The sequence below is a fragment of the Xyrauchen texanus genome, chromosome 11 (genome assembly GCF_025860055.1).
Source record: "Xyrauchen texanus isolate HMW12.3.18 chromosome 11, RBS_HiC_50CHRs, whole genome shotgun sequence".
NCBI lineage: Eukaryota > Metazoa > Chordata > Actinopteri > Cypriniformes > Catostomidae > Xyrauchen > Xyrauchen texanus.
The window spans coordinates 31,605,093-31,868,437 of record NC_068286.1 but is presented as its reverse complement, the minus strand read 5'-3'; the positions used below and the strand labels follow the sequence as shown (position 1 = coordinate 31,868,437).

General features: G+C 40.5%; 4 protein-coding genes and 1 pseudogene across 5 annotated transcripts; 2 read left to right on the top strand and 3 right to left on the bottom strand.

Annotated features, from left to right (window-relative positions):
• Nucleotides 1-3,261: 3,261 nt before the first annotated feature.
• LOC127651220 (protein CNPPD1-like) lies at nt 3,262-15,605 on the bottom strand. Its single transcript, XM_052136954.1, has 8 exons — nt 15,354-15,605; nt 14,761-14,863; nt 14,501-14,582; nt 14,271-14,391; nt 14,002-14,130; nt 13,782-13,843; nt 11,050-11,167; nt 3,262-4,805 (listed from the first exon to the last, which is right to left on the bottom strand). The coding sequence occupies exons 1-8, from the start codon at nt 15,414-15,416 to the stop codon at nt 4,188-4,190; spliced, it is 1,296 nt and encodes a 431-aa protein (XP_051992914.1). The 5' UTR covers nt 15,417-15,605; the 3' UTR covers nt 3,262-4,187.
• Nucleotides 15,606-25,157: 9,552 nt separating this feature from the next.
• On the bottom strand, nt 25,158-42,435 carry LOC127651218 (ATP-binding cassette sub-family B member 6-like). Its single transcript, XM_052136951.1, has 20 exons — nt 42,173-42,435; nt 40,852-41,404; nt 36,912-37,052; nt 36,494-36,683; nt 36,131-36,223; nt 35,849-36,041; nt 35,153-35,274; nt 34,083-34,192; nt 33,145-33,210; nt 31,972-32,097; nt 31,596-31,672; nt 31,420-31,483; nt 31,254-31,339; nt 30,915-30,972; nt 29,387-29,491; nt 28,994-29,168; nt 28,784-28,896; nt 28,395-28,489; nt 26,359-26,427; nt 25,158-26,211 (listed from the first exon to the last, which is right to left on the bottom strand). Exons 2-20 carry the CDS (start codon nt 41,365-41,367, stop codon nt 26,052-26,054), a joined length of 2,559 nt encoding a protein of 852 aa, XP_051992911.1. The 5' UTR covers nt 41,368-41,404; nt 42,173-42,435; the 3' UTR covers nt 25,158-26,051.
• Nucleotides 42,436-52,604: 10,169 nt separating this feature from the next.
• Nucleotides 52,605-106,913, top strand: LOC127651346 (vitamin K-dependent protein S-like; annotated as a pseudogene).
• Nucleotides 106,914-126,137: 19,224 nt separating this feature from the next.
• LOC127651444 (growth arrest-specific protein 6-like) lies at nt 126,138-194,717 on the top strand. 2 transcript variants are annotated; one of them, XM_052137269.1, is made up of 16 exons: nt 126,138-126,223; nt 126,300-126,614; nt 126,823-126,983; nt 135,000-135,024; nt 135,168-135,230; nt 152,705-152,827; nt 155,685-155,804; nt 169,101-169,226; nt 178,526-178,647; nt 181,781-181,899; nt 182,388-182,577; nt 185,634-185,798; nt 186,229-186,397; nt 191,461-191,603; nt 191,743-191,950; nt 193,943-194,717. In XM_052137269.1, the coding sequence occupies exons 2-16, from the start codon at nt 126,554-126,556 to the stop codon at nt 194,092-194,094; spliced, it is 1,947 nt and encodes a 648-aa protein (XP_051993229.1). In that variant the 5' UTR covers nt 126,138-126,223; nt 126,300-126,553; the 3' UTR covers nt 194,095-194,717. The 2 variants fall into 2 exon arrangements, with proteins under 2 accessions (XP_051993229.1, XP_051993228.1); XM_052137268.1 differs by having other exon boundaries at nt 186,229-186,451.
• Nucleotides 194,718-195,157: 440 nt separating this feature from the next.
• On the bottom strand, nt 195,158-229,980 carry LOC127651345 (transmembrane protein 255B-like). The gene is made up of 9 exons (XM_052137121.1): nt 229,929-229,980; nt 228,621-228,763; nt 227,871-227,933; nt 214,351-214,440; nt 213,429-213,509; nt 209,745-209,830; nt 209,480-209,643; nt 201,116-201,258; nt 195,158-195,382 (listed from the first exon to the last, which is right to left on the bottom strand). Exons 1-9 carry the CDS (start codon nt 229,978-229,980, stop codon nt 195,158-195,160), a joined length of 1,047 nt encoding a protein of 348 aa, XP_051993081.1.
• Nucleotides 229,981-263,345: the final 33,365 nt, after the last annotated feature.

The following is a 263,345-nucleotide window of genomic DNA, read 5'->3' as shown; positions in this document are numbered from 1 at the left end:
CTGACCCACCAGAGTATTCTCAAACATTCAAATATTAACAAGACAAACAAAGAGGTCACACATATGCACAAACATGCAGGGAGTGTTGTATTGGTCAGTAATTTTCACATATCAGTACTAAATGTTCAGCCAATGTTTGCTCACGTGTTGCAAACATCCAAAAGTAGATAATATTACATCATCATTGTGGAGACCAAAATGTATCAGGGAAGGCTTCTGGAGCTTTACATAACAAATGACATAACATGATGTCATCAGATGCCAATGAAGAGAAAATACATATTAATGACATAATAGTGACATTTAAACATGTTATCAGCCTAAATTTAAAAATATTTTAAAAATATTAATAAAAGGACACATTAATCTTGTTTAGTATTTAAATGCTGTAGCAATTTATGGGTTGGCAAAGAGGCTGGAAAAGCAAAGTAAGGCCTACCTGGATTATAGTGTTGGTTAGATGAGGGAAGAGGAGGAAACATATCCTCTCAGGTTAGGAAAACAGTGCATCAATACCTGCTGGAGACAAAACTATAGCCTGTAGCAGGTCTGAAAGAGAGATTATTCCCGAACCACATCACCTCTGTCCACAAGCACCAACCTATGGACCTGGATGAAAAAACAGTTAATCTCTGCAAACAAGACAAGATCAAAAAAAGTAAATAAAATAATAAATAATATAATTAAAATGAAATACCATTTTACCTTACATTTTATTAAAAATGCTTCATAGGTAACTCATTTTGAAACAATAATTCAACATTAGTCACCTATGAAGATGTACCTTAATGTAAAGTGGACACATATGAAGAATATATTAAGGAGGTGCCAACATTAGAGACCTATTTACATTACAGTTCAGTATGGCTTAATGGTCATCAGGATTTATTATACGATACCTGCTGTGAATGAGCATGAAAATATGAAAATATGAAAAGTGTTTTTGCAGAGGGCTAACAAGTTAACTTGGACTAGGTAAATTAGCACAGCACTCAAACGTGACAAAACATGTCAAGACATATAAACACAAAGCAGACTGTTGCAAAATGCCATAATCCCTCCTTTTAAACTCACTGTAATAATATATGTTACTGCATTAAGACATATATGAGAAATTATGGCATTTTATGTTTTTTATTAACATAAGTATGAATTAGTGTATTTATTAAGCATTTATAACATTCAAGTTAGAATTATCACTACTTTGCAAGTATAGCATGAAAGTCACCCTTTTTATTAATGCTTTTAACTGCACATCAATGATTTATAATGCATTTGTAAATTACTTATAATTCATTAACAAACCCCTTTATAAACCAATAGCAAAGGGAACATACATGGAAATGGTTACCAAGTTTACATACTCCTCTTCAAGATGTTTAGAATTTAAAATAATGATAATAAAAATAATAACAATGAGGAATCATACAAATTGCATTTTGTTTTTAGTTTTTATATCAGGATAATTTTTTGTAAATTAAGTTATTATTTTGACTTGTGGAATCTATTTAAATATGTTAGCCTATGCCAAATTGCTTCATTAGGTCAGAAATAAAAAACGATTATCCTATTTTTTTTTTAAAAAAAGTGCTAAGCATCTTACAGATTTCGCAAGAGCTATGCACACAAATAAATAACTTAAAGATTTACGCATTTCAATTTCATAACAAAATTCCATCAAATTGAATTGAGTAACCTTTTATCAATAAAATCTAAATATAAGTTTTATTAATTTAATTTTGCTAAACACTGTACAAGTCAATTTTGTTGCGTTTTGTTATGAAATTGAAATGTGTAAATGTTCAAAGCAGGCCAACATATGTTTTTAAGTGTTTGTATGACCACAAGTATATAATTATGTTGAATACATTAAATTATCTCTGTATAATATCTGCTGTTTGTGCATCATCTAATTTTTTGTTTAGTTGTTTTTCATTACTGTGACCGTGTGTCATGATGTCCCTTACAAATAATGGTGCTACCATTGTACAAAGATGGTAATGGTAGGAAATGAATGATCACCATATTATATTTATTGTATATAGAATTTACATTGCACTCCAAGGTAAAACGTAAAATGAAAAGGCCCCCTTTAAAGAAGAATACCATGGTATTTCAGTGGTAGGCTATAGCTACATAAAATCCATGGTGGTGATTTTTTGTACTGTAAATGGTGTCCTGTCCAGTGCAGCCAAACTGTAGAAGTATTTTTTAAATTATCTTATGCCTTTTAGTTAAATGCATGCGTCATACTCCGCAAGAGGATGGTTACCCTTTTACCTGCTGTCAATTACCTGCGTGCTGGTGTCCATTTGTGCGTGTGCAGTGGGATTGCGCTGCTGCGTCCACGTCTCCGCAACTGCGCATGCCCGCTAATCCGTTTCGCTTCATCCCGCGCTATTTTGAGTTCAAGGCGCTTGGTTATTTAAAACGTAGACACGGAGAGGCATAGAGCGAGCAGGTTAATCCAAATATAGCTCGTGCCCTCTGTGAAATGCGCGCGAATTTCCACCAACTCATATGAGCCATTAGGGAGGGCCAAAATTAACTTTTTTTCCCCCCACACATGCCACTGGCCATTAATATTTCTTACCAAACTATTTTTTTTAATCATTTAATAAAAACATTGTAATTTGTTTTAGCAGGGCTATCGACGTCACAGGGGGATAATGGTTGTTCGGTGCCCTGTGAAGGGCCGTTCAGAGTGAACACGTTCTAGTGCTTAAAAAAAAAAGATAGAAGCAATGAGTGAAACAACACCAGTGTCTCGACTCTCGAGAGGTGTCTTTAAAAGTTAAAGTTCTTTTAACTTGACACAGCATCTAAAAAAGCCGTGCTGCTCCAGTGAGACGCAGTAGTGTACAGTCATATACGTTCGTCTAGCGCATGTTTACTTAGAAAAACAATGGGAAAATGCGCAAGTGGTCACAAAAATGCTTTCGGCTTGAATGAATGGCTCCCGACTACTGGGTCTTATATATATATATATATATATAAATTTAATTGCGTTATCACTTAAATGAACTGCAGTTAGTGTGGTTACCCATTTTATTTTTTAAATCAGCCTCAGGCCCAAAACATTTTTCAACCCAAGTCTGTCTTTACTCATCCTTATCTAACATGTTCTTTATGTGATTGTTTTAATCTCTGATTTGATTCACTTTGCCTAAAAAAGTTTTGCGAGTTTTGTTTAATTAGTGATAATTTTGAACCCGGGCAATATGCATTGTATAAAGCCATGCTTAAAACAAATTTTTGGAGGTTAGAACTTTATTATTATTACAGCTTTACATTTAATTTTTTTATTTTTTTTACAAAATGTACAAACAATTTTAAAAGAAACAAAAAGGTTGAAAGACCTCAGATGCAATCATCAAATAATGGTGGTGGATATGTACCCAAAGGTATCAAAAAAAAAAAAAAAAAAAAAAAAATAATCAGTAAAAGGTTGTTCTTTAAGTCCACAACCTACTGAATAGATAAAATATCACACGCTTAATTACGGTCCATATCAGGAGCATAAAATCAACCTAAAATGTAAGTTGGTACAAAGTTTTTGTCAAGCAATGAACCAAAATAATTATATTCATTTAGACTTTGGCAAATCCATACTAGCGAAACTTTAAAAAAAAAAAAAAATAATAAGTTGACCACATTATTATAAACAAAATGCTTTTTGGATGAAGTATGGCATTACTGATGAGCATGTAAACTTTGTTGTAAAACCTTTCAAAACTTAATTTTCTCAACCTTTATACGCAGCCTTGAATTAAATCTTGTAATTAACACTCTCCCTTTTAACCTTACCGTCTTTCAAGCCAAGAAAACAAAAACAAAGCTTAAACTCAAAACTATTCCCCAACTTGAAAATAAATGCTCTCACAGGAAGGAACTCCTTAACAATACAATCCTACGGAGTATATCTACACCATGTTGCGCAAGACCAGGCGAACTATTCAAAACTTCTGCTTGGGCTCATTGCATCTCAGAGAACGATAAACGATTCAATATACCTCCTTAGCACCTTCTGCCCAACATACTGATATCCCACCACAACCAGGTTGACCAACATATATAGCTGATCCAATACAAAAAAAACCAATGAAAACCAAGGGAGTTATACAGTTTGACTGCGTATGTAAACTTTATTTTGATACATTGCCCCTTCTCTATGTGGAGCACCCTGTCTAGCCAGGCACTAGGAAAGACGGTGGTTTCCCAAGTGGCATAGTAGTATCTGGGCAACATGGATGTTTTTGCAATTGGGGTATGGAACCAAGATGGGGATCTAGAAACATTAGGCCTTCGCTAAATGGAGCTAACCCGAGCCAATGTGATTTAAGGTGAGCGTACAATGGAGAAAGAGTTGAGCTATTGCACCCATTGCAATGAATGGGTGGGATCCTGTCCATGTGACCATGACAGAACACTTCAGAATCTAAACAGTCTTGTAGTTGGATGTGTGATGAGGGGTTTGAGTAGGACAGAGCAGAGAGGATGGAACTCCACAGACAGAGAACTTTGGACCCATAGGTGGAGGTAGAACCCTGCTGTTCTGGAGCAATGGTAGCATGTGGCTTCAAACTGTTGTTGGTCAGGATGCAGCAGCGAAGGTTCGAGGTTGGGCCTGGCGTTTCGAGTTGGAGATCGGGGAAAAATGCTGGTGTATGAATGGATGTGTGCTCCATGGGTCCCAAATAAGTGCGACTGGTGTTGGGGAAACGACCAATCTGGTGGATCACCGCAGAAGATGCTAGGAGACCAGCTATGCTAGTCAAGTACAGTAGACCCAACAAACAGGTAACCTGGAGAGAAAAGGAGCGATTACAATAGTAAATTAGAGCACCCTCACAAATGATTGTTAAACTAAATTGTTAAAATTTGACTTTTTATGGACGTTTATTATCATGCAGTAACACAATGACAGTGATTGATACATGTCACAATGAAATCTGAGACCCTCCCCATGAAAACTAAGCACAAGTTGTGATCAGATCACCTAAGATGCACCTTAATTCCAAGTTTAACACATCCTGTATTTTCAAGATCAATGAGATATATTCACACCTGTGCAGTGAATAAGCGCTTCCTAAAAAAAAAGACACAATATTGTAAACCGTCTATACAGGAGGCATTCCCAACAGATTAACGCCCCAAAAAAAACACATCATCCACCTTCGAAACAAGAAAAACTTTCACGTCTATAAAAAGTGATGCAGGAGCAACCCCTGGGCATGAACGCACTCAAATTGCACATGTTGTCAGCCAATGACTATTACATGACACAAATCCCTTCCAGGGGCAGTTGGCCACTCAGAAAACCAAATCCTCCATTCATCTCCATTTAACTATCAGAATGTTTTACATCTCATTGGAGACATTTTTAAACTAGACATTATTTTTAATTTTGATAATTGAAAGGATGCATACCCGGTGAATGGAAATAATCTTCAGCAGTTTCTATAAAAGTATTTTTAAAAATACCCATCCAATAATATTAAAAAGACTGTGATTGGTGCATCCTCACCAGTGCTGAAAAAGTAACAAGTATCACCTGACAGCACAGTCTAAGTGCTGTTTCAGTATTAGTCTGGAACTCTAGACAATAATTTACACCAGATTAATGATACTGAAAAACTTTAAAACACCGACCCTTCTGCCATCATTTACTCACCCTCTTCATTCAAAAACAGTATTATTTTCTTCATCCGTGAAACACAAGGTAGAGGGATAAGTGGATCTTGATTGTGAAGCTCAGAAAGCACACAAAGGCATCATAAGTCATCCATAACACTCATGCTTTAAGATTAAATACTTCTGAAGCCATATAGGTCTTTTGCGAAGAACAGACCAAAATTTAAGTGTTAATTCACCTCCGCACTCATTTGAAAATGGCACGCAAGAACGTCTTTGACATCAGCGCACATTGGTTCTTGTTTGTATTGTCACCATTTTTGTTGAATGTGAACAAGATTTGAGGATAGGTCAGTCTTTCGCGCGCCCCCATACAATACGCCTCACACTTTGAGAACACAGGATTAACTTTTAAAAAGTAGTAATACTTCAGTATACATCAAGGGCGGTCACGATTACTTGATTTAATTAAGTTTTATTTATTTATTTATTTTAAATCTGAAGGCGGAAGTGATGCAGTCCATGGACGAGGATGGAAACACATATCGAAGGTGTCAGCACTTCACTTTAGATTTGGAAAAACAATAAAAGGACCTAAAAAAAACATCACTTCAGCAAAGCAACAGCACTTGAAAAGATGACATCAAGTTTTCACAGACCTGCAGGACACACACGGTAAGCCCATCTGCACTACAATGCTGCATGTCCAGATGCACAAGAGAAGTTGAGCCCTGAACTCAGCAAAAACACACTGGAATGCACTCTAAACATATTTATTTACACAATAATTTTGCAATATAGGCTTTTATAAAGCAACATAAAATAAATGGCACGTAAAAGATGTCCTTCAGACTTCAGTTATACAGTTTATGGATGCACTTTGTTCAATAAATCTGATCCAGACGCTCTAAGATTATTTTTAGCGAATTATCATTTGAGTTCTGTTCGGAGTAAAATAATGATCATTTGAATGTAATGCGATCTTTCTCATATAAATTAGATTTTTTGATGATTGTTTAAAAAAAAATAGATTGCAATGCCCCAAATCCGATAAATATTTTAGTTTATGGCCATTATTACAGGTAAAAAACTAAATGTGGGAATCCAGCATACTTATTTACTGAATAAAACCGCAGGTCTGTAAGCGGTCAGTCAAAGCTCAATGCGAGTCTGCAGTAAAAGCCACATCTGCGCTTCTCACGCCTATAGACGCAATATAAAGCTTTGGCTTACCTGATGTAGAAATGGATCTCTCTGCAAGTGAAATTATTAAGTTTTTACACAGTAAGGAACTGAATCTCCAGATGCTTAAGGGCATTTTACACGGTCCGTGGCAAGTGACAAGCTTTTGCGATCTGCATGTAGCACACGTGCAACAATGCCCGCAAATGATGCAGCTCAACGAAAGAGTGAAAAAAAAAAAAAGAAAAGTGGCTCACGTGATTACTGTGAATATTGTATTCCGTTTTGTATTCAAGTAATGGTTTAAAAAAAAAATTTTTTTTTAAATTACAATGGCTTTTACATCTCTTTAAAATAGTTTAACCACATATACACTCACCTAAAGGATTATTAGGAACACCATACTAATACTGTGTTTGACCCCCTTTCGCCTTCAGAACTGCCTTAATTCTACGTGGCATTGATTCAACAAGGTGCTGAAAGCATTCTTTAGAAATGTTGGCCCATATTGATAGGATAGCATCTTGCAGTTGATTGAGATTTGTGGGATGCACATCCAGGGCACGAAGCTCCCGTTCCACCACATCCCAAAGATGCTCTATTGGGTTGAGATCTGGTGACTGTGGGGGCCATTTTAATACAGTGAAATCATTGTCATGTTCAAGAAACCAATTTGAAATGATTCAAGCTTTGTGACATGGTGCATTATCCTGCTGGAAGTAGCCATCAGAGGATGGGTACATGGTGGCCATAAAGGGATGGACATGGTCAGAAACAATGCTCAGGTAGGCTGTGGCATTTAAACGATGCCCAATTGGCACTAAGGGGCCTAAAGTGTGCCAAGAAAACATCCCCCACACCATTACACCACCACCACCAGCCTGCACAGTGGTAACAAGGCATGATGGATCCATGTTCTCATTCTGTTTACGCCAAATTCTGACTCTACCATCTGAATGTCTCAACAGAAATCGAGACTCATCAGACCAGGCAACATTTTTCCTGTCTTCAACTGTCCAATTTTGGTGAGCTCTTGCAAATTGTAGCTTCTTTTTCCTATTTGTAGTGGAGATGAGTGATGCCCGGTGGGGTCTTCTGCTGTTGTAGCCCATCCGCCTCAAGGTTGTGCGTGTTGTGGCTTCACAAATGCTTTGCTGCATACCTCGGTTGTAACGAGTGGTTATTTCAGGCAAAGTTGCTCTTCTATCAGCTTGAATCAGTCGGCCCATTCTCCTCTGACCTCAAGCATCAACAAGGCATTTTCGCCCACAGGACTGCCGCATACTGGATGTTTTTCCCTTTTCACACCATTCTTTGTAAACCCTAGAAATGGTTGTGCGTGAAAATCCCAGTAACTGAGCAGATTGTGAAATACTCAGACCGGCCCGTCTGGCACCAACAACCGTGCCACGCTCAAAATTGCTTAAATCACCTTTCTTTCCCATTCTGACATTCAGTTTGGAGTTCAGGAGATTGTCTTGACCAGGACCACACCCCTAAATGCATTGAAGCAACTGCCATGTGATTGATTGATTAGATAATTGCATTAATGAGAAATTGAACAGGTGTTCCTAATAATCCTTTAGGTGTGTGTATTACATGTACTCGATTAACAAGATTGGTGGGCAGACACAGTTTCTAAAAAGATAAAATATTTTATTTCCACGGCCTGTTTTCCCATATTGGAGTTCTAAACTAAAATGAATAGATCAGGTTGAAATAGTTAAAGAAAAAGGTAGATCTTGCATATAAAATGTTGGGCACAAGTGGAGAAGCCAATCTCTGCCAGCTTGAATACACATCTTTTTATATTATCGATCTGATTTGGGTGTCTGTTGGCTTTAGGTATTGTTTGCACAATCATTTTGTTGTTATGCAAATCGCAAAACACATCAAAACTTAGGCTAATTAATGCATTTAAATCGACAGCTCTAATAAAAACATTTTCCATTCTCACATAGGAAAAATAGGAATATTTCCCCTGATTTTTCCTTTTGGGGATGGACTTCTACTCTGACTATCCCTTTCATTTCGACATCTTTGGGGTTTTTTTTTTTCTTTGGAATTTCATCTTTTGCTTGTGAACAACTCAACCTTATTGTATTTCTATTTGTAGTTCGATTTTCGATTGAGTTCTGATTAAATGGAGTATTGATTGAGGTAGATTCACTTTGGGTTCCTGTATTCTTGGTGCTTGGGAGAGATTTATTTCGGTTTACATTTTGAGGTTTATCTTTGTACATCCAGGTGAAGTCTGTCTGGCATCCCGTGGTCTTCACAGATTTCTTGACAACAGAAGCATATATTTTACTCAGTGTAAAAGGGACAGCGTCTACCATTTTCCTTGTCTCAGGGCATCTTATCTTCTTTGTGCATCTGATTCTCTGCATTTCCTTCTCCTTGATCCATGTAGGACAGTCTTTTGATGCAGCCGATTGGTTTCCTGTACAATTACAGCATTTTGGTGATTTTTGACAGCTCTCCAGGTCTTCACCACACTTGCAACAGATGCTTTTATTTTTGCAACTGTTTGACTCATAACCATATTTTTGACATTTAAAACACCGTAATGGATTGGGCATGAATAAATCCACTGTGACACTCAGATATCCGAATTGAATTGTTTCTGGGGAAAGAGGCTTATTAAAAGTGAGGATGTATGTACCAGTTTTGATAACTCGGTCCTCTCTTTTGATTATTATTCTTTTCATACTTACTACTCCTTGGGGTTAGAGCTCACAGGTAATTTCATCTTCATCCACATCATCCAATTCTTTGGTGTGGATCACTCCTTTGCTGTAGTTTAATGTTGGATGAGGTGATGCTTTTATTTGAACTCCAGTGAGAAGTGTGGCTCGTAGTAAATTCTCTGCATTTGCCTTTACATCATTACATTAGAATTTGCCCAGATAGTAACTTTTTCACATCTTTCACCATTCCTGCTATTCCTGTGATACCCTTGTGTATAACAAATGGAGAAAGTTTAGATATTGGCAAATCTGGTGATGCTGCTTCAAGGATTATAAACCTTGTCCACTCTTCACTATAAGTAAACACTTACTCTCTGAAATACAGTCTGTTTCCAAGTCTAGAAACTGCTTTTTGGAAGTGTGTTTTGAAGCCATATTTGAAGTTTTTTTGTTTCATCATTCTTATTCCCCACCCACCTTGGAGCCCAAAAAACAGGGATGTACTGCGCAATGGAATTCCACCAGGATATGAATCAGAGCTATAAGAATGATATATTCAAGCAGGTAGAGCAGATTGTAAACTTCTCGATCCACTCAATTGTCCCTTAGCCAACACTTACTTGGGATTCTGGAAAGTTAGCAGTTGTTGAGCTATCACAGAACTCTCAGAGCATGTCTTGACCAGACAATTGATTGGAGTGAGCCATTCCAACCTCCCGTCTAGATGAAGTATGAGCTAAAGTACAGGGTTGAAATAGTGGTAGCCGCAGCAAACCCCATTTCTCAGGCACCAGGATCTCTTCCTCCTCCGACACGGGTCGCAACTTACGGCAAACAAGTCGCCCCTATTTATCGCTCCTTGCCAACAGCATTGGGGTACTGAGGATCCATTTTACTCTGGATCCTTACAGAGAGATGAAGGATGGTATTAGCACATCTAGATGGAGAAGGTGTGTGCAAAAAGGTACAATCAAGAAAGTTGTAACCCTCAAGAGGGGGGCTCAAGGGTTGTTCTCTCTTGCCCAAGGATAAGACCCTAGCACTAAGGAGGGAAGGAGCATGCCACTGTTCCTTTCATGAGCTACCATCAAGAAGATGGGTCTTGTGCCGTACCCGGCATGGTAGATCTTGCTGCAATAACATGATGAAAAAGTAGATCTCATTCCATAGATGTAGGAGCACCTCTGCAGTAAATAAGGGTGATGGAGGCTTTCCTTTATTTGCCTAACATACGTAACAAAATAACTATCATATGACAATAGCCTCCTCCACAACCCAGTGCAGTTTACATTTTAAGTTTAAGGAAATCCAGTGTTTTGTTTTTTTTTCCTCCCCAATTTGGAAATCCACTGTTAAAAATACTTTTTTTCTTTCTGTCAGCTAATAACAGTGAATAAATTGGTGTAGCTTCAGAAGACAAAAAATCCTGCACACATCCATCCCCATTCAGTCTCACTGTACCATGGAAAATACAAAGTCAGACTTACTTTGAACAACGTGATGACATTTTATGTTGAAATTCTTTAAAGTTGTGATTTTTCACCTTGGTAAAGTGCTGGTAGATAGCTGAAAGGGCTTCCCTCCAATTGGACTGCTCCAGGAGAACACAAAGATCTGTGTAGGTGAACCATCCTCGTTTCATACCCTGTCGCTCTGCAATGCTATGGAAACAAAGACCATTAAAGTAGGCATATTTAGAGTGGAACTCAACAGATTCCGTTTGTCTCTGGGCCACAATACATCACGGTTTAAAAATGTGACAATGCACATCGTGGAGACAGGACTTTTTTAAATATCTATATTTTAGCGTCTATTCTATCCAACACGTGTGAAGTCCTACTCCGGCCATTCAAATGGAAATTGCATCACTGCACTTTTCACTACTTCTGTGTTGTACGATGAGTTCGGCAGAAAATTAAACCAGGAGCGGGACAGAAGCCACGCCTTTTCAGCACCAGGGATCAAATGTCCGTTTGAAGCAAGAGAGTGATCATTTGCATGAGAGAACATTTAAGTTTACAGAGGTTTAATGATAGTGCCATATTAATCTACAAATTATAAATCTGAATATTCTAATAATGCTATGGGGGAATATAATCCTAATGTCAAATGTTATGTCTGATTTGATTTCATCAGTAAATTATTATTATTTAACTGAATAAGGACACGCTTCCATTAAACATGTATTCAAAAGTTAGATGTAATCAGAGACCATTATATTTTAGAAAAATACAACATTTTAATGAGTGTGTCAGCAGAATACTAATATATAAATATATATATAAACTTAATTCAGTATTTTCATTAAGCAGAATTATTAGCTAATATTTCCATTTGGCATCACAATTGCCCTGTTCTGGGCTGATTTTTAGTCCCAGCACTGAGGCGGAGCAATATGGCCAAAAATATTATCACTATATATATTTTTTCATATCAATATTTATCACAATATACATTTTATACCATTAATTAGAGAGGAAATGCATTCCACATGTTTGTTAGGTCTCAAGAGCAAATGTAAAAATGACTTTTTATTAAAAAGTTAACTCCTAAACTTAGTGATCTTTAAAGTATTTGAAGTTTAGGATTTAATCCTACTTAAGGTGTGTGACCTCTAATGGAATTTCACCAATTTCATCATCTTCAGTGGATGTTTGACACCACTGAAAGACTGTTTTATGATGCTCCTCAAGCCAGCTCATTAGGAGGCGGTAATGTACCATAAACTGGTTTACAACCATATATATTAGTATATAAAGAAACAGCAATGGTGTTGATGTTGTTGTGTTCTTGTGACAGCTGTACTGCATGGTCGGTGCTATTGTTCAATACACAACGCTATCGCATTAGCCGGATAAGCTTGCTAGCTGCTACAGAGCCTCATTGACTGTTTCCATGACAGCAGGGCAAGCCTATACTTCCTAACAGGCTGATTTCATGACAGCGATTCAGTTAGCTAGTGTGTGTATATCTTTGAACTGCTTGCGTTTCTAGCAAGACGTACCTGATCTAAATGTAGAACATAGGCTAAATATTAAAAAAAATGTACTCAAATGTATCATCGATATCGGGGGAAAAGATTTGATCAATATTATTTTGTTGTCACCAAGCCCTACCCAGTACTTCTCTGATGGATAATTTAGCACTTTTAAGAACAGTAATTACATTTTAAAGGAAAGGCACTGTTTTGCATAGGTAAACAATCTTTAAAGTAACAATAATAACAAAACAAAAACTTCCAATCTTGACTTTTCTTTGTTCAGGCTTAGTTTAAAGAATAGTGAACCAAACCTTGAGTTCAGTATCGTGAACCGAATTGTGAGAGTGAATCGTTACACCCAGAGTATGAACCTTGGGGTGATGGCTTACAAAAGTAAAACAACACCTCTCCTTAAGCTGCACACTGAGGAATTTATATTCATAGCAAAAACAGTCCAAAATTAATTAAACAATACAGTGTTAAAGGAATATTCCAGGTTCAATACAAGTTGAGCTCAATCAACAGCATTTGTGGCATAATATCGATTAACACAAATCAATTTTGAATTGTCCCTCCTTAAAAAAAAACCAGCAAAAATCAAGGTTACAGTGAGGCACCTAAAATGGAAGTGAACGAGGGACAATTTTGGAACATTAAAATACTGTTTCAAAAGTATAGCCACAAGACATGAAGGATATGAGTGTAAAAATTATTTTAGTGTGATAAAATAACTTACAAACATTTTCTGTGTAAAGTTATAGCCAATTTTGTAATTATAAAAATCTAAATTTAAACAACTTTACAGCTCAAATAATACACAAGTTTTAACAGAAGAATTACTGCAAGTGCATTCATAAAATTATACGTTTTACATTTGCGTTTAAACCCACCAAAATTTGTCCACATTCACATCCATTGAAAGAGACTCAAAGTAACCTCGGTTTTTGCTTTTTTAACGAAGTCAAAATAAATTGTGGTAATCAACATTATGCCACAAATACTGTCGATTGAGATTCACTTGTATTGTACCTGGAACATTCTTTTAAATACAGGGTTGAATGTTTGTTTAAAGTCCTAACCCAAGAATGAACAATTGTAATAATGATGTTGGCACCACTAATTAGCCTGAATATTTGATAAACAAACATGCAAGGGGCAAGGAATAAGTAAACATTGTGAATGGTACTCATTGAAATTCTGTGGAACTCTACAGTTGCATATCCTGAGTGGATGTACTTGTGACTCAGTATAAAATGAGGTGTACGTTTGCAACACAGTGGCATGTGTTAACCAACCTGCCTTCCACCTGACTGAGGACTTTAAAGAAGTCACTGGGCTCGGTGAAGAGGTTCCAATCCTGTAATAAAAAAAAATATTTATTTTAATAAAGGAGTCACAAACAGCAATGCAACTTACTTCTGAACTAGCCTTAATAATACATTTGGTCCTTTCATTTTTGGCACAAGTCAAACTAAATAGCTGTAGTCCTTTGGAAGGGTGAAGGAATAAGCTTACGATCGCACTGAGGAAGTTCATCTCCAGGGTGTTCACAGTTTTAACGTCCAGCTTGGCAGCAGTGCCCCATTCATCATTGAAAACCTCCTCCTCTTCACCTTCATCATACAAATATTTACTGGCAACCATCTTGAGAGGACAAGAGATATTTACAAAGAAATTAAACTATACACTATACTGACAACATTGAAACAGACCAGAATAGTGAAATGCTTATTAAAAACAACCTAATAGATATTGGTAAAACATATGGAAACCAAAGGACATACCATCGATATCAAAAAAAGGTCAGAGGATGAAATCTGTTGCAGGTATTCAGGGTTTCGGTGTCGCAGTCTTTCAATGTAAATCAAAGCCAACATCATTGCGCAGGGAGATATACATGCTTCCCTGTAACACACAAAGGTTTAGAAAGGTGCAAATTTTTTTTTTTTTTTTTTTATGATATACAATATTTATTACTACGAGTTTGCATTTCAAATCCAAAAGGCAATCCTACCTAGCCACGTGTGCGGCGTATTTCTTGTGGAGCTTCCTTATGGGACTTGGGGCGGATTTCTGAAGCAGTTCAACAGCAATATCTAGAAGAGGTAAAAATTAGTGGAATACAAAATATATAATCTAGCATTAATGTGATATGCCAGTTATACGTACACGTGTGTGTGTGTGTGTGTGTGTGTGTGTGTATATATATATATATATTTATTTATTTTTTTTTAAGTGTAATGAAATCGAAGCTAGTTTTACTAGTTTACTCACCTGTCATGGGACATGATAGGGCATCCAGTGGGCAGTCAGATTCCAGACCATAATATAAACGCTTCTTGACTCGCTCTGACCACTGCTCATGCCCAGGCAGAAACTGATCATACAAATTGAATAGCGCAACAATGAGTTATAAACATACTACTCATTATGAACTATTGGCTATGGTTCCTTATAAGCACCCAGCTTGAGAAGATGCAAATAAAATGTTAACACTTGATTTGTATGGCCTAATTTCTCAAATTAGAAGAGCTAATATTGACTACATAACTTTATTAATGTAATGCCTTCACAATAGTTATATATTACACCCAAACACCGACGTCAACAAGGCCTAAAAAGCCTCGAGCTAGATTACTAGACACAGCAGTTACTATCCTATGCACTGAAATAAACATGGCCTTGCTGGTTGGTCTTTTGCAACATTTAAAAGTAAATCTGTACTATACAAGTTTAACATTTAAGGGATTTATATGACAGAACATTATATTAAACACATTTAAGTTCTTGCGAAAGTCGGTTTCGCCGAAAAACTCCGTTACCCGCCACAAAAGCGGGATTAGAAGAAAAAAACTCTGGATACTTACTGTAAACTCCTGAAAGTCAGAAAAGGTGAACGTTCGCTCGTCAAATAAATCGCCAAAATCCATTTCGGTGCTCCAGCATTAATTCCAAATGAATGAAACAGAAAGGCAGAAGAAACACGTTGTGGAGGAGCTGTAACTCCCTGCTGCGACAGTTGCGTTAAATTTAGAAATCAGCACGCAAATCGACACCAGGCTTGCCAAGTCCAAGAAAAATGTCCAGTCCAATGACAAATCAAAACCCGCCTAAAAGGAATGAACAGTAGCCCATTTTCCCCGTCCAATCAGCAGAGTTGCTAGGTCCAAGAAATATGTCCAGCCCAATGACAACTCAAAACCTGCCCAAAAGGAATAAAAAGTAGCAAAATGTATTCCTGTCCAATAAGATAAAACTGCTGGATTCCCACAAAAAGCCTTAAAAGACATGTTTACCACTGTGTTTGATTTATTTATTGTTTAAAATCCTATTTGGATGGTTTCAGCCAGGCTAAAATATATTAGTCCCACTGATAGCGATTAGTCCCTAATTAAATGTATAATTAATTATGTAATAATTTGATAATTTGTTCAGTTTGTCCAATTTGTCCAAATGGTTCAGAAAATCAATCTGATTTAAATTTTACAATCTTTGAATCACTTATATGCATGATAATTTATTTTAAAATCTGATAAATATGAATAACACTGTCATGTGTTCAACTGACATAGCATCCATACATTTGGATTTCACTAAACCAGAGTTTTTGATTATTCTCTTAACTTTCTACAATTCTTTATCACATTGTTTTTTTACACAACCCTTATACAATAAAGGAAAAACAAGAACATGTTCTCTTTAATATTTTCTAATCCTCATCAAGACCATTACAAATACTTGTAGCTATAGCATATGTGACTTGTTCATACATTATTCTTTTATCTTCTCTTCTCTCCATAATTGCTGTTGTTCTGTCAAACCACAAGTGTCAATATGAAATTAACCTACACTGGCAAACTCAATTAACAAAAACTAGCTATTACAAGGTTATTAACAATATGCTTACTGGATGAACTTAAACACTTGTCCTTAGTTTTGTTATTTTTTTGTCTTCTCTTTTTTCAGAACTCTTCAGAACATTTTCTTGTTGAATTTTTTTAGGCCTAACTTCCTTTCAATTACAACTATCTTCAATCTTAGAACTGTATTCTTTTAGAAATGTGTGTTCTTTTCCCCCTCCTCAGGTGGTGCTGAATAGATTTCAGCAGTAAAGAGAGAAAGCATCTGTGGTGATGTTTGAATTCTTGGCAGTAGATTTTTCTTCTCTGCATGTAAGTTTAGATCCTCATTATATTTAGCAAAGACTTCTGCTCTAGCCTGTTTCGTAGCTTCTTTTTCAGTGACATTTGGGAAAATGAACGTTCAACTGTTGCATTGCTGAATGGTAAAGCAAGAAGACACAATGCAAAACTTCAGAGATCTTCAAAGTTTTTCATGTCCTGTTCAGCTTGGTCACATATTCCCTTTGATTCATGCAAGGCGAGACGAAACTGCACCCCAAAGTCAGCTTCAGCTTCAAGGGGCAAAAGATTCTCATCAGAAAGTTTAAACTGCATGATGTCCTGCCAGCTCTGGAATGTATTCAGCAATTCTATACACTCAAGAAGGGTCTGGTAAAATGTTACAAGTTCTGTGAGAAGTTTTGCAGGATTGGGTTTGTCAAGTTAAAGATTTTTTAGTAAGTCTGTTTAACTCTGACACAATTGGTTAGAGGAGTTTCAGGTAGATCAGGTTAATATTGTCACTGTACAATAAGGTACAGCAATTCTATTTTTTGTCAACTGGAAATGCTCATTAATAGAGTGCCACTTGTCTGGCAGCTGCAGAATCTTCAGAGGGCTTTAACCTACATTTATGGTTTTGTGCATGTTCTGAATATTTTTGGAGATTCTGGGTGGCATTTGAAAACCAGCTGTAGGTCTGGGAAACCATGTACTCTATTCTGGACAGTTGCAGCTTTTGATGCACAGAGCTGAAGAGAATGGCACACACACTTTATGTAGACAATATGAGGCTTGCGTTCATGGAATTTCAGTAGCACTGAGTTATGTTGCCCACACAATGTGTCACAGCCATCCGTTGCAAAGCCGATGCAATTCAGTATGGACAATTTGTTGTCTTCTAGGAATTTGAACAAAGCATTTGGTATGGTCAGTGAATCAACATACTATATGTATTACTCCTGTAAATGTGCTAATGATTTGCGAGAGCTTCTTGCTGTAATATCTGATGCATAGTTGTTTTCTGGTCGTGACATCAGTGCTCTCATCAACAATAGGAGAGTGGTCCACTTCCTATATCCTAAAAAAGCTCGTCATGCACAACTGGTCCTATTAACAAACTAATTACATCTGTGCATTTCGTTCTGTGATACCTTTCTTGGAAATGTCTACCACAACGCTTCCTAAATGATCAACAGTTAAGATGCTTGAGTGGCAAGCAACATGGGCAGCCAGCTTCAACTCTGCCTCCTTTTACTGCAACATTAGTTCTTAGAAAGGAACTGCATGTGTCAAATAAAGTTCTGGCATTTGAGAAAGGAAATAGGCCTACATTTGTTTATGCTTTTCAGTTGCAGCATGAGATAACAGATCACTGTGGTGAGCTCTGATTTCACATTTGCAATATTTGCAGAACGCTTTTTTATCGTCATTTGGAACACTTCGAATCCATTCCATTAATAATTGTTCTGTCTCCCGTTCTTTGTGATATTTCTTTCCGTATATGCCCCATTTAACAACAATTTTATAATGCTGCTTGACTGTTCTTCCGCAGACCGACCAATAGGCCTACTCCACACTGTCACTGATAAATTGTATCCAGTGTTGCCAACTATTTTCAATGGAAAGTAGCTAAAGCCTGCTCGAAAAGTAGCTAAATGTCGCCATATGACGTCATGCGTCATTAGCATATTAATGACGTCATCGCGTCGTATTTGCGTTCTGCCTAATTTGTCGGTACTGTAGTCCACTTCAGTTTATAATAACGGTTATCTCCCCTAAACCGTGCTCATACTGTTTTTATATAAGTATATAGCCGAAAAACGGTCAAATTAAATGTTTTGAATTAAAACAAAAGGAGAAGGCAGCTGCTATGTGATCACTGATTGGTTGCTGCTAACACAGCGTGCACATGCGCAGCTCATTCAGCTCATGCGCTGGCGTGCAGTCAACGGAATGTGCTGCTCCTCTCAGCCGCTCACTGAACAGAGCAGACGCAGCGGGGAAGTAAGACCTCACGCTTGCAGTACTGGCGATATTTGGAATTTGGAAAGTTGCTAAGGTTTGTCCAAAAAGTCGCTAGATTTGTCGCTAGTCGCTTTTTTGAAAAAATGTCGCTAAAGGGGTCTGAAAAGTCGCTAAGTTGGCAACAATGATTGTATCGCCCATCCCTAGCTACCACGATACCGCTGCCTTTTGCAGATGTGGGCTTAACTCACGTAGGCTAATGCTCATTTAATACGTGACGTGCCGTCAAAAAGACGCCCTTCATTCGCTGCAGCGGGTTGCCAGGTATTCATTCCGGGATCAATTACATAAGAAACGATCCAAATTTAGTTTATTTGTTCACAACGAAACATTATGACAATATCCCCAAAAAAATAGCCCAATTGTGCGGGAAAACCGCAACCCTGGCAACACTCGCGCTCAATCTTCTTCTTTACTGTTTTATGGCGGTTGGCAAACCAGCTACTGGTGCATTTTCCGCTTCCTACTGGTATGGAGTGTGAAGCGTTGATGCTATGGTAAATAAAAATGAATAAATAAACCTATTCTTAAATCCTGTTTTTCAAATATATTAGTAAAAATGTATATACTCTTCCATCCTTATTTAGTAGACTTTGCAGTGAAAGCTTAGTAATAGATTTCATTGCATCTAAAAGCTGCGATCTTTCATTCTTATATGACAAACTTTTTATTAGGACATGTTTAACTGTTTCAGGAAGGCCACATCTTACACAACAACCGGATTCATGTTTGCCAATACTGTAAAGTGATTGATTTAATGAGTAGCCTAATGCCCAATTCTGAGTCTGAAATTATGCTATATTCTCTTCTCTTTCCATAACCATTCCTCTCAACTCCAACAGCTCTTTGTATATTATATGAATGACGCCCCTTTATCTCTCGATCCCACTGACCTTGCCAAATCCTTACAGTTGTTTTGATTATTCATTTTACTTCCACTTTACTCATGATACACTATGTCTATATCATGATGTCCTACAACTTGTTTAGCTACCTGATCAACTTCCTCATTTCCTTCTACTCCATGTGAGCAGGTACCCATAAAATGGAAATGTCTGTTCTTAACTGATCTGATTTTTTAAGTATATCTAATAAAATATCCTGCCTTAAAGATGATTTGATGACTTGATAGAGCCTAGTTTGAGTCAGAACATACCACCACTTCAGCTGGATGGACCTCTTCAACCCAGTGAAGAGCCATTATGATAGCAAGCATTTCCGTAGTGTAAACTGATTTGATGTCCTTTTTGCTATTTTGTAGCTACTTGAAATATGGTATGTACACTGTATATACAGGCTGTATTGCCTGAATCAGGATCTTTAGATCCATCTCTGTATATCTGAATTGTTGAGGAAAAACTTCTGGTCCAAATACTGACACACTATTTTATCTTTTGAAACTCTATTGTCATTTATTCTGTCTAGCACCTGAAAGTCAATTGTTGGCATTTGGAAAAGCCATGGAGGTGTTACTGACATGACAACAGTTGGGCTAACTTTGATCACATCAGCTAGAAATACCAAGGGTTCACTCTAAGCAAGGAGAGTCTGCTTTTAGCTTTTATGCCAGCCGCAGCTGGAACCAGCTTCCAGAAGAGATCAGATGTGCTCCTACAGTAGTCACATTCAAATCCAGACTCAAAACACATCTGTTTAGCTGTGCATTTACTGAATGAGCACTGTGCCACTGTGTGTCCGACTCTTTGTACTGTATTTTATTTTATATTCTAAACTGTTTCAATTATTCTTATTTTTATTTATTTTTTAGTCTTATTTTAATCTCTTCTCTGTAAAGCACTTTGAATTACCATTGTGTATGGAATGTGCTATATAAATAAACTTGCCTTGCCTTGCCTTGATATTACTTATTCCTATTTGTTTGGCCTCCTTATTTGCTTTCCACCCAAAGCTATTAGGTTCATGTACTCATGACGCACTCAAGGAAAACATGAAAGGGGCACTTTATCTAAATGTTACTTCTGTTTAACTTTGACTGTTTATTCCAGTTGAAAAGCATTTAAAATATATTACTGGTTTCATCAAGGTTTTTAATTATTACCTAGACCACAGATGAAGCGGCACATACACGGAGTTGTCACGTGTTAAGTGTTACTTTTCTAAACACTTGGTAACATGGACCAATCACAGTTGTTTGTGATTACAGGAGATGATAATATGATTGTATATTTTATAGACTGATGCAACATATTTCAATGCTTATTTCAGATAATAAGCTTTTTTATTTGCATTTTTATGCTTTGTGTATACAAATGTCTTCAATGAGACAGAAAAACGTTCCGAGATTTGAATGTGGCCCAATGAGGATTCATTCGGCTTCCTGAGTGCCATATAAAAAAAGGGGTGATCGAGGGTCCCTGGAAAATTTCAGAGAAAAAGTGTAAAATATATATATATATATACATCAACACACGCAGTTTGGAATAATGTGATTTTGCTCTTATGGAAAGAAATCGGTACTTTTATAAAGTGGCATTCAACTGATCACAATGTAAAGTCAGGACATTATAACGTGAAAAATTACTATTACAATTTGAAAAAGCAATTTCAGAACTTCTTAAACTACTTCAAAGAGTTCAAAAATCCTCCGTGTGTAGCAATGACAGCTTTGTAGATCCTTTGTATTCTGTCTATGAAAACTACTACTTTATTCATCCCCGGAGGGATATTGAGGAAAAAAAAAAAAAAAAAAAAAGGGAAATATCTTTTAACCAAAGTTTCAAGTTATTACAGTTTTATTCTGCTTTCTAAAGTCTAAAAATACATTTTAATTGTATTGGAAATTCCAATTAAATTGTTTTTAGGTTAACACCTAACATTTACCGGGATAGAAGACACTGTCAACTTAATACAAAGTAAATATTTCCTAGATAATATTGTAATAATTTCTTTTGACTTTATACAATTCAACTATTTAATTTAACTAACCCTAACTATTTAACTATTTAATTTAACTAATTCAACTAAATGTTGTCCTACTCTTTACAATTTCACGCTTTCTATTTTTCAGATAAAATAGGAACGAGCCTTCATACATAAAAATATCGCTGCCATAATATTTTATATTATTAATAAAGGCGGTCATGATATTTGGGTTTTGAAAAACCAAGTCATACACAACAGTTAGTAGCTAAACATTTCCACAACGTCATTTTGACGCTATTTTAGTCAGAGCTCTTTAATATGAAAACTGGGTAAAAAAAAATAAATTATATCTTATTGGAAGGTCAACTTTTCAATCCTAAAAGAGTTCTTTTATCTTACAAGGAATTTCTGATGAAATGTAAAATACCTATATCACACAAAAATAATTCTCAATAGTCCTTGACGCAATACCTTCAGGTGCTTTTAAGAGGTCAACATTCTAATTTGACTGTAAATTTTTCTGAGATAGACCCCTTAAATACTTCCGTAGGGAAGGTGTGCTTCTCAACCATTCCTATGAAAAATAATAGAGCAATTCGAGCTTTATTTCAAGAGGAGGTTGTTACAGTCCCATATGTCATTTCTTATTGGAATGGATTTGTTGATAGTATCCCTTGGAAAAAGGTATAGATCTTACCATTGAAACTTTTTACTAACAAAATCAGATAGGTTGTTACACAGATTTTATCCAGTTAAATGTTTTATTCAAAGAATCAAAAATGACATAGACACTCAGTGCTGTTTTTGTAACAACTCATCAGAGACAGTTCTTCATTTATTTTGGAGTTGTAATCACACTTCAAATATATATATGATCTTTGGAGTATTATTAAGACCAGCATACAATCTGACTTTGATTTAACTTATCAGCATGTATTTGGTTTCCATAACTATGAAAGGAAAGACTGTAATAGGTATTATGTAATAAACTTGTTGTTTTTGTTAGCAAAGAATCATATAAGTGCAAGTATAGTAGTTCAAAACCCTGCATTTGTTTTCTTTTTTTAAATGAATAACAACAATATAATAGTACCATATTATATTCTAACCATCCCAAAGCAAATTGTGTTGTACTGATTACATGTTGTGCTATGGTAAAGTTGTTGAATTATTAAAAAACAAAAAAAATGACAGCATGAATTTACCAACTTGCGACCAGGTAGTCTACTGGGCAAATGTCACGTAATTAATATAAATTAGCCAAGCCATCAAGCTAGTAGGTTTTACATATGTATATTTTTTATTTATAATATTTTTTGACTGTGGAAATATTTCTGTTGGTGCCTCTTGCTCATTTCTGACTGTAATCATGTAAACATCACACTTTCACTACGTATGTAATATTTCATTGATTTTGAATACAAATTTATCCCAAAATGAGCATTATGTACAAGAAAAGAAAACTCTACACAAACTTTGCAATCCAATGAGATTTTTGTAGTTTATTTTTTACACAAAACATGAAGTCAGCTTATATGTAAAGTAAATAACAATGGTGCAGTGTGTGATCAATCATGAGAAAGAAACATTCATATAAATGTGTACAGTAAAATACGAGAATCTTCACAGACAATGCACAAACTGCTTTTTTTTCTTCTGATATCTATTGATATCGTATGACCTCCCCAAGGCAAATTCATTCTCTGAAGACTCATAAAAAAAAAAAAAAAAAAATACACTTACTACAGAACTTCTTAGTCTGGAAATCTAGTTAAATATAGTGAGATAAAACACTTCCCATTGGCTCATTTCAACCTCATCCCCTGAGTTAAGTGTCAGTCCCATATAGTTCTTTGTCCCCAAAGATAAACTGATTGTTGTACAGTACGAAAATGGATTGTACCACTGTATGGATGCCATATAAGAAAGTTGTGGTAAATTACAAAGTGTGCCACTTTAAATCCCATTCAAACAGCAGCTTCAAAAGTTTAAAGGACGGCAAATCAGAATCAAAATAACACAAGACCACAGTACATTCAACATGCTAAAGTGTCTTAATTTGCTCTCAGCAATGTACAGTGCTGTGAAAAAGTATTTTTCCCCATCCTGATTTCTTCTATTTTTGTGTATTTTTCATTCTAAATGGTTTTAGATCTTAAAATGAGACAGAACATAAAACAAAAGCAAACTGAGTAAACACAAAATACAGTTTTCAAATATATATCAATTTTTTTATTGAAGAAAAAAAGTTATCCAACACCTATACCACCCATGTGAAAAAAGAAATGCCCCCTTAAACTTAATAGCTGGTTGTGCCACCTTTAGCAGCAACAACTGCAACCAAACGCTTCAGATAACTGGAGATCAGTCTTTCACAACGCTGTGGTGACAATATTTACAATAAAAAATATTTGTTTAGTTCAGCCACATTAGAGGGTTTGAGCATGAACTGCCCGTTTAAGGTCCTGCCACAGCATCTCAATCGGGTTCAAGTCAGGACTTTGACTAGGCCACTCCAAAACTTTAATTTAGCTTCTTTTGAGCCATTCAGAGGTGGACTTGGATTTACTCCTATATGCTTTGGATCATTGTCTTGCTGCATAATCCAGTTGCGCTTGAGCTTCAACTCACAGATTGTTGAACGGATATTCTCCTTTAGGATTTTCTGGTAGAGAGCAGAATTCATGTTTCCCTATATAACTTGATTGCTTCAAAAAATAAAATGATCATTTAAAAACTTTATGTTTTCTACCACCCCTGGAGTCGCAAGTTTGAATCCAGGGTGTGCTGAGTGACTCCAGTCAGACTTCCTAAGCAACCAAATTGGCCCGGTTGCTAGGATGGGTAGAGTCACATTGGGGTAACCTCCTCGTGGTCGCTGTAATGTGGTTTGCGCTCTCGGTGGGGCACGTGGCGAGTTGTGCGTGGATGTCGCAGAGAATAGCGTGAGGCTCCACACGCGCTCAACAAGCCATGTGATAAAATGCACAGTTTAACGGTCTCAGATGTGGAGGCAACTGAGATTCGTCCTCCGCCACCCAATTGCTATGCCACCATGAAGACTTTAGGCATATTGGAAATTGGGCATTCCAAATTGGGGAGAAAAAAGGGGAGAAAATTGAGAAGAAAAAACGAAACTGTATTTTGTGTTTACTCAGATGCTTTAGTTTTGTATTAGATTTTGTTTGATTTTTTTTTAACAATTTAGTATGAGATTTACACAAAAACAGAAGAAATACTTTTTCACAGCACTGTAGTGCTTAAAATGATAGTAGTGGAGGGAGAAACAATAGTCACAGCATTGTTTTATACAATGCACGATAACACCTCTATCAGCTTTATCTCATTAAAGGCCATATTAATTCATTTACATTATGAATGCACTTATGTTCTGCACAAACACATGCACAAATGCACACACACATGCTAAGAAAACACATCCTGTGGGAAAATTCAAAGCATTTTAACTTCATAAATAATTACACTTTAATGCACCATCTATTTTATTTCAAGATATTAAGATTTAAATCAAGATGTCATGTCTGATGACCCATATATTAAAGGAATAGTTCACCCAAAAATGTATATTCTCTCATCATTTACCCGCCCTCATGCCATCCCTTGACTTTCCTCTGCAGAACACAAACAAAGATTTTTAGAAGAAAATGGCTCTGTAGGTCCATACAATGCAAGTGAATGGTGGCCAGAAATTTGAAGCTCCAAAAAGCACATAAATGCAGCATAAAAGTAATCTACAACAACAGTGGATAAATCAATGTCTTTGGGTGAGAATAGACCAAAATATAACTACTTTTTCACTGTACATCTTGACATCAGCAGTCTCCTTGGCAATCATGACTTTAAGCTTGATTACACTTCCTAGCAATATCTAGTGCTCTGCGCATGCCTCAAGAAAGTGTAATCGAGCTTGAATTCCTGACAGTGCCTACAGCCTGCAAAGGCAAGATGTACAGTGAAAAAAAGTTACATTTTGATCTGTTCTCACCGAAAATCGATTAGATCCCTTTAAGAAGGCATGGCTAAATCCACTGAAGTCGTATGGATTACTTTTATGCTGCCTTTCTGTGCTTTTTGGCGCTTCAAAGTTTTGGTTACCATTCACTGGCATTGTGAGGACCTACAACACTGAAATATTCTTCTACAAATCTTCATTTGCGTTCTGCAGAATATAGAAAGTCATACACATCTGGGATGACATGGGGGTGAGTAAATAATGGGAGAATTTTCATTTTTGGGTGAACTATTCCTTTTGTTAGATCCCAGTTAGACCTATCCTAATGCAAGGAAACTGAGTTGCAAGTGTAAGTGGATGTCAAGCAAAATAATAAAAACTTAAAGGACTAAAATATCTTAGAAAGGGCCACATTAAAAAACGGTCCTCAAAATGTCCTTGGGACAAACAATATCCAAAACTGTGCTATTAAATAAATATGATGCTAAAATGCAAAAACAGCATTGGCTGAACTTAAAATGAATACAATTCAATACGTCTCATTGAACATCTAGTGAAGTTCAGTGACCCCCATGTCCTGCAGTGGATGCTGGAGGTTGTAGTTTCTCTGATTTTCTGTCTTTGGTCTCAGTGTCGGAGGATGAATCACAGTCCTGCGCCTGCTGCTGTTTCAGCCACATGCCAGAGTACAGCCCTCCCTTCGCCAACAGCTCATCGTGCCTGTGAGAAACAATTATACTGGACTGTTAATTTGTTCACCCATAGTGAATTATTCATTCTCTGATCCCAATGATCAAAGGTGTTATAAATTAACTGGTTTTGTGTTAATCACACTAGAGGGGCAAACCTAGAAATATAGATTCTCACCTTCCACTCTCCACGATCTGTCCATCTCTGAGAACAAGAATCTTGTCGGCTCCAATGATAGTCGACAACCTATGGCAAACACATTAATGATATAATTATTAAATTAATACTGTTTATACAATGGCATTGTTGAATGCTTGATTCTGACTGATTGACACACAATGCAAGGGTGTGTGTGGATAAAATGTATTTCTTCATAACAGCTCTGACGTTCCGCTTCTTTCAAAATGTAACCGGTTAAAAGAAAATAAAGTATGGGTAAACAATAACTTTCTATTTAAAATAAAAACACTCTGTGCTAAGGTGATATACAAGTTGCAGTGTTGCCAGATCTCGCATAGAGAAATGTAGTGATACCTTGTCTGGAAAAACAAGCCCAATATGAGCAACTTGCCTCACCACAAGTTTTGAAAACAACTAAAGGAAATAATGTTTCAGAGCAACAGCAAGCGGTGTAATTTCTACAATTTACTGTGAAAAATGACTATTTATTTTAATTCTTTAACCATTTCTAGTCACTGTTGTATTTAAATTTTATGCACTGCTATGAAGTTTTGTTGACCACATTACAGTTGAATATCACTTCACTTTACCCTAATTTTTGCAAAGTTGCGTACTCCAGGTAGGGAAGGAGGTATTGCCCCAAGTGAAGGAGTTCAAGTACCTCGGGGTCTTGTTTACGAGTGAGGGGACAATGGAGCAGGAGGTTGGCCGGAGAATCGGGGGCAGTATTGCACCCGCTCTATCGCACCATTGTCACGAAAAGAGAGCTGAGCCGAAAGGCAAAGCTCTCGATCTACCGGTCAATTTTTGTTCCTACCCTCACCTATGGTCATGAAGGCTGGGTCATGACCGAAAGAACTAGGTCACGAGTACAAGCGGCCGAAATGGGCTTCCTCAGAAGGGTGGCGGGCTTCTCCCTTAGAGATAGGGTGAGGAGCTCAGTCATCCGTGAGGAGCTCGGAGTAGAGCCGCTGCTCCTTTGCGTCGAAAGGAGTCAGTTGAGGTGGTTTGGGCATCTGGTAAGGATGCCCCCTGGCCGCCTCCCTAGGGAGGTGTTTCAGGCACGTCCAGCTGGGAGGAGGCCTCAGGGAAGACCCAGGATTAGGTGGAGAGATTACATCTCCACACTGGCCTGGGAACGCCTCGGGGTCCCCCAGTCAGAGCTGGTTAATGTGGCTCGGGATAGGGAAGTTTGGGGCCCCCTGCTGGAGCAGCTGCCCCTGCGACCCGACTTCGGATAAGCGGTTGAAGATGGATGGATGGAACTAAAAATAAAAAAGGCTAATAGCTTGGAAGTCAATTCAGAAACAAAATATACTGTATGTGGTACCTAGGATATAAACAGAATAGTTTCAGAATTACTGAATGACATTAAAATCACTGCAAATAAATAAATACTGAATACATTTGTTTTAAATGTAATTTAATAATTATTCAGTGGTCCTTTATCAATTACTACCTGCATATTTGAAAAAAGGAGTGAACATTTTTGCTTTTTTAGTGACAGAATTTGATGGAACTTTAATGGCTGTCAATTTAACGCACTAATTTAGTGTGATTAATTAGTAACAAAATAACACATAAAAAAAAATGACACAATTAATCAATAATCCGTACATAAATTCTGTAATAAAAATTCCTTATTTTCTACTATCAGAGCACTTCAAGCTTGAAGTACATGTAAACTTTGTGTTTTTACAAGCCATTTCAGGTGGGGGCATTCAATTTTAAAAGTTTAACTACAGCTATCGAAACTAATGCGTTAATGCATGCAATTAATTTAAAATGTTTAACACATTGATTTTTCTTAATCGTGATTAACGCATTTACCGATTTTACATCTCAATCTGCTCCATGTGAGTTCTGAAAAACGGTTGGAGTAGGGTGGAACCTTTGCGATTATTTTATATTGAACTATCTTTACTTAGGGGCCATTCTCATATGCAATTAGTTTGATTAATTAATCGGCATGTCATGTAATTAATTTGATAAAAATGTTAATATATTGCCAGCCCAAAGAATTATGTGCATACCTGTGTGCCACCACAATGGTGGTTCTATTGGCACAGACTTTAGCCAATGAGGCCTGAATGTTTCGCTCTGTCTGTGTGTCTAGAGCAGAGGTGGCCTAAGGGTAGAGGACATCAACATATCAAATATGTCAAATATTAAATATATAAATGCAAAACAGTGTCAATACCAGCCAAGTTACATCATCTTAAGAAAGATAATTAGTCTTTGATGAAAAAAGTACTTAAAATCATCAAAAAAATATATAAATCTCAACCTTGTGTTTTAATTAAATGAGATTAATTGCATTCTATTATAAAAATGTCCAAAATAAACATGTGAAACTAGGATAATTCCATTATCCTACAAAAATATCAAAGTACTGTCCAATAATCCAGTGGTGCTGTTGTACCTCATCGAGTAGAATGATCTGTGGTGCTTTCAGGATGGTGCGAGCAATGGCGACTCTCTGCTTCTCTCCTCCACTCAACTTTAGACCCCTCTCACCCACCTGGGTACCATAGCCTACAAATATAAACCAAACATCAATATCAACAACAAACTTTCAAAATAAAGCCATTCTAGTCCCAAAACATTAACCATTTTCATTCTTTTTCTTCACCTTCAGGGAAGGCTATGATTTTATCATGGATGTCGGCAGCAATGGCAGCTTCCTCCACCTCCATGTCAGTAGCAGTAACTCGACCATAGCGAATGTTATCCCGAATGTTGTCATTAAACAGCACAGTGTCCTGAGGGACGACGCCAATGTGCGCACGCAGAGAGGACTGCTTCACCTGAGACGCATCCAGTTATATGATTTAATACACAACATTAACAGTCTACCATATTTCCTATAAAAAGAATCAACACAGAGAGGACACCAACAGAAATTAAAATACATGTGACTTAAAATATTTGTTCATAAATACAGTATTTATTTTCCCAAACATAATGCAAAAATTCAAAGACCATATTTTGGTGTCTTGTACATTTCTATCAATGACAGACTCACTTTTGAAATGTCTTGACCGTCTATCTTTATACACCCGCCTTTAACATCATAAAAACGGAAAAGCAGGCGTATCATGGTACTTTTTCCAGAACCTGACTGTCCAACCTGAAAGATATAAAAAGAATCCACAACTATTACACATACTATTTCATTATATTATGATTTGTGTCTTTAAATCTAGATGTATACTCAAGTATACTCAAAAGTGAATGAACCTGAACAACACATATTAGTGTGGAATAGAAAATAATAGAAATACAGAACAGAACAGAACAGGGTACTATTGAAAAGAGTAGAAAAGAACAAAGCAGAACATAAGAGAATTAAATAGAATAGAGTAGAATAAACCAGTACATAATAGAGTAGAATTGCACAAAATAGAACAGAATAGAATAGAGTAGAATAAAACCAGCACATAATAGAGTAGAATAGCACAGAATGGAACAAAATAGAATAGAACAGAGCAGATTAGCACAGTAGAATAAAAATAGAATAGTAAAAGCAGAATGAAATGAATAAAATGGCAAAGAATAGAGTAGAATAGCACAGAATAGAATACAACAGAACAAAATAGAATCGAGTAGAATGAAATAGCACAGAATAGAATATAACAAAGCAGAATACAGCTTATAATAGAATAAAACAAAGCTAGAATATAACAGAATGTTATAGAGTAGAATAAAACAGCACAGAATGGAGTAGATCAGAAAACAATTGCAGAATAGAACAGAACAGAGTATAATAGAAAAGAATAAAAAAAAGCAGAATATAACAGAATTAAATAGAAAAGAACAAAATAAAAGAGTGGAGTAGCAGAAAAAAGAGAACAGAATAGAACAAAGTAAAATGTAACAGAGCAGGTTAGCACTGTAGAATACAATTGTGGTGACCAGGACGGAGCTGAGCGGCATCTGGGCAGAGCGAGGCAGGGAAGATAAGTGGCGAATGACTTCCACCTGCTCGCAACACCGGCCTCGCGTTCCAGCGAGTGGAGGCGGGAGTGTTAAAGGAGAAGAGATGGTGGCAGGCATGTCTGAATGTTTTTATGATTTGACGCAGCTGGCTGAAAAGCAGAGCATGTTTTTGTTTCTTTATACACTGAAAAATGTCATTAAATGTCTGTGTTTTCAAGGCGGTCCCAGCTTCCTCCTCACCTTTGTAAGTGTTACAAAAATAAAAAAATAATAGAATAGAACAAAGCAGAATTTAACAGAAAGGAATATAATACAGTAGAATAGAACAGAACAGAATAGAATACAATAGAACAAAATAGATTTAATAGAACACAGCCGAACAGAATACGATGGAATAGAAAAGAGAAGATTAGAACGGTAAAATATAATAGAAAATAATATAATAGAAAACAAACTAAATATAACAGAATGGAATAAAACAGAATAGCACAGAAGAGAATAGAACAAAGCAGAATATAACAGAATGGAAAAGAGTAGAATAAAACAGCACAGAATAGAATAGCGCAGAACAGAATAGATTACAATAGAATAGAATAGCACAGAATTGATCTTACAAGTGCCACTGTCTGGCCAGGGAGTACAGTGAAAGAGACATCTTTAAGAATCTCCTTGCTGCAAAAACATCATATGAAATAAAACTGTTAGATGCTCATTATTAATTCAGTTATTAATATAATTTGCAATTTTGAATATACTTAAAACTGGAATCATAAAAAGTACCATGGTATTATCATGGTATACTATGAAGTATCTTGGAGCATCATGTAGAGTAGGTAAACATTCAGTACCATGACACATTTTAAAGTTTCATGGTCTTTCCATCTGATCACTGTACCATGGCTACAGTACTTTTATGTAAAGTTTCTTTTCAGATTTTACTTTAACCTCCTTACCCTTGCGAGTAGCTGAAGAAGACATTTTCAAACTCGACTTTTCCCTGCCTGTAGTAGAAGCTTCCTGCATTGACATCATCCTTCACCTAAATAACAACGCAAATTATGAGCTCATTAATTATTCAAATTCAGCTGTGAAATGTATGAAAGGCATTAATTCGCTCACCTCTTCTTCCTCAGTAAAGAGCTTAAACATGCTTTCCATGTCAATAAAAGAGTTCTGGATCATTCTGGGAATGGAAAAAGTCATATTTAAAGGTACGTTTTTCAATAAAATGTATCAATCTCTACCAATAAATTGCAGATAATCTCTAAACCACAAGTGAAATGCATGCATCATACCTATAGTATGTTCCAAACCAGTTGAGTGGGGTGTAGAGTTGGATGATATATGTTCCAAACAGCACATAATCTCCAACCTGGAAAAGCAAGACAAGTGGAATGCAGTTCTCCTGAATTTATACAGACAGATTCCAAGGGAATTTAACTATGAAATCAAACAACTAAGTGAAATGTACAGTACAGGCTTCTTTCACTCTTCTAAAATTAAAGGCTATAGACACTGAATGTGTCTCATCTAATCTAATTTTAGTGCAGGAGCTAACATTTAACAAAAACCTTTTTTTTTTTATCATACACTAGATCACTTGATGTCTTAAAAAGTTCCCACACTGCCTGTCTTTGACAGAGGTATAATATAAGGTGCCCTGGTTTGTACCTGAAACTTGCCCTCTGTCACAAAGTATGCACACAGCAGAGATCCAGCCAGCAGACCTGAACCAATGATGAGATTCTGAGTTTGGTTTAAGAGGGCTAGAGAAGCATTGGTCTTCCATTCTGATTCCTGAATAAAATAAAATAAAGCTTTATTAACGAGTTACAGTACTTTTGAGCTTTAAATTCATTTTAAATCAATTAAACCCACAAATGAAAACTCAACATTTACTCACCTTCATGCCATCTCAGATGTGCATGACTTTCTTTATTTTGCTGAACATAAATTAAGATTTTTAGAATAACGTCTCAGCTCTGTTGATCCATATAATGCAAGTGAATGGTAACTAAAACTCTGAAGCTCCAAAAAGCCCATAAAAGCAGCATAAAAGTAATCCATACGACTCCAGTGGTTAAATCGATATCTTAAGAAGCGATATGAGAGGTGTGGGTGACAAACAGATCATTATTTAATTCCTTTTTCACTATAAATTTACTTTCAAACAGCCCCTATGCACTTTCACGAGAGATTTTCTCCTTCTGCTCATTCACATTTTTGTGTATATTACCACTTATTTGTTTTTGTGCAAATATTATTTATTTATTATTTTCCTTTGGTTTATCCCTCTCTTTTTTCTTTCTCCTTCCTACCCAATAGGTGGTGATATGCACGAAGCATACAAATCGCTAAAAAAGATGAAAAACAAGAGCTTGGTCCTCTCTTGAACTTGCATAGGAGGGCTGGTGAAAGTGCTGATTTGTTGTAAAAATGACAAATATTGATCTGTTTCTCACCCACAGTCTTATGAGTTACTGTTATGCTGCATTTATGTGCTTTTTGGAGTTTCAAATTCTGGCCACCACTCAATTGCATTGAATGGACCTACTGAAATAGAGCTGAAATATTCTTCTAAAAATCTTAATTTGTGTTCTGAAGAAGAAAGAAAGTCGTACACACATCTGGGATGGCATGAGGGTGAGTTACTGATGAGAGAATTTTCAGTTTTGGGTAAGCTATCTCTTTAATTACAAATTACATATGCACATCTAATATTTATACATGATTTATTACTATGAAGTCTTAAGCATTGTATTCTTTGAAATTCATTTCAATTACCTACAAACTACAGATGATATAACAAATGTTGACTCTTGTTGAGTCAAAAACTGCAGTTACCTGATATTTTAAGATGGCATCCTCAAAGCGATTCACTTCATAACTTTCTGCATTATAATATTTCACCTGTTGACAAAATCATAATTCAATCATATCATTTACAATGCAAACTACAGTATGTGCAATTACTCTAACATGTTATACTGTCAATGTCAAATTCCGGATGTTTTTATAACAAACATTGTCATATTGAATATATTGAATAGGCAAGAGAGCCTGAATAAACCAGGGTTGTGCGAAATTCAGAATTTCTGAATTGAATCCCTTTCATGAGTTGGACTTTGAATTGAATTGATTTGCAACAATGTAAATAAAACTATGCAAAAAGCCAAACAATCAACCATATTATTCATGCCTTAGTGCATGCTGAGAAGAGGGTAACTGGGACTGAACCATATAAACATTTGAAATAAATGCATTAATCAAACTTGCTGCTGTGATTGTTGTTTGAACTAAGTATTTTGTAATAGAAAAGCTGCATTGAGATCTGTTTTATAAAAGTTGCTATGCCCAAAAAACTACAAAAATCAAGTATATCTTTCAATGTTTTTTTCAGCATTGTTTACTTGATCTAAGAATTTTCATTTTTTTTTAACAGTGTAATGTTTCTGGAAATAACCCATTTTGTTATGCATATGGTATAATATGAGAACATGTTTCAATTTATACTGAAAAAATCTAATGTATTATTAAAAAATAAACTTAAAACAGTCATGTGCATTTCTTTGAATTTCATTCAATTTAAATCTACTTCCTTAAATTCAACTTCAAATTGCAATTCTACATCTTTTTTGCTATCTCAATTCAAATTCACTCCAAATTCATGAATTGAATCGGAATTGAATTGGCATTCTTCATTCAGTTCTGAATGGAGCACAACCCTGGAATAAACAAAGGACAGGCCTTTGCCAAACAAGGAGAAAACCCTCTTGCCATACCGTCTCAAAGTTCAATAAAGAGTCCACAGCTTTAGATTTGGCATTGTTATCTTGTGTGTTCATATCTCGCCTGTATTTGGTTCTCCATTCCGTGATAACAATCGTGAGAGCTGATGAGAGACAGAGATAACAGTGCAGTCAATCAAATCAAATGCTGATCCACTATATTTAATTATTATTCTGTCTTCATGTCTTCTAAGCCAAGCATGTGATACTCCACTCCACTAGGGTCCTAAACTCCTAATGCCGGGAATCAGTTTTCCTGCAGTTTTTGAGTTTAGGTATGTTAAGGTGACCATACGTCCTCTTTTTTGGACCTTAAAAATGCATCTGGCTGGGATTTCTACATTTGTGAAAATGTCCAGGATGTGGCTTTAGTTGCATTATGATGTGCATCTATCTGGTCTAATACTTCATTGTGTGTGTGTGTGCGCATATTTGCATTGCTTTAACCCCTCTTTGTAAGTCCTGCCTTCTCGCACAACAATTGGTCGATTATAAGAGGCTTACATCAACTATTGGCCAAATTCCTGCCTGTCTCTCCTTCCTCTCCGTGAATGCACGAAGCGCTGTTGTGTTCAGCATCAAACAGTTGCTTGACAGTAGCAGCAAATGACAGCTGAGTGGAAACAATGCCCAAACGAAAGTGCAAATTTACAGAAGATTTGCACAAAAAATTCCCATGCTTTCGTCCAGGTCGAGATCAGTGGGAAGCAGAATGTATGACATGTAAAGCTGGCACTTATGTGTCAGTTACTAATAAAGGTGCAAGTGATTTAGAAGCACACAATAGCAAAGCATTAAGGGTCAGCAAAAGGTGAAAGTTCATCAGGTAACAGAAGTACAGTAGGACTGATCGCTTACCTACGCAGCATTTCATAATAGACTATATTGTTCGAGAACTGGGTTTGTGACCGATTCTTTTATCATACCTTGAGCATAGCAGTATTTCACCAATAACTTTCAGTAGCAAAGCAGGCAAGTAGCAGCTTTTTCCAATAAAAGACAGATTGTTGCTAATTTTATATAAATAGCACAATGTTTACAAGATATATTTGTAGGGTACTCACTGAGGTAGAGGGCCATGCAAATGAAAACTATGAGGCCGAACCAGGCATTGAAGTAGGAGATGAAATAGACAATGGCAATAACAATGTCAGCAATGGTGGGGAAGATGCTAAACACGATGTAGCTGTTGAAAGAAACCAATAATCAGATTTTTCAAAGAGAATAGATTTAAATAGATTATATACTTTTGGCTATCACATACATAAATTCATTGCACAGCTCTCTGAAATACTTGATTGTGATTGGTCAAATTGCATCATTCTTAGGTCAAATATATTTGTATTATGACCACTAAACTGTAAAATTGACCCAGGCGACTGATTTACTACATCGCTATGATAGTTTTATGTCTCCCAAACATGGCCAGGTCTAAGAGGGACTCATGTGCTCCTCCAGAAACTTCCAACACCCCTCACGGTCCTATAAAGAGACAACCACGTGCCCACCCTTAAGATTAAAATCAAAATATTTTATCTACTGTAAGTACCTGCCCTATTCCCAAATCAAATATTTTGTGATAATGACCCGCTGAATTTATATGAACCCTTACTTTTTCTCTATTAAACTGGCAAAAGTTTCTAAATTGGTGCATCACTTATATCCTATTCATATGTATATTTGTATGTATATATTTAACCATAAATGTTTGAAATTGAGACAAAATTGGATGCAGACTTTTGCAATTTCTTGAGTCTCACCTGAGCAAGCTGTTAATGGAGGAGGTTCCTCTGTCGATGCTTCTCAGGACATCTCCGGTGCGGCGGCCCAGGTGCCAACGCAGAGACAAAGAGTGCAAGTGAGCGAAGAGACGTACCTGAACCACACGATTAGTGTACTGCTGCACCCGAATCCACAGGAAAGAACGCAGGTTACTCACAAATCCAGACGCACCTGCACATAGAAACAAATGAGAATGAAGTTGTGGATGGATCTGAACTAATATTTAATTTGAATTGAATTCAATTTAAATATTCTCTCACCAGCTCCACCTCCCTGCAGGAACTTGAGCAGCACATAAATACACACTGTAGTGGCAAGCGTCTTCCAAGAGCTTCCATCTGTTAGCTCGTTCACTGTGACAAGAGGAAATCAAAGTGTGGGCATGAGGCACATTCTAGAGCGTCATTTCGGCTGTTGCAGAACAAATAAATAAATGAAAAGAGACTTTTATTTCAATAACTTGAGATTTCAATGACTTGGTTACTGACCGTTACTAACTTAGATTAGCTTAAAGCTTTCACTAAGAAAATAGTCCATTAGAAAACATTCAGCTTAGCAACAAGAAGAGCACTGTAACAATATTACAATATTAACACAATCATGACTCAATATTGAAACTGTACCTATGTTTTTGTAGAAGATGGGCACAAACACATTGATGCCACGCTCCACTGCCAGCAGGCCAAGACACAGCACAACCAGCAGCTGAAGCAGGACGTTTCCTTTAGGCCACATGTATGGCACCAAAAGACGCACCTTCTTCCCAAAGTCCTTCCATGTTGACTGACTCTCAGCAGAATTGCCCAAGAGAGGCTGCACAAAGATGTGTTAATGTAGTGATTAAGAGCTTGGTGGTATGACATGTTACCTTGATAGTGGTAGATATATTGTGGATATTTGTGGGCAGGACTGCTTTACATTATTTACACATGACAGCAATTATGAAATTTGGAGTAATGCTAAAATACAGAGAGGGATGTGTCCCAAACAAGTCAAGTATTTATAATTTTTTTTATCCATTTATTATTATCTGTCAATCACCTGATCTGCATGCTCCACATCTCTCTCATCTTCGTTGACAAGAAGCATGTATGGTCGCCGTGGCAACCCTGGAGCTTTTAAGCCTACCAGGAAGAGCAAACCTGAACTGAAGTACCGCACCAGCCAGAACCCAAACTCTATCTGAAGACATAATGGCAAAATAAATTCAATATGCACAAAGTGATTATGTTTGTCTTGCTTATAACTTCTTGAATCATTCATCATGTGTGATATTATGTACAGTTAAAAAAATCGACAATGTTTCTTTGATGATATAAATACAAATATATATTAATAATACGTTATTAGTAAACAAGAAAAAAAAATGCAGCACTTTTTTACTTTAATATTTGGTAATCTAGTTTCAGCACTAGTTTTTACTTTATGGGTTTGATTGGATTTGATTTACAGTTGAAGTCAGAAGTTTACATACACCTTAGCCAAAAACTTTTAAACTCAGTTTTTCACAATTCCTGACATTTAATCGTAGAAAACATTCCCTGTCTTAGGTCAGATGCGATCACTACTTTATTTTCAGAATGTAAAATGTCAGAATAATAGTAAAGAGTATTGAGGTCAGGGCTTTGTGATGGCCATATCTTGACTTTGTTGTCCTTAAGCCATTTTGCCACAACTTTGGAGGTTTTCTTGGGGGTCATTGTCCATTTGGAAGACCCATTTGCGACTGAGCTTTAACTTCCTGGCTGATGTCTTGAGATGTTGCTTCAATATATCCACATCATTTGAAGTGCAAAATCCACTCTAGCACCCCTTGCGGCAATGCTGAGAATGCAGCGCGTACTTAAGTTGTGAGTGCTGACACATTTCACAACGCAATGACGCATGAAATCGAGCTTGCGTAGCAAGGTGCATCTGCATTCACGTAATTGCGTAGAGTATGTTTGGGATTTGAAGGCCGAAACATACTTCACACAAGTACGCAAACGCAGACGGCCAATGCATGGCCAGATCATTAATTCAAAACAGCTGTCATTTAAGACATTAAGTTCATTAGGCAGCAAGTCAGCTACCTACGTTTTCGGATGCATCCCGTATGTGGTAGATGAGTCGATATATTTGGAGTGGGGAGAGACACAGAGAAAAAACATGTTCGTTTTTTAAAGGACTGGGGATACAAATAAAAAAAAAATTGCAACTGAAATTGCTGCCTGAGACCTCCAAGAAAATCAGCACTAGCGGCCCTTGCGGCAATGCTGAGAATGCAGCGCGTACTTGTGTTGTGTAATGATTTGAGTGCTGACACATTTCACAACACAACGACGTTTGAAATCGAGTTTGCATTGTAAGGTGTGTCTGCGTTCACGTATTTGTGTAGAGTATGTTTGGGCCTAAACACCATCAACGTACTTTCTGTGCTCCCACACATAATCTATTTTGATCTACTCTTCTCAGTACACTTCAATACAATCAAGGGGCGGGACTGAATAAGGTGAATACTGGATGATTTTAATGCAAACATTTTATTCAGCGTGTACAGTATCAGAATGAGCTTTATTGCCAAGTATGCTTACACACACAAGGAATTTTTCTTGGTGACAGAAGCTTCCAGTGCTCAAACAATACAGCAACAAGACAGAGATGATAATAATAATAATAAAAAAGCCAAGTATATATATATACAGTATATATAAATACACAATAAGACAAAACATTTAACAGGTGGTGTAGCATTATGTAATAATGCAATAATGATTGTCTTTCCTTAAACTTTTTTTATATATATAAGTAGTATAGTATAGCATACTAATACCTTCTGAGCATCTGGAATTTTAGTCTTCTAAAGAATATGAGAGGTTGCTGAGTATTTGAAGTGAATTTGTTTGGTATGGATTATGACTATTAGGCTACATATTTTTGTATTTATTTGTTTAATCAGTTTTCGAGAACATACTGTATACAGTACTATTTCTTCTTTAATTTGATTTGATTAAAATATTATTTTATACTTGTCACGTATATCACAGAGGGACAAAGAAGTACAGTATATAGCTGTGACAGGGCGGAGGGCGGGGCCGGGTCGTGATTCCGCACACCCAGCCCCAAATCAGGCTAATCATAACTTAGAGAGGGATAAAGGCATACTGGAAGCTGCAGTGCAGAGAGAGAGAGAGAGAGAGAGAGAGAGAGAGAGAGAGAGAGAGGGAAGATTTATGGACAGCTGTCCAACACCTTTGTGTGTTTGTCTTTTTGTTTCAGTTTTATATTATAATATTATTTATATTATCAAGCCGGTTCTCGCCTCCTCCTTTCCATTAATCTCTTTACACTGGTGCCGAAATCCAGGAAGGAGTAGGGATGCGCCATACTAGAGTCCTCGCCACTACTGTCCACTCCAAGGAAGCAGTCGTAGCCATCTGCTGGAGGAGCCCGGCAGCCTGGAATTGGAGGAACGGCTGCCGACCGTGAGGGGAGGAGGGGCTCACAACCAACCGCCTGGAGTGGTTACCTCTGCCAGGGGCGGGGGAGACCCCTATCGTCCACCAAAAACGCTGTGGGGCATTCCGTCCGCCAGAGGCCGGAGTTCTGCCTCCGATCCGTCCGAGGAGGCCCTACTGTCGTCCATTAGAGGGTGGAGGAGTGGCCGAGGTCCAAGCTACGTCGTATCGGAGAACTGGCGAGTAAGTGTTTTTTTTTTTGCCACTTCTCACCTCCTTTCCATTAATCTCTTTATAATAGCCTTTATTTAATTCATACATTAATGATAATTACACACCAATGACTGCTTCTACACATCTATGAAACAACATCTCTATAAGACAAGAGAATAATCATACAGTTACGGATGGATATTAACCTTTTAAAACAAAAAGGACAATAACATTTGTTGGCTAGTAGATTTGTATTTCCAAAACGAAGTTAAATGGATTATGGACAACACATATATTGTTATAAAATATGACTTGCTTGAGATGAAAAGAATAAAAAGAAAAAAACATTTTTCTTTCTGTATCTTGCAATAGTCGATAATGATACAGCACAAGTTGAGCAGTTTTGTGGAGATAGAATACAAAACATTGCATATATCCAGTATTTGAAATAAACACCAAACTTTGAAGCTGCCAGAGAAACAAACATTTATTATATGGATGAACTTATTGCACACTAAAGATTACATATACACAGATCTACCGGCAGAAGTTAAACTACTAAATTGTAGTCAACCTGAGGCTAATATAACCTTTTAAACAAAATTGCATAGAGGTTATATGCTGAACTGAAAACACCAAATAACATAATATTGTAAAGAGAATCTAATATAATTTGAAGCTGTGGGTGTGCACATTAAAAAACATCCAGTACATCATGGAAACTGACTACGCAGTAGTTTAAATGTACTACATCATCGTGCTACAGACTGCAGTTAGGACCTCTTGCATATATCAGACTAGAGTGAAAGAGCAAAACGTCTGTGTCATTGTAAGTGTCACAACGACTGTCACTTGATTGGCCAATAGACACCTTTTAGGGGCGTGGCCTAAGAGGGCAGGCAGATATGCTGCCAGAACTGAGTCTACAATATTTTATACGCATTTCATCACCTGCTATTAACAGACATATCCTGAAGTGACAATGTGTTTTTAAACGTGATAAACAACAAACCTGACAGAGTTGCAGTAATCTGTAGTTGTGAACCAGTTGGATCCTCAATATTTACTATAATGATGTGTCATGGTATTCCCATCATAGCTTTCCAATACGTCCACAAATAGTTAACACAATGCCATTAACATCAAAGGTCATGAAGCAAAATCCATAATGCACCCAATATAAATTTTAGAGACTGAAAAATTGAGACTGAGCAAGACATTCCAAGTCAAAACATAATGATTGACATGAGCAGTCTGGCACTACATGTACATATTGCAATGGAAACCACAGTTTCTGCCAAAATATCATAGTTAATAAAGTTAGTGATTACCTGTTGATTGGAAGTCTCCAAAGACCACCACCACTGTGGGCTCATCCACGATATAAATGCCAGATTTTCAGCTGCAAAAGCTACGGCCCAGTACAGAAGCAGAACCGCACTGTGGCCTCTGGTTCTATCCCGAACCAGAACCCTCTTCCTCTCCAAACGCAGCAAGGCTACAGCCCAAACCCAGCCCAGCATGGAGAGACACCCGTAGAGCACCACATATCCTGGGACCTCACCGCCATGGGAGATCCGAAACACCATCCAGCCCAGGGCCTGCAGGACGAACAGCACTGACAGACACACCTGGAGTCGGTAAAGCCGAGAGCGAGGGATGAATTTAGGCTCCATGTCTGTGCCATAGTGGCTGTAGCAGAAGCACAGGAAGGTGCCGAAGAGGAAGGAGAGGGCGAGGAGGATGGAGGGTACCAGTGTGAAATAGAAGCAGGAGGTCAGGCCACCCTCCACCCAGACCGTCTGCATGGAGACTTCTGCTTCACAGTAACTCTTCATCAACACCATGGTGATGATGGTGGTGGTAGATCCACACAAGAAATATCTGGAAAAGCAGCATTGTTAGAAAAAATAAACATACTTGGTGGTATCATGGTGCAGTGATGGTCCAAACTTTTAACTAGTAAGTGCATTATCAAATTATTTTGATACTGCCATCTAGTACCATCACTGCACCTTGATACCACCAAACAAAGCACTAATTTCAAAATCCCTAAACCGAGACAAATTTTTTTAACTCTACCTCTTCCTAGAGCTTTCAAGCTACATCCACCAATCTCAGTACATACCTTCATATTGTTCTGGGGTAGTGTGTTATTATTTATGTGTACATATTTAAGCATTTAACTGTAGGTTTTTCGATCACAATGATTTGAATAAAGATTTGAAATAAATTCAGTCGAGAGTGTCCAAATAATTACCTTACTAATAGTGCATTGCCCCAAAACATAGCATATCCATGGTCCATGTACACAAACGTGTTATTATGGTATTATGTATAAAATATAGATACAATTGTTCTTAGGACCACAACAGTAAATAGCCAACTTATAAAAATAAAAAAACACTTTAGCTAACAATGACACCTTGGTAATACTATGGTACTACTTCAAGAACTTGCAGTAATTTATAAGAAATAAACCATGGCATATAATTATAGTAATCATACCAAAGTATGTCAAAGTATCATTGTGTTAACATCTGATACCACCACAGTACTCTTTTGTAAGGGTATTATTATTTTATTATCATACAGAAATTAGCACATAATAAAAACTGTTACATTTCGAGAGCTGAAAAAACAAATACAAACCTGTTTCCGAAGATCTTTATATAATTTCCGAAAGGTTCCTCTATATTTTTCCGAGTGTGCTCTTGAGTATTTACCCCCTAGTTATGAGTATTATGGTGTGTAGATAAATATTTCAGAGACTTTGTTGGCTGTCTGTCCTTCCCATTTTAGAGCCATGCCGCTAGACTCCACCGTCCATGATTTGTACAATAATAATGTTGAGACAGACGGCGACTCTTGGTCCTAGTGCCGAAAATAGAAATAATGATTAGAAGACGTCAAAAGTCCTCAAATAGGTGGGCATTTGTGTTTCTAATGGATGGTTTCAAAATAACTGTTTTCTTTTTTTTAGTAGTCTTTACTGCGTCTTTTCGTTTCAGTGGTTCTTAAAGGTTCTCATTGTCATTATTTAGCTGTAAAAACGGACGGCATTGTCACGTGGCACTTGTTACTTTTCTGTGCGCTACAAATAATGCACCAATCACAGTCGTAGGTGATTACTTGATGAACATTTTTACAAATTACTTTAGAAATTGAGGTTGGGACAAATTATGTTAGTCTAGTTGTGTTAGGTAAGAAAGTCATTTTCAATAATATATATATATATATATATATATATATATATATATATATATATATATATATATATAAAACATTTTTGGATGCAAATGGCTCTAAATGAGACCCAAATCGCCCTTAGATTTAAGCGACTCGATGGAGCCGTTGAGCGCACCCTGGTGAAAGAAGTGAATATATAGCAGGGCACTCACTTCTCATGTATTTTTATAAAAAAATATTTAGAAAATATCAAAACAAACAATACAAATACAATACAACATTTCAAATGCTAGGGGAGGTATAAATAATATTATAAGAATATTTTAAAAAGTGTACATGCTTGCAAAATTCGAATAGCTTTTTGTTTCTTCGAGGGCAATATTGACTCAATATAACGCTTCACTTCATTTTTAAATACTATAAAAAAAGTTTTATATTTCCTGAAAATGTACATTTAGTAATGTGAAATTTAGCCATTCAAATAAAAAAATATATATAAAATAAGTGTGGGTTTGTTTATCTTTGGAGTTTACAACAATACCTAACAGAACATCTTTTCACTGTAATGTAAAATTTTCATCAACATTTCCAACAACAAAATCAAGTACATTTTGCCAAAAAAAAAAAAAAACATATAAAGGAGTGCCAAAATAAATGAACAGCTGTCTCTGCGGCTTCTGCTGGCAAAAGCTACAACTTTCATCTATATCTTTTTTTAAACTTGGTTAAATAATGTTTAACAGGGTATATTATGTGAAGAAGTTTAAAAGTCACTTCTTTAACCTTGTTTGTTAAGAGATAACGATTGGGCAGAAGCCAGACTTTTTTCCAGTCAACATCACTCACAATCTGACTCCAATATGCAATTACATTTGGTCTTGAAACAACATCCTTCTGGAAAAGGGCTCTTATTGATCTTTTATAATTATTGTAACGATAGGAGAAACATATTTGACCAACAAGGGAGTTATTTGGTGAGAGGGGTGGGAGTTGCTGGTAATTTAATATTTTTTTGCTGTTTAAACAACATACATATTTTAGAAGAAATCGCACCAAAGATAGATGTGAATTCCCATCTTATGAAGTTTTGTGTTCCTTGCTACAGTCGCCTATGGCTTGTTCACTGGTTTCTAAATACAATTATAATTTAAATACTTATTTGTATACACACTTCATAATTGTATTTAATCAAACTACACAAAGATGACTCTAAGATGGCTCTAAGATGACTCTAATATTTTGTGTATGCTGTATATTGTATATTATTATTATTTTTGTGTACAGTGTTCTATTTTGTGTATATGGTATATATTATAAGGTGTATATTGTGTTGTGTAACAAATGTGTAAACTGTGTTATGTGTATATCAGATGTTGACCTCATTTTCTGTTAATGCATGATTTTCTGTAAAGCTGCTTTGAAACGATGAGTTTTGTTAAAGGTGCTATGCAAATAAAAATGACTTCACTTGACTGTTCTAACAACAGGAATCTCTTATTTATTGCTGTTAATTTGTTGTTGCAAATAAATATACTTTTTGAAATAGTTTTTTCCCTTTCAAACATTGCCTTTAGTGTATTATTTAAAATTGCTTAATGTTTCTGTTTTAATAATAATAATAGTAATATATCTGTACATAAATGTACAGTTGAAGTCAAAAGTTTACATAGAGTTAGGCTGAAGTAATTAAAACTCTTTCATTTAAACTCTTTAATTAAAACTCATTAATATTTTAACCACTCCACAGATTTAATATTAACAAACTAAAGTTTTGGCAAGTCACTTAGGACAACTTTGTGCATGACGCAAATAATTTTTAATACAGAAGAATTGAAACGATATGATTTGAATCTAGGGATTTTCAATCTTTGCGATCCTAATTTGCGTCATAAATTAAACGGCCCAGGCATCATCATGTGTCAGAAAGGCCCCTCTGCATGACCTTCTGAACTTCCACACAGAGTTAAAGCAGACTTTTCCTTGAAAGGTTTCCAAAAGACCGGATCAGATCAGATTTGCACAACTCGAATACTAAGACATTTCATCTTATTCCAGGAACATTCTACACAAAGTCACAGTACTTTACCGAATCAACATTCTAAAATTTACAGAATGCATTTAAATCCATGATTCATACAATAACTAGGCTTGCTAGGCAATTCTGACAATTGCTTTGAACAAATTAATGATTATAGACTGATATGCCTCTTTAAAATGTGTGTAATGTTTCATCCATGTTGTATAACCAATTAATTAACTAGTATGATTTTGTAACCAGGGATTTTCATGTTTTGTTACCGACACATATAATATCCATGAAAAAATTTAATATTTAGTATGTAAGCGTTCACTGGCGTATGCAGAGAAAGCTGATGACAACAAATATCATGTCTCTTGTACTCAAGATATAAAAGTTCATGATTAAATATGCACTATTTTTGAGCGGCAGATTTGTAAAAATCTGAAACAAAAGACCATAAATCAACTGTCGGAAAAGACAACCCAGTTGACCATGTGACTCTGAAAAGTCACTTCTGATTGGCGCAGGTCACCTTTGGGGATAAGGCCAATATATTCCAAACAGGAAGAACATGCTCTCTTCCTCTCTCCTCTCTTCTGCCTTCACGTGCTTCATTTTCTGCTCCGCTGACTGCTCAGACTTTGCTCTGACTCTTCCCTCGTGGTCCTCTCTTGATCTTGTCAGAAACAGGTCCATGCCATGTGAGGCCCAAGGAAGCTCGTCACTCTCTATGGTTCACACACCCATGAGAAGGCCTAGCTTCAAAGCCAACCTCATCATTCATACAGACAATAACTATACGATCTTAGAGAGGTCCAAAACATCAATGGAACAAACTTTCGGCCAAGTAACACAAAGAACGTAAGGAAACACCACAAAGACACGCAAGTACATCTCCAATATTGTGCTCAAAGTGCTAGTGCATTAATTAAATAATTTGGGTAATCCCATAGAAAATCGATGTAGACTCAAAGATAAATGGTTCTTAAGGTATTGTCAATAGACTCAGTAAAGTTCATTTTCACTGTTCTGATCATTTATTTCACATTCTGTCACTCTTTTCACAAACTTGTCTTATGTATATATAGTGTTAGATTAGATTTATGTTTAGAATAGTAATAAAGTTTGTCTGTGTTCAAAGATGACGTGACTGTGGTATATTTTGATAAATAATCTCATCCCTGTTTCTAAATGATTTTGCTTCAAAGCTGTACGTAAATACGTGTGATATTATTTTCAATAAGCCATGAGAATATCACTCCAATAAGTGAATTAATCATAATTCACTTATTAAAGCTAATTCCTTACAGTAGAAATTGTGAGCTGATACAACTAGACATTGTATTACGATTTCAATGGTGGAGAATAATCTAGTTATTTGTCATTTAACTAATTTGTAATGGTTGTCGAACGCGACTATTTCCATTATACATTTCATTACCTAATAATGTGAAATAAGGAGAGTTTAATTTAGTTTAATCACATATCACATAGTCACATATTTCGAGAATTTAGAATTCCCTTCTAAAATTAGCATACTAAATATCCTTACATATAATGGTGTGAGAATGAGGGCACTTTAAAGTTCCCTTCTAAATGTCGCATACCAAATATCCTTGCAATTGTTTACAGGCAGATTGTTTCACTTTTATTTGACTATGTCACATTTCCAGTGGGTCAGAAGTTTACATACACAAAGTTAACTGTGCCTTTAAGTAGCTTAGAAAATTCCAGAAAATTATGTTAAGCTTTTAGGCAATAAGCCAATTAGCTTCTGATAGGAGGTGTATACTGAATTGGAGGTGTACCTGTTGATGTATTTTAAGGCCTACCTTCAAACTCAGTGCATCTTTGTTTGACATCATGGGAAAATCAAAAGTAATCAGCCAAGAAAAATTGTGGTCCTCCACAAGTCTGGTTCATTCTTGGAAGCAATTTCCAAATACCTGAAAGTTCATCTGTACAAATGTAACCAGCCCTGCTCACCCCATTCCGAACGGGACTCGAACCGGCATCTCTGGCATGGGAGGCGGGTGCGCTAAAAAGGAGGCTAAAGGCTACAGCCTCTAGCGTCAGTCGCTAGTGCACCTCTTGAGGTCAGGAGAGTGAGGTTTACACACTGCACAGCTATCTACCAGCTGGCTCCCATTACCCAAACACTAGTACGCAAGTAGAAACACCATGGGACCATGCAGCCAACATACCACTCAGGAAGGAGATGCATATGGTCTCCTAGAGATGAACGTAGTTTGGTGCAAAAAGTGCAAATCAATTCTAGGACAATTGTAAATGACCTTGTGAAGATGCTGGAGGAAACAGGTAGACAAGTATCTATATCCACAGTAAAACAAGTCATATAATGACATAACCTGAAAGGCTGTTCAGCAAGGGAGAAGCCACTGCTCCAAAACCACCATAATAAAGCCAGACTACAGTTTGTAAGTGCACATGGGGACAAAGATTTAATTCTTTGGAGAAGAGTCCCCTAGTCTAATGAAACAAAAATGTAACTGTTTGACCATAATGACCATTGCTATGTTTGTAGGAAAAAGGTTGAGGCTTAGAAGCCGAAGAACATCATCCAAACCGTGAAGCATGGGGGAGGCAGCTCATGTTGTGGGGGTGATTTGCTGCAGGAGGGACTGGTGCACTTTCCAAAATAGAAGGCATCATGAGGAAGGAAAATTTTGTGGATATGTTGAAGCAACATCTCAAAACATCTGGCAGGAAGTTAAAGCTTGCAAATGGGTCTTCCAAATGGACAATGATCCCAAGTATACCTCCAAAGTTGAGGCAACATGGCTTAAGGGCAACAAAGTCGAAGTATTGGAGTGGCCACCACAAAGCTCTGACTTCAATCCAATAAACTAAAAAAGCATGTGCGAGCAAGGAGGCCTACAAACTTGACTCCGTTACACCAGTTCTGTCTGGAGGAATGGACCAAAATTCCAGCAACTTATTGTGAGAAGCTTGTGGAAGCCCACCCAAAATGTTTGACCCAAATTAAACAATTTAAAGGCAATGTTGCCCAATTATTTCCCACTGAAGTTTATTTGGTACTGGAGAGGTCTTAATAATAAATAAAAAAAACATATAATAAACCAGAAGGGTTTAGACTAGCCTACAGGAAAAATGGACTCTGTTTTTGGAGTATCTCTCTGCTTATGACTGTCTACTATATTATGTTTGAGGATGAATGTAAACTGCAGAGGAGAAATATCCGTTATAAAAGGGCTATAGCGCTTGCCTGAGCACTTGAACATGTAATATGATCTGATGGACAACCTTGCTTTAAAATATATCCCGACAACACGCCACCCGGGGTCACGAGATCATTAACGGTATAATTATTTCCTCGAAGTGACAATTGCAGGTACCCTTCGCTAACGGCCTTGTGGAAGGGCTTGAGTTGCCCACTTTTGTTTGGAATACCCGTGTGGTGTCCCCTTCCCGCAGTGCCCTTCAAGGGCGCAAAAATGGCAGTGCCATAGAAAACTGTTATTAGCATGTGAAACGTGCTGCCCAATGCATAGATCTTATAAAATGACACTGAGGAACACTGCACCTCATGGTCCTAGTGTAGGCCTTGAAGTTTACTGAATAAGTTGTTTTAGAAACAGAACAATATTTTCTACTTAGATTTACAGACTTAAATAGATTAAATAAAGCCTGGCAATCATATAGTTAAAGGCTATTTTATTGTATTATAAATAAATAAATAAATAAATAGCATAAGTAGTCTATAAATTATTATTATAGCAGACGATCTTGGCCCAAATGTGGCCTCAAGCTGGCACTGATGGCCTCATGTCGGCAATGGTATGCGTCCTGTCAACCAAAGATGGGCCATTGACGGCACTGCATATACATGACGGCAAACAACACGAGGGCCGACTGTTGGTGGGGGATGTGTGGCCCTGGTCAGGTTGTGATCATGTGGCCCAGGTGAGGCATTGAAGTTACATTTATAAGTAGATTTTTTTATATATATATAAAAAAATGGTTCCATAGATTTCATTATTTCTTCTTAGAAATAAACATTTTAATAAATGCACTTAGAATAATTGGTCATCAAAAAGCAAGAGTTAATTTCATAAGCCACCTGCATGACCCATGTTTGTATATATGTTTTTTTTCATCATATTAGTTAAATACTAAAAATGTAGGCTATTTTTGCCCTTGTTGTTTTGCAATATGTCATTTTAAAAAATGTATATAAAACACAACATAAAACACTACATATTTGATATTTATAAAAAATATAAAATAGGATGATGGTCTCTAAAGGGGGTCTTAGTTCACCCAAAATGAAAATTCTCTCATCATTTACATCCCATATGTTTATGACATTCTTTCTTTCTGCTGAATACAAACAAAGATTTTGAGAAGAACATTTCTCCTCCGTAGGTTCATACAATGCAAGTGAATGGTGACGAGAACCTTTGAAGGTCCAAAAAGGACACAGAGGCAATATAAAATTAATCCACACAACTCAGAAGCGATCTGATAAGTGGGGGTGAGAAACGGGGATCAATGTTCATTTTTACTGTTGTGGGGTTGGGGGCATGGTCATGTGTCTGTTGGTGTGGCTCTCATGGGAGTGAGTTTTAGGGGGGGTGAGTGTAACGGGAGCCAGCTGGTATGTGATATCTGTGTGGTATGTGTAAACCTCACTCCCCTGGCCTCAAGAGGCACACAGATCTCACAGCAAGAACTGAAATCAGCAGTTACAGAAATACCCAAACCAGCCCGTCAGGCAGCAAAAATCCTCCATACGATTATCTAATCATCCAATCTCGTGGCAGCAGTGCAGTGCATAAACTCATGCAGACACAGGTCAGGAACATCAGTTAATGTTCACATCAACCATCAGAATGGAGAAAAAAGTGATCTTAGTGATTTGGACCGTGGCATGATTGTTGGTGCCAGATAGGCTGTTTTGAGTATTTCTGTAACTGCTGATCTCCTGTAATTTTCACGCACAACAGTCTCTAGAATTTACTCATAAAGCTGCCAAAACAAAAATAAGCAATGATAAGGCCATGTTGAATGAGTGTGCCTGCCTGTTTATGTAAGAGTCTGTGATACATGATTTATTTTGTGATTATGTGGGTTTGTTTTGGTATGGGGATATGGTATTAATTGTATTTGTTCAGGTCTAGAAAAAGTCTCAAATGTGATTTTAAAAACTCTGCAGCAACCCTGCATCAGAATATACCATGGTATATTTATGGCAAACTACTTCAAGGGCTTCAAATAGTACTATATATTACATGGTTCCATAATATTCAACTTTTTTCGTCAACCCTATGAAGTCTGAAATCTGAAATAGTATTTTTTTATTTCTTTTTTTAATGGAGCTGTTCTGAACCATTAAACAAAATCTAAAATAAATAAATAAATAATTACATTTGCATATTTGATACATCTGGCTTTAAAGCAGTTTATTTTTATTTCTATTTTATATTATTTCTATTTTTCACACTTTGTCTGTTAGTTACAGTTTGGTTTTCATTTTCTCAGCGTTTTCTAATTCAGTTTAAGCATTTTCTGGTATCATTTCAAATGTCTAATGTCAGGCCCGTAGACAGGGGGGTACGGGTAGTTCGGAATATTTAATAAAATTCACAGAAATCATGTTTTCTCATTTAAAAGGCTGGATATATGGACATATACATGGATATATGAACTTACTACAGGTCAACTTATTTCAGTATTATCATTTATATACAGTCAGGTCCATAAATATTGGGACATCGACGCAATTCTAATCTTTTTGGCTCTATACACCCCCACAATGGATTTGAAATTAAATGAACAAGATGTGCAGACTGCAGACTTTCAGCTTTAATTTGAGGGTATTTACATCCAAAACAGGTGAACGGTGTAGGAATTACAACAGTTTGTATATGTTCCTCCCACTTTTTAAGGGACCAAAAGTAATGGGACAATTGGCCGCTCAGCTAAAGCACATCTTGTTTGTTTCATTTCAAATCCATTGTGGTGGTGTATAGAGCCAAAAAGATTAGAATTGCGTCGATGTCCCAATATTTATGGACCTGACTGTATGTACAGCATTCAATTATTTTAGAAACAAATCACAAATATTCACCAAAATGATATTTTCTCATTCTAAAGGTTCCCAGAGGATAGACAGACTTATTACAGGATAGATTATTACAGTATAATCAATCATATATCAATTATTTTATAGAAACAATTCAACAAAATTATATTTTCTCATTTTAAAGGCTGTAGGTTTTTTTTTATTTTAGTGATTAAGTAGTTAGTCCTTCTATCCTCTAAAATTGATTACTGTACTTATATAACTGATCATATTGTAATACCTGTAGTATGTATGTCTGTCCTCTGGGAAGTTATAAGAACATTCTGAATGTGAAAATGTATATACAGTTTTTTTTTTGTTGTTGTTGTTTTGTTTTTCATGTATAACTTGCACGTGAATTGACTGAATGAGTGGACATCTCCTATGTTTTAGCGTAGTGAGTGGAGTTTTCAAACGGTCCCTTACATCTGCGAAACCGAATGTCCAACGTCAAACAGCTGGATAGTGAGTATGGGGCGAAAAGAGCAGGAGAGACATTCCACTGGGCTGGCTACGGGCCTGAATGTCATTATATTTCTCAGAGTTTTCCTTTGTTACCTCTATCTAGTGGCATTTTCATGTTTAATTAAGGTAGCTTGTAAATTTTTTAAATGTTATGATATAGGGTAAAGATGGGTAAAGTCAAGTGGGACTGTTAAATTTGATCCCAATTGTATCCATATGTATTTCAGTAGGCATATATATAACAATATTATACCGAATATTGAATTAGCTATTTTAGCAAATAAAAATTATTAGAATTTTTAGAAGGATGCTTCCTCCGGAGGTCGCATTTGTCGGCCGTATACGTCATCGAGGCTGTCTCGTTTCATAAAAGCGAGTAGTACACTTCGAATGCAGAAGGTGTATCCTTCTTGGGCACTCACAACCCACAATTCTTTGTTTCAACGGAAATGTAAAAAGAAAAAAAAAAAAAAAAAAAAAAAGCCAATTTGCCCGTAAATCTGAAGTTCAAATGCAAGTAATGTTAATTCCCAAGTTAATTCGTTACGTTTGTAGCCTACTTTCCATTGAGTACAGGGCTGGTCTGGTAATCTGTCATTAAGCCGCGAAACGTGCCGAATGAGCCACGATAAGTAACAATGATGCAGAACAGACCACAAAATAATAATAGTAGCAGCAGCATAAACACTTTGTCATTACATAGAGGGCAGTGTGATAGAATTTGGCCCTTGGTGAAAACGAATTGGGGAACCCTGGTTTACAATATAAACTTCAAGAAATGCACGGAAACGTCCACCAGGTGGCAGTAGACATCTAAAATAGCATACAACAGGATTTTTGGCAATTGATACAGGCGGCGTTGTTTTGAGGACATAGGATAGGTACGAATGTATTACTGTTTGTATACAATGCTAATACCATGATTTTGGCCACGTTTTATGAATATGGTAATCATTTTGGACACTCTCGAATTAATTTATTTATCATTTTCATAAAATCCTTTTTATCTAAAAGCCATTTAAATGCGTAAATATGTACACTTAAATAGTAATAATAAAGAACTAGTCATATCAAGTTTGTCAAGATAAACTTAGATGTTGGCTTGTCAAAGCCTTCTCTGAAAATTAAGATCGTTCTGCTCCCGAGCCCAGTGTCTCGCTGAGGGTCTGTGCTGTGTGGATCAGTCACGAGTTCTAAAGCGCTGTCTGTCCACTTCTGCTGCTTCTCTCACCGCAATTCTGGACCAATTAAAGCACATTAAGTAGGGAGGAATAGCGCCTTTAGTTCGGATCTGAAACGGAACAGCGTGAGGACTGTGATTGATCAAACAGCGGGAAGATGTTGCGACTGAATGTGGCTCTGAGCGGCTCTTTGCTTGGCCTCACGCTGCTGCTGCCCGCTCAACTCTGCGGCTCACACGGATGTGAGTAAAACAACTAAACTACGACAAACATATAATTATATTTCACTTTTGTAAACTATTGTAATGTTACAATGTAACAAACATCCCCCTAAAGCACGCGCAGAGCAACAATGTAACATTGGCAAACCGTTAAGAAGTTAATAATGTAACAAAACATATACACCGTGGTAATCAACATACAGTGCACCCGGAAAGTATTCACAGCGCTTCAGTTTTTCCACATTTGTGGAAAATGTTGTGTTATGTTTCAGCCTTATTCCAAAATTGATTAAATTAAATATTTTCCTAAAAAGTCTACAAACAATACCCCTTAATGACAGAAGTTTGTTTGAAATCTTTGCAAATGTAATGTAGTTTGCCAAAAGGCACCTGAAGGACTCTCAAAACATGTGAAACAAAATTCTCTGGTCTGATGAAACAAATATTGAACTCTTTGGCCTAAATGAAAGCGTCATGTCAGGAGAAAACCAGGCACCACTTCTAACCTGGCCAATACAATCCCTACAGGGCAGCATCATGCTGTGGGGATGTTTTTCACCAGCAGGAACTGGGAGACTTGTCAGGATCAAGGGAAAGATGAATGCAGCAATGTACAGAGACATCCTTGATGAAAACCTGCTCCAGAGTGCTCTGGACCTCAGACTGGGGCAAAGGTTCATCTTCCAACAGGACAACGACCCTAAGCACACAGCCAAGATAACAAAGGAGTAGCTAAGGGACAACTCTGGGAATGTCCTTGAGTGGCCCAGCCAGAGCCAGACTTTAACCCGATTGAACATCTCTGGAGAGATCTGAAAATGGCTGTGCACCGACGCTCCCCATCCCACCTGATGGAGCTTTAGAGGTCCTGCAAAGAAGAATGGGAGAAACTGCCCAAAAATAGGTGTGCCAAGCTTGTAACATCATACACAAAAAGACTTGAGGCTGTAATTGGTGCCAAAGGTGCTTCAACAAAGTATTAAAAAAGGCTGTGAATACTTATTACATGTGATTATTTTATTTTGAATAAATTTGCAAAGATTTCAAACAAACTTCTTTCGCGTTGTCATTATGGGGTATTGTTTGTAGAATTTTGAGGAAAATAATTAATGTAATAAATTTTGGAATAAGGCTGTAACATAACAAAATGTAGAAAAAGTGAAGCATTGTGAATACTTTCTGGATGCACTGTACATACAGTAGTAGTTTCCACAAAAAATCTATAGTTACTGTTATTGTTACTGCAGTGAAACAGTGGTAACTTCATGTTAGTCACTGCTGCTGTTATCAATACACAATATATTAAACAAAATATCAGATTCTGAAAGTGTCTTAATCTGTTTCCCTGGCAGAGACAATAGCTAGTAAATTGCAGTTTGTTATAAACTGGTCACCATGGTTAATTGTGTAAGGCTATGATATTATGTCAATCTTAAAAAGTAAACTAATGAAATTAGCAGTCCTAAATGTAAACAGTGTAGCAAAGCAAAAAATATAAAATTAACAATGTATTAATGTTTGCAAAACTCACAGTGTTTACAAAATAACTATAAAACACTGACCATAAAAGTACCAATGTTTATAAAAGTAACAATAATTTGTTTTTATAAAAGTAACAATAAAACACTGTCCATAAAAGTAACAATAAAACAATGTTTACAAAGTAAGAATAAATGTTGTATTTTATGTAACAAAAGCAATGTATTCAAAAGTAGCAATGAAACAATAAATACAAAAGCAACAATTAAACAAAAATTTATAAAACTAACAATGGAACAATGTTTACAAAATTAACAATGTTTACGTTTGAATTTTCTTTAATAAAAATAACAATGTAGCAGTTTTTTTCTAAAGCAATAATGAAACAAGGATTGTAAAACTACTATAAAACAATGTTTATAAAATTAACAATATAGCAACTTGAACAAAAGTAACAATAAAACTGTTTATAAAAGTACTAGTGAAAAAGTGTTTATAAAAGTAACAATGAAACAATGTTTACAAAGTAAGAATAAATGTTGTATTTAACGTAACAATAGCAATGTATTCAAAAGTAGCAATGAAACAATGTATACAAAAGCAACAATTAAACAAAATTGATAAAACTAACAATGGAACAATGTTTACAAAATGAACAACGTTTACAAAAATCCCAATAAAACAATGTTTACAGAGGCAACAATTATTATTTTTTTTTTATAAAACTAACAATGAAACAAGGTTTGTAAAACAACAATAATTTTCTTTAATAAAATTAACAATGTAGCAATTAACAATGTAGCAACTTAAAAAAAAAATGAACAGTAAATCTTGAAAAAGTGTTTATTTACGATAACAGTGTTTATATTAAAATTAACAATGAAGCAATGATTACAAAAGTAGCAAAAAACAATATATACAAAAGCAACAATGAAACAATGTTTATACTAAAAGTAACAATGAAGCAATGTTTACAAAGGTATCAATAAACACTATATACAAAAGCAACAATGAAACAATGTTTTTAAATCTATCAACGATAGAATGTTTATTAAAGTAACAATAAAAATGTTTATATAAGTGCCAATGAAACAGTGTGTGACAAGGAGGAGAGCGTGGCCGGGCCGAGAGGATTCACGCCCAGCACTGAGTTGCCCAATCAGCGGGAGAGAGATAAAAGGCCAGAAAGGGAAACCAGAAAGAGAGAGGAAAGAGACACACACAGCAGTGTTTTGTATGCACACTCTTGTTATATTTCAGTTCAGTGTTCTTTTTTTTATTATTTAAGTCTTTTTGATCACCTAGCCTGTTCCTGCCTCCTTGCTCGTCATGTGAATCTGTCAGTCCCAGGTTTCGGCACCAGTGTGGCAGACAAGCCTCTCGTTCATTGGGAAAGAAGAAAGCAGGAATCAGATTAACAAACAAAAAGATATTAATTCAACATAAAACACTAAACTGAAACATATCAAAAGCGCACACACAAAACACTGCTGTGTGTGTACGTGCGTGCATCTCTCACTCTCTCTTTCTCTCTGGCATCCCTGGCTCTCCCACTATTTGGGCAACTCAGCGCTGGGCGTGAATCCTCTCTGCCCGGCCACGCCCTCCTCCTCATCATACAGTGTTTACAAAACAACAATGAAACAATGTTTACAGAGGTTACAAAACAATGTGTGCAAAAGCAACAATGAAACAATAATTATTTAACTAGCAATGAAACAATGTTTATTAAAGTAACAAAGAAACAATGTTCACAAAAGCAACAATGACACAATATATATAAAACTAACAATGTAGCCATATTTACATAATAAAGAAACAATGTTTACAAAATTAACAAAGAATATTTACAGAAGAAACAAAAATATTTTGACAAAAGCAACATTTAAATGTGAATAAAACTTACAATGAAACCATTTTTTAAATAAATACAACAAAAAAGAAATATTATCAAAATTAAAAATGAAACAATGTTTACAAAATGAGCAATGAAGAAATGTTTAAAAAAACAACAATTATGTTAAGCAACAATATTTTTTTTTAGAAAATTAATAATGTAGTAATGTTTAGAAAAGTAAAAATGAAACCATGTTAACAAAATAAACTGAAGCCATGTTTATAAGTTAAACAATTAAAGGTTTTCAAAGGTGACAGCTTTTTACAAAATTGTATACAAAACATGAGGAATCAAAGTAGCCAACATCCTCCAGACAAAGTTTGTGTTTTTTATGTTGTTTGTTCCACAAACCTAATTTTCTCATGAAACAGACACAGCAGCACTTATGAGGGGCTAAATCCTAGCTCTAAAACAACTGGCACACACAAGGAATGCAGTTAATCGATGTGTAATCGAAATGTAAGCTGTGGTTTTTATACAGACTCATGCTTGAACTTCCTAAATATTTATACAGACTCATGCTTGAACTTCCTAAATATAATCTCTAACTAAACTCTGTCAGTGCTTCAGTGTGGGTTATGTGCGTGTCTCATATTTCCATCTTTCGTATTACTTCTCATTAGTGCAGAGATGGTAATACCTTGTTAGTAAATGTTTAGATATATCATGGTATTTCAAGGTACTTTTAAGGAATATCATGGTAATACCATGATGGTACATGGCTCTCATGATGTTGGTACCATGGTAAAAACCATTTTGATACTTTTTACAGTTTTGTTACACAAACCCTTTTAAGCCATCAGTATAAGTGTGTTAATGTCTGTGTGTAGTTCTTCCACAGAACAAAGCCTCTCAGTTCCTCGCACGAAACAGACATGCAAACACACTGTTTGAGGAGAGCAAGAAAGGAAACTTGGAGCGAGAACGCATCGAGGAGCTGTGTAATAAAGAAGAGGCACGAGAGATCTTTGAGAACAACCCTGAGACAGTTCTCTCTTGCGCACTCCATGAGGCAACAGATCAATATTCTGTCATGTTTGTGAAGTGATGCCTTGTGTTGTCATTGGCATCGTTGACTGTGTAAATTCAGTCATGTGACCTGCTTTTATGTGAGTGAATCACAGGAAAACATGTCACATTTCACCACATAAGCAAAAGACAATACCAAATTATATTTAGCCTACTTTTTGGTCAATTAACATATTTTGTTATTAAGTTGTTTTCATGACAGGAGTTACAGTAATGAGAATTTGGAGTGAAAATGTGTTTAATTGTCATGAGAATAGTGTCATAATACCAAAAATATGAATGGTCCTTAAAAGGCTTTTTTTTTTCTTAAAGAAGTACGGTATATAGAGTCATATTATTTTCTTTTCATTCCGGGGGGAAATATGACTTGGACGTGTTCCTGAGAGGTATTGTGAGATTCCCCCATGTTCCTTTGATGATGAGGTTAAAAGCTTTGTTTTACATTGTTGGTCAGTGAATGTTCTCATAGCTATATTTTCTTTAATTTTCCAGGAGTATTTCTATCCCAAGTATGCTGGTAAGTCTTCATTATTATTTTTGTAAAGAAACAACACTTACAGTAAAACTAGAAAATAGGCAGCTGCAATTCCTGATAAAGTTCTTCATGCTGATTTAGTTTCTCAGAATTCGATGATGTCATTAGGTCCTTCCCATCAGGTGGCGCTGTTGCATCAGATACACTCTGCGGGGAAAAATAGTTTGTGTTTCAGTGGCATCGTGTTTATTAATCTGATTGCAAAAGTCTCTCCGAAGACTTAGTACCTTTACAGATCAGGGTAACTCGTTTAACCCAGAAAATAATTTAGTCCTATAATAAGAATAAAACCCCAGAAGTTTATTAATAATACTAAAAATAATAATAATAATATAGAATAATAACATCTCTCTTTTTACTAGTTGAAATAAAAAAAAAATTTAAATTAGGAATTATGTTATTTTTATTTCAAGTATTAATGTTTTTACTAGTGAAAACCTACTGATATAAAAAAAATTAGCATTTTCACTATGCCATTGCTGATATTATGAATTAACGTCTTAAATAGTAGACACTGAATTACAGAAATATCTGTAATTCATATCCTGCACATGATTAAATCTTGAAAGGGCTTGCAATACTTCTATACCTACTTTAGCTCAAAAGTTAACTCGTTATCTTTTTTTGTGTTGTAGTGTGTCTGGTGTCTCACCGCGCCAGGATCAATAATCCAAACTCAGAGGCTGTAATCCCTCAGAACCTGCGGACCTGCGTGCAAGGTAACGCTGAAGACCACAAGAATGAAAAACTGCATGTACAAAATACAATATAATACTTTTGATTTAGCTGGTCACAGCATTATTATTTGGTGTGGTTGTTTTATGAATGAATATTTACAGAAATCATTAACAAGTGCTTACCGCTGCCATGTTATAATGAGAGATACGAGCGCTGTGTGGACAGTCAGGGCTCGTTCACCGAGATACACTCACCTAAAGGATTATTAGGAATACCTGTTCAATTTCTCATTAATGCAATTATCTAATCAACCAATCACATGGCAGTTGCTTCAATGCATTTAGGGGTGTGGTCCTGGTCAAGACAATCTCCTGAACTCCAAACTGAATGTCAGAATGGGAAAGAAAAGTGATTTAAGCAATTTTGAGCGTGGCATGGTTGTTGGTGCCAGACGGGCCGGTCTGAGTATTTCACAATCTGCTCAGTTACTGGGATTTTCACACACAACCATTTCTAGGGTTTACAAAGAATGATGTGAAAAGGAAAAACATCCAGTATGCGGCAGTCCTGTGGGCTGAAAATGTCTTGTTGATGCTAGCGGTCAGAGGAGAATGGGCCGACTGATTCAAGCTGATGGAAGAGCAACTTTGCCTGAAATAACCACTCGTTACAACCGAGGTATGCAGCAAAGCATTTGTGAAGCCACAACACGCACAACCTTGAGGCGGATGGGCTACAACAGCAGAAGACCCCACCGGGTACCACTCATCTCCACTACAAATAGGAAAAAGAGGCTACAATTACCAAGAGCTCACCAAAATTGGACAGTTGAAGACTGGAAAAATGTTGCCTGGTCTGATCAGTCTCGATTTCTGATGAGACATTCAGATGGTAGAGTCAGAATTTGGCATAAACAGAATGAGAACATGGATCCATCATGCCTTGTTACCACTGTGCAGGCTGGTGGTGGTGGTGTAATGGTGTGGGGGATGTTTTCTTGGCACACTTTAGGCCCCTTAGTGCCAATTGGGCATCGTTTAAATGCCACGGCCTACCTGAGCATTGTTTCTGACCATGTCCATCCATTTATGGCCACCATGTACCCATCCTCTGATGGCTACTTCCAGCAGGATAATGCACCATGTCACAAAGCTCGAATCATTTCAAATTGGTTTCTTGAACATGACAATGAGTTCACTGTACTAAAATGGCCCCCACAGTCACCAGATCTCAACCCAATAGAGCATCTTTGGGATGTGGTGGAACGGGAGCTTCGTGCCCTGGATGTGCATCCCACAAATCTCCATCAACTGCAAGATGCTATCCTATCAATATGGGCCAACATTTCTAAAGACTGCTTTCAGCACCTTGTTGAATCAATGCCACGTAGAATTAAGGCAGTTCTGAAGGCGAAAGGGGGTCAAACACAGTATTAGTATGGTGTTCCTAATAATCCTTTAGGTGAGTGTATATCCAGCTGCAGACCCGCAGCACAACCAGTTTCAGAACCCCAGCGCCAGAACCGGAAGTGAGGGGCGGAGTTATTGACAATGAGACAAGCATGGCGGAGAGCACGGTGAGTTGTGTAACGTCTAACGTTTTTGACATCATGTGGTGAAAAATTATCGCATATATTAAGTTCAGCGTTTTTCTGCTAAATATTTAATTTGTGCTTAACTTTATCATCTTATTGAAGCTTGAATATGTTGTCATACTTTATTGTATTAAAAAAAAATTCTACAGATGGTTCGATACATTTTTGCGTGTTGTAAATTGGCCTTGCGGTGACGTTTTGAAGACATCTTGTGAAGGTGTTAAAGTGTTTGTTCCACGTTCCTCTGTTATATGCATTGTTTGTGAGTTAATGTTACCTTATAGTTGAGTTTTTTTTTACGTTGAGATTATTGTGTGGCACTTTCATCTCTTGTAGAGACATATAACGATTCAGAGAGGTGACTCATTACCTGAGCTGCAGGATTGTCATGATAAAATGGGCCTAGGGGTGAATTGGTCATTTGTTGTATACATTTTTATTGTTTCTTTTAAAACAATGCTGAATTTTCTCTCTTTTTTAGTTTTATTTTACATGAAGAAAAATGCATGCTGCACATGTTCTTGTGAAATAAAGTATATTTTATATAAAATACCCATAAGTTTCAAGCATTATTTTTCACCATCATGATCAGGAAGTAACTCTCATAATACAATGAAACGGATAACTATATACAATTATATTACACAAGATCAATGTTTTAAAATGCTTATTGTACTGTACCTTAATGTATCATTATAACATGCATATAAAGTATGACGTTTCGTGTGTAATAAAAGCATGCCCTTTCGTGTCTTATAAAAGCAAACTACGCTCCAAAACGTTAGGTGGTGCTACTCGGTTTAGAACGTAAGCTCCGCCCCTCACTTCCTGTTCTGGCGCTGGGGTTCTGAAACTGGTGGTGCTGCGGGTCTGCAGCTGGATACTATTGCGTTCACCTGCGTGTGTAAACCCGGATGGAAGGGCCCGTGCTGTGAACAGGGTGAATGACTTCAAATCACATTTACACCCTCCATAACTGTTTTACAATTAATAATGGAAGCCTGTTTTCCATCTCCAATGTTTTCACTCACATCAGCGTATGATCATTTGTTATTTAGCTAATTAAATTAGTAAAAAGTGCCATAAAAACATGTTGCTCCATAGTGCTGATATTTACACTCGTGATGAGTAGATAAAGAGGTTAGTTATGTTGGATATCATTATCTATTTTGAGTTGACAGCCAACAACTGCTCAAGTTAAGACTGAACTCATTCACTTGTTGTAGTTCTCCATCTGGATCGCTCATTTCGGCAGTTTTTACATTTAATTTAATGGAGACCGTAACCACAAACCAAGTCCAGCGGCAATTGGAATTGAATTATGGCGCCACCCAGTGGTGGCTCAGGAAAACTGTGGATTATTCTTGTGGAAGGATGGCATTTAAGGATTTTACTAACATTTGTGCCCATAATATTGTTATTATGTGGAAACCATTTTATATAAACAATATGGCACTCAAAATTCTTTATGCCAATTTTTGGGTCTCTATCAAGCAGTTCAAATTGAAATTTACATTTTGGCTTATAACTTTCACAACAAATGGCCTTTAAACTTTTGCTGCAGCATTCAGTAGATTTTCATAAAATTTGGCTCAAATAATCCTGAGATCATGCTTGTCAAAATGTATGAAAGGCTTTTTGATCTTTCACACTGTTCACATATTACGCGTCAACGGATTTAACCATAAGGATGAAAAACAGGAAGTGAGGCTGTATTTTTGCAATGCTTTGGCATATTGATGTGAAACTTGAGCTGTGTTCAGAATGCAAAACTAACTTACTACTCACTAAATACTTCATGGCACATACTGCATGCTGCCATTTTTATTAGTGGATATGGTCCCATTTGAGGCCCATAATATTGAGTGTGTCTCACCGCAGATCAGTCCAGCAGACTTCATGAAAATGTCACGTCTTTTAGCCTTGCCATTTTTATTATTGGGCATGGTCCCATATGAGGTTGCTTGCAAAAAACATATGCTGCTCTCACTCTTTGAAGTAGCACAGCTGTTTCAGCATGCTAGTGGCACATCTTGGGATTTTGACTATAACCAAAATAATATAATGATGCAAATTGATTATTCTTGGGCTCACTCATCTGATGCTGATATTATTATACTTTCTGAAAATTGGTTAAGTAAATCCATTCCAGATAAGGATATAAATATAAATGGCTACACTCTGTTTAGATGTGACCAGACCGCCCTAGAAAGGGTGGTGGAATTGCAATATTTTCTGTGAAACAGCAAAATTTATGTTACCCACCTATTGAGAAGAAAAAGAGCAACTTCTGCATCCGTCTTCAAGCCTTTTACCCTCTCTGAGGTCTGTTGATGTTGATGCGGCTCCTAGCCCTCGACTTATCATAATCCTTATTTTTGTTTTGTTTATATTCGTTTGACCTTTTTCTCTTGGTCTGTTTCTCAGCCATTTGTCCTCCTTGGAGTTTAGAAAGTTCGGATCAGCCAAATTTGCCGTCGCTCATCTTATGAATTTCCCTGTCGCTCTGCCCCCACCCCCCATCCTGTGCACGTACAAGAACCACCCCCTGTTACTGATTGGCTGAAGTTGTGTTGTGTGGATTGGTCTGATCCACTTTGTTTTTGTCCCATTTACAGAGCCAGGGCTGTTTACAAATACTAGATTTTTTTCAGCCCACCCACAGAATGGACAGCTAGCAGACTGTGTGGAGATATTTGCAGAATTTGACAAAAAGTGTATTGGATTAGAATTACTGAGTGCACCTTTAATAAATTATGTTAAATGGGGCCTGGGTAGCTCAGCGAGTAAAGACACTGACTACCACCACTGGAGATCGCGAGTTTGAATCCCAGGGCATGCTGAATGAATCTAGCCAAGTCTCTTAAGCAACCAAATTGCTAGGGAGGGATGAGTCACATGGGGTAACCCCCTCGTGGTTGCTATAATGGGGCACGTGGTGAATTGTGCGTGGATGCCGCGGTGGATGGCATGAAGCCTCCTCACGTGCTATGTCTCTGCGGTAACGTGCTCAACAAGCCATGTGATAGGATATGCGGGTTGACACCTGGTTTACACCTGAGTTGGCAAGGCTTCTGCATGATATGAATGTTGCCTGGATCAGGGCCAGTGGTACCAAAGCAGAAACTGACTGGTTCATTTTTAGAAAACTGAGAAATCTCTGTACTTCCAAGATTAAAAAGGCTATATCAGATTTTTATCTTTCAGAAACATTTCAGAATTGAATTAACCCAGTCAAATTCTGTCTTTATCTGAGAATAATGTGGAGATTACTAAAGAGAAGTCATTTTGGATAGTTTAAATGAGCACTTTATATTCTCAGGCTCTTTATTTGATTCTCAGTTAAGTAACTGATCTGTCATTAGCTCTAAAGCAGTATTACCATGTGATGTTGCTTGTAAGTTATTTACGCAACCATTTGAATTTACTAGTTGTTGTGTCGAAGAAGTGACACTAGGGGTCTCTCTTGAGAACTTTTCGCATCTCTGATCTATGAGAAAAGGCCAATGAGAAATTGGCAGACAGAATTTGCATGTTCTGCCCCCGGACATACGGGTATAAGGGAAATGTGTCTGTTCCATTTAGAAATTTTCTTCGGAGCCGACTGGTTGTGTATGCAGCAAGCTGCGAGTCACACACTGTTCCTCCCATCTCTGAATAGCGATTGCTGTTGGATCTACGGCTCATATCAGCAGCTTTCTCCCTTCTCTGCACTGCAGTGCAGCTTTGCCCCTGGGCGCTTCGACAGCGCATTAAAAGAGTTTGTTTCTCTAAAAGAGCATATACATAACTGGCATTGAACGTCCTTTTCAGGACGCATCTTTATAAAGATGCCCTTTTGCCCCTGTGTAGTTTCTGGATGCGTTAGAATGTTCTCCGCTCCTGACGGCCACAGGCGCTGTCTCGTGTGTCTGGGCAGCGATCACACCGAGGCAGCTTTTGTGGATGGCTCATGTTCTCACTGTGAGAACATGACCATGACAACGATGCAGTCGCAGAAGGCACACTTATTTTCTTCTGTCTGGGATCGAGGCAACAGCAACTCGCCTCACAGCCAGCCTACCTATCCTCTTGAGCTCCCCGAGCTGGATGAGCTCGCCGCTGCATCAGGCCCGGCATCTGACGCGGATGACTCGACTGGGCTGCCGCCTTCGGGCCAACGTGTGGCTGGACTGGAACCCTCCGTCCTTCCCACAGCCTTCGCGGCTGGATGATTGGTTCCTCGGGTCTGCGTGCCGCTCAAAGCTCAGTTCCTTTCTTCCAGGAAGTGCATGATGAGCTGACAAGTTTCTCCACCCGTCACAAAGCCTCTCGCTCATCCGCTCTCACTACCCTCGATGGTGGAGCAGCCCACGTGTACACGGCGGTGGACAGAGCGGTGGCGTTCCACCTGTGCCCTGAGAAAGCCACCACCTCAAATCCACCAGGCCAAGGCACTTAAAGATCTGCACTTGGGTAGTCCTGATCCCGATGTGCTGCAGGAACTGCACTCAGCGACCGCCCTCGCCCTCGGGTCCATGAAGGTCACAGCTCGGTCACTCGGGCAGACGATGGCCACTATTGTGATTCAGGAACGACATCTATGGCTGAACCTGGTCGAGATACGCGAAGTGGACAAGACACGCTTCCTCGACACACCTGTCTCCCAGTTCGGTCTTTTCGGCGACACAGTCGAGGACTTCGCCCAGCAGTTCTCAGCGGTGAAGAAGCAGACAGAGGCCATGTCTTACATCCTGCCCTGCCGCAAACCTGCCACCATGGGCCACGCTCCGTCTGCTCGCCGAGGGCGTCCTCCTGCAGCTTCCAAAAAAACGCGCAGCTCCGCCTCAACCCGGGCCCAGCTCTCAGCCCCTGCATCGAGCACCGCACAGGAAGCGCGGACCTGTAAGGCTCCCAAGCGGTCCTGAGACGCCCGACCCAGAGACAAAGACGTTCGCTCCGGAGCTGGTAAGTATACCAATCCATCCCCCGGTGGAGGGCCAGGAGGAGAATCCTCAGTTGAATTTATTTGGCAGCATGTCTCTACTCGTGTACATTTCTGTCTGTGTGATTGTCATCAATGTCATTGTCTCTCGATGTTGTTGTCTCTGAAATGTTGGATTTGTATAGATGTCGGATAAATTAGGCTACTGTCTTTGATCTGTTAAACTGATAGTAGTCAATCTGGCAGGCGAGTTTGGATGGCCTGGATCGCCCCGTCAGGATGGAGCGTGGATCCTGTTCAACGGGGCCGAAACACCGACACGCCGTTTGAGTCTGACGAGTCCAAACTTCTCACGATAAAGGGAAGTGCTTCTAACTTGCCTCTGTGACTTGTGCTTGAAATTGTATCCCTGTTGTTTTTGACCCCGGCTGGTCCTGATTTTTAATCATTTTCTTCACAGCATTGCTTCATTGGGTTGATTTCCTGTTTATATGTGACGTGACGCAACGTCATCTGTCTCAGGAGGTCGAAAAAATGGACCGGATTACTAAGGTATTGGCTAGGAACGGAACATACAATGTCTCTGCCCTTTGTTGTACTGTGTTTACTAACTTTGACCGGCATGTGTGGAAGCCTCCACAGGACCAACTACTCCCGTGCAGGACTTTCAAATGCAGCCACTACATGCTGGGGGACGTGCGCATCTGTTTGTGCGCCAGACATTAAATCACTGCCCCTGCATCTGTTCCTCTCCTCTGATGCTGTGGGCTTGGCATATCTGATCAGTGTCATGGCTTTACAAGGCCATTTGACTATTTCTGAAATCTGTCTTCGTAGCTTTGTACTAGAAATAAATTCTAAGAATGAATCATCCAACAAATCATTTAAGCTGAGGTGTCTAATTGTTCTGTTGCTGTTGATTTCTGGAAATGTGCAACCCAACCCAGACCCAGACTCTGTTATATGTTTTAATACCCCTGCTTATTTTAAATCTAGGGCCGGTCTTGGTTTTATTCACTTGAATGTTCGCAGTTTGATTGCTAAGATGAATATGATTCGTATTTGGGCACACTTAACTGATGCTGATGTAATTGTCCTATCAGAAACTTGGCTAAGTAAATCTGTTCTGAATGAGGATATCAGCATTGATGGTTACAATGTATATAGGACTGATCGTCCCAGAAGGGGCGGGGGTGTCGCAGTATATATTAAAAGTAAGTTTCATGTGAATGTGCTTCTCTCAGAATCGGTGAGTAAGCAATTTGAATTTTTAGCTCTTGGTCTCGAGCTCTCTAGGACTCTCCACATTACTGTTGTTGGTTGCAATAGGACACCTTCAGCTGTCAGTGATGCTCTGCCTTCTTTAATGCAGCTTTTATCAGGACTGAATTTGAATGAAATTGTAGTCATTGGAGATCTAAATTGGAACTGGTTACAACCAGTATCTGATGATTTTAAAGCTTACTGTGACTTGCTAAATCTCTTTCAGCTCGTCGATAGTCCCACTAGACCTAATCTGAAATGTCCAGAAAAATCATCCCTAATAGATCTAACCAATGTTCCTTATAAATACTCAGGAGCTTCTGTATTGGCAAACGACATTAGTGACCAGTGTGTTGTTGCCACAGTCAGAAATACAAAAATTCCCAAAACCAAGCCACACATTATTATTAAGTGTGACATGAAACAATTTTCATGACCTGTTTTATTTTGATTGGGATAAAATGTATCTTATTGCTGATGTTGAAAATGCTTAGAAATTGTTTTATGATGGTTTTAAAGAAATTGTTGACAAGCATGCTCAGAAAGTATAGAGTAAAAGGCCGAAACAATGCATGGTTCACTTTAGCCAACTCTCTTCACGAGCGCAACAAGGCCTGGGCAAAAGCCAGGAAAACAGGCCTGGATTCTGACTGGCTACTCTTCAGGAGACTGCACAATCTGTGCATAATCGCTATTAGAAAAGACAAAGCAGACAACTTTCTTATAGAAACTTCAAATAATTTAAACAACCCCTTCAAATATTGGAAGACGATTAAATCCTTGGCTGGAAATAAATCTGGCATCGAGCTGCCACCATGCATTCTTAAGGACTCGCATAAAATATCTGATAAGGCTGAAATGCTTAGCTGTTTTATCAAGCATTTTATTGCTTCTGGTTCCTTGTTTGACTCCCTCAACATCAGAATTACCCTAAAGGTCATACTCATGGTCATATTAGAGTGAGTTATTCCTTTAGTTTTAATCCATTTACAGTCTCAGAGGTGCATAAAGCCCTCAAACTTTTAGACATTAGAAAATCGGCTGGTCCTGATAACTTGGAGCCTTATTTTTTAAAGCTAGCATCTGATTTTATTGCACCACCTTTGACTTGGAGCACTCTCCCTGGACACAAATGAAATTCCACTTATATGGAAATCTGCATTTGTTCTTCCCCTGTTAAAAGGGGAGATCCGACAGATTTAAACAATTACAGACCCATCTTGAAATTGTCCGTCCTGGCTAAGTTTATGGAAACTCTGGTGAACGAACAACTGAAAGAGTTTCTAACCACTAACAATATATTGTCTAATTTTCAATCAGGTTTTCGGAAAAAACACAGCACATCTACAGCAGCCCTAAAAGTAGTAAATTATTTTATTGACTCTTTAGATAAAAAACAACATTGTGCAGCTCTCTTCATTGATCTATCTAAGGCTTTTGATACTGTGGATCACGCAATATTAAAACAAAGACTTTTCAGTGTTGGATTGTCAAAACAAACAGTCTGCTGGTTTGGAAACTATCTATCAGGTAGATCTCAGTGCATGCAGGTAGATGGTCTCACTTCCACCCCTCTTAGTGTATCCAAGGGTGTGCCCAAAGGGTCAGTGCTGGGACCACTCCTATTTATATTATATATGAGGCTGTCGAGTTAACGCGTTAATAACGTGCGATTAATTATACAAAAAATAACGCTTTAAAATAATTAACGCATTTAATCGCATGCTTATAGTACCACCTGTATACTCCAGAGGGCAGTAAGTGAAATTTCAGCTGTGTGAGCAACACACAGTTTATACAGTGAAGAAAACAACACAGATATGCGTTACTGAGGGTTCAAAGGGATCTCAATATGTGTTTAAAGATTGAGTATTAAACTATATTTAACTTGACACAGTGACCTAAACATTTTATTTTTATGATGCAACACACCCGAGACGCGACACAAGCATGTCTGACGTAGGTCGTATGGTAGGGTGACCGTCTTTTTGCGGGACAGTCCCGAAATTGGAAACTTTGTCCCGCAAGTCATAAGCAGTGTCCCACATTTCAATTTTGTCTGTATCATTTTTTATCTTTATTATTATTTCGGCATCATTTTATTTCATCGTCCTTTAATTACAAAATCACTATAAAAATAGTTTATAAGAAAACACTGAACATGCGCAGTGCAGCCTTTTTTCCCCCCAGAGCGGGAAAACACTGGAAAAAAAACTGCAACAGAAAAATGGGTCTATCCGGAGCTCCCGAGAAGAAAAAGTGTCTTTGTTCGTATAATAAAGAATTGGAGAAAATACATGATTAAAACCAGTTACAGGTGACCCTAAAAAAGGAGAGTGCAGGGTATGCCACCGAAGTTTCACTGACAACTCTGCTGAAGCAGTTCAGTGCCCCAAACATGACAGCTCTGATATCTTTGGCTTTGAGCTGTCACCAACGCGTTTGTGGAGAGGGTGTTTTCACTGATGAACACTGTGTGGACAGAGACAAGGGACTGATGACCTCATCAAAAGTGAACTCCTGGTGAAAGTGAACACCTACACCTGCCAGGAGTTCTACAGTCATAATGAATGAGAAGGCCCTTCTCGAAGCAGCCAGATCAGACAAAAAAATAAATAAAGATACACTAAATCCGGTAAGAACGCATTTAATCTTTCTAGTCTTTAATAATGGAGTTGATGTGCTTATTTGGAAATGTGCTTTTTAACGATTAGATTATTATTTTCACTTCATTATATTTACATTTAGTAGGTCTGAGCTGTTAAAATTAGTTTGTATCGTAGACCTTATGCCAAACTGAGTGACATTCACAGCGCCGTCATTAACATTTAACATCACTGCAAAAATATATCTAATATAAAATCAATATTTATTCACCTAGTACAATAATAGTAAGTTATCTCTCCCTCGTGTCCCGCATTGTCCCGCAAAATCAGGTCTGCTGACCTGCAACAGAGCAATAGCCAGTTGGTCACCCTATGTATACCCCTGGCTTGTTTTTTAAAAAAAAACAAAAAAAAGTCTGACGCAGGTGTACATTGACGGGTTCTTAAACAAGCCCTCATCATAAATCTCCAACTGATTGACAAATTCACTTGTGAAATGGATTGCTGTGAACTGTATGCCAATGATTTACTTATGATCAATAATATGGTAATAAACAATACATTGTGTTCTAAAGCCACTTTTATATTGTTTTATCAATGATTAACTCTTCTGCTACAAGAATGTAATGCATTTTAATTATCTGAATATTTTTTTATTTTATATATATATATAAATAAAATATATATATATTATATATATATATATATAAAACATTTTTTTATATATATATATATTTAAATATAACTATGTATAATTATTTCATCATTATGTTCTCAGCAAATATTTGTATATGTGATTAATCGCGATTAATTAATCGGGATACCATGTAATTAATTCCAGTGCAATATCAAAGTCACTGAACCTTCCACCCATCACTACTTCTCAGGGCTCCGAGATTGAGTATGTATCTCAATACAAGTATCTTGGTATCCTGATTGATGATTGTCTCTCTTTTAAACCTCAGATTCAGCAGTTGGCGAAAAAAATGAAGTTGAAACTGGGTTTTTATTTTAGAAACAAGTCGTGTTTTTCATTTGAGGCCAAAAGGTGACTTGTTGCTGGCACTTTTATGTCAGTGCTGACATAAATAATGATGCACTCTTGCATCCCGATGCCACATTACCTGCTCCGCTCCGCTGCGAAGCCCCGCCGGGTACGTCAAGAATAATCGTCCCCTTAGTGCCCCTAGCTCGGAGTTTGGACGCATGGCTCTCACTTCCCAATCCGTCACGCTGGCTGGCCAGGACCATTCGACTCGGTTACGCAATTCAATTTGCCAGGCCCCCCACCCTGGGTGTCCGCTTTACCACAGTATATGGCGAAGATGCCAAATCCCTGCCCACAGAAATCGAGAATCTCTTACTCAAAGACGCGATATAGCCTGTCCCTCCAACCGAGATGAAGAAGAGTTTCTACAGCCCTTAATTCATCGTACCCAAGAAAGGCAACCGGGCCTTGCACAAACTCACGTTCAAATTGCTCACGCAAAAACACATTTGAACTTGCGTCCCGGCATCTAGATTGGTTTGCAGCGGTAGACCAGAAGGACACGTACTTCCACATCTCAATATTGCTTCTACATCAACCCTTTCTACGGTCTGCATTCGACGGCCAGGCGTATCAGTACAATGTCCACCCCTTCGGTATGTCCTTGTCCCCTTGCGTCTTTACGAAGGTCGCAGAGGCAGCCCTTACCCCGCTCTGGGAAGCAGGCATCCGCATACTCAACTACCTCGACGACTGGCTCATCCTGGCCCACTCCTGAGAGTTACTATGTGCCCACAGGGACCAGGTGCTCTGGCACCTCAGCCGTTTAGGGCTTCAGGTCAACTGGGAAAAGAGCAAGCTCACCCCGGTTCAGAGCATCTCTTTTCTCGGCATGGAGTTAGACTCAGTCTCAATGTCAGCACGCTCAAACCCTGGACAGACCTCTGCTTTCTACGGACAGGAGTCCCCTTGCAGCAGGTGTCCCGATGCGTCCTAGTCACCACAGGGGCCTCCAAATTGGGTTGGGGCGCCGTGTGCAACAGGCACGCAGCCGCAGGCCGTTGGAATGGGGCCCCGCTGCACTGGCACATCAACTGCCTAGAGTTGTTGGCTGTACTTTTTGCCCTGCGGAGGTTTCTCCTGCTAATTCAGGGCAAGCATGTCTTGATCCGATCAGACAGCAACACCATGGTAGCTTACATACATCGCCAAGGCGGTGTACGCTCCAGTCACATGTCACAACTCGCCCGTCGTCTCCTCCTTTGGAGCCAGCAGCAACTCAAGTCACTGCGTGCCAGTCATATCCCGGGCAACCTCAATGTGGAGGCTTCACCCCCAGTTGGTCCAGCTGATTTGGGAATGGTCCGGCAAGGCCCAGGTAGACCTGTTCGCCTCCCGAGAGACCTCCCACTGCCCTCTCTGGTACGCCCAAACAGAGGCTCCTCTCAGGGCAGACACGCTGGCACACAGCTGGCCGGCGGGGCTGTCCCCCTCCACCTTGAAGGTGTATGTAGCTGGTATCACGGCCCACCACGACACAGTAGACAGCAAGTCTTTAGGTAAGCACGACTTAATTTACAGGTTCCTAAGATGTGCCTGGAGGTTAAATCCCTCCTGGCCAAGCCTGTTACCCTCCTAGGATCTCTCGTTGGTCCTCTCGGGCCTTCAGAGATCCCCCTTCGAGCCACTAGAATCAGTCGGACTCAGGGCCCTCTCCATGAAGACGGCCCTCCTGATCACGCTCAATCAAAAGGGTCGTGGACCTGCAAGCATTCTCTGTCAGCGACACCTGCCTGGAGTTCGGTCCGGCAGACACTCATGTGATCCTACCGGGCTACGTGCCCAAGGTTCCTACCACTCCCTTCAGGGACCAGGTAGTGAACCTGCAAGCGCTGCCCCGGGAGGAGGCAGGCCCAGCCCCTTCGTTGCTGTGTCCGGTACGTGCTTTGCGTATCTACTTGGACCACACGCAGAGCTTTAGACGTTCTGAGCAGCTCTTTGTCTGCTTTGGTGGACAGCGGTAAGGGAACGCTGTCTCCAAACAGAGGCTTTCCCACTGTGTAGTGGACACCATTACATTAGCCTATCACACCCAGGCCATGCCCCCCCGAATTCAGCGGAGGAATTCACCGACCAAATTCAATGCGGGTACTCAGTCTACCCTGTACTGGAATAGGTGCTCCACAGGACGGGCTCCTACGTGGGCAATTCCCACTGGGGCAGTTCCCACTACCCCCTGGTCGCCATGGCTCTAGCAACTCCTCCCTCCCAATGAGGCAGGATCTTTGCACATGTGAAACTAAAAACCCATGTGATGCATTCACGACGCTTTACCTCCCCAGTCTGGGCAGGTGTGGTCTCCACAGGGTCTTTTTCCCCTGAAAGAATAGGAACTGGGAAAGATCGCCTTACCCGTATGATAGCGTTAAGATGGCCCCAACTGCTTTAACTCTATGCGAGAAACATAGAGAGAGAAAAGCGCAGCTGGCGCGTCCTGCTCCCATGCTTGGCATGTCGCCTTGTTCCCCCCTGTCGGGGGTAAAGAACCAGAAGGCTTTGACGACTTTATGGGGCGTTGAGAAAGGGTAAGTGCAGTCTGACACAGCCGGTCGTTTTGGCATGTAAAATACCTTCCCGCTCCTGTGTCAGCAGTACACGTACACGGCTCAGTGCATGGTGTGATTTAAATTGGACCCCTATTGTTTCTTCTTCGACACAATGTTGAAGTGAGAACAGACGGGGAACGTCTAGGTTACGGATGTAACCTCCGTTCCCTGATGGAGGGAACGAGACGTTTTGTCCTCCCTGCCACGTCGCTGAACCGAGCCACTGTTGCGGCCGAACCTCATTGTCGGCTCCTCAGAAAAATCCTGAATGAAACAGACGCATTTCCCTCCCTTTATACCCGTATGTCTGGGGGCGGAACATGCAAATTCTGTCATCCAATTCATCCAATTTCTCATAGATCAGAGATGCGAAAGGCTCTCAAGAGAGACCCCTAGTGTCGCTTCTTCGACACAACGTCTCGTTCCCTCCATCAGGGAACGGAGGTTACATCTGTAACCTAGACGTTTTCTGTATTTGAAGTTCATAAAGCTTATTGGATCTTAATAAGTCTGCAGGGCCTGACAAGCTAGAACCATTATACTCAAAGCTAGCAGTTGATTTGATTGCTGAACCATTGACCTATTTAATTATTCTAAATTATATATTTAATTAACTAAACTTCTGGAAAAATTTGTAAATTAACAATAACATTTTTTTTGGAAGCAAATCATTTTCTTTCCCCAATTTGGTTACTGCTGCTATTAAAGTGTTTAGTGATATTATAAATGCTATGGATTGTAAACAATCTTGCCCAGCTCTTTTTATTGATCTATGGAAGGCTTTTGACACAATTGATCACAACATCCTTTTAAAGAGGCTGTACATTATTGTTTTTTCTGATAAAACTGTTAAATGGTTTACCTATTATCTTTCTGATATACTCAATGTGTGCAGTTAGAGGGTTCTGTACCATCTTTTTTTGCCTTTTTCCACAGGGGTTCCACAGGGGTCGTAGGACCAATTCTATTTTCTTTATACCTAAACAATATTTGTGATAAGATTCCTAATGCTAGGGATCATCGTTATGCAGATGATACCACTATTTACTGTTGTGCATCGGCTATACAAGCTCTTTAATATTTTCAGTCAGCATTAGACATTGTAGAGTCTCATTTGGGTGAACTTAAATTGGTTTTAAAGTCAGATAATACTAAATTAATGCTGTTTTCATATTTCAAAGCCTTACCTTTAAATCTTCCTGACATCATATATTCCCAAGGTATAAATATTTAACGTGTTGTCAATTATAAGTATTTTGGTATTTTATTTGATAGCCAGTTATCTTTCTAATTTCATATTGATAATTTAATTTCCCCTTCTGTCGCTCTCACCACGTTGTGTCAGAGAAGCGACACTAGGGGTCTCTCTTGAGCGCCGATATTCACCTCTGAACTATGAAAAAAGGCCAATGAGAGTTGGCAGCCAGTATTTGCATGTCCCGCCCCTGGACATACGGGTATTTAAGCGGCGCAAATACGGGAGTTCATTCAGAAAATTTATTTGTAGCCGATGGTCGTGTCTGCAACTGCTGCGTATACACACCGAGTTCCTGCTATCCCTCTGCTGCATGCTGTTGGATTCTACGGTGCACAACAGCGGCTTTCTCCTGTTTGCACGACTGTGCACTTCCTGCCCCTGAGCGCTTCGAAGGTGCAGATTATAAAGATCTTTTACGAGTTCTTTTCCCTTCATAAAAGAGTGATTTTATTTAAAAGGGTACGCGCGTACACGCGATTCCCCAGGTGGATAGGGCTGTTACGCTCCACCTATGCCCCGGAAGCACTACCACCTGGCGGGGTCGTCCTGTACTCCCTTCCCGTTCCTGTAGAGCAACATCCTCGCTCACCGCAAAGGCCTACAGCGCCACCGGAAGCACCGCTTCCGCCCTGCATGCCATGGCTCTCCTGCAGGTCCACCAAGCCAAGGCACTGCGAAACATGCACGGGGGTGGCCCTGATCCCGACACGCTGCAGGAACTGCGCTCAGCGACCGACCTCGCCCTGAGAGCGACGAAGGTCACAGCGCAGGCGCTCGGGCAGGCGTTGGCCACGCTGGTGGTCCAGGAACGTCAGCAATGGCTGAACTTGCTTGAGATGCATGAAGCCGACAAGACTCGCTTTCTCAACGCCCCTGTCTCCCAGTTCGGCCTCTTCGGCGACACCGTTGAGGACTTCGCCCAGCAGTTCTCCATGGTGAAGAAGCAGACAGAGGCCATTTCTCACATCATGCCTCGCTGCAAGCCTGCTGCTACCCTGTACTGGTATAGGTGCTCTGCAGGTAAGGCCTCCTGTTCGGACTCCCCCTGTGTGTAATGCCACGGTACTGTCCCCTCACGAGCGGACCCCCGTGTCTCCCTTAGGCAGTTACAGCTGCCTCGGTCGCCGTGCTGTTCGCTACCCCCCTACGGGGTTGGGTCTACCACCGCAGCAACTTTTCCACATAGGTCCTAAGTTAGGCCATCTGATGTATTTGCTACTAAAACTTTGCCTCCCCTGCCGGGTAGGTGTGGCCTCCGCAGGGTCTTCTGCCCTAAAAGAAGGGCTAAGACCCCCTTCCCTCAATGCGTGTAAGGTCCCCGGCCTTAGCTGCTCTATGCGAGAAACATAGAGAGAAAAGAGGCCCAGCCTGGAGGGCCATCACCTTGTTCCCCCCTCCAGGGTAACGATAAGGAGTCTGATGGCTTAAATGGGGCATTGGGGAAGGGTACATGCAGCCTGATACAGTTGGTCGTCCTGCACGTAAGAATACCTGCTCGCTCCTGTATCGGCAGTTCACGTACACGGCTCAGCGCATGGCACTTTTTAAGTGGACCCCTAGTGTCGCTTCTCTGACACAACGTGGAGAGAGCGACAGAAGGGGAACGTCTAGGTTACGTATGTAACCTCCGTTCCCCGATGGAGGGAACGAGACGTTGTGTCTCCCCTGCCACGTCGCTGAGCCGAGCCACTGTTGTGGCCGGACCATTTCCGGCTCCTCAGAATGAACCGGATTGAACCAAATCCTGAATGAACTCCCGTATTTGCGCAGCTTAAATACCCGTATGTCCGGGGGCGGGACATGCAAATACTGGCTGCCAACTCTCACTGGCCTTTTTTCATAGTTCAGAGGTGAATATCAGCGCTCAAGAGAGACCCCTAGTGTCGCTTCTCTGACACAACGTCTCGTTCCCTCCATCGGTCTAAACTTAAACTATGGTTTTACTTAAGAAATAGAACTTTATTCTTTTTTAGTGCTGGAAAATACTTGGTGTCTGCAAATTTTCTACCATTATTGGGTTATGGAGATCTGCTTTATATGAATGCTCCAGTACAAGGTTTAAAAGACATTTTCACAGTGCCTTAAGTTTTATTACTGGTTGTAGTTATCAAACGCACCACTGCATTCTGTATGATAAGACAGAGTTGCCAACTATGGATACACTGAGAAGTTTTAACTGGAATTGTTTTATCTATAAGCCCATTTGTGGATTAACTCCTTATTTGTCTCTCAGCTCATCCAATACAAATGTACGCTATAATCTTTGTTTAAATTACCTGTTATATTTTAATGTTCCTTGGGTCCGGACAAAGCTTGGTATAAAGATTTTAAGTATAATGCTCCTGCTGCTTGGAATAATTTACAAAACATTTTAAAGTTGTCTGCTCCCATCATTAAATTAATTGAATGTACTTTTAAAAGATGTGTTTTTTTATCCTCTTGTGAACTGTTGTTGTGATTCCTGATTTGTTCTATATTGTACTGTTGTTGTAGTTATTGTAAATTGTTATTTATGATACTTGTTGCTGCCTTCTTGGCTAGGTCACTCTTGTAACAGAGATTTTAATCTCAATCAGTTTTTAACCTGGTTAAATAAAGGAAAAGAGAAAGAAAAGAAGAAAGGAATTACTACAGATTTTACAATTCTATTCCGATTTGCAAGATGTCTTGTTTACATGTGAAATTTGTTCTCTTTACAAGTATTTACATTGAAATGTAGAAAACACGCTAAATCGTTAAGACTACCGGCATTAGTCAGTGTGGGCATATGAATGCGAGTATGTGCATGGTTTCTTTACTGAATGAATGAAATGTTTTTGATGAAAAACTGAGTGTATAGAACAGAAATGATATTAAAGGAGACATTATTTGTCAGCATTCGGCCGGGGTTTTTCCGGTTTTGGCCACTAGAGGCCCCCATTATGCCTTTTGTCTGATCCAGTTATTATTTGCACCTGTGCCTCGTTCCCTATCGAGAGGTCTCTCCTATTGCGTAAGTAGCTACGCTATGGGAAAACTCAGTTTCTCGAGAAATATTGAAGTCTTTATGTAAAACGCATTGCAGCTGCACAGCAGACAGCAATGAGCGAGGCAGCTCCGTCATTGGCTGTGCTGCAGCAACTTGCTCGAACCAATGACGGGCGACTCTGAACGCTGCGACCAATGGGCGCGCCAGCGCTCAGTGCGCTCAGAGCCCGCCAAGATGGGCGTGGCTTAGGGCTATATATTAGGCGCCCCGTCATGAGAGTTCTTTAGATTTAATCTCCTTCAGCAAAGACCTGTTCTTCGCTGGATCCTCCGGATTGTCCCGTCGAAAAGCCTAAAGCAGGACCGCTAAAGAGGACGCCGGCGCCTTCAGCCGCCTTCAAAGCCTTCTGCTACGCCATCCGGCGCGCAACGCTATATCCTTTTACTGCAAGCACTTGCCTCTGCGACGCTTTTTTAGTAAAAGAGTAATTTTCCAAGGCGTTGTTGCAAATGCCTTCAGCCTGCGCCTCGTGCAGAGGCCCTCTTCCTGATGGGGATCGTCACATCATTTGCACTCGCTGCCTGGGACCGGACCACGCAGAAGCTGCTCTCATTCGGGGCAGATGCCCCGAATGTGACTCCCTGGGCCTCGCCGAGCTGCGCGCTCACTTTGCCGCTTTCGCCGCAAACGAGCCTGCTTCCACCGTGCTGCCGCCCCTCCATTCGAGCCAAGAAAAGCGCCACAGAGGCTGCCAGAGCACGAGCGCGTGACATCACGCCCAGTCCCGTGCTTCACCGCTACCTGAGATCTCCCCGCCGCCAGTCCATTTTATGAAGGTGGACCAGCACCCCTCCAGCAGAGCGATGGGTCTCGTCTCGTTCGGCACGTCAGGGGACGACGATGAAAAGGATGACAGCCTCTCTATTGACGCTGCATCCGACGACTGGCCGGGCTCGAGTTTCGACCCCACGCCATCGACCTCAGCGGACACGAGCACGGGCACCAGCATGGACTCTGAGATCGTCCGCATCCTGTCCAAAGCCGAGGAAGACCTCGGGCTCGACTGGTCTTCTCCGGAAGAACGCGTACGCAGCCGGCTGGATGAGTGGTTCCTGCAGGGGTGCCGGCAGGCCCCTCGACAGAGACCCTCTCCTTTCTTCCCCGAAGTGCACAACGAACTCACGAAGTCGTGGAAAGCCCCGCACTCTGCTCGCCTGAAGCCTTCGTTTTCTTCCTCGCTCTCCTCAGTGGACGGCGCAAGAGAAAGAGGCTACGAGGGAACTCCGCCCCTCGAGGAGGCTGTGGCCAACCATCTGTGCCCACCCTCCACCGCCGGATGGAAAGCCAAAGCTTCTCATCCCTCGAAGCCCTGCAGATCCACCTCAGCTCTCGCCGGTCGCGCATACGCCGCCGCCGGCCAAGCTGCGTCAGCGCTTCATTCAATGGCGGTTTTACAAGTTTACCAGGCCAAACTTCTCCGCACCATGGACGAGTCTGGACCTGAACCTGAGGCTTTCAAGGACCTGCGCAGCGCCACTGACGTAGCCCTGCGAGCCACGAAGGCCACCGCCCAATCCATCGGCCGGGCCATGGCTAACTTGACTGTCCTTGAGCGCCATCTGTGGCTGACGCTAACGGAGATGAAGGACGCGGATAAGGCGCCATTCCTTGACGCGCCTATCGCTCCAAGCGGCCTGTTCGGATCAGCGGTAAAAGAATTCGCTGAACGCTTCACTGAGGCCCGGAAGGATTCGCAAGCTATGCGTCACTTCCTGCCCAAGCGCTCCAGCTCGTCTCACCAGAGACCGCCTCAGCAGCAGCAGCGAGCCAGGGCGGCCCCTCCCGTCTCCCAAAAGCCAAAGAGCAGACCTGAAACGGACGCTCGACGCCGCTCGCGTTCGCTGGCCGAAGAAAGCCGCCTGAGCAACGAGGTCCTCGGCCCAAGATCGTGCTGAACCCGAGCCTCGTAAGTCTTCCTAGCAATAGGAAGAAAAGAGAGAGTACGTGTCTCGCAAAGGCCGGACCACTCTCTCTAAAACATGTAAAACATTACCCAGTCCCCTTACAGGCGGTTGGAAATGTCTGTACAGCAGTCAATGGGCCAGTCACAGAACTCGCTCACCTGCAATCAAACGCCATTTTAACGGCGACACACAGAAATCACGAAAAGAGTCATTTTCTGCCTGTGTCACTAAGGGTTCACATGTCCACACTAAAGTGCGCATTCCCACATACCAATACTGTCCAAACAGTGCCAAATACTTCCCCAGCTCAGGCTGGACGTCCAATAAATGTAGATCGTGTGCCTATTGTCATGTATGCACCACTACACACAAGCACTGTATCCCACAGTTATAAACACTTCCGCCAGCTAAAGCGGAAGACTACTATGAAAGTGGTAGCGTGCCTACTGCAGTATATGCACCTCCACCCATAAGTGCTGCCCATACAGTTTCAAACAGTTCTCTGTCTGCATAGCCAAAAACATCACAGATGCGACGCGAGCTAAGAGACTCTCGCTAAAAGCGGAAGCTTCATGAATGTGGCGCGCGTGCCTATTACGATGTATGCACCCCCACCCAAAAACTCTGTCCATACAGTTTCAAGCATTTCTCCGACTCATGCTGCAAGCATTTCGGAGATAGCGCGCGTGCCTGTACTCTCACACGCACCCTTGCACTCGGCACTCAACACGGCTGCTCAGCGCGCACCTGCGCCTCTGAGAGCTGTAAACTCAGTGTTAGCACAAGGCAATTTGCCGGTGGGGCCCATACGTCACTGCGACATGCCCCCAGCCAGCATTCAGCCCATATCTGTGCGAGCAAAAGCCTGGGAAAAAATCCCGACATGCCGAAATGGGTTTTGAACATAATAAAACACGGTTACTCACTTCAATTCGCTCGCAGACCACCCGCTCAGCGTGGTCGAGACGAAGTGAGGAAAGATGTGTCACATGTTCTACGCACCGAGGTGCTCAAACTGATAGAGAAGGGTGCTATAGAAACTGTTCCTCCCTCTATGAGTGTGGCGGGTTTTTACAGCCGCTATTTTCTCGTCCCGAAAAAGGACGGTGGCCTCCGCCCCATCCTAGATCTCAGACATCTGAACAAAGCTTTAATGATTCGCTCGTTCAGAATGTTAACAACCAAACATATCCTCGCGCAGGTTCGCCCTGGGGATTGGTTTCTATCAGTGGATTTGAAAGACGCTTACTTTCACATTCGATAGCGCCTCATCACAGGCCTTTTCTGAGATTCGCTTCGAGGGACAGTCATACCAGTACACAGTACTACCATTCGGCCTATCATTGGCCCCCCGTACATTCACGAAATGTATGGACGCGGCACTTTCCCCTGAGACAGCGGGAGTGCGAATACTGATTTACCTCGACGATTGGCTAATCATAGCACAATCAGAGGGTCAGTTAACGACGCACAGATCTTGGATTATCAGCCATCTAGAATGCCTGGGTCTGAGAATCAATTTTGCAAAGAGCGTGCTATCCCCAGCCAGAATATCTCTTTTCTGGGAATAGTGCTAGACTCAGTGCAGATGACAGCGCGCTCTCATCAGAGCCGCGCTCTCTATTCGACGCCTTGCAACATCATTCAGAACGGGTGCACACGCCCGTCAAACGATTTCAAAGAATGCTCGGTCTCATGGCCTCGGCATCGGCGGTACTCCAGCTAGGATTGTTGCACATGCGTCCTCTCCAGCGCTGGCTCAAGAGCCGTGTCCCCACGCACGCGTGGCACTCGGGCCACTTTTTGATCAGAGCGAATCACGGCTGTATAAAAGCCCTGACGCCCTGGAAAGCCGTCAACTGGTATCAAACCGGCGTGAGTCTGGGCGAATACGCGGAGAAAAATGATCACGACAGATGCCTCCAAAATAGGATGGGGGCCCTTTACGAGGGCAGGCCTGTCTCCGGCTTTTGGTCAAACCCGAAAAGCGCCTACATATAAACTGTCTGGAAATGAAAGCGGTCGCCTTGGCTCTCAGAGCCCTGCTTCCGTACCTGAAAACGAACACGCCCTGATCCGAACGGACAACATGACGGTAGTTTCAGTATATAAATCACCAGGGTGGACTCAGGTCGAGCTCCCTGCACTCTATGGCCAGGGAGCTCATCTTATGGTCACAACACCACCTGCGCCGCTGAGAGCAGCGCATGTGCCAGGCGTCCTGAACCAGGGAGCGGACATGCTGTCCAGAGACAAGGTTCTCCCAGGAGAATGGTCTCTCCACCCCTGACGGTTCAGTGGTTATGGCAAACCTTTGGCGAGGCAGAGGTCGACCTCTTCGCCTCCAGAGAAAACGCCAGACTGCCCCTTTTCTTCTCAAAGAGCACGGACGCTTCGCCCAAGTCTGGCCGAGCCGCCCCTTGTATGCTTTTCCCCTGATCGCGATGCTACCTCAGGTCATCAGTCGGATCAGGAAGTGAAATGTGCAGTGCTCCTGGTAGCCCCACTCTGGAACAACCAGACGTGGTTTCCAGAACTGATGCAGATGATGCAATCTGCCCCATGGCCGATTCCGTTGAGGCTAGACCTCCTCAGGCAGGCCAACGGTATGATTCTTCATCCCCGCCCCGATCTGTGGGCCCTCCATGCATGGCCCCTCAACGGGTTCCCGAGAACCTCCCCAGTGGAGTTTTGAGAACTATCACTGAGGCGCGAGCACCCTCTACAAGGCGCTTATATGCCCAAAAGTGGAAAGTGTTCAGTGACTGGTGTGATACCAAGAGCTTGAACCCCAAATCGTGCGAGATACCAAGTGTACTCGCCTTTTTGCAAGAGCTGCTGGAGGCAGGCCGCACACCCTCCACGCTCAAAGTCTATGTGGTTGCCATAGCGGCGTCACACAATCCTGATAAAGGACGTTCATTAGGGAAAAACGACCTAATCATTCGTTTCCTAAGAGCTGCTAGGCGGATGAACCCTCCTCGCCCCCTCTCGGTGCCGATCTGGGACCTGGCCACGGTCCTGGATGCACTCAAGAGTGCCCCGTTCGAACCTCTCCGAACCATGCACCTTAAACAGCTCTCCCTCAAAACTGCGCTCTTGCTGGCGCTCGCCTCAGTCAAGAGAGTGGGCGACCTGCACGCGCTGTCATCAAGCGCTGCTTGCCTGGAATTTGGACCTAACGACTGCAGAGTTGTCCTTAGGCCAAAGCACGGGTATATTCCTAAAGTGCTCTCCACACCCTTCAGAGTACAGGTGATATCTCTGGCAGCGCTATCGTCCCCAGCAGACGAAAGCTACGCTAATTTACTCTGCCCGGTCAGGGCGCTCAGAGTATATTTGGGACGTTCTGCCCTGTTCAGACCGACGGAACAATTATTCGTATGCTTTGGCGGCCGCACTAAAGGTCTCGCAGTCTCAAAGCAAAGAATATCGCACTGGATAGTGGATGCTATAGCGCTAGCTTATGAAGCCAAGGGCCTTCAATGCCCCTTAGGCATCAGAGCTCACTCTACAAGGAGCATGGCCTCCTCGTGGGCATGGTCGAGTGGGATACCCATTGAAGATATTTGTGCGGCGCGGGCTGGGCCTCGCCTCGACATTTATCAGGTTTTATAACCTACAGGTCCCCTCATTGCATTCCAACATTCTATCAGCCTGACTGTAGAATGGACTGGAGAATGTATATGCTGAGCATTATCTCCTCCCTTATAAGGTCCGTCTCTGACTGACTTAGAGGATTTTTTATGCATATCAGTACATAGAAAAAAATGCATTCCAACATTCTATCAGCCTGACTGTAGAATGGACTGGAGTATGTATATGCTGAGCATTATCTCCTCCCTTATAAGGTCCGTCTCTGACCGACTTAGAGGATTTTTATGCATATCAGTACATAGAAAAAATGCATTCCAACATTCTATCAGCCTGACTGTAGAATGGACTGGAGTATGTATATGCTGAGCATTATCTCCTCCCTTATAAGGTCCGTCTCTGACCGACTTAGAGGATTTTTTATGCATATCAGTACATAGAAAAATGCATTCCAACATTCTATCAGCCTGACTGTAGAATGGACTGGAGTATGTATATGCTGAGCATTATCTCCTCCCTTACAAGGTCTGTCTCTGACTGACTTAAAGGATTTTTATGCATATCAGTACATAGAAAACTCAGTACATAAGATATGTGCTTGTGTTTGTACTATGAGCGCCCACCATGGACCACCTTGGAAGGGTGCTCTATACTATCCCATTATGTAGCTCGCCGTTGGCCGGCTCGTGGAATAATCACTTTGCTTTAAGGCTCAGGCATCTGCCTCTGGCTTTATAGAGCGAAGTCAGCACGCACGGGGTTTTACATGGTGTTCCCATAGCGTAAGCTACTTACGCAATAGGAGAGACCTCTCGATAGGGAACGACTCGGTTACTAACGTAACCTCGGTTCCCTGAGAGGAGGGAACGAGTATTGCGTAAGCTGCCGTGCTAGTGCTTGGTCAGTTTCGCTTCAGTCGATTGAACCTAAAGAACTCTCATGACGGGGCGCCTAATATATAGCCCTAAGCCACGCCCATCTTGGCGGGCTCTGAGCGCGTGAGCGACGCCGCCATTGGTCGCGTTCAGAGTCGCCCCGTCATTGGTTCGAGCAAGTTGCTGAAGCACAGCCAATGACCGAGCTGCCTCGCTCATTGCTGTCTGCTGTGCAGCTGCAATGCGTTTTACATAAAGACTTCAATATTTCTCGAGAAACGGAGTTTTCCCATAGCGTAAGCTACTTACGCAATACTCGTTCCCTCCTCTCAGGGAACCGAGGTTACGTTAGTAACTGAGTCGTTTCCCTTGTATGTATTTAAAACCTTAGTTTTCCTTAGTTCTTTGCTCTGTGTTTGAATGTTAGCACCCAGCCTCAGTGAAGCTGTGAACGTTTGTGGCTCCAGTTGGATTATCTTGTGGTACTCTGATTTGGTACTCATTTGTTTTTTTTTTGGATTATCTTTTGAGACCTTTTTTCTGCTGTACCTTCTTACCTTGTGGATTTACCTTTTGACTTGGTTTATTACCTTTTGTCCTGGAATGATTTTTGACATTGTGGATTTATATTTTTTGCCTGAAGATCTTTACTTTTTACATTATTAAAACAATGTCTCTAGTACTGCTGTGTCTGCTGTGTCCTGCTGACCACTAGTGGCTCAGTTTGCTAAGTTACAGTTTCTCACACTGGAAACCGGGTTCGAGACTGGGTCCTGACAATTATTCAATCACATCGATTGCATAGATTTTGTGTTTGGCCACATTACACGGAACAAGTCAAAACAAACTTTTACTCTCAGCATGCAATGAAAGGATCTCAGTGTTAATAACTTCTTCGCCACTATACTACTTGCATTGTAAATACTACTCGCATAGTGTAAAAGATTGATCTTGGGTTTTAAGGATCGAAATCGAGATTGTTCAAGACATTAACGAGTGTGATGATCCAGAATTCCCAGCGGGCTGCAGCCAAGCATGTTTCAACTTCCCCGGGAGTTTCACCTGCAGCTGTGAGCGAGGCTTCTACACGCACGACAACCTTCATTGCATAGGTGAGCAAACGTTCACTTTAGGGATGTGCCTGAAGCTGAATAGCTTATTCGTAAAGGCACGAATAATGACTTCAAAATGAAAAACTGATTCATCAGAATAAAATAAATGTTTGTATGACTGATCCAAAAAGCACAAGGAGAATGTGACATTTTAAATAAACATATCCAAAGAATTTATGAATATGCGCTGCTAATATTTTTAATGTGTAAACCTAATGAATGAAAATGCGCATATGTTATTTCAGATCGGATGAGTGTGGTCTTAACTCCATGTGTGGTCTCTGTTAATTGTACGCGTCCGGAGCTTATCAAGTGTAACCAGGGGCGAAAATTTCATCAAAATGTTGGGGGGGGACAATAAACATAACAATTCTCACAAGAGCAATTTTTTACATTGATATTTTTACATATTTAAGATATGGGGGGCACCTCAGATAGGGGGTTTTAAGGATTTTTAGATATTTTTTTACAGGAAAATAATACAGAAATTATTCTCAAGAATACGATTTTTGTCCTAATATCAAAGTCTTAATAGAAAAAATGAAATTATGATCCAATGTGAATTTTCTTGATTAAAAAAAAATATGATCATGCTGCTTGTAAAATGTAAAATGGATAGAAATAGCATTTTAGCTTAGTGTAAAGATGACAATTTACACAAGGTTTATTTCTATTTATTCTGCTCCAAACTTCACTACTTCACTGCTGTTCAAATGCACTTTGGATCGCATCATTTATCATTAAATGTTTTCCATCTGAAAGGACTAAATATTAAATTAAACAAATGACAATAAAATGTTAAGTAATCTCTTCAGTAATAAAATTACTGTTTGAATGTATCTGTATTCTAATTAACAATGATTTCAATTGTAACTGTAGTGGAATACAGTTACTAATATTTTGTATTTTATATACGTAATCCTGTTACATGTATTCTGTTACTTCCCAACCATGTATACAGTACTGTGCAAAAGTTTAGGCACTTGTGAAAATAATGACATAAATAGTTTTCATTTATCAATTAACATCATACAAAATCCAGTAAACATAAAAGCTAAATTAATATTCGGTGTGACCACCTTTGCCTTTAAAATAGCACCAATTCTCCTAGGTACACCTGTTTTTATTGGCTGTTGGCAAATAGGATGTTCCAAGCTTCTTGGAGAATTCGCCACAGATCTTCTATCTATTTAGGCTGTCTCAATTGCTTCTGTCCCTTTATGTATTCTCAGACTGACACGGTGTTCAGTGGGGGGCTTTGTGGGGTCCATGACATCTGTTGCAGGGCTCCCTGTTCTTCTATTCTAATCTTTTCTATTTGCAAAAGTAATGTTTGGGAGTCTAACATTTATGTTTCCTATTGACACACTAAAGCTGAAGATATAAATAACCATCTTAAGACAAATGCTTTTGTGAAACATCTTATGTGCCAAAGACTTTTGCACAGAATTGTACACGTTTCACTTCTTGAATTGTCACACATGTTAATGTATCACACAGGGGCTTGGGAAACTCAACGAGTATTGACGCTGACTACCACCCTTAGAGTTACGAGTTCAGGCGTGCTGAGTGACTCCAGCCAGGTCTCCTAAGCAGCCAAATTGGTCCGGTTCCTAGGGAGGGTAGAGTCACATGGGGTAACCTACTTGTGGTCGCGATTAGTGGTTCTCGCTCTCAATGGGGCACGTGGTAAGTTCCACAGATTGACTGTCTCAGAAGCGGAGGCAACTGAGACTTGTCCTCTGCCAACAATGATTGAGGTGAGTAACCACGCCACCATGTGGGCCTACTAAATAGTGGGAATTGGGCATTCCAAATTGTGGAGAATAAAATAAAGAATGTATCACAGGATTCACAATTGTTTTCCATGTATTCATTTATAGCCTAAACCTGAGCGCAATGTTAGATTCCTGACCTGAAGTGATTTAACGTTGGAGCCCATCTAGCCATCTATTAAAGTTGGTCACATTTATGTTCACATCAGCAATTAAGGAAATTCTGGTTAAGACTTTATTCTGAAAAACAAAAATGTAAAGTGCTTAATAAAGGTTTAAATGCTCCATAGAGTATTCATCTATTAGGAATATTCCTCCTTATGTAAAACAAAGAAACTGAGACTCTGTCTTTTTTTCTTCTTCTTTAAACTGTGCTAAATTTGAAAATGTTAAGTGTTCTTGAACTCTGGTAAGGCACTAAATAAATGTAACATTATTATTATTATTAAATTTATTGTTATTTAACTAAATAATGGAGTCTTATTGTAAAAATTCCTGATAGACTTACGGTACTTTCAACTGTTTATATGCTGTATTGATTTAAATTTCTTTTAATGTTTGAATTTGTATTTATTTTTCACGCCAAAATGTGTGCTTGACATTTATAATTTTACTTTGACACCTCCTGCCGCCAGAATAATGTTGTTATACTGTACATGCACAGACAAACAAAAATTCTGTTTCATGCAGATATTAATATCTGAAATATCAGGAGAAATCACAACATATTCCACAGTTAATGTAGCCTACAAATTCATCTGGAAAGAAAAAACAAAAAATATATATTTTTTTTAAATAATAATTGTATAATAATTATTATTATTATTAGGCTATAATTATTAAAAGACATATTCAAAGCATATTTTATTAATATAAACTATAAATGTAAGAGTAACACTTAAAAATAGATGCATTTTTTTTGTTTGTTTTGCAGTTTTGATGCATTTCAAGTTTAAGCCCTGATGCATTTTCAGTTCCACACCCGGTTCTATCTGAATACAGAGACAGATAATTTTGTCATATGAACAGATACAGATAATGGCTTCGCTGCACACCCCTAGTTCACTTGTTAGTGTACTGACTGAAAACTGCACCACAAAGGAACCCAACAATGCCGATTCAGAGGACTGCAGGTCTATAGCAGTAGGTTGTAGTTTTCCTGTAAATTTGCTAGTGCTGTCAATGTGTTGCTCTGGAGCATTTGGTTTTAATCCAGATTGAGTTGATTTCACACTGACTTCATGTGGGCCAGATGAGCTCCAACTGCTGTTCCAGGAATTCTGGCATTTTCCTGTAACTGAGAAATTGAGCCCTGTGCAGCTGTGGGGTCCAACACTAAATGAGAGATTCATACAGTGGAAAACATGTCAACAAAGATTTCAGAAGCACATACACACGTTGTTCCATTAGTCTGTCTGTTGAATGTGACCCAATGTAAAGTGCATTAAAGGCCTGTTATGTAACAATGTTTTCAGCATCTTTTACTTAAGTTTTAATTAAAAAATAGTGTTTTCGTGTGATAAAATCACTTACTAACAATTTCTATGTAAAGTTATGTCCAATTATGTAACGCCATAAAGTAAACACTAAATCCACCATAACAAAACAAGGACTTTACAACTCAAATAATACACAAGTTTTAACAAAATAATGAATGTAAGTGCTTTGATAAAATTATAATCTTCACATTTCTGCCTTTTTAAACCCTCCAAAAATTGGCCCCATTCACTTCCATTATAAGTGCCTAACTTTAACCTTGATTGCAGTTGATTCAAGTCATTGAGCAAAAACACACCATCATGAAGTTAGTTCTGAGAAAATATCCAGCAGCATTTGAGAAATGCAGATCACACTTGCTTTTTTATCTAAAGGAATGACATTCACACATTAAATGTCCAAATATTACTGTATGTGCAACATGTTATCATATAATGTGTCTTTCATCCATAGATATCAATGAGTGCATCCTGTATCCCAGTGTTTGTGTGGAGCCTTCCAAATGTGTGAATGTTCCGGGTGCGTTTGAGTGCCAATGCCCAATAGTATACAAGTACAACACAACCACACAAAAGTGTCTGGGTGAAAGAAACACACACCAGGGCTGTTTCTGAGCATATGGGGGCCCTAAGCGAAATCTTACTTACATTTTCTAGTTACAAAGGGGCCCCTATAACTGTCTAATTGAGGCACAACAGCTACCTGAGTTTTACTTGCAGATTTTAGTATATTTAATAAAAATAAATACGGGCCCACTGGTAGCTTGGGGGCCCTAAGCAGGTGCTTATACTCCTTTTATATAGAAACGGCCCTGACACACACACACTGTTAGCTTTGAGGTTATCTATATGCTAGTGTACACAGTACACTTTTAGCAGACATTTGCATTGAAACTATACATAATAAAACTTGCCCTCGGCTAACAATAATAAGTAGAAAATCATGGATCATGGCTGTGATGTAAATTAAAGACTTATGAGTAATGGAAGTATGTGTGATAAAAACCATATGCACATCCAATGGAAACAATGGAACTGTGTGTATGGGTGTGTTTCCACCAGATTTGGATGAGTGTGAGCAGGCTGTGTGTGTGAATGGGATTGGCAGTTTTTCCTGTCACAGTGACAGGGCGTGAGGGTGTGAAGTTGGCAGAGGATGGGCAGATCTGCGAGAAGATTCCACAATGTTTGACTCTGGCCGACCATAAAAACAGCAAGATGTTGTATCTGGGAAGTTCAGCGGGTTACCTGTGATATACCTGCAATTCTGCATGAAGGCCGATTCCAAGTACGGGAATTAACATTGTTCTGCAGTGAAAGAGATTCTGCATCTTGTTTCTGAATAATCAGTTTATGGAGGGTTTGGGTAATCTATTTAAGTGTTACTTAATATTATAATTATAATACGTGATAAAGTACTGTTGATAAGTGATTCTAAACTGGTGGATCGCGACCTAAAAATGTGTCTCAGGTCTGTTCTTATAGGTTCATGGACATCAGGGAAAAATGTATGCTATATGCAAATAATAAAATGCAACAATAATCATGCATACTTAAGATAGCTAAATAACTTTATAAGCATGGAGAAAACACTTCACATATCTTTTGCTTTTGATGTCAAAGATTGTGCATTCAAACAAAAACACAAATTCATCTGTAACTTGGTAGAAGCTCTTCAAATTAGACAGATGTCAACATGGACTAGTTGTGTGACACAAATCATTCTAAAAAACATAAAATACCACCCAGACTACTGATTCAGTTGGCAAAGGGGAAACATGGTTTGTGTCGACCACAATGTGTTTTGTGAAGTATATGTTGACATTAAAGGATCTCATCCCAGACTTTCTTTATTCTTATTAAAATATTTCAGTTCTGTAGGTCCATACAATGCAAGTGAATGGCGACACATAAAGGCATCTTAAAAGTAATCCATATGAATCCAGGTATTAAATCCACATCTTCAGAAGCAATACAATAAGTGTGGTTGAGAAACAGATCAATATTTAAGCCCTTTTTTACCCGAAATCTCCACTTTAACTTTCACTTTCAGATGTGAAAATTACTGATAAAGTGTGGGACAAACTTTTTTGTTTTTCAAGGCAGTGCATTTGGTCCTGTGTAATTTGACGGCAGCAGCATCTTTAAAACTGTCTTTACATAAATCCAAGTGAATTGATTGGTCCATGTCAGCAATGTAAAAGGCTAAAGTACATTCAGTTTCAGCTACAGACAAGTTCATAGGTACACACTAGTCCGTACACACTTGCCTCTGATCAAAAAAGGATTTTGCAGTCACAATGTACTTGGTGATCAATGCATTTTTTTTTTTAGATCTGACTTATCACATAGAATGACTTTGCATGTCTGTTTAATAAATAATCGCCCAAACATCACCATATATAATTAAATCTAGTCAAAAGTCGCAGCAGCCATGAAAACGTCGTTACATTTGGTGACAAATTCCCCAAATTGGCAACATTGTTTGTTGCCTGTACAGCTTGAGTTTTGCTTACTGCCCCCTGCTGAAAACAGGTGATACTTCAAGCCTAATTTCCTCCAATGGTAGTTATGTTCCTTATAACAGTCCGTGGACATGATTAATTGTTACTTAATAAAAACAAAATGTGTAAGTTATTTTTTATATTATTAATTGTACTATATAAATGCATTAAATTGAATGCGCTACTATAAATTAATTTTTATTGTTTATTTTATACTTTATATGATTTGGTTCTATGTTGTGTTGCCACTTGATGTTCAACCTAAAATCTCTGTCCTGAAGCAATATCAATTAAGATGGACCATTGTTGATCAGTCAGTGCTCCCAAATAACTTTACTACTTAAAGTCATATTAAATTATATGAGAATGCAGACAGTCTACTACCAGATCAAAAATGTTGATTATGTACATTGATTGTTTGTTTCTATTATTGAATACAGTAAGAGCAGCAAAAGATACTTCAAATTGAAACTCTTTACTGTTCGTTGTGTTTGCAGGTTTGCGGCTGAATTTGATTTCTGCACATTTACAAACATGCAATTAGTTTGTACACAGCTAATGTATTACATCATTAGTTATTGTGGAACTGTTGAATAAGATTGAATGAGGTTTATTTTGATTATGTACGTGAATCAGATCAACCCAAGATTAGACGGCTGGAATCTCATGAATCAGGGTGCGTCTGGAGTGAAGGAGGTCATTCAGGAGAAGCAGAGTAAACACTGTAATGTGCATGTGGAGAAGGGAACGTTCTTCACCACTGGTGGATTCGCACAATTTAACATTGACTACATTGAGTCCACAGTGCTATTATAAATTAACAATAATGTATTGAAGGAATTTTCTGGATTAAACGCTGCTTAAAGGAATATTCCGGGTTCAATAGAAGTTAAGGTCAATGGATTGCATTTGCAGCATAATGTTAATTACCACGAAAATTAATTTCGACTCGTCTTTTTCTTTAAAAATAGCTCAATTTGAGGTTAAAACGAGGCACTAATGATGGATATCAAATATTCCTTTTATGCATCAAACAAGTAACCACTAACTGAATTTATGAGAGCTGAATTAGATAAACCCATCACAGCAGAAGAAATTTCAAAAACTTAAAAATAACAAAAGCCCTTCCCTTTTATCCAGTATAATTACAATAAAAAAAAGTTTACCTTCGGAATTAGGGATGGGTTTTAAAAAATGGGCAAATCACAGACAAAATTTTGTACATCAACTAATTAGTAAAGCCCATTTTAAATAATTTGAACAACTGCAAAGTGAATTTAAGTTATCGAAAACAGATTTTTTTTTCAGGTACTTACAAATAAGAGACTTCCTTAAAAACATAAAGATAGGAAGGGGATTGTTAATCCAAATAAAATAGAGAACTTACTGATGAATATACAAATGGGTAATACAGATAAGAAGTTCATTTCCAATTATACCAGAGACTGCTGACATTACACTCAAGCAATTCTTTTGCATATAAGGAAAGATGGGAGGTAGAAATGCAGAAGGAGATTACTCAGGAGGATTGGGCAGATATATGTTTCGAGGCTCATAGGGTGACTAACTCAAACACATGGAGAGAATTTAAATGGAAAATGATTACAGGATATTTCCGCACCCCACAGATTATGGCAAAGATGGGAGGACGTTTTTCTGGTAGATGTTGGATGGAGTGTGGAGCTCATGTTGGCAACCACACTCGCATTTTCTGGTCCTGCCCAAAGCTGAAACCATTTTGGGAAGATGTTTATAATGTACTCAGAGATGTATTTAATGCTGATATTATTTTTCCCGGTTGTGGCTATTTTAGGTGTAATACCTGATGGTTTCAAGAAAAGAAGATTGAATTACTTACTTCAGATATTATTTGTAGCAGCCCTGAAATTCATTACATTTCGATGGCTCAAACCAGAACCTCCCACATATGAGCAGTGGATCCAAAGAGTCCTAAATAACTTACTCCCTTAGACTTCAAATGAATATCTTTGAGGTCAGATGGAGCCCAATCTCAAGATTACTACATAACAATGAATAACAAACCTAGTAGGAAAGGGTAGTACGGTACATGACAATCATAAAAATATCTATAATTCTGGCGAGTTAGTGGTTCCCTTTTTGCCTGATTTATGGACTTTTTTTTAATTAATTTAAAAGCAATTAAAAAAAAAAAATGTAAGACAGACCTACAGACCTTCTGAGGTTGTTAATCGATGTTACATGCTTCTGTTGAAGCCATCAGTCCTTGTAATTTTAATTTAATTTAAATAAAATTGTGTTTAATAGCAGAATTCCTGGTGAAGAACTACATTACCCATGATCTTGAAGTGAAAGATCCTACTACCAGAGAATCACTGCAAACAAAGTGTTCCAAAAGAGCTCTGCAGTGAACGCCTACTCCCATAATGCATGTTGAATGAAGCAATCAAGTTGCTCTCCCTTCATTCTCAAAATAATTACATTTTTGTATGCATCTGAATATTTTGCAATAAAATAAAAATATATTATTTCTCTAATTCCATCGTTTGTTATTTAATTACGCCATTCACAATGCTTCATTGAATCGTGGTTCATTCCCTCATTAAAGACGTTGAATAGAGTTTTGTATCTCTTGTCTTTTTGTCTGATTTTCAAATACTTTTTGCTTCAAATCAAGGTGTGTAATATGATTCACCTCAGAGCTGGTTGGTTTGGTTCATGGCTTACAACTTTTATGAAGGACTTAATTCAACTCCTATGGAAGAAATATTTTCAGAGTTTGCTGCATGTAAACAGTGCTTTACTACGGAGCCCCCGAAGTGACCTGTGCAAAAAAAAAATCTAAGAGAATTTCGCGTGCGCACGAGAAACTATCGCGTGCGCACGAGAAACTTTCGCGTGCGCACGAAACTATCAGCGTGCGCACGAGATACTTCGCGTGCGCACGAGAAACTATCGCGTGCGCACGAGAACTATGGCGTCGCGCACGAGATACTTCGCGTGCGCACGGAACTATCGCGTGCGCACGAGAAACTTTCGCGTGCGCACGAGAACTTCGCGTGCGCACGAGATACTTTCGGCGTGCGCACGAGACTATCGCGTGCGCACGAGATACTTTCGCGTGCGCACGCGTTACAGTTCCGGTGTGTGTATAGCTCTTTTCCGATTGCGTCATTGCCATCATTCATTTACTCAAAGATACTGAGAGCATGGATGCGCATGAATTTATAGAGATATATTTTAAACTTGGCCTTCAATACAAAGACATTACTGTCTATGACATTTGTAATACTGTCATGGCTGAGACACGCTTTGATCTGCCAAAGGACACTAATCAAGCAATAGACTTGTACTTGTACTTGCATTTAACACGAGAACTACCGGAATTATATAACTACTAGAATGGCCATAGTGGTCATTCTGACCGTTAGACTGTACCAAATGTCATGTCATATTTACATTCGAAACTTCTATTGAGGTTTTAGAATGAAGCTTCTAATGTCTGTCGTCATATTTTATATCGTCATCACCCTAAAAATGTATTGAATAAAATAGAATAATATGGATCAAATGGAGCGCCAAGCGAACGCAGATAGTCCTACATAATACGATCTTTTTTTGTAATATATAATAGTGCTAGACTATACACATACATAGGCCTATATATATTATATATTAGCTGCTAGACTGCCCGGAAGGTGCGTGCCTCGCTTTGTGTACAGCAAGTTTTTTTCCACCACAGTGAAAAGGGTTTTGAAAGTCTAAACGCCAACAAACATGGATTGAGGCGGAATATTTCGTTAGATAAAAACATGTTGTGAATTTTGGAAATTATTACATCTATCCTTTTTCAAAACATGTTGACTTTTGGACTTTACAACGCTCTGGATTTATTGGAAATTGGAAACAATCCTATGCAGCCGCCACTGGAATCAAAATCCATGAATAAATGAATCTGTTATATTAATAATAAACACCAGGACACGAAATTTTAATTCTAATGAATGTGAAAATGTATTAGTTCATCGACAACCACAGAACTTGCTATTGTAGCTGATTACAGATACAAATTTGATTATTTATATTAAATTATTCTCCTAAAATGGGGGCCCCCTTTTTTGTTCAAGTGAGCCCACTTTTAGGAGAATTCGTTCATAATGATTTTACAGCATAATATTTTCATTATAGTTTTACAGCATGATATTTTTGCTCACAGTAAAACAAATATTGCTTTCTAAATCAGTTTTCCCACAGTTTAGCGAATGTTCATATTCTTTATTAACTGTTTTGGCCATTTTGGGTTTGGCCTATATGTGATTCATACATGTCTAAGGTTTTTACTATGCATTGAAATACACATTGGTGATGTTTTTATAAGCTATTGCATTGATTTGTTTTTATTTTACAAAGAAAATAATAGAATATAAATAATCAAATTTGTATCAATCAGCTACAATAGCAAGTTCTGTGGTTGTCGATGAACTAATACATTTTCACATTCATTAGAATTAAAATTTCGTGTCCTGGTGTTTATTATTAATATAACAGATTCATTTATTCATGGATTTTGATTCCAGTGAAAAAACTTGCTGTACACAAAGCGAGGCACGCACCTTCCTCCGGGGCAGTCTAGCAGCTAATATATAATATATATAGGCCTATGTTTGTGTATAGTCTAGCACTATTATATATTACAAAAAAAGATCGTATTATGTAGGACTATCTGCGTTCGCTTGGCGCTCCATTTGATCCATATTATTCTATTTTATTCAATACATTTTTAGGGTGATGACGATATAAAATATGACGACAGACATTAGAAGCTTCATTCTAAAACCTCAATAGAAGTTTCGAATGTAAATATGACATGACATTTGGTACAGTCTAACGGTCAGAATGACCACTATGGCCATTCTAGTAGTTATATAATTCCGGTAGTTCTCGTGTTAAATGCAAGTACAAGTACAAGTCTATTGCTTGATTAGTGTCCTTTGGCAGATCAAAGCGTGTCTCAGCCATGACAGTATTACAAATGTCATAGACAGTAATGTCTTTGTATTGAAGGCCAAGTTTAAAATATATCTCTATAAATTCATGCGCATCCATGCTCTCAGTATCTTTGAGTAAATGAATGATGGCAATGACGCTAATCGGAAAAGAGCTATACACACACCGGAAACTGTAACGCGTGCGCACGCGAAGTATCTCGTGCGCACGCGATAGTTTCGTGCGCACGCGAAGTATCTCGTGCGCACGCGATAGTTTCTCGTGCGCACGCGAAAGTTTCTCGTGCGCACGCGATAGTTTCTCGTGCGCACGCGAAGTATCTCGTGCGCACGCCATAGTTTCTCGTGCGACGCGAAGTATCTCGTGCGCACGCGAAAGTATCTCGTGCGCACGCGAAAGTTTCTCGTGCGCACGCGAAAGTTTCTCGTGCGCACGCGAAATTCTCTTAGATTTTTTTTTTTGCACAGGTCACTTCGGGGGCTCCGTACTTTACAGATGCAGTACCAAGTTGAAATGTCTACTTTTTTATCTGGTCGTGATATGAGATGAAAAATTGTATATAATATTTCACATACATGCTTATTAAATTATTCCATGTTATACTTATGCTCTCAAAATTGTGTGATAGTTGTATTATTTAAACCTTATTTACAGTACTGCACTGCTAGTTGTCCATTATAAGTGCATTAATGTAAACACATTTTTTATTTGTCTTCACCTTCTGAAGTAAGGGATAAAATTATTTTCTAATGTAATGTCATGTCAAAGATTCTTCACATAATTTTCATTAGGTTGAAAATTCCGTGAAATATTACTTTAATCCAGCTGTATGTGTGTTCGGTTGATATACAACACAGTAATGTTCAATATTTGAGATCATGTGTTTGCACTATGGAGAACTGGTCAGTGGCAGGTGGATGTTGTGATGAGTATACGTCCTTCAAGTAGTTCCGGTGTATTGTTTGCCCTAGTTAGCAACAACGCTGTGCCTCTATCTGTTTCCATGGTAACAAAAGGACCAGATGATGCAGTGCGTTTTACCCAACAGACATCAGTTTCTGATTAACACAAGTGAAACATTTGTGACATGGCAACACTCTGTGGTTCATTCTCAGGAGCTGCAGGTGTTTTTAGACAGCGTATCTGTGGTCTCTCTTCAGTCTCTGATGCTCTGTTATCCTGATCATTTCGTTGTGGAGATGAGCGTATCAGTTGATCATCTTCACATCACCGCAAATGAATCGTCAGTGTCCTACAGCGATTCTGAGATCCTGAGCACGGCTTTATCTAAACTCAACAACACCATGCAGAGTCACATCAACACTTACATTGGAGGACAGCTTTAGCACAACCGCTGCAAATTTTTCATGGATAACCACCACTCTAATAAATTATAGTTTAAATAATTGACCCTTCGCTAGCCCTCAGCTACTGTCACTTTGATAAGTTTTACAGAACTTCCCACAGAACTAAATGGGAGATTGTAGTGACCAGAGCTGTTTTTAGATAAATATTCTCCAAAACTGAATGGATATTATGCTTCTGTGGGCTTGAGCGAAGAGTGACAGTGCAAAGAATATTTATGTGTTACTCTTTATACATGTTCATTTGGCAATGAGGGCTTTAATACAGTTTAATCCACAACATGTTCTTCCTAAGGTTTATTAAGACTTTAATTTAATTTCTTAAAAGGGACAATACATATTAATGAACATTTTCACAAATGTAAATATGTCAGATTATAGCCATAGGCTAATTTCCATCTGCAGACCCTCTGGCAGGTTGATGTTACACACAGAAATTAATAAATACATACCAATACACTATACACAGACTATATACAAAAAAACAAGGACAAGAGCAGTGATCACAACATGTTAGAACAGACAGTAACAACAAGAGTGGACAACAAAAGACATAGAAAATTGGAAAGCATCGACTATATTGCACAAACCACAATTTTGCACATATCCTGACTAACCTGATATTGCACTGACCCGCATTACACTGACCCCTGTTGCACAACCCATATTATACTGACTCTTATTGCACAACCCATATCACACTGATAATTGTATCCATTTTTGTAATGCACTAACTCTGTTTTACATCTGATATCTAATGATTAACTAAACATGATCACATGTTTGTGTGTCCCTCAGCCACACTTTTAAACGACTCCTAAAGGTAGGAAGACTTGTGCTTTCCCTCATTAACAGTGGAATTCTATTCCAGAAGCTCACTTCCTGATATGACAGGACGTTCTGTGAAAAGGCGGTCCGCCTAAATGCCAAGTCACAATCACCTCTCATAGTGGCTCTAGTCACTCGAGACCCGGCAACACTACTAGACTTTTGTTTAATAAAATCACTCAATGGTGGAGGCGCCAGACCATGTATAACCTTATAGATTAGACAGGCTGATTTAAATAATTTGAAATTAGCAAAATTTAAAAGCTTATATTTATCTAAAATTTGACAATGGTGATATGACCAAGGTTTCTTGTCTAATATGTTCAATGCTCTTTTGTAGCATACTTCGATTGGCCCAATAGCAGCATGACTCGTATAGGACCAACTTGTGATACAGTACTCAATATGAGCCAGTGCAGGAATGTAATCGCTGCTGTATCCGTTAATGATGTACGAATATGTGTAAAGTTCCATATATTAACATTTACAGTTTTCAAAAAAAAATTTACGTGTTTTTTAAAGGATAATTTCGAGTCTATCAACACTCCCAAATACTTAAATTCCTCAACATTAATTAATTCTTGTCCACCCAAGCGAACGTTTACTGCGGCCATGGTTGTTTTAGGTTTACTAAAAAACATTGATACGGTCTTTTTAACATTAAGGCACAGGCATGAATCATTCAGCCATCTTTGTAAGTCATTTAAGGCCAATGAAAGCTGATGGGCTGCATCATCAGCACTTTTGGCTTGTGTAAAAATTACCGTATCGTCTGCATACATAACAGTCTAGACAAGAGCTTAAGATGATTCACAATATCAAACGCACGCTTAAAGTCAACAAAAACAGCCGCAACATAACTGTTTTTGTCTAAATAAGACTTCAACTCAACCAAAACACAGACAGCCATTTCAGTTGAGTGAAGAGATCGAAATCCGAATTGCATAGGGTGTAAACCCGGATTATAATCATTAAGATGTGCAATAATAGAGTTAGCGACCCACTTTTCTGCTATCTTTGAGAAGATAGGAAGTATGCTAATAGGTCGATAATTAGCAGGGTCTAATTTATCACCCGATTTATATATTGGCATGACATTTGCCACCATCCAACTCAAAGGGACGACTGCCTGCGTGATTGATAAATTAATAAGATGGGTTACAGGCACCAAGATACATGATTTATAATGCTTCAGAAGATTGGTATCAAATCCAAACACATCCCTTGCTTTGGAACTTTTCAATTTAGAGATTATGTTTTCTACTTCATTTTCTGTAATTATTTGAATATTAGACTTCAAATTTTGAGGTAAGGCATCCATATTGGGGTCGATGTTGCCAATATTTTGTTGAGAGTCACAAGAATTAGAAAACGATTGCGCAATCTCATCAACGGTACTTTGAAAATAATCATTTAATTTAGTTGCTAAGCTGAGAGGCTCTGATACCACTTCATTAGCAAATTTGAGTTCAAGGTCTTTATCAGCACTGTGCTTACCAGTGAGTTTGTTAATATGACTGAACGCGCAATGGAGCGCCACATGGTCGGGGTTAAAAGGATCGACCACGTCCGCAACGAGCAGCTGCGGGCCATGACCAGGGTGGCCAACGCGGTGGACCTGGCCAACAAGGCCAAGAAGCGCTGGGCTGGGCACCTGATGCGGCGGACGGACGAAAGATGGACACGCGAAGTCACCGTCTGGTTGCCGATCGACATCAAGCGGCCACGCGGGCGCCCTGCAACACGATGGCGCGACTCGCTACGACAAGATCTGGGACACAATTGGATGGGACTCGCCCAGGACCGACAGACCTGGGCAGATCGTTGTGGTCTGCGCTGACCACCTTTGGCCGGCGAAGACAGACCAATTCTGGATTCTGGATTCTGGAGCTTACAATTTCCTTTGGCACCATTAATTACAGTCATGAAAAAATGAGCTTTTGCCATTCTCAAAGTTTGTGTGACTTTATTACTTGCGGATACAAAATTTAGTCTATCAGTAGTTAATCCAATTTGTAATGATTTTTTAAGTAATTTTTCTCTGAGTGACATAAGCTGTTTACACTCACTATTGATCCAAGGCAAGGAATAAACTCTTTTCTTTAAATGACCCGCTTTCTGAAACTGAGACAGAACCCCTTTAATAGAGGAGTATAGTAGATCACAACATCTATTAGTGTCATCACAAAATAGTATGCTAGACCAGTCAAGAGTATTTAGAGCTGCGATTAGACGTTGTTCTCGACTCTTTGGAATAAATGTTTGTTCTCTTACGAGAGGTTCTCTCGTATTGCGTAAGCTAGCTTATGCTACGGGAAAGATTAATCTTTTCTGAGATATTGAAGCCAAAAAATTATCCTTAATTTTTGTATCCATTGTCAACGCAGTGCGGCAGGTGCAGACCTTGAGCGGGCTAGCTAGCGAGCTCATAGGTTGCTCTGCGGCAACTGCTGCAGCCTATAGACGAGCTTGGGCGAACTCACATCCAATGAGAGGCGTCCGCGCGCTCACTGCAACAAAGCCCGCCAAAATGGGCGTGACTAGAGTGCATATAAGCGTAGTTCGTAGGCTGGAACCCTGATTTTCATCTCTTCAGCGAAGCTCTTCGCATCTCTGAACTGGAAGCCGCGTCGCCGTTCGAGGGGCATCAAGCAAGCGTGGACAGCGCTCGAAGAAGCCGGCCATCTTCGCCACCTTCAGCCGTCCTGCGAGCTACGCCATCCGGCGACGTATCCTTTTTTAAAGCAAGCTAGTTCATATGAACTTCACAAAAGAGTACGAGCGTCTTTTAAAGATGCCTCGCCCCACTTGCACCTCATGCCGCCCCTCTCAGCACCGGAGACCGCCACGCCATCTGCGCTCTCTGCCTGGGACTGGGGCATGCAGAGCTCGCCTCGCTGAAGGCGGATGCGATCTCTGCGAGGAGCTTCGATGTCGACCCTGCGGGCTCGACTCGAGCGCTCAGGACCGAAGCCGCCGCGCCTTCCATTCAGCCGCGCAGTAAAAGCGCCGCTCTCAAAGGCTGCCGGAACCAGTGGTAGAAGCGATTGCCTCGCCGGAGCCCCTCCCTCGAGCATCGCCTTCACTCTCCCCGCCCACCCGGACGCGCAGTTGCCGCCGAGCGGCTGCTCTGCTGCCATCTCGGACGAAGAAGCGGAGGATAAGGGCTGTTCCATCATGGCTTCGGACAGCGAGGAGTGGTCAGGCTCACACGCCTCCTCCTCGGCCCAGGAATCCAGCAGGACCCGCGCCGGAGTCGAGGGGAACCAACGCGCTCCTCACACAGGCCGTCGACCGCCTCGGGCTCGAGTGGTCACCGCCCCTGAGCAGGCTCCCAACAGACTCCACGCCGCACCTTTGCCCGCCCTCCGTGAGATGGCGGTCTAAGCTGGTGCTCCCGCCTAAGGCCTGCAGAACTACTTCCGCCTGTGTTGGCCGCGCCTATACCGCCGCCGCCAAGCCGCATCTGCTCTGCATTCCATGGCCGCCTTACAGACAGAGGCTGTTTCAGGTCTGACTAGCTGACTTGGGAGAAGCTGAACGCACTACGCGCCGCCTCTCTGTCCGGTATCTTCGGTTCCGCGGTGAGTGGCATTGTTGACCGCCGAAGCCCAAGCCATGAATCTCTTTCTGCCTCGTCGCACTAGCTCCTCTGCAGGCCGCCCACGTGACCAGCCTCCTGCACGAGCCTCTTCACAGCGCCCAGCTCAACAAGCCAGACTTCTCAGCGCCGACAGGGCGGCCGCCTCGATCGCGCTCAGACAGCCGCCGCAGACCGCCGCCCCTGCGGGCCTCGGCCTAAGATTGTACTGAAACCTGAGCAACCGAAGTCCTCCTAGCGTTGTTGAGAAAACGACGGCTCAGTCCCGCCACGGCCGGACCACCGTCAAAGCTTCGCCCCTGTCAGTCCCCTTCTCTCAGGCTACTGCAGTGGTGGATTCAGCAGCCAACAAGCCGGTGATACTACCCGCTTGCTCAGCACTCAAACGCCGTTTCACGGCGACCCAAAGAAATCTTGTAAAGAGTAAACATGCCTTATGTGTAGAAAATGTGCCCACAATCCAGTGCTCACCCCTACACACAAGCATTACACATCCCGTGTCCCTATCAGAGCACACTCACATAAGCGGTTACGACCCGCTCGAGTGTTAGAGTTAATAAACGCGCCCACGAGCCCGTGCGCCGCCTCTCCTCTGCCCGCTCTGTCACACGGCCAACTGTATGTAAGTCCCGTACGCTCCCTGTCAGTCCCCTTCTCTCAGGCTACTGCAGTGGTGGATTCAGCAGCCAACAAGCCGGTGATATTACCCGCTTGCCTGCACTCAAACGCCGTTTCCACGGCGACCCAAAATAAAGCCTTATGTGTAGAAAATGTGCCCACAATTCAGTGTTCACCCCTACACACAAGCATTACACGTCCCGTGTCCCTATCAGAGCACACTCACATAAAGCGGTTACGACCCGCTCGAGTGTTAGGGTTAATAAACGCACCCACGAATCCGTGCGCGCGCCCATTCTCTGGCCGCTCTGTCACACGACCAGACTTATGTGTAGAAAATGTGCCCACAATCTAGTGTTCACCTCTACACACAAGCATTACACGTTCCGTGTCCCCATCAGAGCACACTCAAAAGCGGTTACTGAACCACTCGAGTGTTAGAGTCAATAAATGCGCCACGAATACGCGCGCGCACCCATTCTCTGCCCGCTCTGTCACACGGCCAGCAAACACTTCTCTGTATGTAAGTCCCGTGCTCGTGGCTATGCTTAGCGCATCACTTAACAGACGTGACTCTTTCCCCATTCACCTCAATCGGAAGTCACTCACAGAACAGCCTGTCCATGCTGTCTCGCGAGCAGTCCAGCATAAGCACAGTAAGCGCGCACACATTCTGTTCAGCTGCTGTGTGCGGCAATCAGAGCTGATTTGGCCATTCACCCTCTAACATTACGCTTCAAAGCGTGGGAAGATATTCCAGGGATATCCGAATGGGTGTTAAGCACAATAAAACAGGGCTATTTGCTACAGTTCGATCGCCGTCCTCCTTGCTTCAGAGCTGGCTCGAAACTACTTTGAACACGGAAGCAGCGTGCATGCTTCGCTCAGAAATAGCAAACCTTCTGTGCAAAAGGGCCATAGAGAGAGGGCCGCCTCCCTGAGCGAAGTCGGGGTTTTACAGCCGTTATTTTCTTGTTCCCAAGAAAGACGGCGGCCTCAGACCAATATTAGATCTCAGGGTTTTGAACAAAGCGCTTGCAAAAGACCGCTCAAAATGCTTACAACCAGCAAACTCCTCGCAAGATGTGCGCCAGGGGACTGGTTTATTTCTCTCGATCTGAAAAATGCATACTTTCAGATTCAGATAAATCCCCGTCACAGGCCATTCTTGAGATTCGCCTCGATGGCCAGGTTTATCAATACACCGTCCTTCCGTTCGGCCTGTCCTTAGCACCTCGTACTTTCATGAAGTGCATGGACGCGGCGCCGCACCCCTGCGGAGTCAGGGTTTGCGAATTCTGAACTATTTGGACGATTGGCTGATTTTGGCACAATCACATACGGAGCTTCTGTCTCACAGGACAGTTCTCCTCAGTCATCTGAACAGTTTGGGCCTTGCAGTCAATTGGACCAAGAGCTCACTACAGCCCAGTCAGGCAATTTCCTTCCTTGGAATAGAACTAGACTCAGTGGCAATGACGGCTCGCTTATCTACACAGCTGCGCGTGTGCAGCTGACTAGCCGCGTCATTTCAGATGAACAGCCTCACACCTCTGAAGAAATTTCAGAGAGTGCTAGGCTACATGGCCTCAGCCGCAGCAGTACTTCAGCTGGGTTTACTGCACATGCGCTCGCTTCAGCATTGGCTAAACACCGCGCGTCTCGCCGGGCTTGGGCCACAGGCCGCCAGCCCATCAAGGTGACTCAGACCTGTATTTCAGCTCTGCAGCCCTGGACAGTGGCCGAATGGTATCAGCGGGAGTGACAATGGGAGCTGTATCTCGCCGAAAAGTCATCTCGACAGACGAGTCCAACACGGGTTGGGGCGCGGTCCGCGAGGGCTCTCTGGTTTTCGGCCTATGGTCAGTTCAGGAAAAGCTCCTTCACATAAATTGTCTGGAAATGATAGCGGTCGAGTACGCGCCGGCGCTTTCTCCCGTCATTCAGGGTCACCACGCCCTGGTCCGCTCGGACAACAGATCTGTGGTATCCTACCTAAACCGCCAGGGCGGTGTCAGATCCAGGAACCTCTTCCATCTGACGAAACGCATACTGAGTTGGTCCCAGTGCCACCTGCGCTCGCTGAGGGCGACGCACGTGCCAGGCCACCTGAACGACGGCCCGGACAGACTGTCCAGAGACAATATTCCCCAGGGGAATGGTCCCTGCACGCTCAAACAGTCCAGACGTTATGGCACCTATTCGGCAGAGCGGAGATAGACCTCTTTAGCGTCCAAAGAGAACTCTCACTGCCCAATATTTTTCTCGAAGCGAGGATGCGCTGGCCCAGGACTGGCCCAGACGCCCGCTTTACACCTTCCCTCCCGCCTCGCTATTGCCACAGGTAATGCAGAGGATCAGGGAACGCGCCACTCGGTGCTCCTCATAGCCCCGCGTTGGGAGAATAAGACATGTTCCCGAGCTTACGCAGCTGTCACTGACAGCGCCGTGGCCCATCCCAGTGAGAGCAGATTTCCTCTCTCAAGCTCGCGGCACAATCTGGCATCCCCACCCAGAGCGCTGGGCGCTGCATGCGTGGTGATCAACGACTACCCGTCGCTCTGCCAGAAGGAGTAATAAACACCATCATACACGCTAGAGCCCCTTCCACGAGAAGACTCTATGCGTCAAAATGGTCTGTGTTCTCAAAATGGTGCACCGACCGAGACCTGGACCCGCGGACATGTGGGGTGTCGTCGCTGCTCGTGATTTCTACAAGAGCTGCTGGATAAGGGCAGATCCCCATCCACGCCAAAGTGTATGTGGCGGCCGTTGCGGCATTCGCTGAACCCCTGCACGGCCAGTCATGGGGTAAAAACGAGCTGGTCATCCGCTTCCTCAGGGAGCTAGAAGGATGAACCCCCGCGCCTCCATCGAGTTCCTATCTGGGATCTTTCTATAGTTCTCGAAACTATGAAAGCCCCCTTTCGAACCACTTCAATCCGTGGATTTGAAATACCTTTCACTCAAAACCGTTTTTCTGACTGCCCTGTCATCAGTCAAACGTGTGGGAGACCTTCACGCGCTGTCTGTCAGCGCTGCGTGTCTTGAGTTTGGACCAAGTGACTCCAAGGTCATTTTAAAGCCTAGACACGGCTATGTTCCCAAGGTGATCGGTACTCCTTTCAGAGCACAGGTCATTTCCCTATCGGCGCTGCCAGCACCGATAGCTGAACGCGACGCCAATCTCCTTTGCCCGGTCAGAGCACTGAGATTGTATACTGCGCGCTCCGCCGCTTTCAGACGCTCTGAGCAGCTTTTCATTTCGCTCGAGGGCGCACCAAAGGTCTCGCCGCCGAAACAGACACTATCTAGATGGATAGTGGACGCTATTGCTGCTGCATACGCGCACAAAGACCTGCCATGCCCGTTGGGCATTAGGGCTCACTCCACTAGAGGCATGGCATCCTCGTGGGCATGGTCCAGCGGGATTTCCATTCACGACATATGTGTGGCAGCGGGATGGACTTCCCCTCCACCTTTGTCAGATTTTACAATATGGAAGTGCCCGCTCTGCAGGCAAAACTACTAGCGGTTTAATACGCTACAGCTCCCTGGTGAGCTGCACTGATGGGACACATTCCACACAGACCGCACCGCCGCTCTGTCGTTCCCTTCCCACTATGTGCTTATGTATTACACAATCAATGACCCGCATTCTTGCCGGCCAAATATTATTTCCCCACTCATAAGGGCTCCCCGGGTCCCCCCTTAATTCCCTGGGGCTCATACAGTGGATGCTTGAGCGCACGGCGTTGACAATGGGTTCCCGTGAGCGTAAGCTAGCTTACGCAATACGAGAGAACCTCTCGTGAAGAGAACGTATCGGTTACCTAACGTAACCTCGGTTCTCTCTAGATGAGGGAACGAGTATTGCGTAGCCGGCCGTGCTTCGCGCCACGAGTGACTTTTCGCTTCAGTCAATGAAAACCAGGGTTCCAGCCTACTGAACTACGCTTATATGCACTCTAGTCACGCCCATTTTGGCGGGCTTTGTTGCAGTGAGCGCGGACGCCTCTCATTGGATGCGAGTTCGCCCAAGCTCGTCTATAGGCTGCAGCAGTTGCCGCAGAGCAACCTATGAGCTCGCTAGCTAGCCCGCTCAAGGTCTGCAGCTGCCGCACTGCGTTGACAATGGATACAAAAATTAAGGATAATTTTTTGGCTTCAATATCTCAGAAAAGATTAATCTTTCCCGTAGCGTAAGCTAGCTTACGCAATACTCGTTCCCTCATCTAGAGAGAACCGAGGTTACGTTAGGTAACCGATACGTTTTATATTAATGCTTTTACTGACACTTCTCAGTCGTTTTTTAGTCAGCTTTCTAGAGAAGAATATGGCATTGTGGTCAGACAAGCCAGTCAAGAAACTGTATGTTTTTATCATTCTATCTGGATTGTTAGAGAACACCAGGTCTATTAGAGTTTTAGTGCAATTTGTTATTCTAGTGGAATCACTGATCATTTGTGTTAGTCCAAAATTATCTGTAATTTCTTTCAGTTTCTTTCTGTCACTTTTATTGTCCCAATTTACATTTAAGTCTCCAATTAGAATAACCTCATTATTAAAGTCACAACAACTCAGAAGTGCCTTAAATTGATCATAAAAATCTACTTTTGCTGAAGGCGGACGATAAAGACATAAAACAGTAAATGACATTTCTGCAGAGAGTGATACTTTAACTCCAACACATTCAATTGGGATTTCATTAGGCCAAATTATTTGTGTACATTTTAAAGAGTCCTTCATATACAATAACACCCCTCCCCCCCTTCCTTGATGCCTATCCTTTCTAAAGACATTGTAGCCTTGTAATGATACCACTGCTTGTGGGGAAGAGGGTTTAAGCCAGGTTTCTGAAAGTCCCAAGAAATCTACATTTGAGTTAATAAGATGCTCCAATTGTTCCCTCTTAGGGGCCATACTGCGTATGTTCAGATGGCCACCTAAGAGCCCTTGGATAGTTCACCCAAAAATGAAAATTCTCTCATTTACTCCCCCTCATGCCAGCTCAGATGTGTGTAACTTTCTTGTTCTGAACAGAAATTAAGATTTGTAAAAGAATATTTCAGCTCTGTTGGTCCATTTATTGTAAGTGAAAAGTGACTAGAACTTTGAAGCTTCTAAAGGATATAAAGGCAGCAGAAAAGATTCCAGTGGTTAAATCCATGTCTTCTGAAGTTATATGAAACATGTGGGTGAGAAACAATTCTCCTGTCTGCCCAGTAGGTGGCGATATGAATGAAAACTGCAAATCTGCAAAAACTAAAGAAGAAGAAAGTGGAGATTTATAGTAATAAAATATTGATCTCACCCACACCTATTATATTGCTTCTGAAGATATGGATTTAACCATTGAAGTATTATAGATGGATTTATTATGGTGTCAGATCCTCTAAACTTCTCATCTGTGCATTTTAATCAAAATCACAGCAACGGCATGTTTTGTTTTTCTGAATATGAGGCTCATCATGTTGCTTAATTTCTCTTTATGTGTGTCTGCAGATCTTCCGCTGTCTAAAACACTGATCTCAGCGTACTATGACGGCTGTATGGACATTAGTGTAAACGGACAGCCGCTGGACTTTGATGAGGCTGTTATCAAAGACAACAGCATCAAATCTCACCCCTGCCCCCCTGTGTTTGCCCCCGAACCCCACCCACACTAGACAGGAAGTGACATCACAGACAATCATAGGGATACATGACAAGGCATGCATTGTCTTCATTTGCCTGATTTTACCTTCTGTGAACACAAATAATCATCTGGTTTGTGTGTGAAGTTGTCTTGTAGTGCCCTAACTAGTGCTCTGTCTGCTGGATAACGAGGGATTCTGGACTCAACTCTGGCAACTATTGATAGTGGTTTTTGTTGTCACTATTTGAAATGAATATTTTTTATGCATTCATTTTTTAATGCACAAGTTGAGTTCTTTGATGACTAACCTGTGAATGTAGGAAGAGCTTTAAGAACTTTAAACTGAAGCTTGTTAGCCTTGAATATTTTGCCTCTATTTAAAAGTGGCAAAGAAACTGATTGGAGCTGAGCTGTGATTGGTTAAAAATATTCAGCCTGATTTAATTTAAAGAACAAGGTGGATTCAACTGGATTTCTTAGACTAGGATGAGATGGTTGCATTCATCCCTGTTTGTCTGTTTTTAAACAAAACAGTTTGCCCTTTTTTGTTTTCAAGTGTTTTGTTTGTACAAATTGGTAAATGAATAAACTTACTGTATTTTCTTTTTTTTTGTTAGAGCAGTCAATTTTATCTTGTGTGAAACAAGCAAATTTTATTGTAAATATGTTTAGGGGCATTAGTGTTGCAATCACTGTTTTAATAAAACAAATTAAATGCTGCCTGTTGCTGTCATGGAAATTTCAATTTGACTTTTTAATTTCCTTCTAATATCACCATCTTAAAGGGACGGTTCAACAAAAACTGAAAAATATATATATTTTTCTATATTTTTATATACTCACCCTCATGCCATTCCACATGTTTGAGACTTTCTTCAGCAGAACATAAAATAAGATTTTTAGACAAATATTTCAGCTCTGTAAGTCGATACAATGCAAGTGAATGATGACCAGAACTTTGAAGCTCCCTAAAGCACATTGAGGCGGCATAAAAGTAATCTATATGACTCCAGTGGTTTCATGTCTTTTAAAGAGATCCAAATGGTTTTGGGTGAGAACAGACCAAAATGTAACTCCTTTTTTATATTTTCTATAAAACTTGACTTCGGCAGTTTCTAGGCACAAGCATGATTTCAAGCTCGATTACACTTTATAATGCTTGACGCTTGTGCAGATTGCTAGATGTGCAAAGAACTGAAATCAAGCTTGAAATCATGATTGCCAAGGAGAGTGCTGATGTTATGTTTTATAGTGATAAAGGAGATTGGTCTGCACCAATATTGATAAGATTGCTTCAGAAAACAAGGATTTAACCACTGAAGTCATAATGATAACTGTTTTGCTGCCTTTTATGTGATTTGTTAGGAGCTTTAACATTTTGGATTCACTTGCATTTGTGTGGACATACAGAGCTGAGATATTCTTATAAAAATATAATTTTTTAGAAAAACATTTAAGTTAACATTTTTATGATTATTACCATTAATAAAGATTAAAATGTTAACTTAAACACTTCTCTAATATTTAAGTTATATAGAGTGTAAGCCATAATTGTAAGTTGTAAGAAAGAGAAGTGTGTGTATCTTTTAACTTCTATAAAACTGCATAAGAGCTCTATACTGATGATGGTTCTATATTTTGTTTCCAGGATTTACTCACCCTCATGCCATCCTACATGTGTATGACTTTCTTCTGTAGAACACAAATGAAGATTTTTAGGCAGCATAACAAAAATGTTTAAGTACTACAAATTTAAGTACTTTTTTTTACTTTAAATTCTCCTCCCTGCCCAGTAGGTGGCAATATTCCCGAAGAATGCAAATCTGCAAAAACAAAAGAAGAATGTGAAAGGGAATTGGAGATTTATAGTAAAAATGGACTTAAATATTGACCTGTTTCTCCCATACTTATAATATTGCTTCTGAAGGTATGGATTTATCCAATTTAAAAAACAAAAAAGTATTACATTTATGCTTCCTTTATCTGCTTTTTGGAGCTTCAAAGGACTGGCCACAATTCACTTGCGTTGCATGGACCTTCAGAGCTGAGATATTCTTCTAAAAATATTTATTTGTGTTCTGTATTTCAAGTCTTTCTGTAAGTCATACAATAGCTTTATGCAAGGTACACGCTCAAATTTAGGTCGTTACTCACTGGGTTGGGGGTGCCAGAACGTTGTAAAAACAATTGTGCATTAATAAATCATATTTATTTAATCTTTAAATGTAGAAATTAATAAATTTAAATTAAATGTAGCAATACATGAGTGCATGCACTTTTTAATGCACTATAAACATCTTTTAAATTGCATTTTCAAGTATTTGGTAAGTCATTTGCCAACTGCAGTGCAGAGAAGCAATTGCTTAAATAATTACCAAGTCTATACCATTCGTGTGTGCCGTAAAAATGTTTGAGATATTAGACATGATATTTTTGACTCTGTAACGTCACTTTCCACCCCTTGTGATCCAAATCGCTCCAAACAGGTGGCATTCGTTTGCACTCAAATTGTGACATTAAAAGAAACAAAGTTTTCCTTTCTTTGTATTTAACAAGACAGCTTTTGGGAGCTATGAAATCACGCAGGCTAAACCTCATGTCAATCACTCACACCTGTCTCCACGCTTCTGGTATATGCTGTGTTTGGTAGCATTGAAGCATTGATTTTTTTTTGGCAAAGATTGATCATAACATTTTTCTTTCTTTTTATTAAACAATATACTGTACCTTCTGCAAACTGTGAGATCATCAATCATAAGCACTAGGACACGATTCAATTTTGCTAAACTGTTTCTGTTTATAAAGCTTAAAGTGCTATCTTTCGTTTACACAATCTTTTTGTCCAGTAAAAGTAACTGTTTAATTTCACACAATTCCAGTGATAAAACACTTGTTGGTTATTGCTTTTTTCTCTCGGAAAATGTTTGGCCTAAGCCTTGGACATTTTACCACAAACATCTTTGACATGTTAATTGCCATTATCTTTACCAATTTAATTGTGCCAATAACATAATCAGGTACAATTAAAATGTAAATTCATTCAAAATTCAAATAGTTAAATCCATAAGACTCAGACAATTGTACAAGAGGAATGTGACAAAATAATGTGTACATTGTTTATTTACTGTGTGTATAGCTCCTGTCAGTCAATAAACTAGTAAGGGCAGGCTCAAACGGCGGCAGCTGCATCTAACAGCGGCACTTCCGGTGTCATGCTCAGATGCCGCTGACTTAACGGCTGTTTGTGGCTGGTGCCACTGAATTTAAATGGCATCTGCCGCTGTTTATGAATGATGCCAGTGAATTTACGAGGCATCTGCTGTTGTATATGAATGCTGCCAGTGAATTTACACAGCATCTGATGCTTTTTATGAATGATGCCAGTGAATTTACACAGCATCTGCCACTGTTTATAAATTATGTCAGTGAATTTACACTGCATCTGATGCTTTTTATGAATGATGCCAGTGAATTTACACAGCATCTGACGTTGTTTATAATTGATGCCAGTGAATTTACAAGGTATCTGCCGCTGTTTATGAATGATGCCAGTGAATTTACACAGCATCTGACGTGGTTTATAATTGATGCCAGTGAATTTACACAGCATCTGCCACTGTTTATGAATGATGCCAGTGAATTTACACAGCATCTGCCGCTGTTTATGAATGATGCCAGTGAATTTACACAGCATCTGTCACTGTTTATAAATTATGTCAGTGAATTTACACTGCATCTGATAATGTTTATAAATGATGCCAGTGAATTTATGAGGCATCTGCTGCTGTATATGAATGATGCCAGTGAATTTACGAGACATCTGCTGTAGTATATGAATGCTGCCAGTGAATTTACACAGCATCTGTCACTGTTTATAAATTATGTCAGTGAATTTACACTGCATCTGATAATGTTTATAAATGATGCCAGTGAATTTATGAGGCATCTGCTGCTGTATATGAATGATGCCAGTGAATTTACGAGGCATCCGCCACTGTGTATAAATTATGTCAGTGAATTTATGAGGCATCTGACGCTGTGTATGAATGATTCCAGTGAATTTACACAGCATCTGACGTGGTTTATAATTGATGCCAGTGAATTTACACAGCATCTGCCGCTGTTTATGAATGATGATAGTGAATTTACACAACATCTGCCACTGTTTATGAATGATGCCAGTGAATTTACACAGCATCTGCCACTGTTTATGAATGATGCCAGTGAATTTACACAACATCTGCCGCTGTTTATGAATGATGATAGTGAATTTATACAGCATCTGCCGCTGTTTATGAATGATGATAGTGAATTTACACAGCATCTGCCGCTGTTTATGAATGATGCCAGTGAATTTACACAACATCTGCCGCTGTTTATGAATGATGATAGTGAATTTATACAGCATCAGCCACTGTTTATGAATGATGCCAGTGAATTTACACAACATCTGCCGCTGTTTATGAATGATGATAGTGAATTTACACAGCATCTGCCACTGTTTATGAATGATGAAATTGAACTTACACAGCATCTGCCACTGTTTATGAATGATGCCAGTGAATTTACACAGCATCTGCCACTGTTTATGAATGATGCCAGTGAATTTACACAGCATCTGCCACTGTTTATGAATGATGCCAGTGAATTTACACAGCATCTGCCACTGTTTATGAATGATGCCAGTGAATTTATGAGGCATCTGACGCTGTGTATGAATGATTCCAGTGAATTTACACAGCATCTGACGTGGTTTATAATTGATGCCAGTGAATTTACACAGCATCTGCCGCTGTTTATGAATGATGATAGTGAATTTACACAGCATCTGCTGCTGTTTATGAATGATGCCAGTGAATTTATGAGGCATCTGACGCTGTGTATGAATGATTCCAGTGAATTTATACAGCATCAGCCACTGTTTATGAATGATGCCAGTGAATTTATGAGGCATCTGACGTGGTTTATAATTGATGCCAGTGAATTTACACAGCATCTGCCGCTGTTTATGAATGATGCCAGTGAATTTACACAGCATCTGCCGCTGTTTATGAATGATGATAGTGAATTTACACAGCATCTGCCGCTGTTTATGAATGATGCCAGTGAATTTACACAGCATCTGCTGCTGTTTATGAATGATGATAGTGAATTTACACAGCATCTGCCACTGTTTATGAATGATGCCAGTGAATTTACACAACATCTGCCGCTGTTTATGAATGATGATAGTGAATTTACACAGCATCTGCCGCTGTTTATGAATGATGCCAGTGAATTTACACAACATCTGCCGCTGTTTATGAATGATGATAGTGAATTTACACAGCATCTGCCACTGTTTATGAATGATGAAATTGAATTTACACAACATCTGCCACTGTTTATGAATGATGCCAGTGAATTTACACAGCATCTGCCGCTGTTTATGAATGATGCCAGTGAATTTACACAACATCTGCCGCTGTTTATGAATGATGATAGTGAATTTACACAGCATCTGCCACTGTTTATGAATGATGAAATTGAATTTACACAGCATCTGCCACTGTTTATGAATGATGCCAGTGAATTTACACAGCATCTGCCACTGTTTATGAATGATGAAATTGAATTTACACAGCATCTGCCGCTGTTTATGAATGATGCCAGTGAATTTACACAGCATCTGCCGCTGTTTATGAATGATGCCAGTGAATTTACGAGGGATTTGTGGCTGTTTATGAATGATGCCAGTAGATTTATGAGGCGTCTGCCGCTGTTTATGAATGATGCCAGTGAATTTACACGGCATCTGCCACCGTTTATGAATGATGCCAGTGAATTTACACAGCATCTGCCACTTTTTATGAATGATGCCAGTGAATTTACAAGGCATCTGCTGTTGTATGATGCCAGTGAATTTACGAGGTATCTGCCTTTGTATATGAATGATGCCAGTTAATTTACACGTCATCTGCCACTTTTTATGAATGATGCCAGTGAATTTACGAGGCATTTGTCGCTGTTTATGAATGATGCCAGTGATTTTACGAGGCATCTGCCGTTGTTTATGAATGATGCCAGTGAATTTAAATGACATCTGCTGCTGTTTATGAATAATGGCAGTAAATTTATGAGGCAGCCGGTGTCTATGAATGATGCCAGTGAATTTACACAGCATCTGACGCTGTTTTCGAATGATGCCAGTGAATTTACGAGGCATCTGCCTCTGTTTGTGAATGATGCCAGTGAATTTACACAGCATCTGCCGCTGTTTATGAATGATGCCAATGAATTTACATGGCATCTGCCACTGTTTATGAATGATGCCAGTGAATTAACACAGCATCTGCCGCTGTTTATGAATGATGCCAATGAATTTATGAGGCATCTTTTCTTGGACTATTTAAAGGGTCGTTCACCTCTGGCCACTGTCCTTTTAACTAATTCATGTCCATAACAGAAACATCTTTTCTCAAAATAATGGACTATCCTACTGATTTTACGAATGGTTAACATATTTTTTAAATTAGCCGGTGGTAATACAGAAAGGATGTTTGTTTAGCTACATTTTGTTACTCAGTAGCCTATTAAGACTTTGTTTGATTTGAAGCAGATTTTATTCAATTGGATCAGTTCATTTCAATAGATATTCAAAGCAGTATTCCCAGTGATGAGAGAATAACGTCTGTGAGGGACTATCAAGCAATTATGATAAAAATATTAGGCCTAACAGTAGTATTTTGATTGTATCATACCTACACTCCAAAAAACGTTGGGTTATTTATTTTATCCAGTGGTTGAGTTAAACATATTGGGTCGTTCTATTGGGTTATTCCTAACGTTTATTGGGTTGTTTCTATAATAACGCACCCAGTTGGTCTCGCGAGGACATTTTAAATTTCAACGGTCGACCAGTGCCACTGCCAACAGAAGATACAGAGGTAAGTTAATAATATCACGTTATATGAATGCTTTTCGTTTTCTTTATCAACATACTATAATAGCTGATTAATTAAATAATTAAATAATTTCCCCTTAATTTTGGGTCTGCTGTATTGCTGCTCACTTGGCTACCGACATAACACTTGCTATAAAGCCAGCCTTTTTTAAACTGTGGCATAGAAACTATTAATTGGGATGCTCCCCCTCACTTTCAGCGTTCGTCCCGACACTTGTTTTTGGAAATCATACATATTATTTCATATATTTGACCGACGCACGAAGAAATTGTAAGAAGCCTCGGCTTTAAGACTCATTATCCTTTGTTGCAGACATGGCAGTTTTTCATCAACTGAAAGAAAGGTATATTGTCATTTTTATAGTGTAACATTAAAATACTTTAAAGCGGAAATGAAACATTTTATCTAGAAAGTTATATCTGCAAGGCACTAAATTATAAAATGCACAAATTGGACTCAACAAGATATTACACCAGGGATCGGCAACCTTTTTGACATGGAGAGCCATTTTTATTTTCCTAGTCAATGGCTGTGCCGATGAAGGATTAATAGTGGCGTATTCCTTATAACATGACTTGATGTTCTGAAAGTAAAAAGAAACAAATGAAACACGGAATGTAGGCTGTCATCCGCGCATTCTGACCGAAGCAAAGCGGGCGCATTTACTCGCGCAATTAATCGAAAGAGAAGTGCTGCTGGCTCGTGATGCGCGAATGGCTTGCACACAGCGCGAGTCTCATCACACTTTAATAGTGTTTAGCTTCCCATTCAGCTGATGAAAACACGCTGCGTAATCATGAGGAAGGATTTACATCAAGATGTAGATTGGAATGCACTTGCGGAATTTATATAAATATAGTCTACTCCTCTCTCGCTTTTGCGGGCATGCCAATGATTACCCCTCCACGTACCAATGCTGGAAGGTGTGCCATAGGTTGCCGAACGCTGTATTACACAATAGCCAGCATCTACATGACATTGGGTGATAGCCTAATCAGAAGCCACTTTTCAGATAGTTCTGCGCCCCTGAATTCACGACGGTTTTGACTTTTTTCCTGTCGTGACATTTATCACATTTATTGTGACTTTTTAATGCCAAAAAGCAGCAACATTTTGATGGTGTTTGTGGCAGCGGGGGCGTGGTCAAGCGCCCGTCCGGGAGAGAAAAGCGGTAAGGGCGCTCACACCTGAGCTAAAATGATGACTAACACCTGTCTCTAATTTCAGTAACATGAGGGCAGCAGTGACGGAGCATGGGAGCGACAACCCGTCCAAGAAAAAACCCAGAACCAGAGAGTGTAATAGAAAAATAAAAGCTTACCCCTTAAGCAGAGACTTGTTTCCGTCCCTTCCTTTGGGCGCGTCACATTGGTGCAGAAATCCGGGACATTTTTTTTTTTGGTTATGGAACAAGGTCGCCCCATAGAGTCCTCCCAGCTGGCGGAAATCCTCCAGTCCCTCGCCACTCTTCATCAAGGCCACCAACAATCCCTGCTTGAGCTCCGCCAGGATCAAGATCGGCGGTTCTTCGAGATCATGCGGGCTCAGGCAGAGGACCGACTTGCTATCCGGAGCCTCCTCAGCCAGGAGGCTGCGTCGGCCCCAGCCGCGACCCCGGACATTCGCGCTACGCTGCCCCCGCCCACGTTACAGAAGATGGGGGTAGCAGATGATCCTGAGGCCTTCCTCGACCTGTTTGAGAAGACGGCTGACATCTGGGGCTGGCCGCCCAAACAGTGGGCAGCCCGTCTAATTCCTCTCCTGTCCGGGGAACCACAACTCGCGGCACAACAACTGCCGGCGACTAACCTCCTGGCTTACTCTGACCTAAAGAGGGCCATTCTGCAACGGGTTGGTCGGAGCCCGGAGGAGAATCGCCAGCTCTTCCGGAGCATGAAGCTTGAGAAGTCCGACCGCCCGTTTGTGTTTGCTCAACGGCTCCGGGACGCCTGTCGGCGGTGGCTGCTCGCAGGGGACCGCGACGTCGAGGGAGTCATCGATCAGGTGGTACTGGAGCAATTCGCGCAACGACTGCCCAGGAGAACGGCGGAATGGGTCCAGTGCCACCGCCCGGCGTCGCTGGAGGCAGCTGTCCAGCTCGCGGAGGACCACTTGGCGGCGATACCGAGGGCGGATGAGCCCTCCCCCTCTCTCTCTCTCTCCCCTTCCCCTGTGTCTTCCCCTGCCTCCCCCTGCTCCCTCTCGCTCTGCTCTCTCCCCAGGGCCCGTTCCTGCCCCCCGCAGGCGTGGAGGATACACCAGGCCAGTTTCCCGGCCGTGGGAGAACCCACCTAACCCTTCTCCGTCCTTCAGCCGCTCTCCTCCTCAGGTGGTAGCGCCCGCCAGCACGGGTGCGGCCGTGGCGCCTGGGCCGGTCTGCTGGAAGTGCGGAGACCCGGACCACTTCCGGGATCAGTGTCCGCTGATGGAGGTGGGGACGGTGGTGCGGGTCTCCGATGTCCCGCAGGCTGCCCCCGGTCAGGCTGGAGTGTACCGGGTCCCGGTAAGGATCCAGGGGGTACATACCAAGCATTGATGGATACCGGCTGTAATCAGACCACCATCCACCAACGCTTGGTTCGACCCGGGGCTTTGGGCACAGCTAAACGGGTGAGGGTGAGGTGTGTGCATGGGGATATTCACAAGTACCCCTTGGTGACTTTAGCGATCAAATTCGGGAGCACAACATAGTGTGGAGGCAGCGGTTAGTTCCGCCTCACCCATCCGCTAATCTTGGGTACTGATTGGCCGAATTTTAGAAGTGTATTAGAGGGAGTTTGTGCGGATGGGTCCTGCATGAAAGTGAAGAGGTGTGTGATGTGCGATGCTTTGGCGGGGAGGCGGAGCGGGGCCGCCCTCGGCTGCTCCGAGTGACGAGGGAAGGGGCGAGGGGTCACCCCTCCTCACAGGGAGTTCCCTGAGGGGACTTTCCCTTGGAGCAGTCGCGGGATGAAACCCTTAAGCACGCTTTTGACCAAGTGAGAGTAATCGATGGTCAACAACTCCGGCCGGTATCGCCATCTCATATCCGTATTTTTCAGTTATTAAAGATCGGTTGTACAGAGTGACGCAGGACGCTCAAACAAAGGAGGAGCTGACACAATTGTTGATTCCACGGAGCCGCCGGAAATGGTTTTCCAGGCGGCTCACTATAATCCTATGGCCGGTCACCTAGGGGAACGGAAAACACTTTTTGTCTAATAGCCCGTTTCTATTGGCCGGGCATTGGCGGCGACGTCTGCAGGTGGTGTGCGGCGTGCCGTGAATGTCAGCTGGTAAACCCACCGGCCACCCCAAAAGCGCCTTTGCGCCCCTTCCATTGATCGAGGTTCCCTTCGAGAGAATTGGAATGGACCTCGTCGGGCCATTAGAACGTACGTCACGCGGACATCGCTTTGTGTTAGTCCTGGTGGTTTACGCAACGCGGTATCCGGAAGCAGTGCCTCTGAGCAACATCTCAGCACGTAGTGTTGCCGGGCACTCTTCAAGATAATCTCCCGGTGGGGGTTCGAAAGAAATCCTCACCGACCAAGGCACTACTTTTATGTCACGAACACTTTGCAAACTTTACGAACTATTGGGCATTAAGTCGATTCAGCACTAGCGTGTACCATCCGCAGACGGATGGACTGGTGGAACGATTTAATAAAACACTCAAAAATATGATTCAGTAAATTTGTGCACGAAGACGCTAGGAATTGGGATAAGTGGCTGGACCCCTGTTATTCGCGAGTACGAGAGGTTCCGCAAGCCTCCACGGGATTTTCCCCGTTTGAGCTGCTGTACGGGCGACGCCCACGCGGGGTCCTCGACGTCATCCGTGAAGCTTGGGAGGAGGGACCTTCTAATGCTAAAAATGAAATTCAATACGATCTTGATCTTCGAGCAAAACTCCACACACTGGGGCAATTAACACAGGAGAATTTGCTCGGGCTCAAGAACGCCAGCGCCGGCTGTATGACAGGGATGCTCAGCTACGAGAATTTGCACCGGAGATAAAGTACTTGTACTACTCCCAACATCGAAGCTCGAAATTACTTGCCAAGTGGCAAGGACCCTTTGTGGTCACACGACGAGTTGGGGATCTCGATTATGAGGTTAAACGTACCGATAGAGGGGCGCGTCAAATATATCACCTCAACCTCCTGAAATTGTGGAGGGAAGAGGCAGCCTCTGTGACGTTGGCAACGGTAGTTCCGGAGAGGGCGGAGCTCGGTCCGGAGGTAAACAAAGCCCGCAATCCTAATGCCCCGGTTCCTTGTGGAGACCACCTCTCCCCACGCCAACTCACAGAGGTTTCCGAACTACAAAAGGAGTTTGCAGACGTGTTCTCTCCCCTACCGGGCCGCACAGACATCATACAACACCACATCGAGACCGAGCCGGGCGTAGTGGTACGTTGTCGCCTCTATCGCTTGCCCGAACACAAAAAGAAAATAGTTCGGGAAGAATTGGACACGATGCTTGACATGGGAGTAATAGAAGAATCTCACAGCGATTGGTCCAGCCCGGTCGTCCTTGTTCCCAAGAGCGACGGGTCTGTACGCTTCTGTGTGGATTATAGAAAAGTCAACGCGGTGTCTAAATTTGACGCATACCCAATGCCCCGTGTTGATGAACTGCTCGATCGGTTAGGTACTGCTCGGTTTTATTCGACCTTGGATCTAACGAAGGGATATTGGCAGATCCCCTTGACACCAATATCCCGTGAAAAAACGGCCTTCACCACGCCGTTCGGATTACACCAATTCGTGATGCTTCCTTTCGGTTTGTTCGGGGCACCAGCCACGTTTCAGCGCCTCATGGATAGGATCCTCAGACCGCATACTGCTTACGCCGCTGCCTATCTAGATGATATCATCATTTATAGCAATGATTGGCAGCGGCACTTACAACATTTGAGGGCCGACCTGAGATCGCTGCGGCGGGCGGGCTCACGGCAAACCCGAAAAAGTCGCGCGGTTGGGCGTGTGGAGGTACGGTATCTGGGGTTCCACTTGGGTCATGGCCAGGTGCGTCCCCAAATTGACAAGACCGCGGCGATTGCGACTTGCCCTAGACCCAAGACCAAAAAGGGGTGAGGCAGTTCCTGGGGCTGGCTGGCTATTACAGACGGTTTGTACCTAATTATTCGGATGTCACCAGCCCGCTGACTGACCTTACTAAAAGGGGGCTCCAGATCCGGTCCAATGGTCGGAGCAGTGCCAACAGGCGTTTACACAGATTAAAGCTGCACTTTGTGGGGGCCGCTTTTGCATGCACCTGACTTCTCTCTCCCTTTTGTTTTGCAGACGGACGCTTCAGACAGAGGGTTGGGGGCCGTACTCGCAGGTGGTGGAGGGAGAGGACGCCGGTGCTGTACATTAGCCGGAAGCTCTCCTTGAGGGAGACTAAGTACAGCACCGTAGAGAAGGAATGTCTGGCCATCAAGTGGGCGGTCCTCACCCTCCGATACTACCTGCTGGGGCAGGCCTTCACCCTCTGCTCGGATCATGCCCCACTGCAGTGGCTCCACCGCATGAAAGATACTAACGCCCGGATCACCCGTTGGTATCTGGCCCTCCAGCCTTTTAAGTTCAAGGTGGTCCACAGACAGGGGGTGCAGATGGCTGCCGCTGACTTCCTCTCCAGAAATGGGGGGAAGTGGTAGGCAGGCCGGATGACGCCCCGGCCTGAGTCGGGCGGTGGGGGTATGTGGCAGCGGGGGCGTGGTCAAGCGCCCGTCCGGGAGAGAAAAGCGGTAAGGGCACTCACACCTGAGCTAAAATGATGACTAACACCTGTCTCTAATTTCAGTAACATGAGGAGAGCGGCATAAAAGGGCAGCAGTGACGGAGCATGGGAGCGACAACCCGTCCAAGAAAAAACCCAGAACCAGAGAGTGTAATAGAAAAATAAAAGCTTACCCCTTAAGCAGAGACTTGTTTCCGTCCCTTCCTTTGGGCGCGTGTCACAGTGTTCTTTTACCATTGCAGGAGCTCGAGGCCATTTCACTGCCACACCAGAGTCAGCTCCAGGCCATGTCACAGCCACGCCTCAGCCTGCTCCCTGCTATGTCACAGTCACGTCTAAGGACGCTCCATACCATGTAACAGCCACGTCTCAGCCTGCTCCATGTCATGTCACAGCCACGCCTCAGCCTTCTCCATGCCATGTCACAGCCATGCCTCAGCCTGCTTCATGTCACAGCCACGCCCCAGACTGCTCCAGGCCATGTCACAGCCAAGCTCCAGACTGCTCCATACCACGTCACAGCCGAACCGCAGTCTGCTCCATGCCATTTCTCAGCCAAACCCCTGTCTGCTCCATGCCATGTCACAGCCACGCCTCATTCTGCTCCATATAACAGCCACGTCTCAGCCTGCTCCATGTCAAAAGCCACGCCTCAGCCTGCTCCATGCCATGTCACAGCCATGCCTAAGCCTGCATTATGCCATGTCACAGCCATGCCTAAGCCTGCATTATGCCATGTCACAGCCATGCCTAAGCCTGCATTATGCCATGTCACAGCCATGCCTCAGCCTGCTCCATGCCATGTCACAGCCATGCCCCAGTCTACTCCATGCAATTTCTCAGCCAAACCCCTGACTGCTCCATGCCATGTCACAGCCACGCCCCAGTCTACTCCATGCAATTTCTCAGCCAAACCCCTGACTGCTCCATGCCATGTCACAGCCAAAACTCATGTCAATGTATTTTAGCCCTCATGTTTGCCATTGTCCTTTGTGGAGTATTGTTAATGTAACTTTGTTGTTGTTTTGCTTAAGCCAAGCCAAGCCAAGATGAAGTCAAGTCATGTTTTGTTTGTGTCAACTCTAGTTTAGTCATGTTCATGTTTATGTTTCATGTTTCTAGTTAGGGTTTTTGGATCTCACTTTTGTTTAATAAACTGCACTTGTGTTCAGTTCAGGTGCAAAATATTACAAACATCGTTATTACCACAACCAATTTGAGCTACTTTTTTCTAAGAATATTTGTCCTAAAATTTTATTTGCTGTTCATAGTTTACATAATGATTCAAATGCATTCAAATTTCACCAGAATGCAGGAAGTATCTCTGATACTCACATTTTCTTGGGAAAAAGTAAAATAAAAAAGTACAAATATACAGCTATAAAAGCTAAGCCCACTGTACTTGTGCTTCTGGATATCAGTTAATATTCTGCCCATGCGGTTTGAGCCTTATTATGATGATTGTCAGCCACTGATAAAGGACAATGCTGCCACTGACCTGCCTCTGTTTGCGGCAGCTGCCAATAAATTGTGCATTCAATGAATTGGCTGATATCTTTTTAATCAGATATGCAGTGTTACTGTCTTTGAAATGTTATTACGTCTCAGTGTTTAAAACATTATCATATTAGGGGATCTTCATTAATGCTAATGCCCTTTACTTTTTGAATCTTGACATCATAATTTTTTTTTCAGACCCTGTTCAGAACAACAGGTCTAGGGCCACAAACTGCAACACCATCTACAGGTTTGATAAAGAGTGCAAAACGACAAGGTGTCAGTGGCTTTAGGCCCTGCTGTTATGTCTTTCACAATTAGGATAAAACGGGAATAAGCACACACCAGTTCTGTATGATGTTATTGCTTTGGCTTCCAGTTATTCTGAGTATGTAGCCTATTTTAAGATCTTAATATCTGTCTTTAAGTCATGTACTTTCCCCCAGGATTTATAATTGATATGCTGCCAAAATATGTTTCTTGTAGAGCCCTTGGATCCACAGACTTGCTGATCACAGTGACAACACAGCAGACCAATGTGAACCCACATTCTGCCTTTTTGCACTCTAACTCTTTAAAACAATCTCCTTTAGCATAAACTGTAATAAACATTATTCACACTGTATAAAGACATTTCAGTCTTTGTTTCATTACTTCATGGTTTCAAATGTTACCATCTTCTTTTAATGGTTTTATACTTTCACTGTCCATTTATTTTCACTTTCTATTTATTACCTTCTTATATTTTACTGTAAATTACTATCAATTTAAATGAGTACTGATTTTGAGTAACTTTTTATGTCAATCAGGACCGATTGGCTGACATTTGCTTATGTCAATTTGCATCTGCTGTAGTAAAGGTTTCTGAAGTGTTTCTACACCTCCTCGATATCGTCCAATGACAGGCCGTCTTACATTCTCTTCGATTGGCACGTGGGAGAAGGGGTGTGTCTTATAACTGAGTCGAAAGTTCATTGGTTGCTCTCACGAGTCAACAGTCCAATGGCATTTTTTTAACTCGATTCTCAATTGGAGAAAAGAAAAACGAAAAAGAAAAGCCATCGGCAAATAACTTTTTAAAATGCAATTTAAAAGGTGCTTTTAAAGTGCATTAAAAAGTACATTTGAAGGATTAATTAAAGCACTCATTTATTGCTACATTTAATTATATTTTAAAGATAAATTAATATGATTTATTAAAGCACAATTTTATTGTTAAAAATAATGACATTTTTAAACATTCAGTACATTATTATTTATTATTATTATTATAAAATTTATTTATTTGTCCATTTACACACTGATTTATTTATTCAAGTTTTTATTTTCAGATTGATAATTTATTCCTTCATTCTTTTTTAATTAGCACTCCTGGGCTTCAGATGGTATGGATTGACAAATGGTAAAAGGAAAATTCAAACAATAAAGAAAAGTAACTGGCAAATGGGTGAAGAAAAGAAACTGCCAAATGCTTTTTAAAAACGCCATTTATAAGGTGCATTTAAAAATGACTCATTAATGTGCTGTCACGTTCCTCTGTTGTCTGCCCTGTGTCTCACTAGTCTGTTGTTAAAGAACTACACTTCCCAGTATCCACCTGTCATCATCACTGCCATTTTGTTCATTGTTCTCACCTGTGTCCAATTTAGTCATCACTCCCTGTGTATTTAAGCCCTGCTTCTTGTTTTCTCCTTGTCTGTCGTTGTATGTTGTCAAGCCTGGAATGTTTCTCCTGCCCGAGTTTACTCGTTTATGTTTGTTTCCTCATCGAGGGTTTTTCCTTTGTGTTTTGCCTGTTTACCTTTTTAATAAAAGTCTGCATTTGGATCCGCGTCTCCTCGCTGCCTCATTCGTTACAGAACGACAGACCAAACAATGGATCTAGCGGCTTTTTTCAATGAGCTGGCCCAAGCGGATCTGTCGATCCGCGAATACACTTACTTTTTTGTCGCCGTGACCAGCATTGGCGGATGGAGTGAGTAAGCGCTGTAAGCGACGTACCGAGTCGGCCTGCCTAACTGCCGGTGGCAAGAGTCGCCCGGAATCGAGGGTTACACCTGGCGGGAGTACGTCGGTCTAATCTTGTCGACGTTCGCAGCTGACCAACCTCCCCTCTCGATCCCGGGTGTGCTCTCCATGGGAATCAACACCTCCACGCTGCCAGCTTGGTCCGCTCCAGAGCCGGTGTGCCCAGCTTCCTCTGCTCCTGCGCCAGCGCGCTCAACCTCGTCAGCCCGAAGGAGGAGGAGGAGGGCAGAAGCTTCTGCTTGCTACTCCACGCCTGCCCCGGTCTGCGAGCCAGAGCCCTCGCCTGCCCCGGTCTGCGAGCCAGAGCCCTCGCCTGCCCCGGTCTGCGAGCCAGAGCCCTCGCCTGCCCCGGTCTGCGAGCCAGAGCCCTCGCCTGCCCCGGTCTGCGAGCCAGAGCCCTCGCCTGCCCCGGTCTGCGAGCCAGAGCCCTCGCCTGCCCCGGTCTGCGAGCCAGAGCCCTCGTCAGCCACGGTCAGCGAACCCAAGCCAACGCATACCACGGTCATCCAGCCAGCGCCTGTCGCCTCCGACGTCAGTGAGCCAGCGCCTGTCGCCTCCGACGTCAGTGAGCCAGCGCCTGTCGCCTCCGACGTCAGTGAGCCAGCGCCTGTCGCCTCCGACGTCAGTGAGCCAGCGCCTGTCGCCTCCGACGTCAGTGAGCCAGCGCCTGTCGCCTCCGACGTCAGTGAGCCAGCGCCTGTCGCCTCCGACGTCAGTGAGCCAGCGCCTGTAGCCTCCGACGTCAGTGAGCCAGCACCTGTAGCCTCGACCGTCCCTGAGCCAGCACCTGTGGTCTTGTCTGTCCCAGCGCCAGTAGCCATGACCGTCCAAGAGCCAGCGCCAGTAGCCATGACTGTCCAAGAGCCAGCGCCAGTAGCCATGACCGTCCAAGAGCCAGCACCAGTAGCCATGACCGTCCAAGAGCCAGCACCCCTCGAGCCTCCCAGGGCTCCTCCTTCCGAGCTTTCCAGAGCTCTGCCTTCCGAGCTTCCTGAGCTTTCCAGAGCTCTGCCTTCCGAGCTCCGCCTTCCAAGCTTTCTAGAGCTCCGCCTTCCAAGCTTTCTAGAGCTCCGCCTTCCAAGCTTTCCAGAGCTTCGCCTCTCAAGCCTCTCGAGCCACCCAGGGCTCCTCCTCCCAAGCCTCCTAGGACTCCGCCTCCCAGGGCTCCATCTCTCGTCTCTCGAGTCTGCCAGGGCTCCTCCTCCCGAGATTCCCAGGGCTCCGCCTCTCGAGCCTCCCTCTGCTCTGCCTCCTGAGCCTCCCACGGCTCTGCCCCCTGAGCCTCCTGAGCTTTCCATGGTTCCTTCTCCCTCGGCTCCGCCTCTCGAACCTCCCTCAGCTCCGCCTCTCGAACCTCCCTCAGCTCCGCCTCTCGAGCCTCCCTCTGCTCTGCCTCCTGAGCCTCCCACGGCTCCGCCCCCTGAGCCTCCCGAGCTTTCCATGGTTCCTCCTCCCTTGGCTCTGCCTCCTGAGCCTCCCACGGCTCCACCCCCTGAGGCCTCTGAGCCTCCAGAGCCTCCCTCGGCTCCGCCTCCTGAGCCTCCCTCGGCTCCGCCTCCTGAGCCTCCCTCGGCTCCGCCTCCTGAGCCTCCTACGGCTCCGCCCCCAGAGCCTCCTGAGCCTCCTACGGCTCCACCCCCTGAGGCCTCTGAGCCTCCAGAGCCTCCCTCAGCTCCGCCTCCCGGGCCTCCTGCGGCTCCGCCTCCTGGGCCTCCTGCGGCTCCGCCTCCTGGGCCTCCTGCGGCTCTGCCTCCAGAGCCTCCCGAGCCTCCTACGGCTCTGTTCCCAGAGACTCCAGAGCTTTCTAGGGCTCCACCTCCTGAGCTTCCTACGGCTCCGCCTCTCGAGCCTCCTACGGCTCGGCTCCCAGAACCTCCTGAGCCTCCTGACCCGGCCCCTATCTTGTGGCCTCCTCCCAGGCCCCCTGACCCGGCCCCTGTCCTGTGGCCTCCTCCCAGGCCCCCTGACCCGGCCCCTGTCCTGTGGCCTCCTCCCAGGCCCCCTGACCCGGCCCCTGTCCTGTGGCCTCCTCCCAGGCCCCTGTCTTGTGGTCTCTTCCCAGGCCCCCTGACCCAGTCCCTGTCCAGTGGCCTCCCCCCAGGTTCCCCAAACCTGTCCTTGCCCTGTGGCCAACTTCCAAGCCTCCTGAACCTATCCTTGCCCTGTGGCCAGCTCCCAGACCTCCTGAACCTATCCTTGCCCTGTGGCCAGCTCCCAGACCACCTGAACCTGTCCTTGCCCTCTGTGCCCCCTTGGACGTCCTGCCTGCCCTCTGTGCCCCCTTGGACGTCCTGCCTGCCCTCTGTGCCCCCTTGGACTTCCTGCCTGCCCCCTGTGCCTCCTTGATCTGTCGGTTTGCCCTTTGTGCTCCCTTGATCTGTCCCTTGTGCTCCCTGATGATTTTTTGTTTGGAGTATTTCCTTTTTTCTTTTTTCTGAGGAGCGTCTGGAAGCCGTTCCTTTGAGGGGGGGCTATGTCACGTTCCTCTGTCTGCCCTGTGTCTCACTAGTCTATTGTTAAAGAACTACACTTCCCAGTATCCACCTGTCATCATCACTGCCATTTTGTTCATTGTTCTCACCTGTGTCCAATTTAGTCATCACTCCCTGTGTATTTAAGCCCTGCTTCTTGTTTTCTCCTTGTCTGTCGTTGTATGTTGTCAAGCCTGGAATGTTTCTCCTGCCCGAGTTTACTCGTTTATGTTTGTTTCCCCATCGAGGGTTTTTCCTTTGTGTTTTGCCTGTTTACCTTTTTAATAAAAGTCTGCATTTGGATCCGCGTCTCCTCGCTGCCTCATTCGTTACATGTGCAATTTTATTGCTAAATTTAAGTACATTTTAAAACATTAATGAAATAAACACATTTAAATGTGTCTATTTAGTTGTCCATTTATAAATTGGTTTATTTATTCACATTTCTATTGTCAAATTAATAGATTGATAATTTATTCCTTATTCCATTTTTTTGTAAATGGCACTCCTGGGCTTCCATAGGCAAGTGTGGTGGCAAAGCTCATTTTTAGGATGCCAGCTGCCACCCAGTGCCACCCTTCTGGCCCCACCCCTGGCAGCATGAATGTTCTTCTAAACATCTCCTTTTGTGTTCCACAGAAGTCGTGCAGGTTTGGAACGTCAAAAGGGTGAGTAAATGATGACAGAACTTAATTTTGGGCGAACCATGTCTTTGATAAGTTTCTTGACTCTGGGTTTGTGTAGTATACTGCAGTGAGGATCTGCTCCAGCAGAAGAAAGATCTGCATTGGGAACTCCCTGCAAAGCGTGCTGCAACTTTCCACCCCGTCGAATCTGCAGCTCACGTTTGGAGAGAGAGGGAGACGCTGAAGAGCTGAGGGGAAAGAGAGAGAGGATTGAGTGTGCAGCAGAAAAGCTTGTGTTCGTGATCTAGGTTGAATGCAGTTGCTCGTGGGAACGCATCTGATCCAGAAAGAGTGAAAGTTTGACGCAGAAACATGAGAGAGTTTGTGTCGAGCTGCTGCTTGATCCTGCTATGTATCTGTGGCTCCTCGCAGTGTAAGTACAGTGTAAACAACACGGTTGTTCGTGTGTAGTGCACTAGTGTAATAACATTAGTTTAGGTCAAGAACAGTCGATAGGTTTACTGCTGTGCTCTTTGAAACGCTGAAGTTTACATGAGGAAAATTCAGTCGTGCTTCGCAGTAAATCTCAGGCGGTGTTAGTTTCACACTCGTCCTCTCTGTGATTTCTGTTCGTCTTACAGTGTCCTTGTCGCGGGAGGAGGCGAATGATTTCCTCCGCAGACACAGAAGAGCTTACCAGGTGTTTGAGGAGACCAAACAGGGTCATTTGGAGCGGGAGTGTGTGGAGGAGATGTGCTCAAAAGAGGAGGCGAGAGAAGTGTTCGAGAATGACCCGGAGACGGTAAGAGTACGGCTGGCATTTACATCAGTCCGCATACTGCAATATAAACGCCAAGAGTGACGAATACTTGGTTAATCGATGTGGTGAACAAATTAAATGTTTCTGTTTGAATCTGTCTGAACGCTGCATACTTCCATTTACTGCATTCTAACTACTGCATACTACCTTCTAATGTCTGTTAAGTGCGAAAAGTAGCGAATATTCGGTATCAGTGATGCATTTAGCTGTCCATATACTGTATACTACCATTTACTGCTGACTCTGTACTGCAAGAGTAGTGAATAAGCGGTTTCGTTGATTCGATAAACTACTTGGATCGATTTGGTGAAGTCATGAAATATTTCTTAGTTATTTCTGTTTAAATCTGTCAGTACGCTGCATTTACCATACCATTACCATCCATTTACTGCTGTCAAACTACTGCATACTACCTTGTAATGTCTGTATAGTGCAAAAAGTAGTGAATATTTCTTATCAGTGATTCATTTCTGTCCTTGTACTGCATACTACCATTTGCTTCTGTCTGTTTACTGCAAGAGTGGTGAATAAGCGGTTTAGTTCAGTGTTGACAGATTTTTCCAGAGAAACAAGCAACGTGGGATGGAAAAGGAAGTCAAATATATACTACCCATAGTTTTACAGCTGGGGCCTGGGAGATTTTTTTTATTTCATAGGGAACACTTGGGATAACTGTCACACTTTTTACTCCAGTGACTGTTGCACAGGGTAGGTGGTAAATTATTCAACACAATCCAGCAAAAAAAAAGCAAATTTCTAAAGAAAAATCCATGAATCAACAAAATATTAAACCTTTTTTTGGTAATCTAATATTGTAACTGATCAAATGCATAATTAATTATGACAAACGTATTGTTGCACATAAAAAAGTCATCCAGTGAAGACTTTTTTTTTACCTCTTTGTTTCTGGTTTTACCTGCTGATCCAGTTTACGAGGTGAGGCGTGAATATGCGCGAGAATAAGAGTTCTGTGCTTGTCGGTTTTTAATCTTCCTCTAGCTGTATGTAGAGTGCAGCTTGAACAGTAGGCAGGAGTATTTTACAACTGATATTAGTGGTGGATGTGAATATTCACAGACTGAATACTGAAAATAAGCCCTAAAATACGTAAACTGTGTCCGACCATACACAAGCGACTTTCTGAAAAAACATGGGCAAATTCGCTTATAATAAGCTGAATTGGCAGCTGGTTTAGTTGATAAACTTCAGATTTACAGCAATAATCATTGATCATTCGTGTCTGATTGACCTTTTGTGAGGGAAATGTAATGATTTTGTTTAGCATTTTCATGCCCTAGTAAGTGTGCACTCGATGGTGTTCTCGAATATGTTGTTTGGTAGCAGTGTTTGTGGTAAATCCAGATTAACTGCTACTTGACTATTTTATTATTCTATAGACTCTATAGAACCAGACATTGGAGTTTTTTTTTTGTTTTAAAGCTATTTGCAACTTGAAATTTGATTTTGAACTATGTATCAATTTAATCGCATCAATAATTTGCATCAGCCTACTCCTGAATATTCAAATATATTTATACATAACCACCCATATTCAGTTCAAACTGCACAGTTTGTTAATTTTCTTATACTGTAAGTTAAGTTTTAGTTTATTATTTATATTTTATATAGCCACCCAAATTCAGTTTTAGTTGTTTAAGTGAATATATACCTGTGAATATTCATAAATATCGCAATTGTGATGTCAGCCTGTGCGATTATTTGATGACAAATGCTGCGATTTTATTAAACAAATAAGTGCATGTGTGGACTTGACAGTCCATTCTCTCTGAGAGCTGTTTGCCCATTTTCTACACCGCTAATAAAAAGATGACCAATCAGTCTTAGTTTAGGGAGTGGCACGTGTGGTCATGTGAGTTTCCGGTGCTCAGCGTGGAGATAGATGCCAAGCAGACCGACACTGAACTGGTGGTCAGAAAAAATAACACAGAAACACAGATCACAGCTTGGCGATATGTCTTTATTTCGTCAATAATTAAAGTTTATATAATACGGGAGCGTAACATGTAAATAAGCACAACTCCAAAACTGTCATTCGCTGTGCGGTCCGAGCTGCTTCAACCAGTCTCAGAAGAGACACAATCTGAGTGGGAGTCAAGAACGGGAGATTTAAAGTTCCGCCGGCCGATGAGCACTCTAACATGGAGACTCTCGTCTCTCACCCCCGCCGCTGTCTGCAGCTTGCAATGTCATCATCATGAGATCATCATGATAAGATCAATCTTATGTGAAAAATAACACTAAAATTGCAACAACAATAAAATGTGTGTGTGTTTGTGTGTGTGTGTATATATATTTATTTATTAGTGTTGTCACGGTACCAAAATTTCAGTTGTCGGTACCAATACCAGTGAAATTTCACGGTACTCGATACCATTTTCGGTACCAAAGCAAAACACAAAAACAGGTTATTAAACACTCTTTTAATAACAAAGTCTACAAAACATTAGCAGCAGAACTAAGAACAAAAATATGCCATTGAGCAAAACTTTAATTTAAATATATTATATAACTGAACAATGTATGCTTAAAGAATTTTTGAACACTTATATAAGATTTGCTTCAACTTTTGCAACTTTTAATTTAAGTTTTTACCAAGTACTAAAAAACAAAACCTAAATAAACAAGTATAAAATAGAATGAATAAAAAACAATTTCCAAACTAATGTGCAAAGTGCTCTCTTATTAATAAAGCTGCATTTTGCCATTTTTCTTCATGATAAGAAATGCATATGAACATGTATATAGATATTATGATTAAATAAGTTATAATCTAGCTGCATTTAGCGTGCGCGCTAGAGGGGTGTGCATCCCCGAGGCGGAGTCTCTCTCAGCCGGATGCAGTTTCAATCTCTCCCCCTTAGATCGGGACATTCGCGCAACTCATAGAAGAGGCACCGACCACACAGAGAAATGCCAGTTTCTGAGTTTATAGTTATTAACATGACCTGCTTCTGTATTATATTAACTTTAATAAAGCAATAACACATTAAATTTTACTGCATTTAAAATTTAACGCCGGTATGTTTCTTTTAAAGAGCTCCGGCTCCACTTATTCCACAATGGTACATACTTCAGAATGTACTTTTTTTTTATATATAATTCCCTAATACTTTGGGATCTACATAAAATAAACTGTGAAAGTTTAGAGTGCATCTGGACTGATCTGTGTAATTCTTCCTCCATCAGGCGTGAACTGCTGCTCTCACGCGTCATCGTTACAGTGATTTCATGTTACGTTAAATGAGATCGAACGACTAGTCGACAACGAACATTTTTCTCGTAAATTTTTTATTTTCGATGATGTCGGCTAAATGTTTCAGCCCTAATACAAATGATAATATGCTTTTAAACTCACCTGCTTTAGTTGCTTGAATAAATCCGGGTGTCTGTCTTTCAGGCGCTTTATTAAGTTTGATGTGTTCACTCCTTTCATCAGAAAATTGCGAAAGCAGCATTTACAAATAGATTTTTGCTGATCTATGATGTTTCCCTTTTCATCAGCATCAAATACAAAGAATTTCCAAACCTTTTTCCACTTTTCGACAAGATTCAGTTGAGACTCCGCAGCAGCAGCTACTTTGCTTGCCGCAATCTTTTGCTTGTTGTGAGCGTCAAAAGTTCCCGACTCTGCATGAGTACCGGGTAGACCCGGTACTCTGTACCCCGGTACCTTCAGAAATTCTGGTATCGTAAATAATTTTTGGTTTGAGTACCGACTTGGTACTGGGGTTCTGGTATTTTTGACAACACTAATATATATATATACATACATGCATAACAACAACAAGAAGAACAACAACAACAACAACAGTTTTAGTGGTTTGAGTGAACCACACTTTTATATCCAGTTTCCTTTTCAAAGGAGTTTATACAAAGTATATTTTACATCCTGCTTAATAATATCTTTGCAGTAATGCAAAGATATTATTTAAATTTGAAAACACTGTGCATTTATAGTTGTTGTTGTTGCTAGTTTGTAAGTCTGAGTTGAAAAATACACATTTCAGCATTATCAGTAATCTATTTGTGCATTTTCCTTGATAACCAAACAAGTTGTCTCATGATACCATTTGTTTATATATCGCTATCGCAATATTAAACTCAATCGCAATATGACATTTTCCCCAAATTGCGCAGCCCTAATAAATATGTAATATCCATGTCAAAAAGTATCCAACTTTACCCTATTTTATGAGAAAATCAATCATCCATCTTCAGGCACAGACTGTATTGATGCTATATTACTGTCATATTTTCACATGGGGCTGTATGCTGTTTATATAAATAACACTGCACTGGATGCTAATATTTGCCCTTATAACCTCAAGGGTATTTTGTATGCAAATGAGTCATTCTGTCTGTTGTGTTTTTGATTGGTCCATGAGGGGCTGTGTTCATCGCATTGACTGGCGAACACTGGAATGTGTTTTTGATACAGAATAAATTCCAGTGTGGCGTATTGTTTGTCTGAAATCATGAAACAGTAACAAGCTCATTTTGCAAATGTGAACCATCTTAAAAACTCATGATTGCACAGATTAGATTTAAGCCACTTTGATCTGCAAATAAGGTTAAAATATGAATGTAGATTGAGCGTTTTTTAAGAAAGCATACTGGAGTGCTGTATGTTCACCTCGAAGAAAGATTAGTAGTATGACTGAGTATCAGTACTGTAATAATATCAATTGTTAGCATGACCATGAGAATTTCTGGAATCTGCTTTTCTTTTATAGAGTGCAAGAATGCATACCTATTGCTCTCATAAGAACATAATGAGAGCAAAACAAGAGAAAATGTGGATATGGAAAGACTAGCCAAGATTAAACGATTAAGAGCTTTAAGTTCACCCAAAACTGAAAAGTATGTCATCATTTACTCACCCTCATGTTGTTCCAAACTTGCATGACTTTTCTTCCGTGGAAAACCAAAGGAGATGTTAGAATGTTTGTCTCAGTCACCATTCACTTTCACTGAATGGGAAAAAGATACATTTAAAGTGATGAAAGTCATTCAGCAAATGATGACATCATTTTCATTTTAGGGTGAACTAACCCTTCAAATGCATGAGGTAATGTGCGTGCGTTTAATGTACAGGTGATTCAAGATGATGCAAAGAGTGTCTCTTTTAGCATGTTTGTAAGGTTTGCGTGCTGCTGCCTCATTCCCAGCATGATGGCAGTTGGATTTCCATTCCCTGCATGCATTATTCACTGTGAGCGTGCGACCTGCATCTCTGACAATGCAGTTTTCTCACTGCAGTCTGAGTGAGTCAGCACGCTGGTTACCAGGTTACTTACAGCCGCTGCAGCCCATCTGGAAGTATGCTGTATGAAACAGGTTTAAGGGCTGCTCTGACTTTATTGCGATGTCTGGCAGGTCCGCATGTAATGCATCTTCATCTTCAGATGAAGTGACATTGATCTACTTGTGACTGACTGGAGCGACTGCATTTGAAACCCACATGAGAGGTCACTGGGGTCCCAATCATTTGCTGTCATTTATGCTCTTAAATGACAGTATACTGCAAGGATATTAACATGCCTGGAAAGGGACAGAGGAAGAGTAAAGTCATCTGCATAGTTCTCTGCACAAAAGAGTGGGTGTGTGCTGTATGCTGTAGTATTTGTGTGAATACTAGTCTATACTGTAGTATGGTATAAATATACTATATTTTAAAGAATTATAGTATGTGGGGAAATACTATACTATACTATGGGGGTAAATATACTAAACTATAGAGGATGTGACACATTCTAGGCTATACTATAGGGGTAAATACTGTATTATACTATATTATACTATAGAGTATGGGGGTAAATATTATAAAAATGTTTTGAGTATGTGGCAAATACTATATTATACCATGGTATGGTGTAAATGTACTATACTGTATAGTACAATAGTATGTGGGCAAATACTATACTATTCTATGGGGTAAATATACCAAAATACAGAGGATGTGGCTAACTCTAGGCTATACTATGGGGTTAAATACTGTATTATATTATACTGTAGAGTATGTAGGAAAATACTATACTATGGGGGTAAATAGTATACTATTTTATTATGTGGCAAATACTATATTATACCATAATATGGTGTAAATGTACTATACTATACTGTATATTACAACAATGTGTGGGCAAATATTACACTAAACTATGGTAGTATTTCACGCAGTGAAAATTTTTACTGCGTTATTATATTCAATATACATTAATAAAGATTCAATGCAGTCAGAGTTTGTCTGAAAAGCAAAACATTCATTGAGATTTATTGGGCTTAACACGTCTGAAGTTATCCAGCCAAGTGATTCCTTTTTTTTTTTTCTCGTCAATATTGTTGTTTGATTAATATTATATCTATAGTTTTTGTGGTTGTTATTTGCAATTTTTATTGATTCTAATCATAAAACATACAACATAAAATACGGAATCAATTATTCATATTAAACCCCTCCCTCAGAACATCCCCACTAATCAAGCCTCAGAGAGGGATAAATGGCAACTGGAGACTGCAGTGGGACAGAGAGAGAGATTTACGGACAGCTGTCCAACACCTTTGTGTGTTTGTCTTTTTGTTTAAGTTTTTTACTAAACTATTATTTATATTGTCAAGCCGGTTCTTGCCTCCTCCTTTCCATTAATCCCCTTACACTGGTGCTGAAACATGGGAAGGAGGATAGATGCGCTGTTGTAGAGTCCTCGCCACTACCAGCCATCCGCCGGAGGACGGAGGAGCCCAGCTGCCTGAGAGCGGACGAACGGCTGCCGACCGCGAAGGGAGAAGGGGCTCCTAACTGACCGCCTGGAGCGGTCAGAGCCACTGCCAGGGGTGGAGGAGACCCCTTCCAGCCGCTAAAATGCGGCAGGGTATGAGACCGGGGCGGGGGAGACCCCTTCTGTTTTCCGAGAACGCGGTGAGGCATTCCGTCTGCCAGGGGCCGGAAGACTGCCTCCGATCCGTCCGGGGAGGCGCAACTGTCGTCCGTTGGAGGTTGGAGCAGTGGCCGAGGACCAAGCTATGGCGTATCGTAGAACCGGCGAGTAAGTGGTTTTTTTTTCTCTTCTCTCCTCTCTTTCTGCCACTGCTGCTCTGTGTTGGCCTTTCCCTCTCTTTTTAAAATGGTTTTGGTAATTTGGCACGATCGCCGTTACGGTGTGTAGGTGCCACTTTTTTTTCCCTATGTCCCCTCCCTCATCCAGGTAGATGGGGATGACCTGTCAGCAGACCCAGGGAAAGGGGGGGGTGAGGGGTGGGGGTGTATGTCATGCCGGGGGGCTCCCCGGCCTGAGAGAACAAGGGAGGATGGGGCCGGGTCGTAATTTCACACACCCAGCCCCTAATCAGGCTAATCAAGGCCAACTGGTGACTGCCGTGGGACAGAGAGAGAGATTTACGGTTTACAGATTTAAGTTTTTTATTAAACTATTATTTATATTGTCAAGCCGGTTCTCGCCGCCTCCTTTTCATTAATCCTTTTACATATATACTTTCAAACAACAACAATAATACACATAGCCAACTAAACTACAAAGCCAAATAATCCCCCCACTTACTGACAAACAAATCCCATTTCCCCAGCCTTCTAAATCTCCTCAAACGCCACCACCCCGCCCATCTCCCTGCACCACTCCCTAAACGAGTCTATAGTTAGTTATACATTTATATGAAACAATAACTGTCTTTGATATGTCCTCGTAAACTAGATAAATGCATGTTTATAGGGAAAGTTATCACACATCTATGAAACACAAACATGAGCTGAACATGTCTTGACACAACAGATCACAGGCAGATTCAAACACTCTCATACCTCACCGTCTTTTCTGGGTTCAACCATTATAATGTGCTTCCTGGGTCCTAAAATCTGCTCTAATTACACTTCAGTTCACTATAATTAATTGTCAAAGCCAGCTTTACTGTGATAAATCAATTGATCAAACATTTCTCATCAGTACTTTCTCTCATTCACAGGAATATTTCTACCCAAAGTATCTGGGTGAGTCATGCAGTGTTTTAACTCTTTTCTCAGTGTTTTTATGGTTTTATTTATAAATGGCTACAATATAACCTGTATTATATGAAGTGTATCATGTGCTTAAGTCTTCAGTTGATCCTAATTTAGATTTGATTTTCCTACAGTTTGTATAGAGAAGTTTGGTGACTCTGAGAAGAAGAAACATGATCTGATCACCTGCATCCACAGTGAGTGAACATGCACCTGTCTGTCTGTCTGTCTGTCTGTCTGTCTGTATGTCTGTGAGACCCTCTAAAAATGAATGAAGCCCCTCTAGAGAGTGTGTGTGACGCATGGTTGCACTCTAACCATTACGTTGCACTGACGTCTGTAGGAGGCTCGTCCTGCGCTACACTAGTCTGCTGATTTGGATGCACCCTCAGCTGGCTTACAATGCTGTACTGTGATTGGCCCGTTTGTGTCCAGCCAGACACCATGTTAGAGAGTTAGAGAGAGAGAGAGAGAGAGAGAGGGAGAGAGTGCTGATGTGTATCTGCAGCTCTTTCTCTCTCTTTCCTGATGGCTGGGTGTGCGCAGACTGATCAAGCACTTTCAGCAAACACATGAGATGCCTGTGACACTTTAAACTGACATTGAGCTGAAGAACACACAGTTACTGTTTGACTCTTCATAAATATATTTGAGAGGAGAGACTGCAGAGACTGATGTATAGATCAGGGTCTACAGAACTCCTCTCTGTCTAATGATTTTGTTGTCACATGACAACAGAAGGCCTTTCTGTCCATGGGTAAACTTAGGGCTGCACGATTATGACAAAAATCATAATTGACATATCTCTGATTGGTTAAAATCATCAACCACTAGGGGTGTAACTGTTCATTCATCTCATGATTTGGTTTGGTTCACGATACTGCGCTCACGGTTCGTTTCAGTTGACGATTCTTTAAACTATGCCTGAATCAAGAAAAGTTACGATTGAACGTTTTATTATTATCATTATTACTTTAAAGACATATGCAAAACATTTAAAATTTAGCACTGCTATTAATAGTTCTATATGATCCATCTGAGATGTAATCAGCCTAGAAAAGACCCAATGGAACAGGGTCAAATGGAAATATTAGCTATTAATTAGCTTTGCTGAAAATATGGAATAAAGATACATACATACAGAGATTAGCCAAAACATTATGACCACTCACAGGTGAAGCGAATAACATTGATCATGTCTTATCAAGGCCACATGTCAAGGTCTAAGTAGATTAGATGTCAAGTGAACAATCAGTTCTCGTAGTCAACATGTTGGATGCAGGAGAAATGGGCAGGAGTGCAGACCTGAGGGACTTCGACAAGGGAAAAATTGTTATGGCCAGTCGACTGGGTCAGAGCATCTCTGAAATGGCAAGGCTTGTGGGGTACTCCTGGTCAGCACCAACCGACAGTGGTCTGAGGAGGGAGAAACAACAAACCGGCGACAGGGTGTTGGGCACCCAAGGCTCATTGGTGTGCAAGGGCAACGAAGGCTATCCCATCTGGGATGAACCGACAAAAGGTCTACTTTCGCACAGAAAATTTGAATGATGGTTATGGCCAGAATGTGTCACAACACACAGTGCATCGCACCCTGCTGCGTATGGGGCTGCATAGCCGCAGATGGTCAAAGTGCCCATGATGACCTCTGTCTACCATTGAAAGTGCCTACAATGGGCATGTGAGCGTCGGTACTGGACCTTGGAACAGTGGAAGAAGGTTGCCTGGTCCGAAGAGTCCTGTTTTCTTTTACATCATGTGGACAGAAGTGATGGCTTCAGAATGCACTGTGGCAAGACTTGTGATGATCTGGGCAATATTCTGCTGGGAAACCCTGTGTCCAGCCATTCATGTGGATGTCAGTTTGACATGTTCCACGTACCTAAACATCGTAACAGACACCCCTTCATGGCAGTGGCCTCTTTCTGCAGGATAATGCGCCCTGCCACACTGCACACTTTGTTCGGGAATGGTTTGGGGAACATGATGAAGAGTTCAAGGTGTTTCCCTGGCTTCCAGATTCCCCAGATCTCAATCCGATTGAGCATGTGTGAGATGTGCTGGACCCATCAGTCTGACCTACGGCGGCTCCTTGGCATGCATTTTAAATATTTTAAATTAAAGCTGTATTTTTCAAAAATAATATTGTCTCTGATTACATCTAAATATTCTCTTCAAAAATACATATTTAATGGAAGTGCATGCTTATCTAGTTAAATAATGTCCATACTTAGTTCTCTACTGAAATGTACTGATGAACTAACATCAGACATATCATTTGAAATATAATAGGATTATTATAAACTCAGCAAAAAAAGAAACCTCCCTTTTTCAGGACACTGTATTTTAAAGATTAATTTGCAAAAATCCAAATAAATTTACAGATCTTTATTGTAAAGTGTTTTCCATGCATGTTCAATGAACCTTTAAACAATTATTGAACAAGCACCTGTGGAACGGTCTTTAGGACAATAGCGGCTTACAGACGGTAGGCAATTTAGGTCACAGTTATGAAAAATTAAGACACTAAAGAGACCTTATGAATCTGAAAAATACCAAAAGAAAGATGCCCTGTGTCCCTGCTCATCTGTGTGAACATGCCTTAGGCATACTGCATGGAGGCATGAGGACTGCAGATGTGACCAGGACAATAAATTGCAATGTCTGTACTGTGAGACGCCTAAGACAGACTACAGGGAGACAGGAAGGTCAGCTGATTGTCCTCGCAGTGACAGACCACGTGTAACCACACCTGCACAGATTGGTACATCCGAATATCACACCTGCGGGACATGTATAGGATGGCAACAACAGCCTGAGTTACAACAGGAACAAACAATCCCTCCATCAGTGCTCCGACTGTCTGCAATAGGCTGAGAGAGGCTGGACTGAGGGCTTGTAGGCCTGTTGTAAGGCAGGTCCTTACCAGACATCACCGGCAACAGTGTCGCCTATGGGCACAAACCCACCTTCGCTTGACCAGACAGGACTGGCAAAAAGTGGTCTTCACTGACAAGTTGCGGTTCTGTCTCACTAGGGGTGATGGTTGGTCTTGTGTTTATCGTCGATGGAATGAGCGTTACACCGAGGCCTGTTCACTGGAGTGGGATCGATTTAGAGATGGAGGGTCCATCATAGTCTGGGGTGGTGTGTCACAGCATCATTGGTCTGAGCTTGTTGTCATTTGCAGGCAATCTCAGAGCTATACTTTGTTCAGTAAGACATTAGTCTAATCCATTTCTATTAGTCACATGTCGTGAAACTTGTTCAGTTTATGTCTTAGCTGTTGAATCTTTTTATGTTCACACAAATGTTTACACATGTTAAGTTTGCTGAAAATAAAAGCAGTTGAACGTGAGAGGACGTTTCTTTTTTTTGCTGAGTTTACATATTCAGTACTATATTAAGAAAATTAATATTGCACTCATATGCATATCATAAAACCTCTGTAAACTTTTATATATTTATAACTTAAATATTTTCTCTCACGCAGTCAAAGCAGATCACTCGATCTTGCGCATTAGATGGACATCAGATCCCTCTTGCTAAACAGGCACTTCTCTCTCCCATTCCCTGTATTACATTCACTTACATGGTTTCACTTTCAGTTCTCACAGATTCAGCTAGTAATTTAGTAGCGATTTCTGTATGTATTCCCCCGTTACATAGGACATTGCGCAAACTGGATACAGACGCTTGAAAAAACTAAGATAAAATCTCCACAATGTGTATCATCACATTTTTTAACCACAATGCAGGGCTCGACAATAAGGACTGCCCGATGGCCCGGGGCCAGTGTGATAGACTCGGGCCAGTTGCTAGAACTGTCACTTGCCCGATCGGGCCAGTGCTGCATTTATAATATTAGTGCAAACAAACAACAAGCGAGAGAGCACAAACATTTCACTGAGCATACGAAGTCTTCTAACCGAGGAGTGAGCGTGAGTATATTTATTTCGCAAAGACTCGCAAATGCACAATATACTGCACGCGCCAAAGCACAGATGCGTGCACGCACAAGATCGTGCAGATACCAAGCGCACTCTCCTAGCACTGTCCTCACTCTTTTCCAAGTGTCTTAGCAGCAGCTATTACCAATGTGTGGAAAAAAACTTCATGAATGGGATTTAACGTATTTTGCAACATTTTAAGTATCCCCGCACATTCCGTGTTCACAGTGTGCGAAATTCCCACATTCCCCATCTGTCGCTCACTCGATGTTGTTTCGATTGAAGCGACACTAGGGATCCTTCTTGAAGGCCTCGGTTACCTCTGAACTTGAGAAAAGGCCAATGAGAAATTGGCATACAGAATTTGCATGTATTCAGCAAGCTGGTGTTCCACTACTGTTCCACTCGCCTCTAAGAGCATTGCTGTTGGATCCTACGGTGCGTTACCAGCAACTTTCTCCCTTCTCTGCACTCCAGTGCATTCCATGCCCCTGAGCGCTTCGACATTTTACTGCCCGAAAATGGCTTCCTCGCTCCTCCGCTCTCACTACCCTCCACAGCAGAGCGGCCCCTCAAGCTGTCTCCAAACACCTACAGTCACAGCACCATGGACGTGGTCCCCTCGCCTCCACACCTTTGACTGTAGACTCCCGGCGGACCGGTTCTGACGAGTCTAGAGGATGCTTCCATAGGACCTCCTCCTCCAGTGGGTACACGGAGCAAGGTAAGTGCTTTGAGTTTTTTTCTCAGCACAACTGTTTTGGGATGCAACTTTGCTCCCCGACATAATATTACCTGCTCCCCCCGCTGCAAAGCACGTAATTCGTGATTGTCCCCTTAGTGCCCCCCCGCTCGGAGCTTGGACATGTAGCTTATGCTTCCAACCCATTGCGCTGGCTGGCCAAGACTCAGCTACGCGATTTTGCTCGCCAGGCACTCTCCCCACAGGGATGCGATCGAGCCAGCCGAGATGAAGCCAGTGTTCTACAGTCCTCACTTCATCATACCCAAGACAGGCGGTGCGTGGCGGCCAATCTTGGACCTGTGAGTTCTGAACTGGGCATCACACAGACTCCATTCAAAGGTGCTCACGTGGAAACTTATTCTAACGTGTGTCTAGCGGTAGACCTGAAGGATGCGTACTTTCACGTCTCATCTTTGCCTCTGCACAGACCCTTCCTACGTTTCGCATCCGAAGGCCTAGTACCATGTCCTCCCTTTCGGCACATCCCTGTCCCCTCACGTCTTCATGAAGGCTGCAGAGGTGATTTCCTCAAGGACTGGCTGATTCTAGCTCACTCTCGAGAGTCTCTGTGCACTCACAGGGACTAGGTGCTCAGGCACCTCAGCCGTCTAGGGCTTCAGGTCCACTGGGAAAAAAACAAGCTCTCCCCGGTTCAGAGCATCTCTTTTCTCGGCATGGAGTTAGACTCAGTCTTAACAACAGCGTGCCACAAAAGCAAGCACACCCAGCCGGTGCTGAACTGCCTAAGTTCGCTCAGACAAGGCACATCGGGTCCACTGCAGTGGTACCAGATGCTCCTGGGGCATATGACATCCTCAGCAGTGGCCGTGCTGCTTGGGTTGATGCATATGAGACCGCTTCAGCACTGGCTTCAGACTTGATTCCCGAGATGGGCATGGCGCCGTGGCACATACCGTGTGTTCATCACCTCTTTCTGCCCTTAGACAGACTTAGACAGGAGTCCCCCTACAGCAGTTGTCCAGATGCGTCGTGGTCACCACAGACACCTCCAAACTGGGTTGGGGTGCCATGTGCAACGGGCACGTCATCTGCCTAGAGTTGTTGGCTGTACTTTTTGCCTTGCGGAGGTCTCTCCCACTGGTCCAGGGCAAGCACATCTTGATCCGTTCAGACAGCACCACGTCGGTGGTGTACATAAATCGCCAAGGTGGCGTACACTCTCGTCACATGTCACAACTCGCCAGCCATCTCTCTCAGCGGAGACTACCATCCTCAGGTAGTCCAGCTGATTTGAGAGCGGTTCGGCAAAGCACAGGTGGACAGTTTGCTTCACAAAAGACCTCCCACTTCCCGTTCTAGTACTCCCTAATGGAGGCTTCCCTCAGGACAGATGCACTGGCACATAGCTGGCCCCGGGGGCTGAGCAAATGGGAGGATGAGGAACAAGTCACCCTAGTGGCCCCCTATTGGCCCACTTGGACTTGGTTCTCTGATCTTATGCTCGTCACGACTGCACCTCCCTTGCAGATTCCCCTGAGAAGGGACTTTCTTTCTCAGGGACTGGGCATCCTCTGGCATCTACGTCCAGACCTCTGGAACCTCCATGTCTGGCCCTTGGACGGACTGCAGAAGATCCAAGTGGCCTACCACCTGCTGTCGTAGACACGGTCAAACAAGCCAGAGCACCCCCTACCAGGCAGCTTTATGCCCGAAGTGGCGCTTGTTCGCGAATTGGTGTTCTTCCTTATCTGAAGACCCGCAGAGATGTGCAGTCAGGTCAGTGCTCTCATGTCTGCAGGAGAGGCTGGAGGGGAGGTTGTCACCTTCCACCTTGAAGGTCTATGTAGCTGCCATGTCAGCTCACCGCAATGCAGTGGAAAGCAAGTCCTTAGGGAAGCACGACCTGATCATCAGGTTCCTTAGAGGCACCCGGAGGCTGAACCCTCCCAGGCCATGCCTGTTCCCAACATGTGGTCCTTTCGGGCCTTCAAAGACCCCCTTTCGAGCCACTAGAGTCAGTCGAGCTTGGAGCAATCTCTTTGAAGACGGGCCTCCTGATTGTGCTCACTTCTGATTGTGCTTGCTTCCATCAAGAGGGTTGGGGACCTGCGACCATTCTCTGTCAGCGACTCTTGCCTGGAGTCCGGTGCGGCAGATGCTCACGTCATCCTAAGACCTCGACCAGGCTATGTGCCCAAGGTTCCTACGACTCTCTCAGAGGTAGTGAACCTGCAAGCTGCCCCAGGAGGAGGCAGACCCAGCCTTATTGTTGGTGTGTCCAGTGCGTGCTTTGCATACCTATGTGAACTACATGCAGAGCTTTAGATGTTCTGTGCAGCTCGTTGTTCGCTGTGGCAGACAGCGGAAAGGGGCGCAGTCTCCAGCAGAGGTTGCCCACTGGGTCGTCAATGCCATGGCTGGCCTATCAGACCCAGGCCGTGTCTGCCACCTTGCGGGTTTGAGCACAAACTATGAGCAGAATAGGTTTTCCACTGAGTTTTGCCATCTCAGATTAATCCCTCTGTGTGTATTTTCTGCAGTACGGTCCCCCTGCCGGCGGACCCTTGTCTCCCTTGGGCAGTCCCCTCTGCCCCCCGGTCGCTGTGTTTTATAGTAACTCCTCCCTCGCTAGGTAGGATCTACGACCGCGCCAGTTCCACATGTGGCCTGAAAACCCACCTCCCCCCAGCTTGGGCAGGATGTGGTCTCTGCGGGGTCTTTTCCCCCTGATGAAAAGAATGCCTTCCCCGATGGGTGTTATAGCATTAAATGGCCCCAGCCGTTTTAACTGTATGTAAAAACAGAGAGAGAAAAAGCGTGGCTTTCACGGCCTGCTCCCATGCTTGGCACGTGGCCCCCCCCGGGGATGCCAGGAACCGAAAAAGTTTTACGTTTTTATGGGATGTTGGGGAAGGGTATGTGCAGTGATGCAGCAACTGCCTGCCCGCACCTGCATCAGCTGTTAACGTACAGGGTTCATCGCTTGGCACAATTGAACAACGTCGAGTGAGCGATAGGCGAGGAATGTCTAGTTTTCTATAGTAATCCCCGTTCCCTGATAGTGGTGTCCCCCCGACCACTGCGCTGTACCGATCCACTGTAAGACCGAACCTTTATTCTCGGTTCCTAAGTGCAAAACATGACTAGACAGATGCACGATTCCCTCCTTTATTTTCTCATTATTTTGCCTTTAGAGATGAAGCGCTGAATGAGACGTAATAAACTTTGTTAAACCCCAGTTATACACGTGTCTGGAAATCATGAGCTGTTCAATATCCAAAATGTAATATACATTTAATTAGGTAATGTTTCAAAACATAACATTAATTCGACATAATAATGGCATTTGATATGAAAAGAAGCAAGATCACTATGATATTGGTCTATTATTAGCAGAGCTGTTCAGCTGTAGGGTGAAGATGAATATTTGAAACCGCCTACTCCTCTAAAAACATGTAACAGGTGTTTTATGACGATGACATGAATAGACTGTTTCAAATATTCTCATTTCTGGACCATACAGGTATTTTTGTTTTTTATATATCGGTCAGTGTTGTTCTTGTTTGGTTGTTTGATTTGATGTTATATACATGTTGTTAATTCACAAATCAGGCCTAATATCTACCTAATGTATATTGCACATCACAACCGTTTAGTAGCAAGTCTTTTCTCTCAGCCAATAATCAAATCTTTAACTCAGTGACTAAATCTTTGATCCTTGTGAAAACGCTATACATGGGCAAAAGTTGCATGACAGCATGACTAAACGGGTGACCGAAAACCCATCATCTCCTCCACAGAACTTGTGCCATAAAAGCACATTTGTACATGGAAGGACAACTGAGGTTAATATGATGTATTTATGAATTTATATCTGTAAAGCACATATATGGGATTACATAAGGCATAAATCATATCTTGCTAATTATAAATGTGATTCAATTTTGGAGGACATTTAATTTATTTTTTTCTCTCCACTTTTTCTCCCCAATTTGGAATGCCCAATTCCCAATATGCTCCAAGTCCTCCTGGTGACATTGAGACTCAATCCCACCTCAGTCTGGTTGATGGAAGATGAATCTCAGTTGCCTCCGCATCTGAGACCATCAATCCACACATCTTATCACTTGGCTTGTTGAGCGTGTTACGGAGACATGGCGCGTGTGGAGGATTCACACTATTCTCCGTGGCATCCACGCACAACTCGCCACACGCCCCACAAAAAGCGAACCACATTATAGTGACCACAAGGAGACTCTCCCTTCCCTAGCATTCGGGCCAATTTGTTGTCTTAGGAGACCTGGCTGGAATCACTCAGCACGCCCTGGATTCAAACTCGTGACTCCAGGGGTGGTAGCCAGCGTCTTTGCTCGCTGAGCTACCCTGGCACCTGGGGGACATTGTATTAAAAACATAAGATATGTAAAAAATATTTATCTTCGGACATAGTTTTTAAAGCCATGATGGTAAAAACGGCTATTTGTCATTTGTGTTGGGGCCAGTAGAAATATTCCTTGGTGTTGAGCCCTGCAATGTATCGTGCCACAACCGTCACACCCTTATCAACCATGGCAAAAACTTATGTTAAATAGAATTAAATAAACTTTTCAAGATTAATTAATTGTGGCAGCTGTAATCTTGATTATTTATTAGATTAATTGTGCAGCCCTAGTTAAACTACACCTGTATTTGGTATTGTGGACAAAAGTTTTTCAAATATTAACAGTGTTTTAAAACAAAACCGTTTCACAGCTTATTTAAATCAAAATAATAATAATAAAAGATTATGATAATTTTTTTTTAGGCCTGTCAAGATTATGAAATTTGGCTGATGATTAATTTTCACACAAATTATTGCAATTATCATGATTAATATCATGATTAAAAATTGAGTTTTAGGGTTTTCATGATTAGGACAATTGTCATTCAAATTATCCTACTTATTGTGCGTGTGCTTCATACACCTTAAGAAATAATGTATTCATATTTAACTTGGAATCATAAATAGAGATATATGATTTCCTTTATGGCTTTAAAACCGTTTTTTTCCATGGTTTATTACTTTATTCTGTCTTGTTTTCTTGTGATAACAACTTAAGTGTAAATCACTGCAGAATCATTCCAAAGACGTCATTCATATTGCAATGTCAGAAGAGCATGAGGGTGTCACATATCTCATTAATCAAGGCCTGACGGTAGCGGAAATAACTTTGTGCCATTGAAGCACTGTATCAAAGATTTATCCGTCTGAAAACACTTACAAATAAAAAAAAATTTGTTCCTGGGTAGTATGTGTTATTTCCTAATTGCTTATGTCTCAAAAGTATAGAAAATGGCTATTATTCCCCCACAAACTTTGCTTTTGTGACCAGGACAGTGATACGTCTTTTGAAATGTACAAATTTCCAGTGAGAAAACGGGCAAATTTGTGTCTTTTCGTTAACAAAGTCAGAAAAAAACAACATATGAATCCAAATGAACATGTATTTATACTAAAGTAATACAAAATTGACTACAAAAGATTTAGAAGCGAGTAGTTTTTCGGGATTTACAATTTATACTGTAAATCACTTTCACGAATCAGCCCCCAAATGTAGTCTCCTATCAAGTTCTTGTTATACTGTCCTTGGTAGCGTTGTTCAAAATCCAGTATATCCTGATAGAAGTGCTCGCCTTGTTCCTCCGAATACGCTCCCATGTTCTCCTTGAATTTATCAAGATGAGCATCAAGGATATGGACTTTGAAGAATTTCAGAAGTGGAGCTGAGCATAGAAACCCATACTACCCCCTACAAAAAGACCTGAACGATTTGATTAGAGACCTTGGTCTCACTAAGTCCAATGCCAAGCTTTTGACATCTAGGCTCAAGCAGTGGAACTTGTTGGATGAAAGTGTGCAAGTTGCAGATCAGAGGAAGCATCACAACCTTTTTCCAGCTTCTTCACCTGTCAAGGTGGACTCTGCTTCTGCCACAATGTGACCAGTCTGTTCGAGGCAATCAGAATCTCCTGTAACCATAATGAGTGACAGTTCATCCAGGAGCCTCAAAGCCGTGTTGCTCCATAATGGTAACAAGTACTTTCTCTTCCCCTGGCTCACTCAGTGCACCTCAAAAAGGTTTACAACAGCATCAAGACATTTCTGGATGCCTTGAAGTATGATGAGTACGGCTGAGAGGTCATGGGAGACTTAAAAATGTTGGCATTCCTGATGGGTCTCCAAGGTGGTTTTACCAAGTTTCCCTGCTATCTTTGTCTTTGAGACACCAGGGACACCAAGGTGTACTACCACAGGTGGGACTGGCCACAGCGGACTTAGTTCTCTGTGGGGAGGAACAACGTCAAGTGGGAGCCACTGGTGGACCCCCAGAAGGTGCTAATACCACCTTGTATCAAACAAGTCAGAGCTCTAGATAATGAATCAGTAGTCTTCAAGTACCTTCAAGACTTCTTTCCTAAGCTGTCTGAGGCAAAGGCCAAAGCTGGTGTCTTTGTCGGACTACAGATAAAGAAGATCCTGGAGTGCAATGAAACAGCTTTTTCGCAGTGGATCGGGGCCTCCTGGGCAATCAAAAGGCTGAAAACTATGTGGAGCTGGTTGAGACTCTACGGTGAAGAACTACGGTACAATGGGCTGTAGGATGTCCCTCAAAGTCCATATCCTTGATGCTCATCATGATAAATTCAAGGAGAACATGGGAGCGTACTCTGAGGAGCAAGGCGAGCACTTCCATCAGGATTTTGAATGCCGTTATCAAGGACAGTACAACGCAAACTGCATTTGGCGGCTGATTCGTGAAAGTGAATTACAGTATAATCATGAATCTGTAGTCATTTTTGTATTAAGTATGAATACATGATAATTTGGATTCATATGTTGTTTTTTTCTGACTTGATGTGAACGAAAAGACACAAATTTGCCGGTTTTCTCATTGGAAATAGGTACATTTCAAAATATCACTGTCCTGGTCACAAAAGCAAAGTTTATAGGGAATAATAGCCATTATACTTTTGAGACATAATCAATTAGGAAATTAAGAAATTCTATGGAAAGGAGGCGGCGAGTACTGGCTTGACAATATAAATAATAGTTTAATAATAAACTGAACCAAAAACAAAACACAAACACACAGGTGTCGGGCAGCTGCACCTAAATCTCTCTCTCTCTCTCTCTCTGTTGTACTGCCATCTCTGGTTGGCCTTTATCCCTCTCAGAGGCTTGATTAGCCTGATTAGGGGCCTAATCAATGACCAGGCACTGCTCATTAGATCAAAAGGGTGCTTCTACTAAATACTGAACAAAGGGTCTCAATACTTAGGACCATGTGATATTTCAGTTTTTCTTTTTTAATAAATGTGCAAAAATGTCAACAATTCTGTGTTTTTCTGTCAATATGGGGTGCTGTGTGTACAATAATGAGGAAAAATGATGAACTTAAATGATTTTAGCAAATGGCTGCAATATAACAGAGTGAAAAATTTAAGGGGGTCTAAATACTTTCCGTACCCACTGTGTGTATGTATGTGTATGTGTGTATATATATATATATGTATATATATATATATATATATATATATATATATATATATATATATATATATGTATGTGTGTATATATATATATATATATATATATGTGTATATATATATATATGTGTGTATATACAGTGAGGAAAATAAGTATTTGAACACCCTGCTATTTTGCAAGTTCTCCCACTTAGAAATCATGGAGGGGTCTGAAATTGTCATCGTAAGTGCATGTCCACTGTGAGAGACATAATCTAAAAAACAAAATCCAGAAATCACAATGTATGATTTTTTAACTATTTATTTGTATGATACAGCTGCAAATAAGTATTTGAACACCTGAGAAAATCAATGTTAATATTTGGTACAGTAGCCTTTGTTTGCAATTACAGAGGTCAAACGTTTCCTGTAGTTTTTCACCAGGTTTGCACACACTGCAGGAGGGATTTTGGCCCACTCCTCCACACAGATCTTCTCTAGATCAGTAAGGTTTCTGGGCTGTCCCTGAGAAACACAGAGTTTGAGCTCCCTCCAAAGATTCTCTATTGGGTTTAGGTCTGGAGACTGGCTAGGCCACGCCAGAACCTTGATATGCTTCTTACAGAGCCACTCCTTGGTTATCCTGGCAGTGTGCTTTGGGTCATTGGCATGTTGGAAGACCCAGCCTCGACCCATCTTCAATGCTCTAACTGAGGGAAGGAGGTTGTTCCCCAAAATCTCGCAATACATGGCCCCGGTCATCCTCTCCTTAATACAGTGCAGTCGCCCTGTCCCATGTGCAGAAAAACACCCCCAAAGCATGACGCTACCACCCCCATGCTTCACAGTAGGAATGGTGTTCTTGGGATGGTACTCATCATTCTTCTTCCTCCAAACACGGTTAGTGGAATTATGACCAAAAAGTTATATTTTGGTCTCATCTGACCACATGACTTTCTCCCATGACTTCTCTGGATCATCCAAATGGTCATTGGCAAACTTAAGACGGGCCTTGACATGTGCTGGTTTAAGCAGGGGAAACTTCCGTGCCATGCATGACTTCAAACCATGACGTCTTAGTGTATTACCAACAGTAACCTTGGAAACGGTGGTCCCAGCTCTTTTCAGGTCATTGACCAGCTCCTCCCGTGTAGTTCTGGGCTGATTTCTCACCTTTCTTAGGATCATTGAGACCCCACGAGGTGAGATCTTGCATGGAGCCCCAGTCCGAGGGAGATTGACAGTCATGTTTAGCTTCTTCCATTTTCTAATGATTGCTCCAACAGTGGACCTTTTTTCACCAAGCTGCTTGGCAATTTCCCCGTAGCCCTTTCCAGCCTTGTGGAGGTGTACAATTTTGTCTCTAGTGTCTTTGGACAGCTCTTTGGTCTTGGCCATGTTAGTAGTTGGATTCTTTCTGATTGTATGGGGTGGACAGGTGTCTTTATGCAGCTAACGACCTCAAACAGGTGCATCTAATTTAGGATAATAAATGGAGTGGAGGTGGACATTTTAAAGGTAGACTAACAGGTCTTTGAGGGTCAGAATTCTAGCTGATAGACAGGTGTTCAAATACTTATTTGCAGCTGTATCATACAAATAAATAGTTAAAAAATCATATATTGTGATTTCTGGATTTTTTTTTTTTTTTGATTATGTCTCTCACAGTGGACATGCACCTACGATGACAATTTCAGACCCCTCCATGATTTCCAAGTGGGAGAACTTGCAAAATAGCAAGGTGTTCAAATACTTATTTTCCTCACTGTATATTAGTGTATATAAACTATTCTAGAATCAATCTTATGGACTGATGGACAAAAATGTATAGTCCCTACCAGATGGGTTCAAATGTCTCCAAATATCTGTAAGACCAAGATTTTTTACACATCCTGTGAAGCATCAGTGTTGCTCTAGGGGGCTTGCACACTTTTGCTTCACTATGATCAAGGACTGAGTCCATCAACAGATTAAAGTATCCTCACAATATTATATTGGCGTGCCAGCAGCTTGCAACATCCCTTCAAGATCTAAAAAAAGCCATGATCATCAGTGCTATGTGCATAAATATTTGCCATAATCAACCTTTGCCCCTGATTTTCAGCTAAAACAATTATGACTCTTCCAAATTTATCTTTAATCTATTTGAGACATTTGAATTATTGATGCTTACTTATCAGTGTATTGACTACCCTGCTCTTACTTGAGCTAGCACAAAAGAAAATATGTCCACCCCATGTCTTCCCAAATGTTTCAGCTTCCTGTGGGTAAAGATGTGTTTCTTGAAGAACACTATATCATATTTCTTACATTTAAGAAAAGGTGCCCCAACCCATTCAAATTCCATGTGGAGAGAGACAATCCACTCCTAATAACATTTGACATTTTGACATATTAGAAAAAATAGATTGTGTTTCAGAAATAAAATTATAAAGATCACATTCCAACATTAGTGCAACAATCAAACCTCAACCTTCCCCCCGAACCAAACAAACAGGAAAAAAGTAAAACGTGCGCATTAACCCTGCGCATGCCAGCGCCAACCGGCATCCGTCCCTCCAAACTCAACAGTTTATGTACACCTACGAGAGCCCCTGCCACAACTTAGCTGTCGGATTGCTCAAGTCCAGTGTTTCTATACAAATGTTTCTTCTGTCAGTCTTCTTATTTTGTGTATACTGTATATTGTATTTTTATTAGGTGTATATTGTGTTGTGTAACAGATGTGTAAACTGTGTTGTGTAAATCAGATGTTTATTGAAATTGTCATAATGTTATGTTGCTTGGAACTGCACCCAAGACTTGTGTATATGGTTGAGTGACAATAAAGGGAATTTGATTTGTTATTCCACTGGTTACAATCGTTAGCGGATTGGCAGTTAATTCCCTCCCCGATGAGTCCAGATAATCAATCTGTTTTTCGACATCTCTCAATCTTGTAACCACCTACCATGGTAGTGATCAATCGATGTATTACAGCAAGATCCAACAAGGCAGCAACGATCTTCGTCAGGATTGCCGACATGTTCAACAATTCTTACCGAATTTGCCTCACTTCTCTGACTAAATTGGCTCCCTGTCTCGTGGCCTGCTCAGGGGTGTCAGCTTGAGAACTTAAGTGTCTTTTAATGTCTCCAGAGCCCAAGAATTTTGAATTCTTTGACATATTGTCCTCCTAGAACCATTATGGAACAGAGTGTATCGAATCTCACCGGTATATGTCATAAAAAGTATTAAAACTAGCAAAGTGTGCAGAGCTCACTGTTCACACTTCCGATCCTTGCTTGGCTTCACGTGACTTGTCGATAGAATTGTTTCTAATTCAGAGACAAATGTAAAGAAATTCACAAATAGAATGTTGGTTCACAAATAAATTTAATGAGATCCACAAATAAAGGAGTTTCACAAAAATTAAACAAATTCACAAATAAAAAGAATGAGATTTACAAGTATATATTAGGAGTTTCACAAAAAATAAAATGAATTCACAAATAAATCAAATTAGATTTGCAAATAATTTTTTTTATTTACAAATATATTTTGAACTCTGTACAGCATTCATTTGTGGATCGCTTGCTGTGGATTTGTGATTTCTGAAACATTTCTTGCTCAAATTAAAACAGCAGGCTTAACAGTCAGGCAGGTTAGCTATAAAGCTAATGATCAGGATATTTTGTAAATGGGCAATTATCAGCTGTCGACAATTAACAAGACACATTTACACATTTATAACTGAGAGAAAATGATACGAACCTTAAGTCACACTATTCCTCTGACATCCGTTTCTTAGAGCCTTGGAGCTTCTCTTTATGTGCTTGATTCCATGCTCATGAGAGCGCTGTGACTCTGATCCTACACTGACAGTAAAATGAAGCATGATTGGTTGAAGATAGAATGTGCTACGAATGGTCCGAGTAATGTGGCCATTATCTGATTGGCTTGAGTAGATGATTTGTGGAGTCCACTTATTTGTGGATTGCCTGCAGTTCTTGCACAAGAAATTTTTCAAAATTCTGCCATCCACCAATGCACATCAAGCGAATTCACAAATGAATGCTGGACAGAGTTGTATTTGTCAGTTAAAAAATATATTTGTAAATAATTTTTTTATTTGCAAATCTCAGATTATTTATTTGTGAATTCACTTTTTGTGAAATTTAAATAACATTTTGTGGATCTCATTCAATTTAGTTGTGAACCAACTTTATAGTTGTGAATCTCTTTCCATTTGTCTCTGAATTAGTAGCAATTCTATCTTCATATAGAGAAGCCTACTGTTGCGATAAACATAAGATGCTGTGCCTGTGACTTTTGAGCTGCTCTAGGTGCCAAAATTAGTTTTGTTGTGGGAACTTTAAGTCGAAATTGCAAGAACAAAAGAGTAAATTACGTTGTGATCACAAGAACTCAAGACAGATGAAAAGTGATAAACCATGGACAAAACTGGCTTCTGTATATTATATTATATTATATTATATTAGATTTCACACGTTATTTTAAGGGTCTCCAATTAAACTCACAAGCCCTTATTTCTCTTGAAAGAAGACCTTTTGAGATTCTGTTTGCATTTGAAAATCTATTTGGAGCGCTCACATAATGTAATAACATCGGAAAATAGGACTATGGCTGCCCCCGACTAAAGATTTTTCTAGTCGACTTGTCGTTAATTTAAGCCATTAGTCAACTAGTTGTCGCACGTTTATATTAATTTAATTACTTAAATACATTTTTTGTTGGGGCATCAGAAAATGATTTGAGTTCCAAGGCTGAGAAAGAATGTTATAAGTAACATTGCTAACACTGTTCTTCATTACAGAGAAATACCAAACCGTAAAATATAAATTTTACAAGCGCACGCACTCACGAAGTGAGCCGCAGCGACACCGGCAAAAGTGGTAATGATTCTGAATGTGCCGGAAAAACCAGCAAGGAGAGTGTCTGAGCATTTTGTTAATTTATAGAGAGAAATACACATGCAGTAAGCGAGGTGGTAATTTAGCTTCCCCACTCCCCACGAAAATTGGATAAGCCTATTAGCGCATCTTTATCTAGGTAATCTAACGTTAGAGCGAGCGGTCATGCTAACTGGCTAATGTTAGGCTACTTGCATGTTTGAAACGATAAGCCATGTTTGGCTGTAGAGTTTGCATGTCACCTTCTTGGGGTCATCCACGATCATGTCTGTCCATTACTGACTGCATGCCTTCGCCACTACATGTAGAGGTTTTATTTTCTGCAACCAACTGACCATTCAAAACTTGGTCGACCAAGATGCTTCTCATCAACTAACGTTTGGTGAACTATTAGGGGGCAGCCCTAAATATGACACAGTATTGTGCCATTCATGGCATGCTTTTTAGCTCATGCCTCACACAAACAAACACAAAATTTTAACGAAGAAATTAAAATCATCTTCATTATAGAAGTGTATTATAAATGGCATCTATTTTTGAACAAATTAATATATTCAGACACAAAAACTGAATGTCTTTCTGTCTCTTACTTTCAGATATTCCAGATCAGTGTTCTCCCAACCCCTGTTATCATTTGGGTACGGTGCGCTGTGAGGACAAGAAAGGCGAGTTCCTGTGTCATTGCTTCACAGGATGGACTGGAGTTAGATGTGACGAAGGTACAAACTTCTTTTTTTGACAAAGGCATCTTTTTAATCACCTTTGATCTTTCTTGCAGTTTACTTTACAAATATTTCATGTAGTCTCAATTAATAACATAATAATATGACTCTAAATAGCTTTAGAATGGAGTATAACATCACAGGACACTGATGTCACTAATTCACATGTCACACTTCATGTCAACTACACAAAATTGACATAGGGTCTGTTCTAAAACTTAGTGAGCTGCCTTGCCTGTCTACATAGGTAGCTGTCTTCTATGGCACCATCCTTGCTGAAATGATGCCTCATAAGAAAGAGATTTGAAAGGCTCTTCATAGGCGGCAGCTCCGCACATCATTCAAATAGTGCTCATCTACATCTGATGCTACCTTTGAATTTGGCCAAAACAAGATATCTTAACTCTTTCCCCACCAGCGTTTTTAAAAAAAGTTGCCAGCCACCGCCAGGGTTTTTGACGATTTTCGCTAAAATTTAATGGCCCGCAGAATATTTTCTTCCATGAATATATGAAGATACTATATATCAAAATAAAGATCTGAGCCTCTGCTTTTAGGCAAAAAAAAAAAGATTTTATTGTATCTTCATTTGTTCTTTTTTTATTGCCACTTGAACAGAGGTAGGTTTTGTCAAACAACATTTCGGACAAAAAGCTGAGAAAAAGGCATTTTTATCAAACAAGTGCTTTAGTATTAGTATGGTGTTCCACTTCACGTTTGAGACGATCGCAGTCTGTTTCTTTGATCAAAGAGTTGCGTACTCTTTCAAAACATGCGCATGGGTCTTCCTTACCGTATACCACCTAAAACACGGATACCCGGAAAATTCTGTGTTTGGCGGGGAAGCGTTTTTTCATAAAACCCGGAAAATTCCGTGTTTGGCGGGGAAAGAGTTAAGAGGCAGCGTTATTAAAATACCTACCTTTTGGAACAGCCTTCCTGTCGGGAGCATGCCTATGATGTCTTAAAATGCTGACTTCGGAGGACGCTCACTAGGTTTTGGAACAGAACCATTGTCACACACACACACACACACACACACACACACACACACACACACACACACACACACACTGATCATTTAAGAATAATCCAAATATTGCAGTGCAATTTCATGGAATAGTTTTTGAGTCATTGTTGTAATGATGTGTTAATCCAATCAGTTTTCTATGAATGTCATTAAGTCATGTGAGACAGGTTCTGTATTCACTGGATTGGTTTGCTTCTCTGTGCCTGACTGTCTCTCTGCTGAGTGATTTTCATATTAGATGATTCATGAAGTTCTTCAGTAGCACAGGCTGTACTTGTATCTTATGTTGTGGTAAAACTGCAGATTCATCCATCATGTTCTCCAGCAGTAGCAAAGCATCTGACTCAGGACTTTACTAAGGAAGCAGACTTTGCACAAGGTCCTTAAAGTGTTTTAATTTATCTAAGAGGAATTAAATTTCTGGAATACCTGGAAAATCAGCTTGTTTTGTTGAAAAGTGCATGAAAGTATTTGAAATTAAAATTCAACATTTTTTCCATATAATATGTGTCCATTTAAGACAAGATACACACACTACACTTTCATTGAATAAGACTATGTAATCGGATATTGTAGTCATGTGACAAATACCCTAATGCCGACATCCAATCATTGTCATTGACAGACGATGAATTGTCATTCCACAATATCGGGGAAATGAAAAAACCTTGGGGCTGGGAAATTGCCAAATATATTACAGTAATTAGTAGCCCAGGGTGTGAAATTAGTACCGACCAACATGTATTGCGGATATTTCATGCGCCTTGACTGGTAATTTTGTGTGTGTGACACAACAAGATATGCTGTTAGACACAAAGACACGCTTGGAAAAAGCACTCTTTATTAGATTTTTAAAAACAGATGACAGAATAGCCATCGATGCACGAGTCTGATGCGCTATTTGTTCAGAGGCGTGCAGTGCAAGCGTGTCTCATGGAACACATGTAAAGGGTTCACACTCTTTTGTTTGTCATCCGAAAACAGTTTGCAAGAATGGTGTCGTCTATGAGAAGGCTGCAAATGAGTTTCATTTTCTTTTTTTCCTCTGAGCAGTTTGCGCTTAACTTGCACTGTGAACTCTACAGGTTCACTTTATATAGAGTATACAGTACTGTGTATATATAACCTACAATGTAAACCTATAAACCTAAAATGTATGTATATTTAAAATATATTATCATTATTATTGTTACTATGTTTACATTTTATAATTGTCTTTTAGATCTTAATTTGCGTTAAGAGTAATTTTCCACCTGTTGTTGTAGACGTACTTGCATAACGGCAAATGGGAGGTGATTTTTATTTACTTTTTGTTTCGTTAAGTGCAGTTTGAATTTAGAAATATCTTTTGGTTTAAGTTTTTTGTGTTTTAATAAAATTATTTCATTTTTTAAAGCAAAATCAATAAAGTACAAATATTACACATACCCTCGTCAGTGGGGGCAGCGGGGTTAATGATGTAATCGGATATCGCAATATTTTTTGCTTCCAGCCCTAGTCAGTTGTCATTCTAAAGGTAAAAAGGGCCATACATTTTAATCACACATAGCACAGATGTGGTAAGGAATCCATTCGACTCCACTTTCGTTAATATGCGCTCAAGCAAAACACCTCTGCAAGACTCTCGCTGATCTGCCGCTATTCTTAAAGAGACAGTGCCGTTTGACTGCATGATTCCACCCACAAGCACAACCCTTGCCAATCATTAGGCAAGGTTTGAATTCAGTCATCTGATTGGTTAATGTTGGCCTGTGTGTGTGTGTGTGTGTGTGTGTGTGTGTGTGTGTGTGTGTGTGTGTGTGTGTGTGTGTGTGTGATTTACAGATGTAAACGAGTGCATCAAACAAAACGGAAGATGTGACTACGAATGTAATAACACTGTGGGTAGTTACCACTGCTCCTGTCGTCAAGGATACAGACTGTCCGGTCACCACACGTGTCTGGGTAAGTTAGTGTTCTGTATTACTTTGCACACTGTATTAGTTTGTAAGAATGAGTATTAATGTTGAGACATGTATAGAACCAGTGGAGGAACATGAAACACTCCAGAATGAAAGTTCTGTCATTATGTACTCAAACCTGTAGGCTGTTATTTTCTCCAAGGAGGGATAAGATATCCTTAACATTTCATATCAGGAACTTATAGTAAATGTAAATACACAGATATCATTAAATATCATGTGGAGTGAAAGAAGTTAAAGGTTGACTGATAGTGGATTGTGCCGGTACGATAACTAAGGTGGTGGGAAATACTGATAATTGATTAATCAGCGGATGGTTTTAAAAATCTATTTTAGAACATCAAAATGTAGTCCTTTCCTTTCTATGGTGGGCACAGACAAAGAGTCCAAAATGAACAAAATCCCAGATTCAGTTTATTGTTCAACCAACATCCCAATAATAAAATGTTTAGTAAAAACAAGTCCGAAAGGACTTCCGGTTGATCGAGGTGTGAGATGGCAGCATGGAACTAACGCTCCCGGTCATTTAGTGTAAAAGCCCTCAAAAAATTAAATACTCTTTGCCAAATTGCAAGATATGGTTGGAAAATGAGTGGGGCAGAACCTAATTATACCGAAAACACATGAGGAGTGTAATGAGATCGGATGCCAACGACAACTCTCTACCTGAGTAATAGCATGGCATCGAAACTTTGCGTGCATTGCGAGCACTTAGCAAGGACTTCTCTGATTTGAAGACAGAATTGAAAAGGAGATCAGTGAATTCATAGACGAATTTAGGAAGGATATGGAAATAGATCAACTGAAGAGCAACATACATCAGAAGCTGCAAAATATTGCAGGTGATATTCAGTCGCACCTCACGACTATTAATGAGACCGAGAAACGGATCACTGAACTTGAAACTGCAAACCTGAAATTGAAGGATGCGTTAATTCACAACTTAAAACAGCAAAAGGTGGCCCACAGTAAAATCACGGATCCCAAAGGCCGGCTACAGCGAAATAACATTAGTATTTACAGTATCAAAGAGGGAGAGGAGGGTGCATCCATGTTCAAATTCATTAACGCTCTCCTAAAAATGGAGCTCTCAATGGATGGTGGCTTGGATCTACAAATGCAGAGAGCACAAATATAATAATATTTGTATAGTGACAAATCTTAAAATGTCGCTACCCTGCCCATCTCCACATACCACTCATGAAACAAGGGTGCTCCAGCCGAGTTCCATACTCTAAGGATGACTTGCCTGGCTATCATAACACTGGCCAGGATCCAATTCTTCATGTACTTATCCCCTACATCAATGACCGCCCCATCACCTAAAAATTGGGAAAAATGAGATTTGAGTACCTAATACGTCACCCGTAAAACTCTGGACCCTCAACCAGAATTCTTTATATTCATCCATTATATTGATGAAACGACTAATGTTTTCATAAGAGCTACGGCCCCGAATAAACCCCAACTGATCTCTATGTATAAGAGATGTCATAACATTACTTAATTGGTTAGCCAAAATGTTGGACAATATTTTTACGTCTAGCTGGATCAGGGAAATTGGACGGTAACTCTTACACTCGCTTGTATCCTTGTCCTATTTAAGAATCAGACTGATCCGGGCTTGTATCATGCTTGGCAGAAGCTTTCCATTCTTGAATGATTCCGTTTAAACTTCTAACAAAAGTGGAGCCAGTCCTGTAGCATAAGATCTAAAAAAGAATACAGTGGCAAAACCATCTGGCCCCGAAGCCTTGCCTTTAGGTAAGGGCTTAATTACCTTGTTAAGCTCCTCCAAAGGTACTGAGGCAATCAATGATACATTGATTTCAGCCTTTAACATTTGTTGGAATTCAGGATTCAGAAAAGCCCTGATCATCAGCGTCAGGTGCATAAATATTAGCCAAAATCAACCTTTGCCTCTAAATTTATGCTAAAACATTAATGACTCTTCCTAATTTATCTTTAATATGTTTAAGAAATTTGAATTGTAGATGTTTACTTATCAATGTAATGAATCCCCTGCCCTTACTTGAGCCAGCACAAAAGAAAACATGTCCACCCCCATGTCTTCCCAAATTTTGCAGCTTCCTGTGGGGGAAAGATGTGTTTCTTAAAGAAACACTATATCATATTTCTTACGTTTAAGAAAATAAATAACCTTCCTGTTAAAAGAAGGTTATTCTTTTATTCTCTGGTTATCTCTGGTTATTCTCTGAATGCCTCAACCATTCAGAGAGGGAGCAATCCACTCATATTTGACATTGTGACATATTAGAAAAAATAGATTGTGTGTCAAAAATAAAATGATAAAGACTGCATTCCCCATTAGTACAAAAAAGAAAAGAAAAAGGACTTCCCCCATTTATAAATAGTCTATAAAACAAACTCCGGCCAATAAACTGAATAAACACAAAAAACGTTTAGATTCACCCTAGTGGAACCAGCTAAAAAAAATAAAGGGGGCTGTTCAGTTCTTTGGGCAGTCAAACGAATGCTCAGTAAGCCGGCCCATTCGGCAGATACATGAGTGCAACAAAAGACCCATTCACTCCAATGTCCTGCAAGAGATATTCTACTAAACAAACTCTGTGTCACAGGAGGCATAAGCACCAAAAACATGAAGATTTATCCACAAGCTGTCCCGAAGAAATTATATTACACAAAACAAACTCCAGCCGCTAGGTTGAACCAGAACAATAAGAAACGAAAAGATGCCCAGCTTCCTTGGACAGTCAACTTAATGTTCGGTTAGTCAGGCCCACTTAGCGGCAACATGAAAATCACCAAATGGCTCATTCACATTGTCTTTAAGAAGGATAATGCTTGCTGTGGGCATGTGAATGTTTTATGTCCAGCCTTAGTATCTATTCTCAGTTTGACAGGAAACATCAGAGCAAAAGCATTTCCTGAATTGATCACGTTTCTCTCTTGTTGATTTCGCAAAGTCTGGGAACAAGAAAATGCTGTGGTTCTTCCAAGAAAGCTTTCAAGATCTTTATCAGATGATCTCCGAAATTTGTCCAGAATTGATCAGGGCCTGTCTCCCTCAGCGGATCTCCGAACTGGAACTCTGTGAGCTCGCTCGATTTCCTTTATCTCCCCAATTTGGAATGCCCAATTCCCAATGCACTCTAAGTCCTCATGGTAGCATAGTGACTCGCATCAATCCGGGTGGCGGAGGACGAATCTCAGTTGCCTACGTGTCTGAGATCATCAATCCACACATCTTATTACATGGCTTGTTGAGCGTATTACCGTAGAGACATAGCGTGTGAGTCCACTCACAACTCACCATGCGCCCCACTGAGAGCGAACTGTATTATTGCGGCCACGAGGAGGTTCCCCTATGTGACTCTACTTTCCTTAGCTCTCTTTTTTATGATCAACCATGACAGAGACAGGGTAAGTGAATGTACAGCCTGCTGATATCTCAGATAATGCAACACTTTATCAAATCCTGAATTTTAACAGCAGAATTAAAGACACAATATGGAGGCTCAACACAGGTATATTATGTAATCAGAAATTAAACTATATATGGAAAATAATGATAATGGAGGAGTGAGTCCTTCAATATAATAGGATGCTGCCAAGGCTGAATTAGGGGAATGATCATTTCAATCACCTCTGGCCTTAAAAAGGCAAAAGAACTTTGGTTTAAGAATCTTGAAGATAAATTGAAGTTCCAAACAGAGCAGGGGTGATTCTTTGATTTTGGAGCAGATTAAGCAGATTAATTTAGAAGTCAAGTGTTTTTTATTGTTCTTCAACCATATACAGTTAGTACAGTACACAGAGAAACGAGACAACGTTCCTCCAGGACCATGGTGATACATAAAACAACATAGGACAAACACAGAACCACATGAGACTACATAGACTAAATAACATTTCTACATAAAGTGCACGTGCAACGTGTGCAAAAAGTACAGGACAGTAGAATAAATTACTAAAAGGAACAGGACAATAGGCACAGTGATGGAGAGTGCAGCGCCGACCAGTACACATTTGTAATCGAGTTGTGCAAAAAGATGACACTTTCTAAAATGCTAAATGTAAACATAACATACTATGAAATAGTGTTCTATGGACATAGCAGTTATTGAGGTAGCAGCCAGGTATAAAGTGACAATGAATTAAAGTGCAACTCTGGACATGTGCAAAAGTTGGATGGTGTACAGGTGTGTGTGTGTGTGTGTGTCACTCCAGTCCCTGAGTACTGAGGAGTCTGATGGCTTGGGGGAAGAAGCTGTTACAAAGTCTAGCCGTGAGGGCCCGAATGCTTCGGTACCTCTTGCCAGATGGCAGGAGGGTGAAGAGTTTGTTTGATGGGTGTGTGGGGTCATCCATAATGCTGGTTACTTTGCGGACGCAGCATTTTATGTAAATGTCTTTGATGGAGGGAAGGGAAACCCCTATGATCTTCTCAGCTGTTCTCACTATCCTCTGCAGGGCTTTGCGGTCCGAAACAGTGCAAGTCCCAAACCAGGCAGTGATGCAGCTACATTCTATTGAGACGTCCCTCAATAGAATGTAGTGAAGATGGGGGCTGGGAGATGTGCTTTTCTCAGCCTTCAAAGAAAGTAGAGACACTGCTGGGCTTTCTTGGTAATCGAGCAAGAGTTGAGGGACCAGGTGAGGTTCTTCGGCAGGTGAACACCAAGGAATTTGGTGCTCTTGACGATCTCCACAAAGGAGCCGTCGATGTTCAGCTATGTGCCCTCCTGAAGTCAACAACCATCTCTTTTGTTTTGTCCATGTTCAGAGACAGGTTGTTGGCTCTACACCAGTCCATTAGAGGCTGCACCTCCTTTCTGTATGCTGACTCATCATTCTTGCTGATGAGACCCAACATTCTTGCTGATGAGACCCACCATGGTCATGTCATTGGCGAACTTGACGTTGTGGTCGAGCTGTGCATTGCTGCACATTCGTGAGTCAGCAGAGTGAACAGCAGTGGACTGAGCACACAGTCCTGAGGGGCCCCTGTGCTCAGTGTGGTGGTGGTAGAAATGCTGTTACTGATCCAGATTGACTGAGGTCTCCCAGTCAGAAAGTCCAGGATCCAGTTGCAGAGGGAGGTGTCCAGGCCCAGCAGGTTCAGCTTTCCAATCAGGTGCTGAGGAATGATTTTGTTGAATGCTGAGCTGAAGTCTATGAACAGCATTCGAACGTATGAGTCCTTTTTATCTAGGTGGGTGAGGGCCAGATGGAGGGTGGTGGCGATACGCAAACTGCAGTGGGTCTAGTGAGGGGGCAGCTGGGTCTTAATGTGCCTCATGACGAGCCTCTCGAAGCACTTCATGATAATTGGGTGTGATTGCGATGGGACTGTATTCATTGAGGCAGGACACTGAAGACTTCTTTGGCATGGGGACTATGGTGGTGGCCTTGAAGCACGTTGGAATGACTGCGCTGCTCAGAGATGTTGAAGATGATCGGTAAGAACGTCTGCCAGCTTGTCTGCACATCCTCTAAGCACTCTGCCAGGAATGTTGTCTGGTCCAGCAGCCTTCCATGGGTTGACTCCGCATAGAGTTTTTCTCAGATCGGCCGTGGTAAGACAGAGCACCTGGTCGTTGGGAGGAGGGGTTGGTCTGCCTCGCCACCACGTTGTTCTGCGCCTCATACCAAGCGTAGAAGTCGTTCAGCCCATCTGGAAGGGAGGCATCTTTGTCACAGGCAACTGATGTTGTCCTGAGGTTTGTGATGTCCTGGATGCCCTGCCACATGCACCCTGTGTCGCCGCTGTCCTGGAAGTGACTGGTTCTCTGTGCGTACGCGCGCTTTGCCTTCCTGATGGCCCGGGACAGTTTGGCCCTCGATGTTCTTAGGGCTGCCTTGTTACCTGCTCTGAAGGTGGAGTCTCGGGTCCTCAGCAGCGCATGCACCTCCGCAGCCATCCACGGCTTCTGGTTGGAGCATGTGGTGATGGTTTGGAGAAGGTGACATCATCAATGCACTTGCTGATGTAGCTGATCACTGATGCTAAGTTGGTAGAGTCGCCATATGTTGCAGCCTCCCTGAACATGTGCCAGTCAGTACACTCAAAACAGTCCTGAAGAGCAGAGATGGCTCCTGCTGGCCAGGTTTTCACCTGCTTCTGAAGCGGTTTTGTGCGCCTGACGAGCGGTCTGTATGCTGGAATTAGCATAACAGAGATGTGGTCTGAGTAGCAGAGGTGGGGGCAGGGCTCTGCCCGGTACGCGCCTGGGATGTTTGTGTAAACAAGATCAAGCGTGTTCACCCCTCTCGTTGCAAAGTCCACATACTGATGGATTTTAGGAAGCACTGTCTTGAGATTCGCATGGTTGAAATCTCCGGTGACAATAAACAGTCCGTCAGGGTGAGTGTTCGTCAGTATGCAAATAGCCCCATACAGTTCACAGAGCGCTTCCTTAACATTAGCGCTTGGGGGAATGTAAACTCCGGTTATTATGACTGTGGTGAATTCCCGTGGTAAATAAAAATGTCTGCATCTAACGGTCACAAGCTCCAACAGCAATAAACAGTAGCTAGAGACTAGCACAGAGTTCTTGCACCATTCCTTGTTGATGTAAACACACAAGCCACCACTGCGAGTCTTACCGCACATTGCTGCATTTCTGTCGGCACAAAATGAGGTAAGCCCGTCTAGCTGAATGGCGGCGTCCATAACTTTGTCGCTGAGCCAGGTCTCCGTGAAAACAAAGACGCAGCAGTATCTAAACTCACGCTATGTAGTCTGCTGGTGTCGGATGTAGTCCAGTTTATTGTCCAGGGAGAAAACATTAGAGAGCAGGATAGATGGGAGAGCCGGCCGACTAGGGTTCGTTTTTAGCCTAGCATGGACCCCCGCCCTCTTGCCGCGCTTCCGCTTCCTCACACACCGCTTACAACGCCCTCTCCTCTGGTCACGGCATCAGATGACGCCGAGGACTGGAGGCCTGGTCTCCGCAGCAAGCCGAGGTTGCGTAGCTTCTCCTGCAGATCATCATGCAGCTTGGTTGTTGCATGAATCTTATGATTTAGTAGTGTCTGGCGATGGTAAACACATGTGCCGTAAACATCAGGCTAACTAGCAAAAATGGCACCATTTTGGATCCGGAGCGGCTGCTGCCTGCTACCGCGCCGCCATCTTGGATCAAGAAAGAAAGAACATGGGTTACGTTTATAAGGTGAAAAAGCTAAAGTTTTTAAGGCAAACAAATTACGAAATAATTTATGAGTGCAGTTTACACTCACCTAAAGGATTATTAGGAACACCATACTAATACTGTGTTTGACCCACTTTCGCTTTCAGAACTGCCTTAATTCTACGTGGCATTGATTCAACAAGGTGCTGAAAGCATTCTTTAGAAATGTTGGCCCATATTGATAGGATAGCATCTTGCAGTTGATGGAGATTTGTGGGATGCACATCCAGGGCACGAAGCTCCCGTTCCACCACATCCCAAAGATGCTCTATTGGGTTGAGATCTGGGGACTGTGGGGGCCATTTTAGTACAGTGAACTCATTGTCATGTTCAAGAAACCAGTTTGAAATGATTCAAGCTTTGTGACATGGTGCATTATCCTGCTGGAAGTAGCCATCAGAGGATGGGTACATGGTGGCCATAAAGGGATGGACATGGTCAGAAACAATGCTCAGGTAGGCCGTGGCATTTAAACGATGCCCAATTGGCACTAAGGGGCCTAAAGTGTGCCAAGAAAACATCCCCCACACCATTACACCACCACCAGCCTGCACAGTGGTAACAAGGCATGATGGATCCATGTTCTCATTCTGTTTACGCCAAATTCTGACTCTACCATCTGAATGTTTCAGATTTGAAACAATTTTGGTGAGCTCTTGCAAATTGTAGCCTCTTTTTCCTATTTGTAGTGGAGATGAGTGGTACCCGGTGGGGTCTTCTGCTGTTGTAGCCCATCCGCCTCAAGGTTGTGCGTGTTGTGGCTTCACAAATGCTTTGCTGCATACCTCGGTTGTAACGAGTGGTTATTTCAGGCAAAGTTGCTCTTCTATCAGCTTGAATCAGTCGGCCCATTCTCCTCTGACCTCTAGCATCAACAAGGCATTTTCGCCCACAGGACTGCCGCATACTGAATGTTTTTCCCTTTTCACACCATTCTTTGTAAACCCTAGAATTGGTTGTGCGTGAAAATCCCAGTAACTGAGCAGATTGTGAAATACTCAGACCGGCCCGTCTGGCACCAACAACCAAAATTGCTTAAATCACCTTTCTTTCCCATTCTGACATTCAGTTTGGAGTTCAGGAGATTGTCTTGACCAGGACCACACCCCTAAATGCATTGAAGCAACTGCCATGTGATTGGTTGATTAGATAATTGCATTAATGAGAAATTGAACAGGTGTTCCTAATAATCCTTTAGGTGAGTGTATAAAATAAAAGATCCCAGCAGAGGCCGCCTATTACATAATTTGGATTAGATTAAAGAGGCATTTGAATTGTACTATAAATCTCTAAACTCTCAACAGGCCCAGAAAAATTGTGTATCAATTAAAACCTTTTTAGATTCTCTTGACCTAACTTCTATTGGATGGGAGCAAAATTACATTTGAACAAAAGTAATTAAACAAGAAGAATTAGTGCAATAAGTAATCTTAAGAATAATAAAACCCCAGGTAATGATGGATTACCTTCAGAATGGTACAAAGCATTTAGAAAGGACATCTCACCTATTCTTATTTCATAATTTAATTGGTCTCTTAAACAGGCAGTAGCCCCTCCCTCTTGGAGGTAAGCCATAATTTCAGTTATCCCTAAAGAGGGAAAGGACAGGGTACTTTTTAGGTCATTTAGGCCAATATCAATTCTGAACATAGACTATAAATTATATGCCTTCATTTTAGCAAAAAGACTTTAGACGTTTTTACCTGACTGGTTAGATTTAGACCCGAGAGGAATTATTAAAGGATGGCAGAATTAGGACAACATTAGACAAACTCTTCACATAATACAGCAAATTAAGAAAGAGCAGACTAAAAGCCACCTTGGTAAGTTTAGATGCAGAACAGGACATTCAGTTGTGTGAATTGAGAGTATTTATTTCAGGTTCTTGAGGGGTTTGGATTTTCAGAAATGTCTGTCAAATGTATTCAGTCTTTATATTTAAATCCTATGGCTAGAATAAAAATAAATGGATGGCTTACAAAAAGGATTACACTAGAAAGGGGTACATGGCAGGGGTGTCATCTTTCCCCCTTATTGTTTGCAATTTTCATAGAGCCTCTTGCGCAGGCAATCAGACAAGAAAGGAGATAGGAGAAACAATTGATAGGAGAAACAAGCAAGTGCACACAGAACATTGTAGTGAGACACAGAATATAAAAAGGTAAAATTTTAAATATACGTATAGAAATAGGACATATAACATAGAATGGCATATGTACATGTGCAAGATAGGAGTATATACAGTTATTAAATTAAATATGAGTGAATTTACATATGTACATGTCATATAAGGCTCTAAATGGGATATTTATTAACATTGGAGAACATAAAATTGCTTAATACACTGATGATGTGTTAGTATACCTTTCTAGTCCAGTGACATCACTTTTTAACTTGTTCTATCTCTTGAATTGTATGGACAGTATTCAGGATACAAGTTAAATATCCAGAAGGCTCAGATTTTGACATTCGGCTTGTCTCCAACAAAAGACCTTAAGCAAAAGTTACATTTGAGTTGGAATCATCGTAGTCCACTTACACAATGACTTAATTTATGCTTAGGTAAAGTTGCTGCAATTGGAGAAGTACAGTATATCAAAATTCTAACCTGGGTGGCACATCACCCCAATTTTATACACCAGGGACCCTGGATTGCAGGTCCAAGCAGTGCGTTTATTTTGTTATTATACAAAGGGTGTTATTATACAGAGGGTGCCCCGTCCCTGAGAAAGAAGGTCGTTCCTCATGGGAATTTTCCAAGGAGGTGTTGTCACCAGGAGCGTAAGATCAGAGAACCAGGTCCAGGTGGGCCTGTAAGGAGCCACCAAGGTGACCTGTTCCTTGTCCTCCCTGATCTTGCACCGCACCAGTGCAAGGAGGCTCATTGAGGGAAATGCATCCTAAGAGGAGTTTCTGTCAGGGAGTACCAGAGCGGGAAGTGAAAGTTGAGTTGGGAGGCAAAGAGATCTAGCTGTGCCGTGCCGAATCGGTCCCAAATCAGCTGGACCACCTGGGGGTGGAGCCTCCACTCTCCGCTGGGCGAAACCTGTCAGGACAGCACGTCCTTCGTCATGTTGCGGTTGCCAGGGATGTGAGTGGCGTGCGGTAACCTGAGTTGCGGCTGACTCCAAAGGAGGAGATGGCGGGCGAGTTGTGACACATGAAGAGAGCACATGCCGCCTTGGCGATTTATGTACACTACTGTCACGGTGCTGTCTGAACGGATCATGAACGGTGGCTATGAGCAGCACCCTGACCCGAGGAACCAATCGAGTAGCCGTGAAGGAGGGACTGAAGTTTCCAGTCCAGCCTCGCTCTCAAGGTGGCCCAGGAAAGCATAGCGGACATCTGCGCGTCAGCCTCAGACTGGGCGAGCAGACCCGGAGGTGGCAGCCCAGACTAGTCATCACGCTGCTGTATCCAATCATCGTCATCCAATTCCGGGGGCTCAAGGGAGAATCCCGGCTGGCCGCGAGGTGAGCCGCACTCATCCCAAGCTCGGAAGCAAGCAAGCAAGCATGCTGGGGGGGCGTGTGGTTTGTGGGCATTTACCCGGCGAAACCAAGCCCGTCGTCATCCCCAAATCGCCTTCATCGCCAGCCGGTCGTCCTCAATCCCGTGGGAAGGAGAAACGACGCAGGGACAGCTGAAGTGGCTTTCTCTCGTGAGAAAAGCCGCGACCGCAATGTTGCCATGGCTATGTTCTTGCACTGAGAACATGAACCATTCATAAAATGCTGCCTGCGTGTGATCGCAGCCCAGACACGAGGTAGTTTTTATGACTGTCAGAAGTGGAGTGAAATCAACCGCATCCAGGAACTACACAGAGGCGGAAAGACATCTTTAAAAAGACACGTCCTGAAAAGGACGTTCAACTCCTGCTGTGTATTGCTCTTTTATGAGTGGGAACGCAAACTCTGTTAGAGGAAATAAACTCTCTTTAGGAAGAGAAGCACACTTTCAGGCAATTAAAGCGCTGTCGAAGCACCCTGAGGTGTGGAATGTACAGCGTGCAGAGACAGAGAACGCCAGCTGGAAACATGCTGTAGATCCAACACTCAGCTTTGCTGTTGCACAACCGCTCGGCTCCGAAGAAAAATTCTGACTGACAGACGCTGTCCCGCTTCCCTTTATACCCGTATATCCGAGGTGTGGCATGCAAATTTTGTCTGCCTATTTGACATTGGCCTTTTCTCAAGTTCAGAGGAACGTTTGGCATCCCAAGAAGACCCCTTGTGTCACTTCATTCAACACAATGTCGAGTGAGTGACAGAAGGGGAACCTTGTGCTTTTGTAAAATAAAGAAAATAAAAATGGTGAGCTTTCAGCAGTCTCTGTGTTCGTGAGCATATTTCTGAAACACTTTACAAAAATGAACTGAAACTCCGCTAATACTTATCACACGAACATGAAACGTGTCTACGGAAAGCTTAAAATGTCTACTTTTAAATAAAAAATTTGTCAAATTTAAAACAAATATTCTCCTGCAATGTAATCTGTATGAAACAATATACAGTTTCTCCTGGCTCTGCTAATTATCCCTACTGTGATCACACCCACGGGCAAAGGGCGCTATTCATATGGTAATGTGCTGAGACGATCAATGCAAATGGTAAACGCCCCCGACTGTGGCTTAAAAACATAAAGTTCATTCACTTTTCTGTGTGTTTGGAAGACAGCACGATACACAGGTGAGAAAGCTCCTGGATAGTGATGAAAGAGTTAACATTTTCCTCAGAAGTAGAGCGGAATGTTTGCAGTTTGAAGAGAGATTTGATCCAGCTGTGGATACAATTTCGGATGAGTCATTTAGATTTACTTGCATATTAGTTGACATGCTATTTTATATAAACATGTACATATTTTACTAGTGAGACTGTTTCCAGACTTGCCAGCCAGGATTCAGAGTATTGAAATTTTAAATATGTCCTATTAAGCAAGTTTTAGTTACATGTAAATGTTGTTTCTGCTGAAGCAGGCATTTAAATTGTATGCTGTATGATATAACTATGATATGTAATATGATATAAAAATAATATGTTTATAATAATTTTAACTAGTGTTTATGCTGCCTCATTATCATCAACAAAGCTTGTGCTTGCAAATATGTGTTTGGGGTCAAATGTGATGTAAATATGCCCATATTAGAGAATCAGCTTATTATAATGATTTCTGAAGGATCATGTGACATTGAAGACTGCAGCTTTGATCACAAATTGTATTTTACAATATATTCAAATAGAAAACTGTTCTTTTTAAATTGTAAAAAGAGTTCACAATATATTATGTCAATGACTTAACATTTTAGTTTTTTCAAAAACCATGCATAAACATTATTTTCTCAAAAATACAAACATGTACACACATGTTGCTCACATATTATTGTAGCCCAGTTTCTGCAGAATACAGTATTGTCAGACTTTAGCCATTAATATGTTTTTAAGCAACTGAAAAAAGGACAAATGTCAAGGCATGTCAAAACTTCTCCAGGGCCCAAAATACCCTCAGACCCCAGAGGGTTAACTCAAAAACGGTACAAGTAGCTCCACCTACTAAAGAGCAATGGTAGAAATAGTAACAAAAGTCAGAGAAATGGAAAGGCTCACATACCTACTCCGACTTGAAAACTTCAAATGTCTTGCAAGTATGTGATGCATTGTTGGATATGATTGTAGACTATGTATGAGATCTGGCAACTCTTTATTTTTAGGATGTTTGAATTATTATTATTATTATTATTATTATTTATTATATATATATATATATATATATATATATATATATATATATATATATATATATATATTTATATATATATATATATATAATATAAAACAAGCCAGAAAATGCCAAAAGGTGAATGACTCTTATTTTGAAATTACAAAATTATTTGTTTTTGCCAATAGCTGATAGTTCTAAAAAGAAACTATTGGCACATATTAATCGGTAAAACCTGTAATCCCAGTGCTGTTATACTGAATATCAACCCTCATCCAATCAGATTAGTGGACTAGATCTAACTGTTGTGTAATGCAAGTCAGATCTGCAGTATTATCTGCAGTGGTTTTGTGGTTTGTGACTGTATCTTCAATTTTCCACAGATGTGGACGAGTGTGTGGAAACTCCAGATGTTTGTGGAACAGCGAGTTGCTTGAACATCATTGGGAGCTATGACTGCCTGTGTGAGGAGGGATATGTGTACGACAACAACACCAAGAGCTGTGTAGGTGAGTTTACACACAGGATCTCACATGCTTAGAATGAATTAGGACGAGTTCATGCCAGACTACTGAGGTGTCTTTTTATAGGAGTTGGAAAAAATATAGATTTTACGATGCATAACTATCTTCATTTGAACAATCTCGATATTGATTCTTAAATCTAGGGCTGCACGATTTGGGGAAAATGTCATATTGCGATTATTGAGGCTAATATTGCGATTTGCGATATAATAAACAAATAGTAACATGAGTCAATTTGTTTGGTTATCAAGGAAAATGCACAAATAGATTACTGATAATGCTGAAATGTGTATTTCTCAACTCAAACATACAAACTAGCAACAACAGTGTTTTCAAATTAAAATATTTTTACTAAATTAAATAATTTATTTGCATTACTGCAAACTTGTTATTTTCTCAATATTACAACCTAAATAAAATGGAACAATAAATAAGAACATACAAATTTTCATGAAAATAAGATTGTCCAAACAAACAGGGACATTTAAGCAGGATGTAACATGTACTTTGTATAAACTCTTTTGAAAAAGAAACTGGATATAAAAGTGTGGTTCACTCAAACCACTAAAACTGTTGTTGTTGCTGTTGTGTGTTTTTTGTATTTATTTTTTTATCAATGACAACTGGTATTTCCAAATCCTCTTTCTAAAAAGTTCTACTTATCGCTGGTACCTCTTGTCCAGTGTGTGGATCATTTTCTGAAATCCCACTTTGTTAACAGTGCATCATGTCTCTTTATATCTCTGTGAAGACTTGTCATATGGCGTGACACTCGGAAACACATCTGTAATTGTGCTTTGTTTTTATATATATATATATATATATATATATATATATATATACACACACATTTTATTGTTGTCATTTTAGTGTTATTTTTCACATAAGATTGATCTTATCATGATGATCTCATCAATGATGCTACACATTGCAAGCTCGGAAACACATCTGTAATTGTGCTTTGTTTTTATATATATATATATATATATATATATATATATATATATATATATATACATATATATATATATATATATACACACACATTTTATTGTTGTCATTTTAGTGTTATTTTTCACATAAGATTGATCTTATCATGATGATCTCATCAATGATGCTACACATTGCAAGCTGCAGACAGCGGGGGTGAGAGACGAGTGTCTCCGTGTTAGCGTGCGCATCACCTGGCAGAACTTTATATCTCTCACGGTCTCTACTCTCGCTCAGATTGTGTCTCTTCCGCGACTGGTTGAAGCGGCTCTGACTGCTCTGAGAATGACAGTTTTGAAGTTTGTGTTTATTTCATGGCACGCTCCCATATTATACGAACTTTAAGGATGAAATAAAGATACAGCCAAGCTGTGATCTGTGTTATTTTTTCTGGCTACCAGTTCAGTGTCGGTCTGCTTGGCGTCCATCTCCACGCTGAACACCGGAAACTCACATGACCACACGTGCCACTTCCTAAACAGAGACTGACTGGTCATCTTTTTATTAGCCGTGTAGAAAATGGGCAAACAGCTCTCAGAGTGAATGGACTGTCACGTCCTCATATGCACTTATTTATTGAATAAAATCGCAGCATTTTGCCGTCATATAATCGCACAGGCTGACATCACAATTGCGATTGCAATATGATTAATCGTGCAGCACTACTTAAATCACAAGATCAGTCTTTTACTCTATGCGCAGCACTCTATTACATTGAGAGGGAAACACTTGCATTTAGCCGGCGTTACGGTACATTTTCCAGTGATTTTCAGTTGTGAGATTCAATTACGTAATCGTCGACCAGTATGTGAGACAAAGCACCCATTAGCACCTGCCGGCGGGAGGCCGTTAATCACTTGATTGCTGGGACTCCCTGCTGAATAATGGCTTAAAAACTGAAAAAGCACATCAAGCTTGTTTGAAAAAAATCATTCGGTCGCCATGGCGGGCTCTTGTTTATGCTCACATGGTACTCGTGTTGTTATTTCACCAAGCTCCATGTGGCAGGGAGATAGTTGAGGTGAGTCTGTATATTTGTCACCCCTCCACCAATCTTAATCTGCAAGTATGATGTACCTGCGACTGAAGAGAGCGAGATCTTAGCAAAACAGTCTACATGTGTGACACCCTTGACCAAAATTTAGATGTTTGAGTCTGCTGGTTTGGCGCCAGCTTTTGCCAACAAATTTCGTGCTATCCGACTAAAAATTTATATATTTGACAACTGACTGGTAAATGTTTAAATTTCACTCACCAGTGAATTTGTGGTATAGTGGTGGAGCAGTGATATCCTTTCACTGTGTGTTGAGAGTAAAACTTGTTCTGTTTAATGTGCGTTCAAAGATGAGATCCACGCTAGTGACGCAACCCATTTTTCGGTGATAATGTCTCTTTTAATACCCTTTCTATTCGGGGCCTGGGTAGCTCAGCCAGTATTGACGCTGACTACCACCTCTGGAGTTCAAATCCAGGGTGTGCTGAGTGACTCCTGCCAGGTCTCCTAAGCAACCAAATTGGCCCGGTTGCTAGGAAGCATAGTCACATGGGGTAACCTCCTCGTGGTCGCGATTAGTGGTTCTCACTCTCAGTGGGGTGCGTGGTAAGTTGTGCGTGGATCGTGGAGAATAGCATGAGCCTCCATGTGCTGTGAGTCTCCGTGGTGTCATGCACAGCACGCCACATGATAGATGCGTGGATGGACTGTCTCAAAATCTGAGGCAACTGAGTCTTATCCTCCACCACCCTGATTGAGGTGAGTAACCACGCCACCACGAGGACCTAGTAAGAAGTGGGAATTAGGCATTCCAAATTGTGGAGAAAAAGGGATAAGAACCTATTCAACAAATCAAAGTTAATCCCTGTAAATTGTACAAATAATGCAATCAAACAATAAACATGTAACAAAAAAAGATATATGCATTATAATATATTTATTAATTGAATACATGGATTTGTTCATTTTTTAAAAGCTAAAATTTGACAAATGATGAAAAGCTAATAAAATGTATTAACATTTTTGTAATGTACCTAGTTAGAAGATCCCCTTTATAATTAACAGCATTAGCAGGGAGAGAATTTCTTTCATATGTAAGCAAAAAGGACATTATAATTGATATTGAATCGAATCGAAATCGTATTCGAATCGAGAGCTTGTGAATCGAAGCGAATGGGAAATCTGTATTAATACCCGGCCCTAGTCATTTACCTGAAACCATTATTAATTTTCACACAGTTTTATATTTTATCAAATAAAAGTGTGTGATAATTTTTTTTATTTATATTTATTAGTCAGAATAGTGTTATTTATTAATTTTAGTTTGTTTGATTCAGACTAAAATGCCATATAATTTTAGTCGACAAAAATAACATGTTTTAGTTGACGATAATGTGCAAAAATGACAAAAACATGCATCAAACTGTAATGGACCAAAGTTTAAACCAATATTTTGAAAAATGTATAAACTACATACAATTATTTAAACATATTAAATATATAAAAGATGAATATGTTTAATGTGTGAGAAAAAACAACATTAGAAAACTGTATTGAAAAGCTGAGCTCTTGTATTACTGCTTTTAACTTTTACTCTGTTGTGAATTCTTCATGTATATACAGCTTATGATATTGCGTTACATATGTAGCATGGTTTTAAGGGAACTGCATATTCACAACGCAATTATGCATTCTGACTAGTGCATAACTTCGTTCAAGTTCTCCTGTTCTTTGGCTTCATTGTCTGTGCAGATGTAAGTTTAGAATAATATGAGGTTTACTGTATGTTGTGAATATTACATATATCATATACTGTATATAGACATATATAGATACTAATGTCACATATTTAGGATGTGTTTGTGTGAGGTAAGTAACCCATTAGTTATGTTTGTTGTACAGGTGTTCAGTGGGGAAACTGGATTATTCACAAATTTTTTTATATATATATATATATATATATATATATATATATATATATATATATATATATATATATATATATATATATATATATATATAAACAGGTACATTTGTATTATCTCGCAGTTTTATTTTTGTCTTCTATTTTAGTTTACAGTATTTTTTATAAAAATAGTTTGATTATTTTAAAGCTCATGTGTGACATTTTTTTGCAGCAATATATTGTTTATTTCTATATTATTCAACATAAGCCTATGATTGGCCTACAGTACGCAGTAGTGATGCGCGGGTCGGCTTTTTTTCCAACCCGCGGGTCCCGCTTTTATGAAATTATTTGGCCCGCCCCTCACCAATGTATCTATTTTTACAACCCGCCCCACCCGCACCCGCGACCATTAAACAGACATACATGTAATGTAAATGAAAACAGCCTTTATTTCATTTAAGTGCTTGGAAACATCGTGTAACATGTTGTAAACAGGCAACAACAGACGATTATGTATGAACCATCAGGTCATATTAATAAAATAACGATAAAATAAAAAATAAAAATATTTTCAACATTTAGCCTACAAAGCAGCGTTTGTAGGCCTATTAATCTAATAGGCTAAACAATTTTTTTTCTTCAGATTTGTATAGGCCAACAGTTTACAGTCTACATAACCATTGAACTTTTGTTTTATTTAACACACAGGAAATGTTCATTTAGCGTTTTTACGTTCGCTGTGCAAAAAAAGAATAGCATCCACTGTACCGGGGTTTAATCTATTTCGCCTAGACTCCAGCACCCGGCCAGCAGAGCTGAATGTGCGCTCGCTTGATGCGCTTGTGGCCGGGATACAGAGAATCATTTTTGCCACCTTGGTAAGCACAGGAAAGGCGATTGACTGCGACTGCCAGAAGCTTAGAATGTCCTCTCCGTCCCAGAAGAACTGGCCCATCCCAGAAGAACTGGCCCTCAATGTAGCGCTGAACCTCGTCTCTCTCGGCAACTTCTTCACTATCATCCTCCCACTCACTAAACTCATCTCTTTTTCTTTTGACTCGCTCGGCTTCGTAAACTAAAAATAAAATATAACAATATTTAACCTTTTAAACATACATTAGACCACTGTAACTAAAACGCAAAACCCGGGCCTATAGGCCTATCTATTTGCTGTGCTACTCACCTCGGGGCATCGGCTCTGTCTCCCTCACACTTGCTGGAGGTGTAAGCAGCGCACTGTCAAATTCCATGACAAGTCTTCTGGCCTGGTCGTACACAGCGTTTCTTTCCTCCGCTTGAAACATCTTCAGGGACTTAAAACGGGGACAAAAAAAACGTTCCAAGCTTGTGGGTGACGCTGTTGGACATTTTCTCGTTTAACAGCTGCGTTGCCTGTGCCCGAATATGAACCATGTACTCCGGATCACCATATTGGGGCTCGCAGTGTTTCTTCAGTTTAAAAAACCAAAGGACGACCAGCTGAATTGTTGGATACGTATCACCCTCCATCTCTTCACTCGCAGTTTTAAACTCAGAAACTGAGTTTAACACATCCAGCTGAATGCCATCCATTCTGTGGAGCTGAATGGATGGCCCTGCAAGGCCTGTTGGATTTCACGGTACTGTTTACTGACTGACTGCATCATCACAACTTTACTGTTCCATCGGGTTTCGCATTCCTGTGTCACGGTGTGTGGGAGCTGTACTACAGTGCCGGATTTTTTCAGGTATGTCACAAGGCTTTTGCACTTTGCAATGACATCACTCACGTCGCGCATGTATGTTGGAGTGTTCTCTTTTACATCGAATGTGTGTTTGAGAACGATGTTAATGACATGGGCTGTGCACGGAATCCACTTGTAGCTGCGAAGGGCAGCTTTTATGTTTGCGCCCTGGTCACTTACAAACCTTACTTTTGATATGTGAGCAGGTTCAATGCCAAAGTCATGCAGCTCCTTAATAATTTGCTCGTGGATGTTGTGCGCTGTCTTTTTGAGAGTAGAGTCAAATTCAGCTGTGCTTATGACACGGCTCTCCAATTTCCAGTCGTCATTAATAAAGTGACCAGTAAACGCCGTGTATGCTCGTTTGTTGAACTCATCAGTCCACATGTCAGTGGTAATAGCTATGCCACAATCCAGAGCTTTATTTATCCTCTCTGAGAGGATTTCTTTTTTTTCTTGCGCGGTCGCGGCTCTGTCGCAAACAGTTTGCCTGTGAGGGAGTACACTGCTGGCATCCACACGTCCATAACGTGAACCAATGTTAATTAGAGACTGGGCTACGGTATGAAATCCATCTCCAGATACTATGTCGAAGGGCCGCAGATCTCGACAGCACAATTCAACACAAGCGTCTGTGACCTCGGACTTGACATGTGCTGGTACTTTACTTTTGAGGAAAGCAGTAATGTTTTGAGACGTGCCACTGTCGTCCTTTTTCTTTGACCCCCCCGCAAATATGTCTAGACAAGCTGGAAGTGCCCGTTTTGTGGCTCTCGTGTTTGTAAATTTTCTCACAGGAGTTGCACTTAACGTAGCCGATACTGCAGTTGTCTTCTGCTGCAACTATTTCAGAGAACCGGTCCCAAACACTAGGTTTAGCAGCCTGACCTTTTTTTTCGTTTAGTTATGTAATTTCCCGACCTCAATTTCTCCCGCACCTCGTCCTCCATCTTCACTTTTTTATTGCTACGTTTTGTTGTTGTTGTTGTGTGTGACGGCGGGAGCTGCTTGGCGCGCAGCTTTTATGTGTAGGCTACGTGACGCCAAAGGTTTGGGGAAATCACTATTGTTCTTCGTATTGTAACATTATAAAAGAACCTAATAAAATATGAAAATAGATATTCCCAAATATTTAATATAGGCTGGAAATTGCAAAAAACATACATGGAAAAAAAAGAGAAAAAGTATGACCCGCCCCAACCCGCCCCGCAAATAAAGTGACAATTTATTTCCCCGCCCCAACCCGACCCGCGGGTTACCCGCGGGGTCCGCGGGTTACGAGACGACCCGCGCATCACTAGTACGCAGCAATCCATTTAGCAATTAAATTTGTGTATCTGTCCAAAGTAGATTTATTATAAGTTCTTTTCTAAGGGGCTTCAATGTACACATGCATCAGACCAATGCTTTTGAAGTGTCTCACTTTTGGAAGCATCACGTCACACAGTGTTTTTACGTCACTGTGTCAAGTTAAACGTTTGAAAAACACGTCTCGAGATCGCTGGAATCGTAATTGTGCTCCATCCAGCTGTGTTTAAATGCAATGTCTTCATCTTGTGCTGTCATTGTGTCAAGCAAGCTTTAGTGTGGTTTGTTCTCTTTACAGCTGCACGTTGCCTGTACAGCTGGAATTTCGCTTACTCCATAAGATATATGATATCTTACCTTTCGAGCAAGAAAAAGCCATCTCTGTGTTGGTTTTAAATCCTTCCAGATCTCGGAAGTTGTTGCCACCTCTGAAAAATCCAAACCGATGTCGATTTGTGTTTTATTATTACGGGCTCTGTCGCATTCCCTTTTTGCTTGCAGACTCTTTTCGGTTTGAGGTTTCTTTATTTTGAAAACGGATGTGTAACGATGTGTAGGTGACAAAGGCAATGACGAAGACGATGTGTAGGATCCAAGTGCAGATTTATTGCCAAAACGATGATAATACAAGAAAACCCTATCTATACCTGTGAACATGAACTAAACACGTAGACTAAACTAGACATATACTGGAAACAGGAACTTGAAACTAGACTATGAACAGGACATAACTAGAGTTATTTTACACAAACTAACATCATAACTAGAGCTGTGTTACACAAGCTGACAATGGCAAACATGAGGGCTTAAATACATGGACATGGGGCCAATGAAAAAACAGAACTCTAAATAAGATAACAAGGCAATGAACTAAAACCATTGAAAGCAAGACACACTGCAAGACAGGACATCACATGACTGGGGAACAGGAACTTAACAAGAATTTCAAAATAAAAGTACACAAACAAAAGGCAACAGGGAATGCGACAAGGTGATTCCACAGACTGGTTGCCTTTTGGAATAATCCATGGTCAGTGTTGCTCATGTGTTGTGGCAACAAGCTGTCAGCTTCAAACTACCACCACGCCTATCACCGCACATAGACACGTGCTGTAGTAGCTAACTGGACCTTCATTTCTTTATTTACGGACGTGACCTAAACATGCACGGACAAAAGAAGTATGCAATTTCCTGCCAAATCTGTCCCGACGGCTCTAAAATAAAAAAATTATTATTGGCCTACCATAGTGAATCAGGGTAAGGCAAAAGCATGGTTTAGAAGACAGATTGTTGGTGTACTTGATCATCAATTACATTTTTGTCATTTCTAACAAAACTAAATCTTACATAGTGTAGTTTTAATTGCTCTGAATTTACATACGAAACTAAACAAAAACACTCTGAAAAGACTCTTGAGAGTAACACGCACACTCTTTATATCTCTTCAGATTTGAGGAACATCTACCTGTGAAAGATTTGATGTCAAGATGTCTATAGTCATGAAAGAACAAAGTTTTTCCTTTATGTTCTGTGTAATATTTCCATATGGTCAAACCGAAAGTACCAGCTTGTGTTCCTGAACTGTTAAATCGTCTTATGTCTCCGGACAGCACAGTCAGCAGTTTATATCTTTAAATGTGGTGCTTTTGATTACTTTCCATGTTTATAGAAACATTTTCCCTCTTTTTTTTCTTCTGACCTTTCATACCAAGTCAGAATTGTTTACGGAAAAAGCGTGCAGGTTACATAACAGCAGTTGCACATACTAATTTTCACTGAACAAATCCAGTTAAGTTGAATGCCTGTTTCTTACACAAGGAAAATTCCTATTAGTAATTTGTCATTTGTTCAATTTGATGTCTTTTATAAAGCATTCACATCGTCCTGCAGACAAAACCTTTCCAAATAAATGCTTAAATCAAAACACCACAATTATCTTTTTACAGTTATTAAGTTTCTCTTCTGTTCTTATATTTGTCTGTCAAGTAAGTGTGTGCAATCTCATTCAAAACAAGAGAAATATTATATAATGTGTGTATCTCTTTGAAAGGAATTTACAAATCTGATCTTGTTGACATTTAAAGACACACAGAACAGGCCACATATGTCATTTTTAATGTTGGTAAGTTCTTTGCTTTTTAATGTCTGACTAAATTTTGTAAACACAAAACAGGTAAAAGTGTAAATAATTGCAGCATTTTGTAGGTTAATGTTCTTGTAAACTGTTAGCCATTTTAGTGGATAGTTTAAAAAGGGGCAACATCCACTAAGCAAGACAGATTGTTACTGCAGGGCTTAGTTAGTAAGCAGCTGCCGTCTGTCTGTCTGGAGTGATGAATTCCAACTTCTTTCTTGTTAGATGTGGACGAGTGCGATTCGCATGTGTGTGAGGAGGAGTGTGTAAACACTGCGGGCAGTTTCCGCTGCTACTGTGATGGCCGTCAGGGGAAGAGACTGGGGCCAGATCAGAGAAACTGCGAGGTAACTGACCTCCTCATCATCATTAATCACACAGAATAAACACTGCAGCTCTTACAATGGCTGTAAAACCACATTGACTGCAGTTTATCATGTTCTCATTCATTTTTATTTAAAGGGATAGTTCACAAAAACATTTGAATTCTCTCATCATTTTCTCATGCCATCGTAGATGTTTGACTTTCTTCTGCAAAACACAGACAAAGAATTTTCAGCTCTGTTGGTCCACTCAGTGCAAGTGAATGCTGGACAGATTTTGAAGCTCCAAAAGTATATAAAGTTATCATAAATTAATCCATATGACTCCAGTGGTTTAATCTGTCTTCAGAAGAGATATGATAGGTGTGGGGGAGATCATTAATTCAGTCCTTTTTTACAATAAATCTACACTTTCACTTTTTACATTTATACATATCACTACCTACCAAGCAGGGTGGAGAATTTATAGTAAAAAAGGACTTAAATATTGATCTGTTTCTCAACCACACCTGTCATATCAGAAGACATGGATTAAAACCTGTCAGGATACATAGAGGACCTAGTTACAGCTCATATTATATTTAATAAATAATTGAGTGGTAAACACAATGGGCGAAAAACATCAATGATGATGATGAAGCTTGGCAGGCAATGACTGCAGTGAGGTGGGATGATGAAGGCAGAGAAGACCAAATGCAGAAAGTACTGAGAGAGATATTAGACTGGAGCACAGTAAAACAGGAAAAGGTAAATCCAACAAAGAAATAAGAAATAAATGTGAGCATGAGAGTGAAAAAAGCACAGCACATGAGATTGATCCGATAAACACAACTCACACAAAGGGCTGCTTATAAAGGGGAAAGGAGATAGCGTGCAGGTGTCGCGTTAATCAGGTAGCGACTGGTATTATCTGTTTATATCTTTAATTAGGCTTTCACGTAATTAACACCACACCCGCAACAACACGAGCAAAGACATAAAACAAACCAGTGCTGAATCCTCCCATGACAAAACCACTGGAGTCGTGTAGATTCATTTCATGCTGCATTTTTGTGCTTTTTGGAGCTTCAAAATTTTGGTCACATTCACTTGAATTGTATAGGCCTACAGAGCTGAGATCTAAAAATCTTTGTTTGTGTTCAGGAGAAGAAAGAATGTCATACAGGTTTTGAATAACATGAAGGTGAGTAAATGATGAGAAAATTACAATTCTGTCATCATTTACTCACCTTCATGTGTTCAAAGCCTGTATGACTTTCTTCTATGGAACACAAAAGATGTTTAGCAAGAAGTTCACGCTGATCTTTTCCATTTAATTAAAGTGAAAGTTGATACTTTATATACTTTATACTGTTGAGCTCTAAAAAATTATCCAAAAGCAAAATGAAGGTACCATAAAAAACCTCCAAAAATTAAGCCGTGATTCACTGAAAGTCTTCCCCACCGCCGAGGCTCTTAAATTGCGTTTGTGTTTCCATATATTGAAAACAAGATGCATCACACACACTAGGTTTGAATATGCAGAAGTGCAATGGTGTAGGGGAAGGTTTTCAGTGAATGTTTTTTTTTTTCAGTAATTTTTATTTGTTATTTGGTTTTCAGTTTTTACTTTTTTTTTTAATCTTTACCATTTTAAAAATGACTCATTTTAGTTTTATTTATATTCATTAGTTATTTTAGTTGTCCTTCCTCCATAGCATAACCAAAATATATCTCTGCCTTTTTATAAAGAATTGCATCTTCACATTCTATTAATTCCTCAACATTCACTTGGTACTAACAAGAATTGATTGAATAACAAAAAAGAAAGTCTTTCTCTGTAAATCTGGTTAGCTTTTTTGTTTTGTTCTGTGCATTATACACTCACCTAAATGATTATTAGGAACACCATACTAATACTGTGTTTGACCCCCTTTCACCTTCAGAACTGCCTTAATTCTACGTGGCATTGATTCAAGATGCCACGTAGATTTGTGGGATGCACATCCAGGGCACGAAGCTCCCGTTCCACCACATCCCAAAGATGCTCTATTGGGTTGAGATCTGGTGACTGTGGGGGCCATTTTAGTACAGTGAACTCATTGTCATGTTCAAGAAACCAATTTGAAATGATTCGAGCTTTGTGACATGGTGCATTATCCTGCTGGAAGTAGCCATCAGAGGATGGGTACATGGTGGCCATAAAGGGATGGACATGGTCAGAAACAATGCTCAGGTAGGCTGTGGCATTTAAACGATGCCCAATTGGCACTAAGGGGCCTAAAGTGTGCCAAGAAAACATCCCCCACACTATTACACCACCACCACCAGCCTGCACAGTGGTAACAAGGCATGATGGATCCATGTTCTCATTCTGTTTACACCAAATTCTGACTCTACCATCTGAATGTCTCAACAGAAATCGAGACTCATCAGACCAGGCAACATTTTTCCAGTCTTCAACTGTCCAATTTTGGTGAGCTCTTGCAAATTGTAGCCTCTTTTTCCTATTTGTAGTGGAGATGAGTGGTACCCGGTGGGGTCTTCTGCTGTTGTAGCCCATCCGCCTCAAGGTTGTGCGTGTTGTGGCTTCACAAATGCTTTGCTGCATACCTCGGTTGTAACGAGTGGTTATTTCAGGCAAAGTTGCTCTTCTATCAGCTTGAATCAGTCGGCCCATTCTCCTCTGACCTCTAGCATCAACAAGGCATTTTCAGCCCACAGGACTGCCGCATACTGGATGTATTTCCTTTTCACACCATTCTTTGTAAACCCTAGAAATGGTTGTGCGTGAAAATCCCAGTAACTGAGCAGATTGTGAAATACTCAGACCGGCCCGTCTGGCACCAACAACCATGCCACGCTCAAAATTGCTTAAATCACCTTTCTTTCCCATTCTGATGTTCAGTTTGGAGTTCAGGAGATTGTCTTGACCAGGACCACACCCCTAAATGCATTGAAGCAACTGCCATGTGATTGGTTGATTAGATAATTGCATTAATGAGAAATTGAACAGGTGTTCCTAATAATCCTTTAGGTGAGTGTAGATTCAGTATGGTTTTCATTCTTTTTCAAACTCATGTTTATATTTTAGTTAAAAAAAAAATTCCCTTCCAGATGTTTTTTTAAAGTAGTTTTTATTATACAATAATAATTTTGTTCTTTTGTACCTCTTCAGTCCATTGAGTCATATCTGCCACTGGATATGAGGAGAAACTCTCGATCGCTGTATCTGGGTCGGATGTTTAGCGGGATTCCTGTCGTCAGGCTGCGCTTCCGGCGCCGTGTTCAGACTGGGTGGGCATCAAGTGGCGACCCAACACAATACCAAAATAATTTCTTACAAAATGCAAACATAATTGTCCTGTAAATCAAACATTGAAATGTATATCATGAACTACATATGCCCAACAATTCTAACCATTATTTTGAAAAACAAAACTGAGAATTTTGATAATAGACAGCAGCAGAAGTTTGATTTTCCACCAACTAATAAATCACGCTGCAAAATTTTGTATTAGGATTAGCTAAATTACTAAGAGGAGTTTGATTGCATGCTTGACTGTTTGAGTCATTAAGAAAGGATATGGGAATTATTTTGTCCTTACTTAATAAATGTTGATAAGCTTATTTATTTAAAAGGTTGTGTTGTGTCTTATTTGCATTTAGCTTTTTGCCTACACTGCTGTGTGCATCCTGTTCAACTACAGACGTCAGTTTTACTACGCATCATATTATTCTGCTGTATCCTCTCATTTGACACTGGCCTCGTTTTTCCCCACCAGCTTCACAGCAGAGTTCGATCTCCGGACCTTTGACCCGGAGGGTGTGATCTTCTTTGCTGGTGGTCACCTGAACAGCTCGTGGATTGTGCTGGTGATGCATCATGGGAAATTGGAGCTGCAGCTGAAGTATGGAGCCGTGAGTCGAGTGACCAGCAGTGGATCAGTGGTGAATGACGGACAGTGGCATAAGGTCAGAGGTCAATGCAGGCATCAATGAAATGTTCATATACTCAAGCAGTCATACGTTTGGACACACATGACTCAATTTATATTTCTCATCATCTTTACCAACTTTTGATCTAAAGGCTTTGCTTAAAGGGATAGTTCACCCAAAAATGAAAATGATCTCATCATTTGATGCCATCCCAGATGTGTATGACTTTCTTTCTTCAGCAGAACACAAATGAAGATTTTTAGAAGAATATCTCAGCTCTGTTGGTCCATACAATGCAGGTGTATGATGATCAGACCTTTTGTAGCTCCAAAAATCACTTAAAGGAAACATATAAGCAATTCATTAGGCTCCAGTGTTTAAACCCATGTCTTCTGAAGTGATATAATAGGTGAGGGTGAGAAAATTGAGAAGTCATTTTTTGTTATAAATTCTTCTCCCTGCCCAAAAACACAAGAAGAAGAATGTGAAAGTGATCTGTTTCTCACCCACACATATCACATCACTTCTGAAGATATTTGTAACGTTAGCAGGAGGCGGCAGACGAGGAGTGAGGATCTAAATGCAGGTTTTTATTGAATAAAGTGAAAACAACCAGACTGGAACAAAGGAAACGTCCACGATGGGAAAAATGAAACCAAAACATGAAAACATTCAAAGGGTACATGAACTGGGTAACCAAGGCAAAACATCTACTTCAGACATCCACAAACAACGTTCGACAGAGAAATGGAGGAACAGCAGGGTTTAAATACACAGACATGATAATGACAAAATGACAATCAAGTGAGAACAATAACACAGTGCTGCAGTGATGAGGTCCGGGAATCATGGGAATTATAGTCGATGACGGTGATAAGAGAAACACGGGGCAGACAACCGGGGATCGTGACAATATTGATTTAATTACTGGAGTCTTATGGATTACTTTTATGCTGACTTTTGTAAAATTTGGATCTTGAAAATTTTGGTACCCATTCACATAGTGTATGATAAAGAGCTGAGCAATTCTGAAAATCATACACATCTGGGATGGCATTATGGTGAGTAAATGATGAGAGAATTTTCATTTTTGTTTGAACTATTCCTTTAATTCTTTAAATTATAATAATATTAATAAGTTATATTATAGGGCTGTGTGAAAAATCATAATTTCCATTGATATTTTTAATGCGATTTTAATTTGGTTCTATAACATTTATGTGAGAAAGCTTAATTAATGTGGGACATTTATATGCCATATTCTTCAAAGGAACAGTTCACCCAAAAATACAAATCCTCTTGCCATTAGATACTCATGTTGTTCCAAAACCATTCCAAAGGTTAGGTGAATATGTGTTTGTGAATTATTTTATTGCTGTTGTATTAATCAGTAAATTATACACAAAATCAAGCAACGGACATGTCTGTGATTAGTTACAATGCACAGCCAGATTTAAACTCAGTTTTTCACAATTCCTGACATTTAATCATAGAAAACATTATCTCTCTTAGGCCAGTTAGGATCACTACTATATTTTTAGAATGTGAAATGTCAGAATAATTGTAGAGAGAATTATTTATTTGAAGGTAGGCCTTGAAATACATCCAAAGGAACACCTCCAATTCAGTATACACCACCTATCAGAAGCTAATTGGCTAGTTGTATAAAGGCTTGACATCATTTTCAGGAATTTTCCAAGCTACATAAAGGCACCCTACAACAATCGTTAACAATTGTTTGGAAAAATTACTCATGTCAGGCACAAAGTAGATTTCCTAAACGACTTGTTAAAACTATAGTTTGCTCATATTACATCTGGAGTGGTTAGAAAATTAGTTTTAATGACTTCAACCTTAGTGGATGTATACTTTTGTCTTCAACTGTAAATGGAATGCTCTAATTTACATAATCAGTTAATTGTGTTATCTCTAATTTTTATCTTGATTTTGTTCTATTATATTATAAGAAATTATAATATATTAAACATTGTATACATTTTATGGTTTTTTAATTTATATTTTTATATGTATATTGGGATAATGTACAAATGTTGCTGTTTCTGAAGGAAATTGGTACTTTAATTCACCTAAGTGGCATTGAACTGATCACAAAGTATAGTCAGGACATAACTGATGTAAAAAACAGCACCATCACTATTTAAAAAAGTACATTTTGATCAAATCTAGACAGGCCCCATTTCCATCAGCTATCACTCCAACACCTTATCCTTGAGTAATCTAATTCTTTCCATAAGAGTTATATCTGTACATTAATCCAAGGTTTTGGCTGTGTGTGTGTGTATATATATATATATATATATATATATATATATATATATATATATATATATATATATATATATATATATATATATATATATATATATATATATATATATATACTATACATACATACATACATACATACATACATACATACATACATACATACATACATACAAGTATATATGTGTATATACATACATACATGTATATAAGTATATATGTATATACATGTGTGTATGTCTATATATATATATATATATATACATATATATATATATACATACACACATGTATATAAGTATATGTATATAAGTATATGTATGTATTTACACTGAATATACTATATACAATATATTGTGCCTACATATGAATTTCTTTACAAGTTTAATTTACTTCATTATTTTTATTCATAACATTATTATATGAATGAATTTGAGTAAATAATGAAGCAAAAGCAATGCCAAACCTGTAAACCCCTTCAATACTGTTTAAAAAGCATGTCAGGATGAGAAAATTAGCAGAATCTACACAAACAACAACTGAAAATAAAGGAGGGCTTTTATTTGTTTCTCTAAATAATTCCAATACGTCCATTTGTGGTATTTCATAGTTTAGATTTTTACAAATAATTACTCTTAAATATAGAAATAATATTAAGAATGAGTAGATGTGCATGCACGTAGTTGTGGAGTTAATAATCCTGTTTGGCAGCTTAAAAAAAAATCAAATAGGAGTACATGCTTTGTAAGAATTATATTTATTTGTGTCATATGCATGAAATCCTCTTGAAACATCCGACTGCACAGATCTCAGTTGAGGAGCAGGGGCGGAGTCTTGTCATAAAGATTGACAGGGAGGCGGTGATGAAGATCGCAGTGAATGGAGATCTGTTCACATTGAATAAAGGCATGCATGAGCTCAACCTGACTGTGGGCGGAGTTCCCTTCAGAGAGGAGGGGCTTGTCAGTAAGGTGAGTTTTAACCTCTAATGATCCGCATGCTGTTTTCATGTTGCAAGTTCTGTCATCATTTGAATCACTCCATACACAGGAAGCATTGAAGCTGTACTTCACCTCTGAATATTTACTGAGAATTAACAAGGTCTTTTTTCAGTAAACATATTTTCCAATATCATGGGAATTTTATGCTGGTTAAGCTGAATTTTTTAAGCAGGGTTGCCCTTGACTTGTGTTTGCACTCAGTGGAATTTGAGCCAGTTTCTGACTTTCAGATGTCCGAACACTTTAAACAGCAAAGATAAGGAGAAGATGTAATTTGAGTCATGCTTTAATCACAGAGACAAAATGAAAGAAACAGAGACAAAGTTCTCATCTAAACATATCACTAGTTGAAACATTAGTTCACTTCAGCAGTTAAATGTTTTTGTGTATGTAAATGCAGGTTAACCCTCGGTTAGACGGCTGTATGAAGGAGTGGCGCTGGTTAACCGGTGAAGACACATCAATTCAGGAAACCATTAGACACAATGAGCGCATGCAATGCTACGCCATTGAAGACCACAGCGCCTTCTACCCTGGACAAGGGTTTGCCTTCTTCAATCAGAGCCATGGTGTGTGTTCGGGTTTGGATGGTTTACGAGGAAATTGTTTTAGGTTACAAACTGGTAATTACATGGGTATTATGTTATAAATGTGGTTTATGAGGACATTCCTACTGTCCCATTAATTCAAATCGCTTAAAAAAAAAAAAACATACTATACAATGTTTTTTTGGAAGATGTAAAAATGCAGAAAGTTTTTTGGGGGGGTTAGGTTTAGGGGTAGGGGATAGAATCTATAGTTCGTAGTACAGTATAAAAATCATTATGTCTATGGAGAGTCCTCATACGTATAGCCGTTCCAACAACGTGGGGGGGTTGACCGTGTGTGTTTGTTAATCTGTTTTTTGTTGCAGTGTTGATAATTAAGCAATCTCTCAAAAACTTTCCCAAACCTCAAGAACATTTCTTGGTGAAATTTCACCCCAAAGTTACTCATTACTTACATATATATAAAATTGGGCCACTCTTGACCACACTCGTGTGATCGCTTATTTATTTATATATATATATAATTGTAAAGTCATGGCACATAATGATAGAATTTGTTGTAATGTCTTTATGCTGATATGAATAAAAAACACATTACAGTATTTTTACTGTTATACATTATATTATAATACACTGTAGTACATATTATTTAAAATATAAATGGAGTTACAAACAGACTCAAAAGCAAAATGTCCAGAAGAATTACCGTAATGACAATAACTTTTTCACATCAATGTAATGATACTGTTACGAATGCAGACAGCAAAGGCAGACGAGGAGAGCGGATCTAAGTGCAGCTAAATTTATTATTACAAACACAAAAACACAAAAGGAAAACCCTCAATGGGGAAAATAAACACAACACCGAAAACACAGGCAGGGAACACACACCGGGCTAACAACATTCAACAAAAGACAAGGACTGAACCAAAAACCAGGATATAAATACACAAGGACAGGATGATTACAAATGATAAACAGGTGTGAACAAAGACACAAAATAGCAGTGATGATGACAGGTGGATACTGGGAAGTGTAGTTCTTTAAACAATAGACTAGTGAGACAGTGGAGCTAAACAAGGGACAAAAGTGAACCTATGGAAAACAAAAGGGACAAAAATGGAAACCAAAGGGGCAACGGTAAAACAAGACAAAGTAACCCTAACATAACCCCCCCTCTAAGGATCGGATCCCAGACGATCCTAAAAGAAAAAACACCAAAAGACAAAAAGGAACCCACAGAAAACAAAATGATGGCACCGGGGGCACAGAGGGCAGGCAGGAAGTCCAAGGGGGCACAGAGGACCGGCAGGAAGTCCTAGGGGGCACAGAGGACAGGCAGGAAGTCCTGGAGGGCACAAAGGGGCAGACAGGCAGTCCAGGGGGCAACGAGGGGCAGGCAGGAAGTCCAGGGGGCAACGAGGGGCAGGCAGGAAGTCCAGTGGGGCACAGAGGGCAGGCAGGAAGTCCGAGGGGCACAGAGGGCAGGCAGGAAGTCCTGGGGGGCACAAAGGGCAAGGACAGGTTCAGGTGGTCTGGGAGCTGGCCACCGGGCAAGGATAGGTTCAGGAGGCCTGGGAGCTGGCCACAGGGCAAGGATAGGTTCGGGAGGCCTGGGAGCTGGCCACCGGGCAAGGATAGGTTCGGGGGACCAGGGAGGAGGCCACTGGACAGGAACAGGGTCAGGGGGCCTGGAAGAGGCCACAGGACAGGAACAGGGTCAGGGGCCCTGGGAGGAGGCCACAGGACAGGGGCTGGGTCAGGAGGCCTGGGAGGCTCTGAGGACGGAGCTGAGGAAGGTTCAGGAGATGGAGCCGAGGAAGGCTCTGGAGTCTCTGGGGCCTGAGCCGTGGGAGGCTCTGGAGGCGGAGCCGTGGGAGGCTCGGGAGGCGGAGCCGTGGGAAGTTCTGGAGGCTCGGGAGGTGGAGCCGTGGGAGGCTCGGGGGGCGGAGCCGTGGGAGGCTCGGGAGGCGGAGCCGTGGGAAGTTCTGGAGGCTCAGGAGGTGGAGCCGTGGGAGGCTCAGGAGGCTTTGGGGGCGGAGCCGTAGGAGGCTCGGGAGGCGGAGCCGTAGGAGGATCAGGAGGCTCTGGTGGCGGAGCCGTAGGAGGCTCGGGAGGCGGAGCCGTAGGAGGATCAGGAGGCTCTGGTGGCGGAGCCGTAGGAGGCTCTGGAGGCGGAGCCCTAGAAGGCTCGGGAGTCTCTGAGAGCAGAGCCGTAGGAGGCTCGGGAGGCGGTGCTGTAGGAGGCTCGGGAGGCGGAGCCCTAGAAGGCTCTGGAGTCTCTGGGAGCAGAGCCGTAGGAGGCTCGGGAGGCGGAGCCGTAGGAGGCTCTGGAGGTGGAGCCCTGGAAGGCTCGAGAGGCTTGGGAGGCGGAGCCCTGGAAGGCTCGAGAGGCTTGAGGGGCGGAGCCATAGAAGACTCGAGAGGCGGAGTTCTGAAAGGCTCAAGAAGCTCGAGAGGCAGAGCCCTGGGAGGCTCGGGAAGCTCGAGAGGTGGAGCCCTGGAAGGCTCGAGAGGCTTGAGAGGCTGAGAGCCCTGGGAGGCTCGAGAGGTGAAGCTCTGGAAAGCTCGGAAGGCGGAGCTCTAGGAAGCTCGGGAGGCGGAGCTCTGGAAAGCTCGGGAGGCGGAGCTCTAGGAAGCTCGGGAGGCGGAGCTCTGGAAAGCTCGGGAGGCGGAGCTCTGGAAAGCTCGGAAGGAGGAGCCCTGGAAAGCTCGGGAGGCTCGGGAGGAGCTGACTCTTGGACGGACACGACCACTGGCGCTGGCTTTTGGACGGTCATGGCTACTGGCGCTGGCTCTTGGACGGTCATGGCTACTGGCGCTGGCTCTTGGACGGTCATGGCTACTGGCACTGGGACGGGCAAGACCACAGGCGCTGGCTCAGGGACGGTCGAGGCTACAGGCGCTGGCTCAGGGACGGTCGAGGCTACAGGCGCTGGCTCACTGACGTCGGAGGCTACAGGCGCTGGCTCACTGACGTCGGAGGCTACAGGCGCTGACTCGCTGACTCACTGACATCTGAGACGACAGGCGCTGGCTCACTGACGTCGGAGGCTACTGGCGCTGGCTCACTGACATCGGAGGCTCTGGCTCGCTGGCCGTGGCAAGCGTGGGCTCTGGCTCGCTGGCCGTGGCAGGCGGAGACTGGGGAGCAGAAGCCTTTCCTCTTCTCCTCCTCCGCCGGCGGATCGAGCTGGCAACGCTGGCTCGTTGGCCGTGGCAGGCACGGAAAGCCCAGAGGCGGAAACCGGGATCGAGAGAGGTGGTTCCCCGGCAGCGTGTTCTCCCAAGACTAAACTCACATATTCCCTCCACGTGAGGTCTCCGGAGTTCGGCAATTCCCTCAGCTGGTATGTTGGTAGCCCGAGCTGGTAGATGGTCTTTAGGGATGCGTCGTCGAAGCCGGTGTGGGGGGCAACAGCGGAAAGAAGTGGGAGAACTCGCGGATGGTCAACTCCGCCTGGGTCAGTTCCATGAGGTAGGCTGCTAGATCCATTTGTGGTCTTTTGTTCTGTTACGAATGCAGACAGCAAAGGCAGACGAGGAGAGCGGATCTAAGTGCAGCTTACTTTATTATTACAAACACAAAAACACAAAGGAAAACCCTCAATGGGGAAAATAAACACAACACCGAAAACACAGGCAGGGAACACACACCGGGCTAACAACATTCAACGAAAGACAAGAACTGAACCAAAAACCAGGATATAAATACACAAGGACAGGATGATTACAAATGATAAACAGGTGTGAACAAAGACACAAAATGGCAGTGATGATGACAGGTGGATACTGGGAAGTGTAGTTCTTTAAACAATAGACTAGTGAGACAGTGGAGCTAAACAAGGGACAAAAGGAACCTATGGAAAACAAAAGGGACAAAAATGGAAACCAAAGGGGCAACTGTAAAACAAGACAAGGTAACCCTAACAGATATTGTGATTTTTTTTTTTTTTTCACATTATAGTAATGAAAATTTGTTTCTCAAAGGTACAGTAATGACAATGTTATTTTTTAACATTACAGTAATGAGAATCTATTTTATCCACTTCACAGTAATAACAATGTGATTTTTTTTTTTTTTTAATTTTTAATTTTATTTACATTACAGTAATGAGAATGTTATTTTTCACTTCACAGTAATGACAGTATGATTTTTTTCTTCCACATCACCATAATGACAATGTTTTTTCACCCCTGTAATGACAATGATTTTTAAAATAACAGTTATGAAATTGTGATTTTTTTTTTTACATGACTGTAATAAACATTTTACCATTGATACCATGATCCCATTACCATGAGAATGTGGTTTTTATTTTTATTTTTCTTCAAATTATAGTAATGGGAATGTAATTTTTTCACATTACCGTAATGAGAATTTGAGTTTTTTACATTACAGTAATGAGAATCAGTTATTTATATCAATGACGATGTGATTTTTTCCACATCACTGTAAATAGAATGTGATTTTTTTTTTCACATTACAGCAATGACAAGGAATTTTGTTCACATTACTGTAACGACAATGAGATTCTTTCACATCACTGTAATAAGAATGGTTTTTTTTTTTATAGGTACAGTAATGAAAATGTGTTTTTTTTTTGTTGTTTTTTTCACATCACTATAAATGGAATGTGATTTTTTTTTCACATTACAGTAATATACATTTGATTTTTTCACATTAACATAGACAATAGGAGTCATTTTTGTAATTAAATTGTTTTTTAAAAATTACAGTAATGAGAATTTGATTTCACATCACTGTAATGACAATGATTTTTGTTATACTACAGTAATGAGAATGTGATTTTTTTTTAACATCACTGTAATGAGATTTTGATATGTTTTGAGATTTAGTTGTTTACAGTTGTTTGATTGGCATAAAAATGTCACAATGCAAAAAATTGTAGTGGACTTAAAATGTGCTTAATAAGCTAAATATAATTTTTCTCTTCTCATTTTGAGGCGAAATATGACCTGATCTTGTTCTTGACTAGCTTTTTGTGGTTCACGGTAACAGTGTTGATGTAGATTATTTGGTGTATAATGGATTATAATGTTTAGTGTTTAAATTTGTGTAGGTGACAATCAGATCCTCAGTATTCAGCTGAAGGTGCGTGCTGCCTCCAGTATGGGTGTTCTGTTCGCGCTGGTTCGCCAGGACAGCATCCCGTTTTCCATCTCTCTCTCTGACTATCATCCAGTGACTCTCGAGTGGACAGAGGTGTGTGTGTGTGTGTGTGTGTGTGTGTGTGTGTGTGTGTGTGTGTGTGTGTGTGTGTGTGTGTGTTTTACATTATTTATGAAGTTAACATTATTCACTTCACAATGATTGGCTGTTACAGTATTTTTGTGACCTGCAGCACGTGCTGGTGTCGTTTGGTGATGCGATCGTGTCCAGTGTTGCAGTGAATTTGTGTGATTCAAACACACACACAGTCAATGTGACAGTATCTGGAAACAGCACAACACTGGAGGTGGACGGTCTGATCAGTCAGATGGAGTCTGTGGAGAATCTGGATGCTCTGGATCTGTCCTCATCATACAGCACTTTTATAGGAGGGATTCCAGGTAACATCTGCGCATAAATTTTACATCCACACTTTAGTTTACTAACACAGTAGTCTATAAAGAATTATTGTTTTATGCAGTTTTATAAGAATGTTAAGACTCTTTGAAATACACAAGGACTACAGTAAGACCAGGGTCCAAAATGAATTTTTTGCCACACCTAAATTTCCAACATAATATATATATATATATATATATATATATATATATATATATTTGTTTCTTCAACTCTGCGACTTTGAGGTTTCCAGGCTTTCATCATTTATTTAATTTTTATTCATCATTCCAGGTTTTCATAATTTAATTCAGCACTTGTTTAATGCCTTTTATGTATAGATTTGAATGTTTAATTTTTGTCCCAGACTGTCAGTATTACACTATACAAATCCATTATAAAATACAACTTGCTACATGTTAAAAACTATGATCATCTAAACTAAGAGTGAACTAAATTAATATTTATTGTGTGAAAAATTATTTCTATAAATTTTTCAAAAATAACGGCTGTCCCACATTTATGGCGTCATTTCCAACACACCAAAAATGTTCCCCCAATAAAGTTTTTCAAAAGTTAATATATTTCTTAGCGAAGTGGACAAAAGTGTCAGCGAAGAGCATGCTTCAGATTAAAAATGAGACAAGTGATTTGAAGAAAACCAAAAATCACGAGAATTATCACTTGTGAGCAGAATGTTTTTATCGACCAAGCTGTAATTTTGCCAAAAAGTGTGAACATATTGTTTTATTTTGTATTTAGGATACATCAAATGTTAGCGATTAAATTAGCTTTAGCAAGACAAATGAGTGGGTTTATTGAGTTTATTTTAAATAATACATTACAGAATTTGAGATGTGCTGAAAATTACATGGTGCTGGGAATTTTCATGACTTATATTAATCTCCTGTGATGCATGTACATACATTGTTAGCAGACAAATTATATAAACTTGTGAGTGTGTGAAAAATATTTTAACTGTATTAACTTCCTAGAAATCAACAGTGCTAAAAGTGCTCAAAGTTGAAGAAACACCCATATACAGATATACTCGCTATATTCTTTGTCATTTTTTATTTGGCATATAGCAAATGAAGCATATTTTAGGACCATTAAGATTATTAGCATTGTGACATTATTTATATAATGATATATTATATAATTTATATATGCTATATTAATCAGAAAAATGCAGAAACATTTACATTTAAATTATGTATACATCATATTAGTATTTGTTGTACAGAATTTAATTTAAGGAAATTATCATTAATATATATTTTTTTTACATTTCTTTTTTTTTTACCTTGATATTTGTAGTAAAACCATAGCAATAATACAGGGGGGAAAAATTATAGTAATACAAATCATTGTCATCCTGCCAAATAAACATGGTTAGTTAAAATATAGTAACACCATGGTTCATTTGTCATACAAAGATGTTTTTTTTTTTTTTAAACATTCCTTTATGGAAATTAATATAGTAAAACTGCAGTAATCATGTCTGTCATGTTTTAGTTTTTTGTAAGAACCATGGTTTTAAAAACCTATCTACATGTATTGTACTACAAATTTACCATGGTGTTACTATAAAAAATCTGTTGCAACCATGATTCTTGAGAATGATTTTTATTTCCATAGTTTTGGTTTTCCTGTGGTTTTACTACAAATACCATAGTTGAACTTTAGATCTCTTTACTTTAAACTCTCTTCAATCTCTATCTCTTCATTATGAACAATAGTAAAACTATGGTTAAATGTAGTATGCAATGGATAATGCTATTGTGAGGGAACCCAAAATAATTGCGAGGGAACTCACTGAAAAACTATTTCAGAAAATAAATGCCCTCCATGTCCTCTAAGGGGTGCTGTAGAAAAATGAAAAAGAAATTAATCCATTGAGTCCAACAATGAATCTGGGTCTAATGTTGTATCAGTTTTAATGTAAAGTCTTGACATGTCTGCACATAAGTACATATGTCTGTTTTCTTCTGCAGATGTTTCTCTGGTTTCCACTCCTGTCTCTGCGTTCTTCGTCGGCTGCATGGACGTGCGAGTTAACGGACAGCTGCTGGACGTGGACGATGCCCAATATAAATACAATGAAATCCGCTCCCACTCCTGCCCCCTAGTGAGTGCACTACAATAACACACGCTCCAGTCTGAGCCCAGAAACAAACTGCCAACTGGACTTGCAATTGAAACTAATGCAAAGTGCTTTTGAATCAAAGGGATGCTTAATCCGGATTCACAAAGGCCTTAACAAGCCACAACACTAAAACACACCACATACAACCACAAAGACCAAATATTAATCTCAATCCATACTCCCATCCAAAAGCACAACCCGAAGTGCATACATTCATCACATAGACACTGTAACACTTATATTTATGACACAGATATTTACATTAGAGGATGAAAACACAAGCTACTGAGAACAAGTGTGTGCTGTAATATACTGTATATGTAAATATGTGATTAAAATGCTTTTTAGACGAGAGAAAATAAACATCCAACTACCTTTAAGTCCAGAAATAAAGGCCTTAAATCAGGCCTCTCGATGTAGGTGCTTAAAATCATCCTTCATTTTGTTCAGTATTTTTTTTGTTAAAATGTTTCTAGTTCCTTGTTCATTTTTTTTTGTTTGTTTTGTTTTTTTTAATCTGTAATGTGCACTGAAAAGATGTTTTGTATTTCTTTCATTTGCGCTCAGTGTGTGTCGAACCAGAGACTGCAATGCTTATTGAAAACAAATAAAGACAGATGTTATTATTATGCTGAATTCTGTACTTTTTAAGTCCACAGCTGTCGAGTACACTTTAAAAACACAACACTGGTCAAACATGCATACTTGAAGACTGCAATGTTGATCTTGATACTTCATTGTGAGGCATTAAACACACTACGCAAGTACACAAACACATTGCATTTCAGAACGCAATCTAGAAGTGTTTGCATACTTGCGTAGAGCCTGTTTTGAGAGGAGTTCAATGAGGTGGAGAATCAAGTGGGAATCTCCCACCAACTTATAATGGGAGCTAGGAAATAGGGACATCAAAACTCTGAATGTTTTGGAAAGTAGTAAAGAACAACATTGACAACATTTGCTACAGGATGGATTTCTACAATCACAGAGACAAGGAATCTTTCAGAGGTAATTTTTTATATCCATTACGTGTTGAGGTGTTTGTTGTTGTATTCAGAGATGTTTAGCAGGCATAGGGTGGAGGTTTCTCAAAGGGCCCTAAAGAGTGTGCATAGAGTGAGGGTGCGTTTGGGGTCAGCATGTATCCGCTAGTATCCTGAGACGTGGATTGAGCCGGTACAGCTGGATTTGTGGCGGTCTGAATGGAGGTTTGAGTTTCATCAGATGGTGTGGTTGAGACTTCAGTGTTCAGCTGAGCTGCTGTGGGTGGTGGGTAACTGTTCAGATGCTTAAGGATTAAAAAGAATAAATTAGTAAAAAAACAAATATTATAATAATTATCTTCACAGAAGTGACACTATTAAACATTGTTACATGCCTCTCTGGAATACATGATTGTGTTTGGCCAATAGTGACATTCTGTCATCAAATACTTTTGTATAATGATGCCAAACTATACCTGACCATTGTTTCAGGGAAAAGAATATGGGTTTAATACAAGTTATGCTCAGCATATGTAGCATACTATTGATTACCACAAAAATGTATCTTGACTTGTTCTTTCTATTCTTCAAAAGAAGCAAAAATCTGGGTGACAGTGAGGCACTTACAATGGAAGTAAATGGGGCCGATCTGTAAATGAAATACTGTTTCAAAATGCATGTCAATTTACAATTTCGTTATTACGAGGACATGACAACGTAATCATTAAAACTACCAAAAAAAAAACAATAATTTAAAATGCTTTACTCTCAAATAATACATGAGTTTTAACAAAAAAAATGATGTTTGTGCTTTTATAAAATTATATGCTTCATATTTGCTACATCTGTCTTAAAACCCTCCAAAAATGGTCCCCATTCACTTCCAAGTGACTAACTGTAACCTTGATTTTTGCTTCTTTTTCAAATTTTTAATTTAAGACACAGAAACAGGGGTCGACCAATATATCGGTTTTACCGATAAACCAGGGCCGATAGTTGCGTTTAACTATTGGCTATTGTAAAAATTCAACACAGATTATTTCCGATAGTTATTTTTGGTTTCATTTCTCAGTGGTCGGTGCTCCGAGGGTTCTACAGTCTGAACTTGTTGGTTCAGCAATATAACGGTGCCCCTAGAGGTTAAATAAAAAATGAGCCGGAGGATGACACTCTTTTGTCCTCGGCCCAAGTGTCCAGGACGGTGAGCACTCGAAGTGGTTATTTACACTCGAAGCGCCATCGACAGTGGTGGATTGTGACTTGATGGAGGTGTATAAGCATGCTCCAGCTAAGCTTAACATCTCATCCAATGACTCCTTGGGACCTGGGAGTTAACCGAGATATTTATGATGTGAAAAGGCTCCCTTCTCGCCTTCCTCCAGCTAAAAAAGTTGCTTCTGGCTTTACAAGTGTGTGTAGCTCAAATTAAGTTTGTGGGACAAGCCCTTCTCAAATCGCATGCCCGTCAAGGGTTATTCATCACTCGATGTCAGCAATATGAAAGAGCTTGGGCTCTCTAACCCACCCAAGGTGGAACAGTCAGTAGCTCTCATCTGCCAGCCCCTCCCTTCCCAGCAAAATAGAACGCTTCAGTGCTTCAATTTACCAAAAGATATATAAATCATCTGTCTGTAAGGGCACTGGAAGCAACTTCACTTGATGGCCTATCAAGGCAAATTATTGGAAGAGCTGGGCACTCAACTGGACTCCAGCAATCCTAATCCGGCAGTTTGGGAGGAGATTTGTAATATAATGGACCTTAATTTGGGCAACTCGCACTGTGCTGTCCAAAGCAGCAGCCGAACAATGGCTCTCGAGATTGCGAGATAGAGATCCCACTGGCTAAATCTTTTGAGCCTCTGGGACAGAGAGAAATTAGATTTTCTCGATGTTCTGGTTGATTCGAAGGATTTGTTTGGCCTGGCAGTTGTGGCAATGAGACCGATGCAACCTTCAAAAGAAAGAAGGGGAGGACTTTGATGTCTGTCTGCCAAGTAAGCTGACTCCACGTCCTCCTGCCCTTTTGCGACCTGCTTCATCGATTCAGAGCAGGAGATTTGTGAATGCAGCCAGGACTCCAAAACCCCAGAGCACTAAGCAGACGCCTCATCCCCCTGCTGCTCCAAATAGCAAACCATGGGGAAAACAGTTATTTGTGGCGGCCGCCACAAAATCTGCTCACACTTCTATCAAAAAGAAGAGGGACACCTAGAATTCAGTTTCTGTAGGAAAGGAATGGAGAGCAGTTATTGTAATGTTTCCTCTCAAGCCTGTTGCATCCATTTCCCCACCTGAAAAGAAACAGAGGATATGGATTTCAGCAGAAAATGTGGTTCAAAGAGAGGTGTGTTCAGGCACTCCGTGTTCAGTGGACCGCAGGCAGCATTACTACAAGTCCCAATGCTCAAAATTCAGCCTCACAATTTTGGTCTGGAAAAAGAAAGCACAAGTTCCCAAATTGTCACAAAGCACTTCAGCCACTGTTTTCACAAATACAATACACTCTGTTGCATCCAGACTCGAAGCCGAGGGTGCAGAGACAAAGAAAAGCTAAATAACAATGAGCCAAGAGATAAAACATTTTCTGAGCCACACAGATGTCTGCCATTTTTTTCTTCTGTCCACCAGATGGCGCCAGAGCTCCATCAACCCTTTCATGCTTTACCAGTAGGCTTGGAGAGAGTGTTCTGTGTATCCTTGGGTTCTCCCAACTGTAATAAAGGGTTACAGGCGTCAGTTTGCAAGAAAACCCTCTCCTTTCAATGGGGTCATAGCATCTGTAACTAGGGCAGGGTATCATTCCAAAAATTTCGATACTGATACCTTGACTTTGATACCAGTTCTTAAGCGATACTTTTTCCGATACCAATTTTATGAAATCCGTTTTAACAAGATTACAAACATTACCTCAAAAAAACTTATTAAAAACTATTTTTTCAGTTTGTTGACTTATTTTTACAGACTCAAAGACTCATCTCCTGATCCTTCTGGTCTCCTCAGGGGCAGAGGATATAACATTAATGTGAAGAGGAAAAAAAAAACAAGAAAGCTAAACTGTTATTTCAGCCAACCCTAAGGATGTTAAACTTGATCAGTTACTGTCAACCTTAGAGCATTTTTAGCATCGATTTAGCTATCTATATCCATGCATCCAAACAACATCTAATGTTACGTAGGTCCCAGTTTATAGGACTATGTCACCGTGCACAGAAAGTACACAAGTATGTACCACTTCAAGTTTGACGATTTTATTTGTTGGTTTGTTTGCTAAACGTTAACCTTACCTAAGTTCCAGTCATTCATCAGTAGTTTTAGAGGAGGACTCGTGTGGTGGGCATGTTGAAGGAAGCTCTGTGGCAGGAGGATGCCACCGGCTCGGTCTTTTTGCAGTCGAATACGGAGCAACTTTCTGCTCTTAAGTTTATTTCTTGCACTGTCGAGTGCATCATCAGATTTGCCATGTTGCCGGTCTTGGCAGCAATTATCTTGTCGCAAATATTGCATCACGTGCTGTTGGCATCGAGCCTGGTGAAATGTAGCCACACGGACATGCTGCTATATGCGTTTCCACCATCTAATTTCTCCCACCCTAAGCAGGGTAATAGAAGGCGGATTGTCCCTACTTTTAATAGTCCCTCGTTGGCCAGGGAGGTTATGGTTTGCAGAGATTTTTCAACTTTTACAGGAGGAATCCTGGCCCCTTCTGTTATGCAGGGACCTTCTGTCACAAGCAAACTGACAGATATTTCATCCCCACCCGGAACGGGTCAATCTTTGGGTCTGGCCCGTGAAAGGTTAAATTTGAATGCGTTTGGACTTGCACTGGAAGTTATAAACACAATCCAGAGCACTAGAGCTCTGTCTACACGCTCCTCTACATGGTCTTAAGTGGCGTGTATTCGAGGATTTGAGGAGGTTATTCATTTTCAATGTGCAGTGAGTCATGGATGGTGGTAAAGCATTCTACTACTAAGTTCAACCTGGCTGCTATTTCATCTTGCCATGTGGGCTTTGATGGGACTTTGGTTGGGCGGCACCCTCTAATATGCCGCTTTATGAAAGGATTGAAGCATCTGAGACCAGTGTCAAAACAATTAATCCCTTCATGAGACCTGTCCATGAAAGTGAATGCTCTGACTCAGTCCCCTTTTGAATCTTTGGCAAGTGTTCATATTAAGTTCTTAACTTTAAAAACGATTTTACGCCTCACTTTGGTCTCAGCTAAGCAAGTAGGCGAGTTACATGCCTTGGCAGTTCACCCGGTGTGTGTGAGCTTTAACTCAGATGGTAGGAAGGTTATGCTGCTGCCTAACCCAGCTTTTGTTCCCAAGGTAAATGAGTCGTTATTTAGCAATCCAACAACAAATTAAATGAAACAAAATATAAAATTCAAGTCACTTTCAGGAGGAATATCAAAACATTGTGCAACCTCGAGTTTAGCAGTCCAACCTAAAAATCTCTCCAAAATAAAATTAATGTTGGACTGTAAAATGGAGATTACCAGTTAAGACAGGGCTATATTTGTTGCAGAATAATGCCCTGCAGTGAACACTTTGTTTCTTGTACATTTGTTTGTGTTTAAGAGAAGATTATTTATTAAATATTGAAATATCAATGAGATGAATATTTTTATATTTATTTTGTGTTAATAAATTGTTATATTAATCAAGAAATATTCATAAAAAATCTTTAGAAAAATTGGCAAATTAGTCGTTAGACTAATCTAAAAAATAATTGTTAGATTGATCGATAAAAAAAGAATCGTTTGGTGCAGCCCTAGATTGAATGGTTAGAACAATGTTCCAAAGTCAAGAATGTAAATTGCTTACCTTTCCTCTTAATTTGGCATTTTGAATAAAAATAGTCAATTGTGAATTCGTGCAGATCTGTTGAGTATTTTTCTGGGGTTGTGGGGCATCCAATTTGTTCAAGTCAGGTTATAAACTTGAGCGCTCCGAAGAGGTTTTGTGATGAAGTAGATTAATAAGTTAATCATCAGTAATAAATCAATTTCATGTTAATGTCAAACTTATGTGAAAATGCTGCCTGAGTTTTTGCTTTTTTGTTTTCTGTTTTATAGTTTTTTGACTCTTGTACACACAAGAAGCTCTTTGGAGCATTCTCAAATCATGCGAGTTTTATTCATGCTGTCATTAAGCAAAAGAGACAGATCAAATACTATCACATTCTCAAAATCACATTTCAGTTCAACTTTTCACTCAAATAGTTATGCTGATAATGTGATGTGTAATGAAAAAATAATGACTAAATATAATGAGTTATTGAAAATTCAGTTTTTGTGCAGGATAAAAAAACTGTTTATTTCATATACCAGGGCATGTTATCACACTATAGGGCAAGTTGTCACAATCCAACCTGCCATAAAACAGTTGCATAAGTTTCACCTGAACATGGGGGGATAGACATGTCTTCCTGCCAACCCCCCCAATCACCACCAAAACAAAATCTACACTGCTCTTTGAATCTGCACCTGCATTAAACAGACTATTATAGACTTTTCAGTTAAATTTACAAAGTACAAGGCACAAACCCACTCATGAAACTACACAAATGGAAAAGAGAACATACAATAATATCAAATCATTGTTTTGGCCAACAAATATTGTTATTGATAAATTATATATATTTATGACAGTTGTGACAACATTCCCTGACCTGACTTGGTACTGAGAACACATTTCATCCTTTCGGCAAAAATCTCCCTTCATAATACAATTTACCCATGTCTGAATGTATGCCAGTGTGACTTGATTTATGTTTGCTTGTTAAAACGAGCTATAACAAAACTACAATGGTAAAAAATTACTTTGGAGTGTAAAATTATTCTAATATATAACAGTTTTAAACTAGGTGTTTGAAATCTGCAAGAGAAATCACATTTGCACAATTGGAATTTTGATTCCAAATCTTCTCTTTTCTGAGATATTGTCCCTGTGACAACTTTCCTGTGTGACAACTAGCCCCGATCTCCACCATGTATGATAACTGGAGTAAGTTGAGTAGCTGACAGCGCTCACCTGCATGGGTAAGGGGTAACTGGGGTAAGCCGGTAGAGTTTGTCCAGACGGGCAGAATCCGGTGTACGTGATGAGATGTTGTGTGGGGTTATACAGGATGTGAGGTGGCGGAGCTGGACTAGCTGCCGTCTGACTGCGAATCACTGGAGTCTGAAGAGAACCAGAGATCCATGAATAAAAAACAAACACGGACTCGTCCAGCAATAGCACACTCAAAATCATTTGAAAAAATATTTTTCAGAGTGACCCAAAGCATGGATGTGGAAGAGGACATTAAAATATGAATTGTTCACACAGGATGCCTTTTCGAATTTTGCTTACGCTATATTTTAATTGTTGGCCTACATACACAAGCATCATACTGATGCTTGTTTGCTAAACGTTAACCTTACCTAAGTTCCAGTCATTCATCAGTAGTTTTAGAGGAGGACTCGTGTGGTGGGCATGTTGAAGGAAGCTCTGTGGCAGGAGGATGCCACCGGCTCGGTCTTTTTGCAGTCGAATACGGAGCAACTTTCTGCTCTTAAGTTTATTTCTTGCACTGTCGAGTGCATCATCAGATTTGCCATGTTGCCGGTCTTGGCAGCAATTATCTTGTCGCGAAAGCAGTGCTTGGGGTGATTTAGAATTGGTGTCATAACGTCTAGGTTACGTATGTAACCTCAGTTCCCCGATGGAGGGAACGAGACGTTGTGTCAGAGAACTAGGGGTCTCTCTTGAGTGCCGATATTCACCTCTGTACTATGAAAAAAGGCCAATGAAAGTTGGCAGCCAGTATTTGCATGTCCCGCCCCCGGACATACGGGTATTTAAGCGGCGCAAATACGGGAGTTCATTCAGGATTTTTCTGAGGAGCCGGAAATGGTCCGGCCACAACAGGGGCTCGGCTCAGCGACGTGGCAAGGGGGACACAACGTCTCGTTCCCTCCATCGGGGAACTGAGGTTACATACGTAACCTAGACGTTCCCCTTCTGTCGCTCTCTTACGTTGTGTCAGAGAACGACACTAGGGGTCCACTTAAAAAGCGCCATGCGCTGAGCCGTGTACGTGATCCGCTGATACAGGAGCGAGCAGGTATTCCTACGTGCAGAATGACCAACTGTATCAGCCGCACGTACCCTTCCCCAATGCCCCATTTAAGCCATCAGGATTCCTTATCGTTACCCCGGAGGGGGGAACAAGGTGACGGCTGCCAACATGGGAACGTGTTTTCTCTCTATGTTTCTCGCATAGAGCAACTACGGCCGGGGCCCTTACACGCATTGAGGGAAGGGGGTCTTAGCCCTTGGTAGGGCGGGGAAGACCCTGCGGAGGCCACACCTACCCGGAGGGGAGGCAAATTTGAGTGGCACATACATGGCATGGCCTATACCTAGGCCTTATGCGGAACAGTAGTGCGGTGGTAGCACCAGCCTCAAAGAGGGGGGAGCATACAGCACGGCACCTGGGGTAGCTGTGACTGCCTAAGGGAAACACGGCGTCAACTCACGTGAGGGGACAGAACCGTGGTTTTACACACAGGGGGAGTCCGAGCAGGAGGCCTTACCTGTGGGGCCCCTATACCAGTACAGGGTAGCTAGCGGTACCCGCAGTGGTTTGGGTCGGCGAGTCCCTCCGCGAGAACTGCGACCCGCAAGGGCTAGGGGAGGAGCCAACCAGTGTCCCAAGCCTGGGATCTCCTGGGAAGAAGGCGCACTGTTTCCCCTGGTTAGGGGAAGGGCTGGGTGCAAGCGATCCACCCGGTCAGATCGTCGGCGTGTCACCGAGTTCTACGGGCTCGGTACCTGAGAGAACACGGGACGAAACTGACTCAACTCGGAGATTGTAGAATCTCGCAAAAGTGTTAGGTGTTGCCCAGCCCGCAGCTCTACAAATGTCTGCTAGGGCAGTGCCCCTAGCCAGTGCCCATGAGGACGCTAACACTCCTGGTGGAGTGGGCTCGGACCCGCAAAGGGGGGGGCACGGCCTGGGTGTGATAAGCCAGGGAAATGGCATCGACAACCCAGTGGGCGAGTCTCTGCTTGGAGACAGCGTTCCCTTTCTGCTGTCCCCCAAAGCAGACGAAGAGCTGCTCAGAGCGTCTGGTGCTCTGTGTGCGGTCCAGGTAAATACGTAAGGCACGTACCGGACACAGCAGTGAGAGGGCTGGGTCTGCCTCCTCCCGGGGCAGCGCTTGCAGGTTCACCACCTAATCCCTGAAGGGTGTGGTAGGAACCTTGGGCACGTAGCCCGGTCGTGGTCTTAGGATCATGAAAGTGTCTGCCGGACCGAACTCCAGGCAGGCGTCGCTAACAGAGAACGCATGCAGTTCCCCGACCCTCTTGATGGAGGCGAGCGCGATCAGCAGGGCGGTCTTGAGAGAGAGGGCCCTGAGTCCAACTGAGTCAAGCGGCTCGAAGGGGGGTCTCCGGAGTCCCCTCAGGACGACCGAGAGATCCCAGGAGGGAAATAGGTTAGGCCGGGAGGGAATCATCCTCCGGGCACCTTTTAGGAACCTGACGATTAAGTCGTGCTTGCCAAGAGACTTGCCGTCTACCGTGTCATGGTGGGCCGCGATAGCAGCAACATACACCTTGAGGGTGGAGGGGGACAGCCTCCTCTCCAGCCTCTCCTGAAGAAACACGAGCACTGACCTAACTGTGCACTTCTGCGGGTCTTCAGCTCGGGAAGAACACCAGTTCGCGAACAGACGCCACTTCAGGGCGTAAAGATGCCTGGTCGAAGGGGCTCTGGCTTGGTTAATAGTGTCTATGACGGCTAAAGGTAGGCCGGCTAGACCCTCCGCGTCCCGTCCAGGGACCAGACGTGGAGTTTCCAGAGGTCTGGGCGCGGGTGCCAGAGCGTGCCCCGTCCCTGAGAAAGAAGGTCCTTCCTCAGGGGAATTCGCCAGGGAGGGGCTGTCATAAGGAGCGTGAGATCCGAAAACCACGTCTGGTTGGGCCAGTAGGGGGCCACCAGAGTGACTTGCTCCTTGTCCTCCCTGACCTTGCATAGCACCTGTGCAAGAAGGCTCACTGGGGGAAAAGCGTACTTGCGCAGCCCCACGGGCCAGCTGTGAGCCAGAGCATCTGTCCCCAGGGGAGCCTCTGTGAGGGCATACCAGAGCGGACAGTGGGAGGTTTCCTTGGAGGCAAACAGGTCTACCTGGGCCTTGCCGAACCTGTCCCAAATCAGCTGGACCGATTGGGGGTGGAGCCTCCACTCTCCGCCAGGCAAGGTTTGTCTTGACAGCGCGTCCGCTATCACATTGAGGTTGCCGGGGATGTGAGTGGCGCGCAGCGACTCCAGTCGCTGCTGACTCCAAAGGAGGAGACGACGGGCGAGCTGTGACATGTGGGGAGCGTACTCCGCCTTGGCGGTTTATGTAAGCCACCACCGTGGTGCTGTCTGTCCTGACCAGGACATGTTTGCCACGAATCATCGGAAGAAATTTCTTCAGGGCAAGACGAACGGCCAGCAGCTCTAGGCAGTTGATGTGCCAGCGCAGCGGGCCTTGGTTCCACCGGCCTGCGGCTCTGCGCCCGTTGCACACGGCGCCCCAACCCAATTTGGAGGCGTCGGTTGTAACCAGAACGCGACGGGACACATGCTGCAAGGGTACCCCTGCCCGAAGAAAGCAGAGGTCTGTCCAGGGTTTGAAGGTTTGGAGGCAGGCAGTGGTAATTTCCACGCCGTGCGTGCCGTGGCGCCATGCTCGTCTCGGGACTCGAGTCTGGAGCCAATGCTGAAGTGGTCTCATATGCATCAACCCCAGTGGCGCGACCGCCGCGGAGGATGCCATATGCCCCAGGAGCTGTTGGAATCGTTTCAACGGGACCACGGTGCCTGGCTTGAAGGAAGCGAGGCATTCCAGCACTGACTGAGCACGTTCGTTGGAGAGACGTGCTGTCATTGAGACTGAGTCTAACTCCAAACCGAGAAAAGAGATGCTCTGGACTGGGGTGAGCTTGCTCTTCTCCCAGTTGACCTGAAGCCCCAAGCGCGGAGGTGCTCCAGCACCTGGTCTCTGTGTGCGCATAGTAATTCCTGCGAGGGGGCCAGAATGAGCCAATCGTCGAGGTAATTGAGTATGCGTATGCCCGCTCCTCGTAGCGGGGCAAGAGCCGCCTCTGCGACCTTCGTGAAGACGCGAGGGGACAGAGACAGGCCGAAGGGGAGGACCTTGTACTGATACGCCTGGCCGTCGAATGCGAACCGTAGAAAGGGTCGGTGTCGAGGGCGAATTGAGACGTGAAAGTACGGCGTCCTTCAGGTCTACCGCTGCGAACCAATCTAGATGCCGAACGCCAGATAGAATTTGCTTCTGGGTGAGCATTTTGAACGGGAGTTTGGACAGGGTCCGATTGAAAACTTCGCAGGTCCAAGATCGGTCGTATGCCACCGCCTTTCTTGGGTACAACGAGTAAGGGCTGTAGAAACCCTTCTTCGTTTCGGTTGGAGGGACAGGCTCTATCGCGTCCTTGATTAGAAGGGAGGCGATTTCCTCACGCAGGGAGAGGGCATGTTCGCCGTGCACTGCGGAGGAACGAACGCCCAGGAAGGGGGGCGGAGACCTGGCAAACTGAATTGCGTAACCGAGTCGAATGGTCCGGTGCAGCCAGCGTGACGAGCTGGGCAGAGAAAGCCATGCCTCTGCGCTCTGTGCTAGGGGCACCAAGGGGACAAGTATTTTGGACGTACCCGGCGGGCTTCGCAGCGGTCGCGGAACAGGTAACGCAGCGTCGGGAGGCTCTGTGGCGTCCCGAGGCTCTGGTGCTGAGAATAAGCTCAAAGCACTTACCTTGTTCCGCGCACCCGGCAGGGGGCGGGTTCGTGACAGAGGAGGAGGTCTGATGTCGGCGTCCTCTGGACACGTCTGAACCGGCCGGCCGGGGAACAGTCGTGGGGCTGAGGGCGGGAGCACCGCATCCTGGGCGCCGGGACTGTTGAGGCCTGAAACACAAGTGCCGTGAGAACGGCATTTGCGGGTCATGTGACCCAGAGGTAAAGGAAATAGCTCTTTTATTGAGAATTTGGGTACCGCAGCCCCCGTCAGTGGGTGCGGCAAATGAAAAAACACAAGATTCTCCTCCCGGCCCTCCACCGGGGGACGGAGCGGTCTCACCATCTCCGGAGCTAACTTCTCGTCCTCTGGGTCCGCTGTCTCAGGGACGTTTGGGAGCCTTCCGCGTCCTCGACGGGGTCCGTGAGGCAGGGGGCGTACGCTTCCTGCGGTTTGCTCGGCGCTGGGGCTGAGAGCTGGGCCCAGGTTGGGGCGGAGCAGAAGGTCTTCTGGCCGCAGGAGGACGCCCTCGGCGAGCAGATGGGGCCTGGGCCGTGGCGGCAGGCTTGCGGCGCGGCATGATGTGAGAAATGGCCTCCGTCTGCTTCTTCACCAGGGAGAACTGCTGGGCAAAGTCCTCCACGGTGTCGCCGAAGAGGCCGGACTGGGAGACAGGGGCGTTGAGGAAGCGAGTCTTGTCGGCTTCACGCATCTCAACCAAGTCCAGCCATTGCTGACGTTCCTGGACCACCAGAGTGGCCATCGCCTGCCCGAGTGCCTGCGCTGTGACCTTCGTCGCTCTCAGGGCGAGGTCAGTCGCTGAGCGCAGTTCCTGCAGCGTGTCGGGATCAGGGCCACCCCCGTGCATGTTGCGGAGTGCCTTGGCTTGGTGGACCTGCAGGAGAGCCATGGCATGCAGGGCGGAAGCGGCGCGTCCGGTAGCGCTGTAGGCCTTCGCGTGAGCGAGGATGTTGCTCTACAGGACCGGGAAGGGAGTACAGGGCGGCCCCGCCAGGTGGTAGTGCTTCCGGGGCATAGATGGATCGCAACAGCTCTATCCACCTGGGGGATCTCCGTGTACCCGTGGCGCACTCCGCCGTCGAGGGTGGCGAGGGCGGATGAGCAGGTGGCACGACGAGTGGAGAGGGGTGCTCTCCACGAAGACGTCAGCTCATCATGCACCTCCGGGAAGAAAGGTACTGGGGGCGAGGCTGTGAGCGCGCCCACGCCCAAAACCAATCGTCTAGCCGTGATGGCTGCGGGGAGGATGGAGGGTTCCAATCCAGGCCCACGCTATTGGCTGCCCGGAAAGCATATCGGACATCTGCGCGTCGGCCTCCTGCTGGGCGTGCAAGCCCGAGCGGCAGCCCAGAGGAGCCCTCAGCGTCAGAGCCCACGCCCTCCGATGTCGCGGCGAACTCATCTGCTTCCATCGCAAGAGGGTAGGCAGACTGGCTGTGAGGCGAGTCGCCGCCACCTCGAGCGGGACGGGAGTCAACGAGCGTGCTGGGGCGCTGGTGGTCCGAGGGGCGTACCGGCGAGCTGCACCGCTGCCATCCCCAAATCACCTCCATCGCCAGCCGCATCGTCCTCAATCCCATGGGAAGAAGGAGCGACGCGGGGCGGCTGGAGTGGCTTGCTTACGGTTGTAAGCAAGCCGTGACCACTAACGTTGTCATGGTCATGTTCTCGCAATGACAACATGAACCATCCACAAACGCAGCCTCGGTGTGATCGCTGCCCAGACACACGAGACAACGCCTGTGGCCGTCGGAAGCGGAGAGTACTCTACCGCATCCAGAAACAACACAGGGGCGGAAGGGCATCTTTAAAAAGACGGCGTCCTGAAAAGGACGTTCAACGCCGCTGTGTTTTTGCTCTTTTAGAGGAAATTACTCTTTTAAATAAAATCACTCTTTTATGAATGAAAGACTCGTGAGAGATCTTTCTATCTGCAACTGTCGATGCGCTCAGGGGCAGGAAGTGCACAGCCGTGCAACCAGGAGAAAGCCACTGTTGTGCGCCGCAGAATCCAACAGCATGCAGCAGAGGATAGCAGGAACTCGGTGTGTAGTAACGCAGCAGACTGCAAACACGACCATCGGCTCCGAAGAAATTTTCTGAATGAACTCCCATATTTGCGCCGCTTAAATACCCGTATGTCCGGGGGCGGGACATGCAAATACTGGCTGCCAACTCTCATTGGCCTTTTTTCATAGTACAGAGGTGAATATCGGCGCTCAAGAGAGACCCCTAGTGTCGTTCTCTGACACAACGTAAGAGAGCGACAGAAGGGGAACGTAGTTTGTCCAGCAGAGCGAGCTCCGACTCATCGCATTTATACAATTTAATATTTAAAAGTCTTGTTTTCCACCATTGAAAGTTTCCCCTGAACTTGTATAGCAGAATCTCTTGACTCAGCAGGTGTAAATGCTTCTTGTTTTACAACCTGCCAATAATTGACTGGCAGTATTAAAATAGTAATTTGACTGATACTAAACAATTCTACTCATGTTTATTGAGCTATTTATTGTATTTGTATTTATTCTTTATATAAATGGTCAGCATTTGACTGATACTAAATATACAGTTCTGATCTTTATTTAGCTATTTTATTTTTATTCTTTATTTAAATGGTCAGCATTTGATTAATACTAAACAATATTACTTATGTTTATTTAGCTATTTATTTTATTTTTATTTATTCTTTATTTAAATGGTCAGCAACTGACTGATACTGAACATACAGTACTGATGTTTTTTAAGCTATTTATTGTATTTTTATTTATTTTATTTTCTCAGTGTTAATTTCAAGAATTTGTTGACAATGTATAATAATAATGTCAAATATTTGATTTGCATAGTCATATCAGTACAAAATCAGTGCACCATCCACACTGAAAAGGTCTGTTTTCATTAATTCCAGCTCAAAATATATATATATATTGGCTACCGTATCGGTAATCAGTGAATTTTCCCCCTCTAAAATAGGTATCGTCTCAAAACTCCCATATCGGTTGGGCTCTAATTGTCACCTACTGTTTGGTGCTGGACAAAAGTGAAGATTGATAGTAAAAAAGGACCTATCATATAACTTCTGAAGACTAATTAAACCACTGGAGTCGTATGGATTATTTTATTCTGTATTTATGTGCTTTCTGGAGCTTCAATGTTCTGGTCACCATTCACTTACATGTTATGGACCTACAGAACTGAGATATTCTTCTAAAAATTTTAATTTGTGTTCTGGAGAATAAAAAAAGTCATACACATCTGGGATATCATGAGGGTGAGTAAATGATGAGAGAATTAAACATTTTGGGTGAACTATTCCTTTAAAATTTTGTTATAAGTCATCTTTAAGTTTTAAAGTAACTTTCAGGTCCAGTTTGAAAGACAGACTTTGCATGTATGCTAATTATCTGGTAATCATTGGCTGACGTTTTGAAAGGTCAGTGGCAACTAGTTGAAACTGTCTGGATTTGAAGACCAACGCTTGACAGAAATGCAGTGCTAATGCTGATGCTTTACTGCACTGCTGCAATGCTGAAGCAAGTCATGTTGCAGGTCTTGTACTGGTAGTTTTTATTGCTAGTGAAACTCACAAGATCTTTGAAGGCTCCTAGTATAGCAGCGGTGATGATGCCCAGAAACACACCCAGAACATTGAGCGACACACACGCCCACAGCAGCCGGTACAGATTCACCACGTCCCAGCAGCTGCGCACACCCGTGAACATATAATACTGCGCATGATAATCTGAACTGAAAACAAAGACAAACAATGAGTAAAACATATAAACAGAAACAATCACTGAATAAGTTTAATTGAAAGTTGTTGTGAATATTCAGAATTATAAATTCACCTGTCACAGCTGTGTAAGTCACAGCAGTAGCACGTGTTGCTTTTTAATTTCAGTGCACACTGATTACCATATGAGTGACAGTGAACCTATTCAGAGAGATTGACAAATAAAAGGGGTTCAAGTGAATGTATTATGGTGTACATGTACAAAACCTGTTAAGAAAATTTGGTTTTACTCCAAAATCAAAAGAAACAAGAAGTTTTGTTTTTATTATATTGAGATTGATTAGTAAGTTAAGACTGCAAATATCAACTAATGGGTGAATTTCACGAAACCTGTCAAGAAAATGTCCTGGTCATACTTAACCCCTAATGAATACAAAACAATAAGAAATTATAATTTGCATAAGAAGACCATTTTTAGGGCCATTAAGATTTTTTTATTTTATTTTTTTACATTATTTTCATGACATTTACACACATTTAACCCCCCAATTCTCATTACTGCAATGCAATGCAAAAAAAAAAAAAAAAACTGATATATTTTTTAAAATGTAAAGTATTTATACAATACATCATAGTAGTTCTCACTTGTACTGCCTCTCATTTTTGCTGATTTTAAATTAAATAATCATTGTACAACAGTATGTTTTTACTTAACACAGTAAAAAGTGAATGCGTTACAGTAATGAAAATCATTATTAAAAACAGTAGGATTGCAAAAGTGAAATGCGTGGACAGTTTACAGTAATGAGAATTGGGGGGTAAAATGTGCCTAAATGTCACAACACAATTTTTTGTAAATAGTAATGTCATTACTTTTTTTGTTTTGATTTGGGGTTAAATATGACAGGGATTTTCTTGACAGGTTCCATGAGTATCACCCATTAATTCATATTTACGGTCTAATGCTACTAACTAATGACCATTCAATTCTGAATGTCTGCAGATATTCACACTTGACAATCTTATTGTATATAAAGTTATATACATCCAAAGAAATTCTACAAATTATAATTGTCCATCAAACTGCAGTGATGATAATTGAGCAGCAGAGGGAGTCACTGCTTTCATCTGAAGATGTGTGAGAACAAACGCTGACCGGAATGAGAAGAATATTTTAACACCTACTGTAAAGGTATTACTCATGAGTATTTAACATTAATTAAATGCATGCATTCTAACAGACAAACTAGAAATACTACAAACACAGTATATAGATAATGTCGCCAATCATCATAAATTGGGGGAAACATGGTTTAGCGTGGGGGAAAGCGAAGCCTCGTTACCATAGTTACTCAATGATTCCTTAGTTCCTCCCCAGAAAAAAATGGGGAGGAACATCCGATAGATTTGGCTATTTTGACAACCAAAAACTTGATAAGTTTTGTAGGTTTTTTTTACACTTTTACACACCAAAAATCCTGAAACAAGAGTTTTTACCACCTACCAGTCGACAAAAATAGAAGCCAAAAGAAGACCACCGTGGATGCAGTCAAAATATGCTGGATGCATGGTTAATTAGTAGTTGACCATGATTCAAGACTGAATCGATCATAATATCATCTCAACAGCGGTTCAAGCAGAAACATAATGATTAGCGGTTCAAGCAGAAACATAATGATTTGTTAAAGGGATAGTTCACCCAAAAATGAAAATTCTCATCACTTATGCCTCCTACACACTACACGACTTTCAAAGATGTCAGATTGTGGTACCGTTCATATTACACAACTGCCTGTCTTGTCATGGAAGTTATAGCATTTTCAAATTACACGACGAATCGGCGACAGGGGTGAGCACATTACAAAACATTTCACTGTTGAAGAATCCTCGACGACTCTGCCTGGACTCTAAATTACATTTCACAACAGAGTACACGCGAGAAGTCGTACGAGATACAAAACCAAAGCATGATCAAATGTTATGCATTTCAGAATATGATGTGTATGTTTTTAATCATATATATTATTGGTTACAATATGAAAATTACCTCCTGCTGAAAAAAGTACTTGGACTGTCCAAGAGAATTGGCAATTTCTCTCCAACTCTTCTCTTTCTCCACCCGGTTGTGGTACAGTTCAGACGAAACCTCAAATAGGCACTGGTGCTCCTGCCAATATTCCGCTAATTTTTCCTCCATTTCTTCGGTGCAATGAGACTTTCTTGATACCGCAGCCATGCTAGTTGATGGTCTGTTGCAGGTACATCAGGACTCCCACTGAAACTTCCTGTCCCAAGTTTCTTGCTCTCTCATTGGCAGTCAAAACACATTTCACATTGCACGATTTGGAATCGCAGACAAGTCCAGATATTTAACATTCTAGATATCTTGCCGACACGTCGGCACTTCTCTCAAATTGCGTCTTTGATAATTCATACATTGTGATCGTCACTCACGGGAGCGAGCTGTGCCTACGATTTCCGGCTTTTGTCGCCGTTCTCCACAAAACTTTCGGTGACCGAAAAGTTAACGTGTAGTGTAAACTCACCATTACTCATGCCACCTGGATGACTTTTTCTTCTGCAGAACACAAAGATTAAGATTTTACGAAGAATATTTCAGTTGGTCCACACAATACAAGTAAATAGTAGCCAGAACTTTGAGGCTCCAAAAATCACAAAGGCAGCACAAAAGCAATCCATACGACTCCAGTGGTTTAATCCATGTCTTCTGAAGAAATATGATAGCTGTGTGGGTGAGAAACAGATCAATATTTAAGTCCTTTTTTACTATAAATTATCCTCCATGCCCAGTAGATGGCGATATGCACGAAGAATGCAAATCATCAAAAACAAAAGAAAAACATGAAATTGAAAGAGAAAAAAGAGACTTAAATATTGATCTGTTTCACCCACACCTATCATATAACTTCTGAAGATGTGGATTAAACCACTGGAGTCATTTGGATTACTTTTATGCTGCCTTTATGTGATTTTGGGAGCTTCAGTTCTGGTCACCATTCACTTGCATTGTACAGACCTACAAAGCTGAGCTATACTTCTAAAAATCTTTGTTTGTGTTCTGCAGAACAATGAAAGTCATACATAACTGGGATGGCATTAGAGTAAGTAAATTATGAGAGAATTTTCATTTTTGGGTGAACTATTCATTTAGCACCAGAAAATGTGACAAGAACGGTGTGAATTTATTGTAGATTTACTAAAGTGTATAAGCCTTTTAAACTTGTAAGTCTACTTGCATTGTCTGCTGAGGCTGTGAATTGTAGTTTAAAAATAAATAAGTGTCTTCCACTGAACCCATATCAGCCATATCACAGGTTTCACTATTTACATTTGAGCTATTTTATCTATTTTAGCTCATTTATATGAACAATAATTTCATTTATCATTAATTACATTAAAAGGTCAAAATAAAAAAGTCAAAATGGAAATTTGGGCTTTTTTTGAAGTGCAAAAAAAATTTTTTTTGTCATGTATTTTATGGTTAAAATAAATCTATAAGGATATTTCTTCCTGTTTTTCTCATAGGATTGAATTATTGAATTAGGATTTAACTATGGTAACAGGGCTTTGCTTTCCATCACGAGTGGGCGGGGCCTACAATATTGGTAATAGAGGAATCTATAAGTTGTTTTCAAAGTTATGCAAATTTAACTCATGAAGTCTGTTGAACAATGAAAACAGAAAAAAAAAACCTCCTAATTGTACCCCTTTCCCTGAACATGAACAGTTTATAAGCCAGTGAAGATTAATAATATGTGAATGTTTCTGCTATACTCACCTCAGTATAATAATTCTCATATGAATAACCAGAAGCACTGGCGTAAAACTCACAACGACCTTCCAGGAGCATTCTTGTGTCCTACAAGAGAGACAGAGACAAGGATTTATATGTAGATAAAAAGCTTCTGCAGTATTTCTTGTTATGACAGTTTAATGGTCTGATGTTCTTCTGATCTTCAATACGAGCTTCAGAATGTTCAATAGCAATTATCAATATAACTATTATATGTGTAATAAAGAGAAACATAAGCGATTTATTGCTATATAAGAATGAGCTTGAATGACAACGTCTCATAAAGCTTTTAAAGTTTATAAACGTAATTTACAGTAAAGGCACTATTAGCTAACTTTGAATGAATATTTCATCCAAATTCACTAATAGACAGCTTGGAGACAGCTTCCTTCACTGGAAACTATTTTGAAAATGTTTCTTTAGTGTAATGATTTTAGCAAACTTAAAAAATGTTTTTAAAGAAAATTGATTCGTGTGGAAGTGCCCTAGTGTGTATGTTGCAATGTTGAAAATGTCCTTTATTTTCTTCACTTTTTGGGCAGTGGGGTTAAATTTTGAACACGTGCCTCCTCTAGAGTTTCACAAGAGATCACAATAGTGTCTCAAACTGCTCAAGCCTGCAATCAAAAGTCCGAGATTTCAATCTGAACTCAAACATTTCTCATCAAACTCTCCCAATAGTAAATGATCTGAGCTCTGCTATCCACATTCAGTTTATAGCTCTATATACTTTCTATATGTTAAAAACGGACTCATTTATGTCTAATTGTATTTTTCATGAGGAATTTTAGGATAAACATCTGAGACAAAGTTAATATATCTTAAGTTGATACTTAAGTCTCATGAGCTCTGAAAGTGCAATAACTTTGTCCTCAGACAGCATTAAATATGTTAACGTGACACTCACGATAAACTCGGCTGCGATGATGCCATCGATGATGGCGCAGAGAAAACATGACACGACGCCAAGACTGACAAAGATTATAGATGCCACCAACTGTCAGAGACAGAGAATACAGAGTTATCACAATCTGCAATACATGCAAAACTTTTAAACTGATTGATTCAGTATTATTGTAACAGTAGATCTCACAAAAACATGTAATATTTTACCCAGAAATAAATAAATAAAAAGATGTATCTTGCGCAAAGAAAATAAAGCAAGGACCATTAAGAGTTTTTCCAATGAAATTATCGTCATAAAAAATATTGTGCTTCACTGTAACATCGATTTGCTTTTTTAAAGAAAAGGAGGGAAGAATCAAAATAATTTTTATGGTAATCAACCACAAATGCTGTCGATTGACCTCAACCCTTGTACACTTACTTACCTCAAAATTACTCCATTCATGTTCATAGAAAATAAGCACATTTTATGTTATGTTCACTTGGATAAAAACCTTAATTTCAGTACACTGAAAGATTTTCAAAACATCAAAATACTGAATGTTATTCATCTCTGGTGACATCTGCTGGAATAAAATAATAATTACATGAAATTACAACAATGACCAGTAGATGGCCTCAGTCTAACAATGTTACCACAAGTAATGCATTAGATATATAGATATATATTTCTAAATTATAAAAGTCAATTATTTGTAAAAACACTTGTGTTGAGGGGTGAGATTTTGCTATGATGCCACAATATGCTTACAGTCAAACCTGACCATGGTGTGCAGCTCCCACACCTAAGCGTTCAGACAGAGGTCAGAATAAGACTTTGATCAGACCTTGAAGTGTGTGTGTGTGTTTTATTGTCTCTTCATTATTTATGTGTGTGTGTTCTGCATTGTGTCTGATTTTTTTAATATTTAATTTACCAAAAAAAATAAAAAGTCTTGCATTATAGTCTTACCTATTCATTTCCTCTGATGGGTCAAATTTCACCTGACCAGTACGAACAGGGGACTGTTTTATAAAACCACTTAAACGAATCGAATCTAGTCAAAATGTTTTTTGTATTCAAGCGGTAAGTTTAGGAAAAGTCACCAAGATTGTACCCCTTCGATTAAGGAAACCATTTTAAGTAAATAAAAAAATATATATATTTATCTGAACAGTGATTAAAGGTTAATTTGTTTTGAATCTGGAATATTACTTTAAGATGAACATGTTCGTCACAGGTTTCACAAGATTTATTCACTATCCTCTCTGAGAGCCTACCCCCCAAAAAAGAAAACTTTTAGCATTTTAAGAAACATTCATTTATTGCTGGATCATTTTCCCCAAATGTCCCAATAATCGGATGCTTGTCAGATTCAGCTCACTTCTGGAGATGCATTTGAACTCTTGGTCAGTCACACTGTAATACACGTGAGTGTTTGGTGTATGCCCTCTCATCTCCTCTCTTCTTTCTGCAGTAAGGTGCTGATAATGCTTGTGTCTGTACGTGCACTGCAGTAATAAAGGAAATGTATGAGCACAGCCACCCTGCTGGGACACTGCTTTATAGGTAATTTACTGTGCTGAGGAATAAAGACATTTGAGAGGGAACAACACATACACGAGAGGTCACTCACATCTGATAACATATTCATTCACACAAATAATCACAAACACGTTGAGATGTGTGAAAGTGCTCATTCTGTCACATGTGCTGCCACTGACATTGATCATGACAGACATCATTGATCGTAAATTCTCTCGTCAGCTCTGTGTTTTTACTTGATAAAGAGGAACTCAAATTAAAGCTTGTTACACTGATGAACCACTGAAGATGCACTAATAAAAATCATATTCTGTACACATGAGAAAAACACACATGAACCACTCCATATGCTGGACTGTTAAATGTTAAAAATGCACCTGTGTAAGAACACGGAGGTGAATATTAGTTTTTGAGGGATCATTATAAAGAAACTCTGTCTTACGTAGCCAAACCTAGACAATTTCAGGAAATATATATTTTTTTTTCATTTGAAGTTTACTTGTAAACTGTGTGCATTGAAATAAATTTTTAAATATGAATATTCACAACCTTGAAAACCCAAAACTTGTTCAATGATTGTTTGTAACTGTATGTAGTGCACCTAGTAATAAATCATTAATATTTACAAATTAACAACCCACAACATTTCTCTTTTAAAAAAATGTCTTTTGCCAGCACTGTTGGATTAAAAGTATTTGGGGCTTGAACAACAGTGCAAAAATGTCTAATAACAACAGACATACATACATACATACTTATATTAGTATTATGAGGCCGACTTAAAGGGATTGTTCACCCAAAAATGAAAATTCTCTCATCGTTTACTCACCCTCATGGCATCCCAATTCTGTATGACTTTCTTCTGTAGAATACAAATATTAGCGAATAGCGAATATTTCAGCTCTGTAGGTCATCACAATGCAAGTGAATGGGTGCCAAAATGTTGCAGCTTCAAAGTTCACATAAATGGAGCATAAAAGTAATCCATACGATTCCAGTGGTTAAATACATGTGTTCAGAAATGACTTGATAGGTGTGGGTGGGAAACAGATCAAAAGTTAAGTCCGTTTTTATCATAAATTATCCTCCCTGCCCAGTAGGGGGCGATATGCATGAAGAATGTGAATCACCAAAAACAGGATAAAGTATTGTTTTAGTATAACTTAAATATTGATCTGTTCCTCACCCACACCTATCATATCACTTAAGAAGATAATTAAACTACAAGTATTTGACTTTTCTTATTAATATTTTCTCAGATACTGAGCCAATCCTCATAAATTATATAATTTATGAAAAGATTAAAGGTTTAAAGCTTAAAGTCTCAAGAAATTGTATTTTTTTTAAAAAAATACAGATGAAATTACAAGTATAAACACTAGATGGCTGTAGAGAGCTTCTTATTCATCCCTGGTTGAAGAAAATATGATTTCTAGATTTTGTCACAAGTTCTGCATTTAGATATATTGTATATTTAAATATTTATTTAAAGTTTAGCATTTTGTTTGAGGTTATTTTGCATACCTGAAATGAGAATAACAAGTATCAACCTAATGTATCCCTGGTTGTAACAAGATTAATGTGTGTGTTCAGCATTATAGATGTGTTGTGGTCTCACCAATTCATTTTGGTGTGAGTGTGTGTTCTGCATTGTGGCTGACTTATTTATTGTTTGGACAAATGTCATTTTTTTTTGTTTTGTTTTATAGTCTAACCAGTTCAGTTTTGTATGTGTGTGTGTGTGTGTGTGTGTGTGTGTGTGTGTGGTTTGCACTTTTGATGTTTGGTAGTCTCACCTCTTCATGTCTGTGTGTGTTTTTTCTGTATTGTGGCTGTTTTTTAGAAAAGTCATCAAGTCTTGTACCCGTCAGATAAAGGAAACCAGTTTTATTGAAGAAACAAAATTGATTTTGGTCAAAAATGACCAAACAGTGCATGAGGGTTAAAAAATATCTGATATTTCCACATTTTTATGAAAAGGCACATTTTTGCTCAGGTAATGCGGTGTAAGCCTGAAAACATCTTAATATTCACGACTCTTCATTCTGTTTGTAAAAAAATAAATAAATAACCTTGGAAAATATGTCTGAAAACTGTTTTTTAAATTAACGATCTCATTTATACATGGTGCAAGAAAATGCCTTTAACTAATGGTTACTTAACATGACATTTTTAAAGTCATTCTTTTTTCTTTCCTTTTTTCCAGAAAAGTTTGTTTTCCAAAAAATAAAATTTTTTCAAAAAAGTTTTGAAAAAAAAACTACAAATAAATAGTCATTAGCCTATGACAACAAAATTTTTTTTGAAAAACAATGTTTCACAATGCACTGTACATAATAAATTATTGATTTATTGGTTTACTCAATACAATTAATTTAATAATTTATATAAATTATATACAATTTTATTACAATATTAATAATATTACTGTTGTAAAAGCTATGTCTAAGCGTAAAATGTTACATGTTTCTCATATGAAAATAAATGAGTTAAATGCACATGAATAACCAAGTGAAGTTGTATTTAACAAGTGGACAACATAATTCACTAGTTAATCAAATATTAAGAAAGGAAACTCTGTAATAGATGCTTTTAAATGATTTTACAAACTTATTTTAATTTTAGAGCTGTATTTCAATAAAATAAAACTGTTGTTTCTGACATAGCTCATAATCAACTAATGTAAACAAATGACTAGCCCTTTGAACTTTTTATTGTCAAGTCAATTTTATTTGTATAGCGCCTTTCACAACACACATCTTTTCAAAGCAGCTTTACAGAATATCAGCATTAACAGACAATAAAACTGTAATGTCTATAAAGTCGATTAATCATCATTGTGTAATTTAGATAAAATACGATTTTTAATAGTGTTTAAAAATAATTAAATGATAATTGTATTAATAACCCCATTGTGTATGCAAATAAAGTTGAATACTGTGCATTAAAAATCATAAAGGTTGTGTAAAAGTGATGCAGATGTATTTAAGATGTATAGATATTCTTAACCACTGATACAACACGAGCTAAGCTTAATTTGATTAATTTTGGTCACTTCTGTATTTAGTTTGCAGTTTGAATGCATAAGCTGTTATAATAATGATGGCCTATCTTGTAGTCAGAAGTAGAAGTCTTTTAGGTGTGCTTGAAAACACTTGTTGTTTTATAAGACTGGTAACAGGATGTCCAACTGACACACTCCAAACACATTAAACATGTATGTGTCTCCAGTAACTCAACACCGTGTCTCTGGTTGCAGCCATTCGAGCTCAGCTGAAGTCCACTAACTAACTGCACCCATGGGTTGACTGAGTTAATTAACAGTGAGCATGTTTACATGCACACCAATAGGCTGATATCTACAAAAATCTGCTTATTAAAGAAAATCCAACGACACAAGAAAACAGTGTTTACATGAGATCTGAAATCATTAGGTTATTATCTGCTTTTGACATCAAAATGTAGTTATATACTAAGATAATGATATGCATTACAGTCCCACTGCATCAAACCAATTGATGAATCAAAGCCCATCAAATTGTTTTACATAATTTCTGAGTTCAGTGATATCTCGAGTAAAAGTGCAGTGAATGTTAAGCAATGGTTTCTAAACGTCAAGGGTGACTGTACTAGACTGGTCATTTATTTAATCAGCACTGAGAGCGAGAAGGTCTGAGGTGAAACGATTACACCTGGACATAACAGCACTGGAGATAGAAGGTGAAAAGAAGGTCACCAGCCACTGAAATATGACATATAAATACAGAGATAACACTGATTACGACGCACATGAAAGCATCCTCACTGGCCTGACTCAGCTGGAGAGGAATTGTGAGGAATTTAATGATTCTGCTTTTAAATCTATTGATAATTCTTTTAGCACTACTGAGGAAGCACCTCTCTGGCTCCTAACAATTCACTATACTGCAAATAATAATGCAAACAAATGAAAACTACATACAAAAACACTAAGTAAACCAATTATATTTTTGGTGATTTGTTTATTTATAATTTTTTTTGTATATATATATATATATTTTTTTGTATTGTAATGTATTATACTGTATATATATATATATCTATCAAAGTATCATTTAGTACAAAACAAAACTATGCTGTGAATGTGTCTGTAACAATGTTCACAGTTAGGGAAAAGGAGGAAGTGGGAGACTGTGAATCCAACTGAAACTCAAAATGTACTCATTTCAGCAAACACATTTCAAAACACACTTTTCAGCTGACACAAATTAACACCGTCTCTTATCTCTCCATCTCACTGGTGTTTGGCTCGCTCTTAATGCCAGTCTCCACATCTGACTTCCCCGACACGCCATGTGACCTCAAAGGGCCCTTGCCACTATGCAAGCAATTTAGAGATTGATGTGGGTAGTAATACATGGACTTAATCTCCCTGTGTAAATTCCTGTAGCCGAGCTGCCCTGTTCTACAGCCGGGTCTGACGTTCTTGAGCCTGTAGCAAATTCTCCTGTGCCAGTTGCCCCAATGTGTTGAGTTTTGCTCTCAGGTGAAGAATGTACTGATTTTTGTTTTTGCCGTTTGAAGGTCCCTCCTTCCAATTTTCCCCTCACGACATCTAAGACACAACGAGGCTTACGGCCATACAATAATTCAAATGGGGAGATCCCCGTGGAGGCTTGCGGAACCTCTTGCACTGCGAATAACAGGGTTTCAAGCCACTTATCCCAATTCTGAGTATCTTCATGAACAAACTTACAAATCATGTTTTTCAGGGTTTTATTATACCGTTCGACCACCGTTTGCGGGTGTTCCACGCTTGTCTTGATCAGTGAGGATTTCTTTCCAAATCCCCACTCGGGGGAATATTTTGAAGAGTGCCTCCACAACACTACATGCTGAGATGTTGTGCAAAGGCACTGCTTCTGGATATCAATTTGCGTAGTCCACCAGAACCAACACAAAGCAATGCCCCCATGCTGTCCGCTCTAATGGCCTGACGAGGTCCATACCAATTCTATCAAAGGGCACCTCAATCAAAGGAAGGGGACACAAAGGCACTCTTGGGGTGGCCGGCGGATTCACAAGCTGGCATTAATGGCATGCCGCACACCATCTGCGAACATCTCTGCGATTGCCTGGCCCATACAAACGGGTCATTAGATGCTTTAGTGTCTTTTCCTGACCTAAGTGACCCGTCATCGGATTATAATGAGCCATCTGGAATAACATTTCCCGACGGTTCTTCGGTATCAATAACTGGGTCTTATTTTATTTGTCTGAGCATCCTACATCCCTCGATAGAACCAGTCATTTATAATAGAAAAGTCCGGATAGGCAAGTGCAATGTCTGGCTGAAGATGGTGACCATCAATCACTCTCACTTGGTCGAAGCCGTGTCTAAGAGGGAAATCCCCTGTGGAAAATCTGGGTCCAGTGTCGTGACGGCAGCACCCTCCTGGTGCAGCAAGCTCCGGAACATCTGCCGGTTCTCTGCCTGGGCCTGGAGGAGTGCATTAAATCGCTGCTCCTTTTCGGTGCGGAGGGCCTGAGGTTGTGTCTGGTGGATTCTAGCGAGGGTCTTGACCACGTCCAGTTGAGTGATCCATGGTGCCGTTCTTCCTCCCTTAATCCCGGGTTTCAGCACCAGTGTAACAATGTTAAAAGTTAGGGAATAGGAGGAAGTGGGAGATGGCGAATCCAACTCAAACAGTCATTAGCCTATGACAAACACAGTGACACTTATGACACTAAAGAGACCTAACTACTGACTATGGAAAACACCAAAAGAAAGATTTCCAGGATCCCTGTGCATCTGCGTGAACGTGCCTTAGTCATGCTACATGGAGACAGGAGGGAAAGCTGAGCGTCCTTGCACCTGTATCACACCTGAGTTTGAAGTTAGGCCTTAAAATACATCCAAAGGTACACCTCCAATTAGTCTATCAGAAGCTAACTGGCTAATTGTCAAAAGGTTTGACATCATTTACTGGAATTTTCCAAGCTGCTTAAAGGCACAATTAACTTGGTGTATGTAAATTTCTGACCCACTCGAATTGTGATATAGTCAATTAAAAGTGAAACAATCTGTCTGTAAACAATTATTGGAAAAATGGCTTGTTGTGTCATGCACAGAGTAGATGTCCTAAACAACTTGGCAAAACTATAGTTTGCAAATATTAAACCTGTGGAGTGGTTAAAAATGTAATTTTAATGAATTCAACCTAAGTGTGTGTACACTTCTGACTTCAACTGTATATACTTTGCAGAAAAGAAAACGATGCCTACATATAGGACCATTCAGATTTTTTCCATTTATTATATATTTATTATTTCAGAGTGACTATGTGCACTAGGTATTTTTATAAAAACTATTGAACCAGTTTTGAGTTGTCTAACAAACTGTACACTAGGTATGGATTTTGTTACAGATTTATTTCTCTTAAAGAATGAAGGTCATGGTAGTATATTTTGTGAAATCTCATTATCTTTGAATTCAATGTTATAATACAATCATAACTCTGCAGCATTTGACCTCTAAACTGTACAATAACAATGTTCTGGTCACTTCCTGTGAGGAAAGCAAGGGTCAGAGGTCACTGTACTCTGTCTTCAGTGATGCACAAGAAATGGAACCTGAAGCTGCAGTGTGATATGGGCTAATGTGCATTAAAGTGTTCATCTGAGCGGCTCGTCTCAATTTACTGTGTGTTTGTGTGCAGGGGAAGTTGTGTATTTGTGCGTCAGATGTGTGTACAGAACTGTCTTGTCAAATGGAGTGTGTATGACTATATTAATTAATTTTGTGAATGAGTGTGTGTGTGTGTGTGTATTTTGTACATGCATTATGTAAGAGCATGTGTGTTTAGTTATGGCCGTCACACCTGTGCGTGTGCCAGCAGCACGTTCATTAAAATTTAAAGGCTGTACTGGGATGAGCACCCACGACACAACAAACCTTAAGTCCCACACAGGCATCTTAACACACCGACCACAGGTTGCCATGTTTACAGCACCACAAATTACATGCATCACAACAGCAGTATCAGTCTGTATAAAAGAAACTGTGTCTGTACGTCTGGACGCTATATTGAAGGGAAACAACGGTTTAAACAGTCAAAAGCTTGTGACCACCAGGGTACGAAACAAACAAACCCAAATGCGAGAAAACCCAGCCTGAATGAACATTACTTAACTAAGATGACATTTGTGCAAAATTACATTTTGAGGTTCATTATAAGCATCTGAGCAGTTCAAAGGTGAAATGTCCACTGAGTGGGGCAAAAAGCGAGTACAATTTTCTCCCAAAGATGAGGATTTAAGGTAAATGCTCTATCGAGTTTAAAATTAACAGAACCTATCTTCCTACCTAAACCTAACCGATAATTTAATTAAAGAAAAAAAACTGCTGAAGCAACCACGTCGTTTTATGATGCTTCTATATCACATTCGTCTAACGTGTTGACTTGCGTGCTCTTCTGTACTTATATCCCAGTAATTTACATCACATGAGTTACTGTGCAATTTGATAATGCACAAAGAAGCTTGTAAATGTAGTTGGTTATGTAATGCAAATGTTAAAATGAGTCATGCGCTATAGTAAATGCCATAAGATACCATTGTGTGAGGAACAGAGTGAATATTAACTGTTTATGAAATCATAATCTGCCATTTTACTCTTGATTTGTGAAAGTGAAATGTCAATGTTGTTGTAGTGCCTCTTGTGTTCATTTCATCAGGAAATTGCCACGATAAGAACATAAAGCTACATAAAAATAATTTGGAATAAATGGCAGGTATTGTGATTTGTTTTACTTAAGAAAAAGCAATGCTACTGAAGAAATCAAAAAATCCAAATCCATGTGGAAGGGTACCACATGAGGGAGGAGGATGTCTTCCTTGTAACACACAGCGTCGAGATTACCTGCAAAGACAAGCTCAGTCTGATGATGCTGTGACACACCGCCCCAGCCCTTGATGGACCCTCCACCTCAAAATCGATCCCGTTCCAGAGTTCAGGGCTCGGTGTAACGCTCATTCATTCGACAATGAACACGAGTCCGACCATCACCCCTGGTGAGACAAAACTGCGACTCGTCAGTGAAGAGCACTTTTTGCCAGTCCAGTCTGTTCCAGCGAAGGTAGGCTTGTGCCCATATGCGAAGCTGTTGCCGGTGATGTCTGGTAAGGACCTGTCTTACAACAGGCCTACAAGCCCTCAGTCCAGCCTCTCTTAGCCTATTGCAGACAGTCTGAGCACTGATGGAGGGATTGTGAATTCCTGGTGTAACTCGGGCAGTTGTTGTTGCCATCCTGTTCCTGTCCCACAGGTGTGATATTTGGATGTACCGATCCTGTGCAGGTGTTGTTACACATGGTCTACCATTGCAAGGATGATCAGCTGTCCTCCCTGTCTCCCTGTAGCGTTGTCTTAGGCGTGTCACAGTACGGATATTGCAATTTATTGCACTGGCCACATCTGCAGTCCTCATTCCTCCATGCATTATGCTTAAGGCACGTTCACGCAGATGAGGATTCGCCATCTCCCACTTCCTCCTATTCCCTAACTTTTAACATTGTTACACTGGTGCTGAAACCCGGGATTAAGGGAGGAAGAACGGCACCATGGATCACTCAACTGGACGTGGTCAAGACCCTCGCTAGAAGGGCATCTTTCTTTTGGTGTTTTTCAAAGTCAGTAGAAAGGTCTCTTTAGTGTAATACGTTTTTATAACTGTGACCTTAATTGCCTACCATCTGTAAACTGTTTGTGTCTTAATGACCGTTCAACAGGTGCATGTTCATTAATTGTTTATGGTTCATTGAACAAGCATGGAAAACTTAGTTTAAACCATTTACAATAAAGATTTGTAAAGTTATTTGGATTTTTACAAAATTGTCTTTAAAATGCAGTGTCCTGAAAAAAGAGACGTTACTTTATTTGCTGATTTATATATATTTACTATATTAAAAAAAAAAATTATACTTATATTTTTAATTCTCATAATCAATTACGAAAGGGGTGTGAGCTTTTGAGACAAAGGGGAATGCAAACTTCTCAACAATATATTCTCTGATTAATGGGTTATCGGCTGTCTTCCTTTTCTTCAGCTTTCTATCTTATCTGAACAGCAATCTAAATCGTGCAATTCTGTGATTTGGTGACGAAAAACAGCTATTTGGATCCTTAATGTTTCAGTTTAGGAGCCAATGGCTCCTCCGTCATTTTTTTAATCTTGAGCCCTGATATCATACAGGAGGAAATGTATCCTCTATGATATTGCAGCAATTGTCCAGATATGGAATTAAATTATTAAGCAAACTGTTATCAACTCCTACATGCCAAATGAAGAAAATAAGGCAAAATAAACATTTCACACAGTGTTTAGTGAGAGACATGATTGATTCAAACATTAAAAGGGGTTGTTCTGTTTATGTATTATTGTATTACCATTGTAATAATAAAGTATTAATTAACATATTGAAATATTATTAAGTAAATTGTAGCATTTGGTTAGATTATGTTTTGTGATTTCTCATACCTTCTTTATAAAACATCCATCCTTATGTACTTTTGGCCTCTTGCAGGTGAAACAGTGCAGGGAAGTACAGTACAACACCATGAGCGAGAGTGATGGTTTATTTTGAACAAAAGGTGCGAACGGTTACGGAATTTAACGCAGGAGAACAATACCGAACTGATGCAGATTGATAGAAATGAGAGCCCATCTGTGCGCATGATAGTGCGAGGAACCGGACGGCGGGAAAAATTTATGTTCAGTGAAAAGCCAAAAGAACATCGCAATGTACATACATTAATACATGTAATTACATAATTGTAACTATATCAGATATTATTAATAAACTTAAAACTTTATAAAATTAAAAAACACAGGAACTCGTTGCTTGGGCATTTTTTCCTCCATATTTTGATTCCCATGTCCCCGTTAATTTACGACACTACTGGCATTTCATCTTTCTGAGGTAAATAAAAAGTTTGTTTCAGACATATATTAGCAAGTAAACAAGATATCCCCACATATGTCAAACTACATCATGTTAATGTTTGACACAGTTAAATGTTTGTCTTCCTTAAAAACAAATGAAGTTTCATCAGTGGTTAAACATGTTCAGACAGTTCCCTTGTATTGAATGAATGGCTCCTTTCCAGAACAAAATGAATTATGCAGAAAATCACCATATTACAGTTCTTGTATAGTGACATGGCAGAAAGTCATGGAAAAGCTAGAGAAGAGGACACCGGTGGCAGTTTATGCAAGCTGTGCTCATGATACTGTGCCATGCGGGATTCTGTCGTGCCGCGCACAGCGCGTTTTAGTTAATAAACAGATTTAGCTCTTATAACTTTCTTCCTAAAAATTCTGAAATATTATTATTTTTTTTTCTGTACTTTAATTGTGGTGAAAAATAATTATAGCTAAGTTGAATACATAATTTTTAATCAACTTAAGTAAAAGTACTATTATTAATTTATACTTAGTTGAAAAAGTACTGTAATCACCTCTGCATATATTTAATATTAACAATACCAGCTTCATGGTTGTAAAAAAGATTAATTGGTCGTACATTTTCTCAGTTAATTCGCCAATGGTGGCGAAAAGTTTATTTTCGACCATGTATGTGACAGAGGAGCAGATGATCCAATGAGCAGGTAAATCAGGTTACAGCATCATTAATACATGATTCAGACATCAGTGTGTGAGTAAAGAAACATGTTGATTCTGGACATACACTGCTGTTGAAACATTTCCACTTTTAAAAACTTAGATTCTCAGTGAAATATGACCTTGCTCGACATGTTTTTCTGTCGGTTTAGTTGTGAGAGTTGATCAGGACTTTGATTGAAGACGGGACACAGCGACTGGAGCCCAGCAGTCTTCTACTGAGACATTTCCATCATCCAATCATCAATGCTAATCTAATTCATTCCTGAGCCATCAGCCAATCGGTTTCAGAATGACTTACCACATGACCAATCAGTGATTGATATTTATCGATCAGCAGATAGTGTTTCCCTGTGTTCCCAGGTAAAACATAGTTTGATGCTTAACATTTCAGAGTAATTTAATCTGAAATTTATCATAGAGCGACAAAAATATGTAATTGTATTGACAAGAGCCATTATGTTTTGGCTAGGTTGCTGAACTATTCCAAAATGCTCATTATCTAACGGATGCAAGCTGGTTTGGCAACAGTCACATAGAATGAACGTTACCATACCTACATTTTTTGCAAACTAACTTTTACGTGCCTCGTTTTAAGTTTTGTTGCAGTTTCCTGGTGAAATATTTCACTTGAGGTGCTACAACAACTGTGCATTTATTCACTTTTACACAAATCCCAACTACAGCAGCTGATGTGTTCATAAAGATATGTTATTTTATTTTATACTATTACTTACACACTGCTATTTTATGATATTGAAACAGTTGTACTATAACGCATCATTTAAAAAACTACACATTTTAATGCCTGTACTACAGACTCACCTATATTTACACACTTACTCCAACATGATTAGCTTGTGCGGTAGCTCACCTGATACATTGTTGGACTTTGAACTCAGAAGGTCATGGTTCAAGCCCAGCCAAACATGCAAGCTGAGACAAAAGTGTCAAAAAGCAACACCAAAAGTCGTTGTTAATTCAGAGCATGTGTTGCATTTGCTTTCAGAACACTATCTGTTTGGTTTAGATGTTGGTTTAGGGTAATGATGTCTGTTTTGTTCACCTCTCATTTGCTTTTAGGAAACTATTGGTTAGGTTTAGGTTGAAGTTAGGTTAGAGAGGTACATTTTACTCATTAAAACCTCCATCTAATATTCACTTTAAAAAACCTTTTTTGATTACAACACCATTTTGCTCGCTTTTGATGCCCCCTGTCGGACAGTACACAGGGAAACTGCAGAGAAACGTGTAAAGAATTTCGTTTTGCAAAACTTTTTGCCACGGTCACGTCATTTTTGTGAGATCAGGCTGTGATTTAGAGTTTTTACTCACCATCGGTCGCCGATTCTCCAACAGATTCAGTCCAACGACACCCAAGAACGCTCCAAAACTCAACTACAATTAAAAACAGAACAGTTAGATGGAGTCATCTTCACCTTTAAGGAAACCATTACACCAAACACTGGAAATCTGTAGTCTGATTACAAAGGTATTAGTTACGGTAATAAAAATACTTCAAGTCAGAAAATAGTGTAATATTACATTTTAATTAATTGTTATCAGATTGCAGTAACACAATTACTTATCAGATTGCAGTAACACAATTAATTAAGTTCATTACTTGGGTGCCACATATTTCCAAAATGATATTTTTGTAGAATAAATCTAAAACATGAATTACATGCATACACATTATGCATGTCTGTTTGCGTTTCTGTGACAGCTGAAGAGGCACTAAGCAGTGGCGTAGCCAAGGATGGGCCGGGGTGCCCACCCAAATTAAACCCAGGCCCACCTAAAATATTATAGATACTTTGACTTCAAATACATATGAAAATAGTTTTAAAAAAAATGCATAAATTCTGAATTCCAAGAAATTTTTAAAGAAATGTTTGAATCTGTTAAGGAAAATGCAGTAAAAAAATTAAATAAAAAAATTGGGGTTAAAATCAATTTTTATTGAGGCCAACCCAAAAGTAATTTCCTGGCAACGCCCTTGCTAACGAGCCATTTTAAGGCAGAAATACTGTTGTATGAAATGAGAGGACTAAACAGAGTTTATTACAGTCAAGTGTCACTCACTATTATGCCAGGATAGTATCCGGACACGGCCACATTATCAGTTTGAGTGGCACACAGCAGTCCAATCACCACACCCAGAACTGAGAGTACGAAGAGAGCAACGGAGCACCAGAGAGCTGTCCGGCGACGCTTTCCATACTGATCTACACATACAGACACATACTGCACATCACGACAGTACATACACAGATTTGCCACTGAATATATTTAGATAAATGCCTTATATGATCAAATGAAATCTTAAAGAATTACATGCAACATTTCAAATACAATTATTTTAAAATTATTATGCTTGCCATTTATATGAGCTAATATTAATCAAACAACTACATGAAATATAAGACTATAGTAGGACTATTGAAGTGAACTGCACAAGCAAGCTGAACAACTGAACCGAAAAAGGTGATTAAAAATGGTAAAAACCTGAAAAGAAATAGTGACCAGATACAACAACATACACTTTCTATCACATAGGAATGAATGGCCAGTTGTCACACTATTTACTTGGTTAATATTTACTTTTTCATTGAATCCTTAAAGGAATAGTTCCCCCCAAAATTTACATTTTCTCAATACTTCATCAAATTTTAAGTCATTTTAACATTAAATCTCCAACTTTGACCAGCCTGAACCAGTAGGTGGTGATATGCATGAACAATGCAAAGAATTTGAAGATGTAAAAAAGGACTTAAATATTTATCTGTTTCTCACCCACATACCTATAATATTGCTTCTGAAGATATAGATTTAATCACTAGGCATATAGATTGCTTTTATGCTGCCTTTATGTGATTTTTTGATGATCACCATTCTCTTGCATTGTATTGACCTACAGAGCTGAAATATTCTTCTAAAAATCTTCGTCTGTGTTTTGCAGAAGAAAGAAAGTCATACACACATCTGGGATGCACGAGGGCGAGAATATTACGAGATAATTTTCATTTTTGGGTGAACATTTCCTTTAGTATTAACTTTTTTTTAAAAGTTATTACCCAGGTACAAAAATAGTTATTTTAAAACATGCTGACCATATACGTGGTGAATATTCATAATGGAACTTGTCAATTTCAGGCTTTTCAGTAAATTTTAAACAGTAAAACAATTATTAAAACTCAAAACAATTAATCAAGCAACAAAAATGGAAAGTGTAATGCACCAAAACATCAAACTACTGATTATTCACCAATGCTGTCGTTATTAATAGCCTAAATTGTACCAAGTTAAAACATATTTAATTATCAGTTGCTGTAATAACTATAATATGATTATATTAGTGTTATAGTGTAGTGTTATTACGGATTAACTCACCTGCGGCATATGCGTTCTCCGCGTGCGTCTGCGGCGCGGGCTGCTGTTGCATCGCGTCTCTGATGTTCCACAGAAAAATTGTGTCCAAAATAAAGTTTATATCAAGACTTGTGGTCAATATTTCCAAGAATTCCCTCCTAGTATGTAAATATGCGTCAGCACCGTTGCTGAGAGACGCACCGCTCCGCTCATGTGAACGCGCGCAGGTGAAGACTAGAGTGATGTGCGCGAGTGTGACTGACGCTCCCAACAAAACTCACACGACTGCCGTGATGACGCATCAGCATCGCGATGTCAAAATGAGTTTTAAAACACAAAACTAGAAACAAGGCTAAATTTTAGACTAAAAAGTAAAGCCCACACACACATACTTCATATAAGATTCCTCTATTATGCAGCAGAACATTTAAGACATCATGGTAAAAAAATAAGGGGGGTTTGGGGCAGAAATAGGCCTACCACCGAAATTTACAAAAATGCCCCCAAAATTAAAAATGTGGGGGCAAAAATAAAACAAATGTAAATCAACATAAACGATGGTAAAATGAAAATGGATACAAACTAATGCTAAAATTAAATACAGGACAGGGGGGATTTTTTTTCCATTTATTTGGGGATTTTTTTTTTTTTTTAAAGATTTCATTATGTATTTAAGGATTTATTTAATCATTTATTTCATGATATACTTTTTAGTAATTTGGCCCTCCATTATAAAATGCCCTCAAAGGTAAAAATGCCCCTGAAAATCAAATCAATATATTTCCCCTTTTAAAAAGGAATATTGCAGGTTTAATACAAGTTAAGCACATTCGACAGCCTTTATGTCATAATGCTGATTACTACAAATATTAATTTTGTCTTGTCTCTCCAGTTCTTAAAAATAATATTTACAGTGAGGCACTTACAATGGTGAATTGGGCAATTTTTTGTAGGGTTTATAAAAGGTAGAAATGTGAAATGTATAATTTTATAAAAGCACTTAAATTATTCTGTTAAAACTTGTATGCTATTTGAGCTGTAACAATTGTTTAAATCAGTTGTATGGTAATTTTAGGGTTTAAGGGTTCACAGTGTTAGGCCTATGTCATCATGGCAACGAAGTTACTTTTAAAACAGTGTGTATTTTAAAATTACAGACTGGCCCCATTCACTTCCATTTTAAGTGCCCACTGTAACCCATAAGGGACGAGTCGAAAAAAATGTTTGAGGTAATCAACATTATGCCACAAAAGCTGATCTTAACTTGTACTGAACCTGGAGAATTCCTTTAACCTTAAAAACGTCATTTGTTTGGAAAAACATTTAACTCTCTTTTAGCGCCACACAGTGGACATTTCACCTCAATACTGCTGCGATAATTGAAAAGAAGCACGTACTATGATTTTGCAAAAATATCATCATAGACATGTTATTTTCATGAGACCAGGCGGAATGCGATTGTTGTCACTCATTTTCATAAGTTAAACTATACGAACGATCACATGTAGCATTCAAAACACGACGACTTTCTGGTGCCGTGTGTACAAAGTATAAACCACTCAAAGACTGAATGCAAATCAACTCAAATTATTCTGTTTCAAAACACTGATTTTATTTACATAAAACTTGCAGCCAGAGAAAAAAGCCAACACAAAAACATATAGGCATATATAGTTTGTAGTTCTTGGTGCCCACTGGTTAAAGTATTCACTAGAAGCCACACTCAGTGCTGTTCCAGTGTTAAAGATGAGTTCAATTTTAGTCATAAAATAGTTCTTAATTTCTTATATCCTAACAGCATGAGTTCAGAAGATCAATATGACTTTGACCTGCAGGTTATTGCTGGAGATTGCTTTTACATCGGGACACATTTAATGCTGTGAGCTGGAACTAGTGCACTCCAAGGACTTTGCTGTGCCACAAATTCAATTTAGAGAAACAGACCATGTCCGTGTGTGGTTTTAAAGTGTGTAGTGGCTGTTCATTGTGTTGGGCATCCATTAGCATTCACACTAGCAGTAGGTTCGCAAGAGGAAGCGTTAGGAATCTTCCACCAGTGGTCTACTTGAGCTTTACTGGAACAAACAGCTGCTCTGGAGCTGGAATCTAAAACAATAAAACAACAGGGACGTGAATGAAAAGCCAGCAGAGAAATGACAATAACACACAGTTGACATCTTGTTTCATAACACACGTCTACACAGGAAGTGGCTGATGATACGTCGCCCTGCAACAGGTTGTCTATACAGTGAATGTGACTCTGCCAAGTTGGACGTGATCCTGGAACAACGTCCTTCATATGAACCAATCAAATTTTAGGGAAAGAGAAATGATGTAGCACTATCACAGCCAATAAGGGGGGCATTTCACAAAAGCATCGTTAGCAAACTATGGTCGCAAGTTCTATCGTTACCAACATAGTTCAACGATTTGGTGTTTCCCAAAACCGTATTTCCAACAAGCATTCGCAAACAGCATCGCACAGCTGTGTGGTTGGAACTACATCTCTTTATCTGTGGTTAGAAGTATAGTTGCTTGTTCCCTTGCTGTGTGGACATCATTTCAGCTCACCGAGGCTTCTATATCTTCCATTCCATAAAATATCATTCATCCTGAAGGGTGTGCATGTGCGTATGGGCTCAAGAGCATTGGGGGATCACCGAAGTCTGATGTTGAGGGAAATACCACTACTGCAGCATTACACAGTGCATGCAGTTTTCATGCCTTCAACAGCTCTCACGCATAAACCGGCTGTCTGGAGTATGTGTAAATGAGCTTTTATAATTTAATATAAGTTATTACTCCACTTCCTGCGTAACGTCATTAATAACATCTCTATGTTCTTCAACCAATGTGGTTCAAACGATGGATGTGCAACTTAGTTACTGGGGTTTTGGGAAACAGTCATGACAAGATAGTTAATTTCTCCAATGATGCAACATATTAGGTTGGTTTAGCAGCGAGTTACGTTGTTGTATGGGAAACACCCCTGAAAGTATTTGCTGTTTAATTGTAGTTACCAGGGGCAGATTTTGGACCAATGAGAGTTCACTGTGTGCTGGACTAGCAGATGCCGGTATGTAGATTGCATGGATAATAATTTTGTATCCTATTTACATTTACATTTACATTTATGCATTTGGCAGACGCTTTTATCCAAAGCGACTTACAGTGCAATTATTACAGGGACAATCCCCCCAGAGCAACCTGGAGTTAAGTGCCTTGCTCAAGGACACAATGGTGGTGGCCGTGGGGTTCGAACCAGTGACCTTGCTGATTAACCTTGCTAGTTAACAGTACTGTGCTTTAGCCACTACACCACCACCACTCCCACAATTTCACTCCCACCACTCCCAAATAAATTTCTATTTATTTCCAACAGAAATCTAGTGATATATAAAGACAACTTTTTAGGATATCAATTATCCTAATTAATTTGGTCAATAACTGGCCGATAAATATCAGTGGCAGACACATCGTTGCATCTAGGGCTGCAACTAACAATTATTTTGATAACCGATTAATCTTCGATTATTTCTTCGATTAAGCTGATAAATAACTACATTTTATTACCTGTATTTTACTAAAACATTATTTAAAAAAAAAGAAGAAATTATAAAGGTGTAAGGATTTGGTTCAATACATGATTCTACATTCTAAATTCATGATTCTACAGTGCACACTCACAAACTTTAAACAAAGCCTGAATCATGAAAAGTTCTGTTTAAATAATTTAAATACTATTAATATTACATTTAGGACATATGCAAAACAGTTCCTTTCATTTACTTGTAAAACTTAAAAAGTACTGTTCATTAAATAGCAAAAAAAATCAACCGGGACTAAAAATCAGCCCAACAGAGGGCAATAGTGACACCAGAATAGAAATATTAATAATTCTGCCAAGCTGAAAAATACATAATTATGGTTGATACATATGCTGATTATATACATTTTAAATTAATATTGTATGTTTTACAATTGTATAGTCACTAATTACATGTTTCTAAACAATATAAAAATAATATTTTAATGGCAGTGTATGCTTATCCAGTAAAATAATATTTATCATAGTATAAATTTACTGGTGAAATCAGACATTACATTTGGCATTATCAGGACCCTTAGCATTGTATTAAGCTTTACAGTTGAAGTCAGAATTTTCATAAACTTAAAGTAATGGTAAAGTAATGGGTATGCCTGGGTAGCTCAGCGAGTCGCCAGTCCGAATCCAGAGCATGCTGAGTGATTCCAGCCAGGTCTCCTAAGCAACCAAAATTGCTACGTCTCCGCAGTAATGAGCTCAACAAGACACGTGATAAGATGTGCGGATTGACGGTCTCAGATGTAACTGAGATTCATCCTCTGCCACCCGGATTGAGGCAAGTCACTATGCCATTATGAGGACTCACGCCCGTTTCACACATACTCCGTTTGCAGTGTGTATGCGGTGCGTATTCTTTTCCGTACCCATGTTAACCGGTTAGAGCTTTCAAACTGCACGCGGATGCAGTCCGTCGATCCGTTCCAGTTGCGGTGCGTATACAGAAGTGCAGTGAACGTTTCCGCACGGAGTCTATTTTTGCTGTGCTGCACCGCACTGAATTAAAGTGGCAGCGCATTGTTCACGTTAAAATAGACATAGATTGACAAAAAACTGTAATAATTTCATCATATACGCATAATTACAGTTAATGTGTTCTACAGTTACTAAATTACAGGGTCAAGAAAAACAAAAAAGTATGATTATAGTCCCAAAAGTTGCAAAATGCCATCATTTATGATTTTTTACCCTAAAAAAGACAGAGTGAACCCAAATGCGTCTCATTCTTCTCCTTCTTAGCAACAGATATAGCGCGATAGCTTTTCTTCAGTCAACAACTCGATCTACATGTAAAACAAAGAATCACAATGATTCAAATTAATTTTCATACTGTTTCAATGTCTTAAACAATGTCAAAGTTAATGTTTGGATTTAAAATCAAAATTACTTTTTTACAATTACATTTTTGATTTTGTGGCACACAGAAACTGCGGATCAGTAGCGCACTGCAAACGCAGCATATGTGAAAGCACTATAGCGCACGCTGCTCCTGTACTGCATACGCACTGCACACAGTGAAAACAGGCGTTAGAGCGCATTGGGAATTCCAAATCGGTGGGTCGGTCGGACAGACACACACACACACACACACTTATAAATGACTATAATCAGAATTCCAGTGTGTCAGAAGTTTAAGAAGTGTACCTGTGGATGTATTTTAATGGTTCCTTCAACCTCAGTGCCTCTTTGCTTGACATCTTGGGAAAATCAAACGAAATCAGCAAAGACCTCCGAAAAGAAGTTGTGGACCTCCACAAGTCTGGTTAATCCTTGGGAGCAATTTCCAAATACCTGAAAGTACCACGTTTATCTGTACAAACATTAGTACGCAAGTATAAACACCATGCCATCGTACTGCTCAGGAAGGAGACACATTCTGTCTCCTAGAGATGAAAGTAGTTTGGTGTGAAAAGTGCAAATCAATCCCAGAACAACAGCAAAGGACCTTGTGAAGATGCTGGAGGAAACAGGTAGACAAGTATCTATATCCACAGTAAAACAAGTCCTGTATCGACATAACCTGAAAGGCTGCTCAGCAAGGAAGAAGCCACTGCTCCAAAACCGCAATACAAAAGCAATGTGCCCTTGCAAACATGTTCCCATGTTCCCAAAAAAAAGAAACAATTTCAACTGCATTTATTTTCAGAAAACTTAACATCAAATCAAATCAAATCAATTTATTGTCACACAACCATTTACACAAGTGCAACAGTAGGTGAAAGTCTTGTGTGCAGTTCCGAGCAACATAGCAGTCATGACAGTGATGAGACATATACCAATTACAATAAACAACATATATAAACAACACAATTTACATATCAAATGTAAACATTAGTAAATATTTGTATGAACATAAAAAGATTCAATAACTAAGACATAAACTGAACAAGTTTCACAGACATGTGACTAACAGAAATGGAATAATGTGTCAAAAGTATCAGTCAGTATCTGGTGTGGCAACCAGCTGCATTAAGTACTGCAGTGCATCTCCTCCTCATGGACTGCACCAGATTTGCCAGTTCTTCCTGTAAGATGTTACCCCACTCTTCCACCAAGGCACTTGCAAGTTCCTGGACATTTCTGGGGGGAATGGCCCTAGTCCTCACCCTTTGATCCAACAGGTCCCAGATGTGCTCAATGGGATTGAGATCCGGGATCCTCGCTGGCCATGGCAGAACACTGACATTCCTTTCTTGCGGGGAAATCACCCACAGAATGAGCAGTGTGGATGGTGGCATTGTCGTGCTGGAGGGTCATGTCAGGATGAGCCTGCAGGAAGGGTACCACAAGAGGGAGGAGGATGTCTTCCCTGTAACACACAGCGTTGAGATTGCCTGCAATGAATAGCTCAGTCCGATGATGCTCTGACACACTGCCCCAGGCCATGACAGACCCTCCACCTCCGAATCGATCCAGTTCCAGTGCACAGGCCTCAGTGTAATGGTCATTTCATTGTAAGGAGGATGCCAGCGTGTCTGGGCTACTCCTCGAGAAAACAAAAGGCTCTCATGAGAATTAACTTTTGAACTATCTCTTGCATATGTAACAGCAACATCCGAGACGCAGCACACAGTGCAGATCACACCTCACTTCTACAGTCTCATCATCTCCCCCTGCTCCCCCCTTTTCCTCCTCACTTAAAGCTCACTAAAAACCTATGCAATGCTAAGTGTGTACAAAAAGTAACTATACATGTTTGGTATCATTTAAAGTGTCTCAGTGTGCCTGGTAAACTGGTCTCATTCTCCCAGCCATAATGAAAAGCTAGAAGAAGTGTATAAAATATTAGAAATGTGGTGTGCTCCTTAAAGTTCCATCCCCAGACCCTCCATACAAACTACCTCCTGTATGTAAATCTACAGGAATCAAGAACCCATTCAATTACAAATTCTGATCCCACAGTTGTGAACCCCTCAATATCTAATTATAATGACAGACACCACCATTTGGTAAGCATATTGAATTATCTGGGTTTATAAGGAAAATGGACAAAAGGTTCGGGGAGTCTGTAGGTAGACTTCCCACACGAAGTGTGTAGTTTTCGTTGCCAGGTAAATATTTCTATAAATTCCTCGATTTCCGAATTATTGTTATTATATTTGATTGATCGATGATTTTACTCTATGAATTGGATTTCGAATTATTGTTCTATTACCTGTCAATAAATTGTAAAAATTTGATTTTATTCTGACTGAGTCTGAAATTGTTTTCCCAAGCAGATTAAACGATTCGTATGTTACCGCAAGTCTGCGTCAGATTAGTGACGACTAATATTTGGCATCAATTCAATTGTACTTGGTTTGCAAAGACAAAATGGAATTTCCGTTAAGAACAGCAAATGCTGCTTGACCAAACTAAATTCGGGAGTGTCTTACCTGTTTTAATTTGACGTTTCTCCAGATAAGTGTACGCGGGAAACCACACATGGCCAATCCAAAGCTATTACAAGAGAAGTTATGTTGGTCAACTTACATCTGTAATAGTGGCCGTGACCTCTACTCAAGAAAACGTTAAGTTAAATTCAAGTGTATGCAATTCCATGGGGCTATACTGAAGTATCTTTGATTGTGTAAACGTGAATGTGACCGATCTTAGGTATATAGCAATTTCCTCTGTTTGATGATCCAAAACTAATGAGCTTGTGATCGTGACAGCCGCATAAATGAGAAAAACATGCGAGGACCTCAAAGCGACATAGTTTCCTAATCTGAACGGGTAAAATATAATTAAAGAGTTTAAAAGAATAATTAAACATTCGCTCACTTTTAATGATGCTCAGATATCATTAAAACCTTTTTCATTTATGGAGTCAGATGAAATAACAAGGCAATACATACACAAGAGAAAATGTATTTAATTTAATCTTGTTGTGTTGCGTAAAAGGAAAGACAGTAACGCGCAGAGACCTTCACCCGTATTATTGGAGACCGCCATTGGACCGATAAATGGGCTCTGACCATCACCCCTGATGAGACAAAACCGAGACTCGTCAGTGAAGAGCACTTTTTGCCAGTCATATCTGGTCTGGCGAAGGTGGGTTTGTGCCCATAGGCGACATTGTTGCCAGTGATGTCTGGTAGGGACCTGCCTTACAACAGGCCTACAAGCCCTCAGTCCAGCCTCTCTCAGCCTATTGCAGACAGTCTGAGCACTGATGGAGGGATTGTGAATTCCTGGTGTAACTCAGGCAGTTGTTGTTGCCATCCTGTACCTGTCCCGCAGGTGTGATTTTCGGATGTACCGATCCTGTGCAGGTGTTGTTACACATGGTCTACCACTGCGAGGATCAGATGTCCTTCCTTTCTCCCTGTAGCGCTGTCTCAGGCATCTCACAGTACAGACATTGCACTTTATTGTCCTGGCCACATCTGCAGTCCTCATGCCACCATAAAGCATGCCTAAGGCACGTTCACGCAGATGAGCAGGGGCTCTTTCTTTTGGTGTTTTTCAGAGTCAGTAGAAAGGTCTCTTTAGTGTAATACGTTTTTATAACTGTGACCTTAATTGCCTCTTGTCTGTAAGCTGTTTGTGTCTTAACGACCGTTCCACAGGTGCATGTTCATTAATTGTTTATGGTTCATTGAACAAGCATGGAAAATATTGTTTAAACCCTATACAATAAAGATCTGTAAAGTTAAATGGATTTTTACAAAATTACCTTTAGAATACAGTGTCCTGAAAAAGGGACGTTTCTATTTTTGCAAGGTTAGAATGTTAAAACATGAAATAATTTTTATTTGTTTTAAATGGAAAACACAATCTGAGAAAAAATTAAATTAAACAGACTTCATAGGGTCCTACTATAATGGTCAGATATGATATGTCTGGAGTCCCTTCAATAGAAGTCTAAGGATTTTTTTCATGTGTGATCTCTTAGTAAATAGCACACCTCTCCTCAACAAGACACATGATTTGAGGGATCATTCCTGTCTGTAACAGGATGACACACACTGAACGTTTAATACTTACTGTTTGTTCAGTATGAGCAACAGTAATAGTAATCTTGGCTCGAGTTAGAAACTACAGCCACCTAAAGACTTGAGTTAGTACAAAAGAAACAAGTTTGTAATTCACAGAAAGGGTCCTTGTTTCCAAAGAAAACACATGATGATACCTGCAAATAGTGTTGACGTCTATCCAGCAGATGTGAGATGCACATCAGATGTGAGCAGCACATCACGCTGCAAAACAAAAAAAACAACAACAAATGCCTCTTGAGCTACAAGTTTGTTAGCATTTACTGTACTGATCAGAAATCAAAGTAAAGACAGTTGTTCCTCTTGCAGACTCTTACCGCAGTCACGTGAAGTTTAACGTTCAGTACAGGTGAAATTTGCATGAACTTTCCTCTGAGACTTTGATATAAATGGCAGCAGGTGATAGCTGGCGGTCCATTCATCATGGGTCACATTGTTTAAATGATTGTTTGGACGGTCAATAATCAACAGGAACTTTGTGAATGCCGCCTATAGAGATTATTGAAATGAAATCTGCATTGTTTAAAGTAATGTTTAACTGTGAGCTCGCATAAACATTAGCAATTACCTGCAGCTTCTCATTTGATGCATCAATCTCAGTGATTATATCTAATGATCTCGGCTTGGTCTGAACTTTACTATGATCCATTCCAGAGGATACGCTACAGCTGACCTCTGTGAGAGACTGAAATAAAAGAATAAAATGAAATAAAGCTTTGCTTTGTCTTACTATTCCAAGTGAGAACACAGAGCTTCAGAACAGAGCACACACCTGGCTGAGTAAATGGACTTCAGATTCCAGAAGTATCTTCTGCTTCTCCAGCTCTCCTGCTTTTGATTCAATTTGTGTAAGCTGTGGCAATGAATCAATGACAATGTAAATTAAAAAGTAAAGTTAATGATCATATTGAGCAGGCACAATTTTTCATAAAGATTTTCAGACTGTTATCACACTTTGTTCCAATTCTTGATGGGAAAACAAGTTCAATTTAACCCCTACTCAATTGTTTCATTCGGTCCTGAACCTCGGTATTGTTGAGTCATAAATACCACTATGGCTATGTACTGCAGCTGAATGAGGTCAAAATCAGATTTTCTGATCAAATCTCATAAAAAAAAATTGTAAGGCTTTTCACATGGAATAAATGTAGCCCACATCAGACACCAGCCTGGACAGCCAACAATACTAAATGTATTAGAATAATTAGAAAATAATAGAAAATTAGAATAAGCTGTTATTTTGAACTTTTTCCACAGTTTAAGGATCTAAGATATCAGTATGTAATGAAGACCTTCTTGATGCAACCCTCTACAGACAAGTTGGTGAAAGAATCGCCATTGGCCAGTAAATCTTTTTTTTACTCTCTAAGACTTTTGACGACATGTAAGCATACTGCAACTAAAAAAATATATCAACTGAGAAGGGGCATCTTCAAAAAATAAATAAATAAATAAATTATTATATATATATATATATAAATATAGTATTCATATAAGACTTCAAGCAATATAGTATGAACAATTGTAAATTTTGTCATATTTAGCTTTTTAGTATTATAATCATTTATATATATATATATATATATATATATATATATATATATATATATATATATATATATATATATATATATATATATATATATATATACACACACACAAATTTAGCATTTTATCAATTTATATAATTTCATGTAATTGCATTTATATTAATGATACAAGCGATCACATTTAAAAAAAAAGACAAAATCATACACATCTTTAACAAAAAATAAATGAAATAAATAAATGTTGGTACCCAACCATGGAAATATAATTCCACTTATAACAATAATTAAAAAATTGTATTATAAAAATAATTTAAGTCCCATTATATATAAAGAGTACAAAATAAAAAACAGGTTTTGTAAAATACCTTGCATAGATTTGTATAGCCAATTTGTCAAATTCTCCCATATTTGCAGTGTTTTTTTAATTATAATATTTCATAATGTATGATTTTCCCTTTAAATATTTATATTTACACATTTATTACACTTACTATATTTTGTTGCATGTTTGCTTATATGCACTTACGATTTACATTGAGTTTACATATATTGATATGTACAACAAGAGCTAAAACTGCATTAATTAATTTAAAGGACCTGTGCTTAAGTTCTTCAACACTACACAACACAATCTGTCAAGTAAAAGCTTAATATTTACTAGCCAGTGGCTAATAACAGATATATTTTAGTTGCAGAGTGTGAAATTTGGTCGCATGTGGAAGTGATTTACTCGCAATGTAGAGGATAGTGATGGATACTGTCATAAAGTTATTTGCTGAAGTAATTTGAAATTTAACTATTATCAAAGCTCACGAATGCAAGGCTAATTTATTTATTTAAAAATGATATAGAAAACATAAGAATCATAAAAATCAATTTTAAAACAATTAAGAACAAAGAATGAGTATATAAAGTAATAAAATAAATTACTGAAATTAAATAATAAAAAAAATAATTAGAATAATTATATTTCCCCTTCTGTCACTCACTCGACTTTATGTCGATTGTAGTGACACAAGGGGTCTCTTCTGAGAGCCTCACGTACCTCTGAACTTGAGAAAAGGCCAATGTCAAGTTGGCAGACAGAATTTGCATGCTCCACCCCCGGACATACGGGTATAAAGGGGAGCGGGTGAGCGAATGTCAGACAGATTTTTTCTTCGGAGCCCAGCGGTTGTGCAACAGCAAAGCTGAGTTCACAACTGTTCCACTCACCTCTACTAGCGATAAGCACTGCTGTTGGATCTACGGTGCATTCCAGCAGCTTTCTCCTCTCTGCACACTTTGCAGTCCACACCCCTTGGCGGTGCCTTTCATTGCCTGAAAGAGTGCTTCTCCTCCTAAAAGAGTTTATTTCCTCTAAAAGAGTTTGAGTTTCCACTCATAAAAGAGCAATACACCAGGCGTTGAACGTCCTTTTCAGGATGCGTCTTTTTCAAGATGCACTTCCGCCTCTGTGTAGTTCCTGGATGCGGTCGATTTCTCTCCACTTCTGACGGACATAAAAGCTGCCTTGTGTGCCTGGGCTGCAAACACACGCAGGCATCATTTTATGAATGGTTCATAATGTTCTCAATGGTCATGGCCCAGGCGGATTTGACCATCCGCGAGTACTCACACCACACCGTCCACACCGGTTTTGATGACGCTTCCCTGAAGACCATCTACCGGCTCGGGCTACCAACATGCCGGCAGAGGGAATTGCCGGAACCCGAAGATCACACATGGAAGGAGTATGTGAGTCTCGTTTTGAAAGAACTCGCTGCCGAGGAATAACCTCTCTCGATCCCGCTTCCGCCTCTTTCCGCCCTTTCCACGCCAGCCACGGTCAGCGAGCCAGAGCCCACGCCAGCCACGGTCAGCGAACCAGAGCCCACGCCTGCCACGGTCAGCGAGCCAGAGCCCATGCCAGCCACATTCAGCGAGCCTGAGCCCACGCCTGCCACGGTCAGCGATCCAGGGTTGCCAGCCTCGTCCGCCCGGAGGAGGAGAAGAGGGAAGGCCTTCTTTGTCCAGCTAACCAGAGCTCACGCATACCATGGCCAACAAGCCAATGCCTACAGCTCCGAACGTCAGTGAGCCAGTGCCTGTAGCCTCGAACGTCAGTGAGCCAGCGCCTGTAGCCTCGAACGTCAGTGCCAGCAGCCTCGACCGTCCCAGAGCCAGCGCCTCTCGAGTCTCCCAGGGCTCCGCCTCTTGAGCCACCCAGGGCTCAGCCTCCCGAGCCTTCCAGGGCTCCGCCTCTCGAGCCTCCCAGGGCTCGGCCTCTCGAGCCTCCTATGGCTCCGCCTCCCGAGCCTTCCACGGCTCCGCCTCTTGAGCCTCCCTCGGCTCCGCCTCCTGAGCCTTCCACGGCTCTACCTTCCACAGCTCCGCCTCCTGAGCCTTCCATGGCTCCGCCTCCTGAGCCTTCCACGGCTCCGCCTCCTGAGCCTCCCTCGGCTCCGCCTCCAGAGCATTCCAGGGCTCCGCCTCTAGAGCCTTCTACGGCCCCACCTCCCTCGGCTCTGCCCCGGAGCCTTCCAGGTCTCCGCCTCTAGAGCCTCCTACAGCACCACCTCCTTCGGCTCCGCCTCCAGAGCCTCCTACGGCTCCGCCTCCCTCAGCTCCGCCTCCTGAGCCTTCTACGACCTGAGCAGTCCACGGCTCCGCTACCAGAAACTTCCATGGCTCCGCCTACCTCGGCTCCGCCCTCGGAGTTCCCCATGGCTGTGGTCCTGAGGCTGACTCCCAGACCTCCCAAACCTGTCCTGTGGCCGACTCCCAGGCCTCCTGAATCTGTCCCTGTCCTGTGGCCGCCTCCCAGGCCTCCTGAACCTGTCCCTGTCTGTGGCCGCCTCCCAGACCTCCTGAACCTGTCATTGCCCTGTGGCCAGCTCCCAGGCCACCTGACCCAGTTCCCGTCTGGTGCTCCCCGTGGACTACCTGCTTTGCCCTCTGTGCCCCCTTGGACTGCCTTCTTGCCCTCTGTGCCCCCTTGGACTGCCTGTCTGCCCCCTGTGCCCCCTTGGACTGCCTTCTTTCCCTCTGTGCCCCCTTGGACTGCCTGTCTGCCCCTTGTGCCCCCTGTGGTCTGCCTGCCCCCCCACTCCTTGGAAGATTTTTGTTTTTTTGGGTATTCCTTTTTTTGTTGTTTTCTTAGGAGCGTCTGGAAGCCGCTCCTTTGTGGGGGGGTTATGTCACGATCCCCTGTTGTCTGCCCCGTGTTATACTTGTCAATTGTCATGCACTGCACTTCCCATGATTCCCAGCCCTCATCACTGTGTTATTGTGCTCACCTGATTGTCATTTTGTCATCACCATGTCTGTGTATTTAAACCCTGTTTGTTTTCCATTCCCTTGTCGATCGTTGATGTTTGTAGATGTCTGGATGTAGTTGTCTTGCCTGCCTTGCCTGTCTTGCCATGTTTACCCCCAGTATTTTCATGTTTTAGTTTCAGTTTTTCCCATCGTGGATGTTTCATTTGTTACTGTTTGTGAGAGGAGGAGGAGAAGAGGGAAGGCTTCTGCTCTCCAGCCTCCGCCTTCCACGGCTCCGTCCCCAGAACCTCCCGTGGCTCTGCCTTCTTTGTCCAACAAACCAGAGCTCACGCATACCATGGCCAACAAGCCAATGCCTACAGCTCCGAACGTCAGTGAGCCAGTGCCTGTAGCCTCGAACGTCAGTGAGCCAGCGCCTGTAGACTCGAACGTCAGTGAGCCAGCGCCAGCAGCCTCGACCGTCCCAGAGCCAGCACCTCTCGAGTCTCCCAGGGCTCCGCCTCTTGAGCCACCCAGGGCTCCGCCTCCCGAGCCTTCCACGGCTCCGCCTCTTGAGCCTCCCTCGGCTCCGCCTCTTGAGCCTCCCTCGGCTCCGCCTCCTGAGCCTTCCACGGATCTACCTTCCACGGCGCCGCCTCCAGAGCCTTCCAGGGCTCCACCCCTGGAGCCTTCCACACCTCCGCCTCCTGAGCCTTCCATGGCTCCGCCTCCTGAGCCTTCCACGGCTCCGCCTCCTGAACCTCCCTCGGCTCTGCCTCCAAAGCCTTCCAGGGCTCCACCTCCAGAACCTCCTACGGTGCCACCTCCCTCGGCTCCGCCTCCAGAGCCTTCCAGGTCTCTGCCTCTAGAGCCTCCTACTGCGCCACCTCCCTCGGCTCTGCCTCCAGAGCCTCCTGTGGCTCCACCTCCAGAGCATTCCAGGGCTCCGCCTCTAGAGCCCTCCCTCACTCGGCACCGAGCCTCCAGTCCTCGAGCCTCCGGCACTCCTCGCCTCCAGAGCCTCCTACGGCTCCGCCTCCCTCAGCTCCGCCTCCTGAGCCTTCTACGACCTGAGCAGTCCACGGCTCCGCTACCAGAAACTTCCATGGCTCCGCCTACCTCGGTTCTGCCCTCAGAGTTCCCCATGGCTGTGGTCCTGAGGCCAACTCCCAGACCTCCCAAACCTGTCCTGTGGCCGACTCCCAGGCCTCCTGAATCTGTCCCTGTCCTGTGGCCGCCTGCCAGGCCTCCTGAACCTGTCCCTGTCTGGTGGCCGCCTCCCAGGCCTCCTGAACCTGTCATTGCCCTGTGGCCAGCTCCCAGGCCACCTGACCCAGTCCCCATCTGGTGCTCCCCGTGGACTACCTGCTTTGCCCTCTGTGCCCCCTTGGACTGCCTTCTTGCCCTCTGTGCCCCCTTGGACTTCCTGTCTGCCCCCTGTGCCCCCTTGGACTGCCTTCTTGCCCTCTGTGCCCCCTTGGACTGCCTGTCTGCCCCCTGTGCCCCCTTGGACTGCCTTCTTGCCCTCTGTGCCCCCTTGGACTGCCTGTCTGCCCCTTGTGCCCCCTGCGGTCTGCCTGCCCCCCCCCACTCCTTGGACGATTTTTGTTTTTTTGGGTATTCCTTTTTTTGTTGTTTTCTTAGGAGCGTCTGGAAGCCGCTCCTTTGAGGGGGGGTTATGTCACAATCCCCTGTTGTCTGCCCCGTGTTTCACTTGTCAATTGTCATGCACTGCACTTCCCATGATTCCCAGCCCTCATCACTGTGTTATTGTGCTCACCTGATTGTCGTTTTGTCATCACCATGTCTGTGTATTTAAACCCTGTTTGTTTTCCATTCCCTTGTCGATCGTTGATGTTTGTAGATGTCTGGATGTAGTTGTCTTGCCTGCCTTGCCTGTCTTGCCATGTTTACCCCTGGTGTTTTCATGTTTTAGTTTCAGTTTTTCCCACCGTGGATGTTTCATTTGTTACTGTTTGTCGTATTTTCATTCTTGTTTAATAAAGCCTGCATGTAGATCCTCACTCCCCGTCTGCCTCATCCTACATTCGTAACAGAAATAAGCAAGGTGTGTATGTATAGGTATGTGATGTGGAATACGAAGGACATTTTTGACAATTCTATATTTGCTACAAAATCACACGATTTGATTCAATTCTGATTCACAAGCTCTCGATACAATTTGATTCTTATTCATTTGGGTGTATTTCAGCTATAATATCCATTTTTCTCACAGGGTTTTTCCTGCATTTAAATATTTTTGGTGGCCGCCGAAGAGCATTTTATGACATAAAGCGCCGAAAGCAAAATGAATATGCACTAAATACACTGACATTCTAAACAGCACTAATGATGGAAATAACAAGACTTTACATATCTACACATCAAAATACCCTTACTAACATTTATCACAGTAAACTTTAATATATTTGTGAAGGACTAAAATCAGTTGGACAAATATGCTCATCTTACAATTGAATATTTCCTTTTGCAAATCAGTGTAAATAGTTTGCTAAATTCTAAAGAGCTTAAGTATGGAAGTGATGGCGAGAAGTTGACATAACAAGAACGGTTCCTCTGGGAGTGAGTCGGTGGACCCGTGTTGTTCCTAGTGAAGTTAAATTCAGGGAATAATGGTGGTCGAAGAGACCTGGGAAGTTTGGTTATTTAGTTTAATATGCATGTATTCTTTTTCATTTTTATTTTATTTATTATTTATAATTGTTCTTTAACTAGGGGCTGCTTTTTAATTTGGTCTACAAGTTCGCGAAGATGTCTATTCTGTTGTATTTTGGAGACATGCTACATGTCATCTGTTCATCTGCATTCAAGAAACAGCATTTCACATGACGTTACCCTCGTAAAATAATTGTTAAGTCTTTGTAAGATGGGAAACAATTCTCACCATATCTAAATTCTCCTGTAGATCTGATTTGAACTGGTTATTCACTTGATGAACTGCGTCCAGTTCATTTATAAGCTGCTGTATCTGTGCGACAATTCACATAGAACAAAATCATGAGCAATATGTAATGATCTAATTATTAAATACAGGGCCTGTAATTGGGGGGGGGGATATAATATCGTTTTATAAGTTTCTATTCTAAACTTATAAAATGACTGTTGCAATCCTTTTATATTATAATTTAAACAATTAATTCATTTTGAAAAATTTCAATAATTACAAAATTGCATGATCATGATTGCAAATGTGCATTGTTACTGAAACAAAAACAAAACAAATCGTATTCATAATTTTTTCATCAGTCCAAATTTTTCCCAGATTTGATTCCTACACTAAAAGTGGTTCATGTAAAATTATTATTGTATCTTTAATAATGTTTTATTTAACTTCACGGCTATTTATCCAGATATAATTTTGTATATATTATTATTAACTACGTTGTAGCATTTGGTTACATTATATTTTGTGTTCTCTTAGACCTGATTAACTTAACATATAACATATACACATATATATATCACTCCCCCACTTTGGCTTCTAGCTGGTGAGGAGGCTTTTCAAACCAACCGGAGCATAAGTGAGATGAGCCGGTGGACAGGGAAATAGGCTATAGCACAATGAGAGATAGTGTCACTAAATAGGACAGTATAATTTGAATGAAAGGAGTGAATAGTCCGAGATGTAACAGGTGTCTCTCTTCACCATGCAGCTGGTACACAAAGCATTTTTGCTATTTCTGCCTTTCATGTCAAATGTGCTGCATTATGACTAATCATGGAGCATCATGACATGAAAGGTGTCAAACAAGATCGCTCCAACACCACGCACTACAGAGGGGCAATATAACGCCTTTTGCATGTCAAATTAATAGGTTTAGAAAAGTTTATACATCTAGCTTAATTTCAATAACTAAGTTACAAAGCACTTACCCACTGCACGCACTCCCAATAAACTCAAGTGCTCAACGTGCTGCTAACAGCAGATTTACTCACACAGCTTCTGGAATTACAGTTTAAAACAAAAACAAGTTTATTGATTTGATTTTTTCATCTGTATCCATTTGTTTCATAATTTGCAGCTGGGGAGAAGTCACGTGAGGCAATGCGAGGATTGGACGTGTGAACAGCGAGCTCTGCGCACTTTGCTAGTTTTAATACCTTTTATGACATAAACTGGTGAGATTCGATACACTGTCCATAACTGTTCTAGGAGGACAATATGTCAAAGAATTCAAAATCCTCGGGCTCTGGGGACACTAAAAGACACTTACGTGCTCAAGCTGATGCCCCCGAGCAGGCCGCAAGCCTTGGAGAGGAAAATGCAGCGAGAAATGCTGAACATTACAGCAATAGTGTCATGTGCAAAAGAGGTCGCTGCTGACTTGGATCTTGCTGAGATACGTCGATCGTTCACTGCCATGGAAGCGAAGTTCACTGATGTGGTTACAAGAATGGGGGATGTCGAGAAATGGATTGATTATCTGGAGTCATCGGAGAGGGAATTATTTGCTAAACCGCTAGTGACCAAGGTGGATTTGGAGCATGTCTGGGAGAAGTTGGAGGACATGGAGAACCGTAGCCGAAGAAATAAAGTCTGTATAGTTGGAATCCCTGAGGGAGCAGAGGAACAGGATACGGTGAAATTCCTGGATGGGCTCTTTCCGAATCAGCTTGACATAGCAGGCCATAAACTGGAAATCGAGCGAGCTCACATGGTTCCTGCACAACAATCCACGGAGGGGGAGATGCCCCGATCAATTCTGGCCAAATTTCTGGAGATCATCAGATAAAGATCTTATGTTACATGAGGCGAGGAATAAAGGATGGCTTTCTTGGAAGAACCACAGCATTTTCTTGTTCACAGACTTTGCAAATTCGACAAGAGAGAAACATGATCAATTCAAGGAATGCAAGAAATTTTTATTCCAATGGAAGGTCGCTTTTGCACAGAAATTCCTGGCCAAATTGAGAATATATGCTAAGGATGGCCAAAAGTGTCCAGAATGTTTAATTTAGTTTTAATTTATTTAAATGTTGCTTTGAGCATATGGCTGAACCCAAAATTATGTATAAGTCCCCATTCTGCTGGACAGAGTGGATTGTGAGGGAGATTAATACGCTCAGTGACCTATATGAGAGTGGAGTGTTGAAATCCTTTGAAAATATGGTTCAACATTTTGGGATTCCCAGGTCTCAATTCTTTAGATATTTTCAACTGTGCCACCTGCTCTGTACTATTTTTGGGAGTAGCATACAACCCCCTAAAGCGGCAGATACTCTGGGAGTGGTGATTACTGCCTTTGGAAAAGGTCTTGGGGCATCAGTATATTACTTCCTGCTAATTCAGCGTCTGGGGGACGGAGCTTTAACTTCTCTCAATATATTATGGGAGAAAGATTTATACTTTGTATTGGAGGAGGGTGAGTGGGCTAGGACTCTAAAAAATGTCAAATCTGCATCTAGAGATGCAAGGGTGAACCTTATGCAATTTAAGATTTTACCTAGATTCTATTGGACCCCCTCTAGATTGTATAGGCATGGTCTTAAAGACACACACACCTGCTGGCGATGTCAATCAAAAGATGGGGACACAACCCATGTATTTTGGTGGTGTTTTAAGATCCAAGAATTTTGGTTGAGGGTTCAGAGTTTTATATCTGGCATATTGAGCACTCAAATTTCCTTTTGCCCCAGACTGTATGTTCAGGCGGTCATTAATAGAGAAGATAAATACATTAGAAATTGGGTTCTAGCCAGTGTTATGATCGGCAGACAGATTATTCTTATGGGAAGGAGGTCGGCTGGAGCGCCCTCATTTTGGGAGTGGTGCACGGAGGCAACATTTGAAGAAATGTCAGGTAGAAGGCTAGGCAACCTGGGGGTATTTAATAGGAAGTTGGGCAGTTATTTAACCTTTTTGGAAGCCTCTCAGTGAGGGGTAGAGGAGAGGGATTTCTAGTTTTAAAAGTGTGTGATCATTATTTTATATTATATACTGTGTGTGTGTGTATATATATATTTATACAACAGTTAGTTCCGGTCCTCAAATCTCATTGGACGAGAGACGTTCCATGAGCACTGATGTTCTGACAGGATCAGCACTCGGACGCTTCACTGTGTGTGTATCACTCCACTTGTATTCGTGCCATTCTAAACTAAGGTGTAAGGGCAGTATAAATCTGTTAGGAGTGAAATTACATATGTTAGCCAGCAGGTGGTGGCAAAAGATCATTTTTGTGTGTAATATGAGCCAGTTGGTGATGTAAATTGAATCCGTTAGTCATTGTTTACATAGAACAGTGCTCCATGATCACTAGGAAATTGTTTTAAATGGCTTTAAATTAACAATTTCAGGATTAAGGCTCATTGCAGCTGAGAGACACAAAGGACTGTTTGATTACAGAACTCAAGGCGCTTACAGAGATTCCACATTGGATACACACTGTTTATAAATGGCGGAGGACATCGCTGTTTCTATAGTGATCGACTCTTGTGCGGCTACCACGAAATCGGGAGAAATAACCCCGCCTGGACGCTATTTTTCCGCTGAGAAAGCTTACCTACAGAACACTGACAGCATATCTGCTTAAGAGTGGCAACAGGTGACACACACGCTCTGTTTCTCTCTCTCTCTCTCTCTCTCTCTCTCTAACACACACACACACACAAAGACACACAGACATATAGACATGCAAACACCTATCAATCCATCCTTGTTTATCAAATAACTTGTTAGAAAAAGCACAAGCAGTGATATTATTTCTGAAGTGAACTTTTTGAATTACTAATGAAGGCTTGAACGGCATGTTCTGATCCGTCGCGTAATAAAGTAGTTCCATGCACAATTGCGTTTTTATGACCTTACTCGGTTTTTCCAATTTTTGGTTAAATGTTCTTATTCTTTGAACTGTTGTATATAAGCAATATCACACTCGCAATCGTGCTATATGGCCCTACATCGGCACTACTGTAATTAGCTAATTACAGGCCTGCGGCCGAATCACAGCAGTGCTGATGTAGGGCCATATCGCTCTTTTGCTCGTGTGATATTACTTAAATATACACACCCATACACACAGTACTATTCAAAAGTCTTAGGCACATGAGATGTTTCACAAAAGCATTTGTCTTAAGATGGTTATTTATATCTTCAGCTTTAGTGTGTCAATAGGAAATATAAATGTTATACTCCCAAACATTACTTTTGCAAATAGAAAATATTAGAATAGAAGAACAGGGAGCCCTGCAACAGATGTCATGGCTACCACAAAGCCCTCCACTAACCATTGTGTCAGTTTGAGGCTACATAAAGAGACAGAAGCAATTGAGAAAGAAGAACTGTGGCGAATTCTCCAAGAAGCTTGGAACATCCTATCTACTAACAACCAAGAAAAACTGTGTCCAGGTGTACCTAGGAGAATTGGTGCTGTTTTAAAAGCAAAGGTGGTCACACCGAATATTGATTTAGCTTTTATGTTTACTGGACTTTGTATGGCATTAAGTGATACATGAAAACTATTTATGGCATTATTTTTGAAGACAACATTTTTCACAAGTGCCTACATCTTTTGCACAATGCTACATACATATATATACATAGGTTTTATATGTTTTTTTTTTGTTTGTTTCTTTATGAAACTGTTGAAAACAGGGATATTTGTTGGGGGTCAGGGTGGGGTTGGGAGGGGGAAAGGGAATAACAGATTTAATAGTTGATTCTGTACATATATGTTTTGTTTATCTGTTTCACTTGTTGGAATCAACAAAAAGTGTTAATCGCAACAACAACAAAAAAGGTTACTAGTCTTTCCTTCCTGTGATGGGGAGGGTCAGACAGAGGCTACACGAGTCAAAATTGAATTAAATTCCAAATGCAGTTTATGGTGCAACACATACAAATAACCAATAAAAAATTATTCATAAAATAAATACATAAATAAAAAAAGTATTGATTAATAGCATGGAACTTTTAACTTTAAAGGTTGAAACACACCAGGAACTCTTATTCTGAAATGTATGCGCTTCACGGCTTCTAGCAGCTCATTCAAACCGATAAGGGAAATAAAATGTATACTCTTTCAATAATCTACAACATTTTACGATATAAACAACTAAAAGTAAACATTGTCATATTTCATTAAAACTATACCATCATCAACAGATGATTATTAGCGATCGCTTGTCATAAATTTTCGATATGGCCTAGTGATTGCGAACTACTCTGCAACAGCTGGAAACATTCACAAGTCCCCACATGCTTGGAGAAAATACAACAGTCACAGATTCACTTTGAAGGATGCATGCATTTATTTAAATAAATCATATTCTTTTAAAATTTATCACATTAGGTCATATCAGGATTCCTGTCTTTCTGCCTCCAAATTTAAGGCATTTTTAAGTGATAATTAAGACTTTTGTTGTATCATTTAAGACTTTTTATGACCTTAAATTTGGGAAAACTGAATTTAAGACATTTAAGACTGTGTAAGGATCCGCGGGAACCATGCATTTTGCGTGGGTAACTTTGATCAAAGTGGAGATGCATTTGACTGCAAGGTGTAAATGCAATCCAGCTAAAGAATATCCAGATACTACCCGGATATGAAACGCATGTTAATGCAAGGTGTAAATGGGGCCTGAGGGTTTATTGTCCATAAAATCAAGAGCTTTTAACACACCTGATGCAATGGCTCATCATGTTTTGTGCCATAAATCTGCAGCTGTGGACTGATGCATTCCTGCTGTACCTGCATTAACTGAGAAACACGCTTCCTTTATACCTTACAGTCACATCTGAATTTTACAATATAACTCTACAGATGAACTGAGCATTTACCATCCCATTACTTTCTTCAAGGTCTGTCTTGAGCTGGTCTCTCTCCTCTCTGAGGGCCTGTAGTATCTCCTGCAGCTGGTCTCTCTCTTCAGTTATTGAGCTGATGGTGTGATGTAGATTCTGCAGCTTATCAGTGTTTCTGATGGTCGTCCATCTTCTCCGATAGCAGCACGTCTCTCTCTCCACGGACACACTCAAGCTCTTCACTCTTCAACACAGTTAAAACCCATAATCTGTGTTGATGCTTGTGTGCGCATGTGTAAATATTCAAACAGACCTTCTGTGTGATCTCATCAGTGTGCTGTTCTCATGTGTGATGTGCTGTAGATCCGTCTGGATCCTCTGGAGCTGCTCTCTTCTCTCTTGTGACTGCACATCAGTCAGATCATTCTTCATCTTCAGCAGCTGATATTCAGCGTCTTTTAGTCTCTGATGATCTTCAGTTAAACTGGACTGAGCAGATATCAAACTCTCTCTCTCTCTCCTTTTTAACAGAACACAGCTCTTCTGTGAGGCCATGCAAAAAAAAAAATCCTAAAATCTTAGAACAAAGAAGCTGTGTGACTGACACAGTACTTCTTACCCATTGCAGTAATTCATCCAGTTTAACAGGAAGTGTCTCCATCTCCTCCATCGTACACTGTAGAGATCGCGCTCACTCACAACTCTGATTGAACTCCTTACGCAAGTCAGAAAGGCATTTAAACTATGTCCAATATAGCCTTAAAGTAGCCAAAGTAGCCTTTTCTGTAATTGAATACAAGCATTTCTTTAATTATTATTATTCTGGACCAAACCCCTCCATCATGTATTTTAATTTAGCCTTCCACTAGCCACTGCAAACCTTTTTGGCAACTATATGGCCTACTACATATAAATACAGGGTTTTTCCTGCATAGAGAATTACTAGGCGGCCGCCTCCGTCAAATTCTTTGTCGCCTCCGGCTGTCTACAAAACTCTGGTGGGTGTCTTCATGGAAAACACTAACAAGTGTTGCACTCGGTGGATTGTAATTTGTAACTGCAAATCTCGGCAAACCTATATATATAGGTTTGGATAGACTAGATTGACAAATGCTTATCAATAATACCCTTATGGCTAAAATGTTTACAGTTTTCATTGACTAAAACTACATTAAAAAGCCCAGACTTTGTCAACTAAAACTTGACTAAAAAAAAAAAAAATATGATAAGGTTGACTAAATATGCTAAAAACTAAAAAGGACATTTGACACAGGACCAAGACTAAATAAAAAAACAATGACAAAATTAACACTATTATTCAGTTACCAGGTCATTAGGAGTGTATTAATGCAAAGCCAGCATTTACATGTTCTTAACGTCACTTTTTTGATCAGTATGTTACCACCTCCGCCTCATTTTGAGCCACGAAAAACCCTGTAAATGCACCTTTGACTAAGGTGTCATTTATTTATCAATTCCTGAGGGAATTTACTCATCACTTCTCTCTCCATGTTTGCGGAGGTACAGATGAGATTAGGAAAGCTTGATGACTAATTTTAATTGGATTGTAAAGTGATTAGATACTACAGCGTGCTCTCTCTTTCCCCCTGCGCACGCGCGTCAAAAACCACATTTACATCCATGGATCCTTTTAATCAACTGGTGTCTTGGTGATTTTTAATGGATGCATGAAATCAGTTCCCCTTCAGTTCAGACAGGTCTCCAAGCAGAGTAACAACAGGTGGAGTTCAGCACACTGTGTTGACTGAATGTAATCAGCTCCAACACAAGCACCTACTTTTTGGGACTTTTCCATCCAGGAGAGCAGTTAGTTTGGTGTTTTCATCAAAGACACGGATTAATTGACAGCTGCTGTCAGACTCTATGTTATTATTATTCCTCACACGGTCGCAAGACGACATGTACATGAATCTGGCGTGGTGAGCTGGAACCTGCTTACGTCAGCTGTCACCGCTTACGTCACGAAGTACCGCAACAGCCAATAGGAATATTCAACTGCAGTAGCCACCGTTCAACCTGAAGAGGGCAGCACTCAGACGTTTTTACACCATATATTGTAGAATTAAAACACTTTATACACAAATGTCAAAAAAATTACTTGAATCAATGACCAGTACTAATAAAGCCCCATGCTTACAGATCATTAACTAAAAAAAGTTGGTTTAGGGTTTAGTTACCCTTTAAGGGAAATGTTCTCTCTGCGCAGGAAGGCCCACTCTTTCTTGGTCTCCAAACTGAGGCACTCAGCATCATCTAAAGAGCGCCACAGATGTGTTACTTCCTGGACAAGATCCTTGTCACTCTGCACAATGAACATAACAATGGAAATGAAGGTCACCATAGCCATTGAGAAACACACTGTTACAAAATAGCTTAAAAACGAATTTCCCGGGTTTACTGTGAGTCTAAATTATTTTCTGTGCTAAAATCAACAATTATGTTAAATGCTATTGATTCAGGTTAACTTATAATTAACCCAGAGCATCCCTTTAAAGGGTTAGTTCACCCAAAAATTCAACTTCTCTCAACATTTACTCACCTTTGTGCCCTCCCAGATGTGTATGACTGTCTTCTGCTAAACACAAATGAAGTACATCCTCACGATGCAAGTGAATGGTGATCAGGCCTTTGTAGCTCTAAAAACCACATAAAGGAAGCATAGAAGTAATCCTAATGACTCTAGTTTTAAACTCCATATCTTCACAAGCAATAGAATAGGTGTGGTCAAAAACAGATCAAAACTGGAAGTCCTTTTCTCTCTCTCTAAATATCCACTTTCACTTTTACATCTGAAAGTGAAAGTGGAGAAGAATATGATTTTTGCCCTAGGCAAACTAAAAGGTCATACTAGAAAAAAAAGAAATTATGATCCAACCTGAATTTTCTTGATAAAAAATATGATCATGCCTGGTAACATGTTCATGTAAAATGGCTAGAAATAGCATTTAAGCTTAGCCTAAAGCTGACAATTTTCACAAGGTTTATTTCCATTTCTTCTGCTCCAAACTTCCTTCTCTGTCTGCTCGTATGAATGTAACACATCACAAGAAAGTGTTTCACCACTGTTCAAATGCACTTTGTATCGCATCATTTATATGTATAAATGTTTTTCATCTGAAAGGACTAAATATTAAATGAAACAAATTACAATAACATGTAGTCTCTTCAGTAATCAAAATACTTTTTGAATGTAACTGTAGTCTAATTACAATTATTTAAATTGTAACTGTTGTGGAATACAGTTACTTATATTTTGTATTTTAAATATGTAATCCTGTTACATGTATTCTGTTACTCCCCAAACCTGGTGAGGCAACTGAGACTTGTCTTCTGCCACCCAGTAGTGTAAGTAGTGTGAATTGGGCATTCCAAATAGGGAGAAAAGGGGATAAAAAATGTAAACAAATAAATGTACTGTGATTCAAAATGCTTTGCCTCACTTGTTTTTATTAATCAAAGATCGCTGCTCAGTTCCTCCATGGCTAAAACACCCAGCACAGTAGTGCCACCAGCAGCTGGAACCAGCTTCAAGACGAGGTTAGATGTGCCCCAACAGTAGCCACATTTAAATCCAGACTGAAAACACATCTGTTTTGCAGTGCATTTTCTGACTGAGCATTGTGCTGCAGTTATTGATCTAACTGAATAATATTGTTTTTGTCTTTCTTCCATTTTAATTATTCAATTTGATTCCAATTATTTTATTTTTACATAACTTTCTCATTTTAAAAATATCTTTAAATTTTTGTATCTTGTATTTTCTTTTAAATTTATATGTAAAGCACTTTGAATTGCCATTGTTTATGAAATAAACTACAAAAAGAGAGGTTTTAACATAGACAAAACAAAACCTGAATGGAAATGTACAAAAATGCTCATCTACGTTGTATTTTAACATTATGTATTATACGTATTGATGCTATAAAAATATTGGACAAACTAATAGAATAAACTGTCACAGAGAAAATTTTACTCTCAGCTCCTGTCTGACTAGCCCGTTCAGCACCAGCAAGATCTACCAAGTTCTACTGAACATTAAAAAAAAAGGACTAAATATAATAAATGCAGCTTTCATACATTATATGAATGCAATCATTTAGACATTTTTCAAGGACAGTTCTTCATTTATTTTGAACTTACCAAGTGTGACACTATGATAGCTCCATCAGCGTTTTCTCACTCTGGTTCTCTCTCGGCTCTCCAAAATCTAACACATAAAATAACCGCTACACTTCAGATATGAACCCAAAAATCTAACTCCAAACACACCCTGGAGTTCACCACGCTTCTTACCATGCGGAAAATTGTGTGGGAGCGGCTGCTACGCTGGTTCATTTTTGTCTTTCCATAATGCCGGTTTTCTGTGTAATAAAAATATTTCAATATACCATAAAAGCAACAGACCAAAATAAAGAATGATGTATGAAAATAGAGGAGATTGATTTAACAGCAGCTGTACTTTCTCCTTTAGTAATCCAGGACAGGGCCTGCTCTGGAGATGTCACCAGCTCTTCTGTCATATCTGCTACATACATGTTTTTCTGTAGACAGTCAGGTAGTTAAAAGCTGAATCTATGCATCTGTGGACATAAACGCATTCAAAATATTATGAAAGAAAATACTAACATAGTTTCCTTCACGAATTTCCAGAGGTTTTCTCTTCCAGCTGTCGCAGAGTTAATCTGTCACTGTTTCATTGTATATTTCCATGTAGCTCACACGAAGGAGAAACTGTTACTTTGCACACTGGAAATAGATTGACACATAAAGAAAATACATTATGTTTAATTTAATTGATAGAAAGACTCCTTATGAAAGTTACAAAAGGAATTTGCACAGTAAACCAGACTGTACACCATTATCAACCAGGTCAGGGACAGATTATGACTTGCAAAGGCCACGGGGCCAATTATCTCCAAGCAGTCAAGGGCCCCTGGGCCAATTGGCTCAGTCGGTAATCCATCCCTGATCCTGGTAGGTCTCAACACTTACATTTTTATTAGTTTTAAAGACATCAGCCATGGCGAGTGAGATCACACCAGGGTTATGTTCACTACCCATCATGGTGAAGGTCTTCCCGGAAGAAGTTTGTCCATATGCAAATATCGTCCCTATAAAGAGAGTTGTTTACGGTGTTATGGACTAACAAAAAAAATACATTTAAAAAAAAATTACAAAATCATTTGGCAAATGTTAAATACAACTGATTCTTTACACATTTCCATACGAAAAAGTCTCTAGACTGACTTCAAGAAATAGTTCACCCAAAATTGAAAATTCTGTCATCATATTCTCATCCTGAAGTTGTTCCAAACCTGTATGCTGTTATGTTTTCAGTGAAACACAAAAGGAGAATTTTACGAAGTTCTTTTCCATACAACAACAGGTCATAGCGACCACAAGTTAGACGAAATAGGACAAAAAGCATTGTAAAAGTAGTCTATGACTCCGTTTGCATTTAGGATGATCTGATCACAGGTGGTCAGCATTAAAGGTGCTCTCAGTAACCTTATGCTCATGTCATTTTGGACTTACAGACACCTAGTCGTGTGGATGCAGCATCATTCAAAATCAATAGTTTTCAGTTACAGATACCATTGTAGAAATTCACTCATCACAATCAGCCATGATTCATTTAATCCAAGAGTGAAAGTGTCCAATAACAAAATGGTTACTGAGATTAAGCGAGTAGTATTCAGCTGGTCATGTGATTTTAAAGTGGCAGCACCCTTGAGGGCTCTGACTCTGCCCCATGTTGAATAAAACATCTTTTATAAGGTTACTGATATGACTAGAGTCCTAGTATCATGTAAATGCTAATTATTTTATACATACGTTTCAAAATTACAATTAATATAATTAGGAGCAAAACGTTTTTAATGGGGAAAAATTACTGCGTGCACCTTCAAATACAGGTGTATACAGAGTGCAAAATGTTTTGTTTAGTCAAAAACCACATCGCATTTGAGCTACAAATGCAACACCTCACCTGTCAATCAACTGCTGCACTAAAACAAGAGTTTAAACTTTGCTGTTAAGAACATTTGAAAAGGCGAATACATACACAAGTGAGAGATCTTCAAAGAACTTCTTCAGTGTGTCTGACACCAACATGCAGGGATACAGATGAGAAGAACATCTGAAACTTCTGTAATACATGTAATCAATTAAAATAACTGAGAATTCTGCTCGGAATTTAGCATTTTTGCTTTGACTGCATCATAGAGAAACAGCGCTTTTTTGCAATTTATGATCATGCTGTAACAGACTGACAAAGAGACTGATGTATGTAAATGATGAGATTTTTCATTGGAGTGAATTATGCATTTCAGCACCCACCATTATAATAACCTTCAACAGCTGACACAACCAGAGGCTTTGCGATGTCCTGATAGAGCTGACTGGTGGTCTCCTCAGCACTGAAAACACAGTCTAAAATACATAAAGGCCAGAATATTACAAATTCTAATATCACTCCTTTACTTTATCAGTCAATTTATAAAATAAACTGCATTTGGACTGACCTAATCTAATTAGGGCTGATCTAATTATTACATTTTTTTCACTCTTCAAAAAATAAATTAAAAAATTATCTTCCAAAACTTTTTTCCTCTTCAAGAAAATGGAATGCGGTACCAACCTTGGCCACCAGGTGCCACTATCAGCAATCTTATGCTTTTATTGTTTTCTCACATATGATTAGGTGTAGTGGGCTAAAGCACTAGCAAAGCAGAAGTTTGTCGGTTCGATGCCCACAGCCTCCACCATTGTGTCCTTGAGCAAGGCACTTAACTCCAGGTTGCTCAAGGGGGATTGTCCATGTAATAAGTGCACTGTAAGTGTTTTGAATAAAAGCGTTTGGATAAAATGCATAAATGTAAATGTCATGTGCAGACTTTCATGGTGATATGTAATTATAATAATATATGAAATTTGTAGGAGTTCCAAGAGCAGAAATCGACTAAAAAAGTAGTTTTGGGCGATTGTCCATTGTGAGTTAGTTGCCATATTGCAACACGTCACAAAATGAACCCCTTTTATTCACTTTTTATCTTGTGCTATTGGAGCCCTCAGCTGGTGAAAGGGCTTGTTTGGTGGAAATTATGTTTTACTCAGATAAGTGAGTAAGAAAGGTGTCACATAGAAATTGTGTTTGTAAATTATGTAACAGGTATTAAAATATATTGTCTGTGATCAACAATTAATTCAGACATTTTTAGGGACAGTTAACTTAAAATTGAATATGATCTTATCATTTACTCATCCTCATGCTATTCCAGATGTGTAATCACTTTCTTTATTCTGCTGAACACAAATTTCAGCTCTGTAGGTCCATTCAATGCAAAAATGTAAATTGTGGCCAGAACTTTGAAGCTCCAAAAAGCACATAAATGCAACATAATCGTAATGCATACGACTCCAGTGGTTTAATGCAGTGTTTCCCAACCACTAGTCTGCCATGAATGATTGTCAGGTGTGCCGTGGAAAATTATAAAATTCCACAAAAAAAAACAAATGCAATTTGAAAAAATTAAATAAAAAAATCACCTTCTTCACCTTTCAGAGAAAAAAAAATAATCGGTCATTTTTGTGATTGTGAACAGCAATGATTAATGTGCAAAATTGAGTGATATTTATATGCGTCAAGGGTCTTTTATATGACTCACATCAGTGCTGCTGAATACATTGAAGACTATGAAGTGACGACACTTTACATCAAAGTGTTTTTCACACAAATGTTTTTGCTTCACCTATAATATTTTGAGAGTACTAAGCAAAGAGAACTATTTAAAAACTGTCCAAATTTATTTTTTCTTCTTGGCCGTACAACAGGTAAGAGGGTATGGGGGGATTTTCAGGACTATTTTCAATCCAAATTGCAAATTGTATTTGCAATTGCGTTTTCTATTTGTGGACGCATAAATTGTGACATAATCCAAATGCAATTGCAAATTGTATATTACCGTTTGCATTTTCATTTTCACAAAAGTCTGCCAAATTTCAATTGGAAAAGTAAAGTCCATTTGCAATTGCATTTCCTATGTCTTATGATTTATGACCCTGTCATATTGAAAAAGCAATATTATTAATATTATTGCATTTCCGATGACACACAGACACCTGTCAATCAGTTTTAAATATGACTAACAGTGTTGTTTGAGGTAATTAATTAGTGTGTTCTAATTATTGTGCTTTTTATTCTATTTGTAAAACAGGATATTTGATAAAGTAATATGAAAACTGTTTCTAATTAGACTTAAAGTGTCATGAAACACTAAACTACATTTTCTGAGATGTTACCAGATATGTATGTGTTACACATGATAGAAGACAAAGTAAGTATCCATTATTTTTTAATTATAAGACAAAAGTGGTTAATTTAGGGATTTTTGGCACCATTTTCATGTTCCAGGTTTAAAATCAACATAGAGTCAACATCACAGGATGTGACGTGTCCCTGTACTATAGTGCATCATCGCCAGGGGTGTAAAGAAACGAATTACAAATACTCACGTTACTGTAATTAACAAATTTTCCCCAAGAATTGTACTTTTTTTAAGTAGTTTAAAAATGTTATACATTTACTTGAGTACATTTTAAGTGCTGTAACTGTACTTTTACTGCGCTATTTTCCCACCATCTGTGTTCGCTACTTCTTTGTCCCGATTTGATTTTTAATCTATCAACGTGATTGACTAGGGAGAGTATCGTGACTCTTATCCAATCAAATCACTGGTAAAAAACTTGAATGGCAGCTGCAGATTTGGCGCCAACTGTTATGGATGCCTCAAGCACAGTTCAACACCTGAATATCACAGCTGCACCTGGAAGTAATTTTTGCACTGAAAAAAGTCAATTGCTTAATCGTGTCATGTGAGTTTAACTTGCTCAAGCCAGATATCAGCATTAATCCTGCCTCTAATTTGAAGCAACAAAGGTAAATTTCATATTTCTGCTTACTAGATTCTGTGTGTCTATAACGTAGCCTGTAATTTAATTATCTATCACTGAGATTGTTGGGCTGCTGTGAGAGATTAATGCAATGTTATCAATAGGGCTGGGCAATAAAATTATCTAGATGTTTATCGGAAAAAGAGAGATGTCCTCGATCAAACTTTTGAGTAGTTTTCCATATTTATGTTTTCAATCCTTCCATATTTATGTTTCTCAGTCACAATAGCAAGAGCACCACTGGTTGGTTGATCTAGATGAAATCTAAAAGATTTACTTTTTATTTCTTGACATCTGTCGGTGGTTGCTGTTTCATTGACAGGTGGCTATTGTTTGAGTGCTAATGCGGTTCGCACCTAAACGATCAAATACACTTTATAATTCTGCCAATACCCATCTTGATGAGGATTTAATGTAAACACAGTCGTTTATGTCTAAATTGAATTTAAACAGTGGGACAAAAAGCGTATTTGCATTAAAATGTCAGACTTGAAGTGTACATGTATCCGAATTGAGAACTGTCCAGTAGGCAATGTCATAAAAAGGCTATTAATCAAACAACATTAAAAATGATCAAAACCACTCACTACTTTTGGCTGAATAACTTGAGTAGCTTTATAAGTATGTAATAGAATAAAACAGTGACATTTTTAATAATAATATTTTTTGAAAATATTGTTAATTTTTTTATAATACTGACCCCTGATGTAGAGAGTGTGTTAATCGGTATAATAAATTACCAGGAAAGAAGAGATGATAAAATAATTTATAATTATTATTAGCCTTTATAAAGATAGAAAGTATCAACATTTGTAGAGGAACTTCAGCAGAACATTCCACCAGTATCAAACTTCATAAAATTGTGCATCATGCATTATAATGAGAATACATCTATTTCTTGGCTTAAAAGATACAAGAACTAAATCAATGTTGAACATTGTATCTCAAAAGGAGGACAATGTGGCCCCCCATGTGCATTACTCACCCTCATGCCATCTCAGATGTCTATGACTTTCTTTCTTCAGAACACAAATTAAGATTTTTAGAAGAATATGTCAGCTCTGTAGGTCCATTCAATGTAAGTGAAGGGGTGCCAAAATCTTGATGCTCCAAAAAGCACATAAAAGCAGCATAAAAGTAATATATACAATTCCAGTGGTTTAATCCATGACTTCAATAATGATATGACAGGTGTGGGTGAGAAACAGATCAATATTTAAATCCATTTTTGCTCAAAATTCTTCTCTCTGCCCGTTAGGTGGCGATATGCATAAAGAATGGAAATCACCAAAAACACAAGAAGAACAATGTGAAAGTTAATAGTGGCGATTGACTGAGCAGGGAGGAGAATTAGTAAAAAACAATTAAATATTGATCTGTTTCTCACCACATCTATCATATCGCTTCTGAAGACATGGATTAAACCACTGGAGGCACATGGATTAGACTACTTTTATGCTGATTTATGTGATTTGTGGGGCTTAAATATTTTTGCACCGATTCACTTTCATTGTATGGACCAAAAGAGCTGAGATATTCTTATATATGAGATATACACATAAACTGATTTTAATGTAATTGTTTCATACATTACGATTTAAAATGGTGATCAGTGTATTGAAAATAACTTTTTCATCTTTTTATTTCTGTTATCTTGTCTCTCTTTTATTTTTTGGAATCAAATTCATGTAGTGTTTATCATACATAAGCGATGTATTATTAAGTTGGCATACAGTGTTTGTTATAATGGGGCATATGTTTTGCAACTCGGTACTCAATACTCACTACTCACGAGCAGGGGCGGGTCTACGTGGTGGCCAGGGGGGGCAC

Coding starts and splice junctions, on each gene's coding strand:
- LOC127651220 (XM_052136954.1), bottom strand. CDS start 15,416: ATGGATTTTGGCGATTTATTTGACGAGCGAACGTTCACCTTTTCTGAC. Junction 14,864..15,353: donor CTGACTTTCAGGAGTTTACA/GTAAGTATCCAG, acceptor TTGTATGATCAG/TTTCTGCCTGGGCATGAGCA. Junction 4,806..11,049: donor TCTACCAGCACTTTACCAAG/GTGAAAAATCAC, acceptor TTTTCTCTCCAG/GTTACCTGTTTGTTGGGTCT.
- LOC127651218 (XM_052136951.1), bottom strand. CDS start 41,367: ATGGTGTTGATGAAGAGTTACTGTGAAGCAGAAGTCTCCATGCAGACG. Junction 32,098..33,144: donor ATGCCATCTTAAAATATCAG/GTAACTGCAGTT, acceptor TATTTTATTCAG/GAATCAGAATGGAAGACCAA. Junction 26,428..28,394: donor ACCATTGTGGTGGCACACAG/GTATGCACATAA, acceptor TGTTTGCCATAG/GTTGTCGACTATCATTGGAG.
- LOC127651345 (XM_052137121.1), bottom strand. CDS start 229,980: ATGCAACAGCAGCCCGCGCCGCAGACGCACGCGGAGAACGCATATGCC. Junction 213,510..214,350: donor TCATCGCAGCCGAGTTTATC/GTGAGTGTCACG, acceptor TCTCTCTTGTAG/GACACAAGAATGCTCCTGGA. Junction 201,259..209,479: donor AGCCTTCAAAGATCTTGTGA/GTTTCACTAGCA, acceptor TTCAGACTCCAG/TGATTCGCAGTCAGACGGCA.
- LOC127651444 (XM_052137268.1), top strand. CDS start 126,554: ATGAGAGAGTTTGTGTCGAGCTGCTGCTTGATCCTGCTATGTATCTGT. Junction 181,900..182,387: donor CGGCGCCGTGTTCAGACTGG/GTGGGCATCAAG, acceptor TTTCCCCACCAG/CTTCACAGCAGAGTTCGATC. Junction 185,799..186,228: donor AGGAGGGGCTTGTCAGTAAG/GTGAGTTTTAAC, acceptor ATGTAAATGCAG/GTTAACCCTCGGTTAGACGG.